This window comes from Pelmatolapia mariae, linkage group LG17, assembly GCF_036321145.2.
Source record: "Pelmatolapia mariae isolate MD_Pm_ZW linkage group LG17, Pm_UMD_F_2, whole genome shotgun sequence".
Lineage (NCBI taxonomy): Eukaryota > Metazoa > Chordata > Actinopteri > Cichliformes > Cichlidae > Pelmatolapia > Pelmatolapia mariae.
This window is the reverse complement of record NC_086242.1, coordinates 190,512-472,038: the sequence shown is the minus strand read 5'-3', so window position 1 is coordinate 472,038 and position 281,527 is coordinate 190,512. Positions and strand designations below refer to the sequence as shown.

Below are 281,527 nucleotides of genomic sequence, written 5' to 3'. Positions count from 1 at the left end.
AAACTTTCTACCCGAGCATGCGTGTTTATATCCCACCAGGGAAAAAATGTGGCGACAGCAGGAGTTTCAGACGAGCTGTGGTTTGGATTTCCCGAGGAGGATTTTGAACAAAACAACATGCAGTCAAATATTGGCGCTAAAGGCAGCAGTGCCACGAATTCACCTGCAAAATCAATGTTTTCAACTCGGCACGTGAACGCCTCCCCACGCACCAAAGAACACGCTAAACAAACCACCTGTGACAGTCAGTCGTTTTATAGTCACGATCCAGGCTTTTGTGTCTGTAATCTGAGGTCATCACATTTTTTTATTTTATAATTTTTATATCTTATAAACACAACAGGGCACCTTTTTAAATTCAGTTTTATTTTGTCTCGTGAATTCCTGCTTGATGTACTTTTTCGTTGCTGATCTTTTGTTCGTTAAAGGTTCAGTGTTGACCACAGGAAGAGACTCACTGTCACAGTCATTTGTGGAAAACCTCTGTGTGCAACTGCGGGTAAAATAAAACATTTCAGTTCATCCAGAGTTTTTGTTTTCAACATAGAAAAAAATATTGAAGTCTATTTTAAAGAGTATACCAGTGCAGTGTTAGCACTATATGGTTGAAAACTAATCATAATCATAAACACCTTCATTTAGAAACTGCATTTTCTGTTTACTTGTGTTATCTTTGTCTAATACTTAAATTTGTTTGATGATCTAAAACATTTAAGTGCGACAAACATACAAAAAATATAGGAAATTAGGAAAGGGCATTTTTCACACGTCTGTATATTAACAGACACTTCTTAAGAATTTGTTTCTAAAATCTTTCAAACAGTCATATTATTTCTCATGGACATTAGCCTGGGTCAGAGGTGTCAGTTTCATGATTAGTTATCCCAATCACTCTTCTGTATGTATTAAAGTCTCAATCAATCCTGTTTATTCATCCTTGTGTTTCCCATCAATGTGTATGAATCACTTTGGATTTCTGTCCTTTTTGGTTGAGTTTGGCATCTTTTGGATATTTCTTTTGAACTTCATTAAAGGTTAGTTCTCACCTTTCCCTGTTTGTCTGCAGTCTCCGTTTGTCTACATAATGACACAAGGATGTAATTTACCTTCATTACCATGAAAAAGCATCGATCTAAACTTAAGGTATCAGTTTGGATTATTGAGGCCTATTTTGACTCGGATCAAAGAGCTGAGGTGAGGTGGCAGTAGGTCTTTATTTCTGGTTTAACCCGAAGCTCGTATCTACAGGAAAGGAGTATGACTGTGATACCAGCTGCCTCTCTTTCAGGATGGTAGAGATTGTGAAAACAGCTGGAGGGCAACTGTGCTCTGAGTTTCTCAGTAAGTTGTCTTTACTGAAAACTGGTCCCAGATCATGACATGACTGTGCTGCAGAGTCAGTTTAGTCGTAGCACGGTGGACTTTAAACGATGAGATAAACAAAACAAACTCCAAGTTTCAACACTTAGGCCCACTTTATGTATGACTTCTGAGTTTCTAAAAATAATCATAATTGGAGTCTTTTGCACAGAGAAGATGAACAACTCCAAATATCCACAGTAATTTCCTGACAGTAAAAGGTGAGCTATTTTCCCAGAATGCAAATTCACCGCAGGCTCCTTCATATCAATCTGTTTCTATGTCTCTTATACACCTTTAAAAATTCTTTGCTTTTTAATGACTATGGTTCTGTCTACAGCTTTACTGCTACTTGTTTCAGATTTTTAGATTTCTCTCGCTTTAATTTGTCTTTGTAAATCATTAAGCTACCGTCCCTGTACTGTTTGAGGTCTTTCCCCACTAACTGCCTCAATGCTTCGGTTAGTTTGACCAGACTTGGGGACTTTGCACCTTCTTCATAGTTCACATTTTAGGAAAATGTTGTACTCTTCATTTGATTCTCCATTTTGCACCTACTCTCCACATTCTTCTTTTTGCCTGAATACTCCTCTCACAATCGATTATTTTGACTCTTATCTTAACTTTGCCCAGCTTTCCATGTTTCTGGTCCTGCACTCAGTGGCGGTCCTAGCCTGTTTGGCGCCCCGGGCGAACACGCCCTCTGGCGCCCCCCCCCCCACACACACACACACACGCACGCACACACACATATATGACCCTATATATGAAGAGAGAGAGAGTATGCATAGTATGCAAACGGCTACCAAACAGACATCATAATTCGTCATACAATGAGAACAGGACAAATCAACAATTGACACTGACTAATTAATATTATATTATTGTATATATTGTTTGGAGTTTAGTCTCTTACTGTTACTATTTTACCATTTCTTCTTGGAGGAACTGTAACCCACATAATTTCCTTAGGGATTAAGAAAGTATTCTGATTCTTAATGTTTTAGGATACATGACCTTCCATTATCCAATGACACATCTGCTTACCTGTATCTTTTGCTCGTTTCTCCTTGTAGGAGCCATAATTAAATGTATTGAATTTTAATGATCACTGGGTTTTCATTTGTTTGGTTGCTATGGTGATGTGTAACGGGAGTCACGTGGGTGCTAGCGGTGACATTAAGAGGGCGTTGTCAGTCTGTCTTTCACTGGTTTGATTTTGACAGAGAGCAGGGCTGGGTAGCCGTAGTTTTTGTTGACCGCAGCACAACGAGTTTCCCCTTGTTGCATTAGAGCTGTGATGTTTTAAGAGTTTGAATCGCGAGCCGATCACATTGCTCTGTAAACTTTTCAAGCACTTTAATAAACAAGCAATTCCACCTCTTGCATTATTGTGTACAGTTGACAGCGCGTCAGGCAGGCTCCATCCCCGGCCTCTAGCGACTGTGGAAGTCGCTACACTCCTCCTCTTCTTTTCTCTTTTTTTTAAACTTTAAAAACGGGTTGTGTGAGACTTTAAATCAACAAAATATAAAATATACATTTTAAATTGTTATTGATCCCTTTACCCCGAGTCCTAAAGTGTATATTTATTTTCTTACTCTTATGTTTGTTTACTTGCACTGCTGTAACTGGAGCCTCGTCGTCTCGTCTCTCTATATACTGGACTGTATGTAGCGGAGATAACAATAAAGTTTACTTTGACTTCAGCAGCGAGCAGGCGCACCGAGGGCTCTCGCGCTCACTTTTCGCGTATAGAATTTCGAAAAAACATCGGTGCAAATTATAAGTCTGTATCATAATGTCTGCTGTTTTCGTGTTTGTTGGTTTGTTTTTATTTTGCGAGTTGGTTATTAGATGCTGCTCCAGCCAGCCAGAGAATCCCCCGCCGCCCCGCCCTCTCCTCCCTGTGCCGCAAGCAGCAGGCGCACCTCGCAAACGGAGGGCGCCCTTACTCCCAGCAAATGGGCGATAGAAAACCGATCGGGGCCTATGCCATTCCCAATATGCGCTGGCATGATGTCGGGGCAGCATGAGTACGAGCATTTTTTTTTTTTTGCCGATGCCCGTGATGCCGCCCCCCACCACGATGCCGCCCCGGGCAACCGCCCGTCTCGCCCGTATCTAAAACCGCTACTGCCTGCACTCACAACCAAGCTATGTCAAACTGCTGCTGTCTGTCTCTTCTGACCTGTTTTGATTTGTTCTTTATTCTTTTCAGTAGCAGACAGTAACGGTATCTGCACCCTTCTCTTCCTCATGTCTGGCTCTAATCTGTCACAAAAATGTTGTAATTTTCATTATTCTTAATCCAAAGTCAAAACCAGTAACACTTTTTTAAAGTTCCATACTGCTGTCACTTGTTGTCTCTTCAACAGTCTTGTTCTCCCCCTCCCTCCCTATTTGCCCTTGTCCCAGTAGAGATGAATCAGTCTCTTATAGGAAAGTTTTTCACTGGCTGTGTGGTAAGTTTGCTCTGTGATCTCCTCCACCACAGCTTGAAATGGGTCCAGTTTGCAGCCAGTTATAGAGCAAGCCTTCCTGAAAAGATTATTTAGTATATCGATGTCATCAGCTAATGCTGCTCCCCCCAACAGACCACAGCACTTAACACTGTGCCTGCCACAACTGACTAATATCTCCAACATTTTGCTATATATGTTGAAGGATTTCAGCTTCTTTAAGAGCCCGTTTATCAGCTTCTTGTATACTCGCTACTTCCAGTCACTTCCATCTTCATCGAGTCCCTGGCTAAGTCTGTGGTCCCCACATGCTTCAAGAGATCCACCATCATCCCTGTACCCAAGAACAATAAGCCCTCATGCCTGAATGACTACCGGCCAGTTGCACTGACCTCGGTGGTCATGAAGGTGTTCGAGAGGCCGCTGAAGAACATCATCTCCTCCTCCATCCCAAACACCACAGATCCGCTCCAGTTCACCTACCGACCCAACAGAGGACGCCATCGCCCACGTCCTGCACACCACCCTCAGTCATGTGGAGAAGAAACAGGGTAACTACGTGAGACTGCTGTTTGTTGATTACAGTTCAGCGTTTAACACATTAGTGCCCAGCAGACTGTTCACACAGCTGAGGGATCTGGGACTCAACAGCCGTCTGTGTGCATGGGTGCATGGGACACTTCCTCACTGGGAGAACTCAGGAGGTGAGGGTGGGTAGATGCGTCTCTAACAGCATCACCATCAACATGGGAGCGCCACAGGGGTGTGTCCTCTCGCCACTGCTCTACTCCCTCTACACTTCAGACTGTGTGGCCACTCATGGCTCAAATACCATTGTGAAGTTTGCTGACGACACAGTGGTGTTGGGCGCCATCTCCAACAGCGATGAGGCGGCCTACATGGATGAAGTGAAGAGTCTGGCATCATGGTGCCAGGAAAACCATCTCCAGCTGAACCTCAGCAAGACCAAGGAGCTGGTGGTGGACTTCAGAAGGAGTCAGCACAGAGGCTACAAGCACATTATCATTAATGGAGCTCCAGTGGAGAGGGTGCAGTCCTTCAAGTATCTCAGTGTCCACATCTCCTCAGACCTGACATGGTCTGCCCACATTCAGGTCCAGACCATAAAGGCTAGGCAGCGCCTGTATCACCTACGACAACTGAGGAAGTTCAGGGTCTCTCCAAAGATCCTCAGGATCTTCTATACAGGCGCTGTGGAGAGCATCCTCACACAGAACATCCTGGTTTGGGAACAGCTGTGTGAAGGACCAAAAAGCTCTCCAGAGAGTGATCCGTACAGCAGAACGCTGCTGCAGGATTGCTCTCCCCCTGCTTCAGGACACCTACACCAGGAGATGCTGGACTAGAGCAGCGCAGATACTGAAGGACCCGTCCCATCCTGGCAACAAACTGTCCCAACTTCTGCAATCCGGTAGAAGGTTCCGCATCATCCGGGCAAGGACAGAGAGGCTCAAGAGGAGCTTCTATCCCCAAGCCATCCGGGACCTAAACCAATTATATATATAATGTTCTCTTCACCCCCCGCCCCCTTTTGCACAAGTCAATGAGCGTATCAGGTTACATTTCACTGTGTGTTATACTTGTATAAATATGCACGTGACAGATAAACAATCTTGAATCTTGCCTGTTATCAGTGGATGCCCAGTTACTCCTTCACTACAACAGCAATCGTGTCCCAGGACAGACACAGCCCGGTCAGCCATCAATCCGATCACTCACCATCAATCACTCTCTCTGGTCTTATTCACATCCAGAAGGTGCTTACAGCAAGTTACAGATCCTAAATAATCTCAAATGATTTCTTGAACAGGACAATGAGTTCACTGTACTTAAATGACAACGATGGCCACCAGATCACAATCCAATGGTGCGCCTTTGGGATGTAGTGGAATGGAGGATTTGAATGAACGGCAGACAAATATTTAGCAACTATGTGATGCTATCACATCAATAAGGAGCAAAACTCCAGAATGTTTGTCTTGATGCTCAATCATCCAGGTAAGGAAATCCTAGAAAGTTGATTGTGTCCATCTGGACGTTTTCAGTGGGAGAAACGTTTTGTCATCATCAGGTGACGTCTTCAGTCTCAGCTGACTGCAGCTTTATAAACAGGACATTTGCACAATGACTGAAACCAGCACCACTGAATGAACAATGGGCTGAGAGGTCAGTTCCTTCATCATTAATGATCAATGGTCATGCAAACTGCCATGACCATTGATCAACAGCCACTGATCAAAGATAATTGATTAATGACAATTGATCAATGGGGAATGGCTGCAATCACAGCATTGTAAGATGGTGACAGATGTACCCTTAGGCCCCCTCCTCCATTCAGAGATGGTCTTTCCCTTTTCACGTAAATGGCCTCCTTGCTCCGCCCTCAAACCAGCGTTCCTCCCTGTCCAGGATGTGTACATCCTCATCATTGAAAGAGTGTCCACTGGCCTGTAGGTGTAGATAGACTGCAGAGTCCTGCGGGGGACCTGATCCATAGGATGGACCAATTTTTGCCACAGTGTGTTTTGGGGTTTAAAAGCCACAGAGACGCAGTGTTTAGAGAAAACGCGTCTCAGCTGTTTCAATACTCCTGACACATCCAGGATCACGAAGGGTTTCCCCTTAGGCAGCAGTTGTCCTTCTTCTCTCCTGGATCAGCTGGGGTATATTTTAGGCGCCTTGTCCAGCTGGGATAAACACATTAACTCAGGGCTTCTTTGATATGATGTTCTTCTGCTTCCCTAGCAACTGTATCTATGGGAATGGTGTTTACTCTGTGTCGTAGCGTCCTGATGACACCTTGACAAAATGAAATCTTAAATACTGAAACGTATGCTTTGGTTTGTGGTACACGTGGAGCTTAAAATGTCCCCCATTACTGATGAAACTCTCACAGTCTAAGAAGCCTAGCCTATCATTATTCATATAGTTGGGTTATTTAACATAATCCCTGGTTCTTTGATAACAGAGTGAGGTGTTTCACTATGGGTATCGCCTTGGCGTGACTGTAGAATATATATAAATATAATGGAAGTGCTGGGTATACAAGTCTGGCCTAAGTCTTCTGTCAGAAAGACTGCAGCAGTCCAGGAGTTTGGTTAACTGTCTTTAATTAAGCTCCACAGAAGAATTGATTCTTCTGAAGACCATCAGAGCTTTCCAGGCTTAATCCAAATGCAGTGCAGCCATACGTGAACTTATTGTTGTAGAAGATACAGTATATGTGACTGTAAGCATGGTTTTCTGGAAACAGAAACAGGAAATTCTGTAATTATTAGAGTCAATGACAACTAAGAAACAATCACAACACATCTACGCAACACAGCAATATTTTACCATGTCCACAAGGGGTCACTGTAGGCCATAAGTTGGCTAAAAAGCACGTCTTACAAGTTGCTAGTAAGGCAAGAACATGGCAAGCTAACAACAGTTAAACTAAACAATAAACAATCGAAAAATCCTTTAACCGCTGGATGTAATCACCACCGGAGATTCTGACCACTGCTACTAACTCTGTACTAAATAATTAAATAATTCTACCAACATGGTATCACTATACTGAGGCATAACTTCAACATTCACAAACAGCTATAGCCATTATCATACCAGTTAACCTGTCAAAGGGAATCACACTTACAGGTTCATTAACGCACATGTAATCACACAAAACCGCGTTACAACTGCCGCTGCTTTAGTCTCTCACTCTCCCTCTGCGTGCTGAACACATGACCACTGACACGCTTATTCCTTTTGGGTGCGCTTGATTCATGCCTGTAGACATCCTGAGGCCAAGACAGAGCAGGGAATCTGACCAGTGACCAACTACAGAAGCTCCAATGACACCACAGGTATGTCCTAATTCCTAGGTTGCATCCTTCGGAGGCCACATTTGAAGTCACATCCAGGCGACAAAGGCTGCTCTGAATGTGGCCAACAATTGCGTCCTCCTTTTCCCCAGATTTGAAGGATGGGTGGGATGTGTCCTTCGTGGCCCACCATATCCCAGAACTCATAGCGCGGCCCAGCCAAGTCCAGTTTCCAACAATGGCGGCAGCTACTTAGTTTTAATATTACTCTTATTACTCTTTCTGGATCACAAAATAAACTTTTAAGATATTTTCATGTAGCTGTGTAAACTTCAAATATCTGCTCGGTTTATCAAGACATCACATATTTGCAAAAGTGCTCCGACGTTTTCAGAGACGTCTGTTACCCACCAGCTCGATAGCTGACCGGGGGGTCGAGGCTCACTAGAGCCCGGCGAGAACAGCGAACTCCATCGTTTTCAGACCCTGTGTCATTTGTCCACAAGTCTTTCCTCCGTGAACTAGAGGAGATGCAGACTGACAGAGTGCTCCTGGTGTACTGTAAAATTCTGGAGACTGAAACTTGAACTTGGATTGGTTTGGTTATCCCAACACTTTCCTTCTCTTTGGGGGAGAAGAGACGGGGGACACAGAGTGTTGCTGGTGAAAAAAGACTGAACCTTTCTTTTTCCTGTCACCGAGGTGTGATGGCTGGTTCTTTGCAGCAACTGCTGTCTTGGATTTCCTATCTTGATCTGGTGGGCAGACACAGCAGGCCGGTGCTGAGAGCAGTCCTGTCATGGTTCTGGGTCATTGTGACCCAGCATTTTGAGTTCTTAGGTTTTTGTTTATTTTTACATTATGGATTGTTTTCTGATCCTCTTGTGCTTTGTTGATTATTATTAGAATTCTATGTTTCTGTTTATTGGTGTTTAGGGATTAGTTCTTTGGTTGTGTCTCATGTTTAGTGTAGGTTTAGTTCAGTGTCTAGTCTGCGTCTTTGTGTAATGGTTTCTTGTTTCCTGTTTTATTGTGAAAGTCAGTGTCTCATGTGAGTGTATTCAGTTTTGCTTCCCTTGTCTCGTCTCATCAATTACTTCCACCTGTGTGTGATCTCCCCGTGTTCTTCTGTGTGTATTTAAGTCGTGTCTTCTTATGTTGTAGTCGCTGGTCCGTCTGTGAATCAACCGTGCTTCATCCGTGTCGTCTCCCTGCTGTCGTATGCCGCTGTTCACCCTCCTTCATGTTCGTATTTAGTAGTTTAGTTTTCCCAGTTCAGGTTATCTTTAGTCTGTTTGCCGTTTTCAACTTGTGTTTTGTCTTACAATAAACCTCTTCGCACCTCCACGAGTGCCTGCAATTGGATCCTCCTTTATTTTTCCCCACTCGCAGTGACAAGTCCTGTTGCTGAGGTTGGGTTCATCCTGTAATCTGTCATGAACTACTTCCACTGTTTCAATGATTGGAGCACAAATGAAGAGAGATGTAATATCATCTGAGAAGAAACATTGCTCCCACTGGAAATGTTACAGCCAGGTGAACAGAATCATCTTTTTGGGATTTCCAGCATGATGTTGTTCACATTAAAGCAAATCTTAAGCCAAAGAGTTTTCACTCTGGTCAAATTTGTCTTTGTCACCTGTCCCATGAGTGCTGGTGCAAATATTTACTAAAACTTTGCATAAATTGATGACACTGAGTCAAATGCCTTAAAAAAAATGTTATGTTGTGGTGGGGGTTTTTATACTGAGAGAAGTTCTGGAGACAGTCTTGCAGATCACATTATTTTATTATCTGGTAGTTTAAGCTTTGGATTGCACAGCTGTGGACTTCTCTATGTTAACTGAAGCACAATTCATGATTAAAAGTATATATTAGACAATTGAAAGCAGGAAATATTTGTGATTGGCTATTGATGGGAAGATGCCGTGGTTTAGACTCAGCACTCCCCGATTTGTTCTCCTCGTGGTCCTTCCACATGGAAATGCTCTATGACCTCCAGTCCTGTGTGAGAAAACTCCTGCCTACCTTACAGTTGTTACCAGGCTACACTCAACTCTGTCCCTCTGAGTTAACCCTTCACACCCTGAGGTTAATGCTCTGACCCTTTTAATGACGAGTGTATCAAATCTATTATCGGCATACATTCCAATTAATGTTAAAAAGAAACTGTCAAAAAACATATTTTTTATTTTTTACATTTAGTGTTCCAAGTATTACCACAGATTATAATCTGCTGCACAAACTGTCTTATATACGCCAGTCTGATGAAGGCAATCCAGGACAGCTGGGAGATGACCTCATATGCTCCACCCCGGACATGAAAGGAGAAAACAACAACCAACCAGCGCTGGTCTGTCACAACACTGAATTCATGAAAATGAAACTAAAATTAAAGATTTTTCACACAATAAAAACTAAAATAGGCGACAGGAAATTAACTGAAACCAAACCGAGCGCAAAACAAACAGAAAACTAATAGTGAGAACAGTTTGATTGATTAAAACATGAAATTATGGATTTATTCATTATTTTGTTTCTCTTGTAATATCAAATTTGGTGATCATGGCTTGTATCCTGTAGATTTTCCTCAGTGTCCTCCTGTTTGTGTGTTAATGAAGGAGATGCATTATTTGTCTTTTGAAAGTATGAATAAATGTAGAAGCTAGCACAAAATATACCAAATCATAAAGAAATAAGACTGATTATGGTAAATGGACTGGTTGTTATATAGCTCTTTTCTGCTCAACATGAACAGTCAGAGTCCTTTAATACAACATGTATCACTTTATACGAGCACCTTTTTCCTATGATTACATGCTTTCTATCTAATATTCACACTCTGATGGATCGGAGACCAACCTGGGTTAGCAGCCAAGGATCAAACCACCAACCTTCTGATTAGGTAACCTGCTCTACCTTCTGCACTACAATCACCCAAAATTATGTTGAGCTGTCCAAAATGTGCCTGAACAAGTCATATACAAATTTAAAGGAATTAAAACCAAACCAGAATAAAACAGAGGGGAAAAGTTAGGAAAACAAAAAATAAGTGAATAAAGACAAGAAAAAGAAAAAAAAGAATCTAAAACAAGGGAACTATAAATACTTTAGCATAAGATCATCGCAAAACTATTATCATTATTAACAACAATAATTACAGAATATCATAAATAATAGTTCTATGGAGATTCAAACTTCAGGTAGTTTCCAGGGAGGGTCCACATGTGCCTGTCATGAGTGAACGAAACCTCTTTACTGGGATTTTACCTGGTAACAGCATGACAGAAATCAATGATTGGCCCGCGTGGCTGTGGGCGGTCTTACAGCGCTTGCATATCCTCACGCGCTCCACTTTTTTACTTTATTTGAGCTTCGCGAGCACGAGAGACAAACAGCTGTCAGCAGGATCTGCGACTACAAAGAAAACATGAAGGCTGTCCTGTGTTTGGCTGTTATTGCAGCTGTTTACTGCGCAGTGGAGGCGAAATACTGTAAGTACTTTTTTCAAAAAGTCTTCCTGAATTACTGAAGGTTAAGTCCTGTCATTTTACTGAACAGTGTAAAAGTCTGAACTTCAGGTCAAATGGTTTCGATCCTTTATGGCTACGTGTAAATTTTAATCACGGCTTGGTTAGTCTGTAAGTTTGACATCATATTTTTATACGTTTTTCAACATAGACGAAACAAAGCCGTCAGGGAGGGGTTCGTCATAAAGTGCTTTGATTTGAGGAAAACAAAGCTGCGTTTATCGACTCTAAACATTTTCAGTCCAGAGACGGTTCGTTTTTACTGGACAATAAAGTCCAGTATAAGGAGAAAACCAGTCCATGGTGTTTTTACCAGAGTGGAATTCCCCCCCCCAGCTTTTTGGATTTGGTTTCGATTTCTTGTAAATACATAGAGCGCCCTCAGCTGGCTGCAGGATGTTTGAATACATTTAATAAGGATTTCTCTTCTTACTATTTCTGTCCTTTCATTGCAAAAGTAATTACTTGGTTGTATTTGCTGATATTAAGGATAATCCACTTTCACACTCGTCGAATGATTCAGTGTGAAAGCATCAGTATGTGAGCACGTCCCATTTTATCAGGGGTAAATAAATTTGTCGTGTTGGGGATAAAAATACATTTACAGGTAACATATGGGCCACCTTTATAGAATGAAGGCCGTCAAAAACAAGAAAGTCATTCAAACACCAATTCAGTTCTGTTTTCAGCAAGCGAGTCTTTTCATATTTATAGTCTAAGCCAGCGGTCCCCAACCCCCGGTCCGCGGACCGGTACCGGCCGCAAGAGTTGAGGCTCATGTGTGAAATTCATGGTTTTCAAGGTTTTTATCGTTTTTAGTGTTAACTCGGTTTCCCTGGGTCTTTTCCCTTGTGTTATGAATAAATCTTCTTTTTTGGTACCGGTACTGGTTTTATTTCGTTGTATTTATCACCTCAAAGGCTGGTCCGTGAAAGTATTGTCGGATATAAACCGGTCCGTGGCACAAAAAGGGTTGGGGACCGCTGGTCTAAAATCATCATAACGAAATTGGCCTCAGACAGGTTGGACCACTTATGAATACTGATCCCTTATTAAGGATATTACTTTCTCTTTCATTCTTGCCTTTAGCTGCACCAAAGACTCAGGTTTACAGCCGTAATCCTGGAGAGTATGGAAAGGAAAATGTCTTGATCTGCCACGTGAGTAATTTCCACCCCCCTGACATCACCATCACACTGCTGAAGGATGGGGTAGAAATTCCTGATGCCAAGCAGACTGACCTGGTCTTCAACCAGGACTGGCACTTCCATCTGACCAAGCACGTCACTTTTACACCAAAGGACGGAGAAAAGTACACCTGCAAAGTCACTCACGGGACAGTGACAAAAGACTATGGTTGGGGTGAGTTAAGAAACTGTATACAGTCATAAGCATTATGTAGTAACCTCAAATTTAAAAAAAATACAAAAGAAAATTAAACATGTTTAATACTTTTATAAATGAATCAGTGGTGAATGAAATTGTCTTTCTGTGCTTTTATGAAATGAATAACCTTAATATTTTCTCTTTACAGAGTCAAACATGTAAACACCAATGGGGACCAAAGAGTGTCACATCTGATCCACACAGCTGCTGATCAGTCATGTTGTCCCCGCTATGGAACATCTATCCTTCCTGTACAATCAGAGTCCACCGTGTAGCCTCAGATTTTTTCCTTCTCATCAGAATAATTATCAGTAACATATTAGGCAACAGTAATTTCTCAATATTATTTTGGTATGACTGTGAGTGATGTAGAGATTATAAAAATTTAGGGTGTCACTTTTTGCTAGTTTGCCTTTCACTAAGTGGATTTGCTCAGCTGTAATCACAAAAGCCTCGTTTGTTTCACCCTGTTGTAATATTTTTCCATATGTGAGGGGTTCTTTGGCTATTACGCGAAAAACTGTTTTTATACCTAAATGAGTTTCTCAAATGATAGAATAATGGGTTATATGTACGTGTGTATACATGTAAAATAATAAAAATTCTTGAAAATTTCTGGTGTTTTTATTATTTTTTACAAAAATCCTAAAATGTATCCTTTTATACAGAAATATTGATTCATTTCTTTATGTTATGAAAACAAATGTTGTGCTGTGTGTGTGTTCATCATGTATAGGTCTCCACAAGTTTGAGAGTCCTGCAAAGTGTCTCATGACAATCATGAAAACGATGATTTGCGCGAGGCTTTGTAGTCCTGTAAAAACAGAAAACAAACAGATCTTTTCACATAGAAATGAACAGGGTGAGCAGCAGCCAGGTGCTGCTGATAAAAAATGAAAAGGTGTGAATGAGGTATATTGTATAAAGCACCTTGAGTGCAGAGGTTTCAACAGTTTGGTGATCTGAAGCATTCAGGTGTGTTTACAACATGTCACAATCTTCCAGGACTGGATGTCTTAGCAATTTCAGCCCAACATCAAATCGGACAATGCCCAGAGAAAATAAAAAACAAACCATGAGCTACAGCTCAGAAGTTAATGAGCCTATTCGGTCTTTGGGTGATGACGTGATGAATCCTGCCTCCAGGCCCAAACTACTCTGTGTTTATTACAGCTGTTGTGTTTTTGACATGTTTTAATGTTTTGTATCTTCTTCTATTTAATCTCAACAAGCCCCTAAAAACAGTCAGTGATCACTGTCGGCCTCTCTCGGTTTTTATTACCACTGTTCATTTTAAAGCTCAGTGTTTAAACCCACACGATGTAACTCCAGCCCAGCCCATGCAGCAGTATATTAATGACTAACCTGGTATTGTGGATGGATTATCTCAGTTGTTCTCCTGACTGAAGTTTGGTCCGTTTACAGCATCCTGCCATGCGATTGCATTTGTCCCTAACCATCGGGAACCCTCACGTTAACTTTTATCGAGTGGAAAAAAGTTAGAGTTCATCCTCCAGCTTCACTGTGTTTATGCTATGCTAACGTAGCTGTGTAGCTAGTGACCACGTAGCACATCATTATATACCAGCTAGCCCAACTTCAGTAACCCTACAAACGTCACTGCTGTTTAGTTTTCTGTCTTCATTTATGTTGGAAGTGATAGCAGAGCTGTACGTTTGAATTTTTCAGAAATCTCTCGGTCAGAACATGCTATATCATGTTTAGGTGGAAGCTAGCGAGCTAACTTCCTGCTAACTTCTAACTCCGTTAAATGTAATAAATTCTGTTTTCATGGATGCCTGGATGTTAAACTTAATTGTTACACCTGGTAAAGCAGCAATGCTGATCATTTTATTAAAGATGAAAGAATTTAGACAGTTTGTAACTCTCAGTGATGCTGGAGTGTTTGTTTGACTTTGGGACCTGCAGAAGATTTGTATGTTATCATAAAAAGCTAGTTTAGGTATTTGGACTATATGAAAATATAGTCCAAATAGTTTTTAAGGTTTTAAAAACTGAGCTTTAAATTATTAGCGGTAATAAAAACCAAGAGAAGCCGACAGTGATCCCTGACTGTTTTTATGGGCTTGTTGAGATTAAATAGAACAAGATAAAAAGAATTAAAATACATTAAAAACACAACAGCCTTATTAAATGCAGAGTACATTGGGCCCGGAAGCAGGATTCATCACGTCATCACTTAAAGACCGTATAAACTTTTTTAAAATTAATTAAACAAATGTAACAAGTACAAAAAATATGGCAACATTTGCAAAGCCTTTTCCAAGCCTTCACACAGACACTGCTATCAGGAAAGCTCGCCAGCGACTCTACTTCCTGAGGAGGCTGAGGAAGTTTGGCATGAACGCTAACATCACCTCAGATTTCTACAGGTGTGCGATCGAGAGCTTGCTGACGAGCTGCATTACAGTTTGGTACGGAAGCTGCTCTGCCAGCAGCCAGAAATCACTACAGAGGGTGGTGAAGGCAGCAGAGCACATCACTCAGTTTGTACTGCTGCTCACTCCTGCCACTGTATCTCATGTGCAGTATCTCATTTGCCCCCCCAGCCCACAATTGTGTTTATATTATTTTCATTATCTGTAATTAAATAAAATAAATAAATAATAAGTAATTAATTAAATTAATTAATAAAATTAAAATTAAAAGACATAAAATAAAATACAATTCTAACCTAGGGGTTTTCTAAAAGCTTTAGTGCATTAACCATATGATGCAGAGCCACAGCTTGTTTTTGTCCATAAACTTTACAGATGAGAAGAAAAGCCAGAGTTGTAAAAAAGGACGGCTTTGCTGTCAGAAATCGACATTTATGAATGAAGAATTTACCCATAATAATGATCACATTTAAGACATTTTCAAGTTTCTTTTTTTCTTAGAGATCCAAAAATAATTTTTTGAAAATTCACGTAAGTTTGGAATCTTTGGGAAAAGCCAGTAGTGTATCGTCCCACTGGGCTTTACAGTATATACACTGGTAAAATAAATGTGCTGTCAGTATTCCCATCACAGAAAGAACAAGAGTTATTATCAACACCAAAACGATGTGTGGGAAATTCTTTGGAAGGGTAAATACCTGAGAGGATTTTGTAAGGTCTGTCAATAAAGTACAAAGCAGCAATTCCGGGGTGTTGTACCAAAAAGTGATTGTCTGCCAAAAACTGATTTCCGGTATTTGCCAAAAAGTGATTGCTCGTATTTGAACTGCTATAAGTAACTTGTTGGGCTATAATATGTGAAACATATGTCAAATGCATCCCTCATGGATGACACAAAGTCATACTGAGCCACAAACAACATTCGTGTAACAAGCTAGAAGGCAATCAGTTTTTGGCAGTGACTTTTATATAACCTTTATTTATGCAGTTAAAAAAATCTCATTAACATTAAAAATGTCTTTTGTAAGAGTAAGTTGGCCAAGAGGACAGCAGCAATGGCAGCAAATATTACAATAGTTCAGTAAAAATATTTTAAGTGGGGATAAAGGACCGGATTGGTTATAATGTAAGTACAATAACACAGAGTTGTAAAGATACTTGAAAAAACAGATAATTTTTTAATTCTATATATAACCCTTTTGTAAACGCTGTTCACCGAAGTCTATTTACCAACATACGTAAAGATATTACACATAAAAAATACACGGAAACATTGGACATCAGTTTTTGGCACAACACCGGCAGCCATCTCAAACATGGCGGCCTATTTGATCAAACGACAGTGAACAACAACATGTCGGAGTAAATTCCGCCTAGCAACATGACGTTTGGAGTTTCCTATTGGTAGAATTATAGGCACGTGTCGTCTTGTCACGAGTTTGTGTCGCTTGTGTTTATAAACGGCGCGCCAAAACATGGTTTTGGTGGGCGGGGTTACGGCTCCCTTGTTTGTCAGTTAGCATTAGCACTGCCTGGACGTCCCGGTGTCTGTTAGCTAACACTCCCGCTCTGAATCGTTTCACTTTCGGTGTGGATCGTGACGCACTGTTGTCTTCTCTCTTGGTCGAGCGAATCTCCAACAGCGATATATCGAGTCGGTCTGTGGGTGAAACAATGAAGAAGTTTGTGTGTCTCGCCGTCGTCCTTCTGCTGGGACTCACGGATCTCTCGGCAGCCAAGAACTGTAAGTGATCTCCGGTAACTGAACATGTTCGTGTTTCCGAAATGGCCCGATGTTATCAGACGGAAGGCGCTCGGGCCCAGTGAAAGCAAAACGGCTTTAAAGGTCGTACAGTGGAATCTCTGGGAAATGGCAAACAGTAACATACTAACAGTACTTACAGTACTAAACGACTGATAACTTGTACTTAAAGGCGCTGTAACGTTTTACGAATGCGACGAGTACTTCCTTGTTTGGCTGTTATACATGACACACTGTGACGCAGATAATTGTCGTGTTTACGTTTATATTTAATAAGTTGGTGGAATCTAAATTCATATTTATCATCTGGATTAAATTATTGTCTTTATTTCATCTGTAAGTGAGTGACTGTTTTTGTGTTTGCCAGCTTCACCCAAGGTTCAGGTGTACACCCGCTCCCCCGGACAGTACGGGACCGCCAACACCCTCATCTGCCATGTCAGTGGATTCCATCCTCCTGAAATCACCATTGAGCTGCTCAGGAATGACAAAGAGATACCAGACTCTCAGCAGACCGACCTGGCCTTTGAAGAGAACTGGCACTACCACATGACCAAGCATGTGCCTTTCACCCCAACCAAGGACGACATGTTCAGCTGCAGAGTAACTCACATGGGGAAAAAGAATACATATATTTGGGGTATGAGTGTTTTTCACTGTGTCTGTGTGTACGTGTTGTTTCACAGGTCACAGTACTTGAGGTCAGAAAATATTTTGCTAAATTTTCTTAGTTCTGTATTTTAGTTTAGTTTTGTACACATATTATCTATATTTATATATTTATTTCTTATTTCAGATCATGTATTTTATTACATTGACTAACATTGTTTACAATAAACAAAAGTATGGAATAAAAAACGGTTCAGAAACAGAACAATTACAGAACATGTTCTTAATACTCCATTCATCACTCATTCATATTAAAAACATCATGAAAAGAAACACGTAGTCATTCAAACGCTCATTAACAAACAAGCCAATAAGAACAAATTTGTAGTCTCAGATGTTGTCCTCTTGTAAAAACACATTTTATATTTTCAAAGAGACGCTAAAATGTTTTTACAAATGCATCATGTTTCATCAGTCAACAGTTGCCTGGTTTAAAGACCATATTGATGTTTTTAGTTGTTGCTGTTTTAACAGGCGGGGAGTAACACAGGCCAGATCAGAGCTAGCATAAACATGTTTTAAATGTCTCATTTCAGAGGCAGATATGTAAGTTCTACATGTGTCCAGCTCCAGGTATGTATGTGCTCATCAGTATTCATACTTCAGTATTATTACATTACATTGTTGTGGTGGAGGAGTGTGGCTTGTGTCTCAGCTGCAGAGCTGTGTCTGACAGCAGGGAAGCTACAGTCAAATCATAGCAGTGTGTTTGCAACCGTGCCAGCACCTTCCCCTGAATCCGCTGCAGCTGACCCACAAAGCACATCCCAAGTGTGCAGGAACTGAGTGATAGACAATGTTTGTATTATGTTTGTGGTCCCCACAGGTCTGCTCAGCAGGATGGAGAAGATTGGAAAATGTCTAAAGTAATGGATTTGATTATGCAAACGTTTGAGCTTCACAAAATGAAAACACTGCACTTCCATGGGCTCAGACAGAAACCATCCTTCAGCTTCATTAGTTTCTTTGACACACAGCACCACAGCTGTGTGTCAAAGAAATTACTGATACTACTGATTGATACTTTGTATTCAAAAGTAAACACAAAGTATCAACATCGACAGCAGGCGTCATGTTTGAAACGTGCTCAGCTTACTCCAATCACGTAGCTGAAATCCAAATGTTCCCTGAGGCCAAACTAAATGTATTTTCTGTGCCTTATTCTCTTAAAACAGCCAGAAGACAGAATAACCCATGACTACACTTTGCCTTTAACACATCCAGAACATGTGTGAAGCACCTGATTTGAAGTTATCTCGAATGATGAGTTTTGGCATCTGCTGTGAAACGTCTGGATGTGTGTTTCCTACAGCTAGTAGGAAACACACATCCATGTCCGTGGGTGTGTCCGTGGGTGTGGTTGTCCATGGAAAAGTGCAGAAGTTTTGAGGATTTGATTAGTTATGGATTTTTCTTCAGAAAAATATTCCTTTAGGAATCTTGTGGTGATCTGAATATCGACTTTGTGGTGGTGGTGAAACCGAAGTGTTTGCATTGCTCTGTGATTTTTAAGGTAAATCTATACAGACTTTCATATTAATGTTGTAATAAGGTAATCCATGTAAATATGTATCCAAATTGAAAATGTTTATTTTACTAAAACATGCTTTGTTGTTGAAATGTACGACAGAGAATGACTCCAAACGTGACCGTTTGCTTGGTTTGTTTGTAACATTACAAGTTTATTATGTTAACCAGACGGTTCCTGTTTGTTCTGACATATTTTATCCAAAATAAAACTATATTGGTTTAATTCACATTGGAAGTCCAGCTGTGCACAGCGAGTTATTATAATAGTGACGTTAAACTGTGTCATGTGACCTGGCGTAGTCCTCCCCTCGCCGCCTCCACGTCACAGCTAAGAGAGGTTTTAAGGTCCTAATATCCAACCTCATAATCTGCTAATAATAAAGCATTTTATTCTTAAGCAAAGATGAATCAAAATATAAGTTTGTTCACTGTATAAATGAGAAATCAATGAGTGAGAAAATGGGGTGACAGTGATTCTAAGTACTGTTAACAGGTGGAGCTGGTGGGTTTATGCAGGAAAGGCAGCTGGATGAGTTGGGACTGAGCGAGTCCCCTCACCCGCATCAACTACACTCTGCATACTTGCTGGGTCGCACTCATACGGTCAGGACTTTTTAAAATCAGAGCGCCAAGTCCGACTTCCTGTATGGGGCTGTGGCCCTGCAGGTGATACGTTCTGTATGTTTGAAGCTTTATTTGAAATGTAGAAATGAAACTTGAATTCTTCCGTACATAAGACTGGTCGTTGTTTCTCACCACTAAACAGTTTGTATTTAATTCTCAATTCACTGGAGAATCCAGGAGAATTCCAAGAAGTGCATAAAAGTCTGATGCTTCGGTGTATTCACGGATCATTTAGTATATTTGGGGTAACGTATTTTTTCACACTTTATTGACTTTTTGGTGTAAAAAGGAGACAGTGTAACATCTCCACAGAGGAATGTGGAAATGACACATTTGGATCTAAATTCAGGCAGACAAACAATCGAGGTGGATGAAACTTTTTGATAGGAACAAAAGTTCTTTATATGATATAACTACAAGAATAGAAACAGCTGTTCTCACTGACGGGCCTCGTTTTTCCAGTGAGGGAGACTCCCACCCACCCCACTGCCTCCACCAAAAGCAGCAATTATCATAGCTTGTAAATGCCATTTCCTCTCGTTGGGTCTGTGTTTCCTGATTCAGCTACAGTCCGTTCATGACGTTGCAGAGACTGTCCACAATCTGTCAGTCTCTCTTTTGGGTGCAAATTTGGATGAAATTGGGACGATGTTCTCAGTTAAACTACTGGTGCTGATAGTCTAGAACTTTACGTGTTCACATAATGTGTCCACATCGTCTCATATTTTTACCTCAGCAGGAACAATAGCAGCCACTGTTCAGCTGTAAACAGTGGTGATATTCATGACCTCAGTATGGCCCAGTTTATAAAGTTAATCGTTTCCTCAGGACAAGACTGCAGACTCATATCACTGTTGCTCAGTCAAGCACGACATTCTAACACATAACCTTATAAATAGGATGACAGAGAGGTTTATTTACTTTGTACATAAATGCTTTGTATTCTCTTAACAACAGTGTCCTTTTTTTAACAGATATAATTCTTTATGCATCAGGCTCCGCCCCCAACTACCTTCAGTCTATTTTGGATACTTCCCAGCATAATGACTTAGTCACGTACCAGACTTTGACACACGTACTTGGTTATAGTCTGAAATACCGGTAATAAAAGCAGAATATCTACAGAATTAGTGCAAAAGGAGCATCAAAGCGTGTCAGCCATGTACATTTGATCTGTTTCAGTTTCACGTACATCAAACTGAAACGGTCGTTTGTTGTTTGTCGCTGTTTCTTCAAAGATATGACTGGTTACTAGGCAACTACAATCATACAGCCACAAAGATACCTGCAAAACAAATCATGAATACAAACAATGATATTAGAGTAAAAAAAACAAACATCAGTACTCCAAAAAATACACGCTTTTGTTTTGAACTACTCCAAGAGGAAATTCTTCCGGTTCAAAGGTGAGGTGAACCGGATCCATGTTTGTCGGTCTTTGGGGCTGAGGGCTTGCAGCATGTCGGCGATTGGGGTTCATTTTGGTTATACATCCGCTTGTGTGGCGATATTTAAGGTGAGTATCGCTTCATGAAACCTCACGTGTTGTTTTTGATGTGAACATTTGATCTTAAATGTCCTGAAGGATGGCGGTGCTCCATAAGCTGCTGGCAAAGTGGATATAAGCCAATGGTTTAAGTTAGTTCAGTACGTGGGTAAAATAAGGAAAGAGGATTACATCCAGATTCTTCATCTCAGATTAATAACTAAGCATTTTAAACTGGGACACAGTTTGGTGCTCCGATAGGAGATCGATGCCAAACACATGAGAAAACTGAGTTGTCCAGTATTGTACTTGGACAACATCCACCTCTGACACCACCTTTAGAGTCCAGCTCCACCCCAACATGATTTAGAGATAACCTTAAACTCCTAGATGGCCTTCCCAAAGCCCCGCCCCCACCCTTATAGTGTGGACTGTAGGGTCCAAGTGATTTAAGTGAACTTCCAAGAAAAAGGGTCAAACATGTGGACAGAAACTCGATGATGGTCAAAGTGGCGCTTGCTAAGGAAACTTGAACTAAATATTAGTGGAGATTAATGTTTATATTTCAGCTTTTGTGTACATAAACTCACACAGCTGTGTCAGTGGATGCTGAGGTACACAGTAGAGTGATGTGGAGAAGCTGTCCTCTGAGCCCCTGAATGAATGAACTCCATCGCTCAGGGAGAGCCCCTCCACCTTTCAGAGAAAACTAACTTTTCGCCGCTTGTATCTGCAATCTAATTTTTTGCTTTTTAAAGAACCAGGAATCATAGTGTGAACAAAAAGATCAGATCAAGATGAACAGATTTATGGCATTTCTCAACAACGATGCGCCATCTGGTGGCAGGTGGCAGCATAACATTTAGGACACAACATTTGGGTATCAGTAAATGTAAAAGAATTAAATTAAATGACTAGTACTTCTGGTACCGACTAGTGACATCACTGCTGACGGCGAGTAATCGCGTACATCCCTGGTTGAAACTGTCACAGCTGCAAACATCATATTAAACTTTAGAAAGATTAACAATGCAGCGTCACTCAAGTTCACATGTGTGTAAAGGCAGACGAGTGAATACTTTGGCAGGATAGTGTAAATTCAGACTTGTGCTCCCAGTCTTTGCTTTTTAAAGTCATTAAATATTACTTTGTCCAGTTTTTCCACCCTGGAAAAAGAAGATTCAGACTAAAGGCGCTGACAGGCTGACGCTTGGCCTGCATACTTGTTACTGTAAAAACTACCCAACTACCCTTTTTTATACAACAGCCTTAACTTATTACAAAGAGCACAAAGGAACACAGAAACTGCACCCAGGCCACTGCAGCCTTTCAGCGTGTTGGGTCTTAAATCCAAGCAAGTTTTAGAAGTTTCACATTTTAGGAAACTTGAAACCAAAAAAATGAAAATGTTGGAGCCTAACAGGCTTTTTGCAGCTGCATCATTGCTGCGTTGCTGTAATGGCACATATAGACAATACAAACTAAGTAATTAGGTATTACTTTGAGGAGGCTGAACAGCCTCTTGTCTCGTTTCATCTCACGATTACACAAAACCTGTCGTGACTCTCTGATTATTAAGGCTCAGTTCACATTTATGCTGCATGTTAATTTGAGGTTTTTCAAGTAATTCAACAGTAAAACCAGTTTAGGACAGTTATGATGTCTTTCCACTCCAGTCAAACAACAGTCTTATGGCATGCAGTCAAGGTTTCTTGGACCAAGCTGAACTCCTTAAGGAGCCCTACGGGGTCTGAAGTCTTCTCTGCTTTTTCACAAAGATCTGCAGCTTAGATTCATACATAAAATATATGTGGATAAGTGAGCCTGGAAATCAGCTGCTGATGCATCTGAATATCCAAGAGTTTTGAGCAAAGTATATATTTAAGTGTTTCTGAATGTATGCTGTGTGTTTGTGTTGTTTAGGATGGGCGGGCTGATGTGGTGGCTAACGATGCAGGAGACAGAGTAACTCCAACTGTGGTGGGCTACAGAGACACTGAACAGGTACGACTTTGGCTTCACTTATCTTTAAAATGGGTTTGTACCTGACTCATGCACTCAGTCTTTCCTGTTAGCGCTAAGCATCATATTGGCTTTGCACAATGTCTGTATAGAAGAAATGTTGATGACCACATCAATAAAAAATATTGCTAAAATATTTGCAGTATTAAAAGTAACTGAGAAGTTCCTCTGTTATCACAGGTCACATGTTTCTGTGGTAATGTTCTTGTCATATCACCTTATAGTGTCTCGCATAGATCTGTCTGCTGTTTGGTCTAAGGAGCTTAGAAAGAAAAGCGTCTGGACTTCTTTAAGTTGCTTGAAGACGTTTCACCTCTCATCCGAGAAGCTTCTTCAGTTCGAGGGTCAAATGGCCGAGAGTCCCAGATTTAAACCCAGTGGGAGTTTCCCCCCAAAGAGGGACAAAGAACCCCCTGATGATCCTCTAATCACATGAGCCAAGGTGTGAAAGCGGGTGTGGGTCACAATCAGCCAGGGTTTCGGGTGAGCTCATTGTGAATCCTGGCCCCACCCTATCATGTGATTTCCTGAGGTCAGATGGTCCAGGGTGTGAGTGGGCATTAAGGCGTCTGGGAAGGAACTTCATACTGGATTATAGATGGCAGACAGTTGGTGTCGTAAACCACCGCCTCTGTTCAAAGATGGTCGCTCACAGTGGACATAGATGGCCTCTTTCACTCCTCTTTCAAACCATCTGTCCTCTCTGTCCAAAATGTGAACATTGGCATCTTCTAAAGAGTGACCTTTGACCTTTAGATGCAGATGGACTGCTGAGTCTTGTCCTGTGGAGGTGGCTCTTCTATGTTGTGCGCTTGTGAAGTGGTTGTTTGGTCTCTCCAATGTAGAGGTCTGGGCATTCCTCGCTGCACTGTACAGCATACACCACGTTATTAAGTCTGTGTTTTGGAGTTTTGTCTTTCGGGTGAACCAGTTTGTGTCTGAGTGTGTTGCTGGGTCTGAAGTACACTGGGATGTTGTGCTTGGAGAAAACTCTCCTGAGTTTCTCTGATACACCGGCTACATAGGGGATGACAACGTTGTTGCGTCTGTCTTTCTTATCCTCCCTCGCTGGTGTCTGATCTTCTTTTCTGTGCATCATTGCTGACTTTATGAACGCCCAATTAGAATAACCGCTCCCTCAAATGTTCCCTCTAAGCCTGAAGGGAAAAAGAAGGAACACACACATGTAAAGGAAGCACTCAAAACATGCGGTTATCCTAATTGGGCCCACTCACATCCTGGGCCATCTGACCTCAGGAAGTCACATGATAGGGTGGGGCTAGGTTTCACAATGAGGTCACCCGAAACCCTGGCTGATTGTGAGCCACACCTGTTTTCACACCTTGGCTCATGTGATTAGGTACAGGGTCATCAGGGGGTCCTTTTGTCCCTCTTTGGGGGGAACTCCCACAGGGTTTAAATCTGGGCCTCTCCACCATCTGACCCTTACAACCGAAGAAGCTTCTCGGATGAGAGGTGAAACGTCTTCAAGCAACTTAAAGAAGTCCAGACGCTTTTCTTTCCAAGCTCCTTAGGCTACGATGACCTGGATGACTGAGAACCTTCACAGACATGTCTGCTGTTTGCTTTTTGGGTTTTTTATGGTTTGGAACTTGGAGATGATTTTTTGCATTGAGGTGCAGAATTATTCTTACATTACTGACGGCTGCTTCCTGCACCTGTGAGATATCTACTGCAGCAGCCTTTTAACCTCTGACCTCTTCTGCAGATTGTAGGTATAGCAGCAAAACAGGGACGGGTCCGCAATGCTGCCAGTACAGTCATCAAAGTGAAACAAGTGCTCGGGAGAAGGTGACACAGCTGATGATGTTTTGTTTACAAATGTGAAACCTACATAATATTATTATAATTATTAATAACTCACTTTACTCCGTTTAATTAAATAACTGGGAGAAAATGTGTAAAAGCAACATTATGCAGCTCTAACATAGAAAATGATGATGATGATGATGCTTGTTCAGATTGATTGTATCATCACACGTGGACATCAGTCTGGTTTCTCCTCTGGGAAAAACAATTAACACTGTGGCAGGAATATGGAGGCTCCTGTACTCTCTGCTACACCCAGTCAGACATATGAGAGGATGGCTTTGAGCAGAGCCCATGTAGCAGTTACTCAGTGAGCTCCAGTAGAAAAGGAAACGGATGTTTTTGAGACAGAAATGACAAAAGTTACATTTCTGACAACATTTGTAGCCTGAGTGAGGAAGGAACAAGTGTTATGTATTATTTATTATCCACGACATCCTGTGGACAGCAACTCATAACTGTGTGTGTGTGTGCGCGCGTGTCCGCACGTCTGTGTGTGTGTTTGTTTTTTCCTCTCTCTCTCTGATTGAAAAGCTTTGATGACCCAGAGATACAAAGGCACAGAACGGAGACCAAATGTCAGGTAGGTTTCTTCACAGATGTCCAAATAACTGAAAAACAGCAAATCTAAACCCTCTGAAAGACCCTGCAGACCAAAAGTCAGGAGATCCACACAGTTTGGATCCTGGTGTTTTACAGATGGCAGGAGACGGTGCTGAGCCAGCTCGTCTCATTTTCAACACTTTTTCTGTACTCAGAATTGTAAAACGTTGCCTCAGGTCTTCTTTTATTTAAAGCTGATGATCCCTTAATGTTAAACAGCCCTGTGTCAGACTTCTCCCTCCTGACTAAATCCTTAAATCCCATTTACTGAATCGTACTGATGGGATCCCTCTGATGTTGGATTCAGTAGATAATGAATGAGTTGTTCTGCAGGGATATTTTCAGTCGTATGGTCTGTAAAATATGGTTTACAGACTGTGAGCACTTAGAGGAAAAAGGTTTAATGTAAACGATTTACAGATGACTGCAGTTTGTTTTCTTATTTACATTTTACACATAATTCTAACTACACATTGGCATTACTTACACTGAGAAGCATTATAGCATTTTATTATCATTATTAGTTTTTTAAAAGCTGCCTTTAGCAGCACACATGCTGAGATTTTAACTTCCTGAAAATACCAGTTTATAGTCTGTGAGAGAGTTTCTCTAAAACGATCTGTGATAACAGCACAAAAACAAGTTTGGTTTTTGGAGTCTGAGGATGTTTTGTGTGTTTAGGTTGTCAGCAGAGAAAACAAACCTTTTTATGAGATCACATCAGGACAGCAGCCAAAGTATGTTGCTCCAGAAGATGTCGCAAAGCTCATCTTCCAGAAAATGAAAGGTAAACCTGTTAGTGTGAAAATGTTCTTCATTAGTTTCAAGGAGCCAAAGTTTCTTGTAGATTTATTATTATTTTTTATGTAGTGATGGTCCTCCAAGCTTTCTGCAGCAGGGGTGTCCAACTCCAGGCCTCGAGGGCTGATGTCCTGCAGGTTTCAGATCTCACCCTGGGTCAGCACACCTGATGAGTTCATTACCTGGCCTGTGGAGAACTTCAGGACACGTTGAGGAGGTCATTTAGCCATTTAGATCAGCTGTGTTGGATCAAGGACACATCTAAAACCTGCAGGACAGCGGCCCTCGAGGCCTGGGGTTGGACACCCCTGCTGGTGGCAAAGTCTTACTCAACAAGTACTCGTTATCGCACAACACCACCCTGAGGCGACAAAAGGAAAAACACGGAGAATTAAAAAAACACTTCATACAAACACATTTTTGTTTTTACAGTTTATATATTTTAAAATATTATTTCTGGTGCAAACCTTGTCAGCTTCTCACAGCATGTGGTCCTCTGATAATGTGTCAGAAAAGGATCAAATCGTCCTCATTGGACATTTGATACTTTTTAAAACTCTCTAATTGACTGACATCAGTTAAAGTTTGCGTGTCCTGGACGTGGGCGTGTGAGAGCATCTGTCCAACAGCTAAACTGGGTCATGCAACAGAACGATGCACGTCTATTACACAGTGACTGAAAGTGGACTCAGACCTCAGTGAACTGAGCAGTACTGTAATAATATCCTGGTGTTTGTCATGTGAGCTTGTGTTTCACTTCAGAAGGATGAGATTTTGTAATGTCCTGATACGTAAAGCCTCAGAAATGAATTATGGGTATTCAGTTTTTCTGTAAATAATCACCTGACTGATTATTCCTGTTTTCACAGAAACGGCTCAGTCGGCTCTGGGAGGCCCGGATGTAAGCGACGCTGTCATTACTGTTCCCTCAGAGTTTGCACATGCTCAGAAGCGTGCTCTTAGGTAGGTACTACCTGTAACAATCTGGCCTTTTTTATGTCACTTTGAAAATCTTTATCTATTTCAGTTTGTTTTTAATCGTCACCTTCTCTGTTTCATTCAGGAACGCGGCTGAAGCTGCAGGGTTCAATGTCCTGAGGCTAATCCACGAGCCTGCTGCTGCTCTGCTGGCCTATGACATCGGACAGGAGTCGCCGTCAGGGAAGAGGTACACCTCAGATTTCATTATGGTCATTGGTTTAAAACTGACGTGGTCGGTGTGTACCCGAACCTACATAAACTCTCCTAAATCTAAAGAGGATGGGACTGCCATTACTTCTACCACCTGGTAGAATCAGCTGGTATCTCTCAGCCTAACATTAGCTTGGGCTCCTCACAGCTTGGGCTCCTTTATAACCTGTGTTGGCAAGCAGGGACCGACGCTCCCGCTGATCCGATTCACAGTGCAGATGTGAATGTGTTGAGGTTTGGAAAAAACTTTATCCAACAACATGTTTAAAAAACCGGAGCATCTAAAATCCTTGTTGGAGTTCTGCTCGACCTCTCCCACTGATACCTGCTCGACTCCACTCGATCTCAGACGTTTTCCATTACAACAGAGTACCACCGATGTCCAGGGGTCGTTATAGCAACCCAGTCCAAAGTCCAGTGATGTCATTTGTATGCAATACAAACACAACAAACAGCGGAGGACACGTTAGGCTCAGTGTGTGGCTCTGTTTAAAATCAGACTCTGGGACCACGGCGTGGTCTCATGAAGGAGACGCTTTCATTACTCATCGAGTGACGCCACTGACTAGCCAATCAGTGGTAGGCTGTCTGCTGATGTCACATTTTCAGATCGGCTCTGATTGCTGGGAACCCCGAAACGAAAAAACTACCTGGTACTACGGCCAAGTGGAAACCCCCCAAAACCCCACGCACAGCCGATAGAAGTAGTGCGTGCGTGTCTGTGCGTGTCTGTGCGTGTCTGTGCGTGTCTGTGCGTGCGTGCGTCAGCGAGCAGCAGACAGACCAGTCACCATTTGAATGAATTTTCCACTTTTACATCTCCTTGTCCTTTAGCGATGCGTTCTGTCTCCACAGCCACGTCCTCGTCTACAAGCTGGGTGGGACGTCCCTGAGCGTGACAGTGCTGCAGGTCAATGGAGGAATGTTCCTGTGTCGCAGCACTCACACTGACCACAGCATCGGAGGAGAGGCTTTCACTCAGGCCTTAGCGCAGCACCTCGCCTCAGAATTCAAACGGTACCAACCGAACATCAAAGTTTGAACGATTTACTAAGAAGGATCAAAGCAAAAGACGAACACACATCTGGGCAACATCTTAAAGATTTTTCTGTATGTTTGAGTCCGTGTAGCTGTCCTCACTCTGTGTGTGTGTGTGTGTGTGTGCGTGTGTGTGTGTGTGTTGTACAGCACGTTTAAGCACGATGTGAGCTCTAATCCTCGGGCTATGTTGAAGCTGATGAATGGTGCAGAGATGGCTAAGCACTCCCTGTCCTCCCTGGGTTCAGCCAACTGCTTCGTTGACTCCCTTCATGATGGTATCGACTTCGAGTGCAGCGTCTCGAGGTGAGCTGTTGTGTCGACACACAGATTGTAAGAAAACTGAATATGAATATTATCGTTAGCTGAGCCTGAGCTAAAGCTGGATGTGGAACGAAACATTTGAGATAAACGTTTGAAACCGTAAAGCTAACGAATAAAAACTAAATGAAATAAATTGAGCAGCAAAATTAAGGGAAAAGTCGTTTGTTAAATGTCTTTTACAAACACACATTATTCTGATAACTGTGAGATATTTTTGTCCTTAGTGACGACCTCTGTGCGTTATTTCTTTTAGAGCTCGATTTGAGCTGCTCTGCTCTTCGCTCTTCAACAAAAGCATCCAGCCAATCAAAGCCGTCCTGGAGGAGGCGGGTCTTACACCTCACAACATTAGCAAGGTACGGTGTGCAGGTCTTTACTGATGCATGAGTGATGTGATGAGCTGTATGTTAAATAGAAAAGCTGCTCCTCGATCGCTGCCATGAGTCTGTGTTGTAGGTGGTTCTTTGCGGCGGCTCGGCCAGAATTCCTCGTCTGCAGCAGATGATCCGTGAAATGTTTCCGGATGTGGAGCTTCTCAACTCGGCGCCTCCTGACGAGGTCATCGCTGTGGGCGCGGCCCTGGAGGCGGGCCTGCTGGTTGGCAGAGATGGCCTTACCCCAGAGGAAGACTCTGTCACAGTGGATGTGTCTTCCATTGACGTACTAGTAAAAGTACTCAGACCTCAGATAAACATTCATCTTATGTTGCACATAATTTACAAATTGTTGCATGCACATGAACGTAAATGTTTCAGCTCTGCAGAGCTAGTCTTTGTACACTACTTATATATTTGTACATAATATCATTCTTTAATACTGTAATCGATTTCTAACCGCTTCTGTCTGACTTCTGTGGTGTGTTGGAGGAGATGGATGAGTCTGGAGCTGAGATGTTCACGGTTCTCCTTCCTGTGGGCACACCCCTCCCTGCCCACAGACACCACATCCTCAGGGGGGACGGAAAACTGTCCTCCCTGTGTTTGGAGATTTACCAGCGATTCATCACAGAGCAGCCGGAGAAGCTGTCCAAGGTAAGCACAAACAAGGCATCAGACGTCTGCTGCTTCCTGTCTGCCTGCTGGTACAAGTCACAGTTTATGAACTGCTTTAGAAAAATGTCACAAACAAGCTGGGAACCATGTTGGGATGTGTTTGCAACTTGGCCAAAAGTCTGGTGACGTCATTTGTTTGCGACACAAACACAACAGTGGAGGACATTAAGGTGAAAGTATGCTTGTTAAGCTGATGTTAAGCGTCTGCACCTTGTTGCTGAGCCGAGCTGGACAGAGACGTCCTACAGCAGTGACTGAGGTTCATCTGAACATGTTTCTACTCTGATAATATGAGAGAGAAAAACTGGTCTAAAGTCTAAGCAGAGACACCGTCCTCTCCGCGGCCTCGTGCTCCTCTCAGCACTGATGTGAAGTGTCTCCTAGAACAGATACCCCGTGTTGTCACTTACCTGGACAAGACCAGGTGCACTATGGGAAGAAGGCAAGCCAGGGTTGATGATTTGGCCAATGTTCTCCTGGGAAATCTTGGGTCCTGCCGTCCATGTGGATGTTGCTTTGGCACATAGTACCTCAGCATTCTCACAGACCACATACACCCTTTCAGGGAAATGTTTCCTCCGAGGTGTTCCTGAGTTTTTGGCTAAATTCCTCAGATCGCCATCCATTAAAGCAACAGATGGAGAAACTCTGCGGATCCATGAAGGCTCCACATCGCAGCTAACAGGACTCGGTGCCCTCGAGTGGAGTCAACACTTCAACGGTTCTGAGTGTGTTGGCAGAAAAGGGGGACCAACATATTAATACGTAGGTGGTCATGATGTTATGACAGGTGTTAGTTCCCACCCTCACCGTGGTGACGAGCTTTGGGACCGAAAGAACAACACGTGGAGTTTGTGTGGAGGGCGGCTGACCTGCAGACGGGGTGAAGGACTCGAGAGGAGCTGCTCCCTCCCCACATCAGAAGAAGCCAGTTGTGGTAGTTTGGGTACGTGACTAGAATGCCTGGACGGGCATAAGATTATGAGCAGTGACAGGTGACGTGTCCTGGGCCCTGCGATGCAGACCCAGGACACTGCGGAGAGATTAGGTCTCGGCCGGCTTGGAGGAGGTGACTCGGGGGAGAGGTCTGGGTTTCTCTGCTTAGGCTGCTGCCCCTGTGATCCAGGATGGATAAACCAGAGAAAATCATCATTATTATTAGAATCATCGTCAGCTTCCTGCTTATGTGTTTGTGTTTGTGTCACAGATTGTTTTTAGAGACCTTCAGCCCACAGAGGAGAGTCACAGCATTGACACTGTGGTGACCATGAAAAGGTATTTCCTTCCTGCGTAACATCAAGTGTCACGTAATGATTGTGATGTTGTTGCAAACATGTATATATGTCTTCTTTATGTTGCAGCGATGGCTCCATTCACCTTTCCTGTGTAGAACAGGGCACTGGAAGGTCAGAGGTCGTCACCATAGCAGCTGCATCATGACGTGACAAACGAAACATGGTCTCAGTGCGACGTTATTTTCTGTTTTTTACTCAATAAACTTATTAAACGTGCGTGTTTCTGAGTCTTTGTTCAAACTGACTTCAGGCACGTTTGTCGTCACATTTGTTCTCTTTGCTGTAGTTTAATAGCAAACATTTGTAAGCACAACGAAGACTGAATACTTGCTTATGTAAATGTTTAAGTGTGTGTTTATAACACAAATGCCTGACAGTATCCGCTCAGAAAGACCACAGCCTGATGGTGGACTCCAACTCAGGACCTTCTTGCCGCTGTGCTGCCAGAAGTTGTGTTGTCGTGTCAAATGGTTAAACAGTCTTGGTCCCAGTCTCTGGACCACAGAACAGGATGAGCACACGCACGTGTTTCGTTCAGCTTCCTGTAGTTGAAACTTAGATCAGCGTACAGATTACTGCTGTTCGCAGACTTGTTAATATGATTTCTGCTTTCAACAGTTTGTGAAACAGGTGAGGTGAAAGGTCATGAAGTGTTCTTCTACAAGCAGAGCCAGGGCTTAAAGTGGTCCACAACAGACCAGTGCACTGACACACCGAGGCTCTCAGGAGGGAGACGAACTTTCATCCTTATCCCACTGAAAACACAACGTCCACACAAACAGGATGATCTTCCTCTGAGTTCCTGATTCATCCCTTCAGCTTTCTTCTGCTGATTGTGAACAAATCTCAAAGTTTTCCTTCCAGTCCTGCTCTCCTTTTTCAGAACAGCCCAGTTTGAAGCAAACTGCTGGAAAGCTTCCACGCTGACAGCATCACAGCTGCTGCACATCAATGATGCAAATTTCCCGCTCCACCAAATCCCACCGGTGGAGCTGCCTATCCTAACGTGTTTTGACTGTACTGCCATAAGGTCAGGATTTCTCTCCTCATTGTTTGAGGTTTTATCCAGCTCTTTGCTCGTTTCTTTTTCTCTTTTTTTTCCGCCTGTCCCGTTTGGTTCTTTTGCCATCAGAATTATTGTCTAAAAGCAAAGAACCAACGGATTTACTTTACCAAATAGACCATCCCAGCCTTGCCGTATTGGTCTGTTTGATTCACCTTTTATTGTTTATTTTATTTTATTTTCACTTGCTACACAGACATGACTGGGGAAAAGAAAAGAGAGAAAGAAAGAGGGAAAGAAAAACAGCGGGGAAGAGGGACGGGGATAAAGGGCAAAAAACAAAAACCAACAAAATAAGCAGACAAAAAATACATCTATCAATCACCTGGATCACCTGTTGAGAAAGAAAAAAGAGAAAACAAGCAAAGAAAGAGAGCAATATAATAAACAACATTACGATGATCTATGGGAATATAACACTAAATACTTAATATTAAATATTATTGTGCAGCACGTGAGATCGACAGCGCACAGTGTGCTTTGAGGTAGGAGCCAAAAAGGGTGTAGTTTGTGTGTGTGATCACCTGTGTGTACACCTGTGAGCATGAGCGCGCTTGTATTTAAAAGGTTCCTTCATGTAATGATCTGCTAGAGGGTGTGGGGGGCCACAGCCCCGTCCTCCAGAGCATGAAGCAGGTATGGAGGAGATCCAAACTCCAGACATCCAGAGGCCCCCAGAACACAAGAGACCAAGGAAGACCAACAGAGGGGCAGCCGTGCCACTATCCCAGAAAGAGCTGAGGAGAGTCCCAGATGAGGGGTCACTCAGCAACCGCGGAGCAGAAGCCAGGGGGCGTTGCAGTGACGTGCCCGTGAGCTCCGCCGGCAGCCAGCTGTGCCTGAGTGACCGAGCTCCAGGCCGAGAGGCCAAGGGCACCCCACCCCGAAGTGGCCCGAGCGAGCCCCAGGCTCCAGGCCCCGACAAGCAGCCACCAGGAGTGAGCCGGTGTGTACCTGGACACCCATCCCCGGACACAAAGAACCACCAACGCACCGATGTCTGAGGGCGTCTGCCACTGGCAGGGGAAGTGGTGGGGGGAGATAGGCCTCCATACCTTGTTTCTTTGCTTGTTTCTGATTTCTAGAAATTTGGTCAGCTCCTTTTGTGTCATTTCTTTGTTTTGAGCTATTACATGTATGTGTGAGGATGTTTTTAATGCTTTTGGTAAATGTTAAATGGAGCGGTTCTTCCATCCATTCTCTTCTGCTCATCTTTACCAGGATGACGAGGGCCTGAGGCCTATCACAGGGCAAGGCTACACCCTGGACAGGTCACCAGTCTGTCACAGGGCTAACTCACAGAGGCAGAGAACCCACACTCACATCCCTAACCCTAACCCACACCTGTGGGCAGTTAAGAATCACCAGTTAAGCAGTTCATTGGTCAGCTGGCTTCAGGAAAACCGTTAAGTCATCATCATCATCATATATGTAAACATGCTTCTTTTTTAATTAAACATGAGAAACCACCAACATGTTTTTCATCCCATAGACTGAAATCAGTAACTTCTCTGACTGTCTGTTATCCCTCGATAAATAAATGTATTAGGTGTCATGTTTTTGGCTTAACTGCCTTTTACTGATTGGTTCTTTGTTTTTTACGTTTAGTTACAATGTTTCAGATATATTAAGACAGAACATCTGTAGTATTTGTCATGATGCTGTGATGATGTGACCTCAGTGTATTTCTGCATCTTTTCTGTAGAAACAACAAAAAAGACATGATTTTGAAATATTTATATAATATATTGAAACAGACGATTTACAGGTTTCTCTTATAATAATTAGTGATTCTGTGCATTCATCGCACCCTGTCTGTTGTCACCTAACATTTTCTGAGGATGGAAAACATTCTGACAGACTGGTCGTTGTATCACTGCAGTCATGATGAGATGTTTCTGATTCTCTATAAGTAGAAAACAAAAACTTCAGCTTTGTCAAGAGTTTCTAGCTTTTAACATCCATCCTCTGGAACAATGCGACACTTCAGGATCTTCAGGTAGTTCTGGACCTTGTTGGAGTCTCGGCGAAAGCAGTAGAGGAGCTCGTAGTCTTTCATTAGGCGCCACTCAGCACTGCCTGATGCCAAGAAAGCCTCAGGAGACATGAGGCTGCTGACAGAGTTACTTAATATTCCCAACATCTGCATCTGGTGTAAAAAGAACAAAACATATGGATAAGACAAATTGTTTATGTTGTTGTGTGTTTATTTAGTTTCTTTCACCCACTTAAGTAAAAAATTACAAAACAAAGTACTACACAAACATAGACAATCTAAACTGCATATTCTAGTACACACACATCAGCGCCTCTGTCTCGCTCCATGGCTGTCTCTCTCTGTGTCTCTGTTTCTGCCCTGGTTGAATTTGTCATTTTAACTACAGGAAAATAAGTATTTGAACATGAACATGAACACAGAGCTGTGTGAAACATCATAGATTAGACTGCTGCCCTTGACAGGCTTAAATATACTACAAGAACATCTGCTGGTCACCATCAGTCTGTGCTCACATCAGTGATTACAACAACAGGAGAACGAGGAGAACATCTGTCGAACAATGCTCAGGATTGTCTATGAGTCTGTTGTGGTCAGTGCTATCCTCTGTGCTGATGCATGCTGGGACAGCAGGTTGAGGGTAGCAGATGCTAAAACTGATCACAAGGCCAGAAACGCTGTGGGGACGGAGCTGCACTCCCTTAGGGTGGTGTCAGAGAAGCGAATGTTGTCCAAGATAAAGACAATGTTGGATAATACCTCCCACCCACTGCATGACGTGCTGGCTAGCCACACGAGCACGCTCAGTGAGAGGCTGAGATTACCCATAATGCACCACTGATCGACACAGGAAGTCATTCCTGCCTGTGGCCATCTCCCTGTACAACTCCTCCAGTGAACACACTGTAAACACTGCAGTAGTTACATCTTTTTGCACACGCTCTACTGTAAAATAGCAAATGACAAAGTTCACAGGTTAGAGTCAAACGTTACACCTCTGTAATATTCTTTATATTTATAATCGAGTGATTTGTATATATTAGTGCTATTTCTTAAATTTGTAAATCTGTAACATATTGTATTGTTTGAATAGTTGAGTCTGTTACTGTTACTGTACTGAGCAACTGTAACCATATTATGTCCTTATGGATTAATAAAGTATTCTGAATGTGATCAAGCTAATCGTTGGTAACCCTAAACACAGAAGCCTGTACAGTTCCCCCGTTCAACAAAGAGTCTGAAGCTTGTCAGTGACCAGCTGAATCCTTCTGATGAGAACGACTGTGTGGAAGGATCATCGAACATGGAGCTGACAGAGAAACTCAAACTACCACTGAAAGTGTGTACTGCTCATTTCTTTGGGGGACAAATATTTATTTCCTCCACTGTGTATGTTTTGCACGCACACACACACACACACACAGTAGCGGTTTTAGATACGGGCGACACGGGCGGTTGCCCGGGGCGGCATCGTGGTGGGGGGCGGCATCACGGGCATCGGCAAAAAAAAATGCTCATACTCATGCCGCCCCGACATCATGCCAGCGCATATTGGGAATGGCATAGGCACCGATCGGTTTTCTATCGCCCATTTGCTGGGAGTAAGGGCGCCCTCCGTTTGCGAGGTGCACCTGCTGCTTGCGGCACAGGGAGGAGAGGGCGGGGCGGCGGGGGATTCTCTGGTGGCTGGAGCAGCATCTAATAACCAACTCACAAAATAAAAACAAACCAACAAACACGAAAACAGCAGACATCATGATACTGACTTATAATTTGCACCGATGTTTTTTCGAAATTCTATACGCGAAAACTGAGCGCGAGAGCCCTCGGTGCGCCTGCTCGCTGCTGAAGTCAAAGTAAACTTTATTGTCATCTCCGCTACATACAGTCCAGTATATAGAGAGACGAGACGACGAGGCTCCAGTTACAGCAGTGCAAGTAAACAAACAATAAATATAAGAAGAGTAAGAAAATAAATATACACTTTAGGACCAGGGGTAAAGGGATCTATAACAATTTAAAATGTATATTTTATATTTTGTTGATTTAAAGTCTCACACACAACCCGTTTTTAAAGTTTAAAAAAAAGAGAAAAGAAGAGGAGGAGTGTAGCGACTTCCACAGTCGCTAGATGCCGGGGACTGAGCCTATTTGCCTGACGCGCTGTCAACTGTACGCAATAATGCGAGAGGTGGAATTGCTTGCTTGCTTATTAAAGTGCTTGAAAAGTTTACAGAGCAATGTGATCGGCTCGCGATTCAAACTCTTAAAACATCACAGCTCTAATGCAACAAGGGGAAACTCGTTGTGCTGCGGTCAACAAAAACTACAGCTACCCAGCCCTCCTCTCTGTCAAAATCAAACCAGTGAAAGACAGACTGACAACGCCCTCTTAATGTCACCGCTAGCACCCACGTGACTCCCGTTACACATCACCATAGCAACCAAACAAATGAAAACCCAGTGATCATTAAAATTCAATACATTTAATTATGGCTCCTACAAGGAGAAACGAGCAAAAGATACAGGTAAGCAGATGTGTCATTGGATAATGGCAGGTCATGTATCCTAAAACATTAAGAATCAGAATACTTTCTTAATCCCTAAGGAAATTATGTGGGTTACAGTTCCTCCAAGAAGAAATGGTAAAAATAGTAACAGTAAGAGACTAAACTCCAAACAATATATACAATAATATAATATTAATTAGTCAGTGTCAATTGTTGATTTGTCCTGTTCTCATTGTATGACGAATTATGATGTCTGTTTGGTAGCCGTTTCCATACTATGCATACTCTCTCTCTCTCTTCATATATAGAGTCATATATGTGTGTGTGCATGCGTGCGTGTGTGTGTGTGTGTGTGTGGGGGGGGACGCCAGAGGGCGTGTTCGCCCGGGGCGCCAAACAGGCTAGGACCGCCACTGCACACACACACACACACACACACACACACACACACACACACACACACACACACACACACAAAGAGTACCTTTTCAACTACTTTCTGCACTCCTTTCCGTAGCTCATGCACCATATCACTCATTTTAAGAGATTTATTGGAGCTGAAGTCGATGAAGTCGTGGAAGTGCGTCATGCTCTGGTGGAAATGCCACAGAGGGTCCCTCCATGCCACCAGGAGCTTTAGAATCACCTCTGTCAGCTCCTCCCTCTGTAGTGACATACATGCAAATTATGGCAACTGGGTGTGACTAGAGTGGGATTTGTACCACTGAGTGTTACTGTAATATCATAAAGAGCAAAGGGAGACAAATTTACAAAATTCTTTATCATTTGAAAGGAAAAAATGTTTCAAACAGCTATAATGTTGTTTATGGGAACAAAAGAAAGAAACTGAAACACACGACAAGACTCCAGATGTAAATATGATGTGCATAGTTGAGAGGGATTAACTTTGAAAAAGGTGAATTTACCGCCATTCTCTGAGCGTTCTCCTTTCCATTTGGGGTGAGGATGTTAGACGTGTGACAGTTGCGACTGACCCGGCCAATCTGATTCTTACTGGGCAGGAAGTAAAGCTCCTGGGAGGACAAACATGAATGAAATGTCAGAGGTTAAATATCATCTAAATGTCAAACGTGGCTGGAGCACAGAAGCAATGAATGACTTAATATGATGTCTTGCTATCTCTGTATCCTTACTGGTGTCTGTCTGTACAATCGATGCGTCTTTATCACGCATTCAATTCAGTTTTATTTTTATATGGCACCAAATCTCAACAGTATACAGCACAGCAGACTATACATGATACAGATTTGTGCCATTTATGTTAGCAAGTGTGGGCAAACTGTGAAAACATCTCGTACAGCTCAGTTAAGAGTAAAAAAGTTCATCCTTGCATTTAATTAGACTGAAAAACTGTCTCATCAGGTCTGTTGGATTCCACTGTTCTAACAGAATGACTGTACGTGTATCTAATAAACTGATAATGCAGTGTTTGATTGACTACTTTATGTAAACCTGACAATGTCTCAGTTAAAAGGCATCTGCAGACAGAATATCATATCCTCATGTCACAATCAAGCTTGTTTATTAAATATCGCTTAAAAAGCATTTTCTGACGACTGCAATGAAGAAACGTACAAACTCAGAGTGAAGGTCATTTGAAATGCCGTGCATTCTGGCTGAGTGTTGAATGACCCGGTCAAACAGGTTAGCCAGGGAGAGGACGTGACACCCAGCCTCGGCGTTCGTACAGAGGGGGGCAGCATCCAGACTGGTCGGCTGACTGCAGAACACCAAGCACAACAAAGCTACCAAGACCACAGAGACTGGGAGAGACCAAAGGACAATTCAAAACATTAGTCTCAACCTGAATGTAATCTATTACTAAAGAACCTACCTTTTGAAAGTGTAGATGTATTTTTTTTTATATTTAAGGTAAGACGAAAAATCAGGAAATAAAATTCCACTGTAAAGTCATACACTTAGGGACGATTGGATTACATGCAGATAAAGATACAGTCCATCCTTTCACCTCCTTTATGCAAAATTCTGTTCCTGAAATACCTGATCTGATGTTTCCAGGCATCCTGCAGAGAAGGAGATCCTATCTTAGAGCAGAGAGTGCAGATGTGCTCCTATTCCAAATCTGAATGCTTCATGTGAGGGTCCCTCTCTGACAGTTTCCCCTTTACACTCTAATATCAAAGAGAGGGAGGGTGGGCGGAGAATGGCAAACATTAATAGTGATCTATGCTGTGATTTGCGCGACACAATAATAAATAATAAAACACAGTGTTTCAAAACACGTTTGTCAGTTTTTTTAAAAAAAAAATGCATGTTTGTGACAAACTTTTTTTAATAATATACATTATATAGAGGCTTGGCAGAACTCAGTGCTCTTCTACAAAACTGTTGTCTGTAACAGAGCTACGCTGCATGAACATCACTGTCTCCTGTGACAAAAACTGTTACACCACAATGTTATTTCTAGCATCAACTCTGGATTTAAGGTTATAGTGTAGCTGAATTCACTAAGCAGAAGTTATGCTTAATATTTGATAAGAGGAAATTTATATTGATTAAATTCAATTCAGTTTCATTTATATAGCACAAAACAAGAATCACTTCAATGTGCTTTAAATGTTCAATAATACTGTGATAATACAGAGACTCCAATTTGTGCATGTAAATGGAGAGTCCTCTTCACACACTGAGGTTATTATGGAGTTCCACAGGGTTCAGTGCTAGGACCAATTCTGTTTACAGAATTCTGCTTCTTAATTCAGATCAAACTGAGGTTATTGTACTCGGCCCTGAAAATCTTAGAAATATGGTATCTAACCAGATTCTTACTCTGGATGGCATTACCTTGGCCTCCAGTAACACTGTGAGGAACCTTGGAGTCATTTTTGACCAGGACATGTCCTTCAACGCACATATTAAACAAATATGTAAGACTGCTTTCTTCCATTTGTGCAACATCTCTAAAATTAGAAATATCCTGTCTCAGAGTGACGCTGAAAAACTAGTTCATGCATTTATTACTTCCAGGCTGGACGACTGTAATTCATTATTATCAGGAAGTCCTAAAAACTCGCTGAAAAGCCTTCAGTTAATCCAAAATGCTGCAGCAAGAGTCCTGACAGGGACTAGAAAGAGAGAGCAGATTTCTCCTGTATTGGCTTCCCTTCATTGGCTCCCTGTTAAATCCAGAATTCAAAATCCTGCTCCTCACATACAAGGTCTTAAATAATCAGGCCCCATCTTATCTTTTAGGATTAGGCTTCAAACTTTCATGGCGGGGTACGCCAGTGTGTTTTGTAAACAGACCCAAAAGCAGACACAGTAGGAGACGGAACTCAATTTTAAATTCAATTCAATTTTATTTACACAGCGCCAAATCACAACAACAGCCGCCTCAGGGCGCTTTATATTGTAAGGTAGACCCTACAATAACACACACAGAGAAAACCCAACAATCATATGACCCCCTGTGAGCAAGCACTTTGGCGACAGTGGGAAGGAAAAATTCCCTTTTAACAGGAAGAAACCTCCGGCAGAACAGAATGAGGACTTCTGTAAACTTTAAATACTCACCTTACAGTGAAGGTCCTTATCTTTAAATATAACCACTTGTCTTCCTCTTCTGTCTTGTCTTTCATCATCTCTGAGTGAAGTTATCTCTTCCCTTATTCTTTATCTTTATTCTTTTCCCTCCTTGAGAAATACATCAGCTGTCCCTTTAGCTAGCAGACACAGTGTGCGACAGGCTGCACACAAACGATTTGTGTGTTTGCTGATATTTGTTGAACTTATAGAAAAGCTCCTTTTGAAATGACCAGACACTCAGAAACATCAGTCACTTTGTGCCCCCTCCTCTTCTGTTGGACTGGCTACAAGTCCCAGTCTTGTACCAAAGAGTGATGTCGAACATTGTTGCACAAGTTGATGCATTCAAGAGAATTTACCATGGGCAAATATAACATATATAATAAATATAACATCAGGAAATTACCTCTTTATGACTCTGCGTAATTGTACATACTCTGTCTTCTACATCATAATCAATATCTCAAAATATTGTTATATTAATGTTATATTCATTGCAAGTTTTGTTGTCCTCTTGGCCTGACCTTTGAAAAAGTTACATTCAGAATAAAGAATATATGTATAAAGTCCGTTTGCCAAATAATGACTGCAGCTTCAACTGTGTGATAGAAATGTTGTTTCTGCCTTAAAATAACTTAATAATAATAATAATAATAATTGACAAGAGATATGTTTGATATCTGTGTCACAGATTATAGGCCAGCAAGTCATTTACAACCATTTACAGACAATCTTCATTTTTGTTGTTCGGCACAACTCCGGCCCATAACATGTAAAATTATATCTACTAAGAAAAAAGTAATAATATTGACCGATGAGCCTGCAAGTGCATCGACCCACTGAGCAAATGTCCAGCACGCCAGATTACCAGTCGAGCTAGAGACCTGAAATCTCCCCTCAAATGTCTCAAACCAAAAGTGACCTGTTTGGGAAATCTGAGGAGTAGAAAGTACAGATATCGGTGTTAAAATAAAAAGTTGTCAGAAAAGAAATACTTAAGTCCAGTTACCTGAAAATTCTACTTAAGTACAGTAATGAAGTATTTGTACTTTGTACCACCTCTGAAACTGAAAAACATCCACACATGACCAGAAGCAGCATGATGTTCAAAGACCTCAGAATATCACCAACATTTAGCAACTTCACGAAACAATAGAGGAAGTATTCTTATCAGATTGATTATTGATTATATAGTTACCTCTTGTCTTATTCATTTATTACAAAGCTTCTGATACACATATATACTTCTACTTAAGTAATAATAAAAACGGATTGCATTTATATAGCGCTTTTCTAGGCACCCAAAGCACTTTACAATTCCACTACTGTCCTTGTGTCTTTCCCAGGGGGAAGCAAGGGTATTGAACCAGCAACCTCCCGGTTACAGATGAGCGTCCCAACCCCCTGAACCACGGTCACCCCCGACTTAAGCAGAAGTACAGATAGGAGTGTTAAAAATATGGGGTAAAAGTCCAAGCACTGATACACTGATCCAATTAAATGTGAAAAAGTACAGGTACTGAAATGTACTCAAAGTACGACGTATAAAGTAGCTGTTTGAAGGATTTTTCTACCAGCTGTCTTTGTTTGAAGCTAGATGAACCTTGTGCTATATGAATATAATAATAAAATAATATTAATAAATGAGAATACAGTGGAACCCCGACTTACGAAATTAATTCGTTCCAGAGGGTCTTTCATAAGTCAAATTTGTCAGCTGTATCTCCTTGTCAAGTCTGCATCTCTGTGTTATGTTTCCTGTTTTACTTTGAAAGTCTGTGTCTCATGTCAGTGTTTCTAGTTTTGCTTCCCTTGTCTCGTTAGGTCTAATTTCTCTTAGCTGTGCTCTCCTCCTGTGTCCCATTCCCTCGTTATCCTTCTGTCTTTTTTAGCCCTTTGGTCATTTCATGCTCTGTGTTCTGCCTGTTTAAGCCCTTTTAATGTTTCCTGTTTAAGTGAGCTTTCTGTTTTTCTGCCGTGTCGCATTAAATCTAAGTTTGAGTTTACTCTCCGCCTCCGTGAGTCTCCACTTTGGGTCCACCGATCCTGCCTGTCGCACACAGCACATAACAGGAACCCTAACATCAGTGGAAAAGAGTCAGATCTCATAATCATTTCTGTTGTGAACTCCAGCAGATTTCCTGTGTACAGGTTGTTGCTGGCAGACACACTGTGTGATAAAATGCACAAGGAGAGTTTATGAGTTTGCTGATATTTGTTGAGCTGACAGAAATGTGCTAACCCTAACCCTGAGTATAGCACTGTATGTTTTGGGTTAAACCTCATGAAATGAAACCATTTTGAAAATGTCAGGAGAAGAAAGTACAAACATTTGTGTAAAAATGTCGAGAGCAAAAGTAAAAAGTTTAAAAAAAAAATCCAGGTAAGAAACACTTACCTGGATGATTGAGCATCAAGACATACCAGAAAATTCCACTGAAGTACAAGTACTTAGTTACCTTAGTGCTACTTAGTGTTACAGTGTTAAACTACAAACAGATGATTTTTTACTGACTGGTAACAACTGAGTTAAGAGATGAAAGACGTGTGGGTCATCTCAGCAACACTCAGTCGGTAATAATACTAATAAACTTTACACCATTATGACCACTGACAGGTGCCAAAGATGGCTGACGACTGGGTCAGAGCGTCTCCAAAACTGTGGTCTGCGGTGTATTACTGGTGTGCAGTGGTATCTGTCTATCTAAATCAGTCCAAGAAGGAACAGCAGTGACAGGGTCATGTGCAGCCAAGGCTCACTGATGTAGGCGGGGAATGAAGGCTCGCATTTGTGATCAAATCCAACAGACGAGCTTCTGTCGCTCAAATTGCAGAAACATTTAGTGGTAGTTCCCATAGAAAGCCGTCAGAATACACAGTGCATTATAGTTTCCTGCAGATTAGGCTGCATATGCAGTCACAGAGCAATGGAAGAAGGTGACCTGGTCTGATAAATCAGGTTTTCGTTTGCATCCTGGTGCGAGTATACCAAAATGCTCTACGGAAAGATGGCAAGCTCACAGAGGCGGTGTGATGCTTCCCAGCAATGTCCTGCTGGGAAACCTTGGCACCTGCATCCATTTGGCTGTTACTTTGACACGTACCACCTATCAAAGCATTGTTGCAAAACATGTCCACCATTTCCAGCAAAATAAGGAAGTTATGAAGCAAAAATGGTTCAGGAACAGTTTGAGGAGCATAACGATGAGTTTGAGGCACTGATTCTGCATCCAAATTCCAAACTCCAATAGAGTATCTGTGAGATGTGCTGGACAAACAAATCCCATTCAGTTTGCAGCTTAGAGGACTTCAGACATCTTTTGGTAACATGTTAGTACCAGATGCAACAGCCTCAGCGGTCTAGTCGAGTCCTGTTGTGGCAGCAAAAGAGGGAACAGCTCAATGTTACGTCTGATCGTAATATTGAGCTTCTCCAGGATGCTTTCAAAACATAAAAATATGTCTTACAGAACAAGATACACAAAATACAGGACATAAAAGTTTTATAAAAGCCTTTCTGTGAAAGTATGTTTGAGGACTGATAATGAGTCAGCTGTGGGGGTCTAAGTGTCTGAGCTCCTTTTATAATGAGGCAGGTTTTTGGAGCTCTTTAGGTGGTTGGTGTAGATAGAAGTGAGGCCATAAAACCACAACAGTGAACCACAGTGTGATATGAGAACGTAGCTTTGGACATAACAGCTACAGTGACACAATAATATAAATCAAATCAAATCAAATCACTTTTATTGTCACATCACATGTGCAGGTACACTGGTACAGTACATGTGAGTGAAATTCTTGTGTGCGAGCTTCACAAGCAACAGAGTTGTGCAAAATACAATAACGTAAAACAAGCAAAATATAAAAATGGCTAATCTAAAAAGTAATAAATATATGTACAATATGTAAAGGTATATACATTACTGAATGTGTGTACTAAATATGTTTTTCTACGTGTGTGTGTTTGAGTGTGTATATAGTATGTATATACATGTTTTACAAATGAAATAAAGTAAACAATAAAATAAGATATATAAAATATACAGAGGTTGGTATGTGCAAAACAGTGGTATTTATATACAGTATGGAGTGCATAATGTTGAAGTTCCAGTAGTGAGGGTGAGGTGTCTATGACGTGTTCAGCAGTCTGATGGCCTGATGGAAAAAGCTGTCTCTCAGTCTGCTGGTACGGGACCGGATGCTGCAGAACCTCCTTCCTGATGGAAGTAGTCTGAACAGTTTATGGCTGGGGTGACTGGAGTCCTTGATGATCCTCTCCGCTTTCCTCAGGCACCGCTTCCTGTAGATGTCTTGGAGGGAGGGAAGCTCACCTCCAATTATCCGTTCAGAGCACCGCACTACTCTCTGGAGAGCTTTGCGGTTGTGAGCGGTGCTGTTGCCGTACCAGGTGGTGATGCATCCAGTGAGGATGCTCTCAATGGCACAGCGATAGAAGGTCCTGAGGATGCGGGGGCTCATGCCGAATCTCTTCAGTCTCCTGAGAAAGAAGAGGCGCTGCTGCGCCTTCTTCACTGTTTTGTTTATGTGTACTGACCACGTAAGATCCTCAGCCAGATGTACACCAAGGAAGCGGAAGCTGCTCACTCTCTCCACAGCAGCGCCGTTGATGGTGATGGGGGTGTGTACTCCTCTGCACCTCCGGAAGTCCACTATCAACTCCTTTGTCTTTGCGACGTTGAGGGTGAGATGGTTGTCTTGACACCAGTGGGTCAGGGCGCTGACCTCCTCCCTGTAGGCCGTCTCATCACCGTTGGTAATAAGACCCACCACTGTAGTGTCGTCCGCAAACTTCACAATGATGTTGGAGTTTCTAGTGGCCGTGCAGTCGTAGGTGTAGAGTGAGTACAGGAGAGGGCTCAGTACACACCCCTGTGGAGCACCAGTGTTCAGTGTGATGGGGGATGAGGTGGTGCTGCCCAGTCTGACCACTTGGCGTCTGTCAGACAGGAAGTTAAGGATCCAGCTGCAGAGGGAGCTGCTCAGTCCTAGATCCTGCAGTTTCCTGTCCAGCTTCGAGGGAACGATGGTGTTGAATGCTGAGCTGTAATCTACAAACAGCATTCTCACATACGTGTCTCTCTTCTCCAGGTGTGACAGGGCAGCATGGAGTGTCAGGGCTATGGCATCATCAGTGGACCTGTTGTGGCGGTATGCGAACTGTAGAGGGTCCAGTGAGTCGGGTAGTGCAGAGCAAACGAAGTCCCTGACCAGCTTCTCGAAGCATTTGCTCACGATGGGGGTCAGGGCTACGGGTCGCCAGTCGTTCAATGAGGAGATGGTGGAGGATTTGGGTACAGGGACGATGGTGGCCATTTTGAAGCAGGCTGGGACTACAGACAGAGAGAGGGAAAGGTTGAAGATGTGTGTAAACACTCCAGCCAGCTGAGCCGCGCATGACTTGAGGACGCGGCCGGGAATCCCGTCCGGACCAGTAGCTTTGACAATAACAACATATACTGTATGTGTGTATGTGTGTGTGTGTGTGTGTGTACACATCTGCCACAGATTCACTCAGATGTTTGTTGGTGGAGCTGCTGCTTCACGTGACTCTGCTGCACGTTCACCAACACACTCACGTATACAAAGGGCAGACGGTCTTGTGCTGTCACATTCAGACTGACCTGCAGAGTAACAGGGTGACTATTCATCCATGCCCACAGGGCGAAACGTAATAGATGGACGTAGCTATGTCCTTTCACTGCACGTCTTTCCTGTGAAGATTGATTAACAGCTTACATTCAGATATTACATTATTCAAATCTTCAAATGAATCTGGATACAGAAACATAGCAACCTCTGTCATTAATATTTTGGCAGTATATGTTGTTATTGTCAAAGGATGGATTATGGAGAATTGACATGAGAGGAAGAACAGAAGTGAAAAAGTAAACACCAAAGAATTAACTAGAATTAATTTAGTCCTATAAAAACAACAAAAGTGTTTCAGATCAAATAAATGTTAGACAAAGATAACACAAGTAAACACAAAATGCAGTTTCTGAATGAATGCATTTATTTTAAGGGGAATAAAAATCCAAACCTGCATGGCCCTGTGTGTAAAAGTGATGGCCCCCTGGTGGGCCCCCTCAGCGTTTGTAATAACTGGCAGTGAGTCTTTGCAGCTCTGTGGAGGAATCTGGGTCCTCTCATATTTGCAGAATTGTTGTAATTCAGCCACATTGGAGGGTTTTTGAGCATCAACCGTGTTTTTAAGGTCCTGCACCAGCGTCTCAGTTGGATTCAGCTCAGGACTTTGACCAGTCTTCATTTGGTTTGAACTTGAACTGTTGTCTCGTCAGCCCACAGAGTATCTCGGGGGTCATCAGGATGACCTTTACGTTCCTGTTTCTCAGCAGTGGTTTTTATCTTGGAGCTCTGCCATGCAGGACACTTTTGTCCAGTTTCTTATGATGGAGCCATGAACACTGACTTTAACTGAGGCCTGCAGTTCTGTGGATGTTGTTCTGGGGTGTTTTGTGATCTATTGGACGAGTTGTCGCTGTGCTCTTAGGCTCAGCAGCCACTCCTGGGAAGGTTTTTTCCATTCGCGGTGAATGACTCTCACTGTGGTTCGCTGGAGTCCCGAGATTTAGAAATGGATTTATAACTTTTTCCAGACGGCCAGATCTTGATTACTTTGTTTCTCATTTGTTCCTGATTTTCCTTCAATGACTGCATGATGTTTGGAGGATCCTTTGGTCTACTCCACTTTGTCAGGCAGGCTCTATTTAAATGATCTGCTGACTGAGAACAGGTGTGGGTGTGGTCAGGTGTGGGTGTGGTTAGAGAAACTGATCTCTGCTTTCCAAAGATGTGATACACCACAGTTAATTTATGTTACAAGAGGAAGCGACACAGATTTTTCTTTTCTTTAATAATAAACACATTCATTTAGAAACAGCACTTTGTGTTTACTTGTGTTATGTTTGTGTGTGTGTGTGTGTGTGTGTGTGTGTGTGTGTGTGTGCGTGTGCGCGTGTCTCTGTCTCTCTCACAAAAACAACAAAAGAACTGTTTTACACAACTTGGGTTTATTTATACAGTTGTTGTGTACTTGGGTCATCTCATGTCATAACCATTAAATACCCCATGAAAGAAAAGATGAAACGAATAATGACAAACTTACTGAACATCATATGACCAACTCTGAAAGCTACGAGGAACATAAATGCTAATGACCAAAAAAAAGAGTAAACTGTGCTAATCAGGAGGGATACCACGAGGTTCTCAGAGAGAGGAGGATCAACACGTCACACGGTGCCAAACAGAAAACACCGAGCTCGTTCAGCGCCGACTCTGGTGGAGGATCTCCCGTACCTGCACAGTCTCTGGTCATGTCAGACTCTTTTATGAGAGACCTCAGCAGAATAGCAGAGCCCACATTAAGGCACAAGATGATACATGCCTCCTTTACACTGCAGAAAGACAGAGAGCAGATGGACACAAAATATATCATTTCAAATATGAGTCACACCTTTGACATGTGCTCTTAGGTCTCAGCAGTGTTTCTTAAGCATTAAGGCTTCATGACATGGACGTCTTATCTGTGTCTGTGCCACGGGGGCAGAGGTGCCCAGATCCCCCCCACACCAGCTACGTTTGTTTACAGTCGTTACTGGTTCCTGCTGGTGTGTTTGTTCTCTGTATTTTTGTAACAAATCTGGGATAAAGATGTATGTCTTGATCTGTTATATAATCTTGCATATATGTAATGTGATTTTGAACAGTTGTAAACTTCTGTATGACGCACGCCATCATAACTGGTAACTCAGTATCAGTTATGATGGCGTCCATTTACCGTAGATTTTTGTGTTCAGTTCCATGTATTTGTTTCCTGAGCCTGTACTCTGTGGTACCCAGGGCTTCACACACACACACAGACACACACAGACACACACTTACTGCTTAAAGAAGTTCTCTGGTTTTTTGCAGTAGTGACCAAAGAGAGGAAACAGATTTCTGGTCATGTCAAACTGAAGCTGAGCTGCTCCACCATCACTGAAGTTATTACAGAGGATCACCTGCCAGAGAAATATAAAGTTACACACTGAGACACGTTTTTAATACAACAGCATTTCTGTGACAGATGATCAGCTGGTTTGTGCTGGGAGCTCAAGTAATACTACAAAACTGACATAAGAAGTACATGAAGTGTGTTTACTGTAAAGTAAAGCTGAAAGGTTACATTTAGTTTGGTTTCAAAACTATTTTTGTTTGTTGTTTTTATTTAGGAGCAAATATCTCGACAGGGAACAGCTTGGAGTACAAAGTCTTCTACATTCTTTTTAACTCGATATCATTCAGAGACGTCACTAAACCAAAGAAGTCCTGGACCAAATTTTCAGAGGTCTTTAAATGTGTTGGTCCCAAACGACAGACCAGAGCCAAGAAAGGGTGAACATTTAAGGCTTTTATATTTCATCGTTTTTGAAATATTCATGTTCAGTGTGTGAAAAAATGGCCTGAAAGTGGCTCAACAGAACATCTTTCAAAAATATATAAAAAATATTTTGACATATGAAACAAAAAATTCACAGCGGGGAAAAATGTCAACATTCAACCGATATATTCAACACGCCGGCTTCATGGCAGGGATCACTCAGTAGGTAGACCGGTCGCCCCATGATCAGAAGGTCGGGGGTTCGAATCCACCGAACGGCTACCCTGAGGTGCCCCTGAGGAAGGTACCGTCCCTACACGCTGCTCCCCGGGCGCCAGCTTAGTGGCTGCCCACTGCTTCACTGAGTGAACGGGTCAAATGCAGAGAGAGTAATTTCCCCACGGGGATCAATAAAGTACACATTATTATTCTTATGGTAGTTTTATTAAATATACCAATGCAAAAAGCAGCCTGCAGCGTTTGGTGGGAACCTTCAGCAGTTCTGACTCAGCTGCTCTTCATCACACTTCCACACTGAGCAGACGTTTATTGTTCACACGCTCTGACACAAATCAAGAACAATAAGAGTGAGGTGGGTTTAGTGAGCACTGACTCCTTACATCTTGGTAGAGAAAGTTGTCGAGTCTTTCCGCCAGGCCCTGCCAGGCCAGGTGAAACAGAGAAAAGCCAAGCACCTGATGAAGGTTCAACAGTCTGTCCCTAACGCACAGCATCATGGGACATGCTGTACTGGACAGGGACATGGTGGACTGGTCTTGCTGTGACGGCAGGGACAACCACCTAAGTGAAGATCAGAGTAACAGCTAAAAACTGAATGAAACTCTGTAATGCGCGACTTTATTATATTTCTTAGTGGCAGAAAAAATATTAAAAGGACTCAAGAAACGATAATAAATACAAATAATGATCAAAACAACAGATTTAATGTAATTTTATAAAAATAAGAAATATGATGTCATTTTATTTTGATGATGTATCTGAATAATAGAAATAATGTGAAGTTTTTATCAGTGTTGTCCTGCAAAGCCCCACCGTGTAAATACAGCTCCAGCCAACACTGGCACAGGCTTTTAACTTCATATAATAACAACAACAGTAACTATTATTATTTTCCTTCTGTCAGACACAAACATAAACATGTGTTATGTGTAGTTATTTACAAGCTCTTGTAAAGGGGGGGGGGTATATAACAGCCAGGTGAATATGCTGCAATGCTGGATGACACCACAAGGTGGCGCCTCCTTCTTTGGCAACATTGGAATGAGGCTCACCTGTTTCACTGTCAGATTTCATGTAGTTCACCTGGTATTTCTGTTTTCTTGCTGACACATTCAGACTGATGTTATTGTTATTTTGACCTAAAAATATTAGAAAAATGGTACATAACCAGATGCTTACTCTTACTACTTATTACTTCCAGGCTGGACGACTGTAATTCATTATTATCAGGAAGTCCTAAAAACTCCCTGAAAAGCCTTCAGTTAATCCAAAATGCTGCAGCAAGAGTCCTGACAGGGACTAGAAAGAGAGAGCAGATTTCTCCTGTATTGGCTTCCTGTTAACACAGTACCATAACACAGCAACAGACCACTTCACGCTCAGATTGCTGGTCTGCTTGTGGTTTCCAGGATATTTAAAAGTAGCATGAGAGGCAGAGCCTTCAGCTGTCAGGCTCGTCACCTTCAGTGATACTACGATATAAATTTTAAGCTTCATCGTACTGTTGTAGATCTACGTAGCAAGTTTCATTTGTTAAAAGCATTACAACTGATGTGTGGAATTATATTAAATGACTTTTGACTGTTTGGAAGCAGAAGGACGAAGCGTCCTGCAGTTACTGTGTTACAACATAAGCCCTCGTTTAATGTATACATTTACGATTTGGAAAGCAAAGTTTCCCAAATTAACTATAAACAGTTATTGTTTGAGACAAACTGACAGCTGGATTACTTTAATGCACAAAAATAAATCTTTAAACCAGGTTCTGGTTGTGAAGCCTCTGGACTGCTGTCCCATTAATCTAAATCTACACAGATGTCTGAAAACTAAAACTTGATTTTACATTTTGTAAAACAATACAAAGAATTAGCCTGTCGTCAACAGGTAATTCTCACCTTTCTTGGCAATATGGTTTGGCTTTTTCTTTTATTTCTCTCATGAGAAAATCCAGCAGTCTTCCCAGCATATCTCCTTTTAAACGATCCAGCAATGCTAAGAGACCGTCAAACAGAGAGCCCTCGAGAGAAGCCAGACGACCCATCTCCATGATGCCCAGGCCTCCGGGTACAGCTTCCTCACCGAGTGAGACCGCTGTCTGCTGCAACTGTAGGAAGAACTGAAGAAAGGAAAAGAACCATAATTATAAAATCATAAATATCACTCATTGGCTCACCTGCAACAGGTCAATGCAGCATAATCTTCTAAAGATTTACTTTTTGGGCATCCCTGCATGAATCACCACCTCATCACCGTGGAGGGATTTGTGTGTCCCAGTGATCCCAGGGACTATGTTGTCTGGTGAAATTTGCCTCTGGTAGGGTCTCCCAGCAGATGGCCCCCACACCCAGGACCAAAAAGCAATTCACAGAACCCTCAAGTAGCAGAACAGTCCAGTGCACCCTACAGGAATGGGGTACCCGGGTCCTACCCTGGAGCCAAGCCCAGGACAGAGTCTTCAGGGCGAGGGCCACATTGGTCAAGGTGCCGGGCCTTGGCCAATGTGGTCCGGCCAGGCTCAGTCCTAAACAGCTGGGTCTGACGCAGCCACAGCTTTGTGCTGCACCCATAGAGACCTGGAGAATAAGATCAGTGACGATACACATCTCCTCAGTTTGGGAGGCTGAGAGCAGGCTGACCATACACCTTTTGGTACCATGGAGGCTGTGAAACGCTCCATCTTACCTGAGAAGGTTGGTCCCACCCACATGAGTGTGGAACATCGGTGCAGATGAAGCTGAAACACCATCTAATGCTTGATCGCTGGGTGTTCGGTGAGCCCCAAAATTTCAGTCAGCAGAGTGACCCTTGATGGTGAAAGGGCTTATCCCAGTAACGCCTCGGCTCCTTCATGCATGCCAGGACAGCGGACATGGGGAGGGGGTGAATTTCCCCGCCGATGGAGATGCCAGGCCGCGACACCTGGGCAGGAGGAATGGCATCCTCCTCATTTTCATCTACAAGGATATCCATGTTAACACCCTTCTCTTCATCTTCTCCGTGCTTCTCCCCAAAGCTGAGGAGCTGGTTGAAGAGAGGAGGAAGCTCAGCCTCTGGGGGGACATGGTCCTCGGAGGGGGGACATGGTCCTCAACCATATCCCCCCCCAGCATGCAGCAGCTGAGCTGGATTCGCCACTGGGCTTTGCTGCAGTGACGCGAAGGAAGGGATCGGCTTTGGGGTCACAGCCACTTGCAAATGCTGCTCCCAGAGTCCGCTGGGCATTACGTGGGAGTGCTTGCAGGAGTCGGGGTCTGCTTGCAATGCCTGTGCATGCTTGAAGCCCATTTAGGCAACGCAGAGGGGATGGGGGTCATAGCTGAGATGGTTAGTCTGCACCCAGCTGGGCAAGGGCGAAACACGACACCCTTAACCTTACCCCACTGGGGTTCATCTGAGAGGATCCAGCGGCTGTATTTACTAAACCTTCGCTTTGGCAGCTAGCAATAGCCACAAACACAAAACCAGAAGCTACTTGACAAGCTCGTTTTGTAACACGCAGATAGCAGTAACACAACACCCACTATTACAACAATATATTAGCTCGACGAAAAGATATAATTACAGCATAACAGATGTTCTTGAGAACCAGAAAAACAAGTTCGTGTACTACCTTAACGGCAGCATCATTGAACAGATTAAATGAACTATCGTGGTCCAGGACCAGGACTGCCTGGTATGGGGCCTGGGGCTCTTATAAGGGGGTCAAGGGGACCCTGTGTCCTGGAAGTGATTGGTCCATCTTGGACAGACAAGCTGGTAGTGACGCTTCCACGATTGGTCATGCCAGAGGGCGCTGCTTACAGCGAGATACGGAGGAAGGTTTGAAAGAGAACACGCACCACATCGTTTCCCCAGTCTCCCAGTATGGTGGAAATGTAGTTGACAGCATTGAGGATGGCACAATAACGGACACCCAGTGGGCAGCGAGACTCCTCCTTCATCACCTAGAAGGGAAATGAACAAAGAAACATTTAAAAACTGACTGGAACTTAAAATTGTTTCTGAAATAGCCATAAAACCTTTCCCAGACTGATGAGGAGTGACAATACTACCATAACACACCTAAATGCTCCAGACCGGGACTGCTTCTGCTTCGGCTTAGATAATAAGATCAACAAAGAGGTAAACATTGTTTTTTTAATGGCCACTGGTTTTGCAACATTTTCTGGAATCCCTTTGCTGCCGTACGTTTTGCCCATCTGGTGCTTAAAGGGGTTAACAAAGACTATGAAACGTGTGCACATGAGTGGGTGCTCCAGATCTGTGGTCACCTGGATGCAACTAAACTGGACTGCATTAAGGAAGAATGTGCCTGATAGACCAGCAGTGGATGGTAACCAGGTGCAGCAGACTTGAATGGACATCACACTTCATCCACTATGACTGTGAGTGATTATTGTCACTGGGTAAAAAGAGGATTTTGTTCATTGATTTGGAGCAGATGATGGAGAGCTAACCTAATTCCCTGATCGTTCTGTCATCTCATGTTGTCAGCTGTTGTTTTGAATCTGAATGTTACCTGAGTGAGTCGTATACGAAAGTCATCCACGAGTTCTTTCTGCAGCTCCAAAAATTTCAGTTGTGCAGAAGGACAAGGTAAGGTCCGGTACCGCTCTAAGTGTGGAGGGACGACAGAAATAAAATTATTCAAAAAATGTTTATAAGCAGTAATAGGAAATAAGATATTTTATAAACATTTTTGTATCCCTTCCAAAATGGAAATCTGTTACAGCAGCTCGTATTGTTATTTTTTGATTCCTTCTTCACCTGATAAAGTTGATTTACCAGTATAATCCTTTGCACCAGTATCACTGGTAAGAGTTTGATACTACCACCATGCTTGACTCTTTATAAGTGGGCCGCACTTTCTATTACAGCTCTGTAATAAAGTGGTAATAGTATGGTAACAGGGGAAACAGGGGAAAGTTATTACTATGCAAATAAATTAATAACCGCATAATATCCAGGTAATATCATGGTAGCAACAGTGGTTAAGGGTGATTAATATTACCCTGAAATTTATGTAATAGGATAATAAGAGCCCAAAAACTGGGACACAGCTGTGTAATAAAGGGGTAATAGTACAGTAACAAGGGAAACAAGAATATAATAATGTGGTCATTAGAAATATGAAGGAACCAGAGCTGCAAAATGCAAAACTGCCTGTTTCTCTTTAATAACATATGAATAACCAGGTAACAAACTTTAAAAACAAACTGAAAGGATAGTAAAAACTACCACCTGTGGCAGTTTCTGTGTAATCAGCATGAATTTAATACCATGGTCATGATAGTTGAACAAAACAAGCATCGGGACGTCTGTCATGAACTGGAAACACTTAATAATGAAGTTTAAAAGAATAACACATATGAATACATTAGATACACACAGGAGAGTAGAGGACCCCCCCTCACAGCATAGTTTAGACATGGATGACAACACAATATATTTCAGGTAGGAAAGAAAGTGGAGCACAGTTTGAAAATGTCCAGTACACAGAAATAAGACAGAAATAAGATGCCGTCCACGTTCTCCTGTCTGTCCAATTCAGGTTTGTGGGGGGAGCAACACCATCGTCTGATTAACCCCCAACCATGCAAAGATCCAGCCTCTCCTGCAGAAAGTAGCACCAAGTTTTAAAAGAAAAACGATGTTTAAAGAAAGCTTGATGTAAATGGCAGTTCTTTAAGCAACACCTTGACAGATACAGACTGTCCTACTGAAAAAGTGCACCTTTATAATTTGTGTATAAAGTAAAATAATTAATTCATCTTTTTCCTTTTCTGCCCAAAACAACATATTAGAATATTAAATGTCTATAATTAGAAATAAACCACTACAAAATCTCCTGGGGATAGAGATCTATAGAGCTATATTCTGATTATACCAAACCTCGGACCACGTTACCTAAACTGTTGAAAACTGGAGTGCTCAATGTTCAGGCGAACATGTCTTATTTGAAAGTATAACTAACCACATCTAGTTCTCTGTCCATAGTTACAATAATAATGGGCAGCTTAACCTTACTTTTATGCTAACCTTAGTTTTTAGAACTAGTATTATTAGGTAAGCTAACGTTGGGTACTAACCTGCTGTTAGCTACTCTGTCAGTAATAGTATAGTAATAATAATAATAATAGTATAAGTTAATAACTACAAGACATCCTAAATGTAACTTAAGGAATAAAAAAATAAGGTTACCTTACCTTGCAGTCCGACATCAGTAGCTGAATGAGGGTTTGATTCCAAATGTATTGTTGTAATCCGCTGGTCTATACAAGCATGGATGTATGAGGCAAGCTAAAAAGGAGGCAAATAGTGGCTAAGCTAGCAGTTGGCTCCAACTTCTTCTTCATCTTTATCCAAAGATAAAACAGCAAGTACAGACTCCCAGTAGGCAGCAGTCGACATTTTTATTTATACAGCGCCAAATCACAACAACAGTTGCCTCAGGGCGCTTTATATTGTACAGTAGATCGTACAATAATAGATTCAGGAAAACTCAACAATCATATGACCCCCTATGAACAAGCATTTTGGCGACAGTGGGTAGGAAAAACTCCCTTTTAACAGGAAGAAACCTCCGGCAGAACCAGGCTCAGGGAGGGGCGGGGCCTGATCATTCTGGATTTAACAGGGAGCCAATGAAGGGAAGCCAATACAGGAGAAATCTGCTCTCTCTTTCTAGTCCCTGTCAGGACTCTTGCTGCAGCATTTAGGATTAACTGAAGGCTTTTCAGGGAGTTTTTAGGACTTCCTGATAATAATGAATTACAGTAGTCCAGCCTGGAAGTAATAAATGCATGAACTAGTTTTTCAGCATCACTCTGAGACAGGATATTTCTAATTTTAGAGATGTTGCACAAATGGAAGAAAGCAGTCTTACATATTTGTTTAATATGTGCGTTGAAGGACATGTCCTGGTCAAAAATGACTCCAAGGTTCCTCACAGCATTACTGGAGGCCAAGGTAATGCCATCCAGAGTAAGAGTCTGGTTAGATACCATATTTCTAAGATTTTCAGGGCCGAGTACAATAACCTCAGTTTGATCTGAATTAAGAAGCAGAAAGTTAGCGGCCATCCAGGTCTTTATGTCTTTAAGACATTCCTGCAGTTTAACTAATTGGTGTGTGTTATCTGGCTTCATGGACAGATAGAGCTGGGTATCATCTGCATAGCAGTGAAAATGTATGCTATGTCTTCTAATGATGCTGCCTAAGGGAAGCATGTATAATGTAAACAGAATTGGTCCTAGCACTGAACCCTGTGGAACGCCATAATTAACCTCAGTGTGTGAAGAGGACTCTCCATTTACATGCACAGATTGGAGTCTATTAGATAGATATGATACAAACCACTGCCAGCTCTTTGCAGGCTGTTTGTATTTATGCTTATTACAAAGAACCTACCACAGGTAAGTTATCAGTGGTAATAACTTCCCACACTAATAGAAAGTGCGACCTGTAAGTGTACTGAGATTGAAAAGTCTCACATTTACTTCTCTAAACAAACAAACATAGTTCTTCTACTGAAGCTCCTGTTTGTTAAATGAATGTTCAATTTCCAGTATGTCATTTCTTCAGACTTCAATCATCCAATCAAATAAATGAGACCAAACGAGTCAACAGCAGAAAAAGTTGTTTGGCATTGGCACAGAAGATTTGGCAAGTTTTTCATGGGTGCGACAAACATACCCTGCTACTCAACCCACAAACGCATTTTCATTACGACGTGGCACCATTTAAAGATAAAGCAGGCTTTCCAACGGCATAGAATTTATTTCCATAAAGCAGTTTACAACAAAGAAATCATTGACCAAACATCATTTCCTTACCTCACCTCTTGCTCTTTGGTGAAATGGTGTTATACATAAGTTAGAATATTGTTGTTATTAAACATAACACATAACAAAACAGCTTAAGCTAATCTAAAACAGACGCACAGACAACGATACTCAAATCTTACCAGTAATAACCTGCAGCAGAGTCATGAAAGTCTCCGCACAGTCTGGAGCCTTCAGATCATCCATATCACTGATGTCTTTATACTGAGAGCTCCAGGCTCTTTCAGCCGAGAGCATGGCATCCATCTTTTCCACTGCCACTGTGTGTATATACAGAGAAAGATTTGTATCAATCAGTTATTAATCAAACTTGGAGACAATGAGAATTCACTTGTATTGTATATGCAGGCTACAGTATGAAATGAAATCTTACGAGCAACAGTAACAGCGAAGAACAGCCAAATGTTATGTAGTTTAAAAAAAAGAATCTGTCACATTATTCAGAAGACATCAGAATGATCTGAAATGACTGCAGGGCCTTTATGCTACAATATAAGGTGCTTTAAGGCAACTGTTGTGATGCTATATCAGTAAAACTGAACACGTGTGTGTCAGTCTCAGGGTCCATGGATTAGCCGCACTGGTGTCACTGAGTTCTGACCATTGAATAAAATATTTTGTGCAACTGCTGACACAAAGCTGATTTTGTATTTTAGGCAGTACCACACCATCTGACTTCAACAAAGTGGTCCAGGACGTCCTGTTGACTAAATGCGCTCCTGAACAAGTGTTTGCTCTTATAATGACATTTAGTCTGAGGCCGTGTTAAAGAATAACCAAGCACGTCACTGCAACTGATTCTAGGACTTAATGCAAATCCTCCAAAAGAGTGAATCGACTTCTCTGTAGTGGATCATGTAGCATTGCTAAGCCTTTACTGTAACACTAATAGTAATTTTGAGAAACTGTTTTATAACCTAGTGTCACTGGGAAACAGTGAGAATCTACTACTGTTAGAAACTTCATGACTGTCATTACGCCGTCGATGAGCAGCATTAATGTTTCATCAATCTCAGTAAGATCTCAGCAACATTAGACCCTGTCCTTCATGTTTGACTGTAATTAACTGCAGTTTGGGTTTTTTACAAACCAAACACATGGTCCAAACTGCTTCAGGATGAAGACTAACAGCATCACAGTAAGATTTGTTTAGCATATTGACCAAAGAGTTCACGGTGTTGTCAAAGAGGTGAATGATGCAAGAAGGTTACCTCCTCTGTGACAGACTCATTTATATGGTGTGCGACACGTATACTCGGGGTTATGGGCTGGAGCAAAGCAGTCACTTTCCACTGATTGGAGTGATCTAGTAGGTGTGGAGCTCATTCAAACAAAAATCTGAGTTTTGCTCATTTAATATTGAAATAACAGAATAACAAATGAGACCAAGAAAAGCGTGGTACAGATCTTATTGGAGTAGCAAAGTCCAAATCATCCTTAAAAACTCACTCTTCTTTTCCATAGTGAGCCACTTCTGAAGGACTGCATCCTCGAGAAGGAGGTGAAGCACACCAGGCAGCTCTCCTGGGTAGGAATGGTTGCTTCTCAGCTCCTTCTCAAATTGCAGCACCTCCTCCACCAAGTGACAGAAGAGCACATCATCATACAGCAGCTTAGAAGCATCGCTGGCCACTTTCTCTTGGACTAGAGACAACAGGCCTCGACACAACTCCACCTACACGAACACAAATGTCCTGATAAGTTTCAGGAAACAACGAGTTTGCATGAGGCAGCTTAATGTTGGAAGATCTTCCCTGTAAGCCACTCAGCAGAGGGTGGGAGCTGAGAAACTTTCTAGTGCTCTTGTACAATAATAAGTCGTAATAAATATTAAAGCTATCTGCCTCTTAGGTTTGATGTCATTAGTCTTCTCTGGTTCCCAAACTCAAACACCGCGGCGTCGCTGAAATAGAAACTGCCCAAACTGTTCTAAACTGTGTTACAGTTTAATGACCCGTGAAAAACAGCTTGTTTGAATCTTATAAGCATCAATTATTTCAGTTAGCTGAAACAGTTCCTACTTCAAATATCCTCTTACAGTCCACCTATAGTCACTTTCATGCCCACACTTTAGGAATGAGTGAATTACAGCATATTAACAGAAAGCATACCTTGGCACTTAGAGTTACCCCTCCTCGCTCCAAGATCGGCTGGATCGTTTCCTCCATGAAGGTGGAGTTATTTCCCATCCACATGAGAACCTGTGTGAGGTACCATTCTGGCTGAAAATACACAAAGGAAGGATGAGTTTATTTTGGATTGTGATGACAGTCACAAAGCTAGTCTCTCTGATACAGCTTGTTCTTGTACAAGTAGAAAACACAGGACTAAATAACAGCCTGGATTAATTTCACTGGGTAAGGTAATGCCAAACATACGCTTCTGCAGCCATGACAGAGGGCACAAGTATTCCTGTTCCAAACAGCACCCAGTTTATCAGCAGGAGGACGCAACTGCAAACATACTCTACAGATGATCTGCTAACAATGACGACTGTGACCACAGGAGCAACAGTTTGAACAGAAGCACAGACTGTTACTCGGAATCTAACAAACATCCTATAAACTCTTCCAAGTAAGGAAAAACATGAGCTGCACAACCACAACTAAACCCACTGGTGAGGACGAGGGGATACCCTGGAACATGCAGCTGATCATCATCATCAGCACATGACCATTTAGAGACGGAACACACGCCCCGCTTTGCCCACGGCAACATAATTACACGGTATTACAAAAAAATACATAACCTTAGCGTACGTACAGTACGATTACTGCCATCGCCTCTCAGAGTGAAGAATCAGCTCTGAATAGTCCGTGTTAATCCTTTTCAGAATCAGGATACTTTATTAATCCCTCAGGAAATTATGTAGGAGCGAAATTTTCAGCCTCTTCTTGAATCTTTTCGTAAGCTATGCTTTACTCTTGCAGGAGACGTCCTGAATGGATTTGAGGCCCCATCGCCCCCCAGCATCAATAACAAGCTGCTTATTGCAGAAGTTATGACACTTCACTCGCTGATTAGCACCCGGCCTCGGAGCCAGGGAGCGCTCGATCGCTCGAGGCCGCATTAAGAGGAATTTACTGTGGAGCAGACGGAGCGCACTCGCTGTACGCTCCACTCCACGCCTGCCTGTCTGCCTGCAGCGTGTTGTCAAGTGGATGCAGTCTGTGAGCAACTCTAAAGCTTGTGCTGTCGGTCCGTGAAAGAGAGCAAAGTTACAAAGCGTTAAACTGAAAGCGAGAGTTAAAAATAATGAAAAGTGTGCTTTTGATGAGGTGCTGTCCACGTGCTCTCCAAGGTTCACAGGATGGTTTGGATCTATTAATTATCCATAAATCAAACAGTGATTCCTTCAGTAACTCACATGTACGCTTATCAACAACTAGGATTTCAATATAAAAGCCACAGAAACATGACTTCCCTGTAACATTGATAATGACAGCTAATGCAATCCCACCTTAAAATGACAGAACAGTGCAGTAACCCTGCGATCCAGGGAGCGTGGCAGCACTGCATCACATCACGACGCACATCAAACACTTACTTTGTTCCCTCTTGTGTTAATCAGCGTCCAGACTTTGACCATGTTACTGCCAAACGTTTTAGTGGTCAAAGCTGTTTTCAGTGAACTCTCACCTTACTGACAGAGTTGGTCTGCCGGTTCCCATAGAAGTGGTATTTGAACCTCTTGTTGAGAGGCAACAACATGATCTGGATGGGCAGACAGAGGGGAGCAGGTTTGGACATCTGGGGAGAGGACAGAGCTTCGCTGGAGTCCAAAGTCCTCTGAGACAGGAGATCATCGCTGTCAGACACAGTTAAAGAGCAACGTGTGTGCAGCTTTTACTCAGTCCTGCAGGGAACATGTTCTGTGTTATTATAAAGACGACGATTGTCCAGGTAAGATGACAGCTCTACACGCATGTGGAACAAACATTCCTGTTCATAATGTCATTTTAATGTCACGTCTCCTGCAAACCATGTTTAAACTTTTAAACAGTGTCCCCAAAATAAGGTCGTCTGAAATTAAAAGGTCTCTCTGGTTACACCAAAATATAAGCATGGGAATGTATATAATGTTAAGGTGTGTGTGTGTGTGTGTGTACCCATTTACAACAGGTAAATGAAATAATAGTTAAATTATTTAAATTAGGTCAATTTTAACCTCAAATGAAAACATGGCCGATTACATTTTTCTTTAACAAAAATGAAGCCAAAATGCACAAAAAACACATAAAAACATGCAAAGTAACAGCCAGGTGTTCTTAATCAGGCCACTTGGTCAGAGGGCCCGATGGCGCCAGCGTCCGGCAGCCTCGCCTCTGTCAGTGCGCCCCAGGGTGGCTGTGGCTACAATGTAGCTGCCATCACCAGTGTGTGAATGTGTGTGTGAATGGGTGGGTGACTGTGTGTAGTGTAAAGCGCTTCGGGGTCCTTAGAGACTAAGTAAAGCGCTATACAAATACAGGCCATTTACCATTTACTTGATGAATTCATTAAATCTGCCCACCTGTAGAAACGCGGAGGATTGGAGCATTCAGTTTTTATTAACAAAACTCCATGAATATGGAGGCTGAAGGGACATTTCCCAACACGATAAAGTCACAAATGAGAAACATGGCAGACAGTTTCCAATCATCCTACAAAATCAAGGATACGAGGTCTGCAGGGCGAGGAGCTGCCCAACCAGCAGCTCCAGCTGGCCTTCAGTCTCCTGACAGCTGGGCGTTGGTGTCAGTGACTGAGTGGGAGGAGAGATGATCGGCCAGTGAAGCTGAGTCAGCAGCTTCTCAAAATCACTGTGAAAGAAGAAAATGGATTTAGGTCACATGTCAGGGGACATCTTTGCTTTTCTGAAGTACATTTATTAACAGCTAGCTCATTTTAAAGAATCATTAGCAAATTTACAAACTAGCTGAACTGATGATGGAGCATGTGTCAGATTTATGAATGTGTTTCTGAACTGAAGCAGCTGGAAACTCCCATCAGGGAGAGGCAGCAGCAGTTCCATATGTTCGGAAATATGTGGTTAGGATCGGTCCCTCCATCAGAAACTCTCATAGCTCCATACTCTAAATGCACACATTCTTCCTTTTCTAACGCTTATTTAAGCCAAAGGAGAGAATCTGTGCCACAGCCGGCTCTGGGTTCACTTACGCTTAGTAGCACCTGACTGACGTGTTGCAGGATTGAGGTATTATTCCTACACAGCTGTGAGTCAGACACTACGCTTCATTTTAGATAAACACACAGATGCTGCAGCAAAATGCTCTTCTCACTGTATACAAACCATCCCCGCCTTCTTATAATGTTCTGCTCTGACACATGAAAGCAGATTTACTGCTACACTCTCAGTTTTGATCCATCCACTCGTGTAAAGTATTACATAATGACAGTTTACCACAAGCCTTAGTTACATTTTTATAATATATTTGAATACTTTTGAAAACCCAAATCTTGCGTCCGTGCAAATCTGTCACCGTGTCTTTAGTCTAATAAGGCACAGCAGCTTTGAGGGACTCCTACCTGGTCAGACGGTCCTTCATGATTTTGTGCCAGAAGCTAAGAGTTTCTTGGAGGAAGTTCTGGAGATGAGAACATCTAGACTGGTTTAGTCCATAATCCAGAGCCGCCATGCTGTCCACTGCCCTTATGGCTTCCCAGGCACTGCTGGTCATCAAACACTGCTGAACTGTAGCACTGGAACACAAGACTGCACGTCACTGCTTTCATTACACCACAGCAGGCACCGACAGGAAGACCACAGGCCATGAACCAGACTCAGAGAGGTGGGACGCTGAGTTATAGAAAAACATAAGCAATCTCACCCGGGTCACCTGAATCAAATGACCATTTCGTTACCAGACCTCTGGAGAACTCAAAGACATGTTGAGGAGGTCATTTAGCCATTTAAATCAGCTGTGTTGGATCAAGGACACGTCTGAAACCTGCAGGACACCGGCCCTCGAGGCCTGGAGTTGGACACCGCTGCCCTGTACCATCAGAGTCTAGATGCATGCTCAATCATCCAGGTAAGTAAAAGCCAAAGGTTCTGCTCATCTGGACGTTTTCATTGGGAGAAACGTTTCGTCTGAAAACATCCAGATGAACAGACTCAACCTTTGGGATTTCCCATCAGTGGCTTGATAAGAGCGTGCTGATAAGCAGCCACATGGCCCGTCTCCTCTTTAATTCAAAGGATGGAGCATCTGTGTTTTGGGGAAAGGATTTCAATTTGTCTGACCTTCACAACAGTTTCCCACTTTGCTTCGGTCTATTTTCCATGAGCTCTGGCACAGAGAATGGCACACTGCGCTCCTAACATCCAGGACTGACCTTTGACCCTGCACACAGATTTCTGCAGATTCCCAGAAGCTTTCGATGACACTATTGTTTGTAGATGATCTAATGATTCAACAGTCTCTGCAGTATGAGGTTGTGTTGATGCAGTTCTGACACACGCTGATGATCTTTTTACATGCTGTCATGTTACAGACCTGCTGCCACTTAATAACATTCAAACTCGTTTCTTTTCAGAACTCACTTTTTCCAGTTTTTGTTGCCCCAGTACCAACTTTAGAGGTTTGCTGCCATCAAATTTAAAATCAGCTCCTTTCCTTCCTTATTTAAACATTTAATAGATCTTCTGCTGTGAATAAAATACGGATTTATGGGACTTACAAATCATTGCACTCTGTTTTTATGTACACAGCATCTGAACTTTAAAAGACGGCATAAAGTTTTAATTGTTTTTTAATTGCTCATAAACAGTGAGGGTGTTACCTGAGCTCCTCTATGTGTTGAAGGCATCTTAGGTATTTCATGTGTCTCTCTATGAAGTCAACTTGGTTACATGTTTGTTCGAGTTTATCCATCCAAGGCTGGGCATCCTGTAGGTGCTGGAAAAAAGACAAACACACATTGAAGACGTCCAGTGTTTCAGTCTTAAACCAGCAACAATGCTGGACAGCAGCAGAGAAGTGTACAAAGATATTAGGGTTTCTATGCTGTACAGATTGGTCAAATTTCACATACACACACACACACTTTATTTATTTGTCTATATTTGTCCTTTAAGCTCGGCTCCTGTACCAGAGGACCAGGAGGATCTGCCACAGCATCGTATCTGTTCCTAAACGGCGTTCTTCTGGGCACAGATCTCAGATGTCAGTTTGGAGGTTACTGTATCGACAACATCGGCACGCTCCTATTAAGATGATGGGTGGTGTTCAAGGGAATCTCCTCTCAGATCTGGACCAGGGCATCCCTGAGCTGGACTGAGGTGAAATGCGTGGTGTCGGATAAAGCCATGAATCCATATCCGTGATGGTTCCTTTTCTCGCTCCTGGTCTTTCGCGGGTTTCTGCTGCCTAAAGTATTCACATGAGCACATGATCAGTTATCCTCCAAAGATAATCTCCCAGAGGTGTTCTACTGGATTTAGGTCAGGTGAGGATGGGCTGGTATCAGTTCCTTCATCCTCCAGGAACTGCCTGCATACTTTCGCCACCAGGCCAGGCATCGTTGTGCACCAGGACCCGCTGCACCAGCGTGGGGTCTGACTGCGGCTCCACAGATATCATCCTCTTACCTGGTGTTCTGCTCCAATCTGTTCTCCAGGTCTGGGGTAAAAAGGCTGAATGTGAATGGATATCTTTCTAGCTTAGCTACAACACTGCAACTAAAAACATTACTTATTCATCAGAGGTAAACATTCACTCTTTTAATCTCCAAAAGTTGATTCTGTTCATCTGGACGTAGCGTTTTGTGGGAGAAACGTTTCGTCACTCATCCAAGTGACTTCTTCAACGCTGGTTTGAGGGCGGAGTCAAGGAGGCCATTTACGTGAAAAGGGAAAGACCACCTCTGAATCGAGGAGGGGGCCTAAGGGTACATCTGTCACCATCTTACAATGCTGTGATTGCAGCCATTCCCCAACTCTCTGTGAATGGGACTCATGGCCATTGATCAGTGGTCTTTGATCAGTGGGTTTTGGTCAGCGGTTGTTGATCAATGGTCATGAGAATTTGCATAATTATGATTAAGGAACTGACCTCCCAGCCCATTGTTCCTTCAGTGGGCTGGTTTCAGTCATTATGCAAATGTGCTGGTTATAAGATTGAAACCTGCAGTCAGCTGAGACTGAAGAAGTCACTTGGATGATGATGAAACGTTTCTCCCACAAAACGCTACGTCCAGATGAACAGATTCAACTTTTGGAGAGTCCAACACTATGTTCTGAGATAACCCCCATCAGGACACTCAGTCACATCCCACAAAACAAATTCTCCAGTACACTTGCATACTTCTTTAAAAAGGGAAGCCTGCCAATCCAGATTCACTGTCCAGCCAAGATAGCCCCACAGCATCCAGAGTCCTCTGGAACTGAGTGTAAACCCTGTAGGGAGGGTTTATAAGGTTTATAAGGGTTTAAGGGTTTATAAGGTTTGGGGAAACCTGCAGTCAGCTGAGACTGAAGAAGTCACTTGGATGAGTGACGAAACGTTTCTCCCACAAAACGCTACGTCCAGATGAACAGATTCAACTTTTGGAGATTTACTTTCCTGGATGATTGAGAATGCATCAAGACATTCACTCTTTTAGAGTATTACTGGCCCTCTTAAGTTATTTTGATTTGACTTGAACGTTGGTGATATCTGATCAATCTATATGCTGTATACTGCTGTAAGTGGGCATTAATGCATCAAATATGCTGCTGCAAAACAACTAAGTTAACAGGAACACGATGAAAGCACGACGCAGGTTTCACCGGCAGAACACTGCCTGAAGTCATGCTTCCTCCGGTGACTCATTTCCATCCCATACTGCAGTAGATGGCCCCCTTTTGACTTCAGGACTGCCTTAAATGTCACAGATTCAACAAGGTGGTGGAAGCATTCGTCAGAATGATGCTGACATTTCAATACGGCCCAAACAGATTTCCAAGCTGAACATCCATGACGCGCACGGATGTCATGTTCAAGAAGCCAGTGCGTTGACGATCGGCATGTAATCTCGCTAAAAGCAGCCATGAAGAGGTTCCACTTTGGTCACAAAGGGGCAGGCGTGGTCACAGCAACACTCAGGTGGACTGTGGCATTTAAACAAAGTATGTTTGGTACTAAGAAGCCCAAAGGTCGTCACACCAGCTTCAGTCTGGTGTTTGCAGGTCGATCTATGACTGATTGGGTTTTACTGTGCATTTTATTATCCAGGTATGCTTTTACTGTACTGGCAGTGTAACTGGGATCATTGGGAAGTAAAGCCCAAACACTACTGGCACTAATGCAGCCCCAAACAATGACAGAGGCCTCACCGAGTTGTACACATGGCTGTATACTCACTGTTGTACCTCTCTCATGACCTCATCCACACTAATCACGACAATTTGAAGCAAAAAGTTCAAACTGGGATTCATCAGAGACATGCTGACACTGATTTTCAGCTCCTGTGAAATGTGTCACACATCACACTTTCTCCTATTTTCCTTCCTTAAAAATGTCTTTTTGTTTTTCTTTTCAATTTTATTTCAACATTATCACAACATCGCCTTAGGGTACTTTATATATTTTAAGGTAATGACCCTACAATAATTCAACACCCAGTGCATCATGGGAATCCCCGGCAGCCTATTGCAGCATAACTAAGGGAGGATTCAGGGTCACCTGGTCCAGCCCTAACTATATGCTTTAGCAAAAAGGAAAGTTTCAGGCTGAATCTTGAAAGTAGAGATAGTGTCTGTCTCCTGAATCCAAACTGGAAGCTGGTTCCACAGAAGAGGGGCCTGAAAACTGAAGGCTCTGCCTCCCATTCTACTTTTAAATACTCTAGGAACAACAAGTAAGCCTGCAGTGTGAGAGCAAAGTGCTCTAATAGGGTGATATGGTACTACAAGTATCAGCATACTATGTGGGTACAGTAACAGTAACAGAAAATTTAACAATACAATATGTTACAGATTTACAAATTTAAGAAATAGCACAATAAATACAAATACCTCAATAATAAATATCACCACTGCAGACGATCTCCACTGATGCTAGCAGTCGTTAACCTGACAAAGCTTCGATGTTGCTGCTTAGCTGACCTCAGCTTCCATCAGAGAGTCTGATGACACGTTCCTCTGACAGGTTCTGTCACAGAACAACCCCACACAGCATGCTGTGGACTTGGCTGTGAAGAACTCGCTTTCTGCAGCCACTGAAACACCAACAGATGGGACAGAGACAATCCTCACTGGTCAGTATCATCGGGCACTGCTAACCTTCTCAGCGTCTATGCACCAACCATCTGCTTCATCTCAGAGATGAAAGATCAATTCTGCAAGGAATCCTGAATCCTGAATCATTCCGTATCCAGGGTGGCACTGAACGATTCTCCTGTTTGGCACACTCGAAAACCAAGGTCAGGGAGGTCCCTTATTCACGAGCTGCTGTTTGCAGACGATGCAGCATTCATGTCTGCAGCAGTTAGTCAGCCCTTTGTCTCAGGCCTGCAACAAGTTTACCTTAACCATTAGCCCGAAAAAGACAAGCATCATGGTCCAGGGTGCTGACTCCGGTCCATCCTGAGGTGGTAGACACTTTCACCCTACCTTGGATCCACCATCTCTAACTCCCTCTCTCTGCAGATAGAAGTGAGTATAAGGACAGCAAAAACTGCAGCTGTCATGGCTGAACACGCGTGGTATCAAGCTTACATATTTGGCACTGAATCCTGGTCCGAGGAAGCCAGCCAGGACAGAAGGCTGAACAACTTCAGCCTCTGATATCTTAGACGTATTGTGGTAAACACCAACATACTGCAGAGAGTCAGGGTTCCAAGTCTGGGTGCACTCCTCAGTCAGAGTCAACTCAGATGGCTGGGCCATGTGCGACGCATGAACCCGGGTCACGTCCCCAATGGCGTATGGTGAGGTGTGCGAGGGCTCACACCCTGTTGGGCGACCAAAACTCCACTTCCACGTTTGGAAACGTGACATCAACCAAAACACCTGGGAAAGCTCAAGAGGCTCGGAGCGCTACCATCAAGGAGGGAGTCAAGACAAGAGTACTTTTTTGGCGTCCTTAGTGATGTCACTACCTTGTGCAGCATGTTGAAGGTAAGTTGTTCTCTCTGCAGCAGCGCCTCCAGGGAACACCTGGCGTCCTCGACAGCAGACAGAGCTGCTGAAACTTTAGGAGGCACCAAACTGGACACAGTCAGGACCTGAAAGACAAAACAGAACTGCTGACATTTCATACTGGAGATTTCAGAGCTTCATGATTATGTGAACTTTCTACAAACAATAAATTCTATAACTGTATGTGCACATGTAAATGTGCAAGGTACATGAGTGAGTAACAGAAAGAAGAGAGCAGCAGAAGGGGATGACAGCAGTCCTATGGAAAACTAAATATACCGTAAGGGTGTCGTTTGTATTTTAAATGATAAAAACTGGCTGCTTTGTGCACCAGTAACATCATCACACGGCCACATCCATTTATGCTCGCCATCACAAAGAGTGTCACCACTCAGACAGCAGCGCCACATCAACACCCACAGACGAAAAACCCCAAACGTTACATCTGAGACTTTACAGGCCACAGTTAGATTTTCCTTTCATACGAGGCATTCATAAACAACTATTATTAAAAAAAGTCCCAGTTTTTTCATTTCCATTTTATCCATTTTCTCCCTTTAAATAACTATAAAGACATGTATAATGGCATTTCAGTGGTGCAGCGTCCCCGTTTAAGAAAATCATCATTTGTAAAATTTCTAACATCTATTAAATACAAATAACTATAATAATAGATATAAATAGAAATAATATGAAAAGATTATGGGAAATACTGAACAGTGTTATAAAACGTGGGGCTGGACAAAGGAGCTATCCCAAGTATTTCATTTGTAATGACCATGAAGAATACAACATGGATGTTGTGGCAAATTGTCTCAATGAATTCTTTGTAACTGCTGGACCAAATTTAGCAAGAACAGTCACTGATCCTGGGACAGCACAGGACAAACCGGATACACTGACAGACAGAAATCCATATTCTATGTTTCTCACAGCCGTTGATGAAAATGGAGTTTTTGAAATTGTCAAAAAATGTAAAAATCAGAAATCTTTAGATTGTAATGATATTGATATGATAGTGGTTAAAAGAGTCATTGAGGCTATTATAAAACCGTTTACATACATCTGGAATTTATCATTTCAAACTGGTCGATTTCCAGACAGAATGAAAATAGCAAAAGTTATACCTCAAATCTATACAAATCTGGCAACAAACACCATTTCACAAACTACAGGCCTGTCTCTTTACTACCTCAATTCTCAAAAATTCTTGAAAAACTGTTTAAAAACCGACTGGAAAAATGTACAGATAAACATAAACTACTCACTGAGAGTCAGTACGGATTCAGACCAAGCAGATCAACATCATTGGCATTATTAGATTCAATAGAATACATCACAAATACCACAGACAAAAAGCAATATGTGGCTGGGTTATTCATTGGCTTGACAAAGGCATTTGACTCTATAGATCAGGATATGTTAATAAGAAAACTGGGACGTTATGGTGTCAGAGGGGCAGCTTTAGATTGGGTCCAGAGTTATTTAAGTGACAGGAAGCAGTTTGCGAAATTAAATGGTGGTTGCTCCTTATGTATGGACATTGCTTGTGGTGTACCCCAAGGGTCAGTTTTGGGTCCAAAATTCTTCAACTTGTACATTAACGACATCTGTAAAGTGTCCAAAGTATTAAAAATGGTTCTCTTTGCTGACCATACAAACATTTTTTGCTCTGGTGATGATCTGCAGAATTTATTGGAGGATATGACTAATGAAATAAGTAAAGTAAAATACATTTCTGGGGGTAAAAAAACTTAACTGAGAGCTCACGTAAGATATATTCATTCCAAAGTATCACAAAGCATTGCAATACTAAACAATGCAAAGCAGGTATTAGACGGGACATCACTTCATATTCTCTACTGTTCACTGGTTTCACCTTACTTAAGCTACTGTGCAGAGGTCTGGGACAATAACTGGAAAACTACATTACATTCACTTTGTACTCTTCAAACAAAGCAGTTTGAATCATCCACAGTGCAGGTTACAGGAAAATACAAACTCACTGTTCTTGCAGTCTGAAATATTGAAATTTGCCGATCTAGTGAAATTCCAAACAGCACAAATTCTATTCAAAGCAAAAAATAAGGAACTGCCAGAAAACATTCAGAGTATGTTTGTTTTTAAAGAAGTAAGTTATAATTTAAGGGGTTTTTGTAACTGAAGGTCCGTACTGCAAGAAAAAGCTTTTGTGTTTGTGTGCATGGAGTGAAACTGTGGAACAGTTTGAATATGGAATTGAAGCAACGTCCAAACATAAAACAGTTCAAAAAGAGTTATAAAACTATGATCAGCTTGAAGTATAAAGACAGGAAAATGTTGAAATTAAGTGAATGTCTCTAGAAAATGTCATGATGTGATATTATAGTATATCGGAAATCTGTTCGCTATTTTATTACAGATTGCATCAGTACGGACGATGACTAAATATTGACTGATAACTTATGGCAAAGGGGTGGGATTAAATAAGTGTGTACTTCTTCTTTCAACATGTAAATGAATCAGAAAGGTAGCCATATTGAAATGTATTAACTTTTGTATAGTATTTTTTTTCTCTCTTATTTTCTTTACTAAATGTGCCTGTACATTGTTTACATGTTTGAAATAAATTAACAAACAAACAATAATTATTGATACATATTTTAGAATTGTAATACATAATGCCAGAGCTTTTAATAACATTCATTTGATGAGGTGACATTTCTTGCAGGTGTACAATCTGACTTTTACGACCATATTCAATTTTCCCAAAAGGTTGGCTAGATAGACAGGTGTGTGTGTGTGTGTGTGTGTGTGTGTGTGTGTGTGTGTGTGTGTGTGTGTGTGTGTGTGTATGACATCAAGACCAGGAAGTTCGTGACCATGCATGGAGGGTTTCACCTCAAGTCCAGCATCCTGAGGCTCTATGCTAAGCACAAGGAAGGAGGCCGGGGACTGGTGAGTGTCAGCACCACAGGATGAGACATCAAACCAGTGCAGGTGGTGGGAGACAGAAGGACTCTGGCCGTGATCGTGCGTTACAAAAGCAGATCCAAACAGAGACAGAGCTCTATAAGCTCTCCTGAAGAGGATCCTGGATGTAACGCTAAACTTGGCATCAACAAATGTAGCTTTCATTGGTACAACAAAAGACCTGCATGATGTACAAAACTGTTATTTCTTTGGAAAAATACAGCTCTTGTCCCATTATGATCCACTGCTGTAAGAACTAATAATAATAATGAAGATGATTTTAGGTAGTGCCAGAAAGCACAGACACACTGTATGTTAGGCTGTCTGAAACAGTGATGTGCCCCTGGTGACTTATTTTCACTGCTGATTAAATGGAGTCAGTAACTTAGTAACAACTTACTAACCAGTTTCTGTGTGGTAAGATGAGACGGTGAGCTCAGGTTAAATGAATAAAACAAAAACGTGTTTCTAGTGTCCAAAACAACAACAACTGTTCCTGTAATCACCATTAAAACCTTTACTGGGAAGAAGTTGGTGTGAATCCTTCAAACGAGCGCATTAACAAACATGAAGAAAAACAACATTTTTAGTGATATTTAGAGATATTTCTGAGGAGAAAATGAAGCTGCTCGTCCGGTGTGTTCAAAGCCATCAGACAACAGGGGGTTTAATCCAACAAGCAGGAGTTTGTCATTCAAGTCTGTTTTGACAACAGTGAGACTGGAAAGCTGGGAGAAAGAGCCGGAATAGACTCAACACAATCAAAACACTGACTTCTGGCAGTGGCTCACACCAGCGCCCCCCACTGGCTGCCTGGAGGAGTACAGTTTGATTTAAAGCTATAAAAACTCTAAACTGAGCTCAAAACAAGGTCGAAAAATCTATTCTTAAAGGGATTTCTACCATAAATCTAATTTAACTATAAATAAGTGCATAAACTTCACAATAACGCACACACGTGTTTCTCGAGGACACAGAAATGTGTAAAAATACAGTGTTATAGACGTTTGTTTGTTTACGTTTTACATTTTTAGTTTACTGAGTAAAAAGGAGATCTATAGAAACATGCACCGTCATACTGCTCCCACGCCAGTGTCCACGTAACTGCGCCACTACTAATCTCATATCACCTGTAAGTGATGTTGCCTGTGCACGTTTTTACTGAGCTGCGATGAGGAGACAGATGCTGGCTGGCAGCCCACGGCTCATTCAGTGGGCTGTGAGGTCATTGTGCAAATGTCCTGTTTATAAAGCTGCAGTCAGCTGAGACTGAAGACGTCACCTGGATGATGACGAAACGTTTCTCCCACTGAAAACGTCCAGATGGACACAATCAGCCTTTTGGGAGCAATTACAGGGTTTGTTTGTTTGTTTTTAACTGGGAGACTGGGTTGCCAAATTTCCGAAACAATTCACGGCCGTAAGGGTAACAGCTGTCACAGCGAGCAGGACCACATCTCACGCATGTCTTCGCTGTGTTTCAGTATATATGATGATCTCTGTGCGTTGTTTCGTTCACCTGCTCCTTCAGCGTGTTGTTCTGCTCGGTCAGATGCTCCATCAGCTCACCGACGGTCTTCGGGCACATCAGCTCGGTGTCTCTGTCCTCCAGGAAACCCGCCACGAAGTCCTCCGCAGATAAAGCTTGGCGGCGTGGCGCTGCCGTGTAAGCAGGCTGCGAGGAACATGTTGTTATTTCACTCTCTGCTCGCTCTGGCGTTCCTGTCACGGCCGCCGCCATTTTTCCTCTCCAATGCAACGATCGCCTTCCTCGGAGGCGCTCGTGAGTTGTATTTGGGTAACCCGCGGGAAGAGGTCACGCGTGCAGCGGTCACGCGTGGTTACACACATGCCAGACTTTCATATTAAATTTTCCTTTATAGATTGTCTCACATAAAGGGACGTTACCACGCATGTCTTGCTATCTTGTAAACTGCAACCATTGCTGCTGTATGGCCCGTGTTTATTTCACTAACACGAGGAGTACGCTGGAGGAGAAAACAAGCCCACATTTGTCTGAAAACGCCTACGTCACAGATGGCACCGTCCGCTACACGTCAGCACATTCATTCATGGTACCGGGTCCAGTACAGCTGATTGTAGTACCGATACCAATACTATTGATCTACAGACGTACCTTATGTAGGGGAGCGCGTGTGTGTCACGATTTATGACATGGCTCATCACAGGTGGGCAAATTCTGAACACACCTTAATGACCACTAAATCACTGTGATTCTACAATAATAAATAACACAATGAAAACACACCTTTCAGCCTTTAGTATTTGGACACCTGAGCTGTAAATGTGTCTGTCTCCAACACACAGCTCAGGCTGTTTCAACGTGCTGTTGGCTATAAACAAGACACAAGAAGATTCAGACATTTTTCATACTGGATGTTTGAGGTATGTTTTTTTAATTCACAAAAAAATTACAATTCAGTGAATTTAGAAGATAGAAACAAAGTATCTATCGCACTACTATCGATCCAATACCAATTCCAGTGTTGTTGTCGATACTATTAATAATTGGATCAATGTGCCCGCCTCTAATTCATGTATACAGATGTATAGTGCTATTTACCCAAGTACTTGAGCACACAGTTGAGCTGCAGCATAATTTCTGAGTGTGTGTAACCACACTTGCGAGTTTCCATGCATTAGTTAACTATAACTGAATATATGATCGAATGTTATGTCGTCTGTCTGTCAAACTGATCTTCATCTCAATCTTTGTGACGGGGTGGCTGTAGCTCAGGTGGCAGAGCAGGTCAGCCACTAATCAGAAGGTCGGTGGTTTGATCCCAGGCTGCCTCCTGGCTGCATGCCAAATATCCTTGGGCAAGATACTAACCCCATGTTTGCCTACTGGTGGTGGTGGTCAGAGGGCCCGGTGGCGCCAGTGTCCGGCAGCCTCGCCTCTGTCAGTGTGCCCCAGGGCAGCTGTGGCTACAATGTAGCTTGCCATTGCCAATGGGTGAATGACTGAATGTAATGTAAAGCGCTTTGGGGACTGAGTAAAGCGCTATACAAATGCAGGCCTTTACCATTCTGTAGAACAGATGTACTGTCTCTCCCTTTCACTTCCTGTCTCTGCCTAATGTTTTTCATGTTAGCGCTTCTATTTTTCACAAACACAAACACACACACACACGTGTCTCATTGTCATTTTTGAAGTGGATTGAAGACATAGGCTATCTATTAATTTAAACACTGGAATCCAAATAAATATTTTAAAAAATGCAAGGAAAACCATTAGCACCGCAGGAGAGCTATTTGTTAACAGTTGTCACGATTCTCATCACAAATTAGCACTTCTGGTGTAAATATCTCATGAACAAGAGAAAGCCATGCAGGTTCATTGTAATGGAAAACTCAGACTGAATAAAACATAATTCCCAAGTCACAATATATGTCATCCACAGCAGTATATTAAATTCAATTTACACAGCGCCAAATCACAACAACAGTCGCCTCAAGGTGCTTTATATTGTACAGTAGACCCTACAATAATACATACAGAGAAAAACCCAACAATCATATGACCCCCTATGAGCAAACACTTTGATGACAGTGGGAATGTCATGATATGCTGTGTGCAGGCAGCTGAAGAGGACCCAAAACGCTGGACTCAGAGGCAAAACGTGAACTCAAAACTCTGCTTTATTGCAGCCTTGGGAGAAATACAAAACAATAACAAACTAAACTGGGAAATCCAAGAATATAACTCACGAAAAAACACACAGCACGAGAGGGGAACCGACGTTAACGACGCGACAACAAGAACTAACTGACAGGGACTAAAATACACTGGCAGGCACATGAGGAACCGAGGAACAGGTGGGCACACAGCTGGGACTCATGGACATAACGAGACACAGACCTACAAAGTAAAACAGGAAACACACAGACTATTTTACAACACAAAACTCAGGGACCCGAACGGAGCACAGAGGGAAGACACAGGTAGGGATAATAAACACGACAACCAAACCCAAGGAACTAATACAAAATCAGAATAAAGTAGAAAATAATAATAAACTCAAAGCGCTGGGTCACTGACCCAGGACCATGACAGTACCCCCCCTCAAGGGCTGGCCCCCGACAGCCCCAAAACACAAACGGACCACCGAGCCAGGGTGGGCTCAGGGAGGTTCAGGACGGAGGGCGTGGAACAGAACAAAACAAGAGCCCCCCAGAAAACCAAAGAAAATGTCCAAAAAGCACGCAGGGGAGCAGAGTCCAAAACATAGTTCAGGTGGCCGGCCTGGGGTCCGATAGCACAGAAGGCCAGGATGAGACAGTTCAGGAGGCCGTCCATGCAGAAGGCAGTGGCGGCGACAGAAGTCCGGAGGCCGGCCACGCGGGAGGCAGTGGCGGCGAAGGAGCTGGTCCGGAGGCAGGCCACGCGGAAGGCAGCGGCGGCGACAACCTCATTCAGGGGGCCGCCCTCGACGGTGATGATGGCCTGCTAAAGGCCTGGAAAGTGGCCGGCAAAGCCGAGGAGGTTCAGGCCGAACTGGTTTGGACAGTGGTGTAAAGGCGGCAGAGGCTGGGCCAGGCGAGGCAGGTGAGGCTGGGCCAGGCGAGGCAGGTGAGGCTGGGCCAGGCGAGGCAGGTGAGGCTGGGCCAGGCGAGGCAGGTGAGGCTGGGCCAGGCGAGGGTGAAGACGCGGAGGCTGGGCCAGGCGAAGCAGGACCAGAGGGCAGCGTGGCAGTTGCGGAATCCAATGAAGCCGAAGCTAGCCCAGGCTTGGATGAGGCTGATGCCGACGCTGCAGGCGTGGGTGAGGCTGATGCCGACGCTGCAGGCGTGGGTGAGGCTGATGCCGACGCTGCAGGCGTGGGTGAGGCTGATGCTGAAACCGCTGCAGGCGTGGGTGAGGCTGATGCCGACGCTGCAGGCGTGGGTGAGGCTGATGCCGACGCTGCAGGCGTGGGTGAGGCTGATGCTGAAACCGCTGCAGGCGTGGGTGAGGCTGATGCCGACGCTGCAGGCGTGGGTGAGGCTGATGCCGACGCTGCAGGCGTGGGTGAGGCTGATGCCGACGCTGCAGGCGTGGGTGAGGCTGATGCTGAAACCGCTGCAGGCGTGGGTGAGGCTGATGCCGACGCTGCAGGCGTGGGTGAGGCTGATGCCGACGCTGCAGGCGTGGGTGAGGCTGATGCTGAAACCGCTGCAGGCGTGGGTGAGGCTGATGCTGAAACCGCACCAGCCGAGGATGTAGAAACTGTAGGAGACAGCGTGGGAGCCGCAGATGGTGGCGCTGCAGGCGACGGCGTGGGAGCCGCAGATGGTGGCTGAATGGGCTCCTCGGTCCCCCCAGCGAAAGAAGCAGACTGGAGCGGTTCCTCGGACCCCTTAGAGAAAACAGTCACAGAACCAGTAGGCACAGGCACCTCTGGCATACACAAAACAAAACCAGCAGGCTCGTGGACCTCTGGCACACATAAGGAAGACTGCAGCTGCACAGAGCACTGACCCTGCTCAGGCAGCGACAGCCGGGTGCAGTCCTTTGGGGGTTGTGCTGAATGTGATGAGGAAAGACTCCTCTGTGGCTAGTCCTGCTGCGATGTGGACCTGATAACTGCTCCAGTCAATACCGCAGGAGAGAGTGAAAGTGTGGTAGGGTGATGATGGCGAGGGTACAATTTATTTTTTAAGGGTGGATCGAGCGATTTGGCTATAAACACGCTGAGAATACCAGGCGGCGAGGGCTTCCAGGAGGGCAGCTGAATCTTCCTTGCCCGGACCGCCCATGCCAAGTAGTTCAAAGCAAATCCTGGCTCTCAGAGCTGTTATTATTTGTTTTAATCTTTTAATGTCCAACAAACCGACTGTGCAGGTAGTGGATGACAAAAAGTTGTCGAAAAAGACTACCTGGGTGAGCTTCTTGGGAGTGTCCTTAGCATGGATTCACTGAGTCCGCTGGATCCATTTGATGGTGGCATCGTACTGTCATGATATGCTGTGTGCAGGCAGCTGAAGAGGACCCAAAACGCTGGACTCAGAGGCAAAACGTGAACTCAAAACTCTGCTTTATTGCAGCCTTGGGAGAAATACAAAACAATAACAAACTAAACTGGGAAATCCAAGAATATAACTCACGAGAAAACACACAGCACGAGAGAGGAACCGACGTTAACGACGCGACAACAAGAACTAACTGACAGGGACTAAAATACACTGGCAGGCACATGAGGAACCGAGGAACAGGTGGGCACACAGCTGGGACTCATGGACATAACAAGACACAGACCTACAAAGTAAAACAGGAAACACACAGACTATTTTACAACACAAAACTCAGGGACCCGAACGGAGCACAGAGGGAAGACACAGGTAGGGATAATAAACATGACAACCAAACCCAAGGAACTAATACAAAATCAGAATAAAGTAGAAAATAATAATAATAAACTCAAAGCGCTGGGTCACCGATCCAGGACCATGACAGGGAAGGAAAAACTCCCTTTTAACAGGAAGAAACCTCCGACAGAACCAGGCTCAGGGAGGGGCGGGGCCATCTGCTGCGACCGGTTGGGGTGAGAGAAGGAAGACAGGATAAAGACATGCTGTGGAAGAGAGACAGAGATTAATAACAGATATGACTCAATGCAGAGAGGTCTATTAACACATAGTGAGTGAAGAAGAAACACCCAGTGCATCATGGGAATCCCCCAGCAGCCTACGTCTATTGCAGCATAACTAAGGGAGGATTCAGGGTCACCTGGTCCAGCCCTAACTATATGCTTTAGCAGAAAGGAAAGTTTGAAGCCTAATCTTAAAAGTAGAGATAGTGTCTGTCTCCTGCATCCAAACTGGAAGCTGGTTCCACAGAAGAGGGGCCTGAAAACTGAAGGCTCTGCCTCCCATTCTACTTTTAAATACTCTAGGAACAACAAGTAAGCCTGCAGTGTGAGAGCGAAGTGCTCTAATAGGGTGATATGGTACTACAAGATCATTAAGATAAGATGGGGCCTGATTATTTAAGACCTTGTATGTGAGGAGCAGGATTTTGAATTCTGGATTTAACAGGGAGCCAATGAAGGGAAGCCAATGAAATGAAATGGAAGAAAGCAGTCTTACATATTTGTTTAATATGTGCGTTGAAGGACATGTCCTGGTCAAACATGACTCCAAGGTTCCTCACAGTGTTACTGGAGGCCAAGGTAATGCCATCCAGAGTAAGAATCTGGTTAGATACCATATTTCTAAGATTTTCAGGGCCGAGTACAATAACCTCAGTTTGATCTGAATTAAGAAGCAGAAAGTTAGCGGCCATCCAGGTCTTTATGTCTTTAAGACATTCCTGCAGCTAATTGGTGTGTGTTATCTGGCTTCATGGACAGATAGAGCTGGGTGTTATCAGCATAGCAGTGAAAATGTACAGTGGCTTGGAAAAGTATTCGGCCCCCTTGAACTTTCCCACATTTTGTCACATTACAGCCACAAACATGAATCAATGTTATTGGAATTCCACGTGAAAGACCAATACAAAGTGGTGTACACGTGAGAAGTGGAATGAAAATCAGACATGATTCCAAACATGTTTTACAAATAAATAACTGCAAAGTGGGGTGTGCGTAATTATTCAGCCCCCTGAGTCAATACTTTGTAGAACCACCTTTTGCTGCAGTTACAGCTGCCAGTCTTTTAGGGTATGTCTCTACCAGCTTTGCACATCTACAGACTGAAATCCTTGCCCATTCTGCCACCACCATATTTGACAGTGGGGATGGTGTGTTCAGAGTGATGTGCAGTGTTAGTTTTCTGCCACACATAGCGTTTTCCATTTTGGTCTCATCTGACCAGAGCACCTTCTTCCACATGTTTGCTGTGTCCCCCACATGGCTTGTGGCAAACTGCAAACGGGACTTCTTATGGTTTTCTGTTAACAATGGCTTTCTTCTTGCCACTCTTCCATAAAGGCCAACTTTGTGCAGTGCACGACTAATAGTTGTCCTATGGACAGATTCCCCCACCTGAGCTGTAGATCTCTGCAGCTCGTCCAGAGTCACCATGGGCCTCTTGGCTGCATTTCTGATCAGCGCTCTCCTTGTTCGGCCTGTGAGTTTAGGTGGACGGCCTTGTCTTGGTAGGTTTACAGTTGTGCCATACTCCTTCCATTTCTGAATGATGGCTTGAACAGTGCTCCGTGGGATGTTCAAGGCTTGGGAAATCTTTTTGTAGCCTAAGCCTGCTTTAACCTCCTAGGACCTGGCGTCCACATATGTGGACATCACATTTTGGGTTATTTAGACCAAAATACTCAATTTTGCTCTACAAGGGCCTGATATCCACTTACGAGGACATTATACTGCGACTGTTCTATCAAAATTTTAAACGAATATCCTCATATGTGGCTCTGATTTTTCATAAAAACAAAAATAAGTAAAAAAAAAAATCTGGTAATTCTTTGTTTTTACATTCATTGGGCCCCAATATGCCCAAATATCAAAGAGAAATTAAAAATGCATGTTGTGGAAGAGTTCGGGTCTTAGGAGGTTAAATTTCTCAATAACTTTATCCCTGACCTGTCTGGTGTGTTCTTTGGACTTCATGGTGTTGTTGCTCCCAATATTCTCTTAGACAACCTCTGAGGCCGTCACAGAGCAGCTGTATTTGTACTGACATTAGATTACACACAGGTGCACTCTATTTAGTCATTAGCACTCATCAGGCAATGTCTATGGGCAACTGACTGCACTCAGACCAAAGAGGGCTGAATAATTACGCACACCCCACTTTGCAGTTATTTATTTGTAAAAAATGTTTGGAATCATGTATGATTTTCGTTCCACTTCTCACGTGTACACCACTTTGTATTGGTCTTTCACGTGGAATTCCAATAAAATTGATTCATGTTTGTGGCTGTAATGTGACAAAATGTGGGAAAGTTCAAGGGGGCCGAATACTTTGCAAGCCACTGTATATTGTCTGTCTCAACCACCAGCAGTCAGAGCAGTGACACAAGTGATGCTGGAAACTGAGAGTTTAGTTTTAACTCCTATAAAGAGTTGAAAAATCAACTCCCGGAAAAGAGTTAGTCCAACTCTGCACTAGAGTTCATTCGATGGTCACGCATGTACACTCAAATGTAGTTAATCTGAACTCCCAGAGAGTTTATTCCAAAGACCAGAATTTAAAGCACTTCTTTGACTTTATTTATTATTTCTATGCTCAGGGTTAAATTTAGTCTTTATTTTAATTAGTTGTTATTTAGTTGTGTGACGGGAACCATTGCTCTGCGTAACCACTTGTGTTTTGCGGTTATATGACAATAAACTTCTTGAATCTTTGTATTTTAATAAATACAACAATTAAAGGCTGAAACACAAAAAAATGAAATGCATATATATGTGAATTTTATTCTTTTTTAATAATAATAATACATTTTATTTAAAAGCGCCTTTCAGAACACTCAAGGACACTGTACACAGCAGAATAATAAAAACATCATAAAAGCAAGCAGTTTACACAATCATAAAAGCATAAGTGTTAAAGTCCGCTTGTTCACCATTCCTTCTGACCGAGGAAGACTCAGTTGAAGCGTGATCGGCAATCAGTGCAAACATATATTACAATAAGGGATAAAACAAATTTAAAATAGCAGAGTGGAGAGGTTATATGGGATACGCTGTTTTGAACAAGTGAGTTTTGAGTCGGGACTTAAAGAGAGAGAAGGAAGAGATATTTCTTAAATCAGGAGGTCGGGAATTCCAGAGTCGAGGAGCAGCTGAAAGCCCTGCTCCCCGTGGTGGCAAGACGAGGAGAGGGGACAGAGAGAGAAAGAGAAGAAGAAGATCTAAGACACCGAGATGGGGCGGTGATCCGAACCAGGTCAGAGAGATATGGAGGAGAGAGATCACGAATAGCCTTAAATGTGTACAAGAGTATTTTGAAATTGATGCGATATTTGACCGGGAGCCAATGAAGCTGCTGCAGGACAGGAGTGATGTGGTGGACAGAAGGGGTCCTGGTGATAATACGGGCAGCAGAGTTCTGGACGCTTTGGAGCTTGTGGATGGATTTTTGAGTAAGACCAAAAAGAAGTGAATTACAGTAATCGATCCAGGAAGTAACAATGCTGTGGACAAGAATGGCAGTGGCATGTGGGGTGAGAAAAGGACGGAGACGATTAATGTTGCGCAACTGAAAATATGCAGACCGAGTGACATTATTGATGTGTCAATTGAAAGATAGAGTACTGTCGAGGATGACATCCAAGCTTTTCACAGAGGAAGAAACAAAGAAGTCATTTGGAAGTCATTATTGGAATGCACACACTTAAAACGGGGCCTGTATCTCTGCACTTTAAATGATGCATGTAGCATCAGGACACCCTAGGTTTCAGGTTGAGGATCAATATTATCAGATCACGGGAACACGGGAAGGCATAGTAACACCTAAAGACTAGAAACTGCCGTTTCTATTAAAAACACAGTTATAAATATACAAGGTGTGTGAACTCTCACTATGCAGTCATCAGACCTGAGCAACACACTCTTATCCACACCAGAGGGCAAGCAGGCCACATATATCTGGAAGGATCCTTTTCACTATCTCAGGAAAGTTTGAACCAGTGCTTCTTAACTACCTCAAACAGTGTGTCTGCCCAGACAAATAAAGTGAATATTACATTGACCTACATGTTCCCATAGCAGAGTAGCTAATGACATAACTGGACAAACTTACAGAGACACTTTTGCTTTGCTTTATTTTTTATTTATGTTGAATGATACACAACTAATTGACATCAGTGTTATTTTGCTATTTACAGTACTGTATTATTATTTTATTTTTGGCATAAAACATTATTCAGTGGCCTAATAAATTTTGTCACAATGCAAAAACAATTCAATTACTTCACAAGTACTATCTCAGAAAGACATTGAATTAGTGTGGATTGATTTAAACCAGGTAAGGAAATCCAAAGAAGTTGATTCTGCTCATCTGGACGTAGAGTTCTCAGTGGGAGAAACGTTTTGTTACTCACCCAAGTGACTTCTTCAGCTGACTGCAGGCTTCCCCAATCTAAACAACACATTTGCATATTGACTGAAACTAGCACCACTGTGAGCTCAGTTTCATGATAACTTTCCTGATGTGGAAGCAACTGTGAAAACAGAGCAACTGCGAATAAAAGTTTCAGCCTGTTTCAGCAATGCAAAGCCCCCACATCAGTATAGAGGAAGGCACTAACATCGCTTAGTAACAACAACATTATCATCCTTCTGGCAGACAAGGGTAGGTGCACAGTTCTCCTAAACTAGAAAGATTATCATGAGAAAATTTTGTCACTAGTCAGACGCATACTTGCAAAAATACTTATGAGCCCCTGAAACGAGACCCAGGAAGTGGTTACAGGAAGAGGGTGATAGACTGTCTGAAGCAGTTAGAACAAGACAAGGCTATTGACTGGACCTCATACCACAGGCTGTACCCAGGGGAGTCTACACCAAGTCTGTATGGTTTACTGAAGATACATAAACAGGGTGCACCTTTAAGACCGATTGTCTGCATGATCAACTCTGTCACCTATAACATCTCCAAGTTTCTGGCTTCGATCCTCAACCCGCTGGTGGGCAGCTCTGAACACCACATCCAGAACACCCTGGATTTTGTTGAGAAGGTGAGAGATGTCATTATGGAGGCAGATGAAACCATGGTCTCGTACGACGTTACATCTCTCTTCACTTGCATCCCAGTCACGGAAGCGTTGGAGGTAGTCCGTAAGAGATTACAGGATGACACCAACCTCAGCAACAGGACCACTCTCAGCATCGACCAAGTGTGTTTAAACTGTGTCTTCATTCCACCTACTTCACATACAAGGGTCAGTTCTACAGGCAGAAACATGGGTGTGCCATGGGCTCCCCAGTTTCACCCATCGTGGCCAATTTGTACATGGAAGAAGTGGAAAAGAGGGCTTTGCTATCCTACCCTGGAACACCACCAAGCCATTGGTTCAGATATGTGGATGAAACCTGGGTGAAAATCGCATAGGATTAGTATTTAAGTTTTGACTCTCATCATTTATTGGAGCATAAACTGGGTGTCATCAGGACGCTACAACACAGAGCGAACACCATCCCCACTGACACAGCAGCCAGGGAGGCAGAAGAACATCAAGAAGGCCCTGAGTAAATGTGGTTATCCCAGCTGGACTTTTGTCAAAGCTGGAAAGACACCTAAAGAAAGCTCCAGCCGATCCAGGAGAGAAGGACAACCGCTGCCCAAGCAAAAACCTGTAGTGATCCCGCATGTGTCAGGAGTATCGGAGCAGTTGAGACGCATTTTTTCTAAACACCGTGTTTCTATGGCTTTTAAACACCAAAACACACTGAAACAAAAACTGGTCCACCCCAAGGATCCCCGACACAAACGATTTATGCAGGATTTATACATCATGAAAACCAAACAACCTCTGGCGAAGCAGATGGCACACACAGAAGGGCTAACTCTTTAGGCCAGGACTCCAACCTCACATTCAATTGTTAATCATTGGTGCTAGTTTTGTTATTTAAATGTACTGTTTATAAGATTGGGGAAACCTGCAGTCAGCTGAGACTGAAGAAGTCACTTGGATGAGTGACGAAACGTTTCTCCCACTGAAAACATCCAGATGAACAAAATCAACTTTCTGGGAATGTAGTCTTAGTTGTCAACTCCCTGCTGCTGGCCGCGAAGGATTACCGCTCACTCACAGAAGAAGCGGTTCGCATTCTCCTGGCTACTAGGAGCTCCGGCATTCAGGCGATAGTTCCTGACTCACTGACGGCATCTCCCGTGCCCCCACCGATCGTGGCACTACGGAAAAGGGCCGTGTTTTTAGCATCAGTGTGACAGTGCCGTGCCGCCTTTGCAGTTTTAAGGTCCAGGGAAATGAGCCCGCCAGCGCTCTGTAGTGACCGTGACCGCTGGCGATAAGGAAAGGCTGCTCTTCATAGAGGACTCGCGCTCGAGGAGACGTTTTCTGGTTGACTCTGGCTCCCTGAAGAGCCTCGGGAACTCTCGTGTCTCCTTTGCATACCTCCACAATGGTGTATTATTTAATCTTAAAAAATAAATGGGAGATTTCCCGCGTACCACCAGAGAGAGCCCAAGTACCACTAGTGATACGCATACCACAGTTTGAGAAAGACCGTAATAGAACATTAACAAATTCACATGTTTAAGCTCAGACTTTTACAGTTTCACAAAAATATTTCCTCATTGCTCAGTTGAAACGAGAGCAATAAAAGGCTGGAAAAGTAAGTGGTACTAAAAGGGGCTAGCTGGAGGAGTGTTTGCAACAAATTAGATTAACTTATCAACATGGCTGTTATAGAGAGTATCTTAAAGAACCAGAATGTCTCAGAAGTAAAGATGGACATGCAAAGAAATTATGCCTACAATCTGCGGGAAAATTTCAGAATAATGTTCCTCACAGTAAAATTGTGAAGAATTCAAATATCTCATCATCTTTACGCATTATTTTCCGAAGATTGTGAGAACTCTTCCAAGGGATAAAGCTGAAAATCAGTATTGGGCGCTGTGATCTCCAGGCCCTCAGGTGGCACTGCCTTAAAAACAAGGAAGTCGTGACTTCCATGAAACTGTCATGGAAGTCACGACATGGGCTCAGGAACACTTCCAGAAATCACTGCCTGTGAACTGTTGTGCCACATCCTTCAAACTAAAGAGGATATGGGCCATCTGGCTTGTTATTAGTGCTCAGTTCAAAAGCTTTTCAATACTGAAAGGTATAGACAAGCTTTAGAGCAACATGTGCTCCCATCCACACAATGTTTCTTTCTTTTGTTTGTTGTTTGTTGAGAAGTTCTTGCACATTTCAAGAAGACGATTCTAAACCACAGACTGCATCTACTGCAAAGGGATGCCTTTGTAGTAGTAGAGTCTTGATGCTGAACTGGCCTGCCTGCAGCAGTGTTTGTTTTACGGAATGTTTGTGTTTGTTTTACGGAAGTGGGTGTGTGTTATGTTGGACTGAATGAGCGGCAATAAAGAAAATGGTGGCTCACGAAGCAGATTAAGAATACGTTATTCATAAGTTTGAGAATAGAACATTACATGGTGTCAGAGTAAATCGAACTAAACGCCCACTGACAGAGCGAAATGGATTCATCGGGAGTTCCTGCACCACGAATGGACTGGGATTCAGCTAATCTTCCCGATGCCTGGCGGAGGTTCGTACAACATGTGCAGCTAATGTTTAGCGGCCCGCTAAGCGGCAAGCCCAAGGAGACCCAGTGCAGCTATCTTCTTCTGTGGGTAGGAGAAAGAGGCAGAGACATTTATAACACGTGGCAGCTATCTGATGAAGAAGCTAAAAAGCTGACCACCTATCTCAACAGGTTTGAACAGTACCTCATGCCGAAAACAAACACCATTTTTGCCAGGTACAAGTTTAATGAAAGACTCCAAGGCGAAGGGGAGTCATTTGAACACTTTGTGACAGAGTTAAAGCTACTCGTCAAGCAGTGTGGCTATGTTAACAGTGATGAGATGGTCCGAGACAGGATTGTCTTTGCAACCAGTTTCCCACAAGTCAGAGAAAAGCTGCTGAGCCAAGGGTCAGATTTGACTCTAGAAAAAGCCATAGACATTGCACGCTCCTATGAGATCGCACAAAACCAATTGAAAGCCATGGTCGACCCACACACGAGCCTGCAGGGAGCAGCGCCTGCGCATGCAGTATCCGCTAAATGCCAGAGTACGCAGCAAAAACATAGGAGGGCACCTCATCATAATAAGATGGGAAAATTGTGTGGAAGATGTGCACGAGCACACAGCCAGAAGGAGGAGTGCCCTGCAAAAGGGAAGAGGTGCAAAAAGTGCAATAAAATGAACCACTTTGCCAAAGCATGCCGTTCAGAAGCACCACATCAACCCAACTCAGTGTACTCTATCAACCCTGACACTCCAAGCGATGAAGCGGAGCTATTCATAGATTCCATAACAAAGTGCAATGAAGGGGAGGCTGACGAACAGGCTTACGCTGACGTAGAAGTAGGCTCACTGCATCACACCGTGAGTTTTAAGCTTGACACAGGAGCCTCTGCTAACGTCATCCCTGCCCGATTGTTTATGAAGTGTTTCTGCCAGTTGAAGTGCAGATGGAAAGACATTCACAAGATGCTGACCTTTGACATAGTAGAAACTGCAGCACCCCCAATCCTAGGGTTGAGAGCATGCCTGGATCTAAACCTAGTCAAGCTGGTCATGTCAGTACAGATCACAAGCGTCATGGAAGAGTTTGCTGATGTGTTTAAAGGCATAGGGAAATTCCCAGGAGAATGCGACTTACACGTTGACCCAGACGCCATGCCCGTCGTGTGCCCCCCACGGAGGATCCCTTTCACACTGTGGGAACGGCTGAAACGGGAGTTGGATGACATGGAAAAAAACGGCATATTCGTCAAAGTAAAAGAACCCACAGAATGGGTAAACGGACTGGTGGTCGTGGAGAAACGTAATGGGAAGCTCAGAGTGTGCCTTGATCCTCACGATTTAAACAAAGCCATCAAAGGACCCCATTACCCGCTTCCAACATTGGATGACATCACACCAAAGCTGGCAGGAGCACAGTACTTCAGTGTCATGGATGCTCGCTCAGGCTATTGGGCCATCCAATTAACCACCAAGTCATCGCTCCTCACCACCTTCAACACGACCTTTGGCAGGTACCGTTTTCTGTGCCTTCCTTTTGGGATAATATCAGCACAGGACATTTTCCAAAGGAAAATCGATGAGACATATGAAGGGCTCAATGGAGTGGCAGCCATCGTGGATGACATCCTCGTGTTTGGCAGGACAAAGGAGGAACACGACGAGAACCTCCATGCCATGCTTGAGCGCACAAGGGAGCGAGGAGTGCGTCTCAATCCAGAGAAATGTGTCATAGGCGCCACAGAAGTGAGTTACTTTGGACACAAACTCACCCGGGAGGGCAGCTCTCAGAGATACAGGCTGCAACAGGATACGACCCGCAGCTCACCCTGCTGAAGCAAACCGTGCATGATGGCTGGCCTGAGGACAGGAAAAAATGCCCCAAAACCCTTTTGGACTTCTGGAATTTCAGAGATGAAATTTCACACTTCCACGGCATCATCTTCAAAGGTGACAAAATTATAGTGCCAACAGCCCTAAGAAACAATATGCTGGAGAGAATCCACACTGGGCACATGGGGATTGAGAGGAGTAAGCAGAGAGCAAGGGACGCCCTCTTCTGGCCAGGCATGGGCAAGGACATAGCTGCCACGGTGGAAAACTGTTCCATATGTCAGGAGAGGCGCGCGGCGAATCCCAAAGAACCTCTCATTCCACACCAGATTCCTGAGAGACCATGGCAGGCAGTGGCCTCAGATCTCTTCACATGGCGTTGACGGGACTACTTAGTAGTTGTGGATTATTACAGCTGCTACTTTGAGGTTGAAAGGCTATTCTCTACCACTGCAGGGTCTGTCATCAAAAAGCTCAAGGCCATATTCGCCAGACATGGTATACCAGAGAAGCTTATCTCAGATAACGGCCCACAGTATAGCTCAAGAGAGTTCAAGGATTTTGCAGTCACATAGGACTTTGTCCACACAACCTCAAGCCCTTTGTACCCACAAAGCAACGGCCTTGCCGAAAGAACAGTCAAAACGGCCAAATCAGTTCTGGATAAAGCTCATGCTCAGGGAGTAGATCCCTACCTGTCTCTATTGGAGCAAAGGAACACGCCAGTCGACGGCTTCAGGTCACCCGCGCAGCTCCTCATGAGTCGACGTCTACGCTCAGTGCTTCCCATCACCGGATACCAGCTGGTACCTCGCATCATAAGCCAGACGGTCGTGCAAAAAACATGGATGGAAAGACAAGAGCATCAGAGGCGATACTACAATCGCAGCGCCGTACCACTACCGAGGCTGCAGCAGGGGGACCACATTCGCTTTCAGCATGAGTCCGGAAGCTGGAAACCGGCTGTCATCATCCGACCTGCAGAGACTGCCCGCTCTTTCGTGATCCGCACTGGCGAGGGACAGACTATACGGCGTAACCGACGGCACCTGAGAGGCGCTAAGGCGTCACCGGCACCTTCAGCACCAACATCTGATCTGGTAACCCAGCCAGATAGTGCAGCTCAACAACAAGCAGAGCCCCTGTCGCCATCTAGAGACACTAAAACACCAACCATGGACACTAGCCTCGCACTGACCACCAGATCAGGACAAGTGTTCAAACCAAGGGTCATCCTTGACCTGTGATTGTAAAGGGCGTAGGCGGATCGCTGCCCAAAAAGGAAAAAAAAAATAAACATGTCAAATGTCGATGTACTAATGAGTGCATATCCCGTGTTGCATTGTTGTTGTTAGTCTTATGCCGCAGTAATTTACACATGACAGTGTTGGAAAACCGTTCCTTATCCTCATGTTCAGGATGTTCTATTTTGAAATGCATACCAGCTGTGTCACTGGCGGACATTTAAAAAAAAAAAAGGGAGATGTTGTATTGTTTATAATGTTTGCACTCCGTGCTTATTGTCCCTTGTGACTCACCGTAGTGGCAACGGGGAGTGTTTGTTTTACGGAAGTGGGTGTGTGTTATGTTGGACTGAACGAGCGGCAATAAAGAAAATGGTGGCTCACGAAGCAGATTAAGAATACTTTATTCATAAGTTTGAGAACGGAATATTACAGGACCTTTCAGCTATTATCTATTTATCAGATAAGAATGGGGCAACATTCTTCTCCCAAAGGTCCCACCAATCGTTTCCTCAGCTCCCAAACATTTATGGTCTCTTGTTTGAAGAAGAGAGGATGCTACTCGCTGATAAATATTTCCCTGTCACAAGTATTTTTTTCATTTCATCTCTGTAGCTGTCATCAAATTCAAAATGTTTTTATTTTTTTCTCATTTCTGTCAGGGGCTGGGGTCTGTGAGCCAGTGTCTCCAGTTTATTTTGTATTGTTGATTTCTTAGATTTGTGTGTTATTCTTACTTAAAGGTGTAGTTGAGTTATTTTGTATTTTTGATTGCTAATGAGATAACGGTCAGTTCTGGTATTATTATCAGTTTTAGTCTAGTTTATGTTTCTTCCATGTCTCTTTGTGTGTGTAAGTTGCCCTCTATGTCTACTCTCTCTCTCTGTGTTTACCGGCCTCGTCCCCCTTATCTGTTCCCATGTTCTTCTCCGGGTGTTCCTTTCCATTTCCCCCAGTCTGTCATGTAATTCATGCTTATGTGTTCTGCGTCCTATTGTCAAGTTTGGTTGTCATGTCTACATCTCTCCATGTTTTCTGTTTTATTTTGAAAGGTCTAGTGTTTCCATGTTCAGTGTGTTTAGTTTCCCCTGTGCTGTCAGGTTCATTTTTGTAAGCTGTGTTTCCCCCCAGTGTTTCCACTTCACTCATTACCCTTCTGTGTAGGGATGGGTATCATTTAGGTTTTATCCGATACCGGTGCCAAACCGGTACTTTTGAAACGGTGCCGGTGCTTAAACGGTGCTCAAACCGGTGCTTAAAGAATGGAGAACACAAAATTGGTCCAAAAGCCTCTCATGTTCAGCTGTTTTTTTTGTTGGTTTTTTTGTAAAAAGATAACAATGTTAGCCTTTTCTGCAGCTATAGGGCATATATGGTATCACTCTTGGTTGGAAGCAGTGCTTAATCAATGGAAAAAACACAAACTTTGTCCAAAAACCTCTCATGTTTAGCTGTTTTTTTGTAAAAAGATAACAATGTTAGCCTTTTCTTCAGCTATAGGGCATATATGGTATCACTCTTGGTTGGAAGCAGTGCTTAATCAATGGAAAACACAAACTTTGTCCAAAAACCTCTCATGTTTAACTGTTTTTTTGTAAAAAGATAACAATGTTAGCCTTTTCTGCAGCTATAGGGCATATATGGTATCACTCTTGGCTGGAAGCAGTGCTTAAACAATGGAAAAAACACAAACTTTGTCCAAAAACCTCTCATGTTTAACTGTTTTCCACTTTTTCTTTGGTCATTTTAGCCTTTTTGGCCAGGGTGAAGGGAGTATCTGCCATCAAACAAGAAGACAGCCGCATGTAACCACGACGGTGTTTGCTAGTTCACCTTACATGCATTAATGTAATAACGTGGTTAGCCTACTCAACGTAAATTACACACGAACAACATTAAGCTACTCACGCAGAGAAGAACGGCTGCTGCTGCCATCATCATCCTCATCATTTCTGCTACACTGGCAGGGCTAGGAGCCAGGACTCTACTCTTCGGGTTCTTGGGGGATGTTGCTAACTCCGGGTCCGATAACAGGCACCACACCCGCAGTAGATGTGCACTGCGTGAGGTCTCACAGCAAGCTATCAAACACGGCGCATTTCTCGGCTTTAAAAAAAACCCCCGCTATGCGTCGCCAGGTGTTTCATCGGATTCGAGGTGTTACCTCCTTTGACAGTATCACAGTATCACCTTAAAGCACTTGTTGCAGGCTGCTGAGTTTGCATCTTTTGCTGTGAAGTACAACCAGACTTTTGACCGCTTGGCCTTGGGCATTTTTAATCTGTAGCTCTGCTCTAAAAGAACGTACGTACCTGGACCCGCCTACTATCCTCGGAAACGTAAAATGATTGGCTAGAATTGGCTCAGGAAAAAAAAGCACCGAAATAAAGCACCGAAATGTGCGCTGCTTTTCGGTCTGGTTACTACCGTTTATGTCAGAACCGGTGCCATCATGGCACCGGACACCGGTACCCATCCCTACTTCTGTGTATTTAAATCTTTCTCTGATTGATGTTGGGTCGTCTCTTGTCTTCATGTCAAGTTATATCAGGTCACAGAGTCGTGCTTTCAACTGTTCAGGTTCATTCTCATGTCATGTTTAGATTACGTCATGTTCAAGGTTTTACATGCTCCCATCCAGTTTTCATCTTATATTCTGGCGTCATTGTTTTCATAGTTAGTTCATTCCCAGTTTAGGTATCAGTTTAGTTTCACCTCGCCTTGTTTTTCTGTTTTTTGTGTATCTCCAGTAATAAAGGCTCGCTTTTTGTTTAAACCTCTGTTCATCTCTTGCGTGTCTGCATTTGGGTCCGCACCACAAACACACCTGCTGCTTAGCCGTGACAAATTTCAAATATTTGATAAGGTGTATATGCTCTTTTTGAATAAAATATGGATTTATGAGAAATGCAAATCATTACATTTTGCTTTGATTTACATTTCACACACAGTGGGAAGGTTTGCCCATATTTCCCAGCTGAAGAAACAAGCTGCTGCAGCTCAGTGCTGGTTCTGATAAAAAGGTGTCACAGGGTATCACAGTTTGTTGTTTGTGGGGCTGCACAGCCAAAGACCTGTCAGTGTGCCCATAATGACTGTGACAACAATGAGCATCAGAAGGGGACCATCGAGCAAAGGAGGAAGATGGCCTGCTCTGATGAATCATGTTTGCTTTTTTCACGTGGATGGCCAGGAGCTTGTGTGTCACGTACTTAGGAAACACAGTCTGATGCTCAGGGCTCTGCTCTGCTAGGAAACCTCGGGTCCTGCCACCCATGTAGATATTACTTTGATATGTACTGTAGGCGTCAGATATCTACTTTATATTTGGATTTACAATTAATTTCATGTTTGGTTTATAATTCATAGATGCTTATGAGTTACATAATTGATCTTTTCAGGATTAATACATTTGAACATTTAGGTTATGTTTTCGTAAGGTAATGATATGGCCCTGTTTGTGATAAGAATCAAAAGAGGTGCCTCCCACTTTAAGCATGGAAGTGCAATGGCAGCATGAAAACCTTTGTGGTTTGGGAAGAGGAGGAGCGTGGCCGGAGAGGTTAGGAGTACACAGGTTGTTCTGGATAAATGTCTTACTTTTTGGAACGTTTATGCTTTTTTAAGAAGGAGTTCATTGTTACGTCTTTAGTTAGTAATAAATAAAACAATCTTCAAGTCATAATTCAACTGGAAACATTTCCTTTTGGAAACCAGGAACACCCGTCAGCCACAGGCTCCTTTTTTGAACATTTCCCCACATGCACCATCGACCTAAACGTTGCTGCAGACCATGTGCACCCTTTCATGGAAACGGTATTTTTCCTTGGCTTCTTTCACAATAGTATTATAATAATATCATGCCTGATTGGTATGAGTTCAACAATACAAAAAAAACAATACAAAATATTCACAGGGAACGTGTTCTTGATTTGCAGAGAAGGGCAGACCTAAGTGGAAATAAAGTTTATCATATACGAAACGAAAGAAGAAGAAACAGTGTCAATATTATCTGAATTTATTTGGTGCATTGTGAAAAGCTCGTGTACGGACGAACAGATGAAGCTACGTATTATCTGAGCAGCACGCGCTGGAACGTTCACCGGCACCAGTTTAGTCACACGGCGGCCAAAAACGAGCCCACCGGTTCCCCAGGCTTGTGACAAAATCGTTGCTTGCATCTTTATCTTTTGTGCGCGTTCGCGCATTTCCTTGAGGCGCGCACAGGATGGAAGTGCGCGCGCGCTTGGCACGGAGCCGCGCACTCCAGCCCATACCCGTAGTAAAGCAAAGCTCCAAACTAGACATGGCGGCGGATCCTCAGCCGGACTGGCTCTCCTGCCTTCCCTCTTCTTGGAGTTATGGGGTGACTCGGGATGGACGCATATTCTTCATTAAGTAAATATGACGCGGATACACGGATTTATGGATACCTACTGCTTTTTTCTCCGACGCATTCTTGTTTGGGGTTTTTTTTCGGGTTCTCTGTTCACCTCTCCCTCCCCCGTTTTCTTTCACCAACAGCGAAGAAGCAAAGAGTACAACCTGGTTGCATCCAGTTACAGGAGAAGCTGTCATCACGGGGCACAGAAAAACCCCAGGTAATACAGGATGTGTTTTTTCTACATTCCTGCGAAAATCCGTGCACACACGCACGCACGCGTCGCCTAGGAAAGGTTATGTGCGCGTCACGGTGGAAAAAAGGGGCGACAAGTTGCGGGGAGAGCCGTGAAAGACGACGGGGGTAGATTTCTTCTCTGCAGCAAAGCAACAGTCGCCCCTCTCCGCTGTCGGACCGTTGCGCACGGCGTCCCCCCGCCATCCCCACCCCACTTACTCCACCTGGACACTTTGCGACACACTTTTTAAAAGTTATGTCACGTAGGCTTTTGCCGATTTCCAAGCGGATTCCCTGCAGTGACATTTGATACATACCCCGCTTTGCTGCAGAAACCCAGTATTTCCAGTCACCACGGTTGATTATAGAACAATGCGGTGCGGCTTGTGCGTCAGCTCAGAGACGATATTGCCCCCAAATTTGCACATCTGCCGTGGGGAGAAGGTTTTTATTGGGTGCATGAACATCAATGGTGTATTCCACCAGCGTGATACTGAGCAGGCAGACGCACACAAAATGATAAATTCTACAAGAGGGAGGGGGGCGGGATTGATTAAAAAGGGCGCAATCCAAACGAGATATTATGCTAGAAAAAGTGTGTTGCTGTTTGATTCGCTGTCTCTGTGCACCGTTCCTTATGTTCCTGTTGTCTTGTGTTGTTTTTCTTTCCCTCCCTCTCCTCACAGATTTACCAACAGGATGGGAGGAAGGATATACATTTGAGGGAGCTCGCTGCTTCATCAAGTGAGTTGGAATGTGTGGCATGGAAAAAACATAGATAGGAAGACACTGATGGATGCAGAGAGGGATGGAGACGGGTTGGGTGGCTTGTCTTGGGCAGTGGGGTGCTGCTTTGTGTGCTTGGTAAGCTCTGAGATTCCCTCCACTCTTCCCACCTCTTGGCCTGTCTGTCCCTTTGGAGGAATTCCCAAATCCTTCTGTTTAGTGGCCCTGTATTGTGCACACACATCATTACCCACACATGTAGAAAACTGATGTGACTGAACAGCTCTTTGCCTCTGTCTCATAAACACACTCTCTCCAGTGAAGGGATTTACCCAAGAACAAGTCTGTACTGTTAGTGAGGCACAAGTTTGACAAGCAAGGGTGACTCAGACGCTGCTCCACTGTGCTTAACAGGCTCTACTTGTTGGTGTGCTGTGTGTCTGTTGTGTATGTGTGCACCCACTCCAGGTTTATAACCGACTCCAGCAACCTGTGAGCTTTTTGCACACATATATTAGTTTTTTGGTGTGACTGTCTGGCAGCTCTCTGATCACCACAGATACACTTTGATTTTCTTCCACCTATTTTCACACTGACTCTTACTGGAGCTGCTGGTGCTATCTGGATATTTTGAAAGCAGCAGCTGACACATGCAGTGAGCTAATATAGCCATTCTATAAATAGACCAAACCTGGTGCTCATTTGTATGTATACATGCATGCAGAGTGTACCCAAACACATCTTCAGTGTATTAATGCATGCACATGGACATGTAAACCTGCAAGCACAGTTGCATGTGTTAAGCATTACATGCTTGCACAGTTGGATAACTGCAAATGCAGCCAGAGCATTTTAAAGAGGTTGGGATTAGATCAGGACACATTCAGAGGTAGTACAGAGAGACATGAGTGTGTGATGGTGCTTGGATTGGGAGTTGTTAAATACATTCATGTTTTTACGTTTTACACATGATAGGAAAGAAAAGAACTCGTGCATATATTCTGGCTTTCGTTGTTTCTTGGGGACGGCACATGTCTCTAATGTTTTCTGATTACTTACTGACGTTTCGTTTGCTTATCGAGAGCTATCGAGTTTTTCAAGCTGGTGTTTGATACATGCAGCCAAAAGTGTTTATCTAAAACATAGCTTGCTGTGACGAGTGTTACTGATCATTGTAATGGAATCACTACATTGGTACCATCATACTCTATCTATTATCTTTAATGATACTCTAGTATTATCTTTTGTTCTAATTAGCCCCTGTTGTGTCGTTCACCAGTTGGACCATCTGCAAAATAGGTAGAGTAGAGAAGAACAAGTCCATTTACCATCTTTTTGACTCTTTAGATTGTTTCACTGAGCACTCAACACACTTTATACAACTGGCCTCATTCACCACCTAATCATACAAGCACTTTGTTCTATGCTTTTTCTACTGACGTGGTTTCTATCAGACATTCGCACACATTCATACTCCAGTGGATGTACCGGAGAGCAACTTGGAGTTAGTATCTTACCCATTTGGCATGCAGACTGGAGCAGCCAGAGATCCACAGACACTAACTCAGGACAGTGGTACACAGACTCGGATATCTTCAGATACCTTTCTCATATTTGGCACACAACAAGAAGCAGTCCATGTGGGGAGCATTTTTCACAACCTATAAATGCCGTGGCCCACCTGGCTAAAGTTGACCGCAGCTGGAGCATTTTTTCCCCTCAGTTCCATTTTATTTATACAGCACCAAATGACAACAACAGTCGCCTTAAGGTACTTTGCTTTGCAAGGTAGACCCAACAATAATACATACAGTTGCATTGAATAACTTAACCTAATTGTAAACTATAAACAAGTTTAAAAAAGATTAAAGAAAGAAGCAAATGGTATAACTTACTATTGTTTTACCTGTTTGGCTGAGATCTGTCCAATTATGTATACTCATTAAGGACTGCCCCAGCTTAGCTTAGGTCACGCTGTGCTTTATTTAAACAAACACTGAAGATTTAGTTACCAGGACAATGCAGCAAATTGTGTGTACCAATATAGCCGTACTGAGCAGGTGACAGGAGGAGGCAAAGTGGTCAAAGTCGGTCATCTCTGGAGACTGAATGATGCCAGTTCAAATGTGAAGTAAGGTATTGGCAAATTGTAAGTAGCCTGTCTAGCTAGTGGATGCTCTGATAACTCAACAGTGTGATTTATTTTTTGTTTGTTTTGTTAGCGGACAAAATAAGTAGTGATGAGAGGGGGGAAAAGCTCATTTGGATATTAGGCCATAAAAAGCAACTTGTGTGCTGTTCTCGAAGTGGCGTACTCGGCTGAAGGCGAACATTCATGCTGCCACATTCACAGGCTTGAATACAATGAGAAGCATTTGACACAGAGCAGTCACGCTAAAGGACACTGCATCATCACCACATTCCTCTCAAATTCCTCTTCGGTCATTTTTCTATTAGTCCATTATTGGGAGCGTTTTCTCACAGCTCACGCCTCATCAGTGGCGTTGAAGGGCATTTCTGCTCTCTGAGTTTGTGATGGTAGGTTATTTGTCCTCAGGCTGAGCTTTTCAGGGTCAGACACCTTCTGCTTGGGTTAATCTCCAAGTTTCCATTTTGAATGTGTTTATGTCCTCATATTTATAATTTAACTCACTAAGGAATTCTTTAATCCTGAGGTACAGACATGTTGGATTACCTGGAAACAAAGTCCTTAGCAGACCCGTGTAAATAACCCGAAATACTTTTATTTGCTTACTTGCATCTTATTTTGGCAGTTATCACCATTATTTACTATCAGCTGGGATTAACTTCCTGTTGGAGTTGTGATGCTATTATTTTGAAGGAACGACTTCCTGTATAACTGTTGTCGGTGCAGTTTGGCGACAGTTGGGGGAGGTTGGAGGGAGTGTTGTAACGGAGCTTGTGGAAGTTTATCTTGTCATTAGCAGCCCCGTTGATGACGCACAAATGTGTGGTTATAATGTAAATAAGTACATGTTTAAATATTTTGTGTGACAGAAACTGTACATTTGTTAAGTTTGTTATGTAGAAGGTTAAGTTATTTTATGTTGTAAAGGTTTAAGGTTGTAAGAGTATGGATTTTAACTTTATTTTTTATTTTAGGTTTTATCGCCTTCATTCAGGGGAGTTTTCTACAAGCAGTTTAGAACCACAATGACTGAAAGTGTGCAAACCTCGAGTAGAATATGAGGCAAGCCTCAGGCTTTACTCTCTGCTCAGACTCAGTCAAATGCTACAAAACTGAATGGACAGTACTACACTGTAAATATCTTTATTAATCAGCTATGTACCACAGGCCTTCAAGCTGGCTGTAGTTAAACCTTTACTCAAAAAGCATCTCAGCTATCTTAGCTAATTATAGGCCAATCTCCAACCTTCCTTTCATATCAAACATCCTTGAAAGAGTAGTTGTCAAACAGCTAACAGATCATCTGCAGAGGAATGGCTTATTTGAAGAGTTTCAGTCAGGTTTCAGTGACACAGCTATGTTAGCATAGCATAAACACATCAAAGCTGGAAGATGAACGTGTCCCAGTAAGGTAGGTACTAAACAGTACCTGGTACTATCACTGTAATTCATTATTATCAGGAAGTCCTAAAAACTCACTGAAAAGCCTTCAGTTAATCCAAAATGCTGCAGCAAGAGTCCTGACAGGGACTAGAAAGAGAGAGCAGATTTCTCCTGTATTGGCTTCCCTTCATTGGCTTCCTGTTAAATCCAGAATTCAAAATCCTGCTCCTCACATACAAGGTCTTAAATAATCAGGCCCCATCTTATCTTAATGACCTTGTAGTACCATATCACCCTATTAGAGCACTTCGCTCTCGCACTGCAGGCTTACTTGTTGTTCCTAGAGTATTTAAAAGTAGAATGGGAGGCAGAGCCTTCAGTTTTCAGGCCCCTCTTCTGTGGAACCAGCTTCCAGTTTGGATTCAGGAGACAGACACTATCTCTACTTTCAAGATTAGGCTTCAAACTTTCCTTTTTGCTAAAGCATATAGTTAGGGCTGGACCAGGTGACCCTGAATCCTTAAAGTCTGCACTTCAATCACATTATTTGATTTACAGTCCACTATGATGGTGTTCTGATCCAAAAGTCAAGGACAAAAAATTGTCCTTGTCCAAAACATGATGGAGGGCACTGTATAAATTTGGCATGTTCTTTGTTTTGAGACTGAAGAGTCTATCATGCTGGTCATCAGTTAGTTGGTGTGCAGATTAACTAACTTATGAACATGATTTTTTTTTTTTAAAGGGTGTGAGTTTTAAATCAAATTGTATTCAGAAGATTGAAATCATACAAAGAAAGTTATCTGCATGGAATCATATGAATACTCAGCCTATGTCTTAGGAATAAGCAAGTAGTTTGAAATGCCTACAAAACTTTCCCAGATGATTCTTTATCTTTTCTTTCTTTCCTATAATTATTACCGTCAGTCTCTCTGTTTTGCAATCATTGTATAGTGTACTAGAGCTCTTTGACTTAAAGTTGGGCATGGTTACAAAGTAGGTTGTAAAATTATATTTGAATGATAAATACATTTATGATATTTCAACACTTGAAGGAACAAACAAAGGCAGTTGTAACAGTCCAGCCTGTGCTTCCTCAGCTTTACTCAGCAAACTGCAGACTGGCAGTCACACAGCTGCTCCACCACTCAGAGCGAAACACCTGAGTCGTAGTTGACATTCCCGACACCAAATACTGAACACTTTAAGAAGAATTTTGAGACGTCGGTACGTCTCCTGTTTCAGCAACATCTGAAATTTTAAACATTTATGAATTTCAAATTTTAACCTGGCGATTTCGCACATTCGCATGTGTGTCAGTGTATATAGATACAGTTATATCTAGTTATAGAGATGTGAGAGAGAGAGAGAGAGAGAGCACTTTCTGGGTTTCAAAAATGTCTGATTTGATTTTCGTGAGGAAGACGCTCTCACGACTCACCTAGTGAGCGAGTAGCCAATCGGTGTCCCAGTTAGGTAGGTACTAAACAGTACCTGGTACTATCACCTAATTGAAAACTGTCAGGCTGGTACTAATGGAAAAGGGCTAAGTGCTTTACACAACTTGCACTTTTTTCTATGTGAGTGCTTTCTATCTAACACATTCGTACTCCAGTGGATGCGTCGGAGAGCAATTTGCTCAAGGATGTTGGCTTGTAGACTGGAGCAGCTGGGCATCAAACCACCAACCTTTCAGTTAGCAGATGACCTACTCGACCTCCTGGGCTACAGCAACCCCCCTACTGGGTGCTGCACTGAGGTCTTTCAGGAAAAACACAGCGAGTCCACCGTCAGAGGCCATAAGAAGATCATTACGGTGATTGAAAACCTGACTGAAGGTGCTCTCTCTCTCTCTCTCTCTCTCTGTCTGTTGGAAATAATTAATTAATTAAATATGTAAACAATAACTAAATGTCACTTCATTTCATTTAAAATATTTAACACGTTATGTATATATTTCCAATTTGAAGTAATCATTGACATATTAAATTAATTATTTAATTCATATGGGCACTCCTGGCCCTGCTGCTTATGAATGTTTATGAATGAAGCCTCACCATCAAAGTGGGGGGGTGGGGTGAACACGGTCACTGCAGCTCTTCAACATCTGATTGGTTGCCCTACACAGTAAGTCAAGACAAGCCGATCCTGATAGTCGATTGCTATGAATTGGTGGTAGTGTGGACTCAGGGCAGCCAGGTATCCCAGAATGCATTTCAAACCACAAGCAGCAATAGTGGTGGTGCTCTAAACCAGGGGTGTCAGGCTCATTTGACATCATTGCCCACTTTGACCTTAAGTGGGCCAGACCAGTGACACTCCCCTTTATGCCAGTGTAGAGAAAGAGAGAAATCAATGTGTGAAATTACAGAAACATTTCTATAGTAGAAAGTGAAAAACAGAAACCGTACTCCGTTATGTTGTGTGAATGGCCACAAGGGAGGTTTGCATCATTAAGAAAAGCTGTAAAACAGTTAAAAGTCCAAAATGTCTGCTTGTGCTTGTTTGTGGTGAGCTGCTGTTAAAACAAGGTAAGAATTATAAACAGCTTCCAGCGCACGTTCAGGCCTGCGAGGCTCAGACACTGAGCCGTGACTCTGTGCTACGTGCACACATTTCTGCATCTCTGCCATTCAAACACACTTTGTATGTAGTTCATTTTATATGATATTCAAGAACTTTTTTTATTCAGTGTTTCCATAAAAGCCTTATTTTTATGGATTTACTTGTACCAGGGAGAAGCCAGAGATTTAAGGCCTGGACAAGTTTGAAACTGTTTGTCCTCCACAGTGGAAAAAGGCTGAAAATAAAAACGGGTGTCACTTTGTCCAGCTCCTAATTTTATAGATTCAACATTCAGCTCTTCAGTCTCCAGGATCACTGAAGTGCAGCCAGATTTTCATTTCATGTTTTCACTTGTTTCTTCACTTTTTCCCGACACGCTTGCATTTAAATCCACATCTCTGAGTCCCCAGCCTGTACCACTACACTTGCTGTCTTTCCCCCTTCTTTCACATAATGGTATGATCCCAGTCTGTGTTTGCATGTGATTGGTCAATCACATGCAAACACAGGTGTGGTCAGTTTGTCAAGATGGAGCCTATTTGCAGTTATAAAACTTTAACTTTAGTTTTCGTGAACTTGAATGTCTCACCAGAGCATATGTTGAACTGAACCATTTGTTTGTCTGTGTTTTCCAATGTTCATATGTGTTATACTATTTTAACCGTTAATTTTGAATTCAAACTAAAATTCTTTCATACGAGGAGGAAAGAGAGCATTTCAGTGGGGAGCTGAAATGTCTGAACCATCATGTTGATGCTGTTCGTGGATACCGAATTTTAAAATATTTATTCAGCTCTATTTTAAACACTAGAAAATCGTAATAGTGGAGTAAAAATGAATCAGATTAACATCGCGTGTGTGGTTTTAGATGACGTGTGTTTCCGTCTTGTTGTAACTGTTAAGCTTGACAGTCAAAGGCTTGTTAGACTCTATGAAGCATCGTACAGACTTCTGGATGTTAGAAGATAAAAATCATGGTCACGAGTAAGACTAAGGGCAGGGAGGTGTCCTTTAGACCTAACCATGAGATTCATGATGGCGCTGTATGTTACTGACATTAACATTAAAGTTAATGATGCGTTAAGTCTGATTATAGTTCAGCAATAGCCTATTTATTCCAACATAGTGGAGTTTGTGCTTAAATCCTTGCTTGTTCCTACGTGGAAAGTCCACACGAGTCCAGATTTCCGAGGACGGGAGGACCCAGCTCGCGGCCTCGGGGGCCCGTCGCCTCGGGGGCCCGTCACCTCGGGGGCCCGTTACTGTGCCCTTCAGCTGAATTCTATGATACTTATAAAGTTTAATTTGACCAAATTATATCGTTCAGTCATAATGAATAACGTGGACACTCATGTCACCATTAGGTTTTTGCAGTGCGAGTTTAATTCACAGTATTTTAGTGCATCTGCAGCAATCATGGTAACCATGGACACTGTGTGGATGTATCGATGTAGGTCAGACTCTGTGAAGTACCCCTCATGTCTCTCTGAAAGTAAAAAGAGGTCGTTCATCATCTTTTGGAGCTAGTTTTACAGCATGATCTTACTGGAAAATTGCAAAATAAATGGAAACCTGTTGAGGATGGTGTGCGCTCACAGTCAGCTATCCTGTGTGTGGTGAGTTCATTCATACCCTTCTCCTGTTTGTCTCCCACTTTGCTACTGCAATCTAAGAGAGATTTTTGCACTTCTATAAATTGTGAAATGTGGTTGTAATTATGCATAGCATGTGTGAGTGCAAGCACGTCTTTTTTTTTTTAAAGATTGTTTTTCTGTCTAATCTTTACTCTCAAACCCTTAAACACCAGCAAGTCTGCAGCTGAGAGAAAAACTGTCAGGAGCAGGTTATATAGTTCAAAATCATCTGGAAATACTGAAGGAAGCGTCAAATGTGCGTCGGCTTGTCACGGGAATATGCACGTATGAATTTGGTGATCTGTATAAAAGTTGTTCCACTTGATGCTAATCTGCAGCTGAGTCTCTCAGAAACTAGATCCTAGATTTTCAATCAATATTTGATAACGTCTGTGGAGTTGGCACCAATAAGGATCATTTTCTGTATAAGAAAAGGCATGTGACCTGTGAATTAGTTTGATGCTGCCAAACTAATCTAACCGTCTTTGTGTGACAGTTTATTGTGGTCCAGTGTAAGGGAAAGGGAATCCAGAGAACAATTCGGAGAACCACACGGTTTAGCAGTTAACACAAGCTTCTCTAGTTCAGGTAGAACAATTGGTTGGAAAGCAATAAGCAAATTTAAACGGGGAACATGCACAGCCGGGTCAACAGAAGATACAGTGGAGGGTCTCAAACTAGAAACCTTATCCACAAAGAAATTAAGAAACTTATTACACATAACCTCAGAAGACTGCAAAAGGACATGATCCTCTGCATTCGGTACAGAATTTATGGTATTATACAGAACACGAGGCTTATGTGAATTAGCAGCAATAACTTGAGAAAAATAGGAGTTTTTGGCGGCTTTACTGCCCTCTGATAAGCTTTCCAGCTCGTCTTAAGAGCTTCCAGAGAGACGTAGAGCCTGTCCTTTTTCCATCGTCTTTCACATCTCCTACAGTCTCTTCTAGTGGCTCGAGTAAAATCGGTTAGCCAAGGGCTGGCCTTGGGTTTACACTGCCTGAGTCTTAGAGGTGCAACAACATCAAGGACAGATTTACAAACAGAGTCCAGATGAGAGAGTAATCCATCTACGGAGGACGACTCAGAGGGACTGGACACAAGTTGTTCAAATAGTGTTGAAAAATGCTCGGCAGTATCTGAGCCGAAGGCACGATAGCATTGCGTCGGTGCAGCCCGTTTAACAACAGGACTAAGAGGAACAACGTCAAATAAAATGGGCATATGATCAGAGAATACAGCATCCTTCACATGTAAGTTACAGACAGATAACCCATATGATAACACCAAATCCAATGTGTGACCACGTTCTTGAGTGGCACCTTTAACAGATTGAACAAGATTAAAAGAGTTCACCAGGTCCATGAAGTTCTTAGCCAGGGGCTTCCCTGGGCAACATACGTGTATATTAAAATCACCGAGTAGCAGGACCTGGTCATACCGGGATGCACAGTCAGCGAGAAACTCCGAAAACTCAGATAAAAACTCCTTGTTATATTTAGGAGGCCGATAAACTATTGCACACAGCAATGAAGGCGAGTGGCCCAGTTCACACAGGCAAAGTTCAAAGCTGGTGTGGCGTGTCCATGAGGACAGTTACTTAAACTCAAAGTGTGCTTTAAAAACAACAGCTAACCCCCCGCCACGACCAGAAGCTCTCGGAGCGCTAACATAAGCACAGCCAGCGGGCAGCAGTTCAGAAAAGGCGCTTAACTCACCAGGTGAACTCCAAGTCTCAGTCAAACAGAGGAAATCCAATGCATGGAAGAACAGAAATCCTTCAGGATGAAGGTCTTATTCACCACCGATCTGGCATTTATTAAACCCAACCTGAGGGGAGCTGGTTCGGAGACCTCCGGGGTAGTGACAACCAGATCCACCGGTCGAAGGTTTGATCGGTCCATTCCCCTCCAACGCAGATGCCGAAGAGGGAATGATTTGACAGGGCTGCTCCCGATAGAGCCGACAACGGGAACCAACCAGGAATCCACAGGATCCAGGGCACGCGATGGTACCAGGAGTCATGGAAAAGATTGACGAACGGAGCGTAGATCGTGAGGAAGGTAAGAAATCCGGATTCTCAGCTTAACGAGGCGACCTCCACGGGTACCCCGTCTCCTGCGTCGCTGGTGGCAGTGGTAGGGGATGCCAGCGCAATGGTACTGCTTCCAGGTAGGGAGGCAGAAAACCCTGGCTATCTTTACCAAACCAAACTGAAACTTTGGTGGATGAGCCGATTTCCAATAAAGTCTGGCGATCATACGACAGTAGTGAACTGACATGTTGCACAACATTAGCTAAAAACAATAAAATCAAACAGATAAAAAAGAGCGGTTGACGGCATGCCAAACACACAGGCGCCATCTTGACTTCCTGTGTGGTTCAGTGGTGCATTATGGGTAATCTCAGTCTCACTCTGAACTCCTGTGACTTGCCATCATGTCACAGAGTGGGTGGGAGGTATTGTCCAGCATTGTCTTTATCTTGGACAACATCCGCCTCTCTGGCACCATCTTAATGGAGTCCAGCTCCATCCCCACAACTTTACTGGCCTCAGTTTGAATCTAGTCTAGTTTAGGCTCCAGTTGTCTAGGTAATGTATTTATGTCTTTACCACCCCTACATATGTTAGTCAGCAGCATCTTTTGGTCCCACTGGGAGTTTCACTAGTTGTGTCAATCACTGGCCTCAAAGTAATTTAGAGAGGGCCCACTTTGGGGTTATTCTGGTTATTTTGCTACAATTTGGTACTTCATGGTCCCATGGTAGAGCAGGTCATTTGCTAATTGGAAGGTTAAAGGTTCAATCCATGTTGTCCGCAGTCTGAAATTCAAACGTCCATGTGCCCAAGTTGCATCCATTGGCGTGTGTGAATGTTAGATAGAAACCATTTAGGAAGAAAAAAGTGCACGTATGAATGGGTGAATAAGGCGAGTGTGCAGGTAGAGTAATGAGCCTGACTCATGTAAATGTAGTTGGCATCGGTCTCTGAGCAGACATTCATGTGCTCATCCATAGAGACTTTACATTACATTGTACCAACTACACATGCACCTGCAGGCAAACGTCAAAGAACTAATAGAAATGATTACTCGGGCCTGTTGTCTCTAAATGTCTGTGTGTTTAGTCAAATTTAGTCAATAGTAATTAGTGGAAACATCAGATGCACTTGTGTTTACTGTCGGTAGTCAAATCTTTTCGCATTTTACACAGATGAATATTAGGGTAGGTAAGGATGGAGGAACTGAATGAAAGAGAATCGGAGAGTCTAACCTGGAGCTGACATCAAGGTGTTGTAGTTATGTCTGTTACTGCCAGTTTCCTCCTTCCTGATCCTCTCTCTCTTTTCCCTCTACTATGTCTGTGTGTTGTTGGTTTGACTTGGCAGAGGATCAGTGCTTTGGGAAGGATACAAAATAAACAGAGTAACACAAACTAATCTTCCCTGCTGCTCTCCCACCAGAAAACACAACTTCATGCATGCAGCAGCTCATTCTAAGTAAAACTTCATGACTTTCAATAAGACAGTGAACATGTGCCGTTCTCAGCGTGTAGGCGACACAGGTTTGGATTTGTGTGTGATTAAAGTGCAAATTAAGGGTAACAAACAAGCTGGACTGTGTCCGTCCTAATAAGTAGCCATGCTACTGGGTTGTTGTTGTTTTTTTAATCAGTGAGATATTATATTTATTCATTGAGTTTGCTGTTTGGTCCTGGGCAGCTTACAGGTTATGTTCCCATGAGTCATTTCCACCTGTTAAGGGAATCTAACGGCATGCAGCGACACGTTAATGTGTGCAGAACCAGTTTTTCATAATTATGTGAGAAACAAGTGTGTGTGGTTTGAGTAAGCAGCAGTGCTGCTTTTCTTTTTGACACCAGCAAGCTTTCAGGTTTTGCATCGACTGCAAACTGCACACAAAATGTGCCTAAGGAAAGCCTTTTATTGGCTGAACTGTTGGAGCAAAATATTTACTTATTAAAACATTTAATATGAGCAAAGAATATTGAACATTACTGTAAAGTATATGACAAATGTTTTAAGGTTCTCTTCTGTTGCAAAGCACCCAGACAAACAAAGACCAGTCGTCTCAGTTTTTCACAGTCCAGATAATAAACACTTGTTGTCCTTTGATGAAATTGTTGCCCACAGCAAGTTTTTTAGATATTTACAAATGAGAGATTTTATTAGAACACAGCAAAACTAGTCCTTGTCCATTTCTGGCCCATCAACTTGAAGAAATGATGGTGAAAGATTGTCAGGGAAGGGGCCTGATTTCTAAAATGTATAATGAACTGGTGGCTGCCTCTCCAGAAACGTCAGTAAAGAAGCTTGAGTTCTGCAGAGAGGACTTACAGGAGAAATATTAATAAGAAATATTAGAGATAAAAATGCATTTAGAACCAAATCCTTTTCTGCTGGTTATTTATCCAGCGTCACATAAGGGCTGCTGGTGGCCAACAGAGTGATTGCAGTTGCTTGGAAAGAGGTGGATCGACCAAGGATAGATTAATGGATTTCAGAATTAACATCAACTCTGACCTTAGAAAAGATCACCACGCAGGGGAGACTTGCCCTGTTTGGTGGAAAATTTGGGGATGATGTTTATTGCTTGGCTTTGAACGACTACTTTCTAATGTACATGTAACCTGCGAGTGTGAGTCATATATGGGGGGAGTCGCACACAGTCCCCCCCCCCCCCCCCCCCCCCCCCCCCCGTTTTAGTGGTTGTGTACAGGTGTTATGTTTGAAGATAAATACAGACACTGTTGGAAAGAAAAATCAGTTTTCCATATAGTTTTGTTGTTAGATCATAGTTAATATTATATTACAGAGATTAATAGATGTAGTAATTACATTTTCCATTTTAGCCATCAGCCATGGTCAGGTCTGGACTGGGCCAAAAAAATCTGCCACAGCAAGTTTTGGTCCACCACGATTGGTCAGACGGTCCACTTGATTTGTGCGATTCCTCAATGCGATGATAGAGCTGAGCAAGCTGTCCGTCTCCATCACTTCTTCTGTTCAACGAGGTGCATGAGCGCACAGCGAACGTAAGGCAGGTCGGTTGTGTTGAGAGATTGGATTGGCCAATACAATGTCAGTAATGAAAAATTAACAAATGGCTGGTGCCGGTACTTGTAGGGCCGATGCAAAGTGGACTTTCAAGCCGGCCCATAGCTTCTAAAATTATATCGACAAGGAAAAAACCAAAAGTATATCGGCCCACAAGTGCATGCAATGAGCAAATGCCCGGTACGCCAGATTTGCAGTCCAGAAAAGGTCACGGCTCAGTGATTTTATGATACGAATGAGAAGTTGTGTATTAACTAAGTTTGTAAAATTAATGGGGCTGTACTGCTACTGCCAACAAGGGCTTAAGTAAACTTCTGTCACGACATGAAATATGTACGGTCCCTGTTGTCTGCCAGTGACATAGACATTGTGAGATGTTACAGCACAGCTGCTTTCATGTTTTGTATGAAATAATAGGAACAGAGACTGGTGACAGGCCATGAAGGGGATCTGATAGCGTCTGAGTGAAGGAGAGAAGCGTAATTAAAATGTCTGTAACAACAAAAATACCTTTTAAGTTTATGCAGGTGAGAGGAACAGAAACTGAGGGCTTCATGCTCATGACTTTGGGTTATGGGATCTCATTCATTAGCACTGTTACTTCTTTGGAGACCTCTCTGTTCAAAAGTGTGTCTGTAAAATATTGAACAGTTTACTGCAGGATGAACAGGTTAGCAAGCTGTGCTCTGGTGGATTTACAGTAAAGAGCAGTGTGTTCAACAGGTTCAATTCAATTTAGTTTTATTTATACAGCACCAAACCACAACAACAGCTGCCTCAAGGCGCTTCATATTGTAAGGTAAAGACACTATAATATTACAGAGAAAAACCCAACAATCATATGATCCCCCATGAGCAAGCACTTTGGCGACAGTGGGAAGGAAAAACTCCCTTTTAACAGGAAGAGGAAGACAAAACAAAGACCCGCTGTGGAAGAGAGGCAGAGATTAATATTGACTAGTAATTAAATGCAGAGAGGTCTATTAACAAACACATGAGTGAAGAAGAAACACCCAGTGCATCATGGGAATCCCCCAGCAGCCTACGTCTATTGCAGCATAACTAAGGGAGGATTCAGGGTCACCTGGTCCAGCCCTAACTATATGCTTTAGCAAAAAGGAAAGTTTGAAGCCTAATCTTGAAAGTAGAGATAGTGTCTGTCTCCTGAATCCAAACTGGAAGCTGGTTCCACAGAAGAGGGGCCTGAAAACTGAAGGCTCTGCCTCCCATTCTACTTTTAAATACTCTAGGAACAACAAGTAAGCCTGCAGTGTGAGAGCGAAGTGCTCTAATAGGGTGATATGGTACTACAAGGTCATTAAGATAAGATGGGGCCTGATTATTTAAGACCTTGTATGTGAGGAGCAGGATTTTGAATTCTGGATTTAACAGGAAGCCAATGAAGGGAAGACAATACAGGAGAAATCTGCTCTCTCTTTCTAGTCCCTGTCAGGACTCTTGCTGCAGCATTTTGGATTAACTGAAGGCTTTTCAGCGAGTTTTTAGGACATCCTGATAATAATGAATTACAGTCGTCCAGCCTGGAAGTAATAAATGCATGAACTAGTTTTTCAGCGTCACTCTGAGACAGGATATTTCTAATTTTAGAGATGTTGCACAAATGGAAGAAAGCAGTCTTACATATTTGTTTAATATGTGCATTGAAGGACATGTCCAGGTCAAAAATGACTCCAAGGTTCCTCACAGTGTTACTGGAGGCCAAGGTAATGCCATCCAGAGTAAGAATCTGGTTAGATACCATATTTCTAAGATTTTCAGGGCCGAGTACAATAACCTCAGTTTGATCTGAATTAAGAAGCAGAAAGTTAGCGGCCATCCAGGTCTTTATGTCTTTAAGACATTTCTGCAGTTTAACTAATTGGTGTGTGTTATCTGGCTTCATGGACAGATAGAGCTGGGTGTCATCTGCATAGCAGTGAAAATTTATGCTATGTCTTCTAATGATACTGCCTAAGGGAAGCATGTATAATGTAAACAGAATTGGTCCTAGCACTGAACCCTGTGGAACTCCATAATTAACCTCAGTGTGTGAAGAGGACTCTCCATTTACATGCACAAACTGGAGTCTATTAGATAGATATGATACAAACCACTGCAGTGCAGTACCTGTAATACCTACAGCGTGCTCTAATCGCTCTAATAGGATATTATGGTCGACAGTATCGAACGCTGCACTGAGGTCTAGCAGGACAAGCACAGAGAGGAGTCCACTGTCAGAGGCCATAAGAAGATCATTTGTAACCTTCACTAAAGCTGTTTCTGTGCTGTGATGAGCTCTGAAACCTGACTGAAACTCTTCAAATAAGCCATTCCTCTGCAGATGATCTGTTAGCTGTTTGACAACTACTCTTTCAAGGATGTTTGATATGAAAGGAAGGTTGGAGATTGGCCTATAATTAGCTAAGACTGCTGGGTCTAGAGATGCTTTTTGAGTAAAGGTTTAACTACAGCCACCTTGAAGGCCTGTGGTACATAGCTGATTATTAGAGATAGGTTGATCATATTTAAGATTGAAGCATTAATTAATGGCAGGACTTCTTTGAGCAGTTTTGTAGGAATGGGGTCTAAAAGACACGTTGATGGTTTGGAGGAAGTAATTATTGAAGTTAACTCAGAAAGATCAATTGGAGAAAAAGAGTCTAAATGAATATCAATGGTACTGAAAGTAGCTGTAGATAATATTACATCTGTGGGATGATTATTGGTAATTTTTTCTCTAATGATTAAAATGTTATTTGTGAAGAAGTTCATGAAATCATTACAAGTTAACGTTAAAGGGATGGTTGGCTCAACAGAGCTCTGACTGTTTGTCAGCCTGGCTACAGTGCTGAAGAGAAACCTGGGGTTGTTTTTATGTTCTGGCTTTGCGGAGGGCTTTCTTATAAAGCAACAAACTATTTCTCCAGGCTAAATGATGATCCTCTAAATTTGTGACACACCATTTCCTCTCCAGCTTACGAGTTATCTGCTTTAGGCTACGTGTTTGAGAATTATACTTCTGATTTGAGGCTGTATTTTTCAGAGTTCGGGTAGCTGCTCTGTGTTGGTACAGGGCATTGAAGAAGATAACAGCACTTTCAGAAAGACGTCTAATGTGATTAAATCTGTTCCTTTTAGGTTTTTTCTTTTTTTTTGTTTTTTTCTTTACGTCAAACACTTCCAATGAGGGTTATTAGCTGGGTGGGGCTGAACTACTCATGAGTTGTTTCCTGTGCAGTCCCTGCATAATACTCACTGGCACACACACACATCTGCAGCTCACCCTGAGCTCCAACATAGTATTAAAATGTTGCTGAACTGCTGAGTGATTCCCTCCAGTCTGTTTTTTCATTTTTTAATGAACTATTTGTTTGATCACAGCATGGAATAATCAGCTCGGGCTGTAAGGCTTTGCTCTATTTTTCTGTTTCCTTGGGCAGAACAAGCTCAAACTCTCGTTATCTCGTAACAACAACTTGACAAATAATTGTCATCATCTTGTGTCCTACCCAGTTTGGGTCTCCATCACTTATTTTATCCATGTTCCCACTGGAAGTGGCAGAAAGTCATTCACTTTGGTCTTTAGTCACCAGTTGCTTCCAGTGTGGATGGACCTTTAACATTTATTTATTGTTACTTGAGTGTACTTAATTTTTTATGTTGATTTCCTCTATGATATCACAGAAAGATTCAGCAGTAATGGTCAGTATTAGTTTATGCACAGAGAATAGTTAATAGTTGAGAATAAATACAGTACTGTGCAAAAGTTTTGAACCCTCTCTCTTCTTTTTATTTTGCACAGACAATGGGACATGGGTAATTGAAACATGGGAAAAGCAGGTTTCAGGAACAGTTCTCAGGTCTGGACGGAGTTTTCAAAGGGATTCTTTCGATGTAGGCGGCCTTTATTCCATTCTTTGAAATGATGTCACGCTCACCTATTTCAGCATTGCTGAGGCCTCGGCTCCTGGGAAGACTTTTCTGTGTTTGCATGTTCTCCCCGTGTCGCCGTGCATTCTCTCGGGTTACTCCCACAGTCCAAACACATGCAGTTAGTGGGGATGGGTTAACTAGTAACTCTAAATTGCCCATAGGTGTGAATGTCAATGGTTGTCTGTGTGTTAGCCCTGCGTCAGACTAGCGACCTGTCCACGGTGTACCCTGCCTCTCACCCTAAGGCAGCTGGGACAGGCTCCACCCCCCACAACCCTGACAAGGATAAGCGGAAGAGGATGGATGGTTTTACTGCATTCACAGTGTTTTGGTGTCATTGTCACATTTGAAAAATAAAATTGCTGCTGCCTGTTACATTCTGGGGAGCGGGCTCGGTCTACATGTGTGTGGTGCTGCTCTCTCCAGGACCCCGGCTTTATTCGTTGTTGCTCACAACACCCTCCTCTAGACTTCCATCGTAACAGTGCCCAAACACCACTCTGTGAAATCCTCTACACATAAAGACGACTCTGTGAACCAGACACTGGAAATTTGGATTCCTCACCGTCTAACACTCGAGGTTTTATGTAATTTGAGCAATAGGAAAACTTTTTTCTTCTTTCTTTCTTTCTTTAATAAATCCGTCCTGTCCGGCAGCTTTAGCAAGCGTGATCTAAATGCTCTGTTGTGCCACCTCAGTGGGCACTGAGATCCATGGTCTGTGCCACTCTCGCCCCTGCTGTTTGATTATTGGCGATCTCACAGGGGAACAATGGGGCGATTGGTGTGTGCCCTAAACCCAAAACAGGAACACCTTTTCTGGGGTTGTGCAATTTTCCAACACTTAAAAACTCCAGAGCTCATTTTATCATGTTGTAAATTCAGAATTTTGAAAACGTGTATCACTCCTAATCAGCTAGACCTCGAGCAGACATCATAATAATGACTAAACGGAGGTGAGGCAGCTTAAATCAGAGAGATGAATTCAGACTAGACCAGGGCGATATGACCAAAAATATTTATCACGATATACTTATGAAAATTTGCGATAACGATATAACTGACGATATAATTGACATGAGACAAAATACTTTACAACTCCACAAATTTATTAGTGCAAAAAAAACCATCAATGTATTTTCACTTAAACAAGCAGCTGTTTTTTATGTGCATTAAAGTTATATAAAAATTTAACAGTGCATAGGGCTGTGCGATATGACCAAAATCTCATATGCCGATGTAAGACATCTATCGTCCCGATAACGATATAAATCACAAAAATGTAACATTTTCTGTAAATTCTGTGAATCTCGGGCAGCTCGACTTGCGTGAAGTGTTTCCAGCTGGGCGTCGTGTACCTGGAGTCGAGTGTTTTAACCGATGCATGAAACGATACATTTTTAGACATAAGTTGTAACGGCCGCCGTTTTCTTTGTGAGTATTTATTACACGGCGTGCTGCAGGGAAAAGCCTGTTCTAACGTTTTAGTCTAAGGTTTATTTTTTAGCACCTGACGGCTCTTTGTTGCTTCTCATCCGTAAATAATCTGCTCTTTCACGTGATTCAGTTTATTTTGAAAAGTCTCAACAGGATCTTGAGCTTTATTGTGAAAGGTTTATGTGGAAAATAAACAAGCGGACACGCGATGGTGTTACCGTCGTTGTTGCTAACCGCAACGCATAAAAACAGGCGCTTGTCCATCCGTAGTGTGGTTATATTAAATATAAGAGAAAGAGAGAACTTTAAGAAATTAATATAGCCACTACAGTGACCATCAAAATGATGAAAAAATATTGCCGTAAACACTTTATTTTGCGACACCACGAAACAAACGATAGCGTAAAATGAAACGATAGACGTTTTTATATCGTCATCCGATATATATCGTTATATCGAACAGCCCTAACAGTGCAAATGCAAATTCTTTGCTGACAGTTTAACCAAAAGGCATTTCCAGTGGAAACTGGCCGACATATCCTCAGCATAACCATGTATAATATCTACAAAACTTAAAGAGGTTATACACACACAATACGGTAATATTATGTTGAAGCACAGTACGTATCACTCCGCGAGGCTCCTGCCTACGATAGCCGTAATGCTCCGACAATCCATCAAGCGGTGCGGCTTCGTAGCTTAGCAAAGTCGTACTAAAACATTTGACAGATTTTCGAGCGCCACATAAGATCGTTTCAAGGTCAGTAAACACAACCAGAATTCATACATAAGGCACACGGGATTATAAGCAGGGGTGCACATAAGTGGCCTGCAGGTGCGCATTCGCTGTCAAAATAAAAGACGTGCACCAGATAAGACGTTGCAACGCACGTTTGCATACATATAAAAGGCAGTGTTTTTGTTCGCTACAGTGGGATTTTCAGGGCATATTCTGCACCACATCTGTGTGCGTTCATCATTTGTTTGAAGCCAGCTCACCTCCTGCAACCACTTTTCCGAGAATAAGCGCTTCTTTTGCGGTTCGGACTCCTTCTGACATTTCTTTGGAGGTGGAGGAACACCAAAGTAATTGCTTAAAGGAGCTTCTTCGACATCTTTAAGAGTTCTAAACAAATGTCTGTCCTCCTCCAGAAAATCTTATGTACACAAAAGCGCGTTGTAACTTCTTATCTGGTGTGCGTCTTTTATTTTGAAAGCGCATGCGCACCTGTGGACCACTTATTTGCACGCCTGCTTATAAGGGGCACTGTCGATTTTCAGAAAAATCAAAGGATTGATTTTAAGTGTGCCGTATTTTCCAAAAAACACGGTAATAACGACGGCCCGCTAGCATGCTCTACCAAAAATAGTGCTTTGTTGTGTATCTGACGGACGAAAGCTAAACCAGTTCCACACCACTGAAGTTGCAGCATTTTTACAAACCAGTTCTGGTTCATCCGTTTCATTCAACGATCCGCTTTCGCCCTTCTCATTCTCCGTCGCCACCATGCTTTTTCCGCCATGTGCGTATGAAAACAAAGGCACTGCGCATGCGCGTTTTACCCATATTCTAACGCCATATTTCATTTTCTTATCGTTGCCCAACATTATACCGGTATTACCGTGAATGGTATGATATGGCCCAGCCCTAATTCAGATGAGCTCTTCTAGCATCCCCCATGGTTTCAAGTGTTTGTGTATTGTTAAGCGTGGTTGTACCTCCACTTGGAGCTGTCCATACGCATGATTTGCTTAAGAGCGACTCGTCTTAGACAATCGGTGATCTTGACAAAGGCAGGGGGAGTAAAAGCCCAATAGTGCATGGCTGCAGGGAGAAGGATAGCAATGAAGGAATCGAGAAACTGAAAGATTGAATCTCTGATGTGTTTTCTTCTTATCTGCGTCACAAGTTTTTTTCTGTCTTGACTGATAAGAATGTCCTGTGTGAATTAACTTTAATATTCTGCAGACTCAGAGCAGCACGAAGGGGGAGGTCTGTGTTTGAGCTTCAGAGCTCCATCACTCAGCTCAGTGCTGCTCATGTTCTCCGTAACTGAAGAATGAAAGTGTTTTGTCATCTACTAAAATAAGTGTTTGGAAAAGTGTCACAGAGTGTACGCTCTCAGCCAAGGATTATCCTCCTGTTCAGAATAGATTTAGCAGGGTTGATGTTTCCTTTTGACTTCCAGCGCTCGCAAGAATAAACCAGTAATTAGCGTCTTTTTGGAACCTTTTATGAGTTTGATTTTCCTATGGCTACATCACAAAAGAAAAGGTTTGCATATGCAGTACTAAAAACGTGCAATGACTGAGACAGAAAACAAATTGTAACTAATTTGAACACATGTCAGCGATCTGGTTCACGAGGTTAAGTCTCATCTGCAAGAGATTTGGAATCAAAGACAGCTTTCACATTTGAACTCGTGCTGTTCGGCCATCTCCAGCAGATCTACAGCTTTTCAACATGTTTTTGCTGAGTGGCCAGTTAACCTTTCAGCCTATCATAATGTCTTTAGCAGTTTTTCACAGTATTGTCGTTGCCCTGTCGGGCATTCAGGCAGAACGAGGGCAGATAGTAGTTTGAAATTGATACCATGGGTGTCAAAGGAGTTTGCAAAGAAAAGCATCTGGACTTCTTTAAGTTGCTTGAAGACGTTTCACCTCTCATCCGAGAAGCTTCTTCAGTTCTAGGGTCAAATGGCCGAGAGTCCCAGATTTAAACCAAGTGGGAGTATCCCCCCAAAGAGGGACAAAGGACCCCCTGGTGATCCTCTAATCACATGAGCCAAGGTGTGAAAGCGGGTGTGGGTCACAATCAGCCAGGGTTTCAGGTGTGCTCATTGTAAAACCTGGCCCCACCTTGTCATGTGAATTCCTGAGGTCAGATGGTCCAGGATGTGAGAGGCATTAAGGCGTCTGGGGAGGGAACTCAAAACTGGATTATAGATGACAGACAGTTGGTGTCGTAAACCACCGCCTCTGTTCAAAGATGGTCGCTCACAGTGGACATAGATGGCCTCTTTCACTCCTCTTTCAAACCATCTGTCCTCTCTGTCCAAAATGTGAACATTGGCATCCTCGAAAGAGTGACCTTTATCCTTAAGATGCAGATGGACTGTTAAGTCTTGTCCTGTGGAGGTGGCTCTTCTATGTTGTGCCATGCGCTTGTGAAGTGGCTGTTTGGTCTCTCCAATGTAGAGGTCTGGGCATTCCTCGCTGCACTGTACAGCATACACCACGTTGTTAAGTCTGTGTTTTGTCTTTCGGGTGAACCAGTTTCTGTCTGAGTGTGTTGCTGGGTCTGAAGTACACTGGGATGTCGTGCTTGGAGAAAACTCTCCTGAGTTTCTCTGATACACCGGCTACATAGGGGATGACAACGTTGTTGCGTCTGTCTTTCTTATCCTCCCTCGCTGGTGTCTGATCTTCTTTTCTGTGCCTCTTTGCTGACTTTATAAACGCCCAATTAGAATAACCGCATGTTTTGAGTGCTTCCTTTACGTGTGTGTGTTCCTTCTTTTTTCCCTCAGGCTTAGAGGGAACATGTTCTGCCCGGTGGTGTAGGGTCCTGATTACTCCAAGTTTGTGTTCCAGAGGGTGATGGGAGTCAAAGAGGAGGTACTGGTCCGTGTGTGTGGGCTTCCGGTAAACTTCGATGTTGAGGTTGCCATTCTCTTCAATGTGCACAGCGCAGTCCAGGAAAGGCAAACAGTTATCCTTTGTGTCTTCCCTGGTGAACTTGATGTTTTTATCCACGGCGTTAATGTGCGTAGTCCACTTCTTGTGTCTTCATTTTGACCCAGGTGTCGTCTACATATCTGTACCACTGGCTGGGTACTCTTCCTTTGAAAGAGCCAAGAGCCTTCCTTTCTACTTCCTCCATGTAAAGGTTGGCTACAATAGGTGACACGGGGGAGCCCATGGCACAGCCATGTTTTTGTCTGTAGAAGCCTTCGTTGTATTTGAAGTATGTTGTGGTGAGGCAGAGGTCTAACAGTGTGCAGATCTGATCGGGTGTGAAGTTGGTCCTGTCTTCCAAGGAGCTGTCTTCTTGTAGTCGTTTTCTGACAGTCTCCACTGCCTCCGTGGTGGGTATGCAAGTGACAAACACAGACTTAACAACATGGTGTATGCTGTACAGTGCAACGAGGAATGCCCAGACCTCTACATTGGAGAGACCAAACAGCCACTTCACAAGCGCATGGCACAACATAGAAGAGCCACCTCCACAGGACAAGACTCAGCAGTCCATCTGCATCTTAAGGATAAAGGTCACTCTTTCGAGGATGCCAATGTTCACATTTTGGACAGAGAGGACAGATGGTTTGAAAGAGGAGTGAAAGAGGCCATCTATGTCCACTGTGAGCGACCATCTTTGAACAGAGGCGGTGGTTTACGACACCAACTGTCTGCCATCTATAATCCAGTTTTGAGTTCCCTCCCCAGACGCCTTAATGCCCACTCACATCTTGGGCCATCTGACCTCAGGAATTCACATGACAAGGTGGGGCCAGGTTTCACAATGAGCTCACCCGAAACCCTGGCTGATTAGGTCCCACACCCACTTTCACACCTTGGCTCATGTGATTAGAGGATCACCAGGGGGTCCTTTGTCCCTCTTTGGGGGGATACTCCCACTTGGTTTAAATCTGGGACTCTCGGCCATTTGACCTTAGAACTGAAGAAGCTTCTCGGATGAGAGGTGAAACGTCTTCAAGCAACTTAAAGAAGTCCAGACGCTTTTCTTTGCAAACTCCTTTGACTACGATGACCTGGATGACTGAGAACCTTCACAGACATACCATGGGTGTATTTCAGTGACCTCGGGCTCAAGGTCAAAGGTCAAGTTTTCTGAAAGTCTTCTAACTATGATAACTGGAGAGCAGGAGGAGTAGCACGGGCAGCTGCCAGTATATTCCCTTTAATTCCTAGTGTTAGTGGTAGTACTATTAGAAACGATTAGCTTAAAGCTGCCTGATGCAGTGCTGTGTATGTTTATAGTCTTGTTCCAGCTGAGCCTCAGGAAGTGAGGTCAGAGCGGCCTCAGGAAACAAACTGCGGTTATTGGGAAGAGTCTTACTGTGGCATTCGTCTTGTTTCTGTCTGGGAGTCTGTGCTGTTTTCCCCTTTGCTGGTTTTCATGGCTTGTTGTTATTTTTATCCAGTCCTGTCCGTCCTCCTGTGCAGGTCACAGGGCTGGTTGGCTACACAGAGCATCTGTGTAGTTGCTGCTTTTAACCTTGGTGCGGACACTGTTGTCACCAGACTTTTAAGCACCACGCTTCTCAGTATTCAAACACATCTGTCACCCCAAATAATGACATTACAGACTGTCACATGATAGACTGTCCTTGTCAGAGGACCTGGTGCACAGTTTAACAAGTACTCCCCTGGATGTGTGTGAGTATGAGTGTTATGAGGAGTTCTACTGCCTTTCTCTAGCCTAAAGATGTTCTCTGTAGTATTTGTGGCTTAAAGTAAGAAATGTTTTCATGTGGCTCGCACTTTTGTACGAGTACAAAAGAATATCAAAGCCAGAGGGAAAAAAAGCTTCCTAATAGATCGACGGGCAGCGCTTTGTTTGCAGAAGTGTTGATATAGCAGCCAGTTGGGTTTGTCAATTAACCGTGTTATTTGTTTGCATTGTTGCACAGTCCTGCCACATGTTCATGTCACTTACAGTATAATACCTTAATAGAAAGAGCAGGACTGCAGTGTTGTCTGTGTTTGTGCTCCTGACTTTAGTTTTATTTATATAGTGCAATAACAGGCACTTTATATTGTACGATCAGAATCAGGAAACCTCCTATGAGCAAGCACTTGGTGACAGTGGGAAGGAAAAACAGTTGGAGGCAAGCGAAGAGAGACGGGACAAAAGATGGACAAGTGAAGAGAGTCAGAAATTAAGGAAGGCTGGAGTTGGCCTACAATTAGCCGAGACGGCTGGGTCAAGACGCGGCTTTTTAAGTGTAACAATTGCCACCCTATGGGAGTGTGTTATGTAGCCCAGTAATTGAGAGAGGAACAGGTGATGTAGTAACTGAGACTGTGCAAGATCCTTGAAATTTGTTGACTTGCAACGACAGATAAAATAATTCACAGCAACCGGAAGTTAAAGTGGATACCAAAGGCAGTGTAAAACACAGTTAATGATAGATGACCTGAAATATCCACTAATGACCAAACAAAAGAAAAACTCTGAGTTAGTTATTTATGTGGAAAGGGCTTTCCCATCCATCCATCCTGTCTGCACACACCCAGGTCCAACTCTGTGCTTTGTTTACCAACCGCCCATCTGGACCTGCTGTTTTTGGCACTTTTGTGGGGAAAAATACATTTGAAGAGTAGAATATGAGTAAAATTGTGTTACCAGACGAGGTGTTTGACTTGTTCTTTTTTTTTCCCTCAAAATGTGAATTTGCAGATTAGTGATTAACAAAGGTGCTTCGTAGGAGTTTTGCATGTTTCTCACACGAGAACATTTAGATGTTTTTTCTCTTCTTTACTTGCTCAGTAAGATGGATGAAATTAAGAGACGGAATCAAACACTGAATGCTGCCGCTGCTTTCCTTTGGATTATGTAACGCTTATATCCAACAGTGACGTTTGGATAGTCGAAACTAATCACAGCAGGTAAGGCTCAAGTTTAGACCAGCATGTTGAGTCCGTACTGACCGATAACAGTGTCAGAGAAACTTTTAAAGTATGTGGATAAAATCAGTAAACTTCAGAAAAATGAATGAAATTCCAAGGTTTATTTCTTCAGTGGGTTATTTGAGTTATATGGTTTCAAATCATAATTTTCAGGAATAACTGATCAGGATATAAAATAATAAAGAGAGAATTTCACGTAAACATTAACAAATGTGTGATTTTTATCTGAAGAATGTAAATGTATAGTAACATAACAATAATAGCCATATGTCTGTGGAGGTTCTCAGTCATCCAGGTCATTGTAGTCTAAGGAGCTTGGAAAGAAAAGCGTCTGAGAAGCTTCTTCAGAACTGAAGAACTGAAGAAGCTTCTCGGATGAGAGGTGAAACGTCTTCAAGCAACTTAAAGAACTCCAGACGCTTTTCTTTCCAAGCTCCTTACAATAATAGCCATATAACAACTGAACAATCAAATATGACGTTAGGAAAATTAAGACACTTGTATGTATTTGTGCAAAGCATCAATGAGAGTAAAGCTCGACTTCAGTTATTCATACTGTGGCAGACTGTGATAAAGACACAAGGAGAGTTTGCAAACCGCAAGCACAGCTCTCACTTTAGAGCATCCCGTCATTCATAGAATGACTTGTTCTTCTTAAAGGTACTGAAGAAGCTTCTCCCAGTTGTTAATATTCTAGTTTAATTTTAGTTTCCTTTCAGTGTTAGGTAGGGATGGATATTGATAAGATTTTCACGATTCCGATTCCATTTTTCGATTCAGTTTAACGATTCGATTCTTTATCGATTCTTTTTAAAAAGGAGAACACTAAGGTCGATTAGCTTAGAACTTTGTTTTATATCTTCTCTTTGAACAAGATAGAAATTTAGGAGTAACATGGCCTTACAAGCCCAACAGTGAGATCTTAAGAGATCCACAGCCTACGGCTCTTCAATGGGGTGTCACAGGGTCCCCAGGAAAAAAAATTGTAAATGTAAAATAATAAAATAAATATTCTTCTGTAACAATAACAAAGTATAACATAAATTATTCTGTAGCAATTACACCAGAATATCCACTAATGTCCCTGCCTACAATTAAACACATTCACTTACCGAAAATCGGGGGCATCTGCTGTGGCAAACGGGTGCAAGCCTTTGACCACAAACTTAGTCACTGCTCGGTGACATTCTGGCCTGAAAGGAGACGCTACTGGTAGACTGCAGCGACAACTGCCAGCATCTGAGCCAGCCAGACTCTGTCTCTCTCATCATGGTCACCTAAATGCACAGTAATGGCAGGTTTTGTAATAAGGCAGATCGCGCTAACATAATATGCACTGTTAGTTGATTATTTACCTGCCGCATTAACGGGAGAGGACGTGCAAACGTTACCGCTGCTGCTGGGTTGAGATTCACGAGTCCGGAGCGGAATTAAGAACAAGACATTCATTTAAGGTTATCGCGTGTTTTGTAAGCAAATGCTTTTGCATATTCGTAGTGTTTCCTCCCTTAAATGAAATATCTACTTTGCAAATATTGCAAGTTGCCCTGTTGTCATCCGTTCTCATAAAGTATAACCAAACTTTTTAGCGTTTGTGGTGCGTAGGCGCCATGATTCCTGCCAGGTAAATGACGCTCCGCAATGTTCGGGGCGACTGGAATCGATAAGGGAATCGTTTGCAAAAATGGCAAACAATTCCAAGGAATTGAAACAGTGGGAACCGGTTCTCAACAAGAACCGGGTTTCGATACCCATCCCTAGTGTTAGGCCTAATGGCTTAGAATGAATTAACAGCTTTTACTCAGGTATCGTCCCTGAATTTCACATCGGTGCATCGACACTTTCCCCCACATATTGAAACGATCTGCAGCTCCTTTGCAGAGGCACTCTACCTCCCTTTCCTCTCTCAGACTTGTGTCCCACCGGGCTACAGGCAGGATGAATAGGTAATCTACCCAGGCTGCCCAGGATTACACTGAAGAAGGGGATCTAAGCTGCTATCTATGAACCTTGTGAGCTTCCAGGCCTCCTTCACTATGCTAGTGTGTGTTTAGAAATGCTGCTGTTTAAGTGAGCGGCTGTCATAGTCAGTGTGCAGGTAGGCTCAGTGCGAGAGAAGTCATGTTCTCTGACCTGCTCCCCTCTGCACAGCCCATAAGTGAAGCTGCTGTTTGAAGTTTGTTTGCTGCCACAGTTTGTTCACCACTGACGTAAAATAAAACCAAAGTGGGCGGGTGGTCTCCCTCAGAGCTTAGGAGAGCTGTGTGTGTAGACAGGACAAATACCGAAGTGTGAGTTGAAGAGTTACCCTTCGTATCGTCGCACACTTTTAGGAGCCCACATTAAAAGGCAGTTAGAGACCTGCATGAATCATCCACACAGTCACAAGTCTAAGTGGCTGCAACTGTAAGTCAGCTGCTTCATTTGGCACTGAAAACAAATACCCAGGGTATAGACTGGATTCAATGTGTTCACACAAAGTTGGTTAAAAACGTGCTAATGTAAGCTGTGGTTTCCCTGCACATTCACATGAAGAGGGTGGCGCATCTGACCAATCACAAATATGGATAAGTGTAGAACGGCTGATTTTACAAAAGAAGACCAAAAACTATAATATGAGAAAACATATGAAACAGAGTATATGTAATAAAGCTGTTGCAGACAAATCAGTAGTGTTTTAGGAGAGTAATGGCGCCGTATGAATGTGTGAGCACTTTGGTCAGTAAGAGTGGAAAACAGCTGCTATATTAATAACGACTGTTGCTGTTTGAAGCCAGGAAGGAAAACATGCACAAATTCTAACAGACCGATCTATCATCGAGACACAGGAGAGTCTGGTGGATTGTAATAGAGTAAATTTATTTATTTCATTAAATAAATGTTTTTAAAGTTAGTTTAAGTCTGTGAAGGTTCTCAGTCATCCAGGTCATCATAGTCTAAGGGGCTTGGAGAGACAAGCGTCTGGACTGTTTTAAGTTTCCTTGAAGACGTTTCAACCGAGAAGCTGCTTCTTCTGCGGTGAGTGGTGGAGAGTCCCAGATTTGAAGCCCTGAGGGAGTGTCCCCAAGAGGGTCCTGGACCCCTATGAGCCAAGTTTGTCGGCTGATTGTGACCTACACCGTTTTCACACCTTGGCTCGTGGGATTAGGTAGAGGATCAATAGGTTGTCCATGAGCTCTTTGGAAAAGACAGTTTATTTTTATTCTTTAAACTGCCAAGAATAAAAACAGAGTTTAGACTCAGTCTATAATCATTAAGTATAAATAGATACTCTCCTCTAGAATCAGATATAGAACAATAAAATTGCCAGAATGCTTGCAGTCAGCGTGGAACTCAAAGTCTCATCTAAAAAGTAAAAACACTTCATCTTACTATCTGCTCACAGAGGTCTGAGGGATTACACAACTGCTGATGCTATTTTCCACATAACTAGTAGAGTCGGTGATTTCCAACCCCAGGCCTCGAGGGCCGGTGTCCTGCAGGGTTTAGATGTGTCCTTGATCCAACACAGCTGATTTAAATGTTTAAATGACCTCCTCAACATGTCTTTGAGTTCTCCAGAAGCCTGGTAATGAACTCATCACGTGATTCAGGTGTGTTGACCCAGGGTGAGATCCAAAACCTGCAGGCCACCGGCCCTCGAGGCCTGGAGTTCCCCACCGCTGGTTTAAACTGACAGTCCAAACAGTTGTTTAGAAAATATATTTCTTGCTATCAGATTATCACACAGGTGACTGCAGAGTAAACACACTGACCAGATGACACCAGTGTCATATGTTATCACACATAGATGTTCAGGCAGCTAATCAGTGGAATTAATTAGATATAATTAAAAGTTTGCAATGTTTAGCAACACATACATCATCTGTTTCTTATGGAAAGGAACCAGAGCAGTAATTCAACTCTTTGTAAATGCAGAGATGAATACTCCAGTGGAGTTGTGTCCTTTAAATTCTTGTTATAATTTTCACCACTGCATGTGTAGGACATACTAATTCAGTCATAATCGGTGACTGAATCACCTCTGCACAGATGAGCTGTGCTCAGGGAAGAAATGGTTTCATTGGAAGGTTCTCTGTCTCTGCACGACTGCTTCTTTATATTCACAGCTACCAGTTAACCTAGCTGCATGTGTTTGGACTGTGGGAGGAAGCCGTAGAGAACCCACACTAACATGAGGAGAACGTGCAAACTCCACACAGAAAGACCTGACGGTGGAATCGAACTCGGGACCTATTCAGTTAGTTTATTTGGCCTATTATTGGAACAGAGCCTTGAATTCAGTGAATAAGCTGTAATCTTTAAATATATGAAATGAAAAGTTTGAGAGCTGTCGATGTCCTGCTCTCATTTAGAAATAAACAGCAGCACCGAAAGAATACAGAGCAGCAAAATAAATATATTCTAAATTAATCGAGATAATCAGATTTCTGCAGCTTTACACTTTTGCCTTATTTACAGTGGTGTTGCATTTGAATGTCATATTTATTCTAATCTTTGGACATCTCTGTACCCGACTCCTATGATAGATTCATTGTAAAGGTTTGTATTTAACGACACATGAAGTGTCTCATTGTTCTGACAACAAACTGAGCCTGAAGCAGGAAGCTAACAAAAGCTGCTCATAACCACTGTCGTGATTCTTGGTATCTCTGAGTCACGTTTTAGGTTTTGTCAAGCCAGTTAACTCAAAGCCTCTGTGTTGGACTTGCTGCGTCTTACATACCCGTCAGATACATTTTTAGAAAGGTTTTGCTTCAAGGCTGGATTTTAGTTACTAGTTAAGATTAGATGTCAGTAAATATCAGAGAGCTTTTCGATGAGGTTTTCTTTCTTTTAGAACAGAACTGACGAGTTTAGGAAAAATTGTAAGATCCTAAAACGATCTTCTGGCTTTTAGTCTGCCCAGACATTCCCATCTTTCCAATTTCCTTCGGGATTAATAAAGTATTCTGATTCTGATTCTGATCAGCCTCATCTTCACTGTATGTGTACTTCTAATTAGCAAAATACTAGAAATAAGACAGTCTTGATGCTCAGTCATCCACGTAAGTAAATCTCCAAAAGTGGATTCTGTTCATCTGGACGTTTTCAGTGGGAGAAACGTTTCGTCACTCATCCAGGTGACTCCTTCAGTCTCAGCTGACTGCAGGTTTCCCCAACCTTATAATCAGTACATTTGCATAATGACTGAAACCAGCCCACTGGAGGAACAATGGACTGGGAGGTCATTTCTCGTTTCTCCCACTGAAAACGCTACGTCCAGATGAACAGAATCAACTTTTGGACATTTTATCACTTCTTCAGTCTCAGCTGACTGCAGGTTTCATCAGGGTTGATCAGTGGTTGTTGATCAATGGTCATCACAATTTGCATATTAATGATCAATGATCTGACCTCACAGCCCACTAGTGCTGGGCGATATGACGATATATATCGTGTGGACGATAGAAAAGTGTCTATCGTGCCATTTGTCTTCTATCGTTTCTATCGTTTCTAACCCAAATTTTATAAATTATTACATAAAATATATAATTAACCCTTTACAACCGGTCGGAGCAGGCACACTCCGTTTTGCATAACTATTTTTAAATCCCTGTAGAACTGGAACCACGTAAGCTAGCGCAATAATTGTTTTTGCATATGAAACCGTAGGAGTTGTACTTACATCTTATTCCATTAGCTTGCCCTAGGTCACGGTTTCCTTCCACATATAGCTTTGCAAAAATTGCATAAAAAGCACTTCTAGCAACAAAAACATAATATTCCAGAAACACGCTTCGCCGATCCGATCAGCTGTTCATAACACTTCCTACTTGGAATATAAGTCAGCGCGAACTATGGCATGTCCGCCATTACCTGCCCGAAACCGGAAGTGACGTCATTTTCACGGAAAATGTAGTTTTTTAGCTTCAAAGCCTATGTTGGTGTTTCTAAAAGTCATGTTTGACTTTATGCTTTTCTGTATCGTTTCTGGGATGCTTAGAAGTCAAATTACACTGTTGGAAATAGTTTATTTTGATGCACATGCTGTGTTTTTGCAAATTTGCATTATAATATTTATTTTCATTTTTCCTGTAGTATATTAAAATTAGTGTATCTCAAACATAAAACTATGAAGACACTCAAAATAAATTTCTTGTGGTTGGAAACTATTTTGTGCAACTTTTTTGTATTTACAGTTTTGAGGGATCAGCCTCTTAAATTTCTCTAACTAGAAATATATGTAAAAAACAAAACAAAAACGATTTTCAATTTTTTTGTAGTTTATTGCACTTTTTTGCAATTTATGTAGTTTCTATGGACTTAATGCATACATATTATTAAAATTTGGGCTATAACGGTTGTATTGATGTATAGCAACTTGAAATGCTCCCACAAATGGCACTACAGCATGTAAAATGTAAACATAAGCTCTGGCGGACTTGGTTCTATGGTTGGTCTTAAAGGGTTAAATAGCCTGTGGCAAATATATTAGTGTTTTCTTCTCACTATACATACTCTGAACTTTATGCAAGAGAAAATAAAGTATAAAAAAATGATATTTTTTGCAAAGAAACTCCGTCTTGTGGTTTTGCGACATGGTGCTGCTGTACGTGCACCCGGATTTGCGACATACTTTACGGTAACTCAAAACAAAGACTGCACCCTCTCCACTCGCTGTTTACAGACTGCATACTTTCCAGATGACCACAGGTCAGGTGGTATATCGTGATATATATCGTTATCATGATATAAAAGAATTCATATCGTGATAAATATTTTTTCCATATCGCCCAGCACTACAGCCCACTGTTCATTCAGTGGGCTGGTTTCAGTCATTGTGCAAATGTCCTGTTTATAAAGTTGAAACCTGCAGTCAGCTGAGACTGAAGAAGTCACCTGATGATGATGATGAAACGTTTCTCCCACTGAAAACGTCCAGATGAACAGAATCCACCTTTTGGAAGACAGTGAATATTTTTTTTTGTACAAATACCATCATTATCTATAAATGCAAAGCAGTACTTTGAGACCTAATAAAGTCTTTGATATCTTCACAACAGAAAAACCTGATAAAGGACAAAGTGACCATACATACAAATATTAATGCAAGTTGCAAACATAATCCATTTGAGGTTTACAAAACACAGAAATGTATGAAGCACCAGGGTTGAAGTTTTCAGAGTTTTCTTTAGAGAGACTGACATAAATTAAGCAGGTTTGTAACTTAGTGGCACGTCTGTTTTATAAAGGTCAAACAGCTGCACACAGGGACACAACGCGTGCACTGACAAATTCAATTAGAACACCGTTTGAACAAAATCACATCTTTAGTGTTTTTATTTAACATTGAATGAATTATTTACTTCGAACGTATTCATTCTTTGATTTTATATTTTAATTAGCAACATAGAGTGTTAACATCGTCAGTGTTATCCATCCTCCATTCAGAATGTGTTTCTGTGTGTATGTAGGGAGATGGTGGGTAATCTGGTGATCACATTAAAAAAGGAAAGATAAAGGAAGCAGATGCTGTAATCAGAGGAATCCAGTGAATAATGGAAAGACACAGATGGGAGTTAAAAGGAGTCGATAAATAAAAGGAGCAGTAGAAAATGTGCCTGTGGAAATGCCCAAAATGTCCTTCTGTCAGATTACTGTCAATGCCTTTAGCTCCATCTCCTCATCTCTCAGTGAATCCCCTGTTTTTTTTATTGTAATCTGTGCCTCTGCATATATCCCTCTCCTTGTTCCTTTGTGCTTGTCTGGTAGTACTACAGATTCTTCTCAGCCTGGATCCTTCTGTGGGCGTTTAAATATTGCGAGGAGGGACTTCCTTCACTAATCGATTTACATAAGAGGTTAAATCTGTGAGTAGGCAGCAAAACAGTCAACTAAACAGAAGCAAGGACAAGCAATGTCCACATAGTATGAAAAAAGCATGTGTGCATTTGTCTTTATGTAGAGGGGAAGAGCATAAAGGTAAGGAGAGGAGCTGTGTTGTAAGAACAGAGACACACTTTAGTACAAAGACTGGAGAAGAAGTTTTACTTCCACAGATCCCGGTCTGATCTGGATGCACTAATCCTGTCTACTGAGGTCCCCCCTGCAGCCCAAAGGAGCTGCTGCTAAAGGTTTCTGTGCCAGATATCAAGGAACACGACTATAGTTCCTGTATCCATACGCCTTAAGGTCATTGCTGTTCAGGGAGCGTGAGCAGAACCAACACAAAATTACACCAGTGATTTTAATGGATCTGACATGCCAACTGATATAAGGGCAACCCAGCAGAGAAAGGGCTGGGGTGGGAGGGGGGCATCAATATTAAACGTACAGTCTCACAGTTGTACTGCCAAAGTTTCACTCAGGTGTCTGATGTCGAAATGCCAAAGAAAGCAGCAGAATTGCGTCTCATTTGGTTTTGACTCCAATACTGAGTCAATCCATGAAAGCTCCTGTGTTAAAATTCAAAATTAAACTGCATTACAAAGCATGTCTACAGCTTGGTATACGCCTGGTTTCAGTCATTAGCAGACACTGCAGACATTGAATCTCACAGGCAAATGGGAGCCATAAAGAGGCCGCAGCCACCACCAACGACTGCAGAGTGAGGCAATAGTAGGCACTGACGTCAAAAGAAGAAAACTCCTTACCATGCTTGCAGGATTTCACAGAGGATTTCAAGTTCAGCACCCTGAGACTGTATGATAACTGGAAGGAGACTGAACACTAGTCAGAACCACTATCCAGGATGGAAAACAAAGATCAAACCCAGTACATCAGGAAGATGGCCCCAATGTGCTCAGTGAATACCTCAGGCAGCGGAAACTCAGGAAAGAGGAGGATAGTAGGAAAAATAGCACTTGGTACTGTTGCACATCAGGGAGACAGGGCGAAACTTACAATTGTGTATGCGATGTGTGTGTCTGTCTGCACGTGTGTGGTCACCTGCAGAGACCATGTTGTAGAGTCTGACAGCAGTTGGAAGGAAAGACCTGCGAAATCTCTTTACTATAAATTATTGTTCAGTGAAGACTCTGTAGGTGAGCCTACCTGTGGTGTCGGTCTGTGAGCACCTGTGGTTGGGCGTCTCCCATTGGTTCCATGCTTACAGCAAGTACAGCGCTCTTTATCTGACTTTACCCAGGATAAATCTGTTTTGAGTTGAAAAAGATGGTGTATGTTTATCCCGTAAGCTCAAATAAATTCTCTGACAGCATGTGCTGTCCATGGTGCTGATCAGACAGAGAGAGAATGTGAGAATTTGCTTGGTAAAGGAAGCGTATTTATGCAGTGCCTTGTATATAATGGCTTCTATAGAGTTTGGTGGTCCAGAATATCCTTCAGTTACAAAGCTTCAGAGAAACATGTCTGAGTGTTCACAGAGTTTAACCCATGGAACTATAAAAACCTTTTTCTTTGGTTTCCGGATGATTTTTTTCCTGCTGTTTAGTTGGTGACTATTAAACTATGAAGGCTAAAGGATGTCTTGGGATTTATGCTTCAGTGGGAAAATCTATGCAGTTTCTATATCAAAATTTCTCACCCCTGTGAAACCCTACAGCATGGCTATTCAACTAAGAAGTTAGTTGGGCCAGATTTTCAAACCGAGGAATTTATCTGGGCCAGATATTTTTTTGCAGCCAGTAAGCAGCAGATCATGATCAATTTCAAACCCACACAACTGTATTGAAAAACAAGTCATTTTTTTATTCCTTTTCCCCCTGTAAATCTGGTGACCTCTCACAAATGCACACCAAAAGGTCCATTTTAAAAAAAAGGGAGCTATAACTAAACTATTATTTTGCACATTTGAAATAATAATAATAATAGAAAATTTTTTTGATAATTCCCTTTCAAATTAAAATAAATATTTTGCTGACCACTCACTTTTCCTGCCATGGATGGAGCCCCATCCGTCACAAGTATACAGACACGCTTCATATCCAGACCATTTTCCTCAAAAAGAGCTGAAATCTTCTCAAACATTATTTCGCCAGCTGTGTGTCCCTCTAACGGTAATAAGCCGAGCAATTTCCCATCCAAAAAACGGACATATATGCACAACTGTGCATTGTCAGTTCTGTCTGTGAACCCATCTCCTGCTATAGACATTACATCAGTTTTCTTCAGGTCATCTAACAGCATTTCAAACTCGTCTGATGCCAGAACTTCAACTCTACGAATATTTGAACTGTCTGACAGGGGTACGTTTTTAATAGCAGATGTCACACTTACTTTAATTTTTTCGTCACTTTTCACCGCATCCACCACGGCCAGCATGCAGTATTTCACTGTTTCAGAATCTGTGAAAGGACTTTTCTTCTTCGCCAAGAAGCAAACACGAAGGGAAGCTGCTGCAGCTCTCTTTTGGCTGTACAGGACCCTCACCATGGTAGTACAACTCCGGTTGTAAGATTATTAAACTCGCAATTAAACTATATTTTTGCAGCCTTCTCCTGAGATTGCTCTGGAAAGTTTGTGTAGAAAGTCTGGTGTTTGTCATTGTGGTGCCTTCGTAAGTACCGCAACACACTCACTGCAAATTAAACACATAGGTTTGGCATTTGGATTTGGCGGTAAAATGAATAAGTATTTGTCAGTCCAGGCAGGGTTAAACCGACGGTTTTCACTGTCAATTTTACGCTTTTGGACTGAGAAAGACACGCTGTTGTCGCATCATATATTACGATGATAGTTTAATATGTTTACATCACGGTGCATTGTGGGTTAAATATTGCTAGGCTACTAGGAGTGTTGCATTCACAGTCTACACTACACTGTAGGAATTTTTAATTTTTTTAAATCAATTAATTAATAAATTAATTATTTTGCGTTTTCTCTGTGTTTCTGCCTGGACCACAGGCAGGGCCACTTGCAAGTTGCTTCTGGGCCGCATGTGGCCCGCGGGCCGCCATTTGAATAGGCTTGCCCTACAGCATGACTTCACAAATATGTGACAGCAGAAGTCCAAATCAGGTCCTGTTACCTGCAGTGTGTTCAAGAGGAGCACTGTTACTGAGCTGGGCCTGCTCAGGGTGTTTTATGACTTCATAAAGAAAGTACGTTCATCTTCAATAAGATAGGAAATACGGCACGTGTGCGTACGTATGAATGAATTTGGATTGTGTGTTTGAGGAAGGAAACAGACATGGTAACAGAAGAGTTGCTCATAGGTTTTATAGGGCTGTACAGTTTACGCGCTGTTCATATGTGCTGACTGTACGATCATATGAACAGTTATTTGACTGTGTCTGTCTGCATCGTGCAGACCTGTGCACACTGAGCTCTACAGTCACAGCATGGCTGACTGACCTTCCTAAAGTTTCTGTTTATTTGTTTCTCCACGTTAAACTATGCCAGTGTCATCGTCACTGCTGTTGTTGTTTGTCAGTGTTTTGGTTGAAAAACTAGGGGCTGCTTATTCATGCGCTGCTCCTAAATACGTTTATATTGCAGGTCGACAGGTCTGTACGGAGCCGTGCATTATAGGAATCGAGGATTCGTTATAAGGGAATTATTCCAGTTACTCGATGAATGGTAATAACCAGTGTAACAGAGATGGAGTCACAGAGCATGTTTATCATGGTCATCAGCAGCTCAAAGATGAGCACGAGCTTCACTCCAGAGCACGTTTGATTTCATTTCAATCTTTATTTTAGTTTTCTGTTTGCACAGTTTTTTTGTTTAAATACTACTTGCACTTTAGTATATATTACTTAATATTTGTATTTATTTCGTTTTTATTCTGATGGTCCCATTGAGTAATGTTATTCATATATTTAGTCCATCTTTCCCTCATGTTATCCTATTTCCATCCTGTCCTCATATTGTCCTACATTTTCCCTCAGGAGTTTTATTTATAGGTGCAGATGGCAGGTTTGGTTTGTTTGGTCTCTCAGAGTATTTGAAGTTAAATTGTGTAGAGAGTATTGTATGTAAGCAGTGTGGGTTAGTTAAAAAGCGATAACACCAGTTACTGTGCTGACTTGAACTTGTATTTGGGGTATATAGACCCGTACCCATCATGCAGTGGTTATGTTTGTGGTCTGATCCCATAGAGCTGCTCCTGTAGCACACAAAGCATTTTTTGTTTCCTGCTATAGGGCTGTCTTTTTTTATTTAACGATCCTGGGAATACGAGTCCTTGGCACAAAAATGCTCTCAGCGCAGACCTTGTTGTTCCCAGCTGCAGTCGAGGGTCCGTGCCGAAAAATGCTCAACTTTGGGAAAACCACTTTTGTGTTATCAACTAAAATCAATAAGGGTTTGGACTTAGCCTTATTTACACTGTTAATATTTGAGTTTGTGCCTTGATGAGCTGTGTTAGCAGTGCAAGTGGAGCCTACCAAATATAAGTGATTTTAAGCTGGTGGCTAACCAGATACCAACCAGTCATTATCTGATATCAAACAATATTAAAATACAAGCAAGAAGACAAAAGGACAGTTCAAATATTTCATCCATGTTTGCAACAACTGCACAGATGATGACTTTCATCATGTTTGTAGTGTGAAGCTTCAGGTGTTTCTCACATCATTTCCTTTCTGTTCGATAGAAGATTTCAGTTGAAATCTCAGTGTTTGTAAGACTGTTCTGTCTTCATTGATCTTTAGCTTTTAATCAGGTGATGAAAGTCAGCTTGGCTGCTGAAGATTTGAAACAGTACAGACTTTATTAAAAACAAACAAAAACTATAAGCAAACTGGTGACACAATGGATTGTTGGGCCATGAATTGATGATAAATCTGAGTTAGGGTTTGTTGTAAAAGCTGAATGTGTCCTGAAGGCCAATCTTTAGAGTCTAGTTTTATCTTATTAGATACTTTGATCATATTCATAAAAGCTTTGTTATTTAGTAAACTGTGACAGTACAAAAATACATTTTCTTGATATTTTAAATGTAACTTGGAAACTGGGCATATTTTCATCGAAAGATATTAAAAGATTTGAATGTTCACGGCACTGTGCAGAAACCTGGTACTTGACCTTTTTGTCGAGAAAGCTGGGATTGAAAGACACTGAAGTCCCCCCGGCTGACCTCTCTGTGACATCTGAGACAGGGTCAGTGGTCTTTTATGTTAAAAGTGATACAGAGTTTATGTACATGTGCTTTTTAACTGTAAATCATCTTTATTCTAAATCAGAGATATAAGTCTAGTTAATTTGTTGAATGACTCTTGAGTTATTCTAATGTCTGAAGTTGTGTGTGGACATGATCCAGCTGTGATTCTGGCAGATTAGTGAGAAATGTGTCGCCAAACATCATCACCCCTGATTCTGATTAAGAGAAGCTGTATTAAGGAATCACAATTCAAATGTGAATTTGCTTAATACTGATCAGAGTATAATCAGGTATAAGTTTAACCAATATGAGGAATATGAGAATGTAATAATGATTCTAATAACAGGACACTCACTCAGATTTAGTATGGTGCGTGTGTGTGTGTGTGTGTGTGTGTGTGTGTGTGTGTGTGTGTGTGTAAATCACAAACGACAGAGTTTTAAAGAGAAAAGTATGAAAAAGTATTTGTGTGTAGTTGAATTAAAAAGGGGTTACAGCGTTGGATGTTCATGTGAAAATAATCGTGACCAGGTCTCAAAGGTGTGTGAGGAACCAATCAGAGGCTCTTCCCTTTGTCTGGATCAGTGCGATCACAGCTGGATACTGTCGCAGTGACAGCAGAGCGATCAAACCCTGGCCAAGCGCTGGACTCATTTTGCCGTGTGAGATTATAAATTCAAGCAGATTGGGATTTCCATTACTTTCCTGATGGATTACAACTTCCATGAGTTCCACAGTTTTGTCCGTGCATTTTAACTTTGAGAAGATTTGGATTTTCACTGCATTCCCGGGGGGCTGAGTTTCCAGTGGGTGCTGCTTTCCTGCTGGACTATCATTAAAAACATGAAACACAGAGACGAGTGCATCTTCAGGCCGGTTCTCTTCTCAGTCTTCCTCCTCTGAAAGATCAGAACAAAGTCAGCATTAGCTCAGAGTAGGTTCATTAGATAAGTATAATTAAGTGATCTGATTCTGCTTTTGATAAATTGCTTTAATAAAATATCCTGAATTTAAAAAGTTTTATCCTGGACATTCCCTTTTTGACCCTTTGTGAAGCAGTAGAGGGAAAAATCTGATTCACATAAGTATAAATAGCTCTCATTGGTTACTCCAGCCCTTTGAAAGTAAGAGACTCTTGGAGCTTAGTTATCCAAGCCACTAAATTAAACCCAGTGCCATGGATCTATAGGGGAGCTGCTGTAACTGTGGCTGGTAGCAGGTCTCCTGATTTTTAGTTTAGTTTTTCAGACTAAGCAGGGTAAACACCCGGAGTCTTACAGACAGTTAGAACCAGGTGAGACCCTCACCAGGGGCTGGAGTGAACAGAGAGCCGATCCAGACTTCCTGTGTTGTTCCACAGATCGGCACTTTCAAACAGCTCTGCTTGCTTAACACAGTTTACAAGTAAGCTCACTTACAGTGAATCAGTGCTGTGTACAAATGTTACTTACAAAGTAAGAAAATTGAGTAAAAAGTAAGAAGTAGCAGAACGTGAGTGTGAGATCCCTGATTGGCTGATTAAGTTGCTGCTAACGCCCCCATGATGGTTCATGTTTGGGTCATGGTTGTAGTCTGATTCACACTTACAGATTGTGCTGCTCAGAGTATTACTTGACATAATGTAATGACTGTATTTAATATGAGAACATATTTCAGCATTAAACAGAGTTGGACTGTAACCTGCGGGCCGTTTAAACCAGCGGTCTCCAACCTTTTTTGCCTCACGGACCGGTTTATGCCCGACAATATTTTCACAGACCGGCCTTTAAGGTGTCGCGGATAAATCCAACAAAATAAAACTAGTACCGGTACCGAAAAAAGAAGATTTATTCATAACACACGTGAAAAGACCCAGGAAAACCGAGTTAACGATAAAAACGATAACAAAATAACGCTGAAAACCGATAAAAACCCTGAAAACCATACATTTCACACCTGAGCCTCAACTCTCGCGGCCCGGTACCAAACGACTCACGGACCGGTACCGGTCCGAGGCCCGGGGGTTGGGGACCGCTGGTTTAAACTACATGTAGGTTAGTCGGCCTGTTTTTCACTCATATTCTCACATTAACTCAGAGACAGATGTTCTTCTCTCTGACCAAACGTGTGTGAACGTTGGTGTGTTTGGTGTGTAAAGTTTCGTGTGCACTTTCATCTGTGGTGGTCTCGTGTTTGGGAAAGAAGTCACACTCTCCGCTCTTACACACACACACACACACACACACACAGAGCTTGTTTTCAAAGAGATAATTACAGGAAAGCGCTTTTTTTGGCTTGAATGCAATTTGATTGCACTTCCATTTCCTCTGCTAGAAATCAAGAGAGCGTGTGTGTGTGTGTGTGTGTGTGTGTGTGTGTGTGTTGTCATGGCAACACACACAGGCTGACTACTGTAGATTTGTATGACTGATATGTTCAAAACGGAGTAAGTTGAAACGAGTGTCCTGCCCAGACTGACGTCCATAATTTTAAAGAGACTTTTAATATCCTGATTCTATCTTTTAAAGACAACGAAAATTAAGAGATGATATGTTGTAACATTGTTTAACAATGTAGCTGTGAGTTCTAACCTATCAGGCTGCTACATTAAACCAGCATGCTGCTTTATCCGACATGTTTACTTGTTACTTAACTCTTTTCTCTTTTTGATATTTTTGTAAATTTCAATGTATTTAGGTTTTGTTTAGACAATACAAGCAAAATTTAAATATCACCTGTGACTTGACTTTCATGTTTTTATAGATTGGGAAAAAAAAACCAGTTTCCTGTAAATTCCAGGATTCCTAATGAAACTTCCTGATAGTAGCTGTTAGGGCTGCTACGATTATGTCGACTATCAAAATCGTCGACGACTAATTTAATAGTCGACACGTCGTTTGAAGCTTTGTAAGATCCCAAAAGACGCAGGAATAAGTAGTAGGATTTAAGAGTGTAATAACGGACTGAAACAGAAGATGGCAGCACTGCGTGTGCAAGGATGCCAGCTGCCGTTCAACCCCGAAGAAGAAGAAGCTGTGTCCCAGAATTCATAGCGCGGCCCTGCTCAGTTTCCAACAATGGCGGCAGCTAGTTAGTTTTAATATTACTCTTATTAATCTTTCTGGGTCACAAAATAAACGTTTAACATATTTTCAGGCGAGAATGTAGCTGTGTAAACCTCAAATATCTGCTCGGTTTATCAAGACACCACATATTTTCAAAAGCGCTCCGACGTTTTCGGAGACGTCTGTTACCCACCAGCTCGATAGCTAGCCGGGGGCAAGGCTCACTAGAGCCCGTGAGAACACCGGACTCCGGGCAAATCATTTTCAAACCCACCGCCGTCTTTCGCTACTCAGGTTAAACATGATATATGATATATATATACACAGCTGAATAAACGTCAAGCAGACAACTGATTATTAGAAGTGTGAGATGCTCGAGAATTTACTCCGGTGTCCTGTTATATTTTAGATAGCAAGGAGCAGACGGCTGAGTTTATTAAACTCCACCGAAACAATCTGCAAATTTCATTAAAATTAAATAAACTATCATCTTGTCTTTATTTTTAGTTAGCACCTTAAACACTTAAAGCTGTAAGCTAATGATAGTTCTATAAGAGCAGATGATGCTGGTGCAATAAGCTGTACGTTTTACGTCCAATGGATGATGATCTGATTAGTCGACTAATCGCAAAAATAATCGGTGACTAGTCGACTATCAAAATAATCGTTTGTGGCAGCCCTAGTAGCTGTCCCAAGTTACAGATTCAGTTAAAGTCCAGTGAAAATTTCAGGCCTTTATCTTTAATAGTTTTTGACATATTCCTGTTGAAACATTGCAAAACTAAAGGTGTGAACCAACGTGCTTTATTTCACTGCTTGACTGTATAACATGACTGCTGACAGATTCTCATTGTGTCTTTTCATGTCATCGACTACACCGATCCACGTCCTGTCTCAAGGTAAGATGTCTTTAAATATATTTTCCTGTAGTGATGATGATTATTTTTTCTTTCTGCTTGTTAATCTTTATAATCTTGCTTGGAGACAGAGTTTTGCTTCAAGTAGTTGTACGTAAAATTAGGAACTTTGTTGTGTTTTCATTGACCTGGAAGGAGAAATTACTCAAATCGTTGCAAGTTTCAGTTGTGTGTATAAAAATAAACACACATACATATAATAAGGATTATGAGTTGTAGTAATAAAACACAGTTAGGTCTATAACTTGTTGGACAAAGACACGCCGCAATGGCAGTGTGATCCAAGCATTTGTGGACGCAGGACTCAGAGTTGCAGAGTTTGAAGTCTGTCGTTTACAGCGTGTAACAGACAGTCGTCTGTGGAGCGTCCACGCTGCTCATTAATGTTCCAGAAACACAGAAACCCACAAACTGTCTGTAATCCAGAAAACAATCCTCCTTCTGTGTGAGTCTTTCAGTATATTTTGTTGGATGGTATTAAAAACACATCAAAGAACATAAATCTCACATAAATGCCAGATAAAACAATGAATTATTTCTAAAAATTAAGTGTAGTGAGCTACAGATTACATCTGTGGTGCAGTAGTGTTGCCTCACTCTTCACCTGGCCGGAGAGGTGGAGTCTGTACGTGTTTGTGTGGTTCTCTCTGGGTGTTCTGGTTTCTTCCAACAGCCCAAACACGTGCAGTTAGGTTAGATTAACTGGTGAAGCTAAATTGCCTATAAGTGTGCTGCTTTTGGCCACTGTGTAAGCCCTGGTTCAGTCCGACGGGGGCGTGGTTCAGTCCGACGGGGGCGTGGTTCAGTCCGACGGGGGCGTGGTTCAGTCCGACGGGGGCGTGGTTCTAAGGCCCCAGTTAAAAAAAAAGGACTGTGTGCTGTTGGAAATTTTAGAACGCTCTTCTGTTATAAAATATTTCTCCAGTCTTACATGTTAAAAATGAATCTTTACATTCTAAATACAACATTCCTCCCATTTCAGGATGTTATATATATCTAACATAAACCACATTAGGGCGTAGGACCAAAATGTCAAAATATTTAAAATGAAATAAAAAAATGAAGATGGAGGCTTGGATGGAGTCAAAGTACCATGGGAGGCAGAGATGGGGAGGAAGTGGCCTCTGTAATGACAGATGAGCAGTGAGATTTAAAATACGGAGTGTATCAAAGATGGCGCCTGTGTGTTTGGCACGCCATCTACCGCTCTCTTTTATTATCCGTCTGATTTTATTGTTTTTTGCTAATGTTGTGCAACATGTCAGTTCAATGCTGTCTTATGATCGCCAGACATCATTGAAAATAGGCTCATCCACCAAAGCTTCGGTTCGGTTTGGTAAAGATAGCCAAGGTTCTCTGCCTCCCTACCTGGAAGCTATACCACCGCCACCAGATATGCGGAAGCGACGCAGGAGACGGGGTACCCGTGGAGGTCGCCTCGTTAAGCTGAGAATCCGGATTTCTTACCTTCCTCACGATCTACGCTCCGTTCGTCAATCTTTTCCACGACTCCTGGTACCATCGCGTGCCCTGGATCCTGTGGATTCCTGGTTGGTTCCCGTTGTCGGCTCTATCGGGAGCAGCCCTGTGAAATCCTTCCCTCGTTGGAGGCGAATGGACCGATCAAACCTTCGACCGGTGGATCTGGTTGTCACTACCCCGGAGGTCTCCGAACCAGCTCCCCTCAGGTTGGGTTTAATAAATGCCAGATCGGTGGTGAATAAGACCTTCATCCTGAAGGTTTTCTGTTCTTCCATGCTTTGGATTTCCTCTGTTTAACTGAAACCTGGACTTCACCCGGTGAGTTAAGCGCCTTTTCTGAACTGCTGCCCGCTGGCTGTGCTTATGTTAGCGCTCCGAGAGCTTCTGGTCGTGGCGGGGGGTTAGCTGTTGTTTTTATAGCACACTTTGAGTTTAAGCAACTGTCCTCATGGACACGCCACACCAGCTTTGAACTTTGCCTGTGTGAACTGGGCCACTCGCCTTCATTGCTGTGTGCAATAGTTTATCGGCCTCCTAAATATAACAAGGAGTTTTTATCTGAGTTTTCGGAGTTTCTCGCTGACTGTGCATCCCGGTATGACCAGGTCCTGCTACTCGGTGATTTTAATATACACGTATGTTGCCCAGGGAAGCCCCTGGCTAAGGACTTCATGGACCTGGTGAACTCTTTTAATCTTGTTCAATCTGTTAAAGGTGCCACTCAAGAACGTGGTCACACATTGGATTTGGTGTTATCATATGGGTTATCTGTCTGTAACTTACATGTGAAGGATGCTGTATTCTGTGACCATATGCCCATTTTATTTTACGTTGTTGCTCTTAGTCCTGTTGTTAAACGGGCTGCACCGACGCGATGCTATCGTGCCTTCGGCTCAGATACTGCCGAGCATTTTTCAACACTATTTGAACAACTTGTGTCCAGTCCCTCTGAGTCGTCCTCCGTAGATGGATTACTCTCTCATCTGGACTCTGTTTGTAAATCTGTCCTTGACGTTGTTGCTCCTCTAAGACTCAGGCAGTGTAAACCCAAGGCCAGCCCTTGGCTAACCGATTTTACTCGAGCCACTAGAAGAGACTGTAGGAGATGTGAAAGACGATGGAAAAAGGACAGGCTCTACGTCTCTCTGGAAGCTCTTAAGACGAGCTGGAAAGCTTATCAGAGGGCAGTAAAGCCGCCAAAAACTCCTATTTTTCACAACTTATTGCTGTTAATTCACATAAGCCTCGTGTTCTGTATAATACCATAAATTCTGTACTGAATGCAGAGGATCATGCTCTTTTGCAGTCTTCTGAGGTTATGTGTAATAGGTTTCTTCATTTCTTTGTGGATAAGGTTGCTAGTTTGAGACCCTCCACTTTATCTTCTGTTGACCCGGCTGTGCATGTTCCCTGTTTAAATTTGCTTATTGCTTTCCAACCAATTGTTCTACCTGAACTAGAGAAGCTTGTGTTAACTGCTAAACCATGTGGTTCTCCGAATGATGTCGTTCATCCCCGTTTTCTGAAAGAGGTGTTTCCTACTGTTGGACCACATATTCTGAACATAATCAATACCAGCCTCTTGTCAGGTCAAGTACCAAGTGAGTTTAAGCATGCAGTTATTCACCCCTTACTTAAGAAGCCAGGCTCAGATATTTCAGTAATGTCAAATTTTAGACCCATCTCTAAACTTCCTTTTCTGAGTAAGATCTTGGAAAAGGTTGTTCACACTCAGCTGATGGATTCTCTAAACAACTTTCAAATGTTTGAAGTTTTTCAGTCCGGCTTTAGGCCGTTTCATAGCACAGAGACAGCTCTCATAAAGGTTATGAATGCTATTCTGGTAGCGACAGACTGTGGTAAACACGTAGTGCTTATACTACTAGATATGACTGCTGCATTTGACACAGTGGATAACGACCTGCTGATCTCTCGATTACAGCATTGTGTGGGCATTTCTGGCTTGGCACTCCTGTGGATAAAATCATATCTGTCAAACAGGAGCTTCTGTGTTAAGTTGGGCTCATCATCGTCCTCTGTGGCCCCTCTGCCATGGGGTGTACCACAGGGATCTATTCTTGGGCCATTACTGTTTTCATTGTATCTCCTGCCACTGGGTGCGATCTTTCGTAAACACAAAGTTTCATTTCATCTATATGCTGATGATTGCCAGCTTTATTTTCCTTTCAGTCGTTCTGATCGCTCCCCCTGCTTGATTGCCTTAGTGATGTTAAGTCATGGATGGCTCTAAACTTTTTAAATTTTAATGAACGTAAAACAGAAGCAATTCTGTTTGGCTCGAATCGTTCCTCTGATGCCCCTGATGTTGACCTTGCTGCTCTGACCCCTCACCCGAAGAGCTCGATTACCAATCTTGGGTTAAAAATCGACTCTGCACTTACCTTTGATGGCCACGTGAATGGGGTGGTGAAATCGTCATTCTATCACCTCAGGCGTCTGTCGAAGGTTAAACCTTTTCTTTCAAGGCGTGACTTGGAGACTGTCATCCATGCTTTTATAACCTCACGCTTGGATTATTGTAACTCCCTTTTAATAGGGGTTGGACTGGGCACTCTGACACGCCTGCAACTAGTACAGAATGCTGCGGCACGGTTTTTAACTGGTAGAAGGAAATTTGAGCACATTACTCCGGTCCTGGCCTCCCTGCACTGGCTTCCAATTGAATTTAGGATTCATTTTAAAGTTCTTTTATTGGTTTTTAAATCCTTAAATGGTCTGGCACCTGCATATATGTCTGATTTGCTGAAGCCCTATGTCCCCACTCGTTCGCTCCGGTCAGCTGAGCAGCTGTTGCTCTCAGTCCCCAAATCACGGCTGAAACTGAGACCGAGCGTTCTCTATCGTGGCTCCAAAGCTTTGGAATAATCTTCCTCTTCACATTAGGCGATCGACATCAGTGCTGGTTTTTAAATCCAGATTGAAAACACATTTTTATTCGTTGGCTTTTAACTCAGTGGTTGACTGACTTGTGTTTACTTATATTTTATTGTTTTTACTATGTTTATTATTTTATCGTATTTATTATTCTTATTGTATCGCTTATACTTCCATTGTTCAGCACTTTGGTCAGCCTTGTGTGTTTTTAAAGTGCTATATAAATAAACGATGATGATGATGATGAGAGTGGAGGCTGATTGGACAGAAAGATGGTCTGAAAAAGAGGAAGTGACGTAAAGCTTAGGTTAGCCACCAAACACCTTCACTCTGTTGTATATAGCATTTGTATTCTATTTTTATCCTATTGTATATTTTATTCTATTTTATTCTACTGTATATAGTATTCTATTTTTATTCTATTCTGTACAGTTGTGTACTGTATTTATTCTTATTTTATTTTATTCTAATTGTCCTTCATAACTTTTGCACTGTCCACTTCCTGCTGTGACAAAACAAATTTCCCACGTGTGGGACTAATAAAGGTCATCTTATCTTACCTGGGAAGAAGACAGATGTGTGACTACAGGTCTTCATTATTGAACGTTGACATAAGCTTCAAAGTAACGTCAGTGATGATTGACATTACAGCTCAGATAAAACGCGAGCATCTCGCTCACACTACAGAAGGGAAGCAAGCAAAAATAGTTAAGCAGCTCAAGACATATCATCAAACACAGTTTGGCTCATAATCTCTAAAGCTGTTTCATTTTCCCAGGAAGGAAAATCCAATCCAACTTTATTTACAAAGCACTTTAAAATAGCCGGCACAGGCCCCAAAGTGCTGTACAGGAAACAAGTTAAGAACAATGGATGAAACGAAACAGCAAAAAAGAAAACACATAAATATTAAAACAACCCTATATTAAAAAACAACATAAAACAACATACAATCAACTAAAAAATAAGTGAAATAAAAATAAACTAAAAACCATCATCTCACTACAGTCGCCTAAAACACTCCAACATCTCACAGGCTGTCAAAGGGTGAAGAGATGTGTTTTGAGAACAGGCAGAGAAGAGCCCGTCTGATCTCTAACAGAGGCTCAGAAAAGACGACGAAAGCTCAGCAAGTGACGTTTGATTAGCTGCAAATTTAAAGCTTTGTATAATGCAGTTTGCTAAATTGACAAAGCGCTGTACAGGTGACCTGACAAAGGCATTTCCATAAGGAGAGCGAATCAGTAAAGTTTGGCTTGTGACTTATTTCTGTGTAAATCAGCCCCACCTGTCTGCATCGCACGTTTACTGCTACACTACATGGCACTGAGACTCTTTGTATTTGTATCATGTATTTACAACATTCAGCGTTTGTGTTATTGGTCCAGGTGAATACCAGTGCCTGATTGGCTTTTAGAAGTCAGTCTTCAGAGTCACATCTGTTGGTCCACGTGGTGTTTTCAGTGACCTGGTGGGACTTTTCCCTCTGACGTGTGACAGAAATGGTCACTGTGCTCCTCCTGCTGTGCCTCCAATGAATCTGCTTGTCATCATTAGCAGATTCTCTGCTGTAATCACACTCTGCTACTCAAGCCAAATAACTTAGATCAACTGGTAATAGTTATAGACCTGTTTCTAACCTTTCATTCCTAGGGATGGGAATTTCAGTTCTTGTAGAAAACTGGTTCCCAGTTCTCCAATTCCTTGGAATTGTTGGTCTGCCTGCCTATCAATGCTGCTCATCAGTTCTTGCACTCTTTGCAAACATCTGCACAGACAGCATGCTAGCGCTAAGCTAGCCAAGAACCCAGAGAGAAAGCTGAGTGAACGTCGACCCCGAACTTGAACAGGTAACAAGGCTGCAGCCTCCCGTTCTACCTGTTCATGTCTGTAAAGCAGAATCATTGTAGCGATCGCTGTTTTCTGCTGGTTTCCATCTTTGCTTTGTGCAGAGTTGTGTCTCCTCATTAGGGATTTGTGTTGGTGTGTAGCCTCAGATTCATATTGTCGGTGGTGATTATGAGACGGTGTGTTTCAGCTATTTTACATCAAATTAATGTAACGAGCAGTATAATGAATGACTTTTAAGAAAAGTGTTCTGATACGTGTAATAATTACTTTTTTGAACAAAGACTCCCACACTGATCAGAGCAAAGAGGGGAAACGTCTCAGTGAATATGCACAAACATTTGTTCCACAACATCCAATCAATTTGCATGAATGTAATTTAATGATTGCGGCGTAGAGATGGTGATGCCTCTTAAAACAGAGTCTGTGAGAACCCAATGAAAGTCAATAGGTGATATGGATTTGGATATATTTAGAATCACTAAATTCTCATCTGATGCCATCCCGACCAGCTGACGCTGATGCTATTTTACATCAGCTGAATTTATCATTAGCTCAATCAAACGAACGTCATGTGTATGATCTGTTACCAACATGATCTCTTTTTAACTCAGAGAAATACTTTCTCACCTTTTTATGTTCATAACTCTGCGTTTGTCCATCACAGTATGCTCAGTATCGCCCTCAGACGAGACACACACACTCACAAACACACACACACCAAATCACAATAAGAAGTCAGGACTCGGCTGTTCGAATTCTAACCACATTTATGTTCATTGATTAGATTTAAGCATAATTAATTATTAGCAAAGTGACATGCTTTAGCATTTTGTATCAGTCTAAACGTACAGTAGAAGCTAGAAGTTAAATCTTGTTACCCTCTCTCAGGTGTAATGAGGGGTAAGCTGGGGTCACTCAGTCACACCTCTTGACTTCTCCAAATTGTAAAACAAATGCGAGGATATTCTGTCGTCCGAGTCCGCTGTCCTGGTGTGTGATGAGTTTAGTGAAAAAGAATCTCTCCTGTTGGTCTAAGACAGATATAACTTGTCTGTATATGATGCGTATATGGCTGTAAATATGCAGGAAAACTGGATGAGCGATTTCTGTAAAAGCTTAAGATTCATTTATGTGACCCACGCTCTGTATTATCTTCACAGAGAAATCAATGCTAAAGTATCCACAGCAAATTGCAACATAGAAGTTTCTAGCACCATCATAGGCACACTGTGTTTTAATTTTCCTGTCAAAATGCAACAGGATACATGAATTAACATTTTCCCTTATAAGTTGGCGTGGTGGTGCTTTAGTCAGGATGAAGCGCATTGACCATGTTTCCAAGCCTGGCTGCAGTATCCTGAGAGGAAATCCGTCTGAGAATGCTGCTACACCTGAGCTGTGACAGACTTTGATGTTTAATGTTGAATTTCCATCCAGGTGATCCATCCACAGTCATGCATGTTAACCCAACCACTATCCAATAATCCCATAACATGGTTGAGAGTGCAGACCATCATCCGTTGGTTCTGCTCCAAAGAAAGCTAACATTGTCACAGGTCAGTGCCATTACCATCTGCTGCAGGGTGCATTGGGAATGCAATTACATAATACTACGCTGAGGCAGTGCGAAAGGAGAATAAGACATGCTTGAGTTTGAGTGAAAGTCGTGGCCTAGTGAGCCGTGAAGACTCTACTCTGCACTGTTCTGTATGCAGAAGAATGAACAGTGTCAGAAAAGTTGCACTCTTTGGTGGTTAGCACTGAGCTGCTCCAGTGGGTCTGCCAGTTGTAGAACAGAATACCATCTGAAGAGTGGAAGCAACCTAGTCCATCGACGACACTGGCACCTTCGTTCTTTTGTTTTCTATTCATTACTTAGACGGTGCTTGTCTTCATCCTTTCAGCCACCTCCATCAGCGGATGTTTAAAGAGTTTTAAAGAAAGGAAAAGGAAATTCAGTGGGATCAAAAAGTCTTCTTACATGAAAAAGAAAAACAAACTGTTTCTAGTTCAGTAAGAAATTGAAAAGGACTGAGTTTCATGCCAGCTTTCTACAAACTGTATCCTCCCACTCAGGCAGATGACAGTCAGTTCAGTTCACTCATCAGACGCCTGCTCAGCAAAATCTATTTAAAATCACTGTTCACCTGCTAAAAATCCATCTGTGCCTCAAGTCGTTCAGTTGAGATCTCGACTGAATGTTTGCGTCTAGCTGTTCATGCTAAGAGTTTCACCTACATCATCCTCTGTTCCTCTTTGTCCAAACATAAGCACCGTTCTAGTTTCATCTCATCCGACCGAAGGAGGTTGTCCTTGTTGTATTTCAGTCTGGGCTGAAGGTGTCTCTTCTGTACAGTGGTTTACGGTACAATCGCTTAAGCCCTTATTCTATTCACAGTAGAACATGTAAAAGCATAGCTGAAACAGAGAAATTGCACCATTTTAAGGACAAAAATATGATTTTGAATTTGATGGGGACCAAAGATTTCAAAACAGAGTGCTTGTCATGATCCTGGCTTTTGTACCTAGCATTTGCAGATTGGTTGTTTGACTTTGTTGCAGTTTTTGTTAGTCTCGTTAGTTCTCAAGCTTTTCCTGTCCCCCCATATTTGCCGTGACTAGACTGTTTGTCACTTTTATTTTTGTTTACTTTGATCTCTCAAGTTTGGTTTTAGTCTCCACATCAGTGTTTAAGCTTCCTGTGTTATTTTGATCATCTCTCAGCTCATGTGCATTATGTGCACTTTGCTTCCCCTCTTGCTCGTTAATTGATTTCATTAACCTGCACCTTGTTTTGTCCAGCTGTGTCTCTTTCCCTGATCACCTCATGTGTGTAACTACTACTAGAAGAGGAATGGTGTCCCATTTTTGCCTAACATAGGATTCCAGTTCAGTTTTCATGTGCTGATTACTTTGAATTGTTAAAGTCTGAACTGCTGCCACCAGACTCTTGAACTACAAAGCCATGATGCTGCAGCGGGTAATGTGCATTATCTTGCTGAAATATGAAGGGCGACACTGGAAAAAGACGTCATCTGAATGGGACCAGATTTTGCTCTAAAACCTGTTTACAGCTTTCATCATTAATGGTGTCTATAGAGTTGTGCAAGCTGCCAATTCTATACACACTAACACACACCCATACAATCAGATTGTGATGAGATATTTTGAATTGAGGAACATTATTATTAAGAACCTGTTCCATGTATGTAGCTTTTTGCCTTGTTGACCTCTGACCTAACCAGGCTCAGGGAGGGGCAGCCACCTGCAGGGACCAGCCGAGGTTAGCGAGGGCAACAGGAAGTGAGAAAAGAAGAGCAGACCAGTTTTAGCAGCAGCCGACCAAAGGAGGTGGTTGCAGTATATTTATTAGTATGTATTAGTAGTTATGTGTGAACAGGTGGATGAGGCATGTTGTATAAAGCACTCTGAGCGCTGTGGTAGAGTTGAAAAGCACTACAGAAGAAATGAGTAAGAATTACACGAATAAAGTCTGTATATAGGAATTCTGTCCATAACTGGGGTGCACCTTTCCCTTTCCCACATTAAGTTTGGATCTATGAAAACATTGGATTAGGAAGTGTGCACATCCATGCCAGCGATGGTCCTGGAGAAGCAGGCAGTGTCATTTCTGCCAGCGTGCCATAACTTCTCTAATCGTCATACTATATAATCAGCCAACTTAAATGTCAAGATAAATTCTGTTTAATATTTTATCTGCTTCAAGGTCAGACTGTGTGACACTGACATCTATAGTCGGGTGATGGATGATGGCGGTGAACTGCTGGTCGGTCCACAGTCACGGTGGCTGAAACACGCCCTGTTTGGCCGCCTCGCACATCTTAAAGACCTCAAAAGTAATTTCTTTATGCAGACCATTGCTGTAATACTGTACTACACAGCTACAGAACAAACCATTCAGCAGTGTTCCCACACTGTTAGAGTGCTTTCTCATGACTCTAAAAGGGTTTTTGTGAACTGCAGTGCTTATGCTGTAGTTCATTTAAACTAATGGCAGGTTGCTACGTTTGAAAAACATCCATCAACCCCTTTAAATATCATATAATAATAGTTGTGCCTTGTTTATTGAATCACAGACATTTGTGTTTGTGGATTAAACCACAGTCTGCTGATTTCTTCTGTGTGTCTAGTTTGCTCACTGACTGTAGGTTTTGCTTAGTTTCTCTGTGGACAGACTGAATAGTTTCCTCGTTATTTTATGGTGTCAGTTGTAGTTTCAAGTCTTCAGTACATTAATATACTTATTAGTAAATTATCTAATTTAGACTAAAAATAGTAGTCCACAAATCACAGTGAACACATCCTTTATATTTAAATAGACCTTCTAATTTTTTCCATTTCTTTGTGTAAGAAAAATGATTTGAATAATTGAGACACCAAACTGTTAAACACAGGTGTAATGGTCACACCTGATGTTACTGACAAATGTCTGATAGTTCAATAAAAATGATCCAGTATTTAGAATTATGCACTGACACTGTGCTCCCTGCTCCCTGCAGAAATACATGAATGCATATCTCCAAACCTGTCTTTCTCCTTCCTTGCTGCTCTGTATCTGTATTGACGGTGTTTTTTCGCTCTGATGTCCTGACGTTTGGTGCCTCATCCTCTGATTGGCTCTTTTAAAACCATCTTATTCACAAAACTGGAAAAGCACCCAAACAGACCCTTGATCGCGTGATGAATATTTCAGTGTTCTATTTTTAGTCCCCCATGCTCTTATGAACACGATTAAATAATGACTGTACTGTCATCTTCATCCACTGCTGCAAATAATGCTCGATAATGACAGGATACTCGCTTTGTTTGGACCATGGGGTAGTTGTCATATTAGACATTGGCCACAAGAGGGAGACACAGCCCACCGCTGCTGCTGCTGGTGCTGCGAGGGCTCGTGCTGTGTGCAGTAAATATATATGTGACACGGTGTTTCAACAGGAAAACACAAGGACACACATTAGGGACAGATGTTGACTTAGTCCAATGCATGTCAGAGCCACTGTACATGGATTTGTTCATGTTCTTTGTGTCTCTTTGTCTGTTGTCATTTTCGGTCACTTTGGTGAATTCCTGTTTATGACAGGAAGTAGATTATGGATTACTTTGACAAACACTTTTATATCTTCTGGCTTTTGTTTGAATCCAGTCTTTGTAAAATCCTGCCCAAACCTTCCAATGTGCACTGGTCAGCTATTTAGCTTTGCTCCTTTCTCTGTGCAGGAAGCCCATAAACCCCTAAAGCATTCGATCATAGGCTATCTTCAGGTGCCGATTCAATCACACTGGATATGAATGAAATTCCCTCAGTATAGAAATCAGCTTTTGTTGTCCCCAGCAGTTTTACCTAGTTATAGACCAACATCTGATCTGTGCGTGCTGGCCAAAGCTCCTGAAGCTCTAGTGTGTGAGCAGTTCAAGGAGTTTGTGCACACCAATGCTGTTTTATCTAAATATCAATCAGGCTTTAGGAAAAAACATAGTCATATCACAGCTGCAGTGAAAGTGTGAAATGATGCATGCCAAAGGTTGATTCTGTTCATCTGGATGTTTTCAGTGAGAGAAACGTTTCTTCATCATCAGCTGACTGCAGGTTTCAACCTTATAAACAGGACATTTGTACAACGACTGAAACCAGCTGACTGAATGAACAATGGGCTGGGAGGTCAGCTCATTGATCATTCATATGTAAATTATCATGACCACTGATCAATCGCCATGAGTCCCATTCACAGAGAGTTGGGGAATGGCTGCAGTCACAGCATTGTAAGATGGTGACAGATGTACCCTTAGGCCCCCTCCTCCATTCAGAGACGGTCTTTCCCTTTCCACGTAAACGGTGCTGTTGGACTGTGAGGTAATCGCATTACTGGACATAATGACAGTTGTGATGAGCTGTTTCTAGATGGATGTGCCTTTGGCTGTAAAATCACTTGACATTTGATGGAGCTTCAGTCCCATGGATGGCACAAAGACCTCATATAAGGGAAGATGCAGCTCACGTGTTTGACGTTTGTTTCAGGAGGTGAGGTGAGGGTGCTCGATTTTAGAGCTCAAACACACAAACCTGCAGCTTTAACTCTTAAAGCACAAGACTGTGTTATAATTGGGCCTTGACTGTTGATTGTGTCATACACATGTTCCTGAATGTCACAGCAGAGACAGTGTTCTGTGTTCTGAGCTCACCTCTCTGTTTGTCTTACCTCCGCAGGTAAGAAATGTTATGTTCACTGTTTTATTTTGGACTGGTTCTTTGTTTTTCTGTTCACTGTATTATTATTGTTATTATTATTATTATTATACATCCATCCATTCGCTTCCGCTTATCCCTTTCAGGGTCGCGGGGGGCGCTGGAGCCTATCCCAGCTGTCTTAGGGCGAGAGGCGGGGTACACCCTGGACAGGTCGCCAGTCTGTCGCAGGGCCAACACACAGAGACAGACAACCAATCACACTCACATTCACTCCCGCATTCACACATACCGGAAATTTAGATTGACCAATTAACCTATCCCCACTAATACGGTGGCACAGTGGTTAGCACTGTTGTCGCACAGCAAGAAGGTCCTGGGTTCAATTCCATCATCAGGCCGGGGTCTTTCTGTGTGGAGTTTGCATGTTTGTGTGGGATCTCCCCGGGTACTCCGGCCTCCTCCCACAGTCCAAAGAGTGGGGACAGGTTAATTGTTGTTGTTATTATTATTATTATCATCATTAACTGGACATGCCCACCCCCCACATTCACCCCATACAATCGATTTCTATTGCCCACTGGAAGTCATGCTGGATCTCTGCAGTCACAGCTCAAGGTTCCCTATCTTTTGTTTGGTTGTGTGTGTGTGTGTGTGTGTGTGTGTGTGTGTGTGTGTGTGTGTGTGTGTGTGTGTGTGTGTGGAGAGGGGAGGGGGGTTGTCCTTGTTAGATTTTGGATTGTCTCAGGTGTGATGCAGTCAGCCCTGATGCAGAATGAGACGTATGAGTGGATTTGGCCTTTCTCTTCTTTACGTTACTGGAGCACACACCTCCTCGCTATCGTTTCTCTCCATCTGTGTTTTAGCATGCAAACTGTGTGTGTGTGTGTGTGTGTGTGTGTGTGTGTGTGAGAGAGAGAGATGTGCAGAGATGGGTAACCATGACAACAGCAGCCTGAAGTAGGAGCCGTGCCACAGCACAGTACGCTCTCTACTTGTGTTTTTTTCACTATCAGTGTCAGAGATGCACATCTGTTCAACTCTAGTGCTTCTTTTCCTGTTTTCCATTCATACACATATTAATACATCTTATTGATATCACGTGCAGTTCTGTCCATGCCTCGCTGCCATGTTGGCATGCATATTTTAGAGGAGCGTCACTCTCATGTGCAGATTTACTTTTGATATTTTCCAGTAAAAATATTGTTGACATTGACTGAAAAGGCTGGTGTGAGATTTGCACCTCAGAGGCATGGATGCAGCTATCTCTGCAGCGGGCCATACTGCACATATTTTTGTTAGAGTTTTCCTTTTGGAGCACAAAACACTGGGAAGAGTGTTTTAAAACCATGCATCAGGGTTTACTAAGGATTTGAGCTTGTGGTTTACTGCACTTGGATGTATATGAATTGCTATGTCAAAAAAATCTTATGCTCAAGCAGATCTTAAATTATAACATTATGTTAGCAGTAGTGTGCTTTCTCCTCTCCCTAAAAGAGTCATACTGTGGTTTATGTCATGTCTGAGATATCCACGATGTTTCAGCAAAGGACACAGAGTGAGTTCTTCTGTTGGACAGAGCAACACAACAAAGTCAAACAGGAGACTGCAGATTTGTATCTTGTGAGATTTTTGTTGAGGCCATATTTGCATATTTGCTCCTATTTGCTCACAGTTACAACTTTTAAAGACGAGAAGTTTACAGAAGAAAAATATATTTCATTGAGTGGAAAAGCTGGAGAGGAGTAGTCGTCTTTCTCTGGGTTAAATCAGAGATGGATCCAAAGTGACCTCCTGCCAGGCAATCTCAGGTCATGATGATATCCATCCAGCAGACATTCTTCAGCTGTGGATGAGCTTCACTCATAGTGCTGCGTGTCACATTTTTGTTGTTCATCTCTATGATTATTTAATCTTCAGAGACACATGAAACAAGACTGAGCAGACATTTTGCCCTGAAAAACAAAAATATATTCCCATACGCCCAGAAATACTCTAAATATGCAAATGACCCCATCAGCCCTGAAGCTTAGAAAAAACTGATAAGCAATGTTTATTTTTCTGTATTATAAATGTGACATGTCTGTATGTGTGTTGACATAATTTCTGCACAAAGCATGATCCCAAGTATGTAGCTGATGATGTGTAAAAAAAAAAAAAAAAGAAACTGTAAGTTCATATCCACACGTGTGGCGTGGTGTGCGCTGCCTCTCGTCATGTGTTCAGATGGGCTCCAGTCCCTCCGTGACCCTGAAATAGACGAGCAGTAGAAGATGTTTGACATTGATTTGCAATCGAGTGTCTTCATTTTTACAGTTTATAGACCACAGCTGGACTTTAATTTCCTTTGTCATTAATTCAGAAAAGTGTCAATCTTTGCAGCTCTCTATGGCAGAATCCTTTTGTATGGAGACTTTAACAGCTGATACATTTTCTAAAACTGACCTTACAAAGCATGTTAATCACCTTGGCAACACACCAGTCTGATGTGATACAGATGCCTCATTTAATAAAAAGGTTACAGACCAAATGGCACCTCAACTAACGCCGCTGGTTTATTTACTGTCCACAACCTCAAATAGATTTGGCTTTAAACATAATTTCAGGAATCTTTACACGCCTTTTTATTCCAACTGTGTTTTATTGATTTCAGCCATGACATACAAAGTTACCAACAGCAAAGTCGATCTTGATTTCAGAACAATTATATGTCCATTATACCCCCCCAGCCCGAATTCTCCCCCTACCAGGTCCACACTAGACAAGACACCGCAGATATCCAGTCTCTGCGCAACAAAAAAATATATATCTCAAGACCCATACACATAACAAGCATAAAAAAAACCAAAAAAACCAAACAAAACTGGTGTCAATCAGTAAGAGAAATGATTTCCAGGTTTTGTTAAATTTCCTAATAGAACCTTTTAGAGAGAATCTAAGTTTTTCTAACTTTAAGTTAAAGAGTACTTCCCTCACCCAATGGTCATGAGTTGGGGGGTGGGGAAGCTTCCACTTCAACAGAATAAGCCTCTGAGCCAGTAAAGTGGTAAAGGCTAGGGCCTGTTTGAGGGGGCCAGATAAGTTTAAGTTGGGAGGAATGCCAAAAATTGCGGAGAGTGGGTTAGGAGGGACAGTCTGGCCATATGTGTGTTGAATATATCCCTCCAAAATGCACTCAGTTTAGAACAAGACCAAAACATGTGGACATGGTTGTCAGGTGATAGTCCGCATCTGCTACAGGCATCAGTAATGGTTGGATAGATTTTAGATAATTTTGTGTTTGTATAATGTACTGTATAGACCACCTTGCACTGAATCAAAGCATGACAGGCACAAATTGAGGACGAGTGAATCAATTTCAAGGCAGAATCCCACTGCTGTTCTGGGAGGGTTATCTGTAGCTCTTCCTCCCATCTCAGCTTAGTAGGAGAAATGGATTTGGGAACCAAAGTATCTAGTATTTTATACAAGGCTGATTGGGAAAGTGAGGGAACTGCTTTTTTACAAAATCTCTAGCCTGAAGATAACGAAAAAAATTGGAATTAGGCAGGTCGTATTTAGATGATAGGTCAGCAAAAGATAGAAAGGTGTCATGGCTGTACAGTCCTTAACAGTCCTGAGTCCTTTCTTTCCAACTTCTAAAGGCCGCATCAGTGTTTGAAGGTACAAAATTGCAATTTTTTAGTAAAGGTGTTACCAAAGACGGCCCAAGTAGCCCAAAGTATTTTCTGAACTGTCACCAAATAGTTACCGTTTCCTTAGCTATTGGATTCTCCCCAACAAGGGTTGGAGAGAAGGGGAGTGGTGAGCTGAGTATTGATGATAATGAGTAACAGCTAGATGCAGTTTCCATTTGTACCCAGGCTGGTACAGGGGGGTCATTGTGAACCCAATGTAAGAGTTTTTGTATGTTAGCTGCCCAATAGTAGTGTCTAAAATTGGGCAGACCAAGACCACCGTCAGTTTTAGAGGACTGAAGAATAGACTTGCGAACTCTAGCTTGTTTCTCCCCCCATATGAAATGTGACAGAATCTTTTCTAACTTGTCGAAGAATGCTTTAGTAAGAAGAATTGGGACATGTTGAAAAGATACAAGAATTTGGGGAGGAAGGTGAACTCTTCCTGCCACTGACAATCCCAACGTTGTCTAGTAGGGATAGAAAATTCTCCCTCATCATTTTAGGTATAGAAGAGGAAATAAAAACCCCCAGATATCTAAAGCTGGTTTCTGTACGCTTAAAGGGTACTATTGAGTGAGGAAGAGCTCTGGCCACGGAGTTGAGGGGTTGCAACTCGCTTTTTTGATAATTGAGCTTATATCCTGACAGTGTCCCATATTGGTCCAGTATGTTAAAAAGCACTGGGAATGAGTTTAGAGCAGGGGTCCCCAATCCCAGTCCACGAGGGCCGGTGTCCCTGCAGGTTTTAGATGTGGCCTTGATCCATCACAGGTGATTTAAATTGATAAATTACCTTCTCAACATGTCTTGAAGTTCTCCAGAGGCCTGGTAATGAACTAATCATGTGATTCAGGTGTGTTGACCCAGGGTGAGATCTAAAACCTGCAGGGACACCGGCCCTCGTGGACTGGGATTGGGGACCCCTGGTTTAGAGGGTCAGAAATGTACAAGAGCAAGTCGTCTGCAAAAAGGGAGAGTTTGTGGGTCACACCGAACCTTGTAATGCCTTTAACCCTGGAGAACCCATGGGGTCAGATCCGACCCCATTGGTTTTCTAGGGAAACCATGGGGTCAAATTTGACCCCATGGGTTCTCCAGGGTTAAATCTATCCTCTGAACGCAGCCATATTGCAAGAGGCTCGATAGCAAAGGCGAATAAGAGGGGTGAGAGAGGGCCTAGTGCCCCTCTCAAGTCGGAAAGGCGAAGACAAGTTGTTGTTAGTACGAATACAGGTGGATGGCGAAGAATATAGTAGCTCAACCCAGAGAATAAAGTCAACCCCCAAGCCAAACCTATCCATCACCTCATAGAGGAAGCTCGACGCAGTCGAAAGCTTTCTCCGCGTCGAGAGATACCACAACCTCTGAAATTGAATTGCGCGATGTATGGATAATATTCAAGAGGCGTCTTGAATTGTCATATGAGTGCCTGCAGGCCATGAAACCCGTCTGATCAGAGGAGATGATTTGTGGCAGGACACGTTGTAGCCACAGTGCGAGAATTTAGAAAGTATTTTAAAATCAATATTTAAAAGAGAAATTGGTCTGTAACTGCTGCACAATAGAGGATCCTTGTCTTTTTTCAAGATTAAACAAATAGTAGCTTCGGACAAAGTCTTGGGTAATTGACATTTTGAAAAGGCTTCATTATACATATCTTTTAACAATGGTGCCATACTTTTTTCAGGTCTTTGACATGGCGGGCGCAGCTACAGGCGGGTGGCGTGGTGAAAATTGTTTGGTGGATCTAATTAATTTTATGTAATTCTAAGTATAGACCCTGCCTGGAATTAGGTAACAGTAACAAAGGCAAACGAATAAACAAAGGATAGATATTTAAAAGAGGAGAAAATGGCAAAAATGAAGAAAATCGAAGAGGATTTAGAGGAGCTCAAGCTTTCACTCAATTCCTTGTCGACGGATGTCGAGAAAGTAATTAAGCAACAAGGATTACTTACGTCTCTGATGGACCAAATTAAAGAACTAAAAAACTTGATTACGGAGAAAGACAAAAAAATCCAACTCTTAGAAAGGAGAGTGGACGAGTTGGAACAGCAGACACGACTTGAGGATGTCATCATTACTGGTCTGGAAACTAAACATAGGAGCTACGCGAGAGTCATCGAGACTGGGATCGGTGTAAAAACTGGTGGTGATGAGCCCCCGGTAGAGGAGCTGCAAACACTGGAGCGGCAAGTTGTGGAGTTTTTTGCGAGCAAAAAACTGCCCCTGCACAGTAACAACATTGCAGCATGCTATACACTTCCCAGAAAGAATGCTAAAGCACCTCCAGCTATAGTAGTGAAATTTGTAAATCGAAAACACAAAACTGACTTACTGAGGCAGTCCAGACAGCTGAGAGGAAGCGGAGTATACCTGAATGAACATCTTACAAAGAAGAATGCAGACATCGCCAGACAAGCTCGCATATTACGTAAGGAAAAGAAAATCCAAGCAACTTGGACGAGAAACTGTAAAGTGATGATAAAGCTTAATGGGACACCAGAAGAGGCTAAGGTCATCACGATTAGGGATCTCGAGGAATTGGATGTATATAAGTGACAATACTACTGGAGATGACTGTATGAAAGAGGACCAGAGTCAGGTTGTAATTTGGACATGGGACTGTGATAAGATCACCGGATTTTTTCTATATGTTGGTAGACAAATGCACGACTGATAATGTTGTTTCGTTTTTTGTTTTTTTGTTTTTCTGCGAGAATAATAGTCATTTAAAGAATACTCATTTATAATGAGCGATGATTTAGATTATAAATCATATGATTTCGAAGCCAATATTGATCTAGAAGGGAATATGCTTAACACAATTAATGAGACACGTGAATATTATACGGAGGACCAATTTAGAGATAACGTTGATATAAGTAATATATTTTCTTTAATTCATTTTAATTGTAGAAGCCTCTATAAAAATTTTGCTCCGATTAATGATTTTTTGCATAGTTTGAGAGGCAAGTTTAAAGTAATTGCATTATCTGAAACATGGCTAGATGAGAAAAGGGGCTGTGATTTTTATATTGATGGGTATGAGTTATATTACATAAATAGATCTAATAAGAAGGCAGGAGGGGTGGCACTTTTTGTTAACTGTGATCTGAAATGTAAACAACTTAAAGATATGTCTATGGTTATTGACGACTTAATGGAGACTGTTACAGTAGAACTAGAAATGGAAAGAAGAAGTAATATAATTGTTACGTGTATATATAGAAAACCTGGAACACTGACAGAAAAATTTATAGATGTAGTGGAAGATTTATTAAGTATGGCTAAGGGAAATAAGACTTTCTGTTTGTGTGGGGATTATAATATTGATTTTCTAAAAGAGACTAATCACATGGCATCAGACTTTTTAGAATTACTACTTGGAAATGGATTATACCCTCTGATTTCAAAGACGAGTAGAATAACGGATACATCAGCAACATTAATTGATCATATTTTTATTAATAGTTTAGGGAATAATATTAAAAGTGGCCTCATCATAAACGATATAAGTGATCATTTACCTGTTTTTTTTACCTTAGATTACAATATGAGAAATCGTAAGGAGGAGGAGGAAGAGCAATTGGACAGATGTATAAGGATAAGAAATGAGGATGCTATAAATAAATTTAGACATGACCTCATGGAAGAGGATTGGAAGGAGGTTTATGTAAATGATGTTAATGTCGCATATGACACGTTTTTAAATACTTATTTGGCCTTGTATGGAAAACATTGTCCACTGGTACCGCTTAAGTTTAAGAAGAAGAAAACTAATTTTAAACCATGGATAACTAAGGGGCTAGTAAACGCGTGCAAAAAGAAGAACAAACTGTATAGCGATTATATAAAACTCAGAACAAAGACCGCTGAAATGAAATATAAAGTCTATAAAAATAGGCTAGTATTAATATTGAGGAAGGCCAAGAAAGAATACTATAACAAATTATTTCAAGAAAAGACAAATAATATAAAGGGTATTTGGAATATTTTCAGAGAGATATTAGGCAATAAGAATGATTCCTTAGATTTGCCTAAGTATTTTCATAAGGAAGATAAGATTATAAAGGACATGAATGAAGTGGTAAATGAATTCAATTCCTTTTTTGTAAATATTGGCCCTAATTTGGCAAATCTAATTAGTAAACATGATAAGTTAGAACAAAAGGATGATTGGAAAGGTGAAAGTAGAGTAGTTAAGTCTATATTTTTAGCTGATATCACTGAAAAAGAAATTGCAGCAATTTTAAACAAGACTAAAAATAAGACCTCTACTGATGGCGATGGTTTAGATATGGTTATAGTTAAAAAGACATTGGACTGTATAATTACTCCTCTTTGTTATATTTTCAATCTTTCATTCCATGCTGGCGTATTTCCTGACAGAATGAAAGTGGCAAAAGTGATACCTCTGTATAAAAAGGGAGATAAACATAGTTTTAATAATTATAGGCCAGTGTCACTTCTGTCGCAGTTTTCTAAAGTACTTGAAAAACTTTTTGTGGAAAGACTTGATAGCTTTATTGAAAAACATCAATTACTAAGTGAAAATCAGTATGGATTTCGGAAAAACAGATCAACGGCATTAGCACTGATGACTACTATTGACGATATTTCGTGTGCAACAGATAATAATAAATATACAATAGGAGTATTTATTGACTTAAAAAAAGCTTTTGATACGATGCAACATTCTATTTTGGTTTCTAAGCTTAATACTTATGGGGTGAGAGGAATTGCATTAAACTGGTTAAGTAGTTATCTAGAAAATAGGACCCAGTATATGCATTATTTAGGCAATTCCTCTGAAAGACTGAAAATTGAATGTGGGGTTCCTCAAGGGTCTGTTTTGGGACCAAAACTTTTTAATTTATATATAAATGATATTTGCGATGTGTCCAAAATGTTAAATTTCATTTTGTTTGCAGATGATACAAATTTTTATTGTGCTGGGGATAAATTGAAAGAATTGGCTGAATTAATGGTTTCTGAAATGGAAAAACTAAAACAATGGTTTGATGTAAACAAATTATCTTTGAACTTGACAAAAATGAAATTTATGATTTTTGGAAATCGGGTAAAAGAGGATGAAGTAATTCTGTCCATTGATGGAGTTCCAATTGAGAGAGTTACTGAACTCCGTTTTTTGGGGGTAGTATTGGATGATAAATTAAAATGGAAATCTCATATTGAATATGTTAGAAAAAAGATGGTTAAAAATATTTATATTTTGGGTAATGTCAGAGATATACTAGATTATAAGGCAATGTGTATTTTATATTTCTCACTAATTTTCCCCTATCTCAGTTATTGTGCTGAGGTGTGGGGGAATACATATGCGACTTATATACATCCTCTATACTTGTTATAGAAGAAAGTGGTACGAATGGTTCATAATGTTAAATATAGAGAACATACAAATAATTTGTTTATAAAATCTAAATTGTTGAAATTTGAAGACTTAGTGAAATTACAGACATTATTATTCATGTGCAAGGCAAAAAATAATACATTACCTCTTAAGTTACAAAGTTTGTTTGTATTGTGTTCAGGAAGTGGGGACAGTAGAAGGAAGTTTGACTTTAAGCATAAGTTTGCTAGAACCACACAAAGGCAAATGTGTCCGACAGTTAAAGGTATAAGAATATGGAATTCTCTTGAAGATAATCTCAAGAGCTGTACAAACATGCACAGTTTTAAAATGTGTTACATATTTAAAAGGATAAATCAATATGAAGAACATGAAAATAATTAGGACTAAATGTGGAAGAAAACATTTTCATTGCCATTTAATGCTGTATATTGCTGATTATATTGATTTGTTGTTTAGTTTTGCATTGTTACATAAAGATACATGTTAGAGGGTTGGGTTTTTTTTGGGTGTTATTAGCGCCGTCTTGTAAGAATATTTTGGATTGCAGATAGGGGGCAGGTGCTAACAAGAATTTATTCTTCTTCCTGCTCCTTTTCACCCATGGGTGCAGTGTCACATTAATGGGAAGGAGGTTCTGTATGTAGAAAAAGAAACACTGTTGAACCATGTGTGAAATAAAGAAAGAAAGAAAGATCAGAATTGGCTTTATAGTATTCTGCAGAGTAGCCATCAGGGCCCGGCGATTTACCCGTGTTTAAGGATTTAATGGCTTCTTGCACCTCTACTACAGTAATTGGTCCCCCTAATCCCTTCGTCAGATCTCTGTCTATTCTTGGAAAATGTATATTTTAGGGTTTCATCTGATAGAGGTGGAGAGCTTGAAGTGTACAGATCGGAATAGAAATGAACAAACACTTCATTAATTCCCTCTGGGTCCGATATTATGTCGCCAGCAGCAGACTTGACCTTTGGAATTAGTTTGGAGGTTGCTTCGGCACGGGCTTGATAGGCCAGACGTTTCCCTGCCTTATCACTGGATTCAAAAAAGCGTTGCTTTGTCTTAATTAATTGAACCATAGCTGTTACGGTGGTGGTTAAATTGAGACTGGCTTGAAGTTTCACACGTTCCGTATAGAGGTTAGGATCTCGGTTTGATGCATATCTGCCATCTAGATCTTTGATCTTATTCGATAAACTGGCCGTGTAAGATACCTCTTTCTTTGTAAATTTGAAACAAAGCCTATAAGCTGACCTCTCATGCAGGGTTTTGACGTTTCCCATAGTACACCTCTTGATACTTCAGTGGAATCATTCAATTCAAGGAAAAGTGAAAACTGTGATCTCAAAAATTGTGTGTAGTCATCCCTTATCAACAGGCTACAGTTGAATCTCCAGTGTTTAATGGGTCGAGACTGGGTCGCTAATACATCAAAAGAAACTGGTGAGTGATCTGAAATGGCAATAGCATGATACTCACAATGGCTAATTTTACAGAGAAACCTAATATTGATAAGAAAAAAATCTATACGTGTATATGTGTGGTGGGGATGAGGGGAAAAAAGGAAAATGCCTTAGTAGTAGGATTCGCATGTCGCCATGGATCCACGATCCCCAGCTGAGTTTTGAAAAATTCTGGGGTTTCAGCATATTTACTCAAAGAACAGGCCTTGGTTGACGATCTATCCAGCAGAGTGTCCTGGACCAATTTAAAGTCACCTCCAATAATAAGATGATAGTTTTTTAAATTTGGGAGTGAAGAGAAAAGTTTAGCTATAAAAGAGTCATCGTCCCAATTGGCCCGTACACGCTAGCCAGTATCACAAGTGAGCCCTGCAAGTTTCCTGACACAAATCTGGGTCAGCAATAACTTTATGTTGCTCAAACAGAATATTATTACCAATAAGTATGGCTGTCCCTCTAGCCTTGGCGTTAAATTTAGAATGATATATATTGCTGATCCAGTTTCTCTTGAGTCGCCTCACTTCTTTGTTGCAGAGATGCGTCTCTTGAAGAAAAAAAACCACATCTCCTTTCAGCTGCTGTAAATGCGCCATGACTTTGTTAATTTTGGTTGCATTTCCCACACCCCTCACATTCCAGGAGATGATTCTAAGACCATTGATTGTGTTCAACATACCTTACTGTATTCAGACAGGTCTTTGGTTTGACAAGTTGACAGTGGCCGAGGGAAGATTGGTGTCTGTACTTGAGGTGATAGACTGTGAACAGGAAAGAAAGAATAAATAAATAAAACAGGACAATACATACATACACATAAATTGGACCTGGAAACCCCTGTAAACAAAACTTGCAAGTGTCCATTGCACAGCAGGGTGCAAACATTCCCAGGCGAAGACTTCGCCATCACAACTCTATCAAATGGCTTCTCCGTGGTGGCTAAGGTCTCACTATGAAAATATACATTGTCAATATTCTGCTAGAAAAATTGAGGAACTAGGATGTGTCTTACTATACAAAAGCACACAGAAGAAAAACACAAAAAAGGGCAGGCAGAGGTATTGTTGTCCTCCACTTATACATGGCAGGAATCAAACTGTAGGAGAGTAATAATAATAAAAGAATGTGTTTGTATAAAGTAAAACAGTATATACATATACAGTGGGGCAAAAAAGTATTTAGTCAGCCACCGATTGTGCAAGTGCCCCCACCTAAAATGATGACAGAGGCCAGTAATTTGCACCAGAGGTACACGTCAACTGTGAGAGACAGAATGTGAAAAAAAAAATCCATGAATACACATGGTAGGATTTGTAAAGAATTTATTCGTAAATCAGGGTGGCAAATAAGTATTTGGTCACCTCAAACATGGACAATCCCTGGCTCCCACAGACCTGTAACGTCTTCTGTAAGACGCTTTTCTGTCCCCCACTCGTTACCTGTATGAATGGCACCTGTTCAAACTCATCATCTGTATAAAAGACACCTGTCCACAGCCTCAAACAGTCAGACTCCAAACTCCGCCATGGCCAAGACCAAAGAGCTCTCGAAGGACACCAGGAAAAGTATTGTAGACCTGCACCAGGCTGGGAAGAGTGAATCTACAATAGGCAAGCAGCTTGGTGTGAAAAAATCAACTGTGGGAGCAATCATCAGGACATGGAAGACATACAAGACCACTGATAATCTCCCACGATCTGGGGCTCCACGCAAGATCTCATCCCGTGGGGTCAAAATGATCATGAGAACGGTGAGCAAAGATCCCAGAACCACACGGGGGGACCTGGTGAATGACCTGCAGAGAGCTGGGACCAAAGTAACAAAGGTCACCATCAGTAACACACTAAAACGGCAGGGAATCAGATCCCGCAGTGCCAGACGTGTTCCGCTGCTGAAGCCAGTGCATGTCCAGGCCCGTCTGAAGTTTGCCAGAGAGCACATGGATGATACAGCAGAGGATTGGGAGAATGTCATGTGGTCAGATGAAACCAAAGTAGAACTTTTTGGTATAAACTCAACTCGTCGTGTTTGGAGGACGAAGAATACTGAGTTGCATCCCAAGAACACCATACCTACTGTGAAGCATGGGGGTGGAAACATCATGCTATGGGGCTGTTTTTCTGCCAAGGGGACAGGACGACTGATCCGTGTTAAGGACAGAATGAATGGGGCCATGTATCATGAGATTTTGAGCCAAAACCTCCTTCCATCAGTGAGAACTTTGAAGATGAAACGCGGCTGGGTCTTCCAACATGACAATGATCCAAAACACACCGCCCGGGCAACAAAGGAGTGGCTCCGTAAGAAGCATTTGAAAGTCCTGGAGTGGCCTAGCCAGTCTCCAGACCTCAACCCCATAGAAAATCTGTGGCGGGAGTTGAAAGTCCGTGTTGCTCGGCGACAGCCCCAAAACATCACTGCTCTGGAGAAGATCTGCATGGAGGAATGGGCCAAAATACCAGCTACTGTGTGTGCAAACCTGGTAAAGACCTATAGTAAACGTTTGACCTCTGTTATTGCCAACAAAGGTTATGTTACAAAGTATTGAGTTGTATTTTTGTTATTGACCAAATACTTATTTGCCACCCTGATTTACGAATAAATTCTTTACAAATCCTACCATGTGTATTCATGGATTTTTTTTTCACATTCTGTCTCTCACAGTTGACGTGTACCTCTGGTGCAAATTACTGGCCTCTGTAATCATTTTAGGTGGGGGCACTTGCACAATCGGTGGCTGACTAAATACTTTTTTGCCCCACTGTATGTGTACGTAGCAGACTAATGAACATGCCAACAGTGGCATTAGAACAATAGTATAAACAGGGGTATTATAAAGGAAAATTAGAGAAAAACAGTGAAAAACAATGAGATTAGAATTACTCATACTGTGTTGTCTTCTAGATACCAAACATCAAACTAAAATGTCATGAGCCCTTCTATGGAAGTGTCAGGATCCAACCATGACCATGTTTTCAGATCAGGTCTCCAGAATATTAGAACTCGGAGGTTGGTGTGAGGCGATGTAGCTCTGGGCGTCGCCTGGTGACGCCAGTCGCTTCTGGTTCCCTTCGTCAGTCATAGTGAACAGTTTGGCCGTACTGTCCTTCATGACTCCGCGGTAAGCGGACCGTTGTTCCAGCACCTCAGGGCAATAGTCCTCGACAATATGGATGGGGGTGTCCTTATATTTCAGTTTACCCCACATTTCCCGAGCTTTGCGCACAACGATCTCACGGGTCTGGTAGCTATGGAAACAGACAACAACTGCTCTGGGTTTCGCGTTGGGGCCTGGTCTTGTTACCAGCGCCCGGTGGGCTCGATCCAACTCTGGGGCCGTTTTCAAAATGTCCACTCCAAATATGTCCAGAAGCATCTGAGAAAAGAACACCGTTGGCTTGGGCCACTCAATATTTTCAGGGACCCCCAAGAGGCGAATGTTGTTGCGGCAGCTTCTGCTTTCAACATCGATTAGCCTAGCTCTCAGCGTATTGTTATGCTCCACCACTACCGCTAACTTAGCCACCACGTCCTGGAGCTTTGCTTCTGGGTTTCAAAGCCATAATCCGTTGGTCATGGCTGTTGAGAGTCGTTTGGATGCTGTCCAGCTTGTTTTCAAATCGCTGAACGGATGTTTTGAATTCTGCTGAAAGCGAGGCTTTGTGCTCATCCAGTGTGGTCTTTAGCATAGCCATGATAGCCTCATTAGCCGCGCCGAGCTCATCTCTTTTTTGCTCCTGGTTCCTGGTGTTTTCTACTGGTCATCTTGGCAGATTATGACACCAGACAAACAATACCACCAATATAAGTCCCCACTTTGTAGCGGGTATTGAGAAAATTATTAAGTAGTTTTGATAAAAGTAGGAGCCCTGCGAAGAGCGGCTATTCCGACATGCCGTCAACCAGAAGTCCCCTTTACATGCCTTTTTAATCTATAATTTAACTAGTGCTTCTGCCTAATAGCACCCATGTAGCTGCATCTTCAGAGTTCAGCCACTTTTAGTAATCGGGTAGATACAGACCATAAGCACATTTTCATTTAGACCCAAAGACAGATTGAAATAAACATGTACTATTTTACAGGTGAAGCGGCAGGTCCCGGTGGCTTACAAAAGCAAAGTTAAAACATAAACCAAATGGGAATTCATTAACAAAACACAGTGGCAAACAAAAAGTCCGATGTGACAAGAAACTGTGGAAAACTGAGGGCTTAAATACAACACGAGGTGATCAGGAGCGAGGGCACAGCTGGGAAAAACAAGACTACTACTACTGACGCAGCAAAACTGAATACAACGCACAGAAGAGGCAAGACTAGCAAAACGCAACAGAATGTAACACCAACCAGATGTGACAACAAAGTACAGAGAACACACGGGCGGCTGAATCAAGTGCATAAACACACAAACTAGAAATATGAACAGAAACCAAATTACTACAACCAAAAAGCATAAAGAAACCAAACTGGAAATATTTCTAAGGTTCAAAAGTCAAGACTGCAAAAACTGTAACAAAGAATCAAACAGAAACATTAAACAACAGAAACAGAGTCCAGAACGCCGGCTCAAAGTCTCAGCGTCATGAAGTTTGTTTTTGCTTCATTTGATTGTTTCATATATCTGTGTGTGCATGCATTTCTGATGGGCTACTTGGTCTTTAAAGTCTTTGTTGGTCTATAATAGAAATTATGAAGGTACTTTATAGTCATGGCTAGTGCTGGGCGATATGACGATATATATCGTGTGGACGATAGAAAAGTGTCTATCGTGCCATTTGTCTTCTATCGTTTCTATCGTTTCTAACCCGAATTTTACAAATTATTACATAAAATATATCATTAACCCTTTACAACCGGTCAGAGCAGGCACACTCCGTTTTCCCTAACTATTTTTAAATCCCTGTAGAACTGTAACCACGTAAGGTAGCGCAATAATGTTTTTTTTTTTGCATATGAAACCGTAGGGGTTGTACTTACATCTTATTCCATTAGCTTGCCCTAGGTCACGGTTTTCTTCCACATATAGCTTTGCAAAAATTGCATAAAAAGCACTTCCAGCAACAAAAACATAATATTCCAGACTTGCAGCAACAAAAACATAATATTCCAGAAACAGGCTTTGCCGATCCGATCAGCTGTTCATAGCACTTCCTAGTTGGAATATAAGTCAGCGCAACTATCGCATGTCCGCCATTACCTGTCCGAAACCGGAAGTGACGTCACTTTCGCGGAAAATGTAGTTTTTTAAGCTTCAAAGTCTATGTTGGTATTTTTAAAAGTCATGTTTGACTTTATGCTCTTCTGTATCGTTTCTGGGATGCTTAGAAGTCAAATTACACTGTTGGAAATAGTTTATTTTGATGCACATGCTGTTTTTTTGCAAATTTGCATTTATTTATTTTCATTTATATATAAAAATTTGTGTATCTCAAAAATAAAACTATGAAGACACTCAAAATAAATAAATGTAAAGATAAACTCTGGCGGACTTGGTTCTATGGTAGGTCTTAAAGGGTTAAATAGCCTGTGCAAATATATTAGTGTTGTCTTCTCACTATACATACTCTGAACTTTATGCAAGAGAAAATAAAGTATAAAAAAATGATATTTTTCGCAAAGAAACTGTCTTGTGGTTTTGCGACATGGTGCTGCTTTAAGTGCACCCGGATTTGCGACATACTTTACAGTAACTCAAAACAAAGACTGCACCCTCTCCACTCGCTGTTTACAGACTGCATACTTTCCAGATGACCACAGGTCAGGTGGTATATCGTGATATATATCGTTATCGTGATATAAAATAATTCATATCGTGATAAATATTTTTTCCATATCGCCCAGCACTAGTCATGGCCATTGGCAATAAACCACGTGAATGTGTCTCCTCCCACTCCACGCAGCAGGTCGAGATATTATATTAAAAAAGTGTGTGACATGTAGGCTACCTCCGTGTGCCTAAATATAAATACCACCCGGTGGCCAAATCTGCTTCTTAGGAATTTTCTCGCACCAAGATCTTCCGAGGGATCAGACTGACTACCACTCATCCAGGTATTCACAGAAACGTAGTACTGCACTGTAGGTCTTGAGGTTTCTTTTTTTTTATATACACAGCGTCCCATTTTCTGAGGTTCATATATAATTAAAATAAGGTCAGGCAAGTGTGCGGGCCAATCAGTGGTAACAATTCCTTCATCCTCCCTGCAGGAACCTAGGAGCCTAGGACTCAGCGTAGGGTCTGACATTGGGTGAGAAAATGTGCATTCAGGATGAAAATCAGGGTGTGGTTGCCTAGTCTAAAGGGGTCTGTGCGTCCCTTCATGGACCCAGATCATCACTGAACCTCCACCAAACCAGTCATGCTGAATGACTTTGCAGGCAGCATGATGTTTCATCTTCTCCAGACCATTTCTCATCTGTCACATATCCTCAGTGTGAATCTCCTCTCTTCTGTGAAAGGCACAGGCCTGCCACTTCTGGTATTCTATGGCGAATTAGGCTCCACGGTGCCATGAAGTGAGTATAGGGCCTACCAGAGGACACTGGACGCCCAGGCCGACCTCATAAAGTCTTTCTGATTCTTTGGTTAAAGGTAATCCCACCAGTGGCCTGCTGGATATCATTGTGTCGGGCTCTGGTAGTCCCCATCCTGTTCATAAAGGAGCAGATACTGGTCCTGCTGATGGGATAAGGACCTTCTATGGCACTGTCCAGCTCTCTTGGGTGTCTCCTGGAATATCCTCCATACTCCTGAGACTATGTCAGGAGACAGCAAGCCTTCTTGGAATGGCATGCATTGATGGGCCATCCCGGGTGAGTTGAACTAACTGTACAAACTCCTGTAGGCCCAGGTATTCCCAGGTATCCCCTCAGTAGTGACACTGACCCTAGCCAAATACAAAACAAGTGAAAACAAAGGATAAAACTGCCAGCAGCATGCTGTAAAACAGGGTTCATTTCATTAACACCAAAGCATGTGAAACTGATTAAAAGCTCAAATGTTATTTGTATTCACATGTATTCATATTCATAATGAAATGCTCAGTGGACTTCATACCAACACATAATGCCTAATAGATCTCAGCTGTAGCCGAATATCTGTGGCTGTAGCTCAGGAGCTAGAGCAGAGTTACTAATTGGAAAGTTTAGGGTTCAGTCCACGTGCCAAATATCCTTGGGCAAGATACTAACCCCAAGCTGCTTCTGATAGATCTGTAGGAGTATGAATGTGACTGAATGCTGGATAGAAAACACTCGGCATAACCGTAGTTCATGAATGTTTTATATGCTGCGACTCACTTTCTGTATGCGCCTCCCCTTACTGGGTACAATGAGTAAGGCATGGTGTAAAACTGGGATTGAATGACTGCGAAGAAGAGTTTAAAATGAGAAAGGCTTGAGCTGAATGAGTTACTTAGCTAGTGAATAAGTGGGTAGAAAAGCGGATAGGCTGCCTCCTGGGTATGATTGAACATGTTTAACTTACCATCAAATGTTTGTGATAAAAGGAAGATGACGTAGTCGGGGAGGAAGGAAACAGATAAGAAGCAGATATATCAAACTAGAAAGAGATCCTGCGGCTACGTGTGCAATTAGCAGCTTCCAGTTAAAAAGAGATGTTGTGCTCCTTCTAGCAACTCAGTCCTCACTGTGAGGCACAGCCCCTTTAATTTCTCATTTAGTTTGTGATTGAGGCCACGCTCATGACTTACTGCAGAGGGAATCATTTCATTTCCCTTTCTCACTTCTATCGTCCCTCTCTCCTCTCCGTCTTCTGCAGAACCGTCCACTAATTTAGCACCTCTGAGAATCTTTTACATTTAAATCCAGACGTGTTGCTGCGTGGGAACATTTCTGTGGCCTGAGCGTTGGGCTGCATCACTCGTTATTGCTCGCTGAGTGAATTTGTCATTGTTGTTGTTTGAATCCAATTTAAATGAACACATTGGATTCCCCCATCCACAGAGGGACAGGGATCCAAATGACTGACGCTCTGGTGAATAGACATGGATAATTAATCGATCCTGACCATCTTCTGTACCACATACAGGACATGCAGCTGAACACTCGCTCTAATATCTGTTTCAGCCATAAACAGTATAAAACATGGGCCTCGTTTCCAGATTAAAAACAGTTTTGTCTTGACCTGTAAACTTTCATGCAATCTAACTCTTGTATGAAAATTTTGCAAATGTCATAAACCAATATTTCATCAAGAATATACTATTGAAAACATTTTAGAAATTATACCGTGTATTTTGGAATAAATGAATTTTAATAGCAGCAGCATGTTTGTTTACTCTGGACCAAATCAGCTGATGAGTTTCTAAATCTGTAGACTTTCCTTGTGATTTTGTTTCTTTTCACACAGAGAAAAATTAAAGTACCAAAATACATCACTACAAACCATGTGAGAACTTTCAGTCCACTTTGTGGACACGTGTGTTTTGGGTGGGAGGAACAAAGTAAATAATAAAGGAAGAAGGTGCTCTGTTCTGGAGAACATGGAGACTTTACATATTATGACAATTTGCATATTAATGATGAAGGAACTGTCCTCCCAGCCCATCGTTCATTCAGTGGTGCTGGTTTCAGTCATTGTGCAAATGTCCTGTTTATAAAGCTGCAGTCAGCTGAGACTGAAGACGTCACCTGATGATGACGATGGAACGTTTCTCCCACTGAAAACATCCAGATGAACAGAATCAACCTTTGGGGATAAGATTTTCAGATATTTTGGTTTACAAGGTTACAAAACTCTGATTTACAAGTACAAAATATTTATGACTACAATTTGAGCCCATACATCACTGCTGTAAGTGTTTTTACTTTTCTTCTCCACCAAATGAAACACAGCAGTGGGGTAACAGTGGACCTGCTGTTCAATCAGCAGTTTCTAAGCAAAGGATTGGAAACGAGTGAGGATGAGAGTGAGCGGCTGTAGATGGCAGCAGGATGATGGACAAGCCTTATTATTTGGCCTGACGACTGTGAGTGTGTGTGGTGTGTGCGAGTGAGTGATGTGTGTGTGTGGGGCCCAGAGCTAGGTGAAGCACTGAAATGATTTGTCAGGTTGGATGACAGAGTCTGTCCTTTCATTCTGCCATATCTAACTGTATGTCACTTTACATGATACTACAGTGGCTTAGTAAACACATTCCTGTCTATGTTTACGTATTGCTTTGTGAAGGAAAAGCGTCACAAACCAATCATTAAAGAGGATGTGTTGAAACATAGCACATCACTGCTATTATTCACCTTAGGGATGCATACCCAGGGAGTGTGTTTCTTTTAAATGCACACAAGTGCAAGCTATGTTATGCGTGTGCATGATAATAATTATGGGATGGGTTCAAATGAGGCAGTGCACTGCTATATAAGCCCTTTTATTTTCCACAGGCAATGAGAGGCTGGTTCATTGTGACTTTGGCAGGACTTCCTGAGCCTGAGGAAGACTTTTCTTTGGCTTTTAATAAAGGGCACAAAAAGGACGTATGGCTGTTTCGTGAGCTCAGAAACACAGGCGTGCGTGTTGTACATCTCAAGGGAAACACATCTTTAAGATGGCAAATCACTGAAGCTCATTTCCTTGCTAATGCTAGCTGTGTTTCCACACAAACTGCACATCATAACTAAGCTTGCTTCATGCAGGTCTCTCAAAGAGGGAAGTATGCTACTGGCAGGATCAACCTGGGAGCCCCTCGGGCAGCAGCCCGGCCCACATGGGGCACGGGTGCAAACATGCAGTCGAGGCTACTGAGCATTCGGGATGAGGGCAAGGCTTTCTGGACGCAGAGCAATAATGGACCAGCCCCGGCACTTACGGCTGGGGGACAACCGGTCCCGAAGGTGGCAGGGTTTGAAAAACTGTGTTTGCCAGAAAGGCTTTTGCGTGAGCAAACTGTGCTCTGTGATGAGGCTACCGTGGTATGATGACCAGGACGGACTGGGCATCTCAGTCTGCCTAACAAACGCTTGTACCTGGTGGGGAAGGGGAAGCGTGGGGAGGGCAGGGTCCAGGAACCACCACCCCCTTTTGCGCAGTCCTGATGAAATGCCACACGATGGATGTGTAATTGTTGCATCAAATGATAACTGGGTGTCACACATTCATATTGTTTCATAGTCTTTATATTGCAGTGTTAGCCTCATCCACCTTCCCACGTTCATAGCCTCATCCACCTTCCCACGTTCTTAGCCTCATCCACGTTCCCGCGTTCTTAGCCTCATCCACGTTCTTAGCCTCATTCACGTTCTTAGCCTCATTCACGTTCCCGCGTTCTTAGCCTCATCCGCGTTCTTAGCCTCATCCGCGTTCTTAGCCTCATCCGCGTTCTTAGCCTCATCCACGTTCCCACGTTCTTAGCCTCATCCACGTTCCCGCGTTCTTAGCCTCATCCGCGTTCTTAGCCTCATCCGCGTTCTTAGCCTCATCCGCGTTCTTAGCCTCATCCGCGTTCTTAGCCTCATTCGCGTTCTTAGCCTCATTCACGTTCTTAGCCTCATCCACGTTCCCACGTTCTTAGCCTCATCCACGTTCCCACGTTCTTAGCCTCATCCACGTTCCCGCGTTCTTAGCCTCATCCACGTTCTTAGCCTCATCCGCGTTCTTAGCCTCATCCGCGTTCTTAGCCTCATCCGCGTTCTTAGCCTCATCCGCGTTCTTAGCCTCATCCGCGTTCTTAGCCTCATTCGCGTTCTTAGCCTCATTCGCGTTCTTAGCCTCATCCGCGTTCTTAGCCTCATTCACGTTCTTAGCCTCATCCACGTTCCCACGTTCTTAGCCTCATCCACGTTCCCGCGTTCTTAGCCTCATCCACGTTCTTAGCCTCATCCACGTTCTTAGCCTCATCCACGTTCTTAGCCTCATTCACGTTCTTAGCCTCATCCACGTTCCCGCATTCTTAGCCTCATCCACGTTCCCGCGTTCTTAGCCTCATCCGCGTTCTTAGCCTCATTCACGTTCTTAGCCTCATCCACGTACCCGCATTCTTAGCCTCATCCACGTTCCCGCGTTCTTAGCCTCATCCACGTTCCCGCGTTCTTAGCCTCATCCACGTTCTTAGCCTCATCCACGTACCCGCATTCTTAGCCTCATCCACGTTCCCGCGTTCTTAGCCTCATCCACGTTCCCGCGTTCTTAGCCTCATCCACGTTCTTAGCCTCATTCACGTTCTTAGCCTCATCCACCTTCCCGCGTTCTTAGCCTCATCCACCTTCCCGCGTTCTTAGCCTCATCCACGTTCTTAGCCTCATCCACGTTCTTAGCCTCATCCACGTTCTTAGCCTCATCCACGTTCTTAGCCTCATCCACGTTCTTAGCCTCATCCACCTTCCCGCGTTCTTAGCCTCATCCACCTTCCCGCGTTCTTAGCCTCATCCGCGTTCTTAGCCTCATCCACGTTCCCGCGTTCTTAGCCTCATCCACGTTCCCGCGTTCTTAGCCTCATCCACGTTCCCGCGTTCTTAGCCTCATCCACGTTCTTAGCCTCATTCACGTTCTTAGCCTCATCCACCTTCCCGCGTTCTTAGCCTCATCCACGTTCTTAGCCTCATCCACGTTCTTAGCCTCATCCACGTTCTTAGCCTCATTCACGTTCCCGCGTTCTGAACCTCATCCACGTTCCCGCGTTCTTAGCCTCATCCACCTTCCCGCGTTCTTAGCCTCATCCACCTTCCCGCGTTCTTAGCCTCATCCACCTTCCCGCGTTCTTAGCCTCATCCACCTTCCCACGTTCTTAGCCTCATTCACGTTCCCGCGTTCTTGGCCTCATCCGCGTTCTTGGCCTCATCCGCGTTCTTGGCCTCATCCGCGTTCTTGGCCTCATCCACGTTCTTGGCCTCATCCACGTTCTCGCGTTCTTGGCCTCATCCACCTTCCCGCGTTCTTAGCCTCATCCACCTTCCCACGTTCTTAGCCTCATTCACGTTCCCGCGTTCTTGGCCTCATCCGCGTTCTTGGCCTCATCCGCGTTCTTGGCCTCATCCGCGTTCTTGGCCTCATCCGCGTTCTTGGCCTCATCCACGTTCTTGGCCTCATCCACGTTCTCGCGTTCTTGGCCTCATCCACGTTCTTAGCCTCATCCACGTTCTCGCGTTCTTAGCCTCATCCACCTTCCCGCGTTCTTGGCCTCATCCACGTTCTTAGCCTCATCCACGTTCTCGCGTTCTTGGCCTCATCCACGTTCTCGCGTTCTTGGCCTCATCCACGTTCCCGCGTTCTTAGCCTCATCCACCTTCCCGCGTTCTTAGCCTCATCCACCTTCCCGCGTTCTTAGCCTCATCCACGTTCTTAGCCTCATCCACGTTCCCGCGTTCTTGGCCTCATCCACGTTCCCGCGTTCTTGGCCTCATCCACGTTCCCGCGTTCTTAGCCTCATCCACCTTCCCGCGTTCTTGGCCTCATCCACGTTCTCGCGTTCTTGGCCTCATCCACGTTCTTAGCCTCATCCACGTTCTCGCGTTCTTGGCCTCATCCACGTTCTCGCGTTCTTGGCCTCATCCACGTTCCCGCGTTCTTAGCCTCATCCACCTTCCCGCGTTCTTAGCCTCATCCACCTTCCCGCGTTCTTAGCCTCATCCACGTTCTTAGCCTCATCCACGTTCCCGCGTTCTTGGCCTCATCCACGTTCCCGCGTTCTTAGCCTCATCCACCTTCCCGCGTTCTTGGCCTCATCCACCTACCCGCGTTCTTGGCCTCATCCACGTACCCGCGTTCTTAGCCTCATCCACCTTCCCGCGTTCTTAGCCTCATCCACGTTCCCGCGTTCTTAGCCTCATCCACCTTCCTGCGTTCTTAGCCTCATCCACGTTCCCGCGTTCTTAGCTCCTCTGTGAAGCTCTCACACTAGCTCCCAGGAAAGCTTTAAACACAATCATGGATCCTTTTGTATGCAGAAAGCAGATTCTGCCTTTGTTGCCAAGCAACACAAAGGCAGTGTCAGAGGTTGCTGTTGGTTTTTCACACAGCTTTAAAGGATGTGTGTAGCTACAGTGAACTTAATGGCTGCTAATTAGCCATCACCAACTGCTGCAGCCTCTTCACAGGGTTGGATCAATGACCAGGTCGGCCCCTGGTTGTCTTTCTTTCTGTCTCTGCCACTGTGTGTAATAAGTAAGAGAGCTGGCTGAATGTAGATGGCGTGTTTTTTTTGTCACTTTATTTTAGGAGGCCCTTATTTTCACTTACTTCACTCTTGACGATTACTTTCTTGGACTGAGTGAATAATTTCCATCCAGCTTCCTTTTTTGATGACAAATCTATTCTGTCCATGTACTGCTGAGCAGCTGGTTCCCAGCAAACGTGTCCCGTCGGGGTCCATGTCTGGCCACAGTGGCCTACCCACTGATGGTCCCACTACCAGAATAGGGCACTTATATGGGCCCCACAGTATAAGTCCCAGATGGTCCCAATTGTAGGCTGACAAACACTAAGCAGAGAGGGGCCCACAGTGGGGTCTACTGCAGTGTCACAAATCCCTTCTGTCTCTGTGGCACAGAAGGGATTTGTGGAAAACTGCGATGGGGGGTCCCACAGGGTAAACTGTGGGGCCTGACCCTCATGGGTGTCATTTAGGGTTTCCCTTCTTCAGAGCCCTACCATTCATTTTCTGCCATTATTCATCTTATCGTGAGCCTGATTCCTTTTACAATCCTCACCTGGGAGGCAAAACGAGGCTTTCATCCACGCTAATGCACCACTCACATCAGTGCTGGCAAAGGGTACGGTAAAGCTTCCCCAAAGTTGAAGTTCTTTCTTTTGCTTTGAGATCCAAATATTTGTTGTTTGAAAATGTTGTGCTTGTGCTGTTGTTCTGTAAGCCCCTTTGCCATTTTTTCATAGGGGTTCCACAGTCATGTGACTGTTCATTAATTGTTTCTCATTAAATTTGTGCCCATGCAAAAAGAGTTTGAAAGACTGAAAACTTTAAGATAACTCAGTTGTTTCTTTGTCTTGTAATGAATAAAGGCAAAAAAAACGACGAGAGTTTTACGGCGCAGAGGGGGTCGTAACAGAGAGAAAAGAGAAACATCGGTGTATGGGTAGAAACTCATAATTTGTTGCATCTCTAAAAATCTTCTCGGTCCAACATAGTGAGTTACCTTTGTGACCAAGTATTGATTCAGTCATGAGCCCAACAAAGAAAGGTCGGCGACAGAATAATGGAGAGCTCCACAACCCCATTTAATGGCAAGAGCACATGCACCACATGTGCTTTATTCACTGTAGCACTATAGTAGCCTAAGTGCACAGTACTATTTCATAGGTCAAAACTCATTACAACAGACCAACCTCTGAGCCACAGAGTGCAGCCTTTCTTGCTTTTACCAAAGCAAGAAATCATTTCATTACTTGTGCTAAATATCAGACTGTTTTGGTCACCCATCCAGAACACTGTTTACCTGCTCTCTTTTTTCAAATGGATTGATTCAGTACATTGCACAACCTTGGATGTTCAGCTTCTTAATAGCACCTAAATATTACAGTAAACACATTATGGTCAATACAAGGAGCCCCTTACTCTGCTATCATTTACCCAGCAAGCAGAACAAATCATTTCAGATCAGCATAAGTACAAAGGATAACAAAGAGCACAACTACACAAAAAAAGATATTGCAGTAGGAAGCAATAGCAAAAGTGGGAGACTACCAGCTTTGCTTTAGTTTTGTATTTCCTTCTTCTTTAAATGTAGTATTTCAGCAGTGTTTATAGAAACAGTTGGATACCAACCCAAAACACAAAGACTCTTACCTGTCTACCCAGCAACCAGAACAAATCATTTCCAATCAGCATAAACACATCAAAGATGATCAGGTTCTTAACTGTATTGGTATTTTCCAATAGGAGTTATTTTTCTTTACAGGGAGTTTTTTCAGGCCTACATTTCCCATTTCAGGCACCCCTTTTGCTGACTTGACAGAGTCTAAATACAACAAAGTGAACTCTTTAAAAATTAACAGTCTAATAGATTTTTATTCCCCTATAATCAGTGAGAGAGTACATAAGGGACGTAGTTTCATTTTTGAGTGCAAACATTTGGACCATCGGCTGATGGAGCCCATTCTGCCAGGCTTCTTTGATTTCCTCCATGGTTCTTTTGGTTCACCTGTGTTGGCATCAGTTTGTAACTTGCCCCGCCCCTCCCTGAGCCTGGTTCTGCCGGAGGTTTCTTCCTGTTAAAAGGGTTTTTTTCCTTCCCGCTGTCACCAAAGTGCTTGCTCATAGGGGGTCACATGATTGTTGAGTTTTTCTCTGTGTGTATTATTGTAGGGTCTACCTTACAATACAAAGCGCCTTGAGGCGACTGTTGTTGTGATTTGGCGCTGTGTAAATAAAATTGAATTGGATGTGATATGATCAAATGAGATACCCTGTAGTTGCGAATAAGGATACCTTCACCCTTAGCCACACAAATTCCTCTGTCATCTAATGACCTGATATAAGATATTAAATAAATAAAAAAAATAAAAAGAATAAATGAAACAATCATCAACTGTGTTAATACCGTGCTTCGTTGTTTCAATGATCTAGTACATAAAACTGTCATAGTTATATCAAATAAGTAATTAAGTAAAAGGTGACACCACATAGTTTATTTTCATTTAAAACTAACACTTTTAAAGACATGTTGTCAAGAGTGAGTTGGTGGATAATGCATTATCTAAAACTTTAAAGTCAAAAACACTGATATGCAGTGCAGTATTTGCATATATGGCAAAAGAGGGATGGCAGTCTTCCTATATATAGTTGATAACGAGAAAGGGACAAGTTCATAGCTTCCACTTATTGCAATTGTACTCCAAAAGAAGACTGTCATTCCTCTGGGCTACTGCATCTTGTGGAGTTTTGCTCTTTTCAATTGTTCCTTTTTTGTGAAGCTTCTTGTAGCCCAGTGGCAAACAGATGCAATTAGAGACTGTTTATTATAATTATTATTAAAGGTGTTTTATTCTGTTTAAAAACACTCATAATTGGAGAGAGACTCTAAAGAAAAAAATCCAATTTTGTATGGAATTGTATTACTTGTGTTATTTATTTATTTTTGTTTGTCAAAGGTTATTTTTTGACCTGGATACAAATGCGGTTCAACCAATGGGATTGTTTGTCCCGCCTTGTGTTTTCATGTTTGGTTGCGCTGCTAAGGCTGCTTAGACCACACGCGCCATAGCTGTACCTGCGGGGAAAACGTGGTAGCTGTTGAAACAGCAAAGCTGTTGGTGTCTGCTTGATTAGCCGCCAGACATGGATAGCCAAAGCTAGTTTTATGAATACGAAGTGCTTTGCACTGGTGAGTAACCGAACTGTTATAGCCGCTGATCGGCATTCTGAAATGTTAATGTTGTTTGCTTCAAAAACAAATGCTAATGGTGATGGCACTGTGCAAGCAGCAAGTGGGTACTAGCTAAACTCACACTCCCATTGTCAAGTGTTAGTTGAAAACTTATTAGCTGTTGTTAGGTTAAAGAAAAAACTGTATGTCTATCTGTTGTATTGAAATGTTTTATTGTGTTACTTTTATTCATCACTGTTGTTACTTGACAGTGAGCAGAGTATATTGAGTTTGCTGCTTTTAATGAGCAGTGTGAACTGCTTTAATGATTGGTGATGCCTACATTGCCATGTAATGAAAACCCATTTGAATTTGATCAGTTGTACAACTTTAGAAATAGGACTTGAATTTGAAACAGATGTTGTTCATGCTTTATACCTTAAACAGAAGTGTTGTTAGTTAAGTGTGAACAATGTTCAATTGAAGTAATTCTGACCTCAGTCTTAGGTCAGGTTTTCTGATTTGGAGAAAGGAGCCGAGACTCCACGGAGAACTTTGGATTACAGACTTTGTTAAAATCCGCAGAAGAGGAATAATTTTCCATTGCAATGGATGGCGAGCCGCAGCCCATATGGAACTGAATCTTGAAGTCTGGTTGCCTGAACTGTGGTAGGACAAAACTGTACAAACCATACATCGATCGTGGATTGAACTCACACCAATAAACTGCCAGATCACCAAACAGGCCTGAACTGGATTCTATTGACACTTTAAAAGACCCGGATCTGACATTCTTTTCTTTTTTATTTTTTGGGTATCTGTGCGCACACACACAATTTTGGTTATTATTGTCAAATGCAATACAGTGCACAAATTTCAAATACAGTTGAACCATTGCTTCATCATTTGCGGTTGTGTTTTCATTGTGGTTACCCATCCTCTAGGCTCCGTTCCTGAAGTCTTCTGATTTGCCCATTGTTTATATATATTTTGTTACATACTGGTTACATTCTTCTAAGAAAGCAAGACTCAGACTTGGTCTAGAGATGGTCTACAAGAAATAAATGCTTGTAGCAAGTTTCAGTAACAGAATGGGGTGACATAATCATTGGCAAATGGGACTAGTATGATCAAAGTTTTCTCTGAATGCTACACTGACCACACTGGAAAAGCCTTTGAAACAGTATTACATACTACAACATTTCAGCAACACTTGCTTAAAAGGAAGACTATGTTCAGCCTTCATTTTCACTGCAGACTGTGATCTGTGAGTTTATGCAGAGGCAGTGGGTTACCTCTATTACTTGTTTGTAAGGTTTTAGTTAAGAGCAAACAGCATACATGTTTAATGAGTGATACATTCTTTGAATTTTAAAAGCTTCACGCTCATGGCATCTGCTCTGAAAAAAGCTAAATGACTGTACCTGGAAGAATCACACCATTTGTAGACACTCATGTCACAGCTGACAAGGATTTTCAGTGTAGAAACAAATTAGGCACACATCGGGAGAAATGGTATCAAAGTATGTTTGAAGCTCAGAAGAGTGTGTCTTGTTCTCCTGCCAGATACATAGTCAAAGATGTTTGAGAGACAGGAAGTATACACAAAGCTTCACAGCTGTTGTCCCACTTTAGACATGAATGGAATCTGTACAGCAGAGTGAAGATCACAAAACATGGAAATTTTCACACCTGAGCTACTCTGTAGTAAAACGGCTGTTTGCTAAGAAGAAATTCCATCCATCCATTTTCTTCTGCTTATCTGGGGCCAGGCAGCAGAGGAGCCCAGACCTCCCTCTCCCAAGCAACCACCTCCAGCTTATCCAGGAGAACACCGAGGTGTTCCCAGGCAAACTGAGAGATATACAGTGTGTCTGTCGCGGTGGGACATGCCCAAAACACTTCACCCACGAGGTGTCCAGCAGATGTCTCGTTTCCCGAGCCACCTCATCTGGCTCCTTTCAGTGTGGAAGAATAGTGTCTCAAATCTCCTCCATTTGGCTGACCTCCTCACCCCATCTGTAAAGGAGAAGCCAGCCACCCTTGAGAGAAAGCTGATTTCCACCGCTTGCATCTGTAGTCTCATACTTGCATTCACCACCCAAAGCCCATGACTGTGGGTGAGGGACATAGATTGACCCGTAAATCAAAGCTTCGCTTTATGCTCAGCTCTCTCTTTACCATGACAGACTGGTACACTGTCTGCATCACTGCAGCCGCAGCACCAATCCATCTGAGTTGGCACTCTGGGCTGTTGTCTGTTGCTGAGGACCATGGACTCGGACTTGAAGGTGGTGCTTCTCTTTTCTGCCGCTTCACACTCAGCCGCAAACTGCTCCAGTACAAGCTGGAGGCTACCACCTGATGAAGCTGACAGAACTACAAAAAGAAATCCCATCCTTAAAAATTATGAACAAAAACAGTGACAAAGGGCAGCCTGGCAAAGTCCAACACCCACTGATAATGAGTCCGACTTAATCCGTCAACACAGGCCAAGCTCTTGCAACGTTTGTATGAGGACTGGCTCATAGCAAAGGGGCCTTTGAGCCCATACTCCTACAGAATATACTGAGGGATGCAGTTGAATGCCTTCTCCAAGTCCAGAAAACACTTATAGGGCAAACTCCCACCCACCCTCAAATATCCTTGAGAGGATAAAGAGCTGGTTCCCTGTTCAACGACTAGGACGAAAATCGCATTATCCTCCTTCATCCAAGGTTCAGCTAAAGAAAAGACTTCTTTCCCGCATAGACTTTCCCAGGGAGGCTGTGGAATGTGATGCCCCTATAGTTGGGACACACCCTCCAGCGCCATTGTGAGACCACCCTGGCCTCACCAAATTCCTCCCATACCTGGGTTTTTGCATCAGCAATTGCCGAAGTCGCATTCCGCTTGGCCTGGTGGTACTCCATACCTTTGGCTGCCACTGAAATCCTGCAGGCTAACCAAGCCCAATAGGACTCCTTCAAGATGGTGGAAACCTCTCGTTTCCACCATGTTGTTCGGGGTTTACCACCTTGCAGTCACAGCTCAATGCAGCAGCCTCAGCAACAGAGGTGCTAAACTTTGGGCCATTTGGACTCAGTTTGCCCAGACTCCTTCGGTTTGCTGTTGAAGCTCTGCCAGAGGTGGATCTCATGGACTGGGGGCCTCTGCCAGGCATTGCCAGTGCACCTTCAGTACAAGTTTAGGTGTGTCAGCATTCTGATGAAAAGATTACAAAATCAATCATCGACCTGTGACCTCCTGGTGCCTCGTGCACTCGTGGACTTTGTTACAAACTGTGGTTTGCACAGAAGTCCAGTAACAGAACACCGCACGGTCCAGATCAGGCAGGCCGTTCCTCCGGGTCTCACTGTCATTGCCGACCCCGCTCACATTCTTCACCCCTCATTTCAATGGCTCCCCTCTGGGCGGCGCCTTCGCTGCATTTCCTGCAGGACTGAGAGGAGGAGAGCCACCTTTGTCCCCAAAGCCACTGTGCTTTTTAACTCCAGCTGATAAGAACATTTCCCACACCAGAAACATAAACTACACTCTTTTTATACTGCCGACACTTTACTCACTTTTACTCACTTAGTTATTTATTCACCTATTCAGTCACTTTAATTTTAAAACTGTGTATATACTGTATATTCTGTGTATTTATTATCTCACTCTTATTGCCTGTTTATGCCCTGTTCTTATCTTCAACGTCATGCTGCTCTGTTGTATCTTAATTGCTCCTTGGGGATAAATAAAGTCATTCTGATTCTGATTCTAAATGGGATACATTGACACGTCCCCTAGTAGAACAACAGTCTCCAGGTGGAGAACCCTTGAGCGCCCCACCTAGGGTTTCCAAGAAGGCTGGGTACCCTGAACTGTCATGCAGATGACAGTCAAGACCTGTTCCCAAAGGCACAAGGAACAAATCACTCGTCCACTTGGAAAAACTCCCAACGTACAAGCAGCAAGCTGAGTGGATACAAAATTAAGGGAATAAAAAATTAAAGGTGGTGTTGATTTCGCTGAGAGAATTAGTCAGTGGGAAACGGGGCTTAAAAAAGCCTGGTTGACTTGTGGTGACTTGGCTGCCATCTGGGCAACACTGGACAGTTTTTATTTCAGGGAATAACTGGGAAAAGAGCAACATCTGCAAATTTGAGAATCGCTAGAATAGAAAAAACAGTCAAATATGATGAAAAAAAAACACTTCAAAGATTTAAGTTTGATAAATGACGATATTATTCTGATCATTTATTAAACTTTTGTTGTCATTAGCTCAGTTGTTGATATAAATGGCAGGTTTTATCATAGAACAATGAAGAAGCTGTTACATATTTGTTTTGTTTTTCGTTTTTTGCATCACTTCACATGAACACATCTGTCTGAATAGCAGTAGAACAGGCAGAGAGAGAGAGAGAGAGAAAGGGAGGGCTGTTTAGCAACACAAGCATCGCTACAGCCTTCACCCAAAACGAAAAAAGGAAGACGTCCTCCTGCTCTCCCTGTCACCTTAACTCCTGATACTGTTCCTCTGGTGAGTCAACACGCTGTAGACGCTATTGCTGTTGTTTTTGTTTCTGGGTTTGGGTGTATTTTGGATTTATTTTTATTTATTTATTTATTTTTGGCTAGGTGTGGAGTGAGCCCTGTTACACAGACATGATGAAATCAGCCATGGAGAGTGGCATATGCTGAGACGTTCTTCGTGGGCAGCACAGATTCAAATGCAAGGCTTTCTTTCAGATTACAAGCCAAAGAGAAAGAGTTGTTGTATCATAGCTCACAGCTGTTTTGTGCTCTGTCAGCTGGGTGATGTTAATAAGAGCAGCTAATGTTAGTAACTGGACCAGTTGTCACAGTCTTGCTGTGGATGTGTCGGATATTCATCAGTGTGAAACAAAGCCAGATATTATTTTCATCTTTAGGCACTGCCTTATTTTTTGTTACAGTGGACGTTAGATGTAAAGGATTTAAAATGTAGAATTTATCTTGCAGCAAGTAGAACTGTCTAAAACTATTGTTGTTTCTAAAAATGAAACATTTATTTATTTCCTATTTGCTCATCTTGGTATATCCATTTCATTGTGTTTGCATTAGAACATTTAAAAAAAGTGTTTGTTTTTTTCTATAAGCAATAAAAAATTGCATAATCTATCAGATTAAAGGAAAAAACGTAAAGCATCTTAATAAAGTAGCTGAACATTACTAAATCAAAAAAGTTTGGTTTTCCTGAGCATCTAGTTTCTGGAACTCAGCTGGAGGGATGAAGGCCGTTCTTCTAAAACAGCGGTCCCCAGCCCCCGGGCCACGGACCGGTACTGGTCCGTGAGTCGTTTGGTACCGGGACATGAGAGTTGAAATTCATAGTTTTCAGGGTTTTTATCATTTTTATCATTAACTCGGTTTCCCTGGATCTTTTCTTGTTTGTTATGAATAAATCTTCTTTAACTGGTTTTATTTTGTTGTATTTATACGCGACACTTTAAAGGCCGTGGCACAAAAAAGGCTGCGGACTGCTGATCGAAAAGAGATCCTGTCATCTGCTGTTGGGTTTACAGTGTTGGGAAGGTTACTTTTAACATGTATTCCACTACAGATTACAGATTACATGCCCCAAAATGTATTTTGTAATGTATTCCGTTACGTTACTCAATGAGAGTAACGTATTCTGAATACTTTGGATTACTTAATATATTATCATGCTTTTTATAACTACAAGAATGTCCTATTGCTGTATGATTTATTACTATTACTGGAGGTCCGCAGCTCCGAACCGTAGTAAAGGGACCTCTGGCTAATACGTCGGGTTCGTGTCGGGCTCGTAGCTGAAAACTAGCTTTACTTTGCTGTCTGGGTCAACTTTGCTAGCGAGAGACAGAGAGAGGCGTTGAAAGGCTGCTCCAACTGAACTTATTGTTTCGGAGGAAAACACGAACACAGTGTACAGTCGAGTCTTAATAGCTTACTTACAGCTGGGCTGCACTGCCCATCTGCCTATTGCCTTCATATTAAACTGAATAATAATTTTTAAAAATATTTCTTCACGTCATTATGGCGGCAAGTAGGGGTGCCATGGGCCACGAGATAGAGACACAGACATTAGAGCCTCTTAGTTTGTGTTTTGTTTGGGTTTCCACCGGCGTGGAATTACCAAAAACAGAGAGGACATAGCCGAACATATGAAACAGGAAAAGACTGCAGTGTAATCCATTTATTTCAACAAAGTAACTGTATTCTGAATACCACCTTTTTAAACGGTAACTGTAATGGAATACAGTTACTCATATTTTGTATTTTAAACACGTAACGCCGGTACATGTACTCCATTACTCCCCAACACTGTTTGTTGATGATGATGGGAGAATAATGGGCTAACGGCTTACCCCATTATTCTTGTTGTATTTCATTGGACCTTTTTGAAAAAGAAAAATAGAAAATTCCACATTTCCAGTGTTCCTGTCTTCCTCTGACTCCTGCACACTAGTGGAACATGGTTGGGACCAATCAAGTCAGCTAGGATGGTTTCCAACAGGATGGCTGTTACACTATAGAAGTTGTGTTGATAAGTGTCCGTCAGCCCCGTCTCACATTTTGAAGAAGCTCCTACAAACTAAGTTAGAGCTGCATAACCATGGCAACGAAGTCAGTTAGAGGAGAATGATGTTGGTGCTCCAATCACAGCAGGTAGCTTTTAGCTAAGCCAGTGCTGAAGTTAACAGCATGTTTATGGTTGTGGAATAGCAGATGCTACCAATACTAGCTCATTTTGCAAAGTCAGTACACTCTAAAGCAAATCATTTCACTGTGACAGGACAAAACCCTGTTTGGGTTTTTTTCTATCATAAGAAAGTTTTTCATGATGGGAAGTGACTCATAACATACGTTTGACATGTGCAGGAAATTTTTAGATGGCGCCTAACCAACAGGGATTAACACAGTACGTTAACTTTGTTAGCTTATAGCACAGCTGCTACAAAGGTTGGTAGTTTTGTAGTACAAACATGAAATGTGGTGTTTTTTTGTTCACTGCGTCTGATCGGTACAGACAACACAACAGTTGTGCCTTAGCACCGTGAATCAGCCGTGGAAAGTGCTTTTCCCAACCGCTGTTGTACTTGTTGCCTTTCTTGTCAGACGCAGTTGGTGCAGGTTGTGTGTTTGTTTCATCCTGATGAGCTCGTTTTCTTCCGTTTTCTTTTAAAGAGTTAAAATATTGCTCACCTAACCCTTTTTTTTTCAGTGTGTAAATACGCTTCCCAGTTCCATTCTCTGAGCCGATCGCGCATACTGTCTACCAGCGGCAAACACAGAAGAATTGTGGGGAATTTTTGTAGCGTTTAGGGCCAATTACAATACAATTTGTTATCACAACAAACTCTGCAGCATTGTGACATACCGTGGCTTTACAACAAAACAAAGTGGCTTGAAAAGTTTGCCCCATATGCAAAGTCATTTATGGCACAGTTTACAGCTGTAAACAGCTGTATATCACTGTCAAATGAATCAGATCAGTCAACTCTCTGCTTTAATTGTTGCACAAATGAAGCAAGGCAGCAGAGGAACTGGGAAACAGTGGTGGTTATGTGCTACTAACTGGATTTAAATTGGTCTCCAAGTAAAGACTTCAGTCTCCTTAAAAAGCAGAGCATCCAGCAGTGACTGTAACTGCTAATGTTATAGTCTTAAACCATAATAAAAAACATAATTGGTGATACCGTATCTTTCTCGGCCCCATAAATGTTCCACACCAGCCCAGTAAAGTGAAACCCCTCCAGTGTGGCTGTTTTTGTGTTAACTGGAATATTATTACTATACTTAAAGATTCTATATAATGCTACAATTTCTGTGACTCGTCCCTGTTTATATTATTTTTATTTCTATGATCTCCCTCTTGGAGAATAGAGATTGAAGAATGAAATGCTGGAAATTGCCTCATAGTCATCATTCAGTGGCTGTGATGAAATTATCTTGTTTACTGTCTAATAGGAATGGATCCAAATGTAGCGATTCCCATTCCATTATCGATATTACTTATCGATTGTCGTTGGGTTCTCACTCGCTCTGTCCTGAGACTTACCACCATCACTAAGCAGCATAGCAACAACGTTACACTGGTGCAAATGAGTTGCATGTTGTGCAGTCAGATGTCTGTTTCTCTTTGTGTTGTGACCGGTGTGGGGTCATTACTCAAAAAAAGAAATGTATTACACTTTCCACAGAACACTTCCTTTAAAAGTAATACAGTACATTACTCTTACTCAAAAGTAATTACTTAATTACTCCAAAGAGAAAATCATACATTATTCTACTCATAACATTACTTTCATCTTCCTCTGTACAATCACCTGAAATACACTCTCATTATTACCATTTAACAATATAAACCTATCGGCTACCAACACAGACCCCTGTCCTAATGAGGACACACACACACACACACACACACACACACACACACACACACACACACACCCTGCAGCACAAAGACTCTGCAAAGCGACCGTCACAGTGATTCTACTGTAGAAACATGAACAGGTAGAAACGAGCCTGCAGCCTCACGGCTCGTCTTTTTCTTACCTGGTGAAGTTCAACGGGTATAACATGGAAAAGCACAACATGAGGAAAGATAAGGAGAAAAAAATAACTCCCCCCAGACTGAGCTCCAACAGGGAGATCAGTTTGAGAACAGAAAAAAACACCTCTGCACATAGCACATGAAAAAACTCTTAATACACCAAAGAAACACATGACAAGCAACAGGGGTGGGTAAAGGGTGAGAGACATCCGATGTAGACAGTATATCCGGGCCTGCAGCCTATGCGCTGGTCTCCATGATCCATCGTCAGCATCGGAAGGGAATAAGCGTCGAAGGCGTTTGGAGGGGGGAGGGGGGATGAGTGTATATCTGCATGTGTATATATATGTCTGTGTGCGTGTGTGTGTATGTGTCCAGAGTTCAGCTGAGACAGTGTCCTTCGCCCTGCCAGGCTAAGTAAACAGTCTTCCAGCCAACCCAGGTGGCCTTGCATAGAATGGGAAGAACAGTCTAAACACAGTCATTATCAGGGTGTTGTTGTTCAGCTCCAGCCTTGAGCCCACAGCTGGCGCCGAAGGGGTCTCCGCATAAAATGATGATGATTTTTACTTTAGTGCGAACAACTCATAAGAATTTCAAAGCTGTTCTAACAGTCCAACACTGGTCTCTCAATCTCCCGTTGGAGAGCCGTGAGCTTCTCCATGATGTTATCCAAACTTACGTTCCGTGGTGTTGTCATTCTTGTGGTCAAAGAGCAGGTTCTGAGAACTCACGACCGCAGTGCGCTTCCCAAGATGTGATCAATTTGTGCCCAGAGGTGTTATTCCGAGTGAGCCCCTCCAGATGTAATCAGTTTGCACTCAGAGGTCTTGTTCTGAGTGTTCACGGCAGCCGTGCGGTTCTCCAAGATCTCATCCGTGCTGCGCTCAATGACCCATTTCGAGAAACTCACGCCTCGTCCCATCGTTTCAATCCCAGCGGGCAGCCTTGTGGGGGTTTTAAACAGCCGGTTCCGCTTCCTTAATTCTTCGATAAGTCAGGGCCAAGCCAGCTCCGATCAGCAAGAACCCTGTTATCATGGTTCCGAATAGGTAGATGTCTTCAGCACTCAGGCTCACCCGAGCCCAGACTTCTCGTTGAGAAGGGGGTGTCAATTCAGTTCTTCTTCTTCAGAACTGAAGAAGCTTCTCGGATGAGAGGTGAAACGTCTTCAAGCAACTTAAAGAAGTCCAGACGCTTTTCTTTGCAAACTCCTTTGACTACGATGACCTGGATGACTGAGAACCTTCACAGACATATGGATTCATATGATTAGAGGCAGGCTTGGCTCGGGCCATCGTGACTATAACATCGTGACCAGCTCAGCGTTGACAGGAAGAGAGCCGCTCTTAGGCCAGGCTGGAAATGCTGGACTCAGGATAAGAGCGCAGGAGAGCAGGGTCACCTGACGTGTTACGTAAAGCAGTTTCACCCCGGTTCTTTTTATTCCTCAGGCCTCCAGAGTCGACACCGCAGACTCGGTCGTCATTTCACAAATCCTTTATTCATCTTCAGTCACGCATGCACCTTCCAGAAGGGGAGATGTACAGGGCCGGTGTCCCTCTGCAGATCTCCCCACCTTTGGGGGGGGGGTCACTTGGTTGTAACAGACAATCGTGAAACCCACATATGGTGTGTTGTAAACCCAACAGTGTTTGTGTATGTATGTGCGAGCACGCGAGTGCCTATGTGTGCGGGTACCTCTCTGTGTGTATGTGTGCACGTGAGTGAGTGTGTGTGTCTGTACATGTGACTTCCTGCCGGTCATAAAGTCATCTCCTCTCACCCCCAAGTCACAGCAAACTAAGGCCCCCACTCAGGTGTCCCTTGGGGAATTTGCACTGAGCTGTTGGCTTCTTGTTGTCTTACTCTTACAGCTAAGCATGTGGAGGGTCTCCTGCAAACCTACTTCTGTTGTGACAGTTATGAGCCTTTATTACATTCAGGGACAAAGGTAACAGACTTCTCTTTCCTATCTGTTCCATACAGTCCTAGCATCCCCCAACTGTAGCTTCCTGTCTCCTTTTATGACAGGCAGACCCCCAGTGTCCATAAATTCCTCTCCCTGTACACAAATACACTCTCAGGCCCACAGCCAAACCAAAGTAAAACACACAGACATTCACAAATCCTTCCCTGTTCCTCTGATCTACAACTGGACCCCCTCATCTCAGCAAATTTAGCACATTATATTAGGGCTGCTCGATTATGGCAAAAGTGATAATCACGATTATTTTCACTGGAATTGAGATCTCGATTATTTGACGATATTTATTTAACAATAACAATGTATTGAATAATGGCTTTAAATATGTCAAAAAATAATATAAAATAGCGTGCAAATACTGATAACAGTGCAAATGTTGGCAGTATAAAAAATAAATGAAAAATGTAAACATCTGTGTTTAGTGAACTTCAAAATACTGCATAATACTGGTTGTTCACTGTGTTAATTGAGCAGTGGTCTTTGGCGTGGAAAACGTTACCGCGTTTGTTATCTCCTTGTGTCTCTGGGAGCTGCTGGGATATTTAGTCGCGTTGTACAGGGTAGCGTGAATGGAGGTCTGTGAGGATGAAGCAGCTGTTGTCAAGAGTTTTTTCTCTATGTTCCTTCATTGTTTGATCGTTTGTCACTTTGTGAGCGGTCTTCAAATGATTGAATAAATTTGTAGTGTTGCTCTGTGGTGCAGCTACGACACCGTAGCAAAGTTTCCACACTATGTCTACTTGATCCACGTCTGACTCCACGAACCCATAATGTTTCCACACCACTGAAGTCGTTTTACCTCTCTTTTCAACCAACGGCATTCTTTCTTCAGCAGCCATTATCCTCTCCTCACCAAATAACTTCTGCTTAGCTTCCCTCGGGTCCTCTTAATTGTTGTGACGCGTGTTCGAAACGCAGAGAGGTGCGCTCGATTTGCCACACGGAGCAGCGCGAGAGGAGGAGCTAATAATCGGCTCAGTCATTTTTAATGATCGTTGAAAGCCCAGATCGTAATCACGATTAAAATTCGATTAATTGAGCAGCCCTACATTATATTCTAATAATTGTTTTCTTGTACTCACACATGTTAAAGCGCATCACATCAAATAGTTTTCAGTTTCTTGTTTATTGATTGTCTTGTTCCAGTTATTGTTGTGGCATTATAACAAAAACCTTTCAGGTAAATAAAGTCCATGATGAATATCAGTCAGAAATGGGTCGTGTTAGACAGAAAGTGGCTGTAATACAGTGAGACAGGATCAAGGAACTCACGTTTGACTTCTTTCCCAAATTCATATCAACTCAGACTTATTCTGTTTAGTTTGATTACATACCTTTCCTGTGGTTGTCCACACCTGCAGTGACTGTGACTCAGTGGGGTTTACACCAGAGTTGTAAGGCAGCAGGAATATAACGCTGATGAGAAGATTTGTGGCCCTGTTGGTCTCCCTGTTATTATTATTGTAGGTTTTTTACCTTACAGTATAAATTGCTTGGAGGCAGCTGTTGCTGTGATTCAGAACTTTATAAACAAAATGAAATTGGATGCATACAGTGAAATGAATGAATCACCGGCTTCATTATTTCTAATAAAATAACCTGACTTCAGCAGAGACATAGAGATCATCCTGGCTCCGTAGCATTCGGGTTGTACCTCGTCAGTCTCTTGCCGTGAGAGCAGTTCCTTCTTCCTGTGTTGAAACACTGAACCACTAGATGTTTCACCATCAGTCTGGATCCTGGGTATCGAAGATTGGAGAGGTCCCTCATCCTGTCCATGTAACCCCTTCCACTGGGTTACCTGCGTTGTAGCATTCCAGCAGCGCCCTGTTTTCCTCTCTTGCCCAATGATGCTGTCTTGTTCCAGTGGCCTTCTCATCAGTGTGTCCTGTTTCCTCGACACCTGACGGCTTTGTTTTTGTCTCTCGCTGATGTCCGAGGTAGGCTTGGTTAGCATGTGTATCGTATTACCACGACGCTCTCCAGCTGCTGCTCCTGCTCTATCGACTGTAGTACAAGTGCCCACAGTCCAAAGAGGCGGTTGATAGTTCTAACCATGTTAGTAAGATGTCCTCTATATATGAACTATTTCAAATGAGCTGTCAGTTACACACACTGTGTTTATGCTCACTTATCTTCTGTGGTGCTGACCAGACCTGTCAGCTAAGTGATGAAGCTCCACAGCAGGACTCCACGCTGGTAGCTGGCAGTGACACCAAGCTGCAGCACACTAAACATCAACTCTCTGCAAGTAATCTAAGTGTATTTTAGATTTTTCACTAACTGAAGGGTCTCACAAAGAACAAAGTTCTGGTTCACTTTAACCTGATTGTGCTTCCAGTAGAAATGAATCTTAAATGCTGCAAAATGTGAGTTTAAGCACTTAAATAAATGGTTCAAATAACTTTGCCATGAAGAAACTTTTAATGTCTTAACATCACTCAGAAATTACAACTAAGACGTTAAAGTAACTTATCTTAAATAACTGGTTGTTGCGAGGTCAACAGATCACTGCAGTAGCAACAGGATGATATCATCTCATTTTGTATTTTCTAATACAGCTCTGATCAGTGGTTGTTGTTTAATAGTCATGACAATTTGCATTTGATCAAAGAAGGTAGTATTGTGCAAATGTCCTGTTTATAATGTTGGTGTAACCAGTATGTAACAAAATATATAAACAATGGGCAAATCAGAAGACTTCAGGAACGACAGGAGCCCAGAGGATGGGCAACCACAATGAAAACACAACTGCAAATGATGAAGCAATGGTTTAACTGTATTTGAAATTTATGCACTGTATTGCATTTGACAATAATACCCAAAATTGTGTGTGCGCGCACAGATACCCAAAATAAAAAAAAAAACGAATGTTAGACCCGGGTCTTTTAAAGTGTCAATAGGATCCAGATCAGGCCTGTTTGATGATCTGGTGAGTTATTGGTGTGAGTTCAATCCACGATCGATGTATGGTTTGCACAGTCTTGTCCTACCGCAGTTCATGCAACCAGACTTCAAGATTCAATTCCAAATGGGCTGTGGCTCGCCATCCATTGCAACGGAAAACCATTCCTCTTCTGCGGATCTCCACAAAGTCTGCAATCCAAAGTTCTCCGGGGAGTCTCGGCTCCCTTCTCCAACCCAAAAAACCTGACCTAAGAGTGAGGTCAGAATTACTTCAAATGAACATTGTTCACACTTAACTAACAGCACTTCTGTTTAAGGTATAAAGCATGAACAAAATGTGTTTCAATTTCTAATGTTGTACAACTAATCAAATTCCAAATGTTTTCATTACATGGCAATGTAGGCATCACCAATCATTAAAGCAATTCACACTGCTCATTAAAAGCAGCAAACTCAATATACTCTGCTCACTGTCAAGTAACAACAGTGATGAATAAAAGTAACACAATAAAACATTTCAATTCAGCAGATAGACATACAGTTTTTTCTTTAACCTAACAACAGCTAATATGTCTTTAACACTTAACAACGGGAGTGTGCGTTTAGCTAGTACCCGCTAGCTACTTGCATAGTACCGTCACCATTAGCGTTCGTTTTTGAAGCGAACAACGTTAACATTTCAGGATGCCGATCAGCGGCTATAACAGTTTTGTTACTCACCAGTGCAAAGCACTTCGTATTCATAAGACTAGCTTCGGCTATCCAAATCTGGTGGCTAATCAAGCAGACACCAACAGCTACCACGTTTTCCCCGCAGGTACAGCTATGGCGCGTGTGGTCTAAGCAGCCTTAGCAGCGCAACCAAACATGAAAACACAAGGCGGGACAAACAATCCCATTGGTTGAACCGCATTTGCATCCAGGTCAAAAAATAACCTTTAAGAAACAAAAAATAAATAAATAACACAATTAATACAATTCCATACAAAATAATTTGGATTTTTTCTTTAGAGTCTCTCTCCAATTATGAGTGTTTTTAACTGAAAAGAATAAAACACCTTTAATAATAATTACAATAAACAGTCTAATTGCGTCTGTTTGCCACTGGGCTACATTGGACACCTGCAGTCAGCTGAGACTGAAGAAGTCACCTGATGATGATGATGATGGAACGGTTCTCCCACTGAGAACGTCCAGATGAATCGAACCAACCTTTGGGATCTACGTACCTGCATGACGGAGCATGCATCGAGACATCATGCTGATGTTTAGCGTCACACACTGTTCCAGATGTGTAAATAAGTGTGGTGCTGTTGTTCTGCATGTCAGTGTCTGCAGAGAACTGTTTTTTCTGGTGATAAATCAATAAAACGATGGCTGATAAGTTTGATTTGTGACTGCATGTCTTTAAGTCCACATTAGATTTAAAGCCTCTCCTTGCTGTGATGGGTAGGTCAGTGTACCCGTGGACAGGTCACCACTCGGTCTGAAGGCTTAGATTGAAATCATTTTATATGAATTCACTCACACTTTGTTTTCCTGTCTTTGCCTTTTCTCTCTCTGCAGCCACAATGAGCGAAAGGTGACCTGTAAGCACCCGGTGTCAGGGTTCCCCTCACAAGACAACTGCATCTTTGTGGTTAATGAACAGTAAGTTTCTCTGCACTGTCACATGTACACGCAGCATTAAATGCGACTGATTTCTGTGCTGATTTCAAAGGTCAAAGGAAACTGTTAGGAACGGGTGCAGCTGTTATAGATGTGCAGATGTGACCGACTGTGAATGCACTGTGTGACCTTTGTAGGAATAAAAATGGTTTTGAAAATATAAAGACTTGACTCAGCTCGGTGTTTAAGGCTTTCCATCAGGTGATATTACCTGGTACCAGGTATTTCTTTTCAGTGCCGGGGTTCCAAGCGAAAACGTGACGTCAGCAGGCTGCATGCCACCAACTGCCCAGTCAGTGGTGTCACGGAGTGAGTCAAAAGAGCGACTCCATCACAAAAATCAAAACCGCCATTGTTGAAACCCGAGACATGGCTGCACAAAAACGAAAACTGCGTTCCCCGTGTCTGACCAAACGCCATAGACCAAGCAGCAGGTTTACGACTGCCTCCACGTCATCGATGTGTTTGTGTCGCAGACTTTAAGACACGCTGCCATGCACGTTGAGGTGGCACTCAGCTGTGAAGGAAACAACCAAACTGGACTCGAGCAGGTGAAAAAGTGGCTTTATTGACTGAAGTGAGGGACACAACACAACAGGGCGGCTTCTCCACTCAGATAATGAAAACACTAATTATGAATGCATACTTTGTTAAAATGCTAAAAAAAAAATTATAGTTTACAGCTGCAGTGTCTTTGTTTCTTCCTGTTAAAAGGTAGTTTCTCCTTCCTGCTGTCACCAAAGTGCTAATACAGGAGCAAACACATGAACAGCTGATCCAGGCGACTCGTCCTGTGTATGTGAGGTTCAAGGCAGACAGACTGGTGCTGGCTGCTGTAGATGAGCTGGACTGTTCTGTGCAGGATTCTCACACTTGCACCGTCTTGGCTTCTTAGTCTCAAATGCATGAATCACTGATTTCTATCCAGTTTCCAGCCCTCCATGTTTATAAGGTTTTACTGTTGCATGTCACTTAAATCCACATGTCTGATTTCCTTTGCTGTTGCCTGTGTGTGTGTGCAATTCTGTTTAGGTTGTTTTTGCCAGCTTTGCTTCAGAATCATAAAATACCAACATAGACAGTCGTAATAAAGAAGTGACTTTCTCCTCTCCAAGGAACAAAACTAGAGATTAACAATAAAAAAAATCAGGATAACTGAGCTGAAATCAAATTTAGGGATGGAGCTTTTTCATCTGTTCTTGTGCAGCTGACACACACACAGACACGTTACTTCTAAGTTCACTTTGGCAGGATCTCTCTCGCTCCTTTGCTCACTCTCGTCTTCTTCCTTCCCAATTATCTCCTGAGTCAGGGTAGCAGTTAAGGAGTACTGAAGAGATCGTGTGTGTGTGTGTGTGTGTGTGTGTGTGTGTGTGTGTTATGTAAAGTTATGTTAATTAGGCGCACAGAATGTGTATTTTTAAACCTGCTGGAAACAGCGGAGGTGAGAAAGTAAGAGGGAACGAAAGGTGTTAAACTGCTAATGAGACTTTCACCTTGTTCCGCGATGATGATGATGATGGTGGTGGTGAAAGTGAAATATTCCTCCTTTTAAGTTCAGTCCAAGTAAGTTTGCTGATGTGACCTGTGCAGTTAGGACTCCTGGCTTTTGTGGATCTAATATTCCTTTTGTGCACTTTGCCAAACACTCTGTGCTACCTCAGCCATAAAAGGCTGGATGCTTAGTTTGGCTCTCGGGTCGAGATGAGCTCCTTGACAACAGCAAAGTTCATCATGAATAATTCTAATCAAATATAATCAAGCATAAATCCAATCAGTGTGATGAATGAGAAAATGTAACCTCTGTAATGGAAGTTTTTTGGAAGTGCAGTTTAATTGATTGCTGAGACACAAAAAGTACAGGATGTGTAGGAACGTGTAAGTGTACATGTGTCACACATGTATGTGTGAGTGTATGCAAGAGATGGAGGAGCAAGTTCATCAAGAATAAAAGCTGAGGCAGCAATTTTCCTCTCCAAGTCATTCCCAGCCTGTGCAGCACACAGTGAAGTGAGACGGCGTTCCTCCAACACCATCGTGCTGCATACAACAATCAACACATGAAGTGCAAGTGTGCAAAGTGACCAGACACAACAGCGCAACAAAAAAGTGCAACTTATCAATCAACCAAAGACCCAGACAGACTTTTAATTCATTTGAAAGCCTGATGCTTAGCCTCGTCCACCCCAGCTGTAAAACTCAGAAACCAGTCTTACTTGTTATCATCTATCGTCCACCTGGGCCTTACACAGAGTTTCTCTCTGATTTCTCAGACTTTTTATCTGATTTAGTGCTCAGCTCAGATAAAAGAATTATTGTGGGTGATTTTAACATCCATGTAGATGCTAAAAATGACAGCCTCAACATGGCATTTAATCTGTTATTAGACTCAATTGGCTTCTCTCAAAATGTAAAAGAACCCACCCACCACTTTAATCACACTCTAGATCTTGTTTTAACATATGACATAGAAACTGAACATTTAACAGTGTTTCCTGAAAACCCTCTGCTGTCTGATCATTTCCTGATAACATTTACATTTACAATAATTGATTACACAGCAGTGGAGAGTAGACTTTATCACAGTAGATGTCTTTCTGAAAGTGCTGTAACTAAGTTTAAGAATATAATCCACCCACTGTTATCATCTTCAATGCCCTGTACCAACACAGAGCAGAGCAGCTACCTGAACGCTACTCCAACAGAGGTCGATCATCTTGTTAATAATTTTACCTCCTCACTACGTACGACTCTGGATACTGTAGCTCCGGTGAAAAATCTGAGAAAATCATAATTCAGCCTGTAAAAATAGTTTGTTGCTCTTCGTATGCATCATCTTACTTATTAATGATTGAAGACAATAAGAACAACCTCAGGTTTCTCTTCAGCGCTGTAGCCAGACTGACAAAAACTTTGTTTCTCTAATATTTCTAAATGATTTCCTGGTTTCAGTTTGATGATCAGTGTCTTCTCTTTTTAGTCTCCCTCCTTAAAAACTGTTTGCAAGAAAATCTCCCCGTCACGACTCTTCTTTCCATCAGCAGGGCCCAGGACCACAATACAGGAAGTCTAGGCCAGCTCTCTCTTTAAAAACTCTGATCTCTGATCCTGTGAGTATTACCCAGAAGGCAATGCAGAGTTCAGATGGAGCCTACGTGAGTGAGGGAGTCTCCCACTTCTGACTGCTGCAAAGTTGTCCGAAGGTCTACCCTTTGCAGGCCCAGCCTCTATAAGCCACATTCATGACAGGACTATAAATCTGCTCACAGTTGGGAAAAGCTGCAAGAAGCTGGAAACGTGTAGATTCATTCCAAACGATTCTCATGTTTCCTCATTTTTCTGATTTCGCAATCTAGGGACGTGTTGGGTGCCCCGAGCATAATATATTGACGATTTGTCACCTAGCATAAAATGTTATGCTTTGGGAGTGAGAACGTGTTGACCAATAATGTCTCTGCCAAGTGCTTAGTCTCCACCCCCCTCTTCTCTCACTGTCTAGACATCCAATAACGTTCCTTACATAAAGTCATCTGATGTCATTCTTTTCCCCACATACTTGATTTTAAAACAGAGTTTAAACTTTGCCATCCCTATGAAAGGTCAAAGTTGAATCACGTCTCTAGACACAAAATCGAGACATCTATGATGTTAGAGGAGCATGAGCTCAGACTCAGTGCCATGTCCCCCAGCTCGTCCCGCGTTGCTGCAGGGGGTCTTAGTATAGTCCCAGGGTGGTGGCATTTCCCTGACCTTGTCCTCCATCTCTGGTCTGCATGTTCGCTCCATCTCCTTGGAAACAGGAATCTGTGGCCCAATAATACACATGGTCTATCCGTCTCCTGCATGCTGTGGTTTCAGGTGCAGTCAGGGTACCTGCAGCAGTCCAGATCACCCTGGCATTCAACCACAACTCAGAAAAGGCAGCTCCTGGGTCTGTCATCCCTCCAACAAAAGATAGTGACACGTGCTCCAAAGTGATATATGTAGCAGTCAGGGCACCAGAAGGCCGTAATCAACTGGTAGCGAGAGGCTTCATAGCACACAGTGTACAGCGCGCCTCCAAGGGAAGCATGGTCATCAGGGTTGATCTGGTCTGAGTCCCTTTCTCTCTTTCTGTCTCTCCTTTTTATAATTCTCTGTTACGAAGGTCACTTCCTGTGCCCCGCCTCCATCTGTGCCCGTAATCAGAGAGGCTGCTCCTCCCTCTTTTAGGTCATTACTGATGCTAATCTATGGCAACATAATCATTCTTATTAGGATGTACCACACACCTCTGCAGTTTTATCAGTGCTTCGAGTTTTCACCCGTCCTGTCACGTTCAGCTCACTCACATCTTTCTCCGATGTTTTGCTAATAGTTTCACATTTTCATCATCCTAACGAGTTTAGATGAGTTTTTAAGCTCTGACCCTGTTTGATACACATTTGTCTTTTTAGTTCCTCTGTCTCTGTCTGTCCATAACTATTCACTTGTTTCATTGTACAAACGATATAAAAGGCATGATGAGAATCTGAAAGAATCAGGGTGTGTGGGGCTAACAGGAGGACTGATCAAAGTCAAATCTGATGTTCTGGAGAACAAACACCTTTTATTTATTTGTTTGTTTATTTGACTATAACTATTAAATATTGCATAATTGGGTTTCATTGTTGAGTCGCCGCTTTAATTTAATCTGATTCTGTTTCCCTTCCTGTTCTGTTTGTAGTGTGAATTGTGGAAAGTTTGTCCACCCTGAGAAACCTGTAGAGGCTGTCACCAGGTAATGAGCCCTCATGTCAGTGGACGAGCTGCTTTGGCTTCAGCTTCTCTTTCAGCCTTGTTGCTTTAAAACCTTTTGCTGCTACTTCAGAGCACATTTTAAACGCTCAATAACAGCTTAGGCTATGCTCAGCACGTTCCTGGGGGAGCTGTTGGAATTACACAGTAAACTATGCGTGTATATCACCAGCAAATCATTTTATTTCACAGGAGCAAAATTCAATAGTTAATGTATCATTTTTTGTTGTAATAAACTGAATTTGGATTTTAGATATGAATTGTAGCTTTCTTTACTTTGATGCTTGCTTGATGTTAGTGTTAACATTAACGCTAACACTAGCTGACTGACTACACCAGAGGACAGCCAAACTTTAGGAACAAACTAAATACATCCTAAACTCTTAACATGATGGATTCTTTGTTTGTGAAGCACTATTGTTTGGGATAACCTTCTTCATGGGTTATTTCGTGGTTTGTGTGATGGACCGAGGTGAAAAGCAGGAGGAGTCCCATTAAAAGAGGGTTTTCCTTTATTTAACCCAAAAAGTGATATTTACAAAAAGGATAAATGTCGAGCACTGAGGACTGAACTCAGGCAAACAAAATGTGGACTCGACAAACCAACAAGGGTTTATATAATGGCTGATCAGACCACTACGACTCAACACAGTCACAACCAGTACAATCCAGTTTGTTAATCAACTAAACACCAAAGAAGAAAATCAAAAAACACTAGACTCTGAATTCAAATATTGAGTTAAATACAAAAGCTCGTTTAAATAAAGAAAATACCCCCCCGCAGGAAGTGGTGGAGCCCTTTATGTATTGAAGTGCTCTAAGCCCGGGCCTGTGGTCTGGCAGCTCCCGGGATCATGGCAGGTAAAAGAAACGAGGATTAGTCCCAGTCACAAACCAGTCACCCCGCGGCTCCGCTGCTACCAGCATCTCCTCCTGCCTTAAACCCTTTTACAAACTTCACCTCTGGTGCATTTTAGTATTCTGCATTCGTTAACTGTCTTATTTTGCATCCTTTATTACAATCTGCACATCATGAATCTTGTAATAAGTATATTTGTAGGTTATGTATCTCTTTTTGCAAGCTGAGACTTATTTGCGTCTCAGTGTCCTGCAGACCTTTCATTGGTCAAAGCTTTGTAACTTTGTAAGAAATAAGTATTTAGAAAACTCGCATTAACACATTTATAAATAAGTATCTCATTTCATAATCTGTATACATTTAAATACACTGTTCATCATTTACTTTGACTTTTTAAATGATAAACAGTTCCTAATAACTTTTACTTGATGGAATACTTTTAGAAATTGTTAAAAATTACATAAAAATATAAAATATTTAAAAATAAAGATTATGATATAATATATAGATAATATTTATATTATATAAATACATTTAAAAATTATAATGACAGTAACAATTTTGTCATTAAACATGTTATATGTGGGCTTATAATCAAGACTAAACCATTTATATTCATGTTTATAAATGATGTACTATGGAGGACTAACATTAACTAATGCCTTACTAATGCTTAATACTGTGTAGTTATTATAAGTCTGCCTTCTGTGCTGGATAATTGGCTGTAGTTCTGACCAACTCTCAGACATTGGTACCTTCGTCCTAACAAAGAAACAGCATAAAGATTTGGATTTACAAGGAAAAAAGATTAAAAAAAGATAAAAAAGATAAGGATTTGTCAAACGTGTGCCCATAAAAGCCTTTAAAAAATTCTTCATACAAACAAATTGCCGGGCAAAATGGAACAGGACAGGTCGCGCCTTAGTGAGTTAGAACCAGAGTCAGCAGACGTGCAGCTAAACACAAGTTAACTCTAACAGGTTGTCAAAGCAGCCAATGAGAAAGCACAAAGCTCTGCGACCTTGTTAATCTTCCCAGTAACACAGCAGTTAATCATTCTCCTTTGGTCTTTAAATTTAGGGCAATCTAACTGGTTAAAGTCAACTATGCTGACACAAAAAGTAATCTCTTTACATTTATGTTGACTGGCTCTTTGCACTGCTCTCAGAAAGAGTAACCCACAGCGATGCATGTCCATCATCTGGCTTTGTTTTTCTCTCCAGCTTTCTTTCAAATCCTCTGAGAAATCTTTTTCTCCTGTTTCTGCCTCATGCAGATATTAACGTTATTTCAGATCCTGCATGAATCTGCTGACCAACCGCAGTGCAGCGCTAACACACACATGATTCATATTTGTTATGATTTGTGTCTCCTACAGCTGAGAAAGTTAAGGTTTGAAATAATGCTGTATAATATTTAATACACTGTAAAACTCTTACTTACTTTCAGTGATTGTGTGGATTGTGAGTCTGTGGAAACGCACACACTCTTCTTGCTGAAGTTGAGGAAACTCAGTTTGTTATACAGTGAACCTGCCCCTGTTACCTGCCTGTTATACGTGGTGCAGTTTTCTACTGAAATCATACATTTTTCAAAATGAGCTATCAGCCAAAACATTATCTTTCTTTATGTCTGTTTTTTGTTTGTTTGTTAACTACCATGTTATAAAAGGATAGAAGAGCTTCAGATTAAGGAGCTTCATCCTCCTGAAAATTCTTGCAAATTCATCCTGTGTTGGCTTGTCCACGTATCACATCTTTGCCTAAACCTCTGAGTGCTAGTCAGGTTTGGAGTATTATAACCTGCCCCCAGATGAGCTTCTTGTGAGCTTCCACCAAGCAGTTTAATATTATACTGAAGCAGTGATGTCACAGCCCTGCCTTTGGTACAAAAAGAGTACTTGACTATCTGTGTAAATTTGGTCGAGCAGGTTCTCTTCAGCTGTGCACAGATGGGTTGATTGTATGTGTCGAGTGCTGTGTCCTGAGACACCTCGTAGTTGGAAGCCTGGGAAACTTTTGAATGGTTTCATATTGACTTTGCTTGGCTGACACATGCACCCTGTAGGGTTTCATTACTGTTGCTTCTGTTTTAAGTTCTGTTCAGGTTTGAACTGTTGCCTTGATCATATCAATTCAATTCCATCATTATGAGAAGAGGCCATAACAGACTTAATTGCATTGTTTTTTTCTTTTTCCGAACCAAATGCATTAGTAATTGATTCCAGATATCTAATTTGCTGGGTCTTTTTATTTAAAGTTAAGCCATTGCTTATAAATCTCAACATATGAACAAAGTATTGCAGTGGCGTGCTTAGGAGCACAGGCCGTGATCCCTCACTGAGCTGATGAACACTATTTGGGCACATTGAGACTTTTTCTGGTACTCATTTCAGTAACTCACTTTCTAGATGAAAAATCACATTCTAACAATAATTACAATAATTTGCTATACATCATAATATCATGTAAAAGAAATGTATAATGTATGTAAATGTAAATATGTAGAGAAGAACATAATTTAGTGTTTGCCAAAAAGCAAGCAAAATGTTTTCATTGGTTCTTCTTAAGTTATCTTTTGGGCAAATCAAAACACTGATATGATTATGAAACATCACAACAGTTTAGTGCAGGGGTGGGCAATCTCAGTCCACGAGGGCCGGTGTCCCTGCAGGTTTTAGATGTGTCCTCGAACCAACACAGCTGATTTAAATGGCTAAATTAGCTCCTCAACATGTCCTGAAGTTCTCCAGAAGCCTGGTAACGAACTAATCATGTGATTCAGGTGTGTTGACCCAAGGTGAGATCTAAAACCTGCAGGGACACCGGCCCTCGTGGACTGAGATTGCCCACCCCTGGTCTAGTGACAAATCACTCAGCTGTGTCGGAGTGCAAAAAATAACTCCTGATGCTGTTTATGAGCCACAAACCAAAGTAGCTATCATGTGTGGATAATTATCTGACTCAGGTCAAACCAGCTCAAGCTGGGGTTAGGTACTTTTTTTTAAATCTGTAAGGAGACTCAAGGAAAACTTTGAACACTCATCATACAGCTGACTGCAGGTTTCCCCTTACATATATTTTCATAATGACTGAAATGGCAGCACTGATTAACAATGGGCTGTGAGTTCATTTTCATGATCAGTAATTTGCAAACTGTCATGACGATTGATAAATGACCACGAGTACCATTGACAGAGAGTTGGGGAATGGCTGAAGTCACAGTCTAAGAAGGCTAACCTGCCACGTTTCATATCCTCCCTGGTGAATTTGATGTGTTGGTCCGCCGAGTTAATGTGATCCGTGAAATGTAGTACGTCCTGAGATTTGATTTTCACCCAGGTGTCATCCACATATCTGAACCAATGGCTTGGTGGTGTTCCAGGGTAGGATAGCAAAGCCCTCTTTTCCACTTCTTCCATGTACAAATTGGCCACGATGGGTGAAACTGGGGAGCCCATGGCACACCCATGTTTCTGCCTGTAGAACTGACCCTTGTATGTGAAGTAGGTGGAATGAAGACACAGTTCAAACACACTTGGTCGATGCTGAGAGCGGTCCTGTTGCTGAGGTTGGGGTCATCCTGTAATCTGTTGTGTTCTGGATGTGCTGTTCAGAGTTGTCTACCAGCCGGTTGAGGATCGAAGCATGAAACTTGGAGATGTTATTGGTGACCGAGTTGATCATACAGACAATCGGTCTTAAAGGTGCACCCTGTTTATGTATCTTTGGTAAACTATACAGCCTTGGTGTAGACTCCCCTGGGTACAGCCTGTGGCATGAGGTTCGGTCAATAGCCTTGTCTTGTTCTAACTGCTTCAGACAGTCTATCACCCTCTTCCTGTAACCACTTCCTGGGTCTCGTTTCAGGGGCTCAGAAGTATTCTCATGATAGTATTTCTGGTTAAAACTGTGCATCTGCCCTCGTCTGCTGGAAGGATGATACTGTTGTTGTCATTACTCCAAGCTGATGTTGGATGCTAGGGGCTTTGCATTGCTGAGACAGGCTGAAACCTTCGTCTGTAGCTGCTCTGCTTCCACATCTGCAATGTTGTTGTTTCGAATTGCTGTTTCTGTGGCTGTGATCGGTTCCACTTGCGGGATTTGTCTCGGCGTCACTGCAAAGCTCAACCCTTTTGCAGGGATGTTTTTCTCTGCTTGAGTGAGTCGTCTGCCAGACAAAATTTTCACCCACATGTCCACATCCTCACCATCTTACAGTGCTCTGAATTCAGTCATTCCCAAAGTCTCTGAGAATGGAACTCATGGCCATTAATCAACAGTCATGACAATTTGCATATTAATGATCATGAAACTGACCTCACACCTATCGTTCATCAGTGGGCTGGTTTCAGTCATTGTGCAAATGTGCTGTTTATAAGGTTGGAAACCTGCAGTCAGCTGAGACTGAAGAAGTCACCTGATGATGATGAAACGTTTCTCCCCTTCCTTACCTGGATGATTGAGCATGCATCAAGACAAAAGTACAGTACTTGCATGGTAAATGATACAGACTGTAACTGATGAGCAGTATTTTCATTAAGAATAGATAGATAAGGAGATGATATAAACAGTTAAAAAGATTAGTTAGACTTGTATGAGACAGTAAATGTTGCTTTCAGGAGAGATAAAGATGGCGAAGGATGTGTTGTGTGTTGAGGGATAGAGCTTAAACCCCTAAAGTTATGTCTTCAGAGACTTTTAAGCATTATTTAAGGGTCTGGCAGTGTTCCAGCACTACTCACTGAGCAGGACCCATTAGTGTGTGGTGTGTGCCATCAACAGTAAAAATCCACAGAACACAGATGTGCAAGAATACCAAGACGACACTGTGAAACTGGAATCACGGAGACTTCCTTTGTTCTTATGTGTGAAAACAGAGTTTTGTTGATGTGCTTTGCTGATGCTCTGTTGACCTTGGCACTCGGAGACCTTGAGCTTTCTTTTCCTCTCAGTAACTATCGCACCTCCACCGTTCTACGGCACAAAACTTTGAGCTGGTTCAATTTGACAGGCTAAGTTGGCCGTTTAAATTGGGTGGATGTAGAGGCAAATATCAGAGGTGAGTTTAACACACCCACGCACACACTCCAGTTTTCTTTATCTCTGCTTCCATCACCCTCATTTTCCCTCTCGTGTTCATTCAAGCCACTCGTCCCTTCCTTCGTTCTCCTCCTCTGTTTAATTGTGCCAACGAAGTAACCGTGTTATTAAGAAAGTGAAGATGGGATCTGCTTGGTGAAATGTGCTGTTAGATGATTGGCTGGCTTCAACCTCATCAACTTGAAAAGACCAGTTGCTTTAATGTTTTGAACCTAAGAATCTATTAAACTAACAACAATTAACTAACTAACAATTCCTTCTAGTATTCTAAGTACTTCACACTTCATTTGAATAAAACTTAACTGTCTGTAATCGGCAGTAAACATGATTTCTACCAGGGCCAATGCCTAGAGGGTAGCTGGGAAAGGTCATCAACGATACTTTTCAATAATTTTCGACTTCCCTTTCCCATTTTTCCTTTCTCCTCTCCATCTCCTCCCCTCCCCATTCTTATGTGGCTTAGATTTTTATAGTGTTGGGGATAAGGAGTTGTGTCAGTGTGAATCATTGATTTCTATATTTTTCTTTCCTTTTTCACTACTATTCTCTGTTACATGTCACTTAACTCTACATTTCTTATTTCCTTTCCCTTTGCCTCCTCTCTCTGTGTGTCTGTAGTTTTGTGTAGTTTATTTTCGGCAGCCATGCTTCACAAGCACAAAAATACTTTTGAATGTTTTCTCCTTCTCCTCTACCTGCCAAAAACTAGCTATGTATCAGAAATGGGACATAGAAAGTTGTGATAAAGAAGATACTTTCTCCACTCCAAGGAACAAAACTAGAGATTAACAATAAAAAAGTCAGGATAACTGGGCTGAAATGAAATTTAAGAATGGAGCAAACTTGTTAAAATAGCTGCTTCTGCAATAACTTGGCCTACTTACTCTAAGTAGGTTTGCATGTCTAAAATCTGGCTTAATACCTCTTCTGGGACCTCTCCTGTACCCAGATGTGGTAGGAGACCTTGTCAGCAGATACTTTGTAACCAGGCCGGCATGCTGGTAGAGCATAGTTCAAAGGCTCAGTACCTGCAACAGTGGTCACAGGGGTTTTATAGCGCCTTGAGACGACTGTTGTTGTGATTTGGCGCTGTATAAATAAAACTGAATTGAAAATATAGTAAGTGTAGGTAGGGGTCATGACACTTCCTATATTGTACATTCTTCTAAGGTGAAATGTCTGAATCCCCCCGTCTGTGTCTCTCTGTGTTTCGCCTTGTGGCAGATCGGCTCCCAAGTCTTCGTCGGAACAAGGAAGCAGCAGTGACAAGAAGGAGCGTCCTATGAGTACCATGAGTGAAGCGTCAAACTACACAGGTGGCTCCGATTACAGCACCTTCACTGGCAGCCCAGCCACCACAGTCACTACTGCCATTACCACTTCCACCTCATCTACACGGGTTAGTCTTTACCTAAACCTCATAACAAGAGGGGGCCACACTGACTCTCATCAGCAGAGGCAGAAATGCTCTTTGTGCTGTAAATTCAATAAATTATTCCAGTGGCGGTCACCTGTGCTGTTGATGAAGAAAATAAAATAGGCAGAAACTTTTAGCTGTAACTCGTCTTTTTTTATGCAATAAGTGACTTTATCTCCACTCTAAGTCATTACCTGTATTCTGTAATGAGTTAGAGGAACAGAAAGAATAATGTGTGAAAGTCTAAATAAAAATGCCTGACCTTATTTCTTTGATTTTAATGACATTTTAATTCATAAACACAAAGAAGAAGACGACGAGTGGTGCACTGGGACACATTGTGTCCACCATGTTGAAACCACGATGTAGAGAAGTTAGACTACAAAATGCACATCTTACATGTTCTAACCCTAAGCCATCAGGCATATGTCTTTGTAAGTGTATTTAAATTACTCACACAATTTACCTCGAATTGCGCAAACCCTAACATCGAAAAAATGTCTTATTTTGCAGCTGTGATAGTTTCTACTAGGAGTGTTTATTTTTAGGAATGGGAGATGTTATCAGAAGGAGTACATAACTGACACTTTGAGTCCTTAAACTCCTGGGGGAGCAGGCAGCTGTCATCTAGTGAAAAAAAACTACTGAAAAGCCAGCTGAGAGCTGACAGTATTACCAGAAGTAGTAAATTCACTGTTCGAACTGACAATAGCAGCCTCCACAGGTTCACACACATCCAGCAACTTGTGGTTAATATCTTGCCCGAGGATGTTTCGCATGCAGACTGGAGGAGACAGGGATCGATTAGTAGGTTGGCTAATAGGTCTACCTCCTGAGCTACAGCCAGCCCGTGTTGGCAGTAGCAATGATGCCTTGACTAACCCAAGTATCCACTGGGTGAGTGAGTCACTCATCAATAGTCTGTTCAGTGCCTGGACCCAGAACAGCTAATGGTTACTGATGCAGACATAATCTCAGTGTGGGGATGGATCAAGAAAGGGGTAGGTTGGCCACCCCGGGCTGATCTAGTAGCTTGTAGCCCCACCACCAAAGCTTACTGGTTGTATTGGAAAAGACTGTATCTAAAAGATGAAGTACTGGTGAGAAACCTCTATCGTACTGAAGGCAATAGTATTTTATCCCCGAGTCCTACTGCCCCACACTTATCACCAATCTGTGATGTAGCAGATGTTTGATGGCCAAGTTGGGGGTCACTTCACCAGCTTCATCACGAGAAGCTGGTATTTCTCCAGCTTCTCGTGTTCCTTCTTCCTGATGTTGCTGTCATTGGGAACCGCTACATCGATCACTACGGCCGTCTTCTCCTGTTTGTCTACCACCACTATGTCCGGTTGGTTAGCCGCCACCATTTTGTCCGTCTGTATCTGGAAGTCCCACAGGATCTTAGCTCGGTCATTCTCCATCACCCTTGGGGGCGTCTCCCATTTTGACCTCGGGACTTCCAGGTTATACTCGGCACAGATGTTCCTGTACACTATGCCGGCCACTTGGTTATGGCGTTCCATGTATGCCCTGCCTGTTAGCACCTTGCACCCTGCTGTTATGTGCTGGATTGTCTCAGAGCATCTTTACACAGCCTGCACCTGGGGTCTTGCCTGCTGTGATAGACCCCAGCCTCTATGGATCTTGTACTCAGAGCTTGTTCCTGTGCTGCCAGGATTAGTGCCTCTGTGCTGTCTTTCAGTCCAGCTTTGTCCAGCCCCTGGTAGGATTTCTGGATGTCAGCCACCTCCTCTATCTGCCGGTGGTACATACCGTGCAGGGGCCTGTCCTTCCATGATGGTTCCTCCTCTTTCTTGGGTTTCTGGTGCCTGAGGTATTCACTGAGCGTTCAGTTGTTGCCATCTTCTTGATGTACTCGTGGATGACCTTATTTGACCTTATCGTGCATTTTGCACTGAGTTGTTGTTTTATGTAGCTGCATAGGCTGCTGTTTTTGTGTGAGAGTCATTTACAACCAGACTCACGTTACGTTGAGTCACGTTAGATCAGGGGTGTCAAACTCATTTTACATCAGCCCACTTTGACCTTAAGTGGGCCGCTCCACTTAAGGTCAAAGTGGAAAAGGACGTGAAACTCTCCTTTCTGTCAGTGTAAAGAAGTTACATATTTAACTGATTTTCTACATGATGAAGAAGCAGCTGCTGTGACAAAGAAACAAATCTGTCTGCATGACTCTTTGGACTTACTGTAAGAAATAATTGTGTAAAATTACTGAAAAGGCTCTGATAGACCATTGCCCAGACTGTCCACTTTTATTTTGTTTTTTTCAACTTTTGTCGTAAAAGAAAAAAGAAATTTCTAAAGTAGAAATTGAAAACCAGAAACTTTTTGTCATGGGTGATGGAACGAACTCAAACACAGACAGAATTCTTAAAGACAAAACGTCTAATTTATTTACAAAGGGAACACACGAGTGCTATACATATATATCTGTAGTGAGTTGGGTGGGGGTCCAGGGCTCCAGGGAGAAGAGGGAAGAGAAGGCAGGCAGGAGACAGTGGGGAGGAGAGAGAGAGAAACAAAAACACAAACCAAACCTGTAGCCAGTGTGGGCCAGTCAGAGAGACATGGGAGCGTGACACTTTTCTGTCATTTAACTGTTTATTCCTGATCACTCTATGTTGTGTGAACGGCCATAAAAGAGGTTTTTATCAGTAGGAAAAGCTGTAAAACTTCTGGAAATACAGTTAAAAGTCCAAAATGTCTGCTTGTGCTTGTTTGTGGTGAGCTGCTGTTAAAACAAGGTAAGAATTATAAACAGCTTCCAGCGCACGTTCAGGCCTGCGAGACTCAGTTAGACACTGAGCCGTGACTCTGTGCTACATGCACACATTTCTGCATCTCTGCCATTCAAACACACTTTGTATGTAGTTCATTTTATAGTAATATTTAATACTGAACTGTAATTTTCACTGTAACCAGCTCGTAATTTTATAAATTCTGTTTACAGGTCTGCGGGGTTAATTTTTTTTGGTGAATTGTTATTAAAAAGCTGTGTGCATTTAAATGTATCTAATGTTTTTTCTATGAAGCTGTTGTTACATTTTATGCATCCAAATTCTCTACATTCATCATCTATCAACGTCTTTAAACAGCCTTCTAGGTCTTCCAGAAAAGTCCACAACTTTGGCAAGAGGTCCAATTCAATCAAGAGAAACCCCAATGCCCCAGTGGTGAGGAGCAGCTGGCTTTACAAACAGGTAATGAGGAAGGCTTATCGGACGTCGTTGAATTTGTGGAATTCTGGAACTGGATCTGGTGTCCAGACTGCCACGATACCCCATAGATGACTTTTGTGTTGTCTCTGAGTGATTTCCAGTCAAAATATTGCATTATTGTGTTGACTAGTCAGTGGAGCAGCTTAGTTTACCTAACAAAGTGTAATAAAAATGTAATCATGTATGGGTCTGTACGTATTAAGGAGAATCGTTGCTGTGACCATTACTAAAACCAACTAGCTGGTCTACAGCGTGGCAGCAGTGATCACTGAGATCCTTGGCTACAGTTCAATTCAACTTTATTTATACAGCGCCAAATCACAACAACAGTCGCCCGAGGTGCTTAAACATGAGCAGCCACAAGAAGCAGTACCGTCCACAGTGAAGGAGAGTAGAGGCTAAGATCAAGGCAGCTCAGAGTAGTTAGCTAACTGTCGCAACTGCTGAAAGGCGTGATGAAGAAAGGGCTGCCTAAGAAGTATAAACAGCTGTCTGTAACTGTGGCCTAATAAAGTGCCAAACAAAGACTCACAGCCTTACCTGGCTGCTTGAAGATACTGGAGACAGAAGCCAGGAGAATAACATAGATGTTCTCCATTGAACCATCCAAGGTGTATGCTCAGGAAATATATGAGAACAGCCCCACCGAGGATGGAGATAGGGCATACTGAAATAACATATGGTGACCATATGATTGGCATGCCTCTATTGATTCAGTGATCCACACCACCAGGATATACAGCAATGACATCGGAATATCGTTCAGACTGGAGCAGTGTATTTGGATGGTTGCAAAGAGAGGAAAGGTAGTCAGAAATGAGGCGATTGTACTACCAGAAGGCAACATTGAGAACAACTAGAAGTACTTAGGAATTCTACAGGCAAATGGGAATCACAAAGAGGCCGCTAGGAAAGCTGCAACCATTAAAACCTGGGCAGTCGGTGCCTACACCCTGCCTGTGTTCAGATAACCTGCTGGGATAATAAGCTGGCCAAAGGAGGCTGACCACAGATTCCAAATATCCCTTCACAAAGTGATGGGATAGGCTGAAAAACTAGTTCATGCATTTATTACTTCCAGGCTGGACTACTGTAATTCATTATTATCAGGAAGTCCTAAAAACTCCCCGAAAAGCCTTCAGTTAATCCAAAATGCTGCAGCAAGAGTCCTGACAGGGACTAGAAAGAGAGAGCAGATTTCTCCTGTTTTGGCTTCCCTTCATTGGCTCCCTGTTAAATCCAGAATGATCAGGCCTCGTCTTATCTCCATGAGCCTGGTTCTGCCGGAGGTTGTTTCCTGTTATCAGGGAGTTTTACCTTCTTACTGTTGCCTAAGGACTTGTTCATTGGGGGTCATTTGATTGTCCCAGCTTTCTCTCTGTTATTGTGGGGACTTTACCTCATAAAATAAAGCACCTTGAGGAAACTGTTGTTGTGATTTGGCACTGTGTAAATAAAATTGAATTGAATTTTTCAGCTCTGCTGTAGCGAACACTACAGTGACTATGGACAGTTAGTAAATGGGAGTACGGTATTCCTGCTATGTGTCTTCGCCTCACTGCTACACACCACCCTGAATCAGCTTGTATTTATCACTTTTTTAAAATGTTGTGCCCCACGGAGCTCTGTAGTGGGTCAGTGTTTCGCCTGGTTAGTGGACCTCTCACCATAGCAGTGAAGACTGAATAAAGCTTGATGACCCTTGTCGAGTTTTAGTCAACTCTATCCAGTTAGCCTGGCTGTAACATCCATCCAACCTCAGGCAAACAGCTGAGTCAGGAGTCAGTTTACCCCAGCAAACCCTTTCACTGCAGAGCTGATAGCAGTGTGGCCAACTCATTATATTGCTGAAAGTACTAAAGACCCAAGTGAGCAAATGGTCTTGAAAACTTGTCATTGATGCAGTAATTAGGTGCCAGGGGAGCGTCGGCATCGAACAGAGCACAGGTCTTTGCTTCAGGCACCACCTGAGGCAAACTGCTTTATGAAGAGATAACAAAGAGGAGGTGATGGAGGCTGTTTAACAGGAAAGGCTGGAGAAGAGCCAGTTAAGACTTGAAGAGGAAGCAAAAAGATGAGAATATGTGTGTTTGAAAATAATAATGTTCTCTGTAATTGTTATATTTTGTCTCACTGATGACCTTTGACTCATTCAGGACAGTACAGGCATGAAGCTGTGGAAGAAGAGGTGGTTCGTTCTGTCTGACATGTGCCTCTTCTACTACCGTGGTGAGGACACACAAACACACATGCATGTCAACCATGTTTCCCTTTCACACCTGTTTACAAATATCAAGATGTGGAAGATATTCACTGTTTACATACGAGGCCTTTATTTCTGAGTAGTATATTTGCCTAATGTCGTAATAAATATACAGCAAAGAGCAAAGGTTTTACACACAGTATCATAATGATTTTCATTCCGTCTCTGTGATGGGATACTGTCTTTTTAATATTGATTACCAGCGTGAGTACACCTTTATTTAGCTCTACTTTCATTTCAAAGAATCAGTCTATGATGGTAAAAACTGCTAACTTTGTCATGGCCAGCAACTTCAACACGCTGACATAACAAAATACATCGACAGTTTTGTTGTACTGTTTTTATTACTTAGAGGTCACGTGTGGTGCAACATCACAGATTTAGAACTGCGTTCATAAAAGCTCATCTTTCCTCCTTAATGCTTTCTGCACCCTTCAGGGGGATTTTTCCATCTCCATAAACTGATGAATTAGCTTCTTCCAGGGTGCGATCGGCAGCCGCTTACACGACAAACCGAGGGGAGAGCTGCATGTTTATTGGCTTTGCTAGCCAGAGAAGAGACATCGTCTGGAATGACAATGACATGCGCAGCTTTCTGATAATAACGTTTTCAGTTTGCCTCCTGGCTCTGTCGCTTTATTCTAAGGAGCTTCTTCAGGTTGAGATTTTGGAAATGTGGTAAATTATATTCTTTCTGTAAGGGCAAAGATGTTAATCATCCCTCCTACTGCAGAGCTCATCGAGATAAAATAAATTGGTGTATTTACATTTACACTGCTAATTTTGGTATTATCAGAGCGAGGCAGAGACGGCATTTAAAGACTTAAATCATAGTTTTCAGAGGTGCAATTTGATAAGCAGATCTCAGTTTATTCCCAGTGATTAGACATTAACTCTTTATAAAGCTCATGTTTAAAGGTAACAGTAAGTTACCTGTCATGTCAGTTATACCACAAGTCAGTTATTCTCTGTCAGTTTTCAAATCCATCACCACAAAAATGCACTAATATAATCCAACAATGAAGTTTTCTTTAATTTCTTTAAAAACATAATGAAATCACTGAGCAGGTGATCTTACAAAGTCGTCCTTTTGGATCTGAGCTCAGCCTTTGACACCATCTCTCACTCCATCCTTCTAAGCAGACTTTCCTCTCGCAGCATCTCCGACACACCCTAGCCTGGTTCCAGTCATGTCTCCTTGACCGCTCCCAGTTTATTCAACTGAAATCATTCCGCTCTCGTCTTTTCCCGGTCACCTCTGGTGTACCCCAAGGCTCAGTCTTAGGCCCTCTTCTCTTCATAATATACATCCTCCCTCTTGGTACTCCGCAAATTTGATCTCCACTGTCACTGTTTTGCTGATGACACCCAGTTATATCTCTCCTGCAGGCCTGATTCCTCCCTCCCACCTTCTTCCCTTACAGAATGCCTATCTGAACTAAAATCCTGGTTCAGCTCTAATTTTCTTAAGCTTAATGAGGATAAAACAGAAATCCTCCTTATTGGCACCAAATCCAACCTACTGAAGGCGAACCTTTTCTCACTCACTATGATAACTCCACAGTTTTCCCTTCTCCTCAGGTTAAGAGCCTCGGTGTCATCCTAGACAGTTCACTATCCTTTAAATCTCACATCAATGATCTCACCTGTTCTGCCTATTTCCATCTACGCAACATTAACAGATTACGTCCTTCTCTTTCCACCCAGCCTACGTCCATCCTTGTCAACAGTCTCTTTATCTCCCACCTTGACTATTGTAATTCTCTCTTGCATGGTCTCCCCCCAGTATACCTCCATAAGCTTCAACTGGTTCAAAACTCAGCTGCCTGCATTACCCACTGTTTGTTAATTTTATCTTGTGCTTTTGTTTCTATTGGTCTTCATTTTGTCTTCGTTCTATTACATGTTTTATTCTATTATTAAGTGTCATTGGTTGTCTTGAAAGGCATTTTTAAATAAAATGTATTATTATTATTATTATTATTATTATTATTAAAGTCATCTGTTGAATGAACATAATTTTATCATGCCATCAAATTTCCATTTAAAAACATAAGTATACTTTATCTTGATTAAGATGAACATGACATGGATTCGTCAATTAAATTTCATTCAGCTTTAATTAACTTGGAGTCCAAATTTAGTAAATCTGCCAGATTTAATTGAGTCAAATACTTCAGAGCACCAAAATGTTGTTTATCACATCAACTATTATATTGAGAATCAGAACACGTTGATGTTATTCTTTCTTTATTCTTTGTGTAAGAAGTGTCAGTGTGGTTGAGCTAACTTGTTTAAATTGGATTAATTTATTTAGCTACCAAAGCTTAGCAACGAAATTGCATTATTGACACATCCAAAGCATTGTTGTTGTTGTTATAACTACTTCTTCCTCTTTTAACCCATTTCTTTTTTTATTCTAAACTTTCTTCAGTTGTTTGTGTCCCACAAACCACAGAATGAATTAAAACATACTATTTAGAAATAACTGTTACTTTTAACATATTTAACATAAAGAGTTTTTAAGTCCCATTTTGAAACCTCGAGAACAAGTTTTTATTCATCAGTCATTAGCCAATGATAGCCCATAATCGTCTGAAACATAATATGAACAAGATTAAATTTTTATTAAATATGACGATTGACTGAGATCATAAACTCAACAGCAAAGTGTTTACAGAGGTCACATATCGCCTCCTCACTGCTTTCTTACCTGATAACGTTGAGATGTCGGCTCTCTGTAAGCCAGCTGGAGCCATTCAGCATCAGGGATGGGCCAGAGGAGCCGCAGCGCCTCAGCTAAAGCAAACAGTAATGCGCGTTGGAGGCTCTGTGGTTTTGTGCTGCAGTGCATGTACTGTGCTGCCTTTGGATCGCATGAAACACGATACTGCACAGAGGTGACAGAATCGCAGCTACAACCATCACAGCTGTTGTTGTTACAAGGATTTTGTCATGAAGCGTCATTCAATTTCATTTGGAGAATTTTGTAATATATATGGCAAAATCAGACATCAGTATATAATGATTAAATATACTGGTATTGCATTCTTCTTCATTTGCCTCACTTGTTTCTCTTACTTCAGATCTCAGCTCTTTACAGCAGGGCACAGATTCACAATGAAAATATCTACTAAATATCTCTAACAGTGACTCCAGGTTTTAAGCCTCGGGAAATATAATTCAAAAAACTGAAAGCACTGGTTATTACTTCGCTGATTCACAAATACCACTGGCTTCCACTAGTCCCAACACAACTTCAAGCTGCAGTTAAGGAAGCCATGCTGCAGGGAAGTTTATGTACTTTATGTCGACATTTATCCAACGATGTTCCTTCTTCCAAAGGTTATTTCTCCCTCCTCGTTCTTCCTGGGAATCTTTACAGCTTGATAGAATAAACAACTATTTAAATATCAACGCTATCTCATGTCATTCTGGGCCATGCATGTGATTGACACGTACTAATAAGAAAGCAAACATAACACAAACAGAAGAAGAATATTTTGTACCAGTCTAACCCACAAATCTCCCAGTCTGAACCCTTATTGAATCAGATTGCTTCCATAAATATGTTTCAACCTGCAGACTTTTCTCTTTCGTTGCTGCAGATGAAAAAGAGGATAGCATCCTAGGAAGCATCCTGTTGCCCAGTTTTCACATATCTATGTTGTCGGTGGATGACCACATCAGCAGGAAATATGCCTTTAAGGTAAACACTAGTTACATTTTTTAAAGGTTTGTCATGTTATTATTATTGATGGCAACAATCCATGCTACTTTGTAACTAACTTTTCATTTTTATTGATTTTTATTTTCATGTGACAGCAATTCAATCCAGTTTTATTTATACAGCACCAAATCACAACAACAGTCGCCTCAAGGCGCTTTATATTGTAAGGTAGACCCTGCTATAATACATACAGAAAAACCCAACAATCATATGACCCCCTATGAGCAAGCACTTTGGCGACAGCGGGAAGGAAAAACTCCCTTTTAACAGGAAGAAACCTCCGGCAGAACCAGGCTCAGGGAGGGGCGGGGCCATCTGCTGCAACCGGATGGGGTGGGGTAGGGTTAGGGTATTCACAGGGTTCACAGTGTGCAAGTTATAGATGTAAAAAAGGTAGAAAGTCTCAAAGTTTCACCTTGACGAGGTTAATGTACTGACCCCCAAAGGTTTGATCAGAGGTTTGAGACTGAAAGAGGCGTCCATTTGTAGAAATAACCCAACAGATCCCGTGTCCTGCCTCGTGCACACACCTGACCACACCAGCCTGATTTTACAGTTAGTTTTAGTTGAGGGGCTGTGTCTGAATTTCATGGTTAAAAATACTAATACATAAAAAAACTAGGTTTTTCTTACATAGATGTGTGTATACTTGTACATACACATAGAAAGTTGTGTGTTGGGCAGTTCAGTGTGATACTTGTGATAAAGTCATGATCCAGATTTGGTTCTCGCACTTCTGTTTTATCTTATTATCGCTCTCCCTCTGTCTTCACTCAGGCCACTCACCCCAACATGCGGACATATTACTTCTGCACTGACACAGCCAAAGAGATGGAGTCCTGGATGAAAGTCATGACAGATGCTGCTCTCGTCCACACTGAACCAGTCAGAAGGTTGGTGCTAACCACAGGGATATGTCAGACAGATAAGATGGTGGGCAGATGTGAGGTACACACCTACTGTGCAGTGACACAGTTCTACAACGTGGAGTGTTGTTTTATATCCCACGCATCACAGGGGTGTGTTTTATTGCCTCAAAGTCTAAGGAGCTTGGATGACCTGGATGAAGCTTCACAGACATCACAGCCTCTGAAAGGATCTAATCAAGAGTTTTATCCTTAACTAGCATGAAGCAACAACATTTGAGCCCAATTTATTGTTTCTGACACCACAAAACTTTCTCTTAGCATTTAAACACGACTGTCCAGATTCAGCTCCAGAAAGTCAGACACACGCTGTCTTTTTCAGAGCATGAAGTTAGAAGAAAGGAGTATTTAAATGAGTCATGCAGGCATGATTTGCAACAGGCTATTAAAAGCTATTTGTGCTGAAAAAAGCATGTATCATTTTGGTAATGTGGCTGTGATTGAACAGGAAATCATTAGGAATACCAGGAGTTATCAGAATAAGCATGCAGTTGGTGCAGGTGGTTTGCTTGACCATGTATACATGCCGAAACGTTGATCTATTCTGTAGTTCTTCCCTGATTTAACTTTTCCATTGAAATACTACAAATGACTGGTATTTTGATGCTGCAGAGCAGAACATGGAGTATCACAGGAAAGGGGAGAAACAAGGCACACATGTCCCACAAACGTATTCGAGCCAGCAGAGTTGGTCTTTGTGTTTTCAGACATTGTTGCACGTCATGAAAACTCCAGAGCACACAGAAGCCTCTGCACATCTTTAGTCACTGGTATATCCGGACAACGTCACAGTCGTCTCCGTTCGGCTGCTCCCTTTACGGCTCACCACAGCACCATACCCACCCTGTGCTTGTCCTCCTCCACTACGTCCATGATTGTTTTCTCTGTGGGCTCCTTTTTTCTTCCTGCCTGTCAGCTCCATGTTCAACATCCTTCGTCCACTCCCCTCCTCTGCACAAACCATCTCAGCCTCGCCTCGCTAACTTAATCTCCAAACCGCTCAAACTGAGCTTATGCTGTTCATCCTGGTCACTTCCAATGAAAACATCTTTAACTCAGCCTCTCCAAACCATATATCATAGCAGGCCTCACTACCATCACAGATCATCCTTGAACTTTGGCTCTGCTGACTCCACCTGCATCCACTCCCTGCTTCACCTCTCTTGTGCGGTCTGTTGCTGTGGATGGCTCTTCTATCTTTACTATCTCTACGCCTTCTACCCGCGTGTATTTGTCTTGGTTTTACTGCCTTTCATTCCTCTTCTCTCCAGTGCATACCTCCACCTCTCTGGGCTCCACCTCCACCTGCTTCCACCGGCTTCTACTCTCACCACAGATCAGAATGTAGTCTTCAAACATAGGAGCAGACCCCTGATGTAATCCCACCTGTACTGTGAACCTGTCACTCGTACCACCAAACTGCTGTCCCACTGTGCTCTCTTGGCACCTTGTCAAAGGCTTTCTTTAGATCCAGAAACACTGTTGACCTTTCCTACTTTTTCTCTTAAAGTGAACATCTGTCTGTAGTGAAGCCGTACTGATGCTTGCTAGTCATCACCTCTTCATCACCGAGCTTCAGCAGCTCTTTCTCATAGTTTCATAGTATGGTTCATCAGCTTTATCCCTCTGTAGTTTTTGCAAAATAGACCCTGTCCTTGAAAATCAGTACCAGCACACTTCTCCATTTCTTCATCACCCACTTACTTTCTAAAATTGTGTTAAATAGTCTTGTGAAAAAGTCCACTGCCCTATTTTTCTCTGCCCTCGGGTATGTCATCTGGATCAACCACCTTTCCACTCTTCATCCTCTTCATAGCTGCCCTCACTTCCTCCTTACTAATCATCCTTATTGATAACTGTCCTTCCTCCGTCTTCGTCTCTTTTTCATTTTCTACATTAATCATCTTCACACACAGTCTTTACGTGTTAGCACGTTTCTGGACTTAATCAACCGAAGGTGCTGCACATCCTTTCCAGCTCGCCCTCTTCCCTGTCCAGTCAGTATGAGTCCTTTTCCCTTTACTTAGCGCCCAGCCTCACATACAACTCAGTATAAGCTTTTTCCATTGCCACTCTCTCTGTGCTGTATGTCTAGACTCCCAGTACTACTTCTTCCTGACTATTCTAGCTTTTCTTTGCTAACGTCTTCTTTTGAGTACCTTGTTGTGATTTGGCGCTGTATAAATAAAATTGAATTGAATTAATCATCAAGTCTGCTTTTCTTCTGTCCTCGGTCCAGAGGATACACCGAACAACTTCTTGCAGGTTTCCCTTAGCACTACAGTGTTGCCAGTCATCTGGTAACTTTTCCTTACCCCCCAGTGCCTGTCTCAACGTCTTCCTGAACTCTGTCCAACAGTCTACTTCCACCACTGCTTTCACCCGAAGCTGCCTGGCTACGTTCTCCCCTGCTGCTAGCTTGCAGTCTCCTATCTCTTTCAAATTGCACCTCGTGCATATGATGTAGTCCATCTGTGCACCTTCCTCTCTTCCTCTTCTTTCCATGCTAAAATCTACTATTATGTGTCCTTCTGTATTTCTGTCTTTAGCAGCATACTTGCCTAACATCACCTGTTCCCTTCAGCTACATGTCGTTTCCCTCTTCCTCGGGGGACACACTCTACCACTTTATCCATCTGACTCCAGAATTCCTCTCTGCCAGCTGATAGCTGTGGGGTATAAATCATCCAGTCAGTTTCCAGCTTCAAACACAACTCATGATGTTGTCCGACGCTCTCTTTACCGTCACAACATTAGTCAGATGCCCCTCCTTCAAGATCAGCCGTACACTATTTGTCTTTGTGTCTACGCCATGGTAGAAAAACTTGAACCCACCTCCAATGCCCGTGTTCTCCTCTAGACACATATATCTACTTTCCTTCTAATAGGCCAACTCTCTGCCTTTGCCAGTCATAGTCCCTATGGTCCCCAATCTCACCTCCTCACTCCTGCCTCTCCTTCTGTCTTGTTGCCACTGAACACACCTTCCCCCTTTCCTCTTCCTTTGTCTTCGGCCAACAGTAGCACAGTTTCCACCGGCATCCTGTTAGCCAACAGCACTGGAGCTGGTCGTTGTTAACCCGGGCCCCGAACGATCCGGTATGGAAAGCTCATTCTTTGTGATCCGCATGTTTGATTTGGCCAAAATTTCCGTCGGATCCCCTTCCTAATACAACCCTCCTCATTTACCTGGGCTTGGGACCGGCACTAGGAATGCACTGGCCTGTGACGCCGTGTGGCTGGGTACTCAGCGTCACATATTGACTTTGATATGTTTTTCCTGTTCAAAACAATAGTAGAAGATCCATTAGATAACAACTGAAACGGCAGCAAAGATGCAGTAATCAGTCTGACTAAGCTCTGACTGAGCTTCAGTGTCTTAGAGTAACGCTGTATGCTGCTCAGGTGTGACACTCGGGACTGTGTGTTATAGCTGGGAACCATCACACTTGGGTAATCTTCCTTAAGTACTTACTGATTAGGTAAACTACCCAATACGTGCGCTTACTGGTAAGGTAAGGTTCAGTTACACTAAACAGATTATAATTTATTGACACTTAGTGTGGTCCATGTAAGCCAAACCCATCAAGTACTTGTTGTTATTATGACATATAGTTACATTAATCCCTAGCATAATGATGATCCAACATTTGACTAACCACTCTGTGTAGATATAAATAATATTGTAATGTAACACAGTATACCCGCTCAAAGTCGCGGTTCAGAGTTGGTGGATTTTTCCTTATAATTAAATTCCCACAATTTGGCAGAAACTGCAAATATCTGTCATAATTTTTATGGCTTTTTTGTGACAATATATAATTTTTCATGCATTTTAATGCTTAATTAATAAGAGCAAAGAAATTCTTAAATAATTAAATAAATTATAAATTTAAAATATAAATAATTGATTTAATTTATTTAAAATTCACTAAAAATGCATGAACGTAAATTCAGCATCCGTCCATCCATCTTCTTTTGCTTTAGCCGGGGCCGGGTCGGGGGGGCAGCAGCCTAAGCAGAGAAGCCCAGACCTCCCTCTCCCCTCCTCCAGCTTATCTGGGGGAACACCAAGGCGTTCCCAGGCCAGCTGAGAGATATAATCTCTCCAGCGTGTCCTGGGTGTGCCCCCGGGGCCTCTCCTGTAAATTCAGCAAAATTTCCATATTAAAATTAGTACTATATACATTTTTAGGACTGTAGAGAGATCACAAAGGAACCGTAGAGGAAAATGAGGAAGCGCCCCTGTAGTCTGAGGCGGGTTGTTTCAAAGTAGCCAATCTGAGAGCATTCATCTCTCCTTATTGCGTCTTAGGCAGGTGGAGTCCAGCATTCCCACATTGGAAAAGTTTATCTCGAGTATTTTGTTGCGTGTTCTTGTGTTTTTTTTAGTTTTGCTCTTCTTAAATCCTGAAGATGCCACCCAAATGCATATTTAGGGTTTAAACGATAAAAACTGGCATTTATAGACATTTTTTGACCACATCCGAAATTTGTGTTTTTTCACTATTCGTGAGTGCTGGGTGAATGAGACCCTCACAGATTTTGTGGATCAACAGTAGTACATGTACATGTAGTATTAGTTTGTGATTGAAGGGTCAGGTTTTCCAGTCACAGTTTTAGATGTTGAAGAAATGAGCAGCTATAAATATGCTGGACCTGAAGATCTAAGCAGTAGGCTTGTGGGGTTCTCCCAAGTTGAAGTGATGGGTAGCTACTGATGGTGGTCTGAGAAGGTACAAATGACAAACTGATGACAGGAGAGGGATGTGATCTGCAGCAGTTCCAGGTCTTCAGGACTACGTTTGTTGAGGCAGCAGGACTTCTGGACTTAAGCCAATGTCTTGGTGCCAAATAACACAGCTCGCCTTTAGAGATCTTCCAGATTAGTGGGTGGGGGCTCAGCTCTGTCTCATCTCTGATCTGAGTGCTCAAATGTTCTGTGTGATCATGAAAGAAAAAGCATTGTGTAGTGCCACCTCCTTAAAAAAACAACACATCAATGCTCGAATCTGTATTGTTCTGTATTTGTTCATTGCGATGCTTCATTAAGGCTCTGCTCTAAATAAAGGATACTTTTAAGTAATTAAAGAAACGCTACTGAGTACATACTCCCTGCAGTTTTGCATCATTAGAGTTTTTTTGACAAAAATATGAAACTTCTGAGAAATCGTGGACTCGAAAAGGTTGACTGACAGAAGGTGAGAGGAGCTGTCTCACTCACACAGGGCTTGTTACCATAAATGTCTTTCCTTATTTTGTTGAATTCCACTTTCTGTTTTTTCTGTCACAGAACGGACAAGTTGAAAGGGGACCAGCGGAGACCTCAAGAGCTGAACAACCTGCTGAACCACAGAGTCCTCACACGGCCCGAGATCCAGAACAACGAACGCAATCGAGAACCTGCGTGTCAACATTCCCTGTCGCAGGTCGACGACAAATGGCAAAAAGATGTTGTGAAACACAATGACCAGAGGGAGCAAGAGTACTACACCTTACAGAGGGAGGGAGAAAGGTACTCTCTGAAGAAAGAGGGCGTGAGCTACATGCTGCAGAAGGATGGAGATAGGTATCTCCTGCACAAGGATGGAGAGAAGTACCTCCTGAGAAAGGATGGGGAGAAATACTCGCTGCAGAAAGATGAAAAAGTGTACACCATTCACAGAGATCTGGAGAAGTGCGGCGTTCGTAAGACGGACGATAAACACGCAGTGACACCGGCTGAGGAAAAGTACGCACCCTCCAAAGATGGGGAGAAGTATCTGCTCGCGAAAGACGGAGAAAAGTACGCGCTGCAGAAAGTAGGCGATCGACACACGCTCCAGAAAGATGGAAAAAAGTGCCTCTCTCAAAAGGAGGTGAAGAGACAGCTGTCATTAAAGGAAACTGAAAGGTTCAGCACTATGAGGGAGAAGGATAATAAATATGGCACTATACAAGTTATGGACAAATACAGCACTATGAAAGAAATTAAGAGATACAGCTCGTTTCGAGAGGGGGATAAATACGCGACTCTGAGGGACGCAGAGAAATGTGCTACGGTTTGTGATGGGGATAAATACGGCTTTCAGAGAGATCCGAGCACCGACAGGGCTCTGACCAAAATCAACAGCATCAAGCTACAACCAGCCCAGGCCGCCGCCATCGCAGCTGCAGTGTCTGCGTCTCGTCAGAACCAGGCCAACATCAGCGCCCAGAAACCTGCACAGGTCAGTGGCTCAGGGTGTGGAACAGGGGAGCAGCAAAGGGACTGCAGCCCCACAGAGGTGGATGGCAACCTGGCCAGGGTTCCCGTAAAGTCTCCAGCTCTGGTCCAGGAGCCAGAAAAGGGTTTGTCCAGGACCAACTCCATTCAGCAGCTGGAGCACTGGGTCTATCCGCAAAGGAGAGGACTGGACAATAACTCAAAGAGGTGAGCAAAGCAACTTTTCATTCAGTACATTTAAAACTTTAACAAAGAGTGAGGAAAAAATTCAAAATATACCGTAACATAAGTAACACAAGCATTGAACCAAACCTCAACATAGAGATTAGCTTCACACGGGATATGGATGCAGCTCACTTTCTAGCTACTTATTTTAGAAGATAATCTTTTTACATTCCAGGTGTAACACACTTCACTGCTGAATATACATTTCTATTTTTTTATTTATCTTTTTTCCATTTTGTGGGCTCAGAGGACTAAATGATTGTGTTATTTCTAGATCGTAAAGATCAAAGCTCTTAGTGTTTGTCATGTGGTAAATGGCCAGTGACTTTTTTCCACCATCAAGTGTGGGATCTACCAAGATGCTCTGTCCCCACTGCTGCTCTGCATAGGCCTGAACCCCCTCAGTGAGATCATTGACAAGACTGGCTACGGATACCGACTACGGAAAGCAGCAATCTTGAGCCACCTCCTGTACGTGGATGACATCAAGCTGTATGCCAAGAGTGAACGAGACATTGATTCACTGATCCACACTACCAGGATATACAGCAATGATATCGGAATGTCGTTCGGACTGGAGAAGTGTAGTCAGATGATAACAAAGAGAGGGAAGGTAGTCAGAACTGAGGGGATCCAACTACCAGACGGCAACATTGCAGACACAGAGTACATGGGAAAGCTAGGAAAGCTGCAACCATCTATCAACACCTACACCCTGCCCGTGATCAGGTACCCTGCTGGGATAGTAAGTTGGCCAAAGGAGGAGGTAGAAGCCACTGTCATGAAGACAAGAAAGCTCCTGACGATGCATGGAGGGTTTCAGGGGTCCATCACAGCAGGCCAGACCCCAGGTGTAGGCTGTGTAAAGATGCCCCAGAGACAATCCAGCACATAACAGCAGGGTGCAAGATGCTAGCAGGCAGGACATACATGGAACGCCATAACCAAGTGGCCGGCATAGTGTACAGGAACATCTGTGCCGAGTATAACCTGGAAGTCCCGAGGTCAAAATGGGAGACGCCCCCAAGGGTGGTGGAGAATGACCGAGCTAAGATCCTGTGGGACTTCCAGATACAGACGGACAAAATGATGGTGGCTAACCAACCGGACATAGTGGTGGTAGACAAACAGAAGAAGACGGCCGTAGTGATCGATGTAGCGGTTCCCAATGACAGCAACATCAGGAAGAAGGAACACGAGAAGCTGGAGAAATACCAAGGGCTCAGAGAAGAGCTCGAGAGGATGTGGAGGGTGAAGGTAACAGTGGTCCCTGTGGTAATCGGAGCACTCGGTGTGGTGACTCCCAAGCTAGGCGATGGAGAGATATAGAGATGGTTCCCAAATTCTAAGTTTTTGCTTGCTTGCTTGTTTGTTTGTTTAGCCTGTCTTGTCTGGCAGCTTTCGCAATCAGAATTGTAATCAGTAATTTTCCAAGATGAGCTCTACAAATTCACTACAGCCTGTTGTTCATGTGTTATTTTTATCTGCTTATCTATTCATTTCTATCAGTCTTATTTATATTATTACAGTTATGTCTAAGCTGACAGGCAGGAGGTAAAAAAGGAGAAAATACAATAACAGAATAGAGCATGAATACAAAAGCAACTGATCGCCAACTGCTGGACTTGTAATGGTGACATTATGTTTAGTTTAACTATTTAACGTTTTACAGAAGAGCTTTCTTCCTTTCTACCATGTCATAGTGCTGGGATGGATTCAGGATCAAGGGTAACTTGATCTGTTGTGCATGTGTTCAGTTTGGAGGCTCGGTTTTCCTAAATGGATTTATCGAGTTAAGACAAGGACTGGACAGTAACCCATGTTTAGATAACCTTCTGTGTGCTCACATATTGTGCTGACATATTCTTCCATCCTGACCTTCTTCAGTGTTTCCCTTAGTTCGTTATTTTTAAGGACCATACAGTTGTTTGTAAATTTGAATTAGGAGGAGGCCATTTACATGGAAAGGGAAAGACCATCTCTGAATGGAGGAGGGGGCCTAAGGGTACATCTGTCACCATCTTACAATGCTGTGATTGCAGCCATTCCCCAACTCTCTGTGAATGGGACTCATGGTTATTGATCAGTGGTTGTTGATCAATGGTCATTAGAATTTGCATGTTAATGATCATAAACTGACCTCCCAGCCCATTGTTCATCAGTGGTGCTGGTTTGAGTCATTGTGGAAATGTACTGGTTATAAAGTTGCAAACCTGCAGTCAGCTGAGACTGAAGACGTCACCTGATGATGAAGAAACGTTTCTCAGGGCTGGACTGGCCATCGGGCATACCGGGCATTTGCTCGGTGGGCTGCTCGTGATTTTTCGTTTTTATGGGCCGATGGGGTTTTATTTCTTTTCTTTTTTTTTTTAACGGTATAAATGAATGGTGGTGGATTGGCCAGTGGGTCATGATCGACTCTGGGCTGGACCAATTACAGTCGAGGAGGTCGAACTTTAAAGTTGAGGTGAAAAGGAACGCGATTTGTGCCGTACTACTTCAGGTAGAAAGTTGCTAATTCAGTCATGAAACTGATCAATGATCAGCTGATCGGCTTTTCTCTGCTCCAGAAAGAGGAAACCAGCGGATGTCGCGCTAAACAACAGCAGCACGTTTAAGCTTGATCAACTGTTGTTAGCATTTATTTAATATTCATTTCTAGTATCAGCTGATGTTTGCTGGAGCCACAGCTGTAAAGCTGCTGGTCATGATGTCGGTTTGGATATGTGGTGAGAGGGAAACATGAAGATGAAACCAGGAGATGTCCTTACTGAATCATCAGAGCTGAACAGGTGATGGAGAAACAGGTTTACCTTTTAGGTGACATGAATGAGTTGAAGTTATGAACTGTTTCTGAGAGACAAATAACACCTGACAGCTGGTAACCGTGCAGGGGCGGGTCTAGCAAAGTTTTGCCAGGGGGGCCAGGTAGGGCATTAACAGGGAAAGGGGGGCACAAAGAAATACCTTTCTTTCTTATTCTCATTTAAAATGTCTCGTTTTTAATAAATAATTATCTGAATCTTAAAACCAAAGTTTTCATCTGATGTAAAATGTATAGAAATCCATTATTGTATTCAGTAAATATTAAGTCTAGTATATTTCCTAGTAAGTTATAGTATTCTTTCCTTTGGGAAGGTACCACCTGTGCAGTCTGCAATTCTGTTGAAGAAAGATGTTGAATCTATTTAATTCCTGGAGAAAAATAATAGATTTCTGTGCATTTGTTTTATACGTGCATTAAATTAAAAACGTTTTTGTCAATTAAGCATCTCGAGGCAGAGGGTGGGGGAGGGGTTCCCCATTTTTTACTTTTCTTTTTTTGCTGGGAGTTGGCAACCCTATTAGTGAGGTATATGTAATTATAAATTAGGTTGTTTTATATTTTTGCTAAGTACTGTTTACAATAGCAGAATATGGAGGATGGTGTAGGGTTAGGTTTATTACTAGAAAGCGAAAATTTCAGAAGAAATTTTAAGTGTGCCTATGCCGCTGGTAAACAGTGTAGTTTGCCATTCATACAGCTACAGAGAGCAAAACTCAGCAGAGCAGCCATTCTCCACCATGAACTATGGTAAAAACAAACACCGCTCGCACCTCACAGATGACAGCTTACAATTTTGGGTAAAGATGAAGTGACTTTGTACAGCCCCGATTTGCAGACGCTGTGCACATAGTTTCATGAGCAGAAGTCCCATTGTACCACGGCAGACCCGACAATGTTTGCATGAACACGCTTTGAAGCATTACGTTATGGACCACTTTTCACACATGGTTGGTGTACCCACACAGCCGGCTGTAGCTTTTCAACTCACAGCCTGACACACACCCAAAAAACAGCCGAGAGAGCACAGACTACGCCAGAGAGGCGTGATTGCAGATGCCGCTCAGGTGGGTCCACCTCCCCTGCAGCGGCACTGCAGACCACGCCCCGCCACACACATCAATCACGTAAAATAAATATTTATGCACTTTTGCATTCACTTTTTGTTTTTTGTTATTTTTACACAGTGTTCTGAATGATTAACAATGGTCTACAGACAATCTTGTGTATTATTATACAAACTTTGGTTGTAAGATGCCCTACCTGGCCCCCTGGCAAAAGCTTTGCTAGATCCGCCCCTGCACAGTTACCAGCTGTCAGCTAAATAAAAAAGGAGCTTGGTGTTTATTTCTCTCAGAAACAGTTCATAACTTCCCTTCAACTCATTCATGTCACCTAAAAAAAAGGTAAACCTGTTTCTCCATCACCAGTTCAGCTCTGATGATTCGGTAAGGTCATCTCCTGGTTTCCACCAAACTACACCTAAACTCGGTTTATATCTGACCCAAATAGAGTGCAGTTCATAACTTCTTACCTGAAATTCAGTTCACCTCACGCTCTGACCGGCAGCCGCCTGCTTCTCCTGCCTTCGGTTTCCCTGATCCACGATCTACCACCGGTTGATCGGCGGTCGCCTCGTTCCCTGCATGCTCTGTCTGACACACACCGGTGGATAGCTGCCCTCGGTTGTAGCTCCGCGTCAGCGACCACCAAACAACTCAGTTATTTTTTCCACATCGACCAGCATCTGGACAATCCACCGCCTTTCACTGTTTGTACCGTTACTAAAAAAAACCCCTCATCGGCTCATAAAAACGAAAAATAAGTCCAGCTATGACCCTGAGTCAAAAAGACAGCCAGTTAGCTAGCTAGCTGTCTAGCTCTTTGCAGGCACCGAAACCATCAGAGCTAATATGGGATGTCTTGGTAACACGAGCACATATTTGAAGTTTACATCTGGCCAATCCACCACCTTTCACTGTTTATACCGTTACTAAAATGAATAAATAAATAAATCATTTATTTATTTAAAATAAGTCCAGCTGTGACCACGAGACTTTACGAAGGACCGGGTGTGAAACCAGAGTAAGCCGCTCTCACTGTCATCCAGGCCGGCTGTAGCTTGTTAGCAAAGCCGCGCTAGCCACACTAGCCAGCTAGCCTCAAGCAGAAACGACATCGTCAGAACATTGTCGCTAATATGGGATGTTTTGACAAAATGAGCAGATATTTGAAGTTTACACACCTATATTCTCGCCTGAAAATATCTTAAAAGTTTATTTTGTGACCTAGAAACAGTATTAAGAGGAAAATAAAAACTAAGTGATGGCCGCCATTGTTTGACTCGGCAGAGGCGTGCTATGAATTGTGGGATATTGAGTTTTCCACCAAGCATTACCGTAACTATTGAATGATTTGCGCAACCTTAAAAATTCCAATGGCTCCTGAAAGCAGCGACGCTGTGCGCACCGTTGATATTGTCATCATTACGGTAATCCAAATAAGGGTAGACAGGCCGTACTACTCCCGGCATACCACTAGAGAGAGCCAACACACCACAAATGAAGTTTGAAATTTGTATCAGTGGGACCAAAAGATGGAGCCAACACACCACAAATGAAGTCTGTTTCTATGGCGCCAAAAGAAGAATCTTTCTAAATTTGCACTAAAATATTAATATTTAAAAAACTATAAAAGTCATAAACACCAAAAGTGTATACCATACTAGTCCAGCTCCAGCCGCACAAAATGATCTAACATATGTAACCCTATTGTCAAAACTGTTTGGCAGAGAAGCGCGGGAAAATTTTCACTAAAATATTAATATTTAAAAAACTATAATAGTCATAAACACCAAAAGTCATAGCACACCATTCCTGATCCAGCCGCACAAAATGAGGTAACATATATGAAGCTTGTCTCAAAACTGCGAGGCGAGATTCGCTGCAAAATTTCAGGCGGAAACTGAAGAATAATAATAATAATAATAATAATAACTAGAAAGCGAAAATTTCAGAAGAAATTTTAAGTGTGCCTATGCCGCTGGTAAACAGTGTAGTTTGCCATTCATACAGCTACAGAGAGCAAAACTCAGCAGAGCAGCCATTCTCCACCATGAACTATGGTAAAAACAAACACCGCTCGCGCCTCACAGATGACAGCTTACAATTTTGGGTAAAGATGAAGTGACTTTGTACAGCCCCGATTTGCAGACGCTGTGCACATAGTTTCATGAGCAGAAGTCCCATTGTACCACGGCAGACCCGACAATGTTTGCATGAACACGCTTTGAAGCATTACGTTATGGACCACTTTTCACACATAGTTGGTGTACCCACACAGCCGGCTGTAGCTTTTCAACTCACAGCCTGACACACACCCAAAAAACAGCCGAGAGAGCACAGACTACGCCAGAGAGGCGTGATTGCAGATGCCGCTCAGGTGGGTCCACCTCCCCTGCAGCGGCACTGCAGACCACGCCCCGCCACACACATCAATCACGTAAAATAAATATTTATGCACTTTTGCATTCACTTTTTGTTTTTTGTTATTTTTACACAGTGTTCTGAATGATTAACAATGGTCTACAGACAATCTTGTGTATTATTATACAAACTTTGGTTGTAAGATGCCCTACCTGGCCCCCTGGCAAAAGCTTTGCTAGATCCGCCCCTGCACAGTTACCAGCTGTCAGCTAAATAAAAAAGGAGCTTGGTGTTTATTTCTCTCAGAAATAGTTCATAACTTCCCTTCAACTCATTCATGTCACCTAAAAAAAAGGTAAACCTGTTTCTCCATCACCAGTTCAGCTCTAATGATTCGGTAAGGTCATCTCCTGGTTTCCACCAGCCGCTTCTACAGCTGTGGCTCCAGCAAACATCAGCTGATACTAGAAATTAAAATCAAATGAATTCTAACAACAGCTGATCAAGCTTAAACGTGCTGCTGTTGTTTAGCGCAATAAACAAACAAGAGAGAAAAGCCGATCATTGATCAGTTTCATGACTGAAGTTTGAACAGGCGAGAGAATGACAGGGGAGGTTGTCATAAAGTTCAACATCAGTAACTTAGCGCGCACACAGCTGTATAGAAACTCCGTCGTGCTAGCTAGCACGCAGTACGAGTTATTATAACTGATTGTAAAAAGTCAGCACAACGAAAATAAACTACACCTAAACTCGGTTTATATCTGACCCAAATAGAGTGCAGTTCATAACTTCTTACCTGAAATTCAGTTCACCTCACGCTCTGACCGGCAGCCGCCTGCTTCTCCTGCCTTCGGTTTCCCTGATCCACGATCTACCACCGGTCGATCGGCGGTCGCCTCGCCGCCTCTTATGTCTCGTTCCCTGCATGCTCTGTCTGACACACACCGGTGGATAGCTGCCCTCGGTTGTAGCTCCGTGTCAGCGACCACCAAACAACTCAGTTATTTTTTCCACATCGACCAGCATCTGGACAATCCACCGCCTTTCACTGTTTGTACCGTTACTAAAAAAAAACCCTCATCAGCTCATAAAAACAAAAAATAAGTCCAGCTATGACCCTGAGTCAAAAAGACAGCCAGTTAGCTAGCTAGCTGTCTAGCTCTTTGCAGGCACCGAAACCATCAGAGCTAATATGGGATGTCTTGGTAACACGAGCACATATTTGAAGTTTACATCTGGCCAATCCACCACCTTTCACTGTTTATACCGTTACTAAAATGAATAAATAAATAAATCATCGGTCCATTTAAACGAAAAATAAGTCCAGCTGTGACCACGAGACTTTACGAAGGACCGGGTGTGAAACCAGAGTAAGCCGCTCTCACTGTCATCCAGGCCGGCTGTAGCTTGTTAGCAAAGCCGCGCTAGCCACACTAGCCAGCTAGCCTCAAGCAGAAACGACATCGTCAGAACATTGTCGCTAATATGGGATGTTTTGACAAAACGAGCAGATATTTGAAGTTTACACACCTATATTCTCGCCTGAAAATATCTTAAAAGTTTATTTTGTGACCTAGAAACAGTATTAAGAGGAAAATAAAAACTAAGTGATGGCCGCCATTGTTTGACTCGGCAGAGGCGTGCTATGAATTGTGGGATATTGAGTTTTCCACCAAGCATTACCGTAACTTTTGAATGATTTGCGCAACCTTAAAAATTCCAATGGCTCCTGAAAGCAGCGACGCTGTGCGCACCGTTGATATTGTCATCATTACGGTAATCCAAATAAGGGTAGACAGGCCGTACTACTCCCGGCATACCACTAGAGAGAGCCAACACACCACAAATGAAGTTTGAAATTTGTATCAGTGGGACCAAAAGATGGAGCCAACACACCACAAATGAAGTCTGTTTCTATGGCGCCAAAAGAAGAATCTTTCTAAATTTGCACTAAAATATTAATATTTAAAAAACTATAAAAGTCATAAACACCAAAAGTGTATACCATACTAGTCCAGCTCCAGCCGCACAAAATGATCTAACATATGTAACCCTATTGTCAAAACTGTTTGGCAGAGAAGCGCGGGAAAATTTTCACTAAAATATTAATATTTAAAAAACTATAATAGTCATAAACACCAAAAGTCATAGCACACCATTCCTGATCCAGCCGCACAAAATGAGGTAACATATATGAATCTTGTCTCAAAACTGCGAGGCGAGATTCGCTGCAAAATTTCAGGCGGAAACTGAAGAATAATAATAATAATAATAAATCCGACGAATAGTAATATGTGTGCCTCTTGGCATAGGCACACATAATAATAATAATAATAAATCCGACGAATAGTAATATGTGTGCCTCTTGGCATAGGCACACATAATAAAGGCTTTATGGCTTTTCCTATAATACCATGATGGGCCGGTCACTAGTCAAAATGCCCGGGCTGGTTTTTTGGCCCAGTCCAGGCCTGACGTTTCTCCCACTGAAAACGTCCAGATGAACAGAATCAACCTTTTGTTACTGTACATCCAGCACTTTAGTAACAGGTGTCACAAAGTTGACATTTCAGACAAATCAGAATCTCTCACTTTGTAAGAAATGCCGTCTCTCCAAACACAGAATCCAGACACCGAGTGAAGGCCAGCATTCCAGCCTTCCCTGCAGTAGGGACAAACTAAAAGAGCTATATGCATTTTTTTCTTATTTTCCAGTGTTACATCGTACCAGACTTTACCAAGAAACATGCCCAGCCACCGTACCCAGATTGTACCCCGCTACCCTCAGGGGTACCGCACACTGCCCCGCAACAGCATGATGAGGCCTGAAAGCATTTGCAGTGTGGCAGGCTCGGTATATGACCGGGCCCTCCATCCAGCCTCCACGTCTGCTGTTAGCACAACAGAGAAGAGAAAATCAATGAGGGATGACACAATGTGGCAGCTCTATGAGTGGCAGCAGAGGCAGGCCTTCTCCAGGCAAAGTCTGGCTCAGCCACCAGGTACACTTTTACAAATAACATCGATTTATTTTCTGAAGTTGTATAAATGGTGCCTTTTCTTTTGTTAGAAAGAACACATGACACAGATGGGCTGCAGCAGACCATGACAGACAGTAACCATCTGTCAGAGAGGATGTGGCTGTGGGGTTGTGAGACAGCCTTATTGACAATTCCATGTTGTCTAAAACAATATTTCACTTTTTTAACAAAATGTATGTCATTTAATCAGATCAGCATTTTTTGAGCTAAGAAACATGAGTGGCTATAGAAATCTTTAAAGAGAAACCTCTTAGGTCCTGTCAGGCAGTTTTAATCATGGCCTGAATGGTTTGTTGTGCCAAACACGTTTGCTTTTCCAAGAGGAGCTCTGTAGACTCCCTGCATCCTGTCTGCCCTGGATAAGCTGCTCCAGTTGTATAAGCGTTGCAGGTAAATGTTCTGGTAAGCCAATAGTGACACGTTCTCCTGTGTTGTTGTTTGTGCTTCCAGGTGTGGGTCATTATGGCACACTGCCCAGCATTAAGACCATGGGCAACATCTCCCAACATGCCGTGGCGCACTCCATTCCCACTTCCCCATCTCATGGCTCTCTGGCTCTGTACAGCACATTCTCCCCTTCTCGTCAGCAGGTTGCTCAAAATCATAGTAGCTCCCACTCTGAGGTTTCTTCGCCCATATTGAGGGGGGACGTGACTCTTGACCGCCGGCACAGGACACACCTTGCGAAGGTAACGGTCATGGCATAGGAAATCCATTTAAATATTAAGCTTTCATCATGCAGGACGTTCAATACAAAACTAAGGTATACCAAAATCCAGTGCTCTAGGGTGCAGCTGCTAAACTGTAGCAGAGGCTACTTGGTTTAAACAGTAATAAGTAGAGTGAAGCTGTTTTGCTCGGTCCATTCTTGGCATTAACATGGACTGGCTTTAGGGTGTTCCTGAGGAGATAGTAGGTGTAAGCAGCACTACAGGAGCATTAACAAATGATATGACCGGTATGACTCTGACAGAGAGGGATCCATAAACAGGGCTGTGAAAGCTAAAAGGCAGGAGGCAAAAAATCAGAAAGAAAAAGGAAATGTACGTGTATGTGTGTTTGTCACGAAATGTGCTTGATAAAGAGGGTGAGAAGCCTCCTCCAGCTCTTCTGGGGAAATAACACGGCATTCCCAAGCCAGCCAAGAGATGTAATTTTTGTAGCATGTCATGGGTGTGCCCCAGAGCTTCCTCCCAGTGGGATATGCCTGGAAAACCTCACGTAGGAGGCCCTCAGGAGTCATCCTTGTCAGATGCCTGAACCACTTCAGCTGGCTTCTTCCAATATGGAGGAATATAAAGATGTTTTGATTTCAGAAATATACAAGAGAAAAGATGAGGAAAAAGAGGAGCGACCAAAACCTTTGGAAAAACTGAAAAGCTCAGGTCTGATGTTTGTCAACATGTCATCTACAGTTTACAGAGGTTTCATACAGCTGAGCAAATATCTCAGGTTTCATTTCCTGCAGTAGCTACATGTGACAGAGATTAGGAACACTGCCTTAAGTGAATGTGATGAACTCTGTCCTCTTCTAGTACGGATACACACCTGATCGACGATCCATTGCAGTTGGCATCCCATCTCAGACTATCACTCCACAGTCTCTGCAGGGCAAGACGGTAAGCAACACCATGACATGTGTGCTCCGCTTCCAGTATTAAAGAGTGACATCTGTGTTTTGCTTTGATCAACTATAAAATGTTGATGGTTAAACATTTTGCAGTGGTTTCTACACAGCTGTGTGCAGTTCAGTTTTGGCACGGTGGTGTGTTGTTTTATTTTAATGGGTGCCAGTCTACATCGTCCTGGAGTCTTTGTACATCACACCATAAATAGCAACCAAATGAAGAGCTCACTGGCGAGTAAGCCTCTGGTAAAGTCATTAGGTCAACGAGAGCCTGCCACATTTTCAGGAACTAGAGTTCACGTGTTTAATTTCACCACAGGGTGATTTATTTGTAGTTTGATTTTCTCATTTGAAGCACATTAAAAGTTTTTGGCTGTCAGTTATATCAGGACAATAATGCCTGCTCTGCACTGTAACTGCTCCAGTAAAATCCTCAGAGATCGTATGACATTTATGCACAAATGACTATATCTTCATTTTTTAATGTCCAGCAGAGTGTGTGTGTGTGTGTGTGTGTGTGTGTGTGTGTGTGTGTGTGTACGGGTTCGTACTATCCTGGTGGGGACCAAAATCTGACTTTTACTATCCTGGTGGGGACTTTCTGCACCGTGGGGACCAAAATCCAGGTCCCCTCGGGGTTGAAAGCAATTTTCACACTCAAAATGCGGTTTTACTGTCAGGGTTACAATTAGGTTATGGTTAGGTTTAGGGTAAGGGTTAGGGTTAGGCATTCATTTTTAATGGTTAGGGTTAGGGTAAGGGGCTAGGGAAAGCATTATGTCAATGGGATGTCCCCACGAGGATAGCAAACCAGACATGTGTGTGTGTGTGTGTGTGTGTGTGTGTGTGTGTGTGTGTGTGTGTGTGTGTGTGTGTGTGTGTGTGTGTGTTGGTCTTTGCTCTGAAGTTGTGTCTTAGGCACCATGTGTGGCGACAGTGTGAAGCTCTGAGCTCACACTGAATCAACAGAGATGTCGTAGCGTTTCACACAGTGTCATTCTACCTTCACAATAAGGACTCATCTCGTGTTGATAAATACATTATCTTGTAATGCTGGAATTATGTTGCCTTTAATTTGTTCTAGCAAATGAGCATTCTGCCAGAAATCCATTGCAGTGGTTCTCCTCTGTGTGTTGCTCTGTGCAGCCGGAGGAGCTGACACTGCTGCTGATCAAGCTTCGCCGGCAGCAGGCGGAGCTCAACAGCCTGCGGGAACACACAGTAGCTCAGCTAATGGCCGTTGGTATGGAAGGGCACAACGCAAAGGTCAGCTGTGTGTGTATGTGTTTGTGCATGCACGTATTTGTGCTTTCCCAGCCAAGCAGTCAAAACACACACTGTGTGCATTTGTATGTATCTGCAAGAGGACCGCTATTCATTGTCTGGTTTAGACGTCGTGTCTGCTCGGTTTGGAAAAATCTTCTGTTTTGGTTTAAATCATAGACTGTATGTAAAAGATGTCACCTCCATCATTTGGATTTGGCATCTCGATGGCTCGGTGTTATCCTGTAACCACGGCTACGTTGACTTTTGTGTTGCAAAAAGTGACCATATTTTGACAAAAGACGATAGCTCTAAGATTAGCGAGCTGTGTGGATAAACTGTATTGGTGCTGCACGTAGACACAAATGCCAGTTAGTGCTAACTAGCAGACTCATAAAATACTGACTGTCAAATAATTCAAAACTGTTTCACGAGGTCCCTCAAACTTGGTCTTCATGTTCATGGAGTTAGACGGCAATCAGCTGGCTGTATTGATTCACCTCCCTAACTTTAAGCACAACCAGGATCCAAAAGGATGCGGCAGGAAAGCACTGCACAGTTCTTATGAAAGGGAAAACTGTCCACAGGGAATCAAACTATTTTTCTAGGAAACTGTCAAGTTGGGAATTTTAACATGGAAATCTATGGGAATTGACTAACTTTTGTAACTACTCAAAAGTGCCTAATAGATGAGCAGCAGTTTGGTTATATATATATCCTTTCACAGTATTAGTGTTCATTTAAAATATTAACCACGTTTCCTCCATTTGCTGGGATCTAATATATGATTCGTTGAAAAGGTAAAAGTTGCAAAGTTAAAACCAGTTATGAGCGATGAATGTCTGCTGACTTCACTGAGTGGCAGTAAGTAGTTCAAGCTTTGTGCAACCAGTGAATGATTTGCTGAACAAATAACTGGTCTGAATCTTTTAACCAAGCTTCTATCTCAGTACATTGAAGAGAACTCTATGCTTACCTCTTTTTTATTTAAACACAAAGAAACCGTGTCACTGTGGAGTATTGTTGTGGCATTAATGGTGGATGGGTTTGTCCAGTCGCCCTAACTACCTCCCAATCATCCAGGTGTCTTCCCTCCAGACAAAAGAAAAGAAACCTGAATAGCCAAATCCCATCAGTCCCACCTGTAGCTCCCCCGTGGATCGTGGCACTTGTAATTTCTGGGATTATTTTAGTAGCCTTGACAGCAGGCTCCAATTAAAGGTTATTTTTGAATGCCAGGGCAGCCTGTATGAGCTGTTTACAGGAATAAAGAATAATGCTCAGACTATTACCTTTACTATTTCACAAAAGCTTAAAAGGTCCATTTCCACAATTTAGACTTTAATTGCAGGAAATGTTATCAAAGAAGTTTAGCAGGAGACGAAGCAAACAAACAAAATCAAATAGTAAAAATCACAAAACAATCAAATCACTTGAATACTTATCTAACTAACCTGCTCTGAGCTGAGTTTGTTCTTGTCTTTGGTGAGGAGAGCTTGGATGAGCACATCCTTTGCAGATTGTTTTATTTTATTTCTATTTCTATAATGTACATAACTCACCCACTTGCTGCACATAATGTCCTCCTTGTATAAACTCATTCACTGTATATAAGTTCTGTCTGTGTTTTTTCTTTGCACAGTCGAGGAGCGTATCAGGTCACATTTCACAGCGTGTTATGCCTGTATAACTATGCACAGGACAAATAAAGAATCTTGAATCACAACTAGGCCCAAAGATGCACTTATCCCCATGATAATCAGCCAATAGGAAAGCAGCATTCAGTCGAAGTGTGATGTGGTCAATTCGACCATCTAACACAGCAAAAATGAGCAGATGAAAAGACAAAATCCCAAAGTCGATTAATGAGTTCACAGGTTGGACTTCGGTTCCCCCTCTCGCGTCTCTGTGGGAAGTTTAAACGGTGACGTGTTTAGATCCAATGTTCTGACCTGCTCATCGCACAGAAGACTAAAGGAAGAATCTCTTTTACACCCCACATTTATACCTGCTCACCCGTCCTCCACCTTCCTTCACCGGACGTCTAATAAAGTTGTTGACATGTAATCATCCGATGTCCACCCACAACTCATCTATCTGACTTACATGGTTTAACAAAAGTCTAAACTTTAAAATCAGTAAAATCATTTCATTTCATTTTCTTTGTTATTCTTAACATAAAGAATTCACGTTTAAACATTCAGTAACATAATCTCTTCATAATTCAAATACAGAGGAATACTTTGTTTTACTTTTTAAAACAAAGTGTTTAGTAAGTGTTTAGCTGTGATGGTCACACGACACGTGCATGACGAGTTCTGCTTTGAGCCCCTCAGTATGTATGTTGTATCTGTCTTCTTTTAAGAAGTTATTCCACGCTGCGTGTGGAGATGGCGTGACAGATATTCCACCGTCATGCCGTGAATTTAGTTTGTAGGCCTGAACTTACTGCGTGAGCTCAAGCGTTTCAAACTATAAAACTGAAGGAGGCGAGTGAGGCCCCAGAGTGCAGACTGTGATAAACTAAAGACGTGTCATTAATTCATCAAGTGTGGGTATCCACAGACGCTAAAACACACACTAGGGCTGTGGGACACTGGAGCGCTGAAGTGACAGCAGGACAGAACTTAACTAACCACAAGGCACGCAAGCCGAAGGACGAGCAAAAATAAGATGGGAAGTACAGAACACGACAGAAAGGGAAAACGGAGCTACAACTGACACAGAGACGTGACTAAGATGAACACAAGCAGGAACTGACTAAGAAACTAAACCAGAAAACAATGGAAATGCTAAACTCAGTCTACGAGAGCGATAACAGAAGTTTAAGGAAGAACATTAAACACATCAGGAATGAGCATGGAATATCGAAACAAACACTAGAAAGCCACAAACATTTGGAGAGCGGACCCAGGAACATGACAAAAATAGATATCAGATTATAATATGAGTTAATTTAATGACTTATGCAAACATTTTGCTGAGCGGTTTGAGTTTATTCGGTTTAAATCGAGCTCTGGTTCGTTTTTCCTGCTGCAATTGGTTTGTCCAAGTGTGAACACAGAAATGGGTTGTGGACCAGAACAACCACACCAAGACGTGCTCTCGGTACGGTCCCAGAGGAACTCCAGAGTGGTGCATTTATGGTGGGAATGTGAACTGAACGAAACACCAAGTGAACTAAATTACAAGTTTCAGCTAAAAGCGTCCGTAGCCAAATATGCTTTGTATTCTCAGTGCAGGAAAGTACTATAGATCACGGCAAATGAACGTAAATGCTTTGTGTTCTCCAACAGTCCAGAACACAGCACCGTCTTCCTGTTTACTTTTGTTGCTCCCGCCCCAGACACATCTGGCCAATGAGTGGGCTGAACTTTCCCACGTGGTTTGTAGTGTCACATTTTGGCTTGCTTGGAGTTCACGTGAATTTTTCCTTGTGTGAAAGTTTACAAATTCATCAGCTGATTGGGACCAGAATAAATAAGTGAAAACGCCCCTACAGGAAAGCTCTAAAAACCAAAGACAATAAAATGTGACTTCTACATTTTTACATCACGGTCACCTTGGTCAAGACTTATTTTAAATTTAGAGAGTGTGCCTACCAAAGCAAAGCCACAGCCTGATTTAATGTGGATCTCATCCAGTTTTTCAAATAACCAAAAGTTTAAGTTTGAAAAGGATGGAGTTGGACTGCCGATTCCAACAAGTCAGTCAGGTGGTGAAGAACGAAAAAGCTCTGAGTTGGTATAAAGGGGCTCCCAGCTGCCATCTCGCCACAGTCGTTTATGCTCCTCGCACATGCCTCCGGTAGAAAAAATGTCACAACCATGTGAAAGTTAAAGAAAAAGTCCGTAATGCTCCTGACAAACTGCAACTCCAAGTTTTTACAAAAATGCGTGTAATATAGACGTCGGTGATGTTTGTGCCGCGTTTCACCGAATTCTGAGTCACGACCGTCTGCACTGAAGTCCTGCTGAACTGGAGCCGTGTGCAAACAGAGTGCCTGCTCTATCATGTAACAGATTCATACAGATTATGTTGAGTGATATTTTTACTGGTTACTCATTACCAACTATTATTAAATTCTTACTCTGATCATTGCAACGAAGCCATAACAATATTTAGGGACGATTATACATAAACTGAGGTTAAGATTCAAATTCTTTGCTGTCATTCTCTCTTCTGTTTTTGTTAACTCTTCTTCTGTAACTTTGTCTTTTCCTTTCCTGCTTTTGCCTCAGTACTAATGTGTCTACCAAACTTTTCCTATTTCTTCTCTCCTTCCTTCTTGGCTACTGAAGACTGATGTTCTCTTCCATCATCTCCAGAGGAACCTAATATACCTGGAAAGTCAGGTGAGCACTCTGCTCCTCTTGTCTTAAATCAAATAAAACATTTTGTGAGTCATGGGAAGATCCAGTTTTCACTTACTGGAAGAGAACATTTGCTTGTTTCTAGAAAATTTTCTGTAAATGTACACACATTTACAATTATTTATTTTATCCTCTGCTTTATTTCTTTGCGTGTTTATTCAGAATCTTTCATTCTGGCGCTGAAATTGCATTACAAACTTCCTGCAGCATTTGTAGCACTTTTGCCCAATGCTTTGTTCAGTGGGCCAAATTGTAGATAGCTGTTGGGTTCAGTGACGTTAAGTATGTATGAAGTTTGAAGCTCAACTTGCAAAGACTTGAAACTGGTTGCGAATCATATATGAGTATGAAGTCTATATTATAATGCAGCTACTTGTTTGAATCAGCAGTTTGTGAAGCTATGAACACTACACTACTGTTAACTTATTCCTTGTCAGAAGCACTTTGTTACTGTGATGCAGTTATGTTGGATCATTAATTACTTTGATTCCAGATTTCAGTTGGATCTTTAAAAAAAGTCTGAACCTGTAGTGATATTTATCACCAGGTTTTATGTTTTTTATGACCTGCACACAGTGGGCTATTTAAGATTGTCAGGACGTTGACATCTCTGAGCACGTTCTTCTTCTTCAGCATGCTCATCCTTCTGGGAAAACATGTCATACCAGGATCAGGCATCTAAATGTGCTGTTTATTTTCAGCCTGTTAGGTAGGACTAGCCTTCCCTCTATTATTGAACAGGACTGCTCAGTGCTGAAAAGGTCATGTCCTTCTGTGAAAACAGTCTTTGTGGAGTTATTTTCAGTTTTCTTACAGTTATTCTCTGCCTTTATCTTTGCCTCACACCACATTTTATACAAGTATAAAGAAAAAAGAAAGAGAGGGAAACCACATCAGAGGCTGAATTGTCTACATGACTATTTAACATGAAACTACATGAAATTTTACCTTTAGATAGAAATGTAAAGAGTCTAACATCTAATACAGAAGTTAATGGACCCTAGAAAGCTTTATGGGCAGGTGCTTTGCATCATGGCCTCTAAAAACTCTGATACACTGTGTATAACAGCGGTCCCCAACCCCCGGGCCATGGACCGGTCCCGGTCCGTGAGTCGTTTGGTGCCGGGCCGCGAGAGTTGAGGCTTGGTGTGAAATTTATGGTTTTCAGGGTTTCTAGCGGTTTTTATCGTTAACTCTGTTTCCCTGGGTCTTTTCACGTGTGTTATGAATAAATCTTCTTTTTTTGGTACTAGTTTTATTTTGCTGTATTTATACGCGACACCTTAAAGGCCGGTCCGTGAAAATATCCGGTCTTTAAGTGATGGCCTGATGAATCCTGCCTCCCGGCCCTCTTTGTTTATTAAGGCTGCTGTGTTTTTAACATGTTTTAATACTTTGTATCTTGTTCTATTTAATTTGAACAAGCCCCTAAAAACAGTCAGTGATCACTGTCGGCCTCTCTCAGTTTTTATTGCCACTGATCATTTCATTAAAGATGAAAGAATTTACAGTTTTTAACTCTCAGTGATGCCACAGTGTTTGTTTGACTTTGGGAGCTGCAGCGTAGTTTGGGCCCAGGCACAGCTGATGACGTCACACTTAAAGACCGGATTGTTGAACATAAACCAGTCTGTGTCGCAAAAAACTGTTGGGGACTGCTGGTGTTTAACATGTCCTTACTTTCATGCTGCTGAAATTCGAAGCAAACTGATGTTCATTGTCTTTGCAAGTTGATATTCATTGTACGGGAGTTTTAAAGCCCTACACTATATTGCCAAAAGTATTTACACACCGATCGTGGCTCAAGAGTTGGGAGTTCGTCTTGTAATTGGAAGGTTGCCGGTTCGAGCCCCGGCTTGGACAGTCTCGGTCGTTGTGTCTTTGGGCAAGACACTTCACCCGTTGCCTACTGGTGGTGGTCAGAGGGCCCGGTGGCGCCAGTGTCCGGCAGCCTCGCCTCTGTCAGTGCGCCCCAGGGTGGCTGTGGCTACAATGTAGCTTGCCATCACCAGTGTGTGAATGTGTGTGTGAATGTAGTGTAAAGCGCTTTGGGGTCCTTAAGGACTAAGTAAAGCGCTATTTACCATTTACCCCTCCAAATCATCAAATCCAAATGTTCCAGTCACTTTCGTGGCCAAAGGGGTGTAAAGATTAAGCTCATAGGCATGCAGACTACTTGAGAACGGGTTGGTCTAAGGAGCTCAGTGAATTCCATCATGGTACCATGATATCGTGCCACCAGTGCACCCAGTACAGTTGTGAAATTTCCTTGCTGCTAAATAGTTCTCAGTCAACTGTCAGGGCTATTGGAACAAAGTGAAAATGATTAGAAATCGTAGAAACTCAGTCACAAAGTAGAGGCTACATAAAATCAAAGAGTAGGGTCAGCGGGTGCAGAAATGACCAATGTTCTGCAGAATCAGTCACTACAGACCTCTGACCTTCAGATTAGCTGAAAAACAGTGTCTAAAACCTTCATGTAATTGGTTTCCATAGCCGAGTATCTGCATCCAAGCCTTATATCACCGAGTGTAAAGCGTCAGATACAGTGGAGCGCCGTTGAGTGCTGAGTCACACTTTTCCGTCTGGCAGTCCGATGGAGGAGAGCGATATTTGCCTGACTGCATTTACCAATCGTAAAGTTTGTAAGATGGTATATAAGTATATAAGTTGGGATTTTTTCTTTTTCTTTTTTTTTTTTTGAGGAGTTCAGCTCCTTTTTCCATTGAAAGCAACTCTTAATGCTTCACCACACCAAAACGTTTTGGACAGTTTCATGCTCCCAGCTTTGTGGGATCAGTCTGGGGATTCCAGTTCCAATATAACTGCACACCAGTGCACAAAGTACGGTCCATAGAGACATTAGTGAGCGAGCTTGTTATGGAAGAGATTAACTGAAGAGTCCTGATCTCAACCTGATAGAACTCTTTTGAGATGAAAAAGACTGCGAGCCGGGCCAAGTCCAACATCAGTGTCTGCCCTCACAAATGCACATCTCAAAGAATGGCCAAAAAATTCCCATAAACACGTTTCTAAACCTCGTGGAAAACCTTCCCAGGAGAAAGGAAGCTGGTATAGCTGCAAAGGGAGGGCTGGCATCATATTTAACCCTATGGATTCAGAATGGGAAGTCACTCAAGTTCATATGCCTGTGAACGCAAGCAAGCAGATACTTTTGGCAACATAGTGTATGTGCATTAAATCTGTGATTAGGTCAATCCTGTAGTACCTCACCTGCGACAAATATCATTTGGTCCTTGGTCATACCTAGAAACCACTGAATCAATTAAGACTTGTGTTGTTTTTTTAATTACATCCAAAAATCCCAAAGCACCTCCTTGGAGAAATTAAAATATCATAAATATTGCTCTTTGGTTGTATACATGACCTGACATTTCTTTCCAGGTTATTATAGATTTGAGGTGAGAGTTAGGATTGATCAGAAAGGCTTTAGAGTAAGATTGGTCACTGAGAGGTGGAGTGAGAGTACACTAAACTGTCACAGGTGTGTTTATCCTACTTTTTGTCTTCTAGTTTTTGTTTACAAATCAGTTATTAAACAGTATTTCGTCCTCCAGCAACAGTTATAGCTGTGTTATTACATCACTGTATCTTCTTTCTCCACGGCGCTCCGCTAGACGAAGGAGAATGAGCCTCTAATCTTCATGATTCACACTATGATTGAGAACTCTGCACCAAGGCCACAACTCTACCAGCAAGTAAGGTCTTAGGCAGGTTCTGGCTTGAGTCACTGTGCAGGCATCTCTGTTAGGGACGTGTCACACAGTCACCATTCAGTTTATCTTTACATGCTGGAGCACCAAAGTTGCACAATTTCTTTTAACAAGTCATTTATTTATTCATTTTTAAAGTGAAAAATCCCCTCTCAACATGAAATATCAAACATTTAGAGGAGTATGCATTTATGAAACTATTGCTGCTGTTAAATCTTGGTCGTTTGGTTTTCTTATCCAAAATTTCCGTCCAAGTTATTTCTTGCAGAACTCTATATTTTTGAATGAAGTGGAGCAGACTCGAGCCAGATGTTTCCAGTAGTTGTCTATCCACATCATCCCCTCCACTGTTAACCTAGTTATCATGTTTTGGATGCAGTCAGTTGGTTCATCTGTCAGTTGTTCCACAGTGATCCTTCCTATGTGTCACCTATTGCAATGTTTGAAGTGTATGTGACGTTCTTTTTGTTTCCTGCACATCTCATTTCACTGCTTTCCTTTCTTTATGCACCTGGAACTGAGCATGATTTGTGGCTGCAATGACTGTCAGAGCGATGGCGTCTCCCGTCACACAGCAGTGTTTATTGTTGAGGTTTACTTTGGGAATGCTTGACTGGTTTAATGTGTTTGTATTACAGGTTTGTTTTTGGGAAAACTAAAAAACTGACATGACATTTTAGGAAACCGTGTCAGATTTCTTTACAAGAATACCAATGAATCTGTATATGGGTAGAAGCAGAAGGACACAGTTGGTCAATCTCTGTTGACTGAACAGTCCACAAACACAAAAGTGAAAAGGACAGTCGATGTTTTAGGTTGAGTTATAAGCTGGAACTGCTCTATATTGCCAAAAGTCTTCACTAACCCATCCAAACCGCTGAATTCATGTATAGTCGTTTTACACAGGCTTATAAAGTCAACCACCAAGGCATGCAGAGTGTTTGTGAAACAATGGTTGCTTTCAGGAGCTCAGTGAAGTCCAGTTTAGTACTGTGATAGGATGGGGCCTGGATGATTGAGCGTACATCGAGACATAGTGCACAGAGGCTGGCAGCTTTCTGCTGAGTCAACCTCCACAGACCTCCAAACTTCAGATTAGCTAGAGAGCAGAGCGCAGAGAACTTCCTGTGGGTTCCTGTGACCAAGCAGCTGCATTCAAGCCTTACATCATTCAAGCACCATTCAAAGTGTCAGTGGTGTAAAGCACACTGCCGCTGTACTCTAGAGCAGTGGAGATGTGCTCTCTGGAGTGATGAATCATGCTTCTCCATTTGGCAATCCAATGAACGAGTCTGGGTTTGGTTGTTGTCAGGAGAACTGTACTTGCCTGACTGCATTGTGCCAAGTTTGGTGGAGGGGGGATTATGGCACTATTCATGCTTCAGCGAATTGAGACATTTTGGTCTTTGGGTGCTGAACATTTCATGCTCCCAACTTTGTGGAAACACTCATTAGTCACGAAAAGTAGAATCTCTCGTAATCTGGGAATCACGCTTTTACTCTGCACACAGTTAATGGTGCCTTCAAATTTTCCTTGTCACAAGACCACAACATGCTTGATTTGGCATGTGCCCTTTTTGATGCACCCCCAAAGGAACTAGCAGCCATTTGCTTGCTAAGTGAATTTATAAACCATTGCACTGTGGATCTGCAGTGACAGCAGCAGAGATCATTAGAGCAGGAATGTTTTCAACACACTGAAGCTTTCCCTGAGACCACAGTTTGGTAATTTTACATTTCTGTTTATGCACAAACTAAACAGACAGGTAGAAAATGTTAGTCAGTGAGCTTTACAGGTGATATTAGGTGAGGTTTTTGTTGTTTTTTAAACTTCTAAGAGACTTCTTAACTTTAAGAGAATTTTTGATTTTCAGTGTGAAGCAGGAGAGAGATGACTCATGGGCTGTTCCCTGTTGTTACCTAACACACGTCTAAGACATTTATTTGTTAGGCATTTTTCTAATCCATTACATGTTAAAGTATCCAGTTAAAATGTGAAGCTGGATCAAATGATCATCATCCTTTCAGTTACTGTAGCAGTGTGGCTCACACTGTATTACATTCTTTGAAGTCCGCAGCAGTGGAGGACACATTTAGGTAAATGGTACATGGACTGGTTCTACTGGAGCACTCAAGTCTACTCTACATGGTGATTATGGTGAATGTTAAATCACACAGTAAGTTACTGAATGAACGCTGTGTTGTGTTGAATAAGATTTGATAGTAAATCTCATGGGGATGTGTTTAGTGAGGACATGTTACAAGCAGCCCATAGACGTCTGCCACAGGAGTCTTCCCTGAAGAACAGAAAACAAGTCTGTGGCTTTAACGCCCAGAGGGTACATCCATCTTTTGTATGCTTTGTACAGTGAAGACCGATCATTTTCTGGGACAGTTGTTTGGGACTGATTCCAACAAAAGGTTGCCTTAAAAAGGTTCACTTGTTTCTTGGTAGAGCACAACCTCATTGATGCAAATCAGACTAAAGTGTAGGAGGCAAAATGTAAGAGTTTGTTTATCAGCATATAATAGTTTGCTGAAGCTACGCCGTCGATGTGTGTTTGTACTTTCTAATATGATCCACAGCAGCCGTGGTAACGTCTGGGTAAACAGCTTCAAGCAGGATTAGTAAATATCAACAATATCCCATCATCACTTCATCATTTCATGCTCTTGTAATAAACAACACAAAGTGTAATATGAAGAATTTTTGCCCACTGGAAAACAAATCCTGACACAATAATTTATATCATGTGGGATTAAATTAAAACACACAGTCAAAAGTTTGGACACAGCTTCTCATTTCATGGTTTTTCTTTATTTTCATGAATATTTATATTGCAGATTCTCACTGAAGGCATCAAACTACGAATGAACGCATGTGGAATTATGTAGGAAGCAAAGAAGTGTGAAATAACTCAAAACATGTTGTATATCTTAGATTCTTCCTAATATCCACCCTTTGATTCCTGCTTCGCTCACTCTTGGCCTTCTCTCCATGAGCTTCATGAGATTGTCTCCTGAAATGGTTTCCAACAGTCTTGAAGGAGTTCCCAGAGATGCTGAGCACTTGTTGGTCCTTTTGCCTTCACTCTGCGCTCCATCCCAAACCATCCCCACTGGGTTTAGGTCAGGTGACTGTGTACACCATCCGTTCACCTTTTCTGCATCCCACAAAGACACGTCAGTTGGAACCAAAGATCTCAGATTTAGACTTATCTCTAATCTGAGCTGCTGTTAACTTGTGATTTCTGAGGCTGGTGACTCGGATGAATGTGTCCTCAGCAGCAGAGGGACTCTTGGTCTTCCTTTCCTGGTGCGGTCCTCATGTGAGACAGTTTCATCGTAGTCTTGATGGTTTTTGCGACTGCACTTGGACACATTCAAAGTTTTAGCAGTTTTCCGACTGACTGATCTTCAGTTCTTAAAGTAATGATGGCCTGTTGTTTCTCTTTGCTTAGCTGACTGGTTCTTGCCATAATATGAATTCTAACAGTCTGTGTACCAACCTGACTTCTGCACAACACACCTGATGGTCCCAACCCCATTAAGAAGGCAACAAATTCCACAAATGAACCCTGACAGGCACAGCTGCAGGGTGAAGCCATTTCAGGTGACGACATCATGAAGCTGACTGAGAGAAGGCCGAGGGTTTGCAGCACTGTCAACAAAGCAAAGAGCAGCTACTTACAGAAATCAAAAATATAAAACATATTTAGAATTATTTCTCAGTTTTTCCTTTGATTCCATATATCTTACTTCATATATCTGATGTCAGTTTGTATCTATAATGTAGAAAGTAGCAAAAATAACGACAACAAATGAGAAGGCGAGTCCAAACTTTTGACTGGTAGTGTATAACAAGTAGAGAAGTAACCACTGAATGCATTCTGTGACATTTCTTAATATTTTTTGAAAAACTGACCTGGAGCTCTCCGTTGTACCAGATGTGTTGTGTTGCCCCTTAGTGTGCGTCTCTGACTGTTTCTCTTCTTCAGAGTTCAGATGACTACAAAGACAGCGCCTTCGTCCAGCGCCCAGAGGAGGCTGACATAGATGTAAGACGGCCGCAGCTCTCAGTGAAATGATTGACACGTTTCAAAGACACATTTACTGATGTTTGTGTGGCTGTGTTAGACCAAGCTGAGCAGACTGTGTGAGCAGGACAAAGCAGTGAGGATGCAGGAGGAGAAACTGCAGCAGCTACACAGAGAGAAGGTACAGCTGTGTACTCTGTGCGTGTGTGTTGCTCTCTTTGCGGATATGCAGTAATAAGTATTCGTGTGTTGTGTGGCAGCACACTCTGGAGACAGCGCTGCTGTCTGCCAGTCAGGAGCTGAGTGAACAGAGTGACTCAAATGCAGCAGCCACACAGAGCCTGGTCCAACAGAGAGATGTGCTGCAAAATGGGCTGCTCAGCACCTGCAGGGAGCTGTCCCGAGTCAGCACTGTGAGCATGCATACACACATCACCACCCGACACGCAGGGACATTTATCCATGGAAAAGCAGCCACACTTTTATGGAATATTTGATTACATGTTGAACAGAGTCGCAGGTGAATGACTTGCTACTGAATATTTATTGCGTGTCTCACAGTGGAACATCAGCCAGACTCCTGATGGAGAATAAAAATCAGCTTTTACTGTTTTGGCTAAAATCGAGCTCCTTCCTGGCGTCACTGTGATACATGCTGGGAAGGTTATTGATTAGCTTTTACTCTTCATTTAATTTCCTTGATAAACACCAGAATATACAAACCCAAATATACAGTTCTTTACAACAGTAATACTTTTGCACTGCTGGTACAGACGCGTTTCCTGATGATTACAGAGTAAAAAAATGTTTTGTTCTTTGACCAGTCACAGTACTGGGAAAGCCTCCTTTCCACTCCAACACCAGCATTTAGAGCAACGCCAGCCGAAGCCTTTGTTTCCATAGCGATGTGGCTTCCACTGTGTTTATGTGTTTGTGACAGCTTTGATGTGAACAACAGTGAAGGAAACAGAATCAGTTATATATCTGCATTTTAAATCTGCTTTTATTTCTTTTATTTTGTGTTTTTTTTAATGGTGCATGTTCTAAATATAACAAATAAGCTCCTAAATTCTCTATAAAGGCTGGATCTACTGTAGCTACACTGTGAGTGGTCACCCACTGGATCGTGGCTCTAAGAGATCCATCCTCTAAACCAGGGGTGGGCAATTCCAGGCCCCGAGGGCCGGTGTCCTGCAGGTTTTAGATCTCACCTTGGGTCAACACACCTGAATCACATGATTAGTTCGTTACCAGGCCTCTGGAGAACTTCAGAGCATGTTGAGGAGCTAATTTAGCCATTTAAATCAGCTGTGTTGGTTCAAGGACACATCTAAAACCTGCAGGGACACCGGCCCTCAGGGCCTGGAATTGCCCACCCCTGCTCTAAACCATACCCTGCATATCCTGTGCAGCCAGTCTAAGATTGATAGTAGATGGGAATCCACGTCATTGTGCAGGAAGTCTTTTCACGAACAAGCACCAGTTCAGTCTTTGCTCGGCTGCAGATTTCGGGGTCTCTGGTCCTTGTGTCTGTTGGTTTAATAGGACTGATGTACCGGGGGAACTCACAGAAATGCCACGAAACCTGACAGACGAGAAAGAGGGCAAAGGTTCCCGAACCTAAAAGAGGAGACACGGGAAAGAAAACACACACAGATAAACACAAACAGACTGGTGTTGGTGTCCTGTTTCAGGAGCTAGAGTGCTCCTGGAGGGAGTATGACCTACTGGAAGCAGATGTTACTCTGGCCAAATCCAACCTACTGGAACAGCTGGAGGCCCTGGGCAGCCCACAGGTAGCACGCACACACACACACACACACTCTTATTTTACACGGTGGTTAACTTTGAACAGAATATTTGGATGTGTGTCTTCAGACAGAGCCTCCAAGTCAGCGGCACATTCAGATCCAGAAAGAGCTGTGGAGGATCCAGGATGTGATGGAGGCGCTGTCCAAGAACAAACCCCCGCGCAGCACAAATAGCAGTGAGGCCCTCCCTCAGCACCTCCACCACTCACATTCTTACGTTCTTGCTTGCATGCGTGTCTGATGTCTTTATACGATTTCATGGTTCAAACCAGTTCTTGTAAACACGCCACGGTCAGTCTCTTTGAACAAAACCAAATCTTAATCCTGCCGGATGTTTAAAGAAAAAGCAGCTGCTTCACCACTTTTTCCTTCTGTGTGTCAAAGTGTACATTTGATTTGTTTTTGCAGCTTTGCTCAGCGTTTCAATCAATCGTCGTCTTCAGTCATCGCAAACTTGTTCACTTCTGTCTCTTTTCTCCAAATTCTGTCTGTTTAATAGGTTTTCTTGGTTCAAAGCCGCTCTCCATTCAGCAAAAGAATGAGGTACGGCAGTGTGCACATTACACCCCTGTCACATGATTCTGTTTTAGTTTAGTTTGTTTTGACTTCAGAGATTTCTGGCGTCTTTCTAGCCCAACCAAGATGGCTTTGTTTGAGCTCCAGCTGCAGAGTTAGCATGAAGCAGGTGGTTAAATTGTTCAGCAGGAGTGTGTGTGATGGCTTTGCTATGTCTGTTGTTTCACAGCTGAATAGAGATTGTGTAGCTCAAAGGTTTCATGTTTGAGTTAAGTTCAGTGTAGATCTGCTCTCTCAGCTGGTGTTTCAGGTTTGTCCGTTTCCACAGATACTCTCCATGATGCTGGTGAGATTAGCTTTATAGTCTTCAGTTACAGCGCTCCCTCGCTATAACGCGGTTCACCTTTCGCAGCATTGCTGTTTCGTGGATGTTTTTGTGTGCAATTTTGCATGCTTTTTTTTTTTAACAGCACATTGTGTTCTGCGTCCTGATTGGCTGTAGACAATTGTCAATCAATCTCCTCCGTGTCTCCTGTACAGTACAGAATGTGTTCAGCTTGTCAAATTTACATAAATCTTCGATCATTAGCAGCGTGACTCCGAAGTGGTGCACTGCATGTTTGTAAGTTTTCTCTAACAAACACAACAATGTTGACGAAACGTCGTCACCTGCAGGTGTCTTTGGTTTCATTCTGTAATACTGGACTTTCTACGAAGGTTTGAACTTTGAGCGTTTAAACAAGAGAGAAAAGTGTGAAAATGTTCATGCCTGTGCGAGAAAAGTGTATAAAGTGTGTAGTGAGGGGTTTGACAGCCTTAACACAGCTATAATAATTGTAAAAAATAAAGTTGGCTGCTTCACGGATTTCACTTATCGCGGGTTATTTTTAGAGCGCAACTGCCGCGATAAACGAGGGACCGCGGTACTGTAGAGTATCTGCTCGATGGCGAGTAGCAGACAGGGTGAACAGCTAAACTTTTACAACTAAAAATAAAGTCCTGTTTGGTCCCGTCTCACGGTTTAGGACCAGATATTTGACACTTACCGTAGCTCAGGTTCTCCCCTTTGTCTTTAGGATGCGTGTTTACCGCTAACACTGATATGTTCCATCAATAACATACTTATAGTGTAGTTTGTGTTTTTGTCATTGTGAGTGCACTCGTAACAGCAAGTCTGAGAAGAGAACACATTTTGAGTCAGAGTGATATTTGAGCATTTTCAGCACAAGCCGGGGTGTCTTCATCCCAGTTTGCAGAAACTGGTTCAGTCAGGCTGAGTGTTCTTAGTGATGGGGAGGGCGTTCTTACATCATGGTAGGAGTGCTGTCCTTTCTTTGGAATGAGCCCCGTTGTGTTAACTGTCTACAGGCAGTCACTCAGCCACTCAGTCCTCCCAAGGAGGGCAACAGCGTACCCCCCCGCCCGCCTCTCCCCCAGTACTACGACTCATCAGACCGCCCCCCTCAAGTGCCCCCCCACCACTCACACCGTGGTGGCCCCATGCCCTCCCACACTTATCGTCCTGAAGACCGCAAAACCGGCACCAGGAATGGAGCACACAGTGTAAGAATCGCTGAACGCGTTCATGCCCCACCCTCTCCCGACCACATCAGCCCCCAACATCCTCAGTTTGCTGTGACTGGCACACTTCAGTACACCGAGCCAGTGCACCCGAGCTCCTCATTTCACAGGATTCAGTGTTCTCAGCCATCTCTCCCCTTTTATTTCCAGACCCCATCCTAAAGAATTAATTCATGTGCATCTGTTCCTCAACAAGTTCAAATACATCTAATTCATATCAGTGTTATGTGTGCCTGACTGATGCTGAACAACGTGTGTATGAATGTATTCTTATCCTGAGATTTCCTCCCTATTGCACTCAAAGCAAGCTCCAGATTACCGGCTATATAAGAGCGAGCCCGAGCTGACCACGGTGAACGAGGAAGTGGACGAGGCCAATGGTGAAGAGAAGGACAAGGCTGAGACTGAAAGTAAAGACAGCGCATCATCCAAAGGTACATTTATTCATCAGTGTGTGACTCTGTGTTACCCTCATTCTCGCTGCACTGTTTTTACTTTAAAGAAGCTGGCGTTTCGTGACGGGGTGTGGCTTGGCTGCAGAGGGGGTAGAGCAGTGAGTTCGGGGCGCTGACGTCCGGCTTGGGCTGAGCGGGTCCCTCTGGCGCGCTGACCCCTGCAGCCGAGCCACAAGCCACACTTATTATAAAAGTCGCCCGCTGGATTTAACTAAGCAAATAGGTTGGAGCCTCCTATTGGACAGTTACTGCAGGGGCGATTATCTTTCAGCTGGCAACAAGTTATTCAACCCCAACTGGTGCAATGAGTTGCTTCACATTTCATAAACAACCATGTCGAAAGACTCATATCGAGGTTGTGGAAAAGATGTTAGTGTGTTTGAGAAGGGTCACATCACTGGTACACATAAAGCAGAGGAAACATCCAAGGAGACTGCAGAAACGACTCAAATTGGGTTAAGAACTGTCCGACGCATTATTAAAAAGTGGAAGGATAGTGGGGACCCATCGTCTTCGAGGAAGAAGTGTGGCCGGAAAAAAATCCTGAGGGATTGTGATCGGCAGTCGATTACACGTTTGGTGAAATCAAATCGAAGAAAAACAACAGTAGAACTCAGGGCTATGTTTAATAGTGAATGTAAGAGCATTTCCACCAGCACAATGGGAAGCTCAGGGAATTGGGACTGAACAGCTGTGTAGCCATAATAAAACCACTAATCAGAGGCAAACCGGGAAAAAGGCTTCAGTTAGCTAGCAAGCATAAAGACTGGACTCTGGAGCAATGGAAGAAGGTCATGTGGTCTGATGAGTCCAGACTTACCCTGTTCTAGAGGGATGGGCGCATCAGGGTAAGAGGAGAGGCAGATGAAGTGATGCCTCCATCATGCCTGTGGTCTGGGGTTGCTGCAGCTGGTCAGGTCTAGGTTCAGCAACAGTATGTGCTCAAGAAGGAGGTCCGCTGACTCCCTGACTATACTGAATGACCAGGTTATCCCATCAATGGGTTTCTTCTTCTCTGGTGGCACGGGCATATTTCCAAGGTGACAATGCCAGGATTCATCGGGCTCAAACTGTGAAAGAGTGGTTCTGGGAGCATGAGACATCATTTTCACACACATGGACGGGCCACCAGAGTCCAGACCTTAACCCCATTAAGACTCTTTGGGATGTGCTGCAGAAGGCTTTGCACAGCGGTCAGACTCTACCATCGTCAGTGCAAGTTCTTGGTGACAAATTAATGCAACACTGGATGGAAATAAATGTTGTGACACTGCAGACGCTTATCGAAACAATGCCACAGCAGATGCATGCCGTAATCAAAGCTAAAGGCAGTCCAACTAAATATTAGAGTTATTTTTTTGGTGGCGATGGTTTTTTGGCCGGGGAATGTATCTGTTAAATAAGGGTATTAATAGTAAAGACAGATCTGGGCTGTCTTATATTATTTAATCAATTCATCAAGTTTTAGAAGATGCCATTCAGTGGTCACTGAATGTAGAAAGTGTTTACTGGCCACAGGTGAGGCTTTGTCCTTTGACCTTTTCAGGCCTTCATCAGCCCTACTGGATAGACTGTTTCTCTCACATCTGTGTTTGTAACGTTGGGACCTCATACTAACTTGGTTCAGTTAAAACATGTAGCCTATGTATTGTTTTTAGTCCTTTTAGTTGTTTTTCATTAATGTGTAAGTGAGAGCATTTTCCGGCTGTTTGTCCAACAGTGTCCCCGTACCGAGTGGGTGTCATCCCCCCCAGGACCAAATCCCCAATGAGCCCTGCCGAGTCCTCCACTATTGCCTCCTACGTTACCCTGAGGAAGACCAAGAAATCTGAATCCAGATCTGTAAGTTTCACCTTTATAGTAAATCTGTTGCACTAAGAGGGCAAGTCATGTCTGACGCATTTATTCGGAGCACATAAAAGGAAATGAAGCACTCTCTTACTGACCACTCGTAAATATAGATCAGAAGCAGAATCATCTTTATTTGGTGACTCTGTTCTCTCTCTCTCTCTATATATATATATATATAGACCGCCCGCAGGGACGAGTGGGGAATTCTTTATATATATATATATTTTAAAATTCCCCGCTCGCCCCTGCGGGCGGTCTATCCTTCAAGCTGAGGTCCTCTACCAGAGGCCTGGGAGCTTGAGGGTCCTGCAGTATCTTAGCTGTTCCTAGGACTGCACTCTTCTGGACAGAGATCTCCGATGTTGTTCCCGGGATCTGCTGGAGCCACTCGCCTAGTTTGGGAGTCACCACACTGAGTGCTCCGATTACCACGGGGACCACCGTTACCTTCACCCTCCACATCTTCTCCAGCTCTTCTCTGAGCCCTTGGTATTTCTCCAGCTTCTCGTGTTCCTTCTTCCTGATATTGCTGTCATTGGGAACCGCTACATCTATCACTACGGCCGCCTTCTCCTGTTTGTCTACCACCACTATGTCCGGTTGGTTAGTCACCACCATTTTGTCCGTCTGTATCTGGAAGTCCCACAGGATCTTAGCTCGGTCATTCTCCATCACCCTTGGGGGCGTCTCCCATTTTGACCTCAGGACTTCCAGGTTATACTCGGCACAGATGTTCCTGTACACTATGGCAGCCACTTGGTTATGGCGTTCCATGTATGCCCTGCCTGTTAGCACCTTGCACCCTGCTGTTATGTGCTGGATTGTCTCAGAGCATCTTTACACAGCCTGCACCTGGGGTCTGCCTGCTGTGATAGACCCCAGCCTCTATGGATCTTGTGCTCAGAGCTTGTTCCTGTGCTGCCATGATTAGTGCCTCTGTGCTGTCTTTCAGTCCAGCTTTATCCAGCTACTGGTAGGATTTCTGGATGTCAGCCACCTCCTCTATCTGCCGGTGGTACATACCGTGCAGGGGCCTGTCCTTCCATGATGGTTCCTCCTCTTCCTCCTCATTCTTGGGTTTCTGCTGCCTGAGGTATTCACTGAGCACACGGTCAGTTGAGGCCATCTTCCTGATGTATTTGTGGATGTTCATTGTCTATTCCGCTTAACATGCAGTCTCAGGGTGCTGGACTGGTCTGCAATGTTGCAGTCTGGTAGTTTGATCCCCTCAGTTCTGACTACCTTCCCTCTCTTCATTATCATCCAGTTACACTTCTCCAGTCCGAACGACATTCCGATGTCATTGCTGTATATCCCGGTGTTGTGGATCAGTGAATCGATGTCTCGTTCACTCTTGGCATACAGCTTGATGTCATCCATCAAGCTGTATGCCAAGTTGTGGCTGAGGGGGGTTCAGCTGTATGCAGAACAGCAGTGGGGACACAGCATCGTCCCTGATGATCCTGCATCTTGTCCTTTGGGCTTGAAGTTGTCCTCTAGTGTTGTCCGCCACATCTCCACTGAGTTCCTGATGAAGGCTCTTAGGGTCCTGTTGATCTTGTATAGGTCTAGGCATTCCAGGATCCTGGTGTGGGGCATTGAGTCATAGGCCTTCTTGTAATCAATACAGGCAGTGCACAGGTTGGTCAGCCTGATCTCGGTCTACCAGCAGCTGGTGTTTCGCTCCTATGGTATTTCTGCCAGTTCCTTTGTCATGAGGAGTGTGCATTGAGCCACGTGCCTGTTCATCTTAGCCGCTATGATGCCTGACAGGAGCTTCCATGTGGTGCTGAGACACACAGTGTGGTGTCAAACTAGTATAACTCAGTGTATTTTTGTGAGCTAGCTACAGTAAAAGGCAGCTTAGTCACTTTGTATTCACACATGATTGATATCTACATGAACAACATGATCACCCTGCACTCTGACTCACTCCAGAGCTCGGGTCGTTAAAGGCCAACAAAACAAATTAACTGGAGCTGAAGTCTTCTGGGGAAATGTGAACTTCTTTGTGGCAATATTTAAATTTCAGACTCTGCTTGCAAGTGAATTTTTAATCTTTTGTTAAAATGTTGCATACCCTCTCTGAAAGCCACAGTCACAGTTTGAGGTGAAAAGTCTTTTCCCGTGCAGGATCGTCCCAAAAGTGCAGTGGATCAAATAGGATTTGGGGAGAGAGAGGTGGGCAGAACAAGGATGAGTGTAGAGGAGCAACTGGAGCGACTAAGAAGAAATCAGGAGGCCTTGTTGCTCCGTGAGAAAAAGAAAGAAACCCCAACCCGCTCACCGTCCTTCAGCAAAGACAATCCATTTCTTATTCTGCAGGTGTGTCTCTCACACACACGCTTCAGTTCAGATGTGACCTCTGCAGTTTGAAATCTGTCACATAACTCAGGGGTTCATGTTCCCCCTTGTGCAGAGTCGTATCCCAGCAGGAGTTGGAGCTGGTGCAGACCCTTTGGAGCTGGAGGCTGCACTGCAGCAGCTGAAGGTGGAGCACAAGGAGCAGAGCAGAGCTTCTGTTGACGCTGCAGGAAACTGCACAGAAAGAACGCTGACTGTTGCAAAGGTTCGAATTTATTCACATTTTTTTGCAATGTACTCACAATTACAGGTGCAAAGGGTCGAGGGAATGACAATAGATGAGTTCAGATACATGTGGACAACCGACCAAAGCAATGCACAAGATAAAGGCTGGGACGGTGGAGTAAGTAGACCAGAGTATCAGGGGAGATTTGTGACAGAAGGAAAACAGTGAAAGGGAAGATGACAAGACGAGTGAAGGTGGAGCAAGAGGTCGGAGTGTTGGGAGTGACCACGTTGGACAGAAATGAATACATCGACTCAGGCTGTGCAGTTTGGAGACGAGGTTAGAGAGGCAAAGATATTTAAGGTGGAGCTGCCAGGCAGAATGAAAAGAGGAGGACCACAGAGAAAATTCATGGATGTCGCAAACAAGGGAATGCAGAGGGCTGATATAACAGAAGAGGATGCAAGGATTAGAGTGAGGGAGGCAGATGATCTCCTGTGACCACACGGAGAAGTCACAGCCAAAGTCAGTAAGCTCTGCACCACTACTGGGTTAGAGTGAGACTACTGTAGATAACATTTTCATCCAAGACTTACAAGCTTCACGCAAAAACACCGACATATGACCTTCATGAGATGCAAATGTAGACTGCATATTATGTCTTTCTAAGTCTTGTTCTTTGTGGTCTTGTTTCCATTGTGAAAGCAAGTGTTGTGTTTTTATACACAACACTTGCTGCACTCTGCACACACAGCACCACAATCATTTTTATTTCCATCTGCAGGAGATGCCCACAGCAGAGGAGGTGAAAAATTGCAAATCTGAGGAAGTAAAGCAAGACGGGAACACGGGCCTGAAGAGTGTGGAAGAGCCACAGGTTACGATGGGCAGATTAGATCATGAGGTACTGTTTTATTTCCCAGGACAGCTGTGTGTAGCAGATAGCAGTGTGAAGATAGTCAATACTGTTTATTAGTATGATCAAACTTATTTAGTGGTGATAGGAAGGATGTTAGATACTTAAGATCGAGAACTAGAAGGAAATGGCTTTAACTGGGAAACATGGAAAGTGGGATGGATTTCCATAGAAGCAGGTGGCTGTAATCACACAGCAACAGAACTGGTGATTCTCTCAAAGGGACTCAGGAAGAGACGAGCCAGTTTCTTAGACGATCTTGGCTGTACCAGGAGTAACTGAGTAGACGATCTTAGTGCTGTATGTATGAACTAAGCAGCTCGATCAGGTAGCTCGGGGCTGTGTTGTTGATAATTTAAAAGTAAGCAGCAGTATTTTAAATTGGATGCGGAATTTAATGGGTAGCCAGTGCAGGTCAGCTAGAACAGGGGTAACAGAGGCAAACCTCCCAGTTCCGGTCATTTTGAACAGTTTGCAGTCTATGAAGAAGGGCAGAGTGAAGACCGAAATAAAGGGAGTTGCAGTAATCCAGCCTACAGGTCACAAAGGCGTGAACAAGCTTTTCCAGGTCCTTATGGGGAACATGCTGCCTAGCCTTGGAAATGAGACGCAGTTGGTAGAAACTAGATCTAACTACAGCTGACACTTGTTTATCAAATTTAAAAGAGCTATGCAGCAACACGCCCAAATTGCTAACAGTGTCAGAGAGGGAGCTGGCAAGGGAACCAAAGGCATCACGAAGCTGGCCGTGAGGAATATTACTGTCAAACACAACGATTTTAATTTTCTTATCATTTAAGATAAGAGCGTTTCCTAAGAGCCACTCTTTGACCTCACACATGCACTCTTGAAAGCAGTGCAGAGACAGAGCAGGATCAAAGTAGATCTGTATGTCGTCAGCATAACAGTGATAAGCAATATTGTATTTCTCAAAGACTGCACCTAGAGGGAGCATATACAGTGAGAATAGAATAGGGCCCAGCACAGATCCTTGAGGCACGCCACAGCAGACAGGTGCAGCGGAGGAAGAGCAGGTGCCCAGGTCGACCAAGAAGGACCTGTTGGAGAGGTATGATTTAAACCAATCAAGAGCGACACCTCTAATGCCTGCAGTATGCTCAAGCCTCGCTAACAACATGCTGTGATCCACCATGTCAAAAGCCGAGGATAAATCCAATAGACCTAGGACCGCAGCGCATCCAGTATCAGCATTAGAAGAAGATCATTAAGGACTCTAAGCAACACAGTTTCGGTGCTGTGACGTGGTTTAAAGGCAGACTGTAATTTATCAATACTGTCGTTCACATCCAAATACGCCTGGAGTTGTGAAAGAACTATCCTCTCGACAATTTTAGACAGGAACGGGAGCTTAGAGATTGGCCTGCAATTCACATAATCATTATAATCAAGGTTTTTCTAAGAACAGGCTGGACTACGGCATGTTTAAAAGCTGACGAGACGCAGCCAGAGAGTGAAGAAGAATTCAATAACGATAAAATACTGGGTCTAATTATGTCGAAGCAGTCCTTGACTATGCGAGGTGGAAGGATATCATATATGGGAGTAGTGTTATTCAGTTGTTCAGCTAATTCCTTGAGAGTAAGGAGTGAAACGGGCTCAAACTGATGGAAGGTTGATGAACAACCAGGAGTAGAAACAGGGCTCGACACGAAAGGAAGAGAAGAAACTTTATCTAAGAAGTGATTTAAAAATTGTTCACAAAGAGCCGGAGAGCACACCAGCGGCATATCAGCATGGGGATTGACCACTGAATTAAAAATTTAAAATAGCATTCGGGGGTTGTGACCATGAGCCAGGATCATTTTTGATAAGAAAGCCGCTTTGGCCATTTTAGCAGCAGTCTGAAATTTCGAGCGGCTGGCACGTAGGATTTCACAGGATACCTGGAGTTTATCTGTTTTCCACCTCCTCTCATCGCGGCGGCAGACACATCGTAAGGCGCGCGTAGAGTCGTTTAACCAGCATTGGGAAAAGGTTGTAGGGCGCTTCATTTTAATGGGTGCAACAGTGTCAAGGATAGAGGAGCATATGGATAGCGAGGTGTTTGCAAAGTCATCAACCATATGAGAGGCAGAACAATCAAAAGTACTGGACGCAGAATTCAGGAAAGACACAGAAAAATTTGCCACAGTTTCAGCATTAACTACACGTAAAGCAGGAACTCAGTTCAGTATTACCTGAGTCAACATGACTGGGGAGTGGTCGGAGATCCCAACATTGTTTATATCCTTGATGTGAATGTCCAAGCCATAGGAAAAGACCGAGTCAAGGGTGTGGCCCTTAGCGTGGGTTGGTTCATTTACCCACTGAACAAGGTTAAAAGAGTCAGTTAATGCAAGAAAGTCTTTAGCTAACGGGTCGTCCTTACAGCAGACGTGTATATTAAAATCGCCAAAAATAAGAACACAGCCATGTTTAAAAAGAACAGATCCTACAAGGTTGGCAAATTCAGAGATAAAAGTCGTATTGTGTTTAGGCAGGCGATAGACCACAACACACAGAGTAGCCAAAGAGTCAGTCATCTCCAGTAGCTGAGCTTCAAAGCTGGGGTAGGTAGGGGAGGGGAGCTGCTGAAGGTTATTTTTAAAAACCGAAGCTAATCCACCACCTCTGCCAGTGAGCCTCGGTGAGCTAAAAAAGACACAGTCTGGGGGGAGAAGCTCGGAGAAGGGGATGGACTCACCGGGGCGAATCCAGGTCTCCGTCAGGAATAAAACGTCCAGTCCAGAAGCGAGGAAAAAGTCATTTAAAAGAAAGGTCTTGTTCGCCAGTCACCTGACATTTAGTAGAGCCATCTGTGTCCAGGGAGCTCGGTCACCACTGGTAGCACGTCGCAGAGCGCTTAGGTTGCTGTGATGGACGCCACGTCTGGAGGACGTAATCCAGGACCGAACAGGGGGGCATGCCACTGAAAGGGCTGGGTAGGCTTGTAATCCAGCGGGGCAGATCTGCCGATGGCTCAGCAGTTTAGCATCAAAGCGGTCTCCGGAGGAGGGGAGAAAGCGTAGACTATCCCATCCGGCATATGGATAATCCGTAGCCTTTGCTTTAAGGTAAGCCTTGAGGCTTACAAACGTTTCCTGTAACGTTTGTTGTGCAGGTTGGGAAGGGGTAGGCAGGAAATACTGGTGGAGCCGTAACAGGGTGGCGTCACCCAGGTTCCAGCATGGATCGATGCCAGTAAGAGAATCAGAGATTTAAAAGCGTTTGTCTGTCATAGGTTATTAGTGCACAACCACCTGCTGAGCTTAAAACCAAAAAAATAAGGAGTACTATGCCAAGGTCCAGTAAAAGGAGAAGGGAAGGTAGAAAGCAGAAGCACAGACGAGGACAGCCAGCCACACACACCGGCGCCATCTCAAAAAATGATGATGTCAATAATGCTGACTCAGAATGGTGCAAAAGCAAGTTTTAATGACAGAAGTCGCCCTTTAACAGGCTTAAGCTGTCTGTACCAACTCCAACAGTACGCTTCATATCATGCAGTCGTAGCTGTTGTGTAAAAACAGCCACAGTCAGTTTGCTTTGAATCATTTCTTAAACTGCATTTATTTCCAACCTTGAGATCTCTGCATTCTCTCATGAAAGTGAATCTGTGTTTTAGCTGTGTGAGAGTCAAAAGGTGGTGATCCTGGACTTGGGCACGGAGCCTCAGCGGGTGGAGATTGTGAACCTTGAGCCCTTCGAGGATGATGAAAGCCGAGAGCAAGATCTGACCAGCTCACCTACAAATGCCACCACTGAAAACAGGTGTCTGTGTGTGTCTGTGTGTGTACCTGTCTTTGCACTGACACAAGAGCTTAGAGCTACATTGGAGACACAGCTCACTGGAGCACCAACTCGATAGGATTTGTTCTCTGCTGTCATTACAGAGAAAAGCAAAACAAGTTGTTGTAAAAATACTGAGCTACAGTCTGATGTCCATCATTGAAACTAATCAGTCATTATGTCCTGTTCTGCTTCTGCCAACTGTAGCTTCCAGACTGTTGAGCCTGAGACTCCAAGCCCTGAGCCTGAGCTCGAAGAGATGACACAACCGTCGAGGGGAGAGAAGAACCTCGGGAAGAGCCTGGATTCATACAACCAGCTGACAGCAGACAGCAAAAAACACAACAACAGTATTTTGGCATGTAAGTCAAAAGTCTTTCAAATAAGACCTTTTTGTACCCAAATCAAAGGCAAATTAACTCATCACACATGAAAACATTTACAATAGGCTTACACTGGTTAATCTCATGGCTTATATCTTTACATATAAATGTCTAGATCATCTTTTTTAAACCAAAGTTAGTAAAAACTGATTCTCAGGTTAGTTTCATTTTTCCACTTGACATTTGAAATAAACCTGATACCAAAGTATCTTTAAACACTACAAACAGGACTCATTTATTTCAGCAGTAACTTTAGGTACGCTCTGTATCCTCACCAGTCATGTGTCATTATCCATGTTTCTGTGTGTACGTGTGTGGGAAAGTTCTACGTTGAAAACTAAAATAAGTCAGAAATGTTGTGTGCATGAGCTTACTGACATCATCATGGGGTGCTGCAGGTGTGGGTGTTGCACAGGTACATGTAGAAATATACGAGCAAAAAAACGAACAACAGTTATCCAACAGTCGGTGGATATTTTGGCATTGCATAACCAGAATTACAGTTTATTGATTACTAAGTGGAGAAATCAGCTCAAAAGCACTTTATTTATATTATTGCAACATGTGAATAGATAATACATTTGATCAAATGTGTCATTGAACTTTGGGCAGATCTGCATTAAGCTAAAAGTATAAGATAAGAAGGCTGAAGTGTCGGCGCTAAAACCTTTGCTGCATGAGGAACTTCTCCTTGTTCTTCTTCACGCTAACAGGCTTCAGGCTGTGCGTGATGTTTACTTCACACCGATCAAGAAGAATAAGGGAACGTGACCCCTCTTATGCTTTCTCTCTGCCTTTAGAAAGCATCTACATGAGTCTTAAGTGACCACCTGTGGTTCGATCTAACTTTCCTCTATGTGTATATAGAAATAAGTGTTTTCATTTTACATGCACCTTTATGCTGCGTCTAACCTGAAGCTGGAATAACTCAGATGGCTGCTTTCAGTTATTTGTTGTATCGACTGTAGAGGTGGAGGAAAAGCCCACTCTGTGCGTGTTTTGCTGCAACTGTGAGATGTTCATTCTGATGGCTTTTGTCATCATGGACCCTGTGACTGTTTGAGGGAGATGAATATTGACCACTGGGCATCTCGCGGTTCAGAAAGCCATAGAATACACTCTAATGGAGAGATAAGAGAAATACAAGGAAGCTACACAAGACACGTGTTTTCTGCCTTGATGGTTTGAAATGTTTGAAAATGCCAAAATTCTTCTTTCCCCTTCCCCACATCTGTGCCACCATAATGTCTGTCTCAGAGCCTACACACATTCCTTGGACTCGAAGCTTGGTTTGTCCTCTACGGCAGTGTTTCCCAACCTTTTGGAGCCACAGCAAATATTTCATGTTAGGAAAATTACACTAAACAAAAATGTCACAAAAAGCATATTAATAATTTTCCCCCGCGCACCAGGTATAGCTGACTTGGCTCGGTTTGTGCCCAGTATAGCTTCTTTGCTTTCTTCTGACCACTACTCCTGCTAGGACCTTCATCTGGGTCGGAGTTTTCTGCAGGACCAAGTCAGCCTGGCTGCTTTTTCTTTTCAAATATTTATCTATTGTGATTACACGCTGCGTTGTCTCACAGCATGACAATTATGTCATTTCTTCTTCTGTGTTACTGGCAGTTGACAACCCATTTATTAGGTAGTTGTACTGCCCTCTAGTGGAAGAGAATGTAATTGTTCTGCCCGTTACTCACACTGATCACTTAGAGCAGGGGTGTCCAATTCCAGGCCTCGAGGGCCGGTGTCCTGCAGGTTTTAGATCTCACCCTGGGTCAGCACACCTGAATCAAATGATTAGTTCATTATCAGGTCTGTGAAGAACTTCAAGACATGTTGAGGAGGTCATTTAGCCATTTAAATAGGCTGTGTTGGATCAAGGATCTAAAACCTGCAGGAAACCAGCTTAGAGTACTAATCAGGTAGAACCAGAGGCTGTATCCCAATTCAGGGTCTGCAGCCTTAAAGGCCGCATTTTAAGGCCGATTACGTCACAGCGATGCAACGAAGGTTGTCCCAATTCAAAGGCTGCTCAAAATGCAGCCTCAAATGCGTCCTTCATTTCTCCGGATTTGAAGGATGGGTCCGTGTATCCTCCATGGCCCAACATATCCCAGACTTCATAGCGCAGCGGTGGGTGTGGATAATTTTGCCGGAAAAAAACAGCTGAAGCGGAGCGGCCGAAGAGTAAACTGTCAAAAGTAAGTACTGAATATTATGTCACTTATTTATTTGCAAATGTTTAATAATGAAGAACATTAAAACATGACTGTTGGTCACATGTCGGGAAAGTTATGTGACATTAGTGATGTTTGCACTAACTTGGTTTTAGAGCCTTTACTTTCAAATATACGCCGTTCAATAGTCGACCTTAATCTTACAGAGAATGTGATGATTTTATGGATAATTAAAGTCAGTCATATATCCACAAACACAACAAGCTGAAAGTCAGTGATGCTGCTCGGTTTGCAGTCCTGAATATCACGGCACAAGCAGGATTCACTGCACTGTTAATGTTAGCTATGTTATATTGCTGCCTCTGTTCGGTGGTGTCGAGCCAAACGGACTTTAACGTGTGTTTGAACGAGCTGACGGTTCACTCGTTAAGCTGAAAGAAAGATGCTTTAATCACAGGAGTCACACATGTGTCCACTGTACCATCTGGGAACTCTTCTTGTTTAGCACTCGTAATAACACAAACACTAAATCCTCCTTCTCTTGTGCTGTTTTGTAGCAGTGTATACACCTGAGACTGTCACCTGTCTGTCTGTCCTGCACTCTCTCTCTGTTTCTTTCTCTCTGATTGTGGAATAAAAGCATGAACATGTGTTTATAAGTTACACTTGTGTTTGAATCCTGCAGCTTATCACACATTTGATTTCCATGTGTGACAACTGCAAGTGTCCAGAGTGAGGACAGACTGAGGGACCCACTGCTGCACATCATCTGTGAGGCTTTGCACCCCTGATGATCCACCAGGACAAACTCAGCAGTGTGTGAGGAAGAGGAGGAGGAAGAGCCAGCAGCAGCTGACAGATGGAGAGAATAGACAGGCTGTTCCCTGTTTGTGAAGGACTGCTAGGAAAGTTTAACATAACTAATTGTTCAAGGTTCTTTATTCGTCACATGCATAGTTATACAAGTACAGTACAAAAGTTTGGGCAACCTTGTTAATAGTCATTGTTTTCCTGTATAAATCGTTGGTTGTTACAATAAAAACGTCAGTTAAATATATCATATAGGAGACACACACAGTGATATTTGAGAAGTGAAATGAAGTTTATTGGATTTACAGAAACTGTGCAATAATTGTTTAAACAAAATCAGGCAGGTGCATAAATTTGGGCACTGTTGGCATTTTATTGATTCCAAAACCTTTAGAACTAATTATTGGAACTCAGATTGGCTCGGTAAGCTCAGTGACCCCTGACCTACATACACAGGTGAATCCAATAATGAGAAAGAGTATTTAAGGGGGTCAATTGTAAGTTTCCCTCCTCTTTTAATTTTCTCTGAAGAGTAGCAACATGGGGGTCTCAAAACAACTCTCAGATGACCTGAAGACAAAGATTGTTCAGCATCATGGTTTAGGGGAAGGATACAGAAATCTGTCTCAGAGATTTAAGCTGTCTGTTTCCACAGTTAGGAACATATTGAGACAATGGCTCAGTTCAAGTTAAGGCTCGAAGTGGCAGACCAAGAAAAATCTCGGATAGACAAAAGCAACGAATGGTGAGAACAGTCAGAGTCGACCCACAGACCAGCACCAAAGACCTACAACATCATCTTGCAGCAGATGGAGTCGCTGTGCATCGTTCAACCATTCGGCGCACTTTACACAAGGAGATGCTGTATGTGAGAGTGATGCGGAGGAAGCCTTTTCTCTGCCCACAGCACAAACAGAGCCGCTAAAGCACATTTGGACAAGCCAGCTTCATTCTGGAATAAGGTGCTGTGGACTGATGAAACTAAAATTGGGCATAACAAGGGGCGTTATGCATGGAGGAAAAAGCACACAGCATTCCAAGAACAACACCTGCTACCTACAGTAAAATATGGTGCTGGTTCCATCATGCTGTGGGGCTGTGTGGCCAGTGCAGGGACTGGGAATCTTGTCAAAGCTGAGGGACACATGGATTCCACTCAGTATCAGCAGATTCTGGAGAATCAGTGACAAAGCTGAAGCTGTGCCGGGGCTGGATCTTTCAACAACACAACGACCTGAAACACTGCTCAAAATCCACTAAGGCATTCATGCAGAGGAACAAGTACAATGTTCTGGAACGGCCGTCTCAGTCCCAGACCTGAATATTATTGAAATCTGTGGTGTGAGTTAAAGAGAGCTGTCCATGCTCGGAAGCCAACAAACCTGAATGAACTAGAGATGTTTTGTAAAGAGGAATGGTCCAAAATACCTTCAACCACAATCCAGACTCTCATTGGAACCTACAGGAAGCGTTTAGAGGCTGTCATTTCTGCAAAAGGCGGATCTACTAAATATTGATTTCATTTCTTTTTTTTTTTTTTTTTTTTTTTTTTTTTTTTTTTTTGGTTGATTTTGTTTAAACAATTATTGCACACTTTCTGTAAATCCAATAAACTTCATTTCACTTCTCAAACATCACTGTGTGTGTCTCCTATATGATATATTTACCTGACATTTTTTATTGTAACAACCAACGATTTATACAGGGAAATAATGGCTATTAACAAGGTTGCCCAAACTTTTGCATCCCACTGTATAATACACAGTGAAATGTAACCTGACACGCTCCTCGTCTGTCCTGAATCAGTCTTATTAGGTAATGTTCAAATAATGTTATCATCCCAGTGTTTTCAGTGTGGGAGAAAGTACTCAGGGCCTTCAAGTTACACACTATGAAAGGCAGCAACAAGTTTAATATTCAGAAACCTAAAGTATGTATCAGCAGCAGAATGGAGCTAAAAATAAATGTTTGTTTCAGTTCTATGAAGCTTTGAGTATTTTGGATTAGTAGCACTGCTGTGTTTGTTGCATCATATTGCTGTAATTGTTTATATGCTTTATATATTCTGAGCTAAGTTGATCTATAGTGTTACATCATATTCTATAAGGATGTTATGTGTTTGTTTACTTTCTGCCCAGTTTGACCCATTTAGCAGAAGTCAGCCTGTTTAAGGCTCTGATATCTATTCTGTATGACTTAAAGCAGTTATGACATGGTCTGATTTTCTCACCCAACAAAGGAATATTTCATATATCAGTCTACTCTTCATTCTATCAGAAACAGTTATCACAGCTCGTACATTTCATTTTTACACATATATGTAAGCATTGAGCCAAATTTAGTAATGCCAACATACTGAAAGAACAATATTTGTCTCTTATATATAATACATCTGTATATACACTGTCAAAGATACTTGTCTTTGAGTGAAGATTTAAGGTGATAGGAAATATAAATAACTGCAACTTGAATCTTTACTGAAGCTCAATATTTGACACAGAGTTCATGTTCACTGCTGTAATAAATCATAATGATTAATATAATAACTATAATATTGGCCATATTATATTTACATTACCACAGTGAGATGACTTCAGTCTCATGAACAACATTAGCTAATTGTTATTTACTAACTAATCTTAAATGACTGTTCAGTACAGAAATGAAGGCCAACAATCATGTTTTTACAGTCCTGTGGTCTCAGCCTCAGATACTCAACTAATCACACAAAGCTCATGTAAAACAAACAGATGAACAAAATATTTTCTCCTTCATTTCTGTCAAACAATGCTGTATGACACGTTTCCAGCTGTTAGTGTCATAGTTGCTAGGCAACCTGGGCAGCACAGCGGAGGCTAGACCGTCCCATTTCACAAGCCTCGCACTTCTGGCCTTAGCGGTCTTTGAGTGCGCGGCCCTTGTGGAGCGTTAAGGCTGCAGACCCTGAATTGGGAAACAGCCAGATAATCTTCCACGGCACACCTGATCATTTTTCACGGTACACCTGTGTGCCGCGGCACAGCGGTTGGGAAACACTGCTCTGTGAGACCTTACATAGACAGGTGGGCAACTCTCAGAATCATTTCCAATCAACTGAATTTACTACAGTGGACTCCAGTGAAGTTGTAGAAACGTCTAACAGATGACCAGTGGAGATGGGATGCACCTAAGCGCAGTTTTGAGTGTTATGGCAAAGGCTGTGTTACTTTTTAATTTTAATACATTTTCAAAAATTTCAAGCCAACATTTTTCACTTTGTCATTATTTTGTAGAATTTTGAGGTGAAAGAATAATTGATTCCATGTTAAGGCTGTAACGTGACAGCATGTGGAACGAGTGAAGTGCTATGAATACTCTGCAGATGCACGGTACAATAAAAACCATAAAATACAAATTAAACACTTTGAATCAACTTCTGTCTTATGACTGATTCATTTCCAATTAAATATTGACTAATGACTGTTTGTCTCCAATTCATTTCATCTTTATATACAATTGACTGTAATTCTTAAATGCAGCTGAACGTCTTTAGCCTCAGGTTTATTTTTGGACTTACAATCCACTGCTGGTGTACAGAGGCCTGTTTTTGATGCTTAGACTGTAATCTCCAAATTAAATACACTGTATAGGGTAGTGTCTACTATAACATGTGCAAAGCTAACAAAATTCACCCCCCATTTTATTAACTACCAGCGTTTGTTGATTATGTTCAAGCATATAATCAGTGTTGTTATAGACTGTTATGTGCTGGACCCCCAGCACGGAATAAACGACAAAACAAGTTCCAAAGAAAGTTCATCTTCATTCACTGCAAACTAAAAACCAAAAGTCTGAAAAAGATTTTCTCTTTAATTCTTTAGTGTTGTTTGTTTCATTGTTGGCCTTACACGCCGTGTTACGTAAGATATTTTTAACCCAACGATTATTCTTATTATTTATAAAAAACATCTTGTTTTTTATAATCAGCAGTGCTCTCCACTGTGCAAGTATAACAATAATAATAATAATAATAATAATATACCAGTTGCAACTAAATCACTTTCTATCTTATGACTCGCCAAATACTTGTTCCAATTCTCTAGAAGGATTATCTTCTAATACCCAATAGTTTTAGTGTTAATAAACCTACATCGATGGTTAAAGTACTAGTAGGTAAAAAAGAACAGCACTAATCTAAATTTCATTCTCCTCTTCTTCTCCTCCTTGCAGCACAGACGTTCACTTTGGTGAGCAGTGACACGTGAGCAATGGCGGCCTGGACATCCTCACTGGCGTCCCATTGAGCTCAAATGTAGCCAGCCTGCACAGAGCATGCTCCATGGCTTCCTGCATTTACAACGAAATCTGTTGGCACTAGTGTTACGTGCCAATACAGAGATGGAGACTGAGAGGATGATGATTCAGACTGACCGACACCTAGACGACCAGCCATCATATTCAAAGAGGCAGATATTCTGTATCTTTAGTGCTCATTAGATCTGCCGGCACATACTCTGTCCTTAAGCAAAACACATTCTGTGGAGATGTCAGCATATTCTAGGACTGTAAAATGGTTTAGTTTAAAAATTATGTGGTTTAACTACAAAATGCCTGAAGAAGCCCAGAAATTCATTGCTGTAGTGTTACAATAAAGCTTTGTTCAGCGTTCAGACAGCTGTGCAAAATATGATTAAAAGCAAAATGCAATTCCAACTCCAAAGTTAAAGTACAAGTTATTAAATGTTTAAAAGATTAACTTTGATTCAATTCAATTTTATTTACATACCACCAAATCACAAGTCACCTCATGAACTGTATATAGGAAAGTAAGGACCGTATAATTGTGCAAGCACTTGGCAACAGCAGAAAGGAAAAACTCCCCTTTAACAGGAACAAACTTCCAGCAGAACCAGTATCAGGGAGGTGCAGCCATTTGCCTTGACTGGTTGTTGATGTGAGGAAGACGGGATAAAGAGAGCCAGAGATGATAATTATTACTAATGATTAAATGCAGAGAGGTGTATAAACACAGAGTGTTAAAATACAGGAGCAAACCTGGTCTCAGTTTTTAATGTTTCACGCATCTAATTCAGTATATTGAAAACACTGCATTTCTCAGATTTAATGTTTGATATGTTGCCTTTGTACTGTTTTTTTAATTGAATAAGGCTTTAAATAATCAAACAAGTCAAATTACTTTTTACACAGTGTCCCTGCTTTTTTGGGAATGTGTTGTAAACAGGAAGGAGTTAACCAGCGACCAGGTGACCAAACCACAGATGAAAGGTTTGCCTTTTCCAGGCAGAATGTAGCCACTGCTCTGGTGTAGATACTTCTGAGTAGCCCTGAAAAACCTAGTGGAGCCTGATGCTGACTGGAAAGGATTTAGACCTCACAGGAGACGGATAGTGTCCAGTCACTTTTATGGACCATGTAATTTAGTTAGCTTCATAAAATTTGGATGGTTTACTGATAATGGCTTTGTAATCTGTGGCACATGAGCAATCCAAAGCATTTCCATGATCCAAAAGGCCCACATATAGCAGCGTAACAAACCATTCATCTTGTAAATGGAAATTATGATACGTGGCTCCTTCCTAACCTCAGGACAAATGGCCAGTCCTAACGTAAAGTGTTTGTAAATGTCTTTGGAAATAGCTGGATAAATCCCTGTAATCTAGACTCAGACAGATGTGGTGTAAGGGGGTGATGGAGAAACCAGTGGACTGTTCTGTTTAGTCTGAGGTTGGCACTAACCCCATCAAGTATCTGAAGGGTGTACTCCTGAGTGAGGGGAAACTAAGCTGACAGGCAGATTGGACTGGACATTCAGTTTAAGGGTTAAGCTTTTAATTTAATCATCAGTTTTGACATCAAGCACATCCATATATATATATATAAATAGTTTATTTGGCTGAGTTCAGGTAACGTGATATTTTGCAGTTGCTCACTGTATTGTGCCTTTTCGTGTTCATTCGTGTTTTGGAGTGAGAGGCAGTGGAACATGGGACTGAAAGGAAGGAGGAGATCCTTCCGATTTACCAACCCGGTCATGTTCAAATCTTCGCCTGTGCTTCCACCTTTGCAGTAGCCAGCTGGTCCAGACATTGTCTGAAACAAACTCAGATTATTCACTTTAACCATTTTTTAAAGATTGTACCACTTATCTGGTAAAAGTGAAAAGAAAAAAATCTGAAAACTTAATGTTTTCCTTCCCTTTGTTATGCTACAGCCATGTGCTGCCACTAAGGGAGCGTGTTGTTTTTCTCCAAAACACCATGTAGGAATATTTCTGGGCAGGCAAGAATCTGAGCTAAACCATTGTACAGTCTCACTTTTATGTGTGACTTGTTTTGGATATAATGTAGCCTCATAAAACTGTGTTGCCAAATACATACACGTGTACAGAGCTTTTGATACCTTACTAAGTGCTAAAGTCATCCTAACATAACTATTAAAATAACAGTTATCTATAGTTCTGGTGGATGGGATATTAGCTGTTCCTGAGTTGCTAGAGATGAGTGTACAGCTGTATATATGAGCATCTGAGAAGCCTCATCACAGATGGCACCAAACGACACAGACGCAGTGCTTTACTTTAACCCCAAGTGGCCGCTAATCTTTAACCTGCTCGGATCTGGATCCTTTGGTTGATTTCAAACTGGAGGGATCCCACATCTTTTACACCTGCAAAATAACAGATTAGCCTTCATTTTAATATAAGTATATCCATATATTATATGAATATTAAGCTGTTTTTTACTTTAACAAGGTGCCACATCATGCTGCTGTTTTTTTTTTTTTTACAGATTAAGGTATGAAGTTAGGATTATTTATGTTGAGCAGATGGTTTGAATACCCTGACGTGCTTGCAAAGTCACACATAATATGCGAATGAGTTGAATTTGAAGTCTACTTTATCAGTTTGTGTCTCTTTGTTTTTCCTCACTTTGGTTTGTATCAGTTAGAAAATACACATAAAAAGGATTCTTAGTTTGACTCTGTCCTAGGTGGTGGAAACTCAGAAAATGGCACATGTACAAAGCAATAAATAGGTATTTGAAGCCCCAGGACATTAAAAAAGTAAGAGATAAATAAACTGTAAAAAAAAAAAAATTAAGATAAGATAGAAAAATTTATGTACACAGTGAAAAAAGAAGAGTGAATATTATAAGTATAAGAAATTATTATTATTAATATTAGAGTCAATATGCAAAACATTCATATCTCATCTGTTTTATATCATGTGAAATAAATGTTGATGTTCTTAAAACATGCTTGTTTCACTTTTCTCTTTGAAGTGATGCTTTTCAGGGCGGATTCTTTCATCACAATTCAATTTTATTTAAATAGCGCCAAATCACAACAACAGTCGCCTCAAGGCGCTTTATATTGTACAGTAGATCCTACAATAATAAATACAGAGAAAAACCCAACAATCATATGACCCCCTATGAGCAAGCACTTTGGCGACAGTGGGAAGGAAAAACTCCCTTTTAACAGGAAGAAACCTCCAACAGAACCAGGCTCAGGGAGGGGCGGGGCCATCTGCTGTGATTGGTTGGGGTGAGAGAAGGAAGACAGGATAAAGACATGCTGTGGAAGAGAGACAGAGATTAATAACAGATATGATTCAGTGCAGAGAGGTCTATTAACACAGTGAGTGAGGAAGGTGACTCAGAGACACTAAACCTATTATAAGCAATCATGTCAGCATGTGCACCCTCTAAAGCTTTTGATGACTCCTTGTATCAATCACAGGACTCGTTGAAGGACCCACTCGCCCTGTGGATGAAATGATGAGGTCTAATTCTGTTCCACACCACTGTGCGATCTAAAACACTCTGATGGGCTCAAATGTTTTTCTTCTCTGAGGATCAATGAGTGGTGCTCATCTAGGCCTCCGAATAGAAAACCACTAATCTAGGAACCTACTGTTACCTATGGGCAACATGTTTGTAGGCTTCCAGTAAAGCTGCAAATACCTGGATGAAGGCCGACGTCAGGCCCAGAGTTCCTGTTCGATGTTAGTCACCGTTTACAGTCTCACTATGAATATGGAAAAAAGAAGATACATTTTTCAGATGGTGATTTACTTGCAAGCAGCCTCATCCTACAGTGACCGGTCGTTACTATTTGGCCCACAAACTGACACCAAAGAGATTTCCGGCACATATGTATGTAGAAGTGAAACGAAAACGGTAATTAGTGAAACATACTGGTAGACATATACTAACTTTTATTATGGATTATTCAGCCAACTGGTCTCAAGCCCAGTGTTGGTGTATTTACCAACCATCGAAAGAAACAATATTTACTGAAACCCTGTTTCCATCCACACACAGGCAGAGAAGGGACAGGCCTCCATTTCAACCAAACAATTGATCAATGACGTCAGCACACTTCTCGGCTTCTACTGTCAGTGAAGTGAGCTGAGATTTAACTCGGGAAAGTGTTGATGCTGACACGAAGGCTCCGAAAAGCTCCTGAGAGCAGCGCTGGCGTGAGGAAGGCGGAACAATGTGCCTCTTCAGCACTTTCTGCCTGGACTCCTTTTGCTGTTTGTCGGAACACGTGGAGCTTAGTACCACAATGCTACAGATCATGTGTGCTTGCGAAGATGACTCACCCGCTCTGCAAATACAGACATTTATTCATTTACAAATAAATCAATTCAAACTGTGTGAATATTTTAAAGTCGGTAACCTTTGCGGGAGACCACGTGTCCCATAAAGGTTACGGTCTGGACTGTGGGCCGGTCGCCAGTCTATAACTGGACAACCAATCGCAGTCACGTTCACACCTACAGGAATGACCGAGTAACCACATCTATGGCTGCGGGAGGAAGCTGGAGCATCAAGAAACTGCACGAAAGCCCGGATGATGGATTCGCACTCAGACACGTGTATAAGTTACACGTTAACCTCAAAGCTACTTCTGGGTTATCAGTGTTATTCGTAACTTACGGTTAAACTACAAACACGGTCTTCCTCGCGTGTTAACTGAGCGCTAACGTTACATTTTAACGGTGAACGACAAAGTGTGCCATCTTCAAATAGACCAGCTTCGGCATCGCTGACGTCGACGTCATCAAACCCCCTGTTGTGCTTTACGCTACAAGCAAGCGTGAGTGCAAGAAGGAGGACAGCCCGAGGGCAACTTTTCCGGTGAAACGTCACAAAAATAGCCTTTCGTGTTGCTCGAAAATGCGGCAGATAACGACGGAAAGAGCCGAACAAGATTCTCAGCGGACGTCGAAAGAAAACGACACCGGTGAAACGACCGTAACCGGCATGGAAGCACAGGCCGTCCCCGATCCTAAACAGGAACCGGGCGACAACAACGACAGCAGGAAAGCGGAGACCAGCGGAGTGAGTGGCCGCGATGCGGCGGAGGAGCACGGAGACGCCCCGTCCGCCGTCCCCGACCAACAAACCGCTCCGCGTACCGAAAAGTCGGCTGTTGGCGAAAGGGCCCCGAACCTCGAACTGTGTGAAGCCGCGAAAAGTCCCGCACAGGGCAGCTTGGCAAGTAGCACCGATTTCGCACAAGAGGGCTCCCGGGTGCTGAAACAAGAACAAAGAGAGGGGGGGAACGCGTCCGCCTCACCGCCTGCTGACCGCACAAAGACCGCGGACAAGCCTGAGCACGGCATCAAGAGACGGGCCAGCACGGAGCTCACCTCGTCGGACGGAGAGCCGCTCAGTCGGATGGATTCAGAAGACAGGTTTGTTGGACTGAGCGGTGGCCTTATCTTACAGCACCATGCCAAGTTCACAGCTTTGAAGCACAGTTTGTTTACAGGTGAAAAATGTTCGCTTCCGCCGGGTCATGTAGTTCTTGAACGTCTCTATAGGACACGCTGGTCTGTATTCAGTGCACTGTAGCGTGTAGTGTGGGGGGAGTGTTGGCTTACAGCAATGCTCGTTACACAAATATGATGTAGTCTCATCCTAATACTAAAGTACAGCTGAGCTACATGTCTTTGTTTACCCCCCCCCCCCCCTCTCACACGTGCCATCTACCTATATGATCAATAAACCAGGATAAATTAGCCAAATAGAAGCAGATGTTTCATGAAGGTCACAGTCTGGGATCATTCTTGGTTAATAAGTCTTCTTTCTTTCTTGGATTTGTGAAATGAGCGTTTTTATAAGCAGACGGACAGAAAACTCGCACACACTGGTTGTTGCAGATTGTTGGCAAACAAGGATGCTTTCATGGAAACTATCACTTCTTGCAGCTGTTTTGTAAAAGCCTTCCAGAAGTAGTAACTGAGTATGGGTGTATAACCAAGAGGCAGCTGCAGACAGTCGGTGTTTGTCGTGTAGGATTTGTGAGTCATTTTCTACATGTGGGTTTTTGTTGTTCTTTGTTAGTTGGGTGCTTGCTAACCATACATCCATTCTCTGTAAACTATACAGTTTCTTCCTTGTTGTGTAGAAATTATGATGACCACGACTGTAAAGCATGGAGAGTGAGGACCTTTTATAATGCTGAACTTTTTGGATGTGTAGGCTCTCACCACCAACGATTGTTGATAGCATGTTGGGGAACTTGAGTGTCGCTAGCTCCTAAAAATAAGATGACCACTCTCAGTGTTTGCATGAATCAGCCTCCCTCCCAACAACACTCTTAATCAGCTTCTCTCTGCATCGTGTTGTTTTACTTTGGAACATGTCATTTCCTGTCAGCTCGGTTCTCTTCAGTTTTTATAAAGGCAGAAAACACAATGACATCATCAAGTCTGAAAGTGGGACTGCCAACCACTCTGTGGTTATGCTAGCAGTGAAACGTATGGAGGCAGTAAGAGCCAGGTCTGCAGGGTTAGCCCGGGGTAAACACGTCTCACGTGAACTCTTTATTTGTGTGACACATTTTGACTAAAGTGGAAAAATAGACAACACCGACACACTTTTACACCAGTGGGTCGCTCCGTGGACCAGACTCACGCAAAGAAGATGATGTAATTCATAATTTCAAAAAAAAAAAAAAAAGCCAAAAAACCCCAAACTGGCTGCTTTATGATGAGGCCCAGGTTATAGTGGTTGGTTTTACTGGTTAACTGAAGTTACTCTGTCAACTGTTCATCCACCAAAACCGAGGTGACTGGTTTCCATCCATCTTTGTCACGAGGGTCGAGGTTTAAAGTTTAGACCTCGGTCTGTTTGTTTTATCAAATACTCGCTGAAAAGTCTACAGTTGTAAAATGGATTTATCAGCAGGCTGATGTTATCTGACGGTATTAGCTATGAGTATCAGCATTTCTAACAGCTGATCAATGGAAATTAAAAACTGAAGAAATGTCAGACAAACCTGTTTGGCTCGCTGGAATAAAAAAGCTCGCTGTAGAGGTTTTACACGTGACGTCACGCCGGCGTTGCTCGAGCTGTCGGCCACACTGCGCGTGATAATCACTCGTACGTACTTTTACATGGAAATGATCACGTTTTCTTCTTCCCCTCACAGTGCTGATATTCCGCTGCACAGTCTTGTCCAACAATAATCAACGACAGACATTTTTCCCCATATTCTTCTTTCTGAAACAGGAAAAATTATCGGATACGGGCATCAAATCAATACTGTAATTATTAGAAGTTACCGTGGTTTTCAAACATTCAGGTATCTGTTTCAAAGAAGATTTAAGACCATTTAAACATTTTACATTTATCATCTTCATCTGCCTGCTCCAGCACTGCTCCCTCCGTCTCCTCTTCATCCTCTTCCTCCTCACCTAAAACCTCACTCCTGAGCTCTAGTTTGGCTTCTAACACAGGAAATTCTACATGAACATATTTAATCTCGATATTGTTGCGATTGGTTATTTTCAGCAGACGTGCGACCCTCCCGTCTCTGGAAATCCGACAAGAGAAGGCTAAACAACAACATAACGATCCGAGCTAACACACGTCTTAAACGTTTAAGCTCATTTCTCTCTGATCAACAGTTTGATTAAAGTTTATTTGCTGTGTGCGAGTCAGCCCACGTTAGAGCCGTGAATATCAGCGAACAGCAGCGCCTGCTGACACAAAACCCCAAACATCCTCACCGGTGTTAATCAGAAGCTACGGTATACAGACACGTGTCAGCGTCAGAGTGTAATAAAAATCAGGTACTGAGCAGTGACCGTGGTCCTCCACTGACTGGGGTTACAGTCACATCCTGACACAAAGTGCTGATGAGCATTCAAACCTTTAGGCTTCACATCTCGTCCAGTGTCATTTGAGGGGTTGTTGATAACATACTGATATAAATCGTGTGCCGTGAAGTCGGGAGAACGATGGCGTTACACTTCACAGCATCAGTAGGCACACTCGGAGGCCCTACGCTGACGTCCAGTTAATCCACAAGTCATATTCATAGATCTTAGGGGTATTTACTTTGGCAGTTATTCTGAAGCATTATCCAAGTTACCTTTCATTTCTGTGGTCAGCACGAAGCAAAACTGGTTTGTAAAATCATTTAAATGTAGTAAAACTGAGGAACCTTTCCTCTAAGATGACACAGGCAGGATCACCATCTCAGCCATTTTTGAATCCCCCACAGGCCCCCACTGCCATGGCTCTGTTTCTGTATTGATGATGATGATGATGATCTATGGTTACTAGGGCTGTGCGATATGACCAAAATCTCATATCCCGATATTAAGACATCTATCGTCGATATAACGATATAAATTGCAAAAATGTAACATTTCCTGTAAATTCTGTGAATCTCGGGCATCTCGTCTTGCGTGAAGTGTTTCCAGCTGGGCGTCGTGTACCTGGAGTGTTTTAACTGATGCATGAAACGATACATTTTTAGACATAAGTTGTAACGGCCGCCGTTTTCTTTGTGAGTATTTATTACACGGCGTGCTGCGGAGAAAAGTCTGTTCTAACGTTTGAGTCTAAGGTTTATTTTTTAGCACCTGGCGGCTCTTTTTTGCTTCTCATCCGTAAATACTTTGCATCTTTCACGTGACTCGTTTTATTTTGAAAAGCCTCAACAGGATCTTGAGCTTTATTGTGAAAGGTTTATGTAGAAAATAAAACAGCGGACACGCCGTGGTTTTACCGTCGTTGTTGCTAACGAAAACGCATAAAAAACAAGCGCTTGTCCGTCCGTAGTGTGGTTATATTAAATATAAGAGAAAGAGAGAACTTTAGGAAATTAATATAGCTGCTACAGTGACCATCAAAATGATGAAAAAATATTGCCGTAAACAGTTTATTTTGCGACACCACGAAACAAACGATAGCGTAAAATGAAACAATAGACGTTTTTCTATCGTCATCCGATATATATCGTTATATCGAACAGCCCTAATGGTTACCTGTGAATTTTTAAGACTTGCGGTCTTCCTCACCTGAAGTAGTCCTTGTGAGAGCCAGGCCGTGCTCCAGTTAGCCAGTTTTTCACTGCACGGTGTGTGTCTTTATACTGTTTGAGGTCGCGACCTGTGACAAAAAGTAGCAACCAGACCCTACACTATCAACTATCACAAAAACAGCTGCCTTAAGGCGCTCGGTCATGAACCTCGTGGACCGCAGCCTGAACTGTCAGATGTGGTGCCAGACAGTTTTCCTACACATTAATATTGGATAGTTTGGATATTGAGATAAATATTCATCGAGTTTTTGTAAATCTTCTGGACTCACGGTCAGCGTTCCCTCTAAGCTGCGCGCGTGCGCAATTGTGCACTGCTGGCACGGTCTCTGCGCACAGAAAATCTGCTTTGCGCACAACAAAAAAAATCTAACCTGAATTGAAATTAAAATTAAAACTTTAACGATTCTGTTTTGCAGTGTTAGTCAGTAAGTGACTGGCTGCTCCCGTATGGGATTAGAACGATGCCACCTTATCCCATAGTCCAGCCAATGATGCGATTCACATTCGCATATACGCAGCTAATCAGCGTGGTTGACAGGCTATGACAGCGTCCTTATGTGCCGGTGTTTTAGCTAGCAAAGCGGCGTGGCTGATGTGGAGTGAAGCCACGTTAATAACAACGTGTACAACCATTGGAGATGTGAGCAGGACAGACGGAACAACTGACGGGAAAAGTGTGGACTTTATACCAGTTTTTAAATTGTGTTGATCGGCCACGTAAAACCAGAGTTATGATAAAAATATCTGCAATGTTTGGTTTTCTTCCTGAATACTATCGTTGTTTATATTTACTGCAGGAAGAAACGGTAAAAACGGTGTTTTATAAGGAAAACGCTCGAAAGCACTCTCCACCTGTGAGCAAAAACAAAACCAAACCCCACCCTTTCCTATTGGTGGAAAAATGTACCATGTGGACCAATCAAAACATGATATGGCAACATGGCATTTAGTTGTTTAGGAAGGGGGAAGTTTTAGGAGTGACGGCGTGTTTGAGATGTGAGAGATTTGCGACGTTTAGCACAAATCTTGTGTAGTTAGTGTGTAGTTAGTGTGTAGTGTAGTCAATAGTTTTGTTGTGTGTGTCAGAACAATGAGGCGACTGCTGAATGTTACAGGTGTTACAGGAGTTATACATCTCCTGTTGTCAGGCCTGCAGGTATCAGGCTGTTGTTCTCCTTTATCTCATAGTGGACACAAATTATTTTTTGGAGTGGCACAAATAATTTGTGTGGCATCAAATTTGATGTAGAACAGCTGATTGTTCTGTAAATAGTTTGAAATGTTTATTTAAAAAACGCCTTGGCTGCATTTTTAGGTAAACAGCTGCAAAAAACTTTGTCGTTTGCGTAACTCAGTTACTTTTTTGAAGAAGTAACTATATAATTAATTGCCCAACATTGGTCATTATTTACTGTATTTTGCAGACAGAGTTACAGGACGCTCTCCCAGACCACAGACTCATAATACAAGTCAGAGCTTTATAAACAAAAGAAAGTTGTGTTTTCAAAATTGGAGTTCAAGTTATTTTTACTTCCAATAGTGTTAACATACTACACAGGTCATCAACAAGATTTTTTTTAAATTTTCATTGTAAGTGGGCTAAAGCAGTTAATTAAAAGTAGTCTAACATAAATGTAAATGCTGTAATCTGATTATTTTAATAAACCATGTAACTTGGATGGATTGGATGCTGGCGTGACCACAGTGCACACGTCTGCTGTTGCTCACAGGGGTCCAAGGGACGCTCAGGGAGTTTGTGTGTTCGCTCACACACATGAAACATTAGAGGGAACATTGATCACGGTTCAATTCATTTTCTTAAAGCAGGTTTATGTTCAAACTGAGATCGACAGGAAGGAGACTAAACTTCCCTGTAGCTTACTGGGACAGTCGGTGTTCATGTTCACCTGTCAGTCGTTTTCATTTTATAGCCGATACATGTGAAAGGCTTGGTCACAGGAGCTGCTGTTTCAGAGCAGAGCAGTCACCTCATTGGTTACCTTGGATCTGTATTAGTTTAAAGTCGAGATCAGGGGTCTCAAACGTCACATGGATGTGAAGAAATCTAATGCAGTTTGGCCTTTGAAGTGACTTTTTTGTTACAATAAGTTTAATATGACGGCAACATGAGCAGAGAGTACAAACATGGCTGAGAGTCACAAACTGATGTGTACACTGATGTCTGCATAATGACTTTGTGAAATATGAACAGCATGTGTCTGGGCACAAAGAGCGCAGTGTGTTTGTTTGGTAGTTCAGTGAAACTCCATGAACACTACAGCGACATCCAATGAGAGCACAGCAGTGGCCCCCAGCTCATGTAAGCCTGAGACCCCTGATTTAAGGAAACACACTTATGTTAAAAGCCTTTTAAAGGTTGCCTAGGTAACAAGAAAGCTTTTATATGACGCTGTGGGGGGTGACAGCTGTGGAGAAGAATCTGTTCCTAAACTGGTTTTAGTGGTTCATCCTGCACTGACCCCACCCATCAGTTGGGTGACGAGTGAAATAAAATACTTAATAAACATGTATTTATTTTCATTCTGTCAGATCATATTTTGATTTCTCGTCTTTTGTGTGTTTCAGTATCAGCTCCACTCTGATGGACATGGAGAGCACAGCGTCCAGCGGTCGCTCCACCCCCGCTATGCTGAACGGTCACACAGGTGGAGTAGCAGGGAGTGGTTCACTGGTGGCAGGGGGCAAATCTCTGAGCTACACCTGCTGCTGGGATCACTGCCAGCTGCTGTTTCCCAGCAGCCCTGACCTGGCTGAGCACATCAGAGCAACACATGTGGATGGACAGAGAGGCGGGGTCAGTGACACGTTACTGTGTGTGTGTTGGTTTCAGACGGGTGGTTAGAGGCCAGGCAAGCCATCGTAATGTCAAACCAGAGGTTCCAGTCAGGAACAGCAGATGGTGAAAATGGAGTCTGGACTCAAAACGAGGTTCAACAGACCAACATGTGATCTGGAGTTTCAGCTGTGTGCTGGATTTATACGTCAGAGTAGTTTTGATAGACGCGACGTGTTTGAGTTACACTGAGCTTCAGATGCCTGCCTGTAACAACCTTTGGTTAAGCAGTCGTGAGCTCTACCAGGCGACCGCCACTATTCAGAAAATAAAAAGTCCTAATGCCCACAAAGAAAGAGGAAGTGTGAATTTAATTCGGTTTGATTTCAGTGATTTTCTGTCTTCTAACCCACCTCCCTGCATTTAGTAGTGAGGGTGCAGAAAAAGAGAAGAGAACTTCCTCTTAGTATCGTTTAATGTGTGTAATAATGCATAAGTAATGAAGTTACACACACTTACGGTTATTCCAGTGTGGAAACTGTGGGTAAATTACAGAAACACAGGCCAACAGTAAACTCTGGAAAAATGCAGCAAAGTTGTGCTAACATGAATATCCAACACATACTGTTTTTTGTGTAAAGGGTGCTACTACTGTACCCGAGCACTCAGGTAGACTTTAAGCGACACCGTTTATTTGCCTTCATACCAGCACGTTTCCCCCCCAGTGTGAACGTGGGGTTCAGTGTTCACCACCTCCTCAGTAAAACAGGCTGATTGTGTTTGGACTGATATTTGCTCTGTTAAAGCTTTGTGCCAGTCAGTTTGATCCCAAACACAAAGAGAGAAGTAAAACTGGAATAAAGATGTTTGATTGAAGTGGAGGTTTGATTTATTCCAGCAGGAAATACGTTTCTGTTTGTCAGAAGAAAGAAGAGGACAACATAAGCGAACACAGCCTTAGATGGATTACTGCGGCTCGTCCAGTGTAGCAGTTTGCTGGCTAACCCAAACTACAGTTGTCTCACTGGGAGCTTCTGGTTCATCGAGGTTACTGATTGGTTGAATCCTGCTAACGTGTTGCTAATGAGAGGCAGGCACACATTTTTAAATTTGATGACGTCCTTTAATATTCACTTCAGTTCCATTTTATTTATATAGAATCAAATCACAACGACAGTCGCCTCAAGGTGCTTTATATGGTAGACCCTGTAGTGAGTGAGGTTGGACGAGTGAGGGGACGGTCTCGTTATCACTCGTGTTAACCTCCTAAGACCCGAACTCTTCCACGGCATGCATTTTTAATTTCTCTTTGATATTTGGGCATAGAATAGAATTACCAGATTTTTTTTTTTTTACCTTATTTTTGTTTTTATGAAAAATAAACACATATGAGGATATTCGTTTAAAATTTTGATAGAATAGTAGCAGTATAATGTCCTCATAAGTGGATATCAGGCCCTTGTAGAGCAAAATTGAGTATTTTGGTCTAAATAACCCAAAATGTGATGTCCACATATGTGGACGCCAGGTCCTAGGAGGTTAAACCTGTTCAGACGTCGGCACTAATGCGCGGTGCATGTTAGTGTGCAGCTCTAGCTCTGCCGCAGTAATGGGTCTTTGTGTTTGTGCCCACAGGTGTTTGTGTGTCTGTGGAAGGGCTGCAAAGTCTACAACACGCCATCCACCAGCCAGAGCTGGCTGCAGAGACACATGCTGACCCACAGTGGAGACAAACCTTTTAAGGTGATCGCACACAGCCGACGTCACACACGTCACCGCGTCTGTTAGTCTGCCTCGCTCGCGCACTCATGTCTGTGTTTCCTCCAGTGTGTAGTCGGGGGCTGCAACGCCACGTTTGCTTCCCAGGGGGGGCTCGCACGCCACGTCCCCACGCACTTCAGCTCCCAGAGCTCGTCCAAAATGTCCAGCCAGAATAAAGTCAAAGAGGAATCTCCATCCAAGGCCGGCCTCAACAAGAGGAGGAAGCTGAAGAACAAGCACAGGCGCTCGCTCCGTATGTACCGCACACACGCACAACATCCCTCCAGGTTCACACATTAAATGAATTAATCGTTTCGTCTTTCTAGCACGACCTCACGACTTCTTTGACGCTCAGACCATGGACGCCATCCGCCACCGAGCCATCCTTCTCAATCTAGCAACACACATCGAGAGCCTGGGCAATGGACACAGTGTAGTCTTCCACAGCACGGTAATCACACACACACACACACACACAGCAAACACACGAAGTCCTGTGCAGGTGTGATGCCATGTTTTGTGTGTGTTCAGGTAATTGCCAAAAGGAAGGAGGACTCTGGGAAAGTGAAGGTCCTGTTGCACTGGACACCTGAGGACATGTAAGTCCTCCCCAGCTTCAGTTACACAGAACAGGCCAGGCTGAGTGGGGGAACCCACAGTGTTAAACATGCAGTGTTAGTGTAACCGTGTTGTCGTTCGCGTCAGACTGCCCGACGTGTGGGTGAACGAGAGCGACAGAGTGCAGCAGAAGACCAAGGTGGTCCATCTGTCCAAGCTGCCCTCAGACACGGCTGTCCTCCTGGACCCGAACATCTACAGGTACGCCTGCAAAGATGCTTTTAGATGCTGACAGAAAAAGAAAACAGCTCTGATGTTTTTACCGTTTCTCTTCCAGAATGTTCTTCTGATTGGCTCGTGGCGACCTCGGCTGTCGCTCCGAGGATCTCCCTCATCGGTGGGACGTAGAGGGACTTATTTGTCGTGATTTGTGTAGCCTCCAGTGTTTTCTACATTAGGTGCTGACTTTACTGAGTGTATGTAAGTGTAAGTAACACAACTAGGCTGGACTGACAGCTGTAACTGTAGAGAGAAGCAGTCTTTGTAAATACAGGAGATTTGTAATATATTTTTATACTTTGGATTTTACCTGTACTGTAGATAGACGTCTTTTTTCTGCCAGAACATTTTGGAATAGATATTTTAAAAGAGGATATGTTCATCATGCATACACTGACACTGTATGATGTCATTAATTAAACTTCTCCAGTGTCCACCTGCTCTGAAGTCCTTTTTCCTATCGTATGCAATGCTACACTGGTACACTGAACCAACATGTTAGGTAAAGCATGACATCATATTATAACCTTCCACTCCACTCATCCCCAGATAACTTCATTCAGGATACTGGCCCCCAAGGACTCGAGTTTGAACTTGATGAACAATGAGCATTTTAATAATCTACCTTTTCAGGTCCTAGTCCCTCTAACACGCAACAAACAACTATGTGAGGAGCAGGATTTTGAATTCTGGATTTAACAGGAAGCCAATGAAGGGAAGCCAATAGCACCAGTTTGACAAATATAAAACAGTGAACCTGTATATTTGGACCAAGCAGGATGTTCTCAAAAACCTCAGCACATGTATGGTGTGCAGTGTGTGCTTAAACAGTTCAAGGAACAAAGTGCAACAAGTGCAGGAGAGAAACAGGCCTGGCCACCACCAGTGCCTGGTACCACATGCAGCTGTGCTATAAATGTGCAAATCCTAAGTGATTTTAAGTCAGCGGGGCTGGAGATCGTATGAACACATGATAGTATCATCAGATGTTTATACAGCAGTACCATCTGGGAGGTGACTGACTGGCAACAGCAACATAACTGCATACCTGGATATGTAGGACTGGACTGGAAGTGTGTTCCACGTATTGTGGATTTATCTGAACAGAGACGGAACAAAATACAATCAACATCAAACAAGAACTTTGAAATATCTTTCAAGAAGCTCAGAGAAATGTTCCTAACAATGACTGAAACATTAGAAGCTTTGGGTCAGGGTTGGTCAAAGCCAGGCCTGGACTGGGCCAAAAAACCAGCCCGGGCATTTTGACTAGTGACCGGCCCATCATGGTATTATAGGAAAAGACAAAGCCTTTATAATAAACCTAACCCTACACCATCCTCCCTATTCTGCTATTCTAAACAGTACTTAGCAAAAATATAAAACAACCTAATTTATAATTACATATACCTCACTAATAGGGTTGCCAACTCCCAGCAAAAAAAGAAAAGAAAAAAATAGGGAACCCCTCCCCCACCCTCTGCCTCAAGATGCTTAATTGACAAAAACGGTTTTAATTTAATGCACGTATAAAACAAATGCACAGAAATCTATTATTTTTCTCCAGGAATTAAATAGATTCAACATCTTTCTTCAACAGAATTGCAGACTGCACAGGTGGTACCTTCCCAAAGGAAGGAATACTATAACTTACTAGGAAATATACTAGACTTAATATTTACTGAATACAATAATGGATTTCTATACATTTTACATCAGATGATAACTTTGGTCGTAAGATTCAGATAATTATTTATTAAAAGCAAGACATTTTAAATAAGAACAAGAAAGAAAAGTATTTCTTTGTGCCCCCCTTTCCCTGTTAATGCCCTACATGGCCCCCTGGCTAAACTTTACTAGACCCGCCCCTGCACGGTTACCAGCTGTCAGGTGTTATTTGTCTCTCAGAAACAGTTCATAACTTCAACTCATTCATGTCACCTAAAAGGTAAACCTGTTTCTCCATCACCTGTTCAGCTCTGATGATTCAGTAAGGACATCTCCTGGTTTCATCTTCATGTTTCCCTCTCACCACATATCCAAACCGACATCATGACCAGCAGCTTTACAGCTGTGGCTCCAGCAAACATCAGCTGATACTACTGCTTCTTAATTCAGATCAAACTGAGGTTATTGTACTCGGCCCTGAAAATCTTAGAAATATGGTATCTAACCAGATTCTTACTCTGGATGGCATTACCTTGGCCTCCAGTAACACTGTGAGGAACCTTGGAGTCATGTTTGACCAGGACATGTCCTTCAACGCACATATTAAACAAATATGTAAGACTGCTTTCTTCCATTTGTGCAACATCTCTAAAGTTAGAAATATCCTGTCTCAGAGTGACGCTGAAAAACTAGTTCATGCATTTATTACTTCCAGGCTGGACGACTGTAATTCATTATTATCAGGAAGTCCTATAAACTCACTGAAAAGCCTTCAGCTGATCCAAAATGCTGCAGCAAGAGTCCTGACAGGGACTAGAAAGAGAGAGCAGATTTCTCCTGTATTGGCTTCCCTTCATTGGCTCCCTGTTAAATCCAGAATTCAAAATCCTGCTCCTCACATACAAGGTCTTAAATAATCAGGCCCCATCTTATCTTAATGACCTTGTAGTACCATATCACCCTATTAGAGCACTTCGCTCTCACACTGCAGGCTTACTTGTTGTTCCTAGAGTATTTAAAAGTAGAATGGGAGGCAGAGCCTTCAGTTTTCAGGCCCCTCTTCTGTGGAACCAGCTTCCAGTTTGGATTCAGGAGACAGACACTATCTCTACTTTCAAGATTAGGCTTAAAACTTTCCTTTTTGCTAAAGCATATAGTTAGGGCTGGACCAGGTGACCCTGAATCCTCCCTTAGTTATGCTGCAATAGGTGTAGGCTGCTGGGGATTCCCATGATGCATTGAGTTTTTCCTTTCCAGTCACCTTTCTCACTCACTATGTGTTAATAGACCTCTCTGCACTGAATCATATCTGTTATTAATCTCTGTCTCTCTTCCACAGCATGTCTTTATCCTGTCTTCCTTCTCTCACCCCAACCAATCACAGCAGATGGCCCCGCCCCTCCCTGAGCCTGGTTCTGCCGGAGGTTTCTTCCTGTTAAAAGGGAGTTTTTCCTTCCCACTGTCGCCAAAGTGCTTGATCATAGGGGGTCATATGATTGTTGGGTTTTTCTCTGTATGTATTATTGTAGGATCTACTGTACAATAT

General features: G+C 42.5%; 7 protein-coding genes and 2 long non-coding RNA genes across 23 annotated transcripts; 5 read left to right on the top strand and 4 right to left on the bottom strand.

The window, feature by feature from the left end:
* The first annotated feature begins 11,008 nt into the window (after nt 1–11,008).
* LOC134616065 (beta-2-microglobulin-like) lies at nt 11,009–13,178 on the top strand. The gene is made up of 3 exons (XM_063460834.1): nt 11,009–11,142; nt 12,268–12,540; nt 12,713–13,178. Exons 1-3 carry the CDS (start codon nt 11,079–11,081, stop codon nt 12,724–12,726), a joined length of 351 nt encoding a protein of 116 aa, XP_063316904.1. The 5' UTR covers nt 11,009–11,078; the 3' UTR covers nt 12,727–13,178.
* On the bottom strand, nt 12,922–16,324 carry LOC134616066 (uncharacterized). Of its 2 annotated transcripts, XR_010091414.2 has the most exons (3): nt 15,662–16,324; nt 13,495–13,579; nt 12,922–13,378 (listed from the first exon to the last, which is right to left on the bottom strand). It is a non-coding gene; the product is annotated as an uncharacterized LOC134616066 (long non-coding RNA). The 2 variants fall into 2 exon arrangements; XR_010091413.1 differs by lacking the exon at nt 15,662–16,324 and having other exon boundaries at nt 13,495–13,747.
* Nucleotides 16,325–16,508: 184 nt separating this feature from the next.
* On the top strand, nt 16,509–19,151 carry LOC134616064 (beta-2-microglobulin-like). 2 transcript variants are annotated; one of them, XM_063460832.2, is made up of 4 exons: nt 16,509–16,707; nt 17,093–17,365; nt 17,931–17,967; nt 18,570–19,151. In XM_063460832.2, exons 1-3 carry the CDS (start codon nt 16,638–16,640, stop codon nt 17,942–17,944), a joined length of 357 nt encoding a protein of 118 aa, XP_063316902.1. In that variant the 5' UTR covers nt 16,509–16,637; the 3' UTR covers nt 17,945–17,967; nt 18,570–19,151. The 2 variants fall into 2 exon arrangements, with proteins under 2 accessions (XP_063316902.1, XP_063316903.1); XM_063460833.2 differs by having other exon boundaries at nt 16,511–16,707; nt 18,221–19,151.
* Nucleotides 19,152–20,933: 1,782 nt separating this feature from the next.
* On the top strand, nt 20,934–31,406 carry hspa14 (heat shock protein 14). The gene is made up of 14 exons (XM_063460529.1): nt 20,934–21,064; nt 22,958–23,038; nt 24,786–24,868; nt 25,421–25,469; nt 26,171–26,276; nt 27,160–27,253; nt 27,354–27,458; nt 28,337–28,498; nt 28,670–28,825; nt 29,097–29,199; nt 29,300–29,515; nt 29,710–29,874; nt 31,103–31,170; nt 31,257–31,406. Exons 1-14 carry the CDS (start codon nt 21,008–21,010, stop codon nt 31,333–31,335), a joined length of 1,524 nt encoding a protein of 507 aa, XP_063316599.1. The 5' UTR covers nt 20,934–21,007; the 3' UTR covers nt 31,336–31,406.
* A 2,584-nt stretch (nt 31,407–33,990) lies between these two features.
* On the bottom strand, nt 33,991–38,890 carry prl2 (prolactin 2). Its single transcript, XM_063501341.1, has 5 exons — nt 38,782–38,890; nt 38,356–38,543; nt 37,686–37,793; nt 37,244–37,423; nt 33,991–34,402 (listed from the first exon to the last, which is right to left on the bottom strand). The coding sequence occupies exons 1-5, from the start codon at nt 38,801–38,803 to the stop codon at nt 34,208–34,210; spliced, it is 693 nt and encodes a 230-aa protein (XP_063357411.1). The 5' UTR covers nt 38,804–38,890; the 3' UTR covers nt 33,991–34,207.
* An 8,469-nt stretch (nt 38,891–47,359) lies between these two features.
* Nucleotides 47,360–72,653, bottom strand: rint1 (RAD50 interactor 1). 2 transcript variants are annotated; one of them, XM_063500886.1, is made up of 15 exons: nt 72,408–72,653; nt 67,897–68,022; nt 63,598–63,713; nt 62,341–62,514; nt 61,473–61,613; nt 60,451–60,619; nt 58,923–59,033; nt 58,261–58,486; nt 56,934–57,071; nt 53,487–53,581; nt 52,807–52,911; nt 50,863–51,083; nt 49,348–49,528; nt 48,250–48,368; nt 47,360–47,762 (listed from the first exon to the last, which is right to left on the bottom strand). In XM_063500886.1, exons 1-15 carry the CDS (start codon nt 72,627–72,629, stop codon nt 47,552–47,554), a joined length of 2,355 nt encoding a protein of 784 aa, XP_063356956.1. In that variant the 5' UTR covers nt 72,630–72,653; the 3' UTR covers nt 47,360–47,551. The 2 variants fall into 2 exon arrangements, with proteins under 2 accessions (XP_063356956.1, XP_063356957.1); XM_063500887.1 differs by lacking the exon at nt 72,408–72,653 and adding an exon at nt 72,019–72,366.
* A 19,781-nt stretch (nt 72,654–92,434) lies between these two features.
* On the top strand, nt 92,435–266,776 carry LOC134615971 (pleckstrin homology domain-containing family A member 5-like). Of its 12 annotated transcripts, XM_063460685.1 has the most exons (32): nt 92,435–92,538; nt 92,665–92,741; nt 93,445–93,502; nt 189,576–189,659; nt 194,383–194,436; nt 201,639–201,813; nt 204,951–205,055; nt 207,230–207,302; nt 210,945–211,045; nt 211,844–211,959; nt 217,286–218,404; nt 227,390–227,676; nt 228,166–228,404; nt 229,251–229,334; nt 230,489–230,608; nt 234,907–234,960; nt 238,617–238,697; nt 242,711–242,770; nt 242,850–242,930; nt 243,010–243,162; nt 244,444–244,545; nt 244,628–244,736; nt 245,060–245,103; nt 246,445–246,639; nt 246,962–247,091; nt 248,833–248,954; nt 251,097–251,288; nt 251,383–251,532; nt 252,278–252,397; nt 256,035–256,180; nt 256,406–256,560; nt 263,781–266,776. In XM_063460685.1, exons 1-32 carry the CDS (start codon nt 92,447–92,449, stop codon nt 263,813–263,815), a joined length of 4,713 nt encoding a protein of 1,570 aa, XP_063316755.1. In that variant the 5' UTR covers nt 92,435–92,446; the 3' UTR covers nt 263,816–266,776. The 12 variants fall into 12 exon arrangements, with proteins under 12 accessions (XP_063316755.1, XP_063316745.1, XP_063316744.1 ...); XM_063460675.1 differs by lacking the exon at nt 246,445–246,639 and having other exon boundaries at nt 263,786–266,776; XM_063460674.1 differs by lacking the exon at nt 246,445–246,639.
* A 109-nt stretch (nt 266,777–266,885) lies between these two features.
* On the bottom strand, nt 266,886–268,491 carry LOC134615682 (uncharacterized). Its single transcript, XR_010091318.1, has 3 exons — nt 267,788–268,491; nt 267,536–267,599; nt 266,886–267,146 (listed from the first exon to the last, which is right to left on the bottom strand). It is a non-coding gene; the product is annotated as an uncharacterized LOC134615682 (long non-coding RNA).
* Nucleotides 268,492–268,644: 153 nt separating this feature from the next.
* aebp2 (AE binding protein 2) lies at nt 268,645–278,764 on the top strand. Its single transcript, XM_063460265.1, has 8 exons — nt 268,645–269,277; nt 275,508–275,736; nt 277,351–277,458; nt 277,543–277,729; nt 277,803–277,927; nt 278,008–278,075; nt 278,182–278,295; nt 278,372–278,764. The coding sequence occupies exons 1-8, from the start codon at nt 268,757–268,759 to the stop codon at nt 278,382–278,384; spliced, it is 1,365 nt and encodes a 454-aa protein (XP_063316335.1). The 5' UTR covers nt 268,645–268,756; the 3' UTR covers nt 278,385–278,764.
* Nucleotides 278,765–281,527: the final 2,763 nt, after the last annotated feature.

Coding starts and splice junctions, on each gene's coding strand:
- LOC134616065 (XM_063460834.1), top strand. CDS start 11,079: ATGAAGGCTGTCCTGTGTTTGGCTGTTATTGCAGCTGTTTACTGCGCA. Junction 11,143..12,267: donor CGCAGTGGAGGCGAAATACT/GTAAGTACTTTT, acceptor TCTTGCCTTTAG/CTGCACCAAAGACTCAGGTT.
- LOC134616064 (XM_063460832.2), top strand. CDS start 16,638: ATGAAGAAGTTTGTGTGTCTCGCCGTCGTCCTTCTGCTGGGACTCACG. Junction 16,708..17,092: donor TCTCTCGGCAGCCAAGAACT/GTAAGTGATCTC, acceptor TGTGTTTGCCAG/CTTCACCCAAGGTTCAGGTG.
- hspa14 (XM_063460529.1), top strand. CDS start 21,008: ATGTCGGCGATTGGGGTTCATTTTGGTTATACATCCGCTTGTGTGGCG. Junction 23,039..24,785: donor GCTACAGAGACACTGAACAG/GTACGACTTTGG, acceptor CCTCTTCTGCAG/ATTGTAGGTATAGCAGCAAA. Junction 25,470..26,170: donor GAACGGAGACCAAATGTCAG/GTAGGTTTCTTC, acceptor TTGTGTGTTTAG/GTTGTCAGCAGAGAAAACAA.
- prl2 (XM_063501341.1), bottom strand. CDS start 38,803: ATGCCTGGAAACATCAGATCAG. Junction 38,544..38,781: donor GCCTGGAAACATCAGATCAG/GTATTTCAGGAA, acceptor GGTCTCTCCCAG/TCTCTGTGGTCTTGGTAGCT. Junction 37,424..37,685: donor AGAACGCTCAGAGAATGGCG/GTAAATTCACCT, acceptor ATGTCACTACAG/AGGGAGGAGCTGACAGAGGT.
- rint1 (XM_063500886.1), bottom strand. CDS start 72,629: ATGGCGGCGGCCGTGACAGGAACGCCAGAGCGAGCAGAGAGTGAAATA. Junction 63,714..67,896: donor CCTTCAACATGCTGCACAAG/GTAGTGACATCA, acceptor TCTTTTTTCCAG/CACCTACAGGATGCCCAGCC. Junction 59,034..60,450: donor AGACCAACTCTGTCAGTAAG/GTGAGAGTTCAC, acceptor GTGTATTTTCAG/CCAGAATGGTACCTCACACA.
- LOC134615971 (XM_063460685.1), top strand. CDS start 92,447: ATGGCGGCGGATCCTCAGCCGGACTGGCTCTCCTGCCTTCCCTCTTCT. Junction 93,503..189,575: donor GGAGCTCGCTGCTTCATCAA/GTGAGTTGGAAT, acceptor CTCTCTCTGCAG/CCACAATGAGCGAAAGGTGA. Junction 234,961..238,616: donor TAATATACCTGGAAAGTCAG/GTGAGCACTCTG, acceptor GCGCTCCGCTAG/ACGAAGGAGAATGAGCCTCT.
- aebp2 (XM_063460265.1), top strand. CDS start 268,757: ATGCGGCAGATAACGACGGAAAGAGCCGAACAAGATTCTCAGCGGACG. Junction 275,737..277,350: donor TGGATGGACAGAGAGGCGGG/GTCAGTGACACG, acceptor TTGTGCCCACAG/GTGTTTGTGTGTCTGTGGAA. Junction 277,928..278,007: donor GTGTAGTCTTCCACAGCACG/GTAATCACACAC, acceptor GTGTGTGTTCAG/GTAATTGCCAAAAGGAAGGA.